The sequence below is a fragment of the Mustela putorius genome, unplaced genomic scaffold, assembly GCF_011764305.1.
Source record: "Mustela putorius furo isolate JIRA1106 unplaced genomic scaffold, ASM1176430v1.1 tig00001114_pilon_pilon_pilon, whole genome shotgun sequence".
NCBI classification, from domain to species: Eukaryota; Metazoa; Chordata; class Mammalia; order Carnivora; family Mustelidae; genus Mustela; species Mustela putorius.
In genome coordinates this window covers 1,158,531-1,446,888 of record NW_025421575.1, presented here as the reverse complement: position 1 = coordinate 1,446,888, position 288,358 = coordinate 1,158,531, and the positions used below count along the sequence as shown (strand labels likewise).

At 37.7% G+C, this 288,358-nt stretch overlaps 1 protein-coding gene across 2 annotated transcripts; it reads left to right on the top strand.

The window, feature by feature from the left end:
• Positions 1-62,719: 62,719 nt before the first annotated feature.
• NEXMIF (neurite extension and migration factor) lies at positions 62,720-242,012 on the top strand. 2 transcript variants are annotated; one of them, XM_004779920.3, is made up of 5 exons: positions 62,720-63,595; positions 226,319-226,405; positions 230,276-230,401; positions 231,090-235,458; positions 236,054-242,012. In XM_004779920.3, the coding sequence occupies exons 3-5, from the start codon at positions 230,323-230,325 to the stop codon at positions 236,145-236,147; spliced, it is 4,542 nt and encodes a 1,513-aa protein (XP_004779977.1). In that variant the 5' UTR covers positions 62,720-63,595; positions 226,319-226,405; positions 230,276-230,322; the 3' UTR covers positions 236,148-242,012. The 2 variants fall into 2 exon arrangements, with proteins under 2 accessions (XP_004779977.1, XP_004779976.1); XM_004779919.3 differs by lacking the exon at positions 226,319-226,405.
• The last annotated feature ends 46,346 nt before the right edge of the window (positions 242,013-288,358 follow it).

Sequence of the window (288,358 nt, the reverse complement as noted above, 5' to 3'; positions counted from 1 at the left end):
AGCAATAAATACATATCTACCAATAATTACCTTGAATGTGGACTAAATGCTCCAAACAAAAGACATGGGGTGTCAAAATTAATTAAAAACAGAACAAAACAAAACAAAAAAACACCTATCCAGGGACACCTGGGTGTCTCAGTTGGTAAAGTGCTCAACTCTTGATTTTGGCTCAGGTTAAGATCTCAGGGTTGTGGGATGCAGCCCCGTGTTGGGCTCTGTGCTCAGTTGGGATTCTCCTTGAGATTCTTTTCCCCTCTCTCTTGCCCTCCCCACAATCATGCTTTTTCTCTTAAATTAATAAATCCTTAAAAAAATCTATTCATATGCTACCAATAAGAGACTCATTTCAGATGTAAAAACATGGGCAGGTTGAAAGTCAGAGAATGGAGAAATATTTACAATAAAAACTGATGTTATTTTGGTAAGAAAGCCAAAGTACTACTTACATCAGAAAAACTAGAAAAACTAGACTTTAAAACAAACATTGTAACAAGTGACAAAGAAGGACAATATATAAAACTAAAGGGACAATCCAACAAGAAGAGCTAGAAACTTTAAATATATACACATCCAACATGGGAGCACCCAGATATATAAAACAGATAATAAACATAAAGAAACTAATCAATAATAATACAATAATAGTAGGAGACTTTAATACCTCAATTACATCAATGGACAGATCATCTAAACAGAACATCAACAAGGAAACAGTTGCTTTGAATGACACACTAGACCAGATGGTTTTAACAGATATATACAGAACACTTCATCCTAAAACAGCAGAATACATCTTCTTTTCAAATGCGCATGGAATATTCTCCAGAATGGTCACATATAAGGCCACAAAACAAGCCTTAACAAATTAAGAAAGACCGAAGTTATAACATGAATCTTTTCTGACCACAATACTATAAAACTAGAAGTCAACCACATGAAAAAAATATAGAAGGACCACAAATACATGGAGTTTAAAGAACATGATATTAAATAATGAATGGGCTACCAGGAAATCAAAGTAGAAATGAAAAAGTACATGGAAACAAAGGAAAATGAAAACACAAGAGTCCAAAATCTTTGGATGCAATAAAAGTGGTTCTAAGGATTATGTTGAGTGAAATTAAGTCAAGCAGAGAGAGTCAATTATCATATGGTTTCACTTACTTGTGGAGCATAACAAATAACATGGAGGACATGGGGAGATGGAGAGGAGAAGGGAGTTGAGGGAAATTGGAAGGGGAGGTGAATCATGAGAGACTATGGACTCTGAAAAACAACCCGAGGGTTTTGAAGGGGCAGGGGTTGGGAAGTTGGGGCAGCCAGGTGGTGGGTATTAAGGAGGGCACGTATTACATGGAGCACTGGGTGTGGTGCAAAAACAATGAATACTGTTATGCTGAAAAGATATTAAAAAATAAATAAAAAAAATTAAAAACAAACAAACAAAAAGTGGTTCTAAGAAGGAAGATTATAGCATTACAGGCCTACCTAAAGAAGCAAGAAAAATCTCAAATAAACAACCTACACTTACATGTAAAGGAGTTAGAAAAAGAACAACAACAACAACAAAAATCTAAAACCAGCAGAAGGAAGAAAATAATAAGGATGAGAGAAGAAATAAATGATATAGAAACTGAGAAAAAAAACCTAAAAGGATGGATTAATAAAAATAAGTGTTCATTCTTTTTCAAATTTATTTATGTATTTATTTGCCAGAGAGAGAAGGAGAGCATACAAGAAGTCAGAGTGACAGAATACAAGAAGTCAGAAGCAAGCTCCCTGCTGAACAAGGAGCTCAATATGGGACTCCATCCCAGGACCCTGGGATCATGACCTGAGCCAAAGGGAGTGGCTCAACCGACTGAGTCACCCAGGCATTCCCATGTTCATTCTTTTTTAAAAAACATTTTATTTATTTATTTGAGAGAAAGAGAGAGAGAGAAAGAGAGACAGCATGTACAAGAGCAAGGGGGAAGGGCAGAGGGAAAAGAAGAAGCAGACTCCCCAGTGAGCAGGGAGCCCAACATAGGGCTTGATCCCAGGACCCCAGGAATGCAACCTGAGCTGAAGGCAGGAGCTTAATCAACTGAGCCACACAGGTGCCCAAACAAGTGCTCGTTCTTTGAAAAAATTCAATAAAATTGATAAAAGTCTAGCCAGACTTATCAAGGAAAAAAAGGGAAAGGACTCAAATAAATAAAATTATGAATGAGAAAGGAGATATAACAACCAACACCACAGAGATACGATTATAAGAGAATACTGTGAGAAACTATATGCCAAAACATTGGACAACCTGGAAGAACTGGATAAATTCCTAGAAACATATAAATGATCAAAATGAAATAGGATCAAACAGAAAATTTGAGCAGACAGATAACCACCAATGAAATTGAATCAGTAATTTTTAAAAAATCTCCCCAGGGGCGCCTGGGTGGCTCTGTGGGTTAAGCCTCTGCCTTCAGCTCAGGTCAGGATTTCAGGGTCCTGGGATTGAGCCCCACATCAGGCTCTCTGCTCAGCAGGGATCCTGCACCCCCAGCCTGCCTCTCTCCCTACTTGTGATCTCTCCCTCAAATGAGTGGATAGAATCTTAAAAAAAAAAAAAAATCTCCCCAGAAAACAAAAGTCTAAGGGCAGATGGCATCACAGGTAAATTCTACCAAACATTTGAAGAAGAATCAATACCCATTATTCTCAAACTAGTCCAAAAAATAGAAATGGGAGGAAATTTCCAAATTCATTCTATGAAGCCAGCATTATCCTGATACCAAAACTGGATTAAGAGAACACTATAACAGACAGGTCAATGTCTTTGATAAAAAGAGATGTTAAAATTCTCAAGAAAATATTAAACCAAATTGAGGAATATAGAAAAAATTATTCACCATGATCAAGTGAGATTTATTCCTGGCTTGCAAGGGTGGTTCAGTATTCCTTAATCAATCAATGTGATATATTGCAACAATAAGAGAAATGATAAGAACCATATGATCATTTCAATAGATGCAGAAGAAGTATATGACAAAGAACAGGATCCATTCGTCATAAAAGCCCTCAACAAAATAGGGGGAACATACTTCAACATAATAACACCATATATGAAAAATACACAACTAACATCATCCTCAATGGAGAAACATTGGGACCTTTCCCCCTAACATCAGGAAGAAGACAAGGATGTCCACCCTCATCACTTCTATTCAACATACTACTGGAAATTCTAGCCACAGCAGTCAGACAACAAAAAGAAATATTATTCCGATCAGTAATGAAGAAGTAAAAATTACAATATTTGTAGATGACAAGATACTATATATAGAAAACCTTAACTGATACATGAATTCAGTAAAGTCACAGGATGCAAAATCAATGTTCAGAAATCTGTTGCATTTCTATACATCAATAATGAAGTAGCAGAAAGAGAAGATAAGGAATCAGTCCCATTTACAATTGCACCAAAACCCATAAGATACCTATGAATAAACCTAACCAAAGAGGTAAAAGATCTGTACTCTGAAAATTATAAAACAATGATGAAAGAAATTGAAGGTGATACAAAGGAATGGAAACACATTCCAAGGTCATGAATTGTAAGAAAAAAATATTGTTAAAATGTCTATATTACCCAAACCAATCTACATATGTAATGCTCTCTCCATCAAAATACCAACAGTATTATTCACAGAACTAGAACAAACAATCCTGAAATGTGTATGAAAGTGCAGACTTAAATAACGAAATAACAAAAGCAACCTGAAAAAAGAAAAGTGAAGCTAGAGGCATCACAATTCTGGACTTCAAATTATATTACAAAGCTGTAGTAATCAAAAACAATGTGGCACTGTCACAAAAATACACATATAGATCAATGGAACAGAAATATACCCACAACCCTATGGTAAGTTAATCTTCAATAAAGCAAGGAAGAATACCCAATGGGAAAAGAATAATCTCTTGAACAACTGGTGTTTGGAAAACTGTATGGCAACATGCAAAAGAAAGAAACTAGACCACTTTGTTACACCATACAGAAAAATAAATTAAAAATGGACAAAAGACATATAGGTGAGACCCAAAACCTTAAAAGTCTTTAAAGAGAACACCTGGAGTAATCTGTTTGACCTCTGCTGTAGCAAATTTTTCTATATAGGTCCCCTGAGGTAAGGAAAACAAAAGCTAAAATAACTATTAGGATTGCATCAAAATAAAAATCTTCTGCACCAGGAAGGAAAGAATCAACAAAACAAATAGCATGGAGGACATGGGGAGTTAGAGAGGAGAAGGGAGTTGGAGTAAATTGGAAGGGGAGGTGAATTATGAGAGACTATGGACTCTGAAAAACAATCTAAGGGGTTTGAAGTCAGGGGCGGTGGGAGGTTGGGGTACCAGGTGGTGGGTATTATAGAGGGCATGGATTGCATGGAGCACTGGGTGTGGTGAAAAAATAATGAATACTGTTATGCTGAAAATAAATAAATTAAAAAAAAAAAAACTAAAGGCAACCTATGGAATGGAAGAAGATATTTGCAAATTCCATATCCACTAGGGGTTAGTATCCAAAATATATAAAGATCTTAAAGAAGTCAACATCCAAAAAACAGTCTTATTACAAAATAAGCAGAAGGCATAAACTGACATTTCTTCAAAGAAGACATTGAGATGGCAATAGACATATGAAAGACTCTCATCATTAATTATCATCAGGGAAATGGAAATAAAAACTTCAATGAGCTATCATTCATCTGTCAGAATGTCAGAATGGCTAAAATTGAAAACACAAGAAACAACAGGTGTTGGTGAGGTTGTGGAAACAGTGGAACCCTCTTGCACTGTTGGTGAGAAAGCAAACTGGTACAACCACTCTGGAAAATAGTATGGAGGTTCGTCAAAAAGTTAAAGTAGATCCCAATAAGCAGACTAGTGGGTATTTACCCAATGAATACAATAAAACTAATTCAAAGGGATACATGCACCCTTATGTTTATAGCAGCATTATTTACAATAGCCAAATTATGGGAGCAGCCCAAGTGTTCATAGATCGATTAATGGATAAAGAAGTGATAAACACACATACACACAAAGTGGAATATAATTTAGCCATTAAAATAATGAAATCTTGTCATTTGCAATGACATGGATGGAACTAGAGTGTATAATGCTAAACAAGTAAACTTTGCAAGGGAAGACAAATACCGTATGATATAACTTATATGTGAAATTTAAGAAACAAAATAAATGAGCAGGAGTAAGAAAGAGAGAGGCAAACCAAGAAACAGACTCTGAACTGTAGAGAATAAATTGATGGTTATCAGAGAGGAGAGGTGGCAGATGTATGAAATAGGTGATGGGGATTCAGGAGTATACACGTCATGATGAACACTGGGTGATGCATGGAATTGTTGAATAAGTATGTTATACAATAGAAACTACTATAGTACTGTATATTAACTATACTGGAAATAAAAAGTAAAAAATTAAAATTATTAAAATTAAATCAATAGCCATCAGGGAGATTCAAATTAAAACTACATTGAGATATCACCTTACACCAGTTAGAATGGCCAAAATTAGCAAGACAGGAAACAACATGTGTTGGAGAGGATGTGGAGAAAGGGGAACCCTCTTCCACTGTTGGTGGGAATGCAAGTTGGTGCAGCCTGTTTGGAGAACAGTGTGGAGATTCCTCAAGAAATTAAAAATAGAACTTCCCTATGACCCTGAAATTGCACTCCTGGCTATTTACCCCAAAGATACAGATGTTGTGAAAAGAAGGGCCATCTGTACCCCAATGTTTATAGCAGCAATGGCCACGGTCGCCAAACTGTGGAAAGAGCCAAGATGCCCTTCAACTGACGAATGGATAAGGAAGATGTGGTCTACATGCACTATGGAGTATTATGCCTCCATCAGAAAGGACGAATACCCAACCTTTGTAGCAACATGGACGGGACTGGAAGAGATTATGCTGAGTAAAATAAATCAAGCAGAGAGAGTCAATTATCATATGGTTTCACTTATTTGTGGAACATAACAAATAGCATGGAGGACATGGGGAGATAGAGAGAAGGGAGTTGGGGGAAATTAGAAGGGGAGGTGAACCATGAGAGACTATGGACTCTGAAAAACAATCTGAGGGTTTTGAAGGGATGGGGGGTGGGAGGTCGGGGTACTAGGTGGTGGGTATTATAGAGGGCATGGATTGCATGGAGCACTGGGTGTGGTGCAAAAATAATGAATACTGTTATGCTGAAAATAAAAAATAAATTTAAAAAATTAAATCACTTTTATATTTAAAAAATAAAGTTACAATAGTCAAGATTTGGAAGTAGCCAAGTGTCCATTGATAGATTAATGGATAAGTAGATGTGATATATATACACAATGAAATATTAGGCAGCCATAAAAAATGAGATCATGCCATTTGCATCAAAATGCATAGACTTAGAGGGTATTATGCTAAGTGAAATAAGTCAGACTAAGAAAGACAAAAGCCATATGAGTCCACTTATATGTGGAATTTTAAAGAACAAATGAATAAACAAAAAGCAGAATCAGATCTACAGTGAGGACAAACTGATAGTTCCTTGAGAGGAGGGGAATGGGATGGAGGGCAAAATGAATGAAGGACAGTAGAAAATACAGGCTCCCAGTTATGAAATCAATAGCTCAGGGGAATAAAGGGCAGGTGTAAAGACTTAATCAAAGTTTTATGAAGAAGTAAAAAAAAAACAACCAAGATTTTTTATTAACATATAATGTATTATTTGCTTCAGGGGTACAGACCTGTGAATCATCAGTCTTAACAACTCACAGCACTTACCACAGCACATACCCTCTCCAATGTCCATAACCCAGCCACCCTATCCCTCTCCCCAACCCCCTAACAACCCTCAGTTTGTTTCTTGAGATTAAGTCTCTTATGGTTTGTCTCCCTCCCCAGTGCCATCTTGTTTCATTTTTTCCCTCCCTACCCCCCACAACTTCTCATCCTGCCTCTCGAGTTCCTCATATCAGAGAGATCATATAATAATTGTCTTTCTCTAATTGATTTATTTCGCTTAGCATAATACCCTCTAGTTCCATCTGTGTCATTGCAAATGGCAGGAATTCATTTTTGATGGCTGCATAGTATTCCATTACACACACACACACACACACACACACACACACCACATCTTCTTTATCCATTCATCTATTGATGGACATCCATCTAGTTTCTTTCCATAGATTGGCTATTGTGGACATTGCTGCTATAAACATTCAGGTACATGTGCCCCTTCAGATCACTACATTTGTATTTTTAGAAAACCAAGATATTTTTAATTGAAAAACTCTACATGCTGCAAAATTCAAGCAGCTCCATATGATCATTTGTAAGCTGCACTCCAATAATAACAACCATTATTGATCACTTATTACTAGAATAATGTTACCTTGCTTAATCCTTAGAACCTATTGCATATCTGGTAAAACTGAACTTCAGTAAGTTTAAGAAGCTTGCTTATGGTCACCAGGGTTCTAAATGCCCAAGACCAACTGATACTAGACTCAGTAACTCTGGCTAACTATGTTATATTCCTCTCAAATACTTGCTAGAGATTTTTTACACATGAGGGAAAGCCAGCATGTGGGAAAATTGGCCCTAAAAGAAATCATGAGATAAAGAATGATCCTTAAATAAAAATATATCCTGAATCTATCAAGATATTGTAACTTTCAATTATAAGCAGTTCAAAAATTATTGATTAAATAAAAAGAGACTAGCAATTTATTATTTTAAAAGGATATTTACTTTTTAAAAATTTTTAAAATTTATTTTTTCAGTGTTCCAAGATTCATTGATTATGCACCACACCCAGTGCTCCATGCAATACATGCCCTCCTTAATAACTACCACCAGGCTTACCCATCTCCAAATGCTCAGTTTGTTTCTCAGGGTCCACAGTCTCCAAAACCCTCAGTTTGTTTCTCAGGGTCCACAGTCTCTTGTGGTTCATTTCCCCCTCCAGTTTCCCCCAACTCACTTCTTAAAAGGATATTTACTAAAGGTGATCAGTTTCTGTTCTTATACTTATTTTTTGAACGCAGGGTACTAATTGTACTTTTTGGATTGTGTTGAGAATTTTTCTTAATATTTTTTCAGACAATGAACTCCACTCCCCTTAACTGTCATTTTCAAAGAGTTCTTGCATTCTTGAATGTGTGTTTTTTAATTTATCATTTGGTCCCAATTCTTCCTATTATGGAAGGCCATCTCTGGTTTTGTAGTGAAAGGCAATGAAAATGATATTTGATTGAGACTGTATAAATCTGTAGATTTCTTTGGGTAGTATGGGCATTTTAACAATATTATGTCTTTTAATACATGATAATGGAACATCTATGCTTTTTTTTGGGTCATCTTCAGGTTTATCAATGTTTTATACCTTTTGGAGTCTTTCACTCCCTTGGTTAAGTTTATTGCTAGGTATTTTAATCTTTTTGGTGCAATTCTAAGTAGGATTGCTTCCTTAATTTCTCTTTCTGCAACTTCATTATTAATGTATAGAAATGCAACAGATTTCTTTTTTTTTCTTTTTTAAACTGATTAATGTTTAACGCAGGTGTTAAGTTTCTTTCTTTTTTTTAAATTTTTTAATTTTTTATAAACATATATTTTTATTCCCAGGGGTACAGGTCTGTGAATCACCAGGTTTATACACTTCACAGCACTCACCAAAGCACATACCCTCCCCAATGTCCATAACACCACCCCCTTCTCCCAACCCCACTCCCCCTAGCAACGCTCAGTTTGTTTTTTGAGATTAAGAGTCACTTATGGTTTGTCTCCCTCCCAATCCCATCTTGTTTCATTGGTTCTTCTCCTACCCACTTAAGCCCCCATGTTGCATCACCACTTCCTCATATCAGGGAGATCATATGATAGTTGTCTTTCTCTGCTTGACTTATTTCACTAAGCATGATACGCTCTAGCACTACTGGGTATTTACCCTAAAGATACAAACGTAGTGATCCGAAGGGGCACGTGCACCCGAATGTTTATAGCAGCAATGTCCACAATAGCCAAACTATGGAAAGAACCTAGATGTCCATCAACAGATGAATGGATCAAGAAGATGTGGTATATATACACAATGGAATACTATGCAGCCATCAAAAGAAATGAAATCTTGCCATTTGGGGCAACAGATTTCTGTATATTAATTTTTTATACTGCAACAGTACTGAATTTGTTCATCAGTTCTAGTCATTTTTTGGTGGACTCTTTTTTCTATATACAGTTTCATATCATCTGCAAATAGTGAAGTTTTACTTCTTTACCAATTTTAATCACTTTTTTTCTTTTTTGGTATGGCTGGGGCTTCCACTGCTATAGTGAATAAAAGTGGTAAGAGTGGACATCCTTGTCCTTGTTCCTGATCTTAGAGGAAAAGTTCTCAGATTTTCACTGAAGAGTATGATGTTGGCTGTGGGTGTTTCATATATGACCTTTATCATGTTGAGGTATGTTCCCCCAAACCTATTTTGTTAAAAGCTTTTATCATGAATGGGTCTTGTACTTTGTCAAATGCCTATTCTGCATCTGTTTAGATGGTCATATGGTTTTTATCCTTTCTCTTATTGATGTGATGTATCATGCTGATATATTTGAGAATATCATATCCCTGGAATGACTCCCACTTAATTGTGGTGAGTGATTTTTTAAATGTATTGTTAGATTAGGTTTGCTAACATTTGTTGAGAATTTTTGCATCTATGTTCATCAGAGATGTTGGCCTATAACTTTCTTTTTCTGTAGTGACTTTATCTGATTTTGGTATCAGGGTAATGCTGGTGGGAATGCCCATTGGTGCAGCCACTGTGGAAAACAGTATGAAGGTTCCTCAAAAAATTAAAAATAAAATTACCATATGATCCAGTAATCCCATGACTGGGCATTTACCTCCAAAACCAAAATCACTAATTCGAAAAGATATATGCACCTCCATGTTTATTGCAACAGTATTTATAGCATCAAAGATATGGAAGCAACCCAAGTGTCCATCCATAGATGAAAGGATAAGAAATGTATAAACACACATGTACATACTCACACACACACATACACAATGGAATATTATTTGGCTATGAAATGAATGGAAATTCTGCCTTTTGCTACAACATGGATAGAGACATAGTGTGTATGCTAAGCAAAATAAGTAAGTTAAAAATAGAGCTACCCTATGACTCAGCAATTGTACTACTAGGTATTTATTCAAAGGATACAAATACTGTGATCTGAAGGGGCATCTGGACCCCAATCTTTATAGCAGCAATGTCCAAAATAGCCAAATTATAGAAAGAACCCACATGTCCACCAACAGATGAATGGATAAAAAAGATGTGGTATATATACACAATGGAATATTACTCAGTCATCAAAAGGATGAAATCTTACCATTTGCAATGACATGGATGGAACTGGAAGGTATTAAGCTAAGCAAAATAAGTCAGTCAGAGAAGGACAATTAAAGCATGGTTTCACTCATATGTGGAACTTAAGAAACAAAACAGAAGATCATAGAAGAAAGGAGGAAAAAATAAAATAAGACAAAATCAGAGGGGGAGAAAAACCGTAAGAGGCTCTTAACCATAAAAAAAAATAGTGTTGATGGAGAGGAGGTGGGTGAGATGATGGGGTAACTGGGTAATGGGCATTAAGGAGGGCATGTGATGCACACTGGGTGTTACATGCAATTGATGAATAATTGAACTCTATACATTTGAAACTAATGATACACTATGTAAATTAATTGATCTTAAATAAAAGAAGATTTTAAAAAGTTAAATAAGTCAGAGAAAAACAAATGTCATATGATTTCACTCATATGTGAAATATGTGAAAGAAAACAAATGAACAAACAAGAAAAATGAGAAACAAAAAAAAACAGACTCAAGTACAGAGAACAAATTGGTGGTTGCCAGTTGGGAGGTTGGGGGGATGAGTGAAATAATAAAAGGGATTAAGAATAAAGTTTATATTAATGAATACTGAAAATGTATAGAATTGTTGGATCATTGTACCTATGAAACTTAAATAACATTATGTTAATTACATCTTAATAAAAAAGAAAATGTCATTTAATTAACAAATATGCTTCATGATAAGGCAGATTTTATTTAAAGTCAATATATTTAAATCACAGATAAGGAAGATTTGATTTTATAAAACCACAAAATATTGGCATTGGGAGAAAAAATAGGAGTCAGTGAGAATAATCCTATATTTAAATCATGAATTAGATTATTAACTACAACATCTCTGACATTTTTCTTAGAAAAGTGTTTTCTTGCTCTTTGCTGTAGACTTAATGCAAGTTCTTCAACTTAGCAGTAGATGTATATTTCATTTTAGAACGTACACACTAACACATTTTTAAAGCAATATATTGGGTGTTAGATGTAAACAATGAATCTTGAAACACTGCATCAAAAACTAATGATATACTTACTGTATGGTGACTAACATGATGTAATAAAAAATAATTTTTTAAAAAAGGCAATGTATTATTTTTTCACTTTTTTCAGATTAATTTTTCACTTACATGAGGAAACTAAATAATGTCTTTTTTATTTGCTAAAGCTAATTGAAGTAGATGGTTGTGAAGTCATTGGAAGGCAAACCACTTATTATTCAGCAGACTAATCATCAATATTGTTAAGTTATTTTTGTCTAGACCATATTTTAAAAAGGAAATTAAGGTGTTTTCTTTTTTAATTAATTAACTTATTTTTCAGAAAAAGAGTATTCATTATTTTTTCACCACACCCAGTGCTCCATGCAATCCGTGCCCTTTATAATACCCACCACCTGGTACCCCAACCTCCCACCCCCCCACCACTTCAAAACCCTCAGATTGTTTTTCAGAGTCCATAGTCTCTCATGATTCACCTCCCCTTCCAATTTCCCCCAACTCCCTTCTCCTCTCTAATACCCCTTGTCCTCCATGATATTTGTTATGCTCCACAAATAAGTGAAACCATACGATAATTGACTCTCTCTGCTTCACATTTCACTCAGCATGATCTCTTCTAGTCCAGTCCATGTTGCTACAAAAGTTGAGTATTCATCCTTTCTGATAGAGGCATAATACTCCATAGTGTATATGGACCACATCTTCCTTATCCATTCGTCCGTTGAAGGGCATCTTGGTTCTTTCCATAGTTTGGCGACCGTGGCCATTGCTGCTATAAACATTGGGGTGCAGATGCCCTTCTTTTCACGACATCTGTATCTTTGGGGTAAATACCCAGGAGTGCAATGGCCCAGTCATAGGGAAGTTCTATTTTTAATTTCTTGAGGAATCTCCACACTGTTCTCCAAACAGGCTGCACCAACTTGCATTCCCACCAACAGTGGAAGAGGGTTCCCCTTTCTCCACATCCTCTCCAACACATGTTGTTTCCTGTTTTGTTAATTTGGGCCATTCTAACTGGTGTAGGGTGATATCTCAATGTGGTTTTAATTTGAATCTCCCTGAGGGCTAGTGATGATGAACATTTTTTCATGTGTCTGATAGCCATTTGTATGTCTTCATTGGAGAAGTGTCTGTTCATATCTTCTGCCCACTGTTTGATATGTTTGCCTGTTTCGTGTGTGTTGAGTTTGAGGAGCTCATTATAGATCCTGGATATCAACCTTTTGTCTGTACTGTCATTTGCAAATATCTTCTCCCATTCTGTGGGTTGCCTCTTTGTTTGTTGACTGTTTCCTTTGCTGTGCAGAAGCTTTTGATTTTGATGAAGTCCCAAAAGTTTATTTTCGCTTTTTTGAGGTGTTTTCTTTAACAAATCAACCCTTTCTGGAATATCTTCCTTTGCTAAAATATATACATTTATTTTAACAAGAAATGAATATGGACTCTCAAATTATTCACTTAATGATGTCTGTGTATATTTAACTACCGTTTTAAATAAAATCAAGTCCCTTTCCACCCATAAAATTAAAAATATTTTACTAAAGAACTTGGTTTTCATCTTCAAATTCCTATTTATACACTTGAGAGACTAATATTCTTTTTTATATTTTCAAAATTCTCAAAAATGAAAATGTCTAATGGGAGAAAATAGTCCCTCTTTGTCTGTATAATAAGCTTTCTAGGATTAAAACCCAGATCCATCACTGTGAGCATCTGAATTCAAGTATATATGGGCTTTCTATTTATTCATTTGCCAGTGTACTTTGCTGAAGCCTCAACAGCAAAACTATATTATTGAAGGATTTACCATTGAAAAATATTTTCTGAGTGCCTGTTTTATATCCAGTGTTGCGCTGGAGACTGGGGATGTAAAGATAATTCCAACTCAGATCCAGTCCTTACAATTGGGTTCAATGGGGGAGACAAAAATGTTAAGAAAGCAATTATAATGCAATGTGCTAACACAGGATTATACACAACATAGAGAACACATTTACTAACACTGCCTTAGGAAGCCAGGGAAGTCTTCACAAGGAACTGACTTAGGAGTTGAACTGATGGATAAATAGGAGGTCACTAAGTAGAGCTAGTGGGAAGGGCATTCCAAGCATAGGGAATAACATGTACAAAAACATGGAGGTATGAATAAGCATGGCATATTAGTAAACTTTTTAAAAGGTTAGTATGACTGAAGGGGACACATGTGGTAATTAAGTGGTAGAATATGAAGTTGAAAAGATGAACCAGTCGTAACTTGTGAAGAACCCTGTATTCTAATGATGTAAGGATGCTTTTCCTGTAGGCATTGAAATGTTATTAATGGTTTTCAACAAGGCAATGATAGGATGAGTTTTCTAGCTTTTAAAAAGATCACACCAGCTGTGATATGAAGGATTAAATAGGGTCAACAATACTAAAATAGTGAAACTGGTGAGTTTTCCACAGTAGTCCAGAATGAGGGTTTGGCCTAGAAGAGTGGCAGAAGGACAAAAAGGGAAGGGAACATATCCAAAAAAGATTGCTGAGGTAGAATAGATTTGGATACAGGAGATAAGGGAGAAAATGATGACTCAGATTTTCAGGGTACAGGGTGAAATTGAAGGGAGGGTCACAAGTTCAGTTTGAAAGTCTTGAAAGATAGCTATATAAAGAGGGCATGTTCTGTACTTAGTTCAGAAATCTATGGCAGAGAATGTTGTGGCAGGATGCTTGCTAGACTTTTATGTCAGATTCTGTCTTTTCATCTTGGCAAGGTCCAATTATTGACAATTCTCTGAGAGAGAGCATCACACACTATAGTGTGAAGGTACCTTGTAAACCTTTGAGACTTCTTGATTTGTTAAGAACACTTTTTCCAAGAGGTTTTACTATCATTATACTATAATTTCTATTTCACATGAAGCTCAGAATGCACAAAGATTGGTTCTCCAGTTCCTATTGAATAAATGTCTTTTTTCTAGGCAAGGCCCTGTACTAGATGCTGAGGATACCAGGAATGAGTGAAAATTTAGTTTCAGCCCTTCCAGTTCTCAAGGCCTAGTGAGAAGTATGTAGAAATCTTTTTTTTTGTATTCCCTCATACATTAAAGTAAACTCCCTGTTCTGGAGTTTAACCCAGATTTGGGGAGAAGGTGGGTAAGCTTTGAAAAGAAGACCCCATTGTCTTTCTAACTTAAGGTTATATTAAGGTGAAATTCTCACAGAGACTTCAACTTCGTCAGCTATTCCTTTACAGTTTTATAGCAAGAAGTGGGCTATTGGTTTGTACTTAGAAATGTTTGTATCATACAGACTTTTGTCTTTATTTTGGGAGAACAGAATTCTAATTACAATGGCTAAAACACCAAGGTCATTAAAGCACTTAATTATCACCAAACCGATTAAATATTTTTCTTACATGTGTACTTTATTTTTTTTCTTTCTGTGCAAGTAATAGAAAGCCTCAAAGCAAAGAGGCTTTCAAGAATGAGCCTACTGGGGGTATGGAAGTTAAATGCCCAAATCTTGGTTTTGGCTCATGATCTCAGGGATATGCAATTGAGCCCTGAGTTGGGCTCTGTAGGGAGTCTCCTTGAGATTATCTCCCTCTCCTTCTGCTCCCACCTCTTCAAATAAATAAATAGCTAAATAAAGAAATAAATAAAATCTTTAAAAAGAGAATGCACCTGCTGAAGCAGTGACTTAGGTTATTGTACTTGCTCTTATACAAAGTAGTATTTCTTTTTTTCTTTCCATTTAAAAAATAATGTGGATTTTCTCATATTATTATTTTCTTGGATTTTTTATTTCATCTCATTTGATACAAAGAAAAAAGCTTTTAGCAGAACCTAATACCTTTTCATGATAAAAAAGAATTAATTATACTAGGTATAAGGGGAACTTCCTCAACATAATATAAGCCATATATTAAAAAGCCCACAGATAACATAATATTCAATGATTAAAGACTAAAAGCTTTCCCCCTAAGATCAGGAAGAATATAAGGATGCCCACTTTCACAATTTCTATTCAATATTGGAATGGAAGTGCTATCTAGAGTATTTAGACAAGAAAAAGAAATACAAAGCATCCAAATTGGAGGGGCCCCTGGATGGTTCAGTCATTAAGCATCTGCCTTCAGCTCAGGTCATGATCTCAGGGTCTTAGGATCAAGCCCTGCATTGGGCTCCCTGCTCAGCGGGAAGCCTGCTTCCCCCTCTCACACTCCCCCTGCTTGTGTTCCCTCTCTCACTGTGTCTCTTTCTGTCAAATAAATAAATAAAATCTTTTTTTAAAAGCATCCAAATTGGAAAGGAAAACATAACGCTATTTCCTATTCATTGATGACATAATCTTTTATCCCAGAAACCCTCAAAATCCACAAAAAACCTAATAGAGCAAATTCAGCAAAGTTCTAGGATTAAAAAATCAGTGCACAAAATCACTAGTATTTCTATACAGTAGCAATGAACAATTCAAAAATGAAATTCAGAAAATGGTTCCATTTATATAGCATCAAAATAAAATATTTAGCAATAAATCTAAAAATAGAAGAACAAAACATAAGCCTTAAAAACTATAAAACATTGTTATAAGAAATGTAAAAAGATATTAAAGTTAAAACATCCCATGTTTATGGATTGAGAGATTTAATATTGCTAAAATGACAATACTCCCACTTCGATCTATAGGTCTTACAAAAATCCCAGCTGAATTGTTTCTTTTTCCTTTCTTTCTCCAAATTTTTATTTAAATTCCAAATAGTTAGCATACACTGTAATATTAGTTCCAGGTGTAGAATTTTGTGATTCATCACTTGCACACAACACCCAGTGTTCATCACAAGTGCCCTCCTTAATATCCACCACCTACTGAACCTATCTCCCTGCCCAACTCTCCTCTGGTAACTTTTAGAACAGTTTGTTCTCTATAGTTTAGACTCTATTTCTTGTTTTGTTTCTTTTCTCCCTGTGTTTGTTTGCTTGTTCCACATATGAGTGAAATCATATGGTATTTGTCTTTCTCTGACTGACTTATTTCACTTAATATAATAATTTCTAGCTCCATCCACAGCATTACAAATGGAAAGATTTTGTTATTTTTTGTGGCTGAGTGATATATATAATATCTTCTTTATCCATTCATCAGTCATTGGCCATCTGGGCTCTTTCCATAATTTGGCTATTGTATACAATGCTGCTATAAACATCCAGATGCATTTATCTCTTTGAATTAGCATTTTTACACCCTTTGGGTAAATACCTAGTAGTGCAATTCCTGGGTTGTAGGATAGTTCTATTTTTAACTTTTTGAGGAAACTTCATGCTGTTTTCCAGAGTGGTTGCACCAATTTGTATTCCAAAGAAAACAGTGTAAAAGTGTTCCCCTTTTCCACATCCTCACTAACACATGTTGTTTCCTGTATCATTCACTTTTGCCGTTCTGACTGGTGTGAGGTGGTATCACATTGTAATTTTGATTTGTATTTCCCTGATGGTGAGTGATGTTGAACACTTTTTTATGTGTATGCTAGTCATCTATAGTTCTTCTTTGGAGAAATGTCTATTCATGTCTTCTTTCCATGTTGTAGCTGGATTCTCCTTTGAATTTTGGTGTTGAGTTTGAAAGTTCTTTATAGATTTTGGATACTATCCATTTATCAGTTATGTCATTTGCAAATATCTTCTCCCATTCTGCAAGTTACCTTTTAGTTTTGTTGATTGTTTCCTTTACTGTGAGGAAGTTATTTATTTATTTTTAAAGATTTTATTTGTTTATTTATGTATTTGACAGACAGAGTTCACAGGTAGGCAGAGAGGAAGGTGGGGGGGGGGAAGCAGGCTCCCCACTGAGCAGAGAGCCTGATGCAGGGCTCTATCCCAGGACCCTGAATCATGACCTGAGCTGAAGGCAGAGCCTTCGGAGCCCTTGCTTTAATCCACTGAGCCACCCAGGATCCCTTGTTTTATGAAGTCCCAATAGTTTATTTTTGCTATTTGCTATTTATTTAATTTCTGAGTTTTCTATTCTGTTCCATTGATCTACGTGGCTATTTCCGTGCCAGTACCATACTGTCTTGATCACTACAGCTTTGTAATATAACTTGAAGTCTGTAATTGTGATGCCTGCAGCTTTACTTTTCTTTTTCAAGGTTGCTTTGCTATTCAGGGTCTTTCTAGTTCCATATAAATTTTAGGATTGTTTGCTCTAGCTCTTTGAAAAATGCTGGTGCTATATTGATAGGGATTGCATTACATGTGTAGATTTCTTTGGATAATATAGACATTTTAACAATGTTTTTTTCTTCCAGTCCATGAACATGGATGGAATGTTTTCTTATTTCTTTGTGCCACCTTCCATTTCTTTCATCAGTGTTTTGTAAGTTTCAGAATATAGATCTTTTACCTCTCAGCTGAATTCTTTACCAAAATTGACAAGCTGATCATAAAATCTATTTGGAAGTTCAATGGATGAAGAATAGCCAAAACATTTTTTTTAAAGAGAACAAAGTTGGAACATTCACACTTGTCAATTTAAAAACATACTGAAAAGGTAGAGAGACAAGATGGCGGGGAAGTAGGAGGAGGCACTGTTTCAACCTGTACCCTAAAGTGACTACCAAAGAACTCTGATCACCCATGAAATCAGCTTGAGTTCAGAATTATACACGTCTGGATCTCTACAGGGGCAGAAGATGCCAGTGGGCAGGTAAAGCAGAGTCGGAAGTCGGACTGATATCAGAAGGTAAACAAAAGGGGGAGGGAGCCACCAGAGGTGACCGACTGGAAAGTAATACTCCTAATACAAGAGTGCCCTGCATCTGGAGGCCAGCATTAACTTGGAGACTGGTTGAAAGCACTCAAAAAGAGCAAAGGATTGCGGGGGGGGGGGATTGTGGGAATTGGGGCAGCTAGGGACAGGAGCCAGAGAAAGTGTGGTGGAGAAACCAGGTCTTGGTCCCTGAGCTGCCAGCGCGCCCGATATTGTGTGGGGTCCGGCTCCTGTGAGGGGCTGGGAGCCTCGCCAGACAGCAGAGCACAGAGCTGTGCTACAGAGCCTGAGACACACACACTCCTCACCCTCCTTTGAGAGAGGTGTGCGAAGGCCCAGCCTGGTGCTCTCAGACCCGCACCCTACTCTCAGAGTCTGAGATGCGCATGCGACCCACAGCCTCCCCTGAGAAAGTTGTGCACAAGCCCGGTGCTCTTAGACCCAGAAAGACCAGGAACGCCCAGCCCAGGCCAGCAGGAAAATCTCAGTGTGCGATTGCTGCTTGGAACCTCTCTGGTGGTCTGGAGCTGCCCAGACAGCCGCCGCTGCCGTGGTTTTGGGGAAAAGCAGAAGATCCTGCATTCCCAAGGACCGTGATTCAGAACCTGCTCTGCCAGCGGCCAAGGGGGAATTTATATGGGCTCTGAAGCACCCACAGGAGAGCAAACTGAGGCTTCTCTCTGAGAGGGAGGTCAGGGTGCAGTGTGCTTTCCTCTAAACCTACAAAACCCATCAAAAGCTGTCAAGGTGAGAGAAAAAAAAAGTGAACAAACATAAAAACCTCCAGAGAACAAAAGCCTGAAAAAACTGGTTTCCTCAGAGCCCACCCCCTTGAGGGGGACTGGAGGACTTAACTCAGGGAACATCATTGACTGAAAATCCACGTGGCAGGCCCCTCCCCCAGAAAACCAATCAGGAAAGAAAGAAAAAAAAAAGACTACAAGAGAAAAATTACCACTACTTCATAGGACAATTTTATTTTTAATTCGTTCCCACTATTCTGGCTCATTTTTTTATATGCATAATTTTTTAACCTATTTACCATCACAGTGAGATGTCCAGTACATCAAATTCCATAATAAACCTTCTAACCTGAACTTTTTGATACATACACCTGTGTTTTTCTTTTGCATTTCTATTTTTTTAATTTCTTTTTTTAAAAATTTTATTTTAGTCTAGCTTATTCCTTTTTTATTGTTATTTTCTAATATTCATATAGAATTAAACTTCAAAGTAATCCCCTTTCCCCAATCAATACTACTCCTATAGGTAAACCAATTTTTAATCCCCCTTTATCTTAGGAAAGTTGAGTCCTTTAACAAAGATATCAAGATGCATCCAGGAAGAATCAAAACAACCTTCCTCACCCACACTGAGAATTTATAACCACTCTCCCACCTTTTTATTCCACTAGTGTTTCTTTGTTTTTTGTGTTTGTCCTGATAGTATATAAATCTTACACTTGGGGCTCTTTTTGATGATGTTCTTCCTTTATTTACATATATATATTTCTCTTGTCATATACTTTTATCAGTCTTTTTGTTTGTCTGTTTTTGTTTGTATACTTCATAAATCTTACCATGGGGCCCATTTGGGCCGAACCTTCTCTATTATCTTTCCTTTATTTCCTGTCTTTCTCTCTCTCTCTTTTTCTTTTTCTTTTCTTTTTTCTCTCCTTTGGGTGGGGAACCCTGATTGCTTAGAAGCATTCCAGGGGGCACCTTGACGGCACCACAGTCGATACATCCAGCTACATCCATTCAGTCATCTCTTACCAAAATGACTAGGAGGAGGAATGCCCAACAGAAGAACAATACAGAGGATGGGCCTTCTGCAACAGGGCTAATGGCTATCAACATAGACAATATGTTGGAAAGAGAATTCAGGCTAACAGTTATCCAGGCGATAGCTAGGTTGGAGAAATCCATGGATGACCAAATGGAATTGATTAGGGCAGAACTGAAAGCCACCAGGGATAATGTTCACAATGTTAGGGCAGAGCTGAAAGCTATGAGGGATGAGGTTCACAATGCTCTCAATCAGTTCCAATCTAATCTAAATTCTCTCAAAGCTAGGGTAACTGAGACAGAAGATAGAATTAGTGATCTGGAGGACAAACAGATAGAAAGGATCAGGAGGAAACCTGGAACAAACAGCTTAGAAACCACAAAAACAGAATCAGGGAAATAAATGATGCCATGAAAAGTTCCAACATCAGAATTATTGGAATCCCTGAAGGGGAGGAGAAAGAAAGAAGTCTAGAAGATATAGTGGAACAAGTTCTTCATGAAAACTTTCCCAATCTTGCAAATGGAACCAGCATTCATGTACTAGAGGCCAAATGGTCTCCACCAAGATTTTAGATTCCAAAAAAACATCAAGCTACCTGATAGTCAAATTGAGGAATCATAATTGTGGGTATAATCTCTTGAAAGCTGCTGGGACAAAGAGGCTCCGTACTTACAGAGGAAAGCCCATCAGAATAACGTCAGACCTGTCCACAGAGACCTGACAAGCCAGAAAGGGCTGGCGAGATATATTCAGGGCACTAAATGAGAAGAACATGCAGCCAAGAATACAATACAAGAATACCCAGCAAGACTGACATTCAAAATGGATGGAGAGAGAAAGGGTTTCCAAAACTGGCAAGGCTTAAAAGACTATGCAACCACCAAGCCCACACTGCAGGAAATATTAAGAGGGGTTCTATAAAAGAGGAGAAATACTAAGAATAGCATTGAACAGAAATACAGAGACAATCTACAGAAAGAAAGACTTCAAAGGAAACACGATGTCAATAAAAACATATCTATCAATAATCACTCTCAATGTAAATGGCCTAAAGCTGTGATCACCAAGACAGCACGGTGCTGGCATAAAAACAGACACATAGACCAGTGGAACAGAGTAGAGAGCCCAAATATGGACCCTCAACTCTATGGTTAATTAATCTCTGACGAAACAGGAAAAAATATACAGTGGAGAAAAGACAGTCTCTTCAATAAATGGTGCTGGGAAAACTGGACAGCTATAAGTAGAAGAATGAAACTCGACCATTCTCTTACAACTTACACAAAGATAAACTCAAAATGGATAAAAGACCTCAATGTGAGACAGGAATCCATCAGAATCCTAGAGGAGAACATAGGCAGTAATCTCTTCAATATCAGCCACAGCAACTTCTTTCAAGATATGTCACCAAAGGCAAAGGAAACAAAAGTGAAGATGAACTTTTGGGACTTCATCAAAATCAGAAGCTTCTGAACAGCAAAGGAAACAGGCAAGAAAACAAAGAGGCAACCCACGGAATTGGAGAAGATATTTGCAAATGACAGTACAGATAAAAGGTTGATATCCAGGATCTATAATGAACTCCTCAAACTCAACACACATGAAACAGGCAAACATATCAAACAATGGACAGAAGATATGAACAGACACTTCTCCAATGAGACATACAAATGGCTATCAGACACATGAAAAAATGTTCATCATCACTAGCCCTCAGGGAGATTCAAATTAAAACCACATTGAGATATCACCTTACACCAGTTAGAAAGGCCAAAATTAGCAAGACAGGAAACAACATGTGTTGGAGAGGATGTGGAGAAAGGGGAACCCTCTTCCACTGTTGGTGGGAATTCAAGTTGGTGCAGCTTGTTTGGAGAACAGTGTGGAGATTCCTCAAGAAATTAAAAATAGAACTTCCCTATGACCCTGAAATTGCACTCCTGGGTATTTACCCCAAAGATACAGATGTCGTGAAAAGAAGGGTCATCTGCACTCCAATGTTTATAGCAGCAATGGCCACGGTCGCCAAACTATGGAAAGAACCAAGATGCCCTTCAACGGACGAATGGATAAGGAAGATGTGGTCCATATACACTATGGGGTATTATGCCTCCATCAGAAAGGATGAATACTCAACTTTTGTAGCAACATGGGCGGTACTGGAAGAGATCATGCTGAGTGAAATGTGAAGCAGAGAGAGTCAATTATCGTATGGTTTCACTTATTTGTGGAGCATAACAAATATCATGGAGGATAAGGGGTGTTAGAGAGGAGAAGGGAGTTGGGGTAAATTGGAAGGGGAGGTGAATCATGAGAGACTATGGACTCTGAAAGACAATCTGAGGGGTTTGAAGTGGCGGGGGGGTGGGAGGTTGGGGTACCAGGTGGTGGGTATTATAGAGGGCACGGATTGCATGGAGCATTGGGTGTGGTGAAAAAATAATGAATACTGTTTTTCTGAAAATAAATAAATTGAAAAAATTTAAAAAATAAATTAATTTAAAAAAATGGCACAGGGTTGCAGATTGGATAAAATGACAGGGCCCATCCATATGTTGTCTACAAGAGACCCATTTTGAACCTAAAGATAACCCGGACTTAAAGTGAAGGGATCGAGAATCATCTTTCATGCCAATGGGCCTCAAAAGAAGGCTGGGGTAGTGATTCTCATATCAGACAAATTAGATTTTAAACTAAAGACTGTAGTCAGAGATACAGAAGTACCCAACATCATTCTTAAAGGGACTATCCACCAAGATGATCTAACAATTGTAAATATCTATGCCCCCAATATGGGAGCAGCCAATTACATAAGAAAACTGTTAATCAAGATAAAGAGTCATATTGATATGAATACATTAATAGTCAGAGATCTTAACACACCTCTCTCAGAAATAGACAGATCATTGAAGCAGAAAATCAGTAAAGAAACAAGAGCATTGAATGACACATTAGGCCAGATGGACCTCAGAGATATATACAGAACATTCCACCCTAAAACAACAGAATACTCATTCTTCTCAAGTTCACATGGAACCTTCTCAAGAATAGACCACATACAGGGTCACAAATCAGGACTCAACTGACACCAAAAGACTGAAATTATTCCCTGCATATTCTCAGATCACAATGCTTTGAAACTGGAGCTCAATCACAAGGAAAAGTTCCAAAGGAACTCAAACACCTGGAGGCTAAAGACCACCTTGCTTATGAATGCTTGGATCAACCAGGAGATCAAAGAAGAACTGAAACAATTCATGGAAACCAATGAGAATGAAGACACTTGGGTCCAAAACCTATGGGATACAGCAAAGGCAGTTTTAAGGGGGAAATACATAGCCATCCAAGCCTCCCTCAAAAAAATTGAAAAATCCAGAATACACCAGCTGTCTCTACACCTTAAAGAACTGGAGAATCAACAACAAATCAAACCAACTCCACACATAAGAAGGGAAATCATCAAGATTAGAGCTGAGATCAATGAGGTAGAAACCAGAGATAGAGTAGAACGTATCAATGAAACTAGAAGCTTGTTTTTTGAAAGAATAAATAAGATTGATAAACCATTGGCAACACTAATCCAAAAGAAAAGAGAGAAAGCCCAAATTCATAAAATTATGAATGAAAAGGTAGAGATCACAACGAACACCAAGGAAGTAGAAACAATCATCAGAAGTTATTATCAACAGTTATATGCCAATAAGCTTAGCAGCCTAGATGAAATGGATGCATTCCTGGAAAACTCTAAACTCCCAAAATTGAACCAGGAAGAAATTGACAACCTGAATAGACCAATATCTAATAACGAGATTGAAGCAGTGATCAAAAACCTCCCAAAAAACAAGAGCCCAGGACCTGACGGATTCCCTGGGGAATTCTACCAAACCTTCAAAGAAGAAATAGCACCCATCCTCCTGAAGCTGTTTCAAAAAATTGAAGCAGAAGGAAAACTTGCTGACTCTTTCTATGAAGCCAGCATTACCCTGACCCCCAAACCAGGCAAAGACCCTACCAAAAAGGAGAATTTCAGACCAATATCACTGATGAATATGGATGCTAAGATTCTCAACAAGATCCTAGCAAACAGGATCCAATAGCACATTAAAAAAGCTATCCACCATGACCAGGCGGGATTCATCCCTGGGCTACAAGAATGGTTCAACATTTTCAAATTAATCAATGTGATAGAACAAATTAATATGAGAAGAGAGAAGAACCACATGGTCCTCTCAATTGATGCAGAAAAAGCATTTGACAAAATCCAGCATCCATTCCTGATTAAAACACTTCAAAGTATAGGGATACAGGAAACATTCCTGAACTTCATAAAATCTATCTATGAAAGACCCATAGCAAATATCATCCTCAATGGAAAAAAGCTTGCAGCTTTCCCGTTGATATCAGGAACACGACAAGGATGTCCATTTTCCCCACTCTTGTTCAACATAGTATTAGAAGTCCTAGCAACAGCAATCAGACAACAAAGATAAATAAAACGTATCCAAATTGGCAATGAAGAAGTCAAACTCTCTCTCTTCGCGGATGACATGATTCTTCATATGGAAAACCCAAAAGACTCCACCCCCAAACTACTGGAACTCATACAGCAATTCAGTAATGTGGCAGGATACAAAGTCAATGTACAGAAATCAGTGGCTTTCTTAAACACTAACAATGAAAATACAGAAAGGGAAATTAGAGAATCGATTCCATTTACTATAGCACCAAGAACCATAAGATACCTGGGAATAAACCTAACCAAAGAGGTAAAGGATCTGTACTTGAGGAACTACAGAACACTCATGAAAGAAATTGAAGAAGACACAAAAATATGGAAAACCATTCCATGCTCTTCGATTGGAAGAATAAACATTGTTAAAATGTCTATACTGCCTAAAGCAATCTATACCGTTAATGCCATTCCGATCAAAATTCCACTGATATTTTTCAAAGAGCTGGAGCAAATAATCCTAAAATTTGTATGGAATCAGAAGAGACCCTGAATCGCTAAGGAAATGTTGAAAAACAACAATAAAACTGGGGGCATCATTTTACTTGATTTCAAGCTTTACTACAAAGCTGTGATCACCAAGACAGCATGGTACTGGCATAAAAACAGACACATAGACCAGTGGAACAGAGTAGAGAGCCCAGATATGGACCCTGAACTCTATGGGCAAATAGTCTTCAACAAAACAGGAAAAAATATACAGTGGAAAAAAGACAGTCTCTTCAATAAATGGTGCTGGGAAAATTGGACAGCTATATGTAGAAGAATGAAACTCGACCATTCTCTTAGACAGTACACAAAGATAAACTCGAAATGGATAAAAGACCTCAACGTGAGACAGGAATCCATCAGAATCCTAGAGGAGAACATAGGCAGTAATCTCTTCGATATCAGCCACAGCAACTTCTTTCAAGACATGTCTCCAAAGGCAAAGGAAACTAAAGTGAAGATGAACTTTTGGGACTTCATCAAAACCAGAAGCTTCTGAACCGCAAAGGAAACAGGCAAGAAAACAAAGAGGCAACCCACGGAATTGGAGAAGATATTTGCAAATGACAGTACAGATAAAAGGTTGATATCCAGGATCTATAATGAACTCCTCAAACTCAACACACATGAAACAGTCAAACATATCCAACAATGGACAGAAGATATGAACAGACACTTCTCCATTGAAAACATACAAATGGCTATCAGACACATGAAAAAATGTTCATTATCACTAGCCATCAGGGAGATTCAAATTAAAACCACATTGAGATATCACCTTACACCAGTTAGAATGGCCAAAATTAGCAAGACAGGAAGCAACATGTATTGGAGGGTATGTGGAGAAAGGGGAACCCTCTTCCACTGTTGGTGGGAATGCAAGTTGGTGAAGCCACTTTGGAGAACAGTGAGGAGATTCCTCAAGAATTAAAAATAGAGCTTCCCTATGACCCTGAAATTGCACTCCTGGGTATTTATCCCAAAGATACAGATGTAGTGAAAAGAAGGGCCATCTGTACCCTAATGTTTATAGCAGCAATGGCCACGGTTGCCAAACTGTGGAAAGAACCAAGATGCCCTTCAACGGATGAATGGATAAGGAAGATGTGGTTCATATACACTATGCAGTATTATGCCTCCATCAGAACGGATGAATACCCAACTTTTGTAGCAACATGGGCGGGACTGGAAGAGATTATGCTGAGTGAAATAAGTCAAGCAGAGAGAGTCAATTATCATATGGTTTCACTTATTTGTGGAGCATAACAAATAGCATGGAGGACAATGGGTGTTACAGAGGAGAACCGAGTTGAGGGAAATTGAAAGGGGTGGTGAACCATGAGAGACTATGGACTCTGAAAAACAATCTGAGGGGTTTGAAGGGGTGGAGGGTGGTAGGTTGGGGGAACCAGGTGTTGGGTATTAGAGAGGGCACGGATTACCTGGAGCATGGGTGTGGTGCAAAAACAATGAATACTGTTATGCGAAAATAAACTTTAAAAATTTAAAAAAGAAAGAAAAAAAGGAAATAAAAATACTGAAAAGGTATAGTAATCAAGACTATGGTACTGGCTTAAGTATAAAAATATATATCAGTTCAGTACAATTGAGAGTCCAGAAAAAAAAAACAACATACATTTATGTTCACTTGTTTTTCAGAAAATGTGCCAAGACGATTTAATAGGGTGGGGGGAAGAATAGTGTTTTCAACATTTTGTACTGGGACAACTGAATATCCATCTTGAAAAGACCTTGTTTGGACACCTACCTCAGACTACATAAGAATATTAATTCAAGATTGATCAGAGACCTAAAAGTAAATGCTAAAATTATAAAAATCTTAGAAGAAAACATGAACAAATCTTTGTGACTTGTAGGAGAGGAGACAGTACTGACTCCATTTTGGTCCTCCATTTTGTTCATGCCTGTACAATGACATCCCTTGAGGCTATGTTCTCTAGGCCCCTTGGTGTTTAATGTATGCCATGAGTGGAATTTGAATGATTTGTTCTGATCTTCTCTACGTGGCACACAGAGGGTGCCACTTTAGATAACCAATAGAGATGACTAGCACAGAGATGACATGACATTGGATAATTATCCTTGGACCTCACTGCAGTGCCACTCACCATACAAAAGCTGTGTATGACAATCCAGAGTGTGTGGACAATATATACATAGCACCTGAATCCTTTGTCTGCACATTCCCCCAGTCAGTACAGTACCCTGAATAAAATTGTGTAAATGGTATATGGTAGCTTGCTCTGTTATTCAGTCTTAAAATGCCTTCTGGGTCTAGAGGATACTTTACTGTCCCTCCTCCACCTTCTAACATGACCTTGGGTTAGACATTAGTCTTTGAAATATAACATCAAAAGCACAGTGATGAAAGCAAAAATAGATAATTTCTCTTTGTCAAAATTAAAATATTTCATGTTTCAAAAGATGTCATTAAGATAGGAGACGAATAGCCCAATTAAAGGGAGAAAATATTTGTAGCTGTTTTTGCCATGGAGTATATAGAGAATTCTTACAACTCAATAATAAAAGACATATAACCCAATTAAAAGTGGGGAAATAATCTGAATAAACTTTTTTTCCAAAGAAGATATACAAATTGCCAATAAGAACATTACAAGATGCTCAACATCATTACCCATTAAGTCTATGGAAATTAAGCCCACAATGGTTTACCATCTCACCCCTTGGGTTGGTGAGAATGTGGAAAAAGTAAAATCTTCATACATTGTTGGTGGGAATATAAAATCATACATAGAAAATTGAAAACAGGGGCGCCTAGGTGGCTCAGGTGTTAAGCATCTGCCTTTGGCTCAGGTCATGATCTCAGGGTCCTGGGATCAAGCCCTGCATTGGGCTCCCTGCTCAGTGGGAAGCCTTCTTCTCCCTCTCCCACTCTCCCTGCTGTGTTCCCCCTCTCACTGTGTCACTCTCTGTCAAATAAATAAATAAAATCTTAAAAAATAAAGAAAATGGAAAACTGTGTGGCAGTTACTCCAAAAATGAAACATAGATTTTCAATATAACCATGAAATCCTGCCATCAGGTATATACATAGAGAAGTGAAAATAAAAACTTGTAAAGGAATGTGCATAGCAGCATTATTTATAGTAGCCCAAAAGTGGAAACAGCCAAAATGTCCATCAGTTGATGAGTGGATAAATAAAATGGTATTTCTATCCAGTTGAATATTAATCAATAAAAGGGAATGACATTCTGATATGTGGCACAGCATGGATGAACCTTGAAAACATTATAATAAGTAAAAGAAGTCAGTCACAATATTGTATGACCCATTTAGTTTCATGAAATATTCAGAATAGGTAAATCAATAGAGACAGAAAAGAGATTAGTGATTGCCTAGGATCAAGGAGGTTGAGGAAAATAGAAAGTTACTGTTAATGGGTACAGGGTTTCTTGTTCCTTTTAGGGGTAATGATAGTATTCTAAAATTGATTGCACAACTCTGTCAATGTACTAAAACCACTGAGGTGAGGCTGGAAAGATGGTGGAGTAGGAGAATCCTATGCTTGCCTCATCTCATGCATACAGATAGGTAACACTCACATCAGTGTAAATAACCCAGAAAATAAACCAATGCCTGGCAGAACAACTCCAGAACTAAAGGTAGAGAGGAGGCCACATTGGAAAATGTAGGAAGGACAGAAATTTAAATAGTAACAGTGAGAGTGGTCATCCTTGTCTTGTTCCTGACTACAGGAGAAAAGATCTCAGTTTTTCCCCATTGAGGATGATATTATCTGTGGGACTTTCTTATATGACCTTTATGATGTTGAGGTACGTTACATCTACCCCTACTTTGTTGAGGGTTTTTAATCAAGAAAGGATGCTGCATTATGTCAAGTGGTTTTTCTGCATCTATTGACCATATGTAGTTCTTATCCTTTCTTTTATTAATGTATTTTGCAAGTGTTGAACCACCCCTGCAATCAAGGAATAAATTCCACTTGATCCTGGTCAATAATTCCTTTAATGTATTGTTGAATTCAATTTGCTAGTACTTTTAATGAAACTGAAACCACCATCATTCTATTCTATTCTATTTAGAGAAAAAAAGAGTGTGAGAGGGGACAGGATCAGAAGGAGATGGAGAAAGAGAATCTTAAGCAGACTCAACACCCAGCCTGGAGCCTATGCAGAGCTTGATCTCATAACCCTGAGATCATGACTGAAGCCAAAATCAAGAGTTGGTCGCCTAACTGACAGAACCACCGAGGTGTCCCTTGATTTGCTAATATTCTCTTGAGAATTTTTGCATTCATGTTCATCAGGGATATTGACCTGTAATTCTCCTTTTTAATAGGATCTTCGTCTGATCTTGGAATTGGGGTAATTCTGCCCTATAGAATGAGTTTGCTAGTTTTTCTTCCATTTCTATTCTTTGGAACAGTTTGAGGAGGACAGGTATTAACTCTTCTTTAAATATCTGGTAGGGGAGGGACGCCTGGGTGGCTCAGTTGGTTAAGCAGCTGCCTTCGGCTCAGGTCATGATCCCAGCGTCCTGGGATCGAGTCCCACATCGGGCTCCTTGCTCCGCAGGGAGCCTGCTTCTCCCTCTGACTCTGCCTTCCACTCTGTCTGCCTGTGGTCGCTCTCAATCTCTCTCTCTCTTACAAATAAATAAATAAAATCTTTAAGTAAAATAAATAAATAAATAAATAAATAAATATCTGGTAGGGGACACTTGGGTGGCACAGTTGATTAAACATTTGACTTGATTTCGGCTAAGGTCATGCTCTCAGGGTCATGAGATTGAGCCCTGCATTCAGCTCTGTGCTGGGTGTGGAATCTGTTTCAGAATCTCTCTCTCCCTATCTGTCCCTTCCCTGACCGCAACTCTCACTATATTTCTCTCTCTCTCTCTCTCTCTCTCTCTCTCTAAAAGTGATGGTGTAGAATTCCCCTGGGAATCCATGTGGACCTGGATTTCTGTTTGTTGGGAGATTTTTGATTACTGCTTCAATTTCTTTTTTTAAACTTTATTTTATTTTTTCAGTGTTCCAAGGTTCATTGTTTATGCATCACACCCAGTGCTCCCTTGAGCAATCTATACTTTCAATGCCATCCCGATCAAAATTCCACCTGCAGTTTTCAAAGTGTTGGAATAAACAATCCTAAAATTTGTATGGAACCAGGGGATATCCTGAATTGCTAAGGAAATGTTGAAAAGGAAAACAAAACTGGGGGCATCATGTTGCCTGATTTCAAGCTTTACTACAAAGCTATGATCACCAAGACAGCATAGTAGTGTCACAAAAACAGACACATAGACCAGAAGAACAGAGTAGAGAGCCCAGATATGAACCCTCAACTCTATGGTCAAATAGTCTTTGACAAAGCAGGAAAAAATATGCAGTGGAAAAAATAAAGCCTCTTCAATAAATTGTCCTGGGAAAATTGAACAGCTATGTATAGAAGGATGAAACTCGACCTTTCTATTACACCATACACAAAGATAAACTCAAAATGGGTAAAAAACCTCAATGTGAGGCAGGAATCTATCAAAATCAAAGAGGAGAACATAGGTAGTAACCTCTTCAACATCAACCACAGCAACTTCTTTCAAGATATGTCCATAAAGGCAAAGGAAACAAAAGTGAAAATGAATATTTGGGACTTCATCAAGATAAAAACTTTCTGCAGAGCAAAAGAAACAGTCAACAAAACAAAGAGTCAACCCATGGAATGGGAGAAGACATTTGCAAATGATGCTAGAGACAAGGGGTTGATATCTAAGATCTATAAAGAACTCCTCAAACTAAACACACACAAAGCAGATAATCACATCAAAAAATGGGCAGAAGGCATGAACAAACACTTCTCCAAAGAAGACATACAAATGGCTAGCAGACATATGAAAAAATGTTCATTATCATTAGCCATCAGGGAGATTCATATCAAAACCACATTGAGATACCACCTTACACCAGTCAGAATGGCCAAAATTAACAAGGCAGGAAGCAAAAAGTGTTGGAGAGGATGTGGAGAAAGGGGAATTCTCTTACATTGATGGTGGGAATGCAAGTTGGTGTAGACACTTTGGAAAACAATGTGGAAATTACTTAAGAAATTAAAAATAGAGCTACCCTACGGCCCTGCAATTTCACTACTGGGTATTTACCCTCAAGATACAGATGTAGTGAAAAGATGGGCCACATACACCCCAATGTTCCTAGCAGCAATGGCGACAGTTGTCAAACTGTAGAAAGAGCCAAGATGCCCTTCAACAGATGAATGGATAAAGAAGATATGGTCCATATATACAATGGAATATTATGCCTCCATCAGAAAGGATGAATACCCAACTCTTGTATCAATATGGACAGGACTGGAGGAAATTATGCTGAGTGAAATAAGTCAAGCAGAGAGAGTCAATCATGATATGGTTTCACTTACTTGTGGAGCATAAAGAATAACTCGGAGGACATTGGGAGAAGGAGAGGAGAAGGGTGTTCGGTGAAATAGGAGATAGAGTCAAACCACGAGAGACTGTGGACTCTGAGAAACAAACTGAGGGTTTTGGAGGGAGTGGGGGGTTGGTTGAGCCTGATGGTGGGTACTGCTTCAATTTCTTTGCTGCTTATGGGTCTGTTCAAATTTTCTACTTCTTCCTATTTTAGCTTTGGTAGTTTGTACATTCCTAGGAATTTGTCCATTTTTTCCAGGTTTCCCAGCTTGTTGGCATGTATTTTTCATACTATTCTCTTATCATTGTTTGTATTTCTGTGATATTCGTTTGTGATCCCTTCTCTTTCATTCATGATTTTATCTATTTGGGTCCTTTCACTTTTTACTTTTCTTTCTGATAAGTATGGTTAGGGGCTTATCAATTTTCTAAACTCTTTTGATGACCCACTGCTTAATTTCTTTAATCTGCTCTCCTTTTTTTGGTTTCTATATCATTTGTTTCTTCTCTAATCATTATTTCTCTTCTGCTGGATTTAGGCTTTATTTGCCGTTCCTTTTTTAACTCCTTTAGTTGTAAGTTTAGGTTATGTATTTGAGACTTTTCTCACTTCTTGAGGTAAGCCTGTATTGTAATGTGCTTCCCTCTTAGGACTTCCCAGAACCATTATTTGACCATATACATGAGGGTCCATATCTGGGCTCTCTGCATCCACAGGTTTTGGACTGTTGTGTTTTTTATTTCATTTGTTCTAATGAAATTTTAAAAATTTCTTTCTTAATTTCCTGGTTAACCCATTCATTCTTTAATAGGATATTCTTTAACTTTCATGTATTTGAGGTCTTTCCAATTTTTTTCTTGTGATTGACCTCACGTTTCATAGTGTTGTGGTCTGAGAATATGCATGGTGGGGATCTCAATTTTTTGTATTTGTTGAGGCCTAATTTGTGACCCAGTCAGTATGTGTTCTATTCTGGAGAATGGTCCATAGGCACTCAAAAAGAATGTGTATTCTGCTACTTTAAAATGAAATGCTCTGAATATATCTGTGAAGTCCATCTGGTCCAGTTTATCATTCAAAGCCCTTGTTTCCTTGTTGATCTTCTGCTTTGATGATATGCCCATTGTTGTGAGTGGGGTTTTAAAGTCCCCTACTATTATTGTATTATTATTAATAGTTTTATTATGTCTATTATTAATTGTAGTATATATTTGGCTATTCCAAAGTATTTATAAGTATAAGCATAAGTATTTATAATTGTTAGATCTTCTTGATGGATCAACCCCTTAATTATGATATAATGTCCTTCCTCATCTCTTGTTACACTATTTGGTTTAAAATCTAGTTTGTTTGATATAAGTATTGCTACTCCTGCTTTATTTTGACATCCATTAACATCAGAGATTTTTCTCCAAACTCTCACTTTCAATCTTCAGGTGTTTTTGGGTCTAAAATGAGTCTCCTGTGGGCAGCATATAAATGGGTCTAGTAGATAAACATTTTTTTAATCCAATTTGATTCCCTATGTCTTTTGATTGGAGCATTTAGTCCATTTATATTCAGACTGATTATTGAAAGATGAATTTAGTGCCATTTCATTACTTGTAGAGTTAGTGTTTGTAGTGATGTTCTCTGTTCTTTCTAGTCTTTGGTGCTTTTTTTTTCTCTACTCAAGGATTGCCCCTTAAAAAATTTGCAGGTCTGGTTTAGTGTTCATGAACTCCTGTAGGGTTTTTGTTTGTTTTTGTTTTGGTCTGGGAACTTCTTTATCTCTCCTTCAATTCAGAACGACGGCCTTACTGAATAAAGAATCCTTGGCTGCATATTTTCCCCACTCAGCATGTTGAGTATCTCCTGCCACTTGCTTCTGGCCTACCATGTTTTTGTGAACAGATCTTCTGCAAACCTGATATGTCTTCCTTTGTAGTTTAAGGACCTTTTTCCCCCTTGCTGCTTTCAGAATTCTTCCCTTGTCTGTGTATTTTGTGAATTTGACTCTGATATGCCTTGGGAAATGTTGGTTTTGTTGAATTTAATGTGAGTTCTCTGTGCCTCTTGGATTATGTTAGCTATGTCCTTCCCCAGATTAGGGATGTTTTCAGCTCTAATTTGTTTAAATAAATCTTCTGTCCTGTTTAATCTCTCTTCATTTTCTGGGATTACTGTGATACAAATGTTATTATGTCTGAGTAAGTCTCTGAGTTCCCCAACTCTACCTTCATGATCCATTACTTTTCTCTCCCTCTTCTTTTCAACTTCATTATTTTCTATAATTATATCTTCTGTAACACTGATTCAATCCTCTGCTTCGTCCATCCTCATTTTTATGGCTTTCATTTGGGTTTGCATCTTGTTTCTAGTGTTTTCAATTTCGGTCTGACTAGATTTCAGTTCTTTCATCTCTCCAGTAAGGGATTCTCTAATGTCTTCTATGCTTTCAAGCCCAGCTAGTATCCTTATAATCATTGTTTTAAATTCTAGTTCAATGATCTTACTTACATCTGTATTGACTAAATCCTTGGTCATGAGTTCTACTTCCTGCTTTTATTGGGGGGGGGGGTGAATTTCTCTATATCATCATTTTGTCCAGAAAAGAAGGAGAAACAAAAAATAAAAAGCAAAGACAAAAAAGAAAAACAACAACAACAAAAAAAACCAAACAAAAAAACACCTAGATCTTGGGTGTGTTTTTATCTGTTTGTTAACAGAATCCCAAACATATATACATATATACACTTATACATACACATATACATATACATATACATATATGTAATGAAAACAAATAAAAATAAAATATAAAATATATAATATATAAATAAGAGTGAAAAATAAGAAAATAAAAATAGGGAAGGAAAATAAATGAAAAAATAATGGTAAACATATAGAATAAGAGTAAAAATGAAGCTATGTCCTGTTTTCCCTAGAGCTGAAGTTTTGCGGCACTGTGTTTGGTATAAACTTGGTGTGAGCAAGTTTATCTAGTCTTCTGTGGGAAGGAACTGCTATGCTGATACTTAGGCTGACTTGTTTCAATAGAAATATGCTCCAGAGCAGGAGTGGGTGGGCTTGGTGTAAATGGTTCTAGCTTCCACTAACTGGTGCTCTTTTGCTCCCTGAGATCTGATGGGTGGGATAAATATGATGGTGCCCTGTTTTCTCTACTACTGGAGCTTAAAATTTGCATTCCCCACTCCCCAGTGAGCCCTCACAGAAGAGCAATCAACTGGCCCTGTCATGTCCCTGGTTTCTCTCTGAACCCTGCATGTGTCCAGGCTTCACTTTTTTTTATTTCAGGCAGGTGACCAAGTTTCAAAACTCCTAATTTCAGGGGCTCCCATGGTCCAGACCCACACTGTTCCTCCAGGGGAAGGTCTGGCCATATGCAGTGGTTTGCAGTTTATGGCAACACAGAACAGAAAACCAGCACCATGTCTCACTCCTCCCACCTGGTTTTCCTGCTCCTATGCCTGGGAACAGTGAAGCACATTGGTATTACCTGACCTTCCAACCCAGGGCATCCTCAGACCATCTCACCCCTAGAATTCTGCCCTGCTACACCACCTGAGCACTTTTAATCCAGGAAGGACCCCTCAGTAGAAGACTTCTAAAAGTTCAGATTTTGCACTCTGCTGCTTATTATAATTTGCAGTAGCCTCCTTATATAGACTTTCTCCCCACCACCATATCCACAGCTATATCACACTGGATTCAAGTCTCCACATTTCCTACCTTCCAAAAAGTGGTCACTTTTCTATTTGTAGACTTGAAGTGTTTGTTTTCTCGGGTCTCTGATTTATTTCTGAGGTGTTCAGAATGATTTGATAACTGCTAGCTGTGTTCAAGGGATGAGAGAAGCTTAGGGTCTCCATATACTTCCTCCATCTTAACCCCTCACTCATAAATTCTGAATTTTAAAAATCAGTGAGCTTGGCTCTTGGAGACCCAAGAGGACATTAAGAAGTTGAATTCTGGGGCACCTGGGTGGCTCAGTGGGTTAAAGCCTCTGCCTTTGGCTCAGTTCATGATCCAGGGTCCTGGGATTGAGCCCCATGTTGGGCTCTCTGCTCAGTGGGGAGCCTGCTTCCTCCTGCCTCTCTGCCTACTTGTGACTCACCCCCCATCAAATAAATAAAAAAATATCTTAAAAAAAAATTGAGTGCCTGTATTTAATAAGACAGCTTGCAAAACAGCCTGTGTAAATACAGCATGGATACAGCAGTCTGAAAATGGCCTAAGGCACCAAGGAGGAATATTTATTTACTCATCACAGAGCATGACCTAGAAAGACAGGGATTCCAGGAAGATTCCTCCAGGAACAAAGGAGGTGACAGGCACCATCTTCCTTCCCTGCTCCCCAGCATAAACACAAGGCCACCTGCCGGAACAACACAAGGTCAACACTATCTACTTAACTTGCTTATGTCATTCCTGCACCCACTGGCTTCAGTGGATCCACCCTGTGCCTCAGTCACCCTCATTTCAGGCCTTATGCTATAGGTCACCTTCTCTAGAAGACCAACTCTATTCCCACCAGCACTGCTCCTTCCCAGCTCTAATCCCACCAGCATTGCTTCATCCCACCTGGGGCCTCAGTTTCAATTGTGGCAGAAGGAGGTCTTGTTCTGCAGACAGAATAGCACACATCTTGTTAAAATGTGCCACATACAGCTGGGGACCAAATATTGCCCACAACAAGCAAAAATAGCTTCTGAAGAGAACTTAACTGAAGGAGAAGTCAGCCAGGATACAACAGTGGGGCACATGCAACACACATAGAAGACACTCCCTGAAGTACTCAGTCCTAAAGAATAGGGGGCATGGCACTGCAAGGCACTATAGGAACTGTTCCTCATAAAGTCATTACCTTTAAGAGCAGGAGATGTAGCTGGATTTCCTAACACAAAGAAACAGACACAGAGAGTTAAACAAAAGGGGGAAACAGAGGAAACCTTCCCAAATGAAAGAATAGGACAAAAGCACAGCAAGAGACCTAAGCAAAATGGATATAAGTAATATAACTGGTAAGGACTTTAAAGGAATGATCATAAGGATACTTACTGGACTTGAGAAAAGAGTGGAAGGAATCAGTGAAATGCTTAACAAAGACATAAAAAAGAACAAATCAGAGGTGAAGAACACAATAAATGAAATTTAAAAATATACTTGACGTAATGAATAGTAAGCTAGAGGAATCAGAAGAATGAATTAATGACCTGGAAGACAGAGTAATGGAAAGTAAACAAACTGAATAAGTGAGAGAAAGAAATTAAGCAAAATGAGAACAGATTTAGAGGTTCAGTGACTCCATCAAGCATAATAACATTCACATTATAGAGATTCGAGAGAAGAGAGAGAAAAAGTGGGCAGAAGATTTATTTGAAGAAATATGACTGAAAACTGTCCTAATCTAGGGAAGGAAACAGATATACGGATCCAAGAGGCACAGAGATGTCCCAGCAAAATCAACTCAAGGCAATCTATGCCAAGACACATAGTAATTAAAATGGCAAAAAGTAGTGACAAGTAAAAAAATTTAAAGCAGCAAGGGAAAAAAAAAGAAGAAGAAGATGGTTACATATAAGGGAAACCTCATAAGGCAATCAGTGGATTTTTCATCAGAAACTTTGAAGGCCCAAATGGATTGGAATGATTTATTCAAAGTGCTGAAAGGAAAAATAAAATCTGCTGCCAAGAATACCCTATCCAACAAAGATATCACTCAGAATAGGAGCGATAAACAGTTTCTCAGACAAACAAATGCTGGAGGAGGTCATGACCACCAAACCAGCCCTAAAAGAAATATTAAAGGGGGCTTTTTAAGTAGAAAGAAAAGACCATAATTGAGGTATGAAAAGTAAGAAACACAAAAGCAATAAAAATAGGTATAGCTATAAAAATCAGTCAAGGGATTCAAAACATAAAAGGTGTAAAATATGGCACCATATTCCTAAAACATGGTGGAAAGAGGAGTAAAGAATGGGCTCAAACTTAAGTGACTATCAACTTAGTATAGACTGATATATGCAGAAAATAATGCACAGACCTAATAGTAACCACAAATTAAAAAAAACAGGAATAGATATGCAAAGAATAAAAATAAAGGAATCTAAGAATATAACTAAAGAAAGCCAACAAACTATGAAAGAAGACAAGAGAAGAAAGGATCAGAGAAAATCTACAAAAACAATCACAAAACAAGTAACAAAATGGCAACAAATACATATCTATCAGAAATTAATGTGAAGTAAATGGATAAATGCTTCAGTCAAAAGACATAAGGTGACAGAGAGGAAAAAAACAAGACCCACCCATGTATTACTTACAAGAGACTCTTTCAAGTATATGCCTAACATGAGGCTCAAACTCATGACCCTGAGATCAAGAGTCATATGCTCTACCAACTGAGCCAGCCAGGTGCTCCTAGAGACTCATTTCAGACCTAAAGCCATGTGCAGATCGAAAGTGAGGAGATGGAGAAATATTTATCATGCAAATGTATGTCAAAAGAAAGCCAGAGTAGCAAAACGTATATCTGACAAAATAGACATTAAAACAAAGACTGTAACAAGAGACAAGGAAGGACACTATGTAATCATAAAGGGGACAAACCAAAAAGAAGATAAAACAATTGTAAATATGTATCCAAACAATGAGGGAGCACCCAAATACATGAAATTGCTAATAACAAATGTAAGAGAACTAATTGATATCAATACAAAAATAGAAGGAGCCTTTAACTTACATGAATGGACAAGTCATCCAAATAGAATATGAACAAGGAGACAGTGCTTTGAATGACACTGGAGCAGATGGACTTAACAATCTCAGAACATTCCATCCTAAAACAGCAAAATGCTCATTCTTTTCTAAAGCACATGGAATATTCTTCAGGTTAGATCATATATTCAACCACAAAAACAGTCTCAATAAATTTAAAAAGATCAAAGTCATACCATTAGTCTTTTATGATCTCAGTACTACAAAACTAGAAATAAAATACAAGAACAAATCTGGAAAGATCACAATTGCATGGAGGTTAAATAACATGCTATTAAATAATGAACGAGTTAACAAAGAAAAAAAGTACGTGGAAACAAATGAAAATGAAAACAGAATTGTCAAAAATATTTGGAATGCAGCAAAATTGATACTAAGAGGGATGTATATAGCAATAAAGGTCTACTCAAGAAGCAAGTAAAAGCTCAAATAACCTATCCTTACACCTAAAGGAGTTATAAAAAGAAAACACCCAATTCATAAAGATTAGAGCTAAAACCAACGATATAGAAACTTAAAAAAAAATAGAATAAATTAATGAATCCAGGATGAAACACAATGAAACCAGGAGCTGGTTCTTTGAAAAGATTAACAAAATTGACAAATCTCTAGTCAGACTCATCAGAGAGAGAAAGAGAGAGAGAGAGAGAGGATTCAAAGAAAATCACAAATGAGAAAGGAGAAATAACAACCAACACCTCAGAAATGCAAACAATTATAACAGAATATTGTGAAAAATTATATGCCAACAAATTGGACAACCTAGAAGAAATAGAAAAATCCCCAGAAACGTATAAGCTACTAAAACTGAGGCAGGAAGAAATAGAAAATTTGAATAGACTTATTACCAGCAATGAAATTGAATGAATAATTTTAAAATTTCCTAACAAATCAGGACCAGACAGCTTCATAAGTATACATTCTACCAAACATTTAAAGAAGAGTTAAAACCTATTCTTCTCAAACTATACAAAAAAATAGACAGAAGGAAAATTTCTAAATTTATTCTGTGAAGCCAGTATTACCCTGATACTAAAACCAGATAAAGACATCACAAATCTATGATGAACATAGATGCAAAAATTCTCAACATACTACTGGCAAACTAAATTCAACAGTACATTAAAGAAATCATTCACCATGTTCAAGTGGGATCTTTTCCTGGGTTGCAAGAGCAGTTAAATATTCACAAATCAATCAGTGTGATACATCACATCAAAAAAAGAAAGGATAAAAACCACATGATCATCTAAATAGATGCAGAAAAAGCATTTGACAAAATACAGTATCCCTTCATGATAAAAAAAAAAAAACAACCTCAACGTGATAGGTCTAGCAGGAACATACCTCAACATAATAAAGGCCTTATATGAAAAACACACAGTGAACATCATACTCAATGGGGAAAAACTGATAGCTTTTCCTCTAAGGTCAGGAATAAGACAAAGATTTTCACTTTCACCACTTTTATTCGACATAGTACTAGACAGCCTAGCCACAGCAATGACAACCACAAGAAAAAAATGCATCCAAATTGATAAGAAAGAAGTAAAACTTACACTATTTGTGGATGACATGGTGCTATATACACAAAACCCTAAAGACACCACCAAAAAACTACTAGAATTGATAAAGGGGCTCAATAAAGTTGCAGGATACAAATTCAATGTACAGAAATCTGTTGTATTTTATACACTAATCATGAAGTAGCAGAAGGAAAACTTGAGAAAACCATTTCTTTTACAATTGCACCAAAATAATAAAATAATTAGGAATAAAATTAATCAAAGAGGAAAAGACCTGTATTCTGAAAACTATAAAACATTGATGAAAGAAATTTAAGATGACACAAAGAAATATTCCATACTTATAGATTGGAAGAACAAATATTCTTAAAACATCTATACTACCCAAAGCTATGTACACATTGAATGCAATCCCTATCAAAATACCAACAGCATTTTTCATAGTACTGGAACAAACAATATCAAAGTCCGTATGGAAACACAAAAGACCCTGAATACTCAAAGCAATATTTTTTTAAAAAAGATTTTATTCATTTATTTGACAGAGAGAGAACACAAGCAGGGGGAGGGGCAGAGGGAGAAGGAGGCCTCCCACCGAGCAGGGAGCCTGATGCGGGCTCAATCCCAGGACCCTGAGACCACAACCCAAGCTGAAGGCAAATGCCCAATGACTGAGCCATCCAGGTGCCCCAAAGCAATCTTTTTTTTTTTTTTTTCATTATGCTATGTTAGTCACCATACAGTACACCATTAGTTTTTGATGTAGTGTTCCAAGATTCATTGTTTACATATTACACCCAGTGCTCCAGGCAATACCTGCGCTCCTTAATACCCACCACCAGGCTTACCCATCCCCTCACTGCCCCTCCCTTCTAAAACCCTCTGTTTGTTTCTTAGAGTCTACAGTCTCTCATGGTTCATCTACCCCTCCAGTTTCCCCCACTTTACTTTTCCTTTCCTTCTCATAATGTCCTCCATGTTATTCCTTATGCTCCACAAGTGAAACTATATGATAATTGACTTTCTCTGCTTGATTTATTTCACTCAGCATAATCTCCTCCAGTCCCATCCATGTTGAGGCAAAAGTTGGGTATTCATCCTTTCTGATGGCTGAGTAATATTTTATTGTACACATGGACCACATCTTCTTTAACCATTTTTCTGTCAAAAGGCATCTTGTCTCTTTCCACAGTTTGGCAATTGTGGACATTTCTGCTATGAACATTGGGGTACATATGGTCCTTCCTTTCACTACATCTCTATCTTTGGGGTAAATACCCAGAAACATAGATCAATGGAATAGAATAGAAAACCCAGAAATACATCCACAGTTATATGGTCAGTAAATCTTGACAAAGGAGGAAAGAATATACAATGTGAAAGATGTCTCTTCAACAAATAATGTTGGGAAAACCTGATAGCTACATGCAAAAGAATGAAACTGGATCATTTTCTTACACCACACACAAAATTGAACTCAGAATCGATTGAAGACCTACATGTAAGACATAAAATCATAAAAATCCTGGAAGAGAGCACAGACAATAATGTCTCTGAAATCAACTGCAGCAACATTTTTCTAGATATGTCTCTGGAGGCAAGGTAAATAAAAGTAGATGTCAACTATTTGGATTACATCAAAATAAAAAGCTTTGGCACAGTGAAGGAAACAATCAACAAAACTGAAAGGCAACCTAATAAATGAAAGAAGATATTTGCAAATGACATATCTGATAAAGGGTTAGTATCCAAATATATAAAGAACTCATACAACTCAACACCTGAAAAAGAGATATCCAATTACCAATGAGCAGAAGACATGAATAGACATTTCTCCAAAGAAGACATACAGATGGCCAACAGACACATGAATAGATGCTCAACATCACTCATCATCAGGGAAATGCAAATCAAAAATATAGTGAGATATCACCTTACACCTTTCTGAATGACTAAAATCAACAACACAAGAAACAACAAGTGTTGGCGAGGATGTGGAGAAAAAGGAACACTTGTGCACTGGTAGTGGGAAAGCAAACTGGTGCAGTCATTGTGGAAAATAGTATGGAAGTTCCTTAAAAAGTTAAAAATGGGAGCCTCTGGGTGGCTCAATCAGCTAAGCGTCAGACTTTTGATTTCTACTCAGATCATGATCTCAGGGTTATGGGGTTGAGCCCTGCATTGAGCTCCACCCTGGCTGTGGAGCCTGCTTAAGATTCTTTCCCTCCCTCTTCCTCTGCTCCCCACCACCCCGCTTGGGGTCTCTCTCTCTCAAAAAAAAAAAAAAAAAAGGTTAAAAATAGAACTAACCTATGACCCAGTAATTGCACTACTGGATATTTACCCAAAAAATATGAGAATGCTTATTCAAAGGGATACAAGCACATTAAATGCCATGCAGCATTATCTATATCAGCTAAATTATGGAAGCAGCCCAAATGTCCATCCATAGATAATAGATAAAGATGTAGTGGCATACATACAATGTAATATTACTCAGCCATTAAAAAGAATGAAATCTTGTCATTTGTAACAACATAGATGGATCTAGAGAGTATATTGCAAAGTGAAATAAGTCAGTCAGAGAAAGACAAACACTGTATGATTTCATTCATATATGGAATTTAAGAAAGAAAAAAAATGGAAGAAAGGAAAAAAGAGAAAAAGTGAGGCAAACCCAGGAACAGGTCACCAAATGGGAAGGGGACAGAAGGAATGGGTTAATTAGGTGATGGGGATTGAGGAGTGCACTTGGCATAACGAGCACTGCATGATGTATGACATTGTTGAATCACTATATTGTATATCTGATACTAATATAAAACTGTATGTTAACTATACTGGAATTTTAAAAAATGAAAAATAAAACCATTGGAAAAAAAAAAGAAAAAGAAAACCATTGAATTGTACACTTCAAAATAGTGAAATGTTTGATATGTGTGTTATGTTTTGTAAAGCTGTTATTTTTAATAAAAAATAAAACATAACCAGTTGAAAGCATGGGGGTAAGGAGAGATGTAAATGATGCTGAAAAGTGCTGGAATGACTGGGGCAGTGGAGACTAGGTGATTACAGGACAGAGAACATCCTAAAGTTGTCAAAGTACGTTCTATAAATTTAAAATCTTGGGCAGGGACTAGATATTGTAACATAATCATGTTCAAGTGTTAACCAGGAAATGTGCTTACAAGAACAGTCCTCTCATTTGAAGCTCATTTTCCACCATTTTCTTTTTCCTGTGGTACTTAGCTTAAGGCCTCTGCTGTTCCAGAACTCCTGTGGCCACTTTTGCCATTGCTTCTACCACTGCCACCACTGCCACTGTACACCAATGACGGTGCTACCACCAGAAGTTAATGTTAAGGGCCTTATTTTCTATGCCATATGCCTTCTTCAAGCCAGTATATGCCTCCATTTTTGAGCTACATTTAACAAGAAAGCTCCCAAAGCATGGCTGCCTTATGTCTCTTATATCTACTCTGTTTTTGGCAGAAGAGCTGTCACTGTTTTTCTTCCTGTCATACACTTTAAAAATCAGATCTTGAGTGTCCCAAGATCTGGGCCAAAGAACAAGCTAAGTGGTAGACACTGAAACCAGTGCTCTATTCAGTTTTACCTTTCTTTCTCATGCTATTGATCTGATCTTGTGGGCCTCTATTCTTTTTTCGTTAGGCTGAATTCTTTTCCAGAAGACTCCTCAGTCTCTCATCTAAATAGATCCCTAAATAGACTATGCTATCAGTCCTCTAGACATGTCTGTATCCTATGCTAAAATGTATTGCTTAAGCTAAGACCCTCTGCTCCATCCCATAAATGGCACATTTTTTTCAATTATTCATACCTTATCTACTAAACACCTATTATATGCCAAGTTCTATTTTAGACAATAAACACAATGAAATCTCTGCTCTTGCAAAGCCTCCATCTGGAGGCAGACAGAAACCAAACAAAACATTATGCAATTTGGTATTTAATTGCAGATGTGCTCTATAGGAAAAGTATAGGCTGTAGTGACAAGATTTGATATGACCAACACAAAAGTGGCAGGAAAGCATCTTGAGGAAGTGATATTTCTGTTGCATTCTGGAACCTGTGGAGAAGCTAATCAGATGAGGGAGACTGAGGAAGAGAGATGACTTTTGCAAACAAAGGAAGCAACTCTCATCGTTCATTTGTCTCTTCATTCCTTCCTCCCTTCATTCACTCACCTACCATGTAACAGGAATTGTTCCAGGTGCTGAGGATACAATAGTATAGGAAAAAATATGGATGTGCTGTTGCATTGCTTACATTCTAATAGAATGGGGGCCAAAAATAAACAGCACAAATATGTAAAATAATTAGTATGTTAGATGATAAGTGCTGTGAAGATCAAAAAGCAATGAAGCATGGGGTGCCTGTCTGACTCAGTCAGTAGGGCATGGAACTCTTGATCTTGTGGTCATGAGTTCAAGCCCCACATTGAGTGTAGAGCTTACTTAATTTCTTTTAAGCAATGACACATGGGGGTGCCTGAGTGACACAGTCAGTTAAAGAGTCTGACTCTTGGTTTTGGCTCAGGTCTGATCTCAGGGTCATGAGATTGAGTCCTGGATTGGCCTCCACACTGAGCTTGGAGTCTGAGTTTCTCCCTCCCTCTCCCTCTGATCCTCCCCACTTCTGCTTGCTCATGTTCTCTCTCTCTCTCTCTCTCTCTCTCATAAATAAATAGATCTTTCAAAAAAAGCAATGAAGCATGATTAGGAGTACTGATGATAGCTACTGGGGAGGGGTAGGAGCAGATATAAGGTAGGAAGTTTCCTACTACTTTCTAGAGGCTGAAGGTAAGCAACCATGTCTGTGAGACTAAGAGTGGATGCTTATACTGCTGTTACAGTATACTATCAGTAGTACTATCTTCTATTTATATGGCACTTTGTTTTCAGGTATATTTCATATACTGCCCAATCTTGTCCAGTCCTTGCCAACACAACACAGTTGACCTTTCTTCACCAAATGCTTTTTAAAAAAGATTTTATTTATTTATTTATTTGACAGATAGACAGCGAGAGCGGGAACACAAGCAGGAGGAGTGGGAAAGGGAGAAGCAGGCTTCCTGCCGAGCAGGGAGCCCAATGTAGGACTTGATCCCAGGACCCCAGGATCATGACCTGAGTTGAAGGCAGACATTTAATGACTGAGCTACCCAGGCACCCCTTCACCAAAAGCTTTTGATTCAGTGTTTTGTGGGGACAGTTTCCATGGGAAAATACCTTCAACTTTATAGTGGAAGTCATTAGAGAATTAGGATTCTCTTTACAGAAATCTGTTTCAGCCAGCTTTCCTGGGTTGCAAACTTGTTTGTGGAAATTAATATTTTATAGCTTTAAATTCTAGCTGATTAGGCCAAAATTGAAAGCATATTAGCAGAATGACCAAATATGCAAAGGAAGATAATTCTGACTTCTGGGAAAAGACAATATTCAATGACTTCTGCAAGGCAGGGAAGTGGTGGATCTGGCTTTCATAGGTGGTGATATGTAGCTGAACGTTCAGAAGTCATGTCTCCTCTAATAAAAAAGCAAGTCAAAGTCATCAGCATGTTTATAGAGGATGCATCTATACTGCATTTCCAGAATGAGCTCCTGACACACTTGACACACTGCATGGCGTTAAAGAAAGCACTGAGAAATAATTTAGTATTGGGTTTAAAGTAGAAAGAAGGGAGACTTTAATAGCTGGTGAGCAAACATTTTTTAGTCTGGGATCTGTCATTTACTACATATATAAGTTTGAACAATTTTGAACCTGTCTCCTTTCCTGTAAAATGAGAATGGAAATACATCTTTCACAGGATGTTGTGAGAAATAAATGAGATGATGAATATGGAAGGTACTTCAGGATAGCAATAGCTAATTTTTATTGAGGTCTTAGTATCTGCCAGGAACAGTTTTAAGCATTTGACATAAATGAACTCATTTGATCCCCACAATAACTATAGGAAATTTGTACTATTTTAATTCCTCCCACTTTACAGTTGGGGAAACTGAAGCTCAAAAATGTTAAGTGATTTACTCCTGGTGACAGAGTAAACCAGAGTTAAAATTCTAGAGGCCATGCTCCTAACTTTCATACTACAGCTGGGTAGGAATTCAAAGGGTGATGGAGTTAATTTCTCAGAAGAAGAATATAAAATCTGACTAGTGAGGAGGAGTCAAGATGGCGGAGAAGTAGCAGGCTGAGACTACTTCAGCTAGCCGGAGATCAGCTAGATAGCTTATCTAAAGATTGCAAACACCTGAAAATCCATCAGCAGATCGAAGAGAAGAAGAACAGCAATTCTGGAAACAGAAAAACAACCACTTTCTGAAAGGTAGGACCGGCGGAGAAGTGAATCCAAAACGACAGGAAGATAGACCCCGGGGGGAGGGGCCGGATCCCGGCAAGCGGCGGAGCAACGGCGCACAAAATCAGGACTTTTAAAAGTCTGTTCCGCTGAGGGACATCGCTCCAGAGGCTAAACCGGGGCGAAGCCCACGCGGGGTCAGCATGGCCTCAGGTCCCGCAGGGTCACAGAAGGATCGGGGGTGTCTGAGTGTCGCAGAGCTTGCGGGTATTGGAATGGGAAAGCCAGCTACAGAGACAGAGCCGACAGTAAGCTCCCAGCTCGGTGTTACCTTGAACCGGTCGCAGGCTCGGTGAGCTCGGAGCGCGGCCGGGGGTCAGGCAGACGGGAGTAACTGGGCGCTGTTCTCTGAGGGCGCACTGAGAAGTGGGGCCCTGGGCTCTCGGCTCCTCCGGGCCGGAGACCAGGAGGCCGCCATTTCTATTCCCGTCCTCTGGAACTTTACGGAAAGCGCTCAGGGAACAAAAGCTCCTGAAAGCAAACCCGAGGGGATTACTCACCCCGCCTCTGATAAGGGCGGTGCAGTTCCGCCTGGGGCAAAGACATTGAGAATCACTACAACAGGCCCCTCCCCCAGAAGATCAACAAGAAATCCAGCCGAGACCAAGTTCACCTACCAAGGAGTGCGGTTTCAATACCAAGGAGAGCAGCAGGATTCCAGAGGAGGAGAAAGCAAAGCACAGAACTCATGGCTTTTTCCCTGTGATTTTTTTTGTTTTGCAGTTAATTTAATTTTTTTCTTTTTCATTTTTTTGTTTTCTTTTCTCGCCTTCTGGGAAAATATTTTTTAACTTTTACCTTTTTCTTTTTTAACGTTTTTTAACTAGTTTATCTAATATATATATTTTTTCTTTTTTATATTTTTCTTATTTGTTTCCTTTTTAAAATTCTTTTCTTTTCATTTTTTTTCTTTTTTCTTTCTTCTTTTTTGAACCTCTTTTTATCCCCTTTCTCCCCCCTCACGATTTGGGATCTCCTCTAATTTGGTTAAAGTATATTTTCCTGGGGTTGTTGCCACCCTTTTAGTATTTTCCTTGCTCCTTCATATACTCTTATCTGGACAAAATGACAAGACGGAAAAATTCACCACAAAAAAAAGAACAAGAGGCAGTACCGAAGGCTAGGGACCAAATCAATACAGACATTGGTAATATGTCAGATCTAGAGTTCAGAATGACAATTCTCAAGGTTCTAGCCGGAACCTTGGCTCGAAAAAGGCATGGAAGATATTAGAGAAACCCTCTCGAGAGATATAAAAGCCCGTTCTGTAGAAAGAAAAGAACTAAAACCAAACCAAGTTGAAATCAAAAAAGCTATTAATGAGGTGCAATCAAAAATGGAGGCTCTCACTGCTAGGATAAATGAGGCAGAAGAAAGAATTAGTGATATAGAAGACCAAATGACAGAGAATAAAGAAGCTGAGCAAAAGAGGGACAAACAGCTACTGGACCACGAGGGGAGAATTCGAGAGATAAGTGACACCATAAGACGAAACATTAGAATAATTGGGATTCCAGAAGAAGAAGAAAGAGAGAGGGGAGCAGAAGGTATACTGGAGAGAATTATTGGGGAGAATTTCCCCAATATGGCAAAGGGAACGAGCATCAAAATTCAGGAGGTTCAGAGAAAATCCTGAAAGCAGCCCGGGAAAAGAAGTCTGTAACATACAATGGTAAAAATATTAGATTGGCAGGTGACTTATCCACAGAGACCTGGCAGGCCAGAAAGAGCTGGCATGATATTTTCAGAGCACTAAACGAGAAAAACATGCAGCCAAGAATGCTATATCCAGCTAGGCTATCATTGAAAATAGAAGGAGAGATTAAAAGCTTCCAGGACAAACAAAAACGGAAAGAATTTGCAAACACCAAACCAGCTCTACAGGAAATATTGAAAGGGTCCTCTAAGCAAAGAGAGAGCCTACAAGTGGTAGATTAGAAAGGAACAGAGACCATATACAGTAACAGTCACCTTACAGGCAATACAATGGCACTAAATTCATATCTCTCAATAGTTTCCCTGAATGTTAATGGGCTAAATGCCCCTGTCAAAAGACACAGGGTATCAGAATGGATAAAAAAATAAAACCCATCTCTATGTTGCCTCCAAGAAACTCATTTTAAGCCCGAAGACACCTCCAGATTTAAAGTGAGGGGGTGGAAAAGAATTTACCATGCTAATGGACATCAGAAGAAAGCAGGAGTGGCAATCCTTATAACAGATCAATTAGATTTTAAGCCAAAGACTATAATAAGAGATGAGGAAGGACACTATATCATACTCAAAGGGTCTGTCCAACAAGAAGATCTAACAATTTTAAATATCTATGCCCCCAACGTGGGAGCAGCCAACTATATAAAGCAATTAATAACAAAATCAAAGAAACACATAAACAATAATACAATAAGTAGGGGACTTTAACACTCCCCTCACTGAAATGGACAGATCATCCAAGCAAAAGATCAGCAAGGAAATAAAGGCCTTAAACGACACACTGGACCAGATGGACATCACAGATATATTCAGAACATTTCATCCCAAGGCAACAGAATACACATTCTTCTCTAGTGCACAGTGCACATGGAACATTCTCCAGAATAGATCACATCCTCGGTCCTAAAACAGGACTCAACCGGTATCAAAAGATTGGGATCATTCCCTGCATATTTTCAGACCACAATGCTCTGAAGCCAGAACACAATCACAAGAGGAAGTTTGGAAAGAACCCAAATACATGGAGACTAAACAGCATCCTTCTAAAGAATGAATGGGTCAACCAGGAAATTAAAGAAGAATTGAAAAAAATCATGGAAACAAATGATAATGAAAATACAACGGTTCAAAATCTGTGGGACACAACAAAGGCAGTCCTGAGAGGAAAATATATAGCGGTACAAGCCTTTCTCAAGAAAGAAGAAAGGTCTCAGGTACACAACCTAACCCTACACCTAAAGAAGAAAAAACAAGAAAGAAACCCTAAGCCCAGCAGGAGAAGGGAAATCATAAAGATCAGAGCAGAAATCAATGAAATAGAAACCAAAAAACAATAGAACAAATAAACGAAACTAGGAGCTGGTTCTTTGAAAGAATTAATAAAATTGATAAACCCCTGGCCAGACTTATCAAAAAGAAAAGAGAAAGGACCCAAATAAATAAAATCATGAATGAAAGAGGAGAGATCACAATTAACACCAAAGTAATACAAACTATTATAAGAACATACTATGAGCAACTCTATGCCAACAAATTTGACAATCTGGAAGAAATGGATGCATTCCTAGAAACATATAAACTACCACAACTGAACCAGGAAGAAATAGAAAGCCGGAACATACCCATAACTGGTAAGGAGATTGAAACAGTCATTAAAAATCTCCAAACAAACAAAAGCCCAGAGCCAGATGGCTTCCCGGGGGAATTCTACCAAACATTTAAAGAAGAACTAATTCCTATTCTCCTGAAACTGTTCCAAAAAATAGAGGTGGAAGGAAAACTTACAAACTCATTTTATGAGGCCAGCATCACCTTGATCCCAAAACCAGACAAGGAGCCCATCAAAAAAGAGAGCTATAGACCAATATCCTTGATGAAGACAGATGCGAAAATTCTCAACAAAATACTAGCCAATAGGATTCAACAGTATATTAAAAGGATTATTCACCACGACCAAGTGGGATTTATTCCAGAGCTGCAAGGTTGGTTCAACATCCGCAAATCAGTCAATGTGATACAACACATCAATAAAAGAAAGAACAAGAACCATATGATACTCTCCATAGATGCTGAAAAAGCATTTGACAAAGTACAGCATCCCTTCCTGATCAAAACTCTTCAAAGTGTAGGGATAGAGGGCACATACCTCAATATCACCAAAGCCATCTATGAAAAACCCACCGCAAATATCATTCTCAATGGAGAAAAACTGAAAGCTTTTCCGCTAAGGTCAGGAACACGGCAGGGATGTCCATTATCACCACTGCTATTCAACATAGTACTAGAGGTCCTAGCCTCAGCAATCAGACAACAAAAGGAAATTAAAGGCATCCAAATTGGCAAAGAAGAAGTCAAATTATCACTCTTCGCAGATGATATGATCCTATATGTGGAAAACCCAAAAGACTCCACTCCAAAACTGCTAGAACTTATACAGGAATTCAGTAAAGTGTCAGGATATAAAATCAATGCACAGAAATCAGTTGCATTTCTCTACACCAACAAGACAGAAGAAAGAGAAATTAAGGAGTCAATCCCATTAACAATTGCACCCAAAACCATAAGATACCTAGGAATAAACCTAACCAAAGAGGCACAGAATCTATACTCAGAAAACTATAAAGTACTCATGAAAGAAATTGAGGAAGACACAAAGAAATGGAAAAATGTTCCATGCTCCTGGATTGGACGAATAAATATTGTGAAAATGTCTATGCTACTTAAAGCAATCTACACATTTAATGCAATTTCTATCAAAGTACCATCCATCTTTTTCAAAGAAATGGAACAAATAATTCTAAAATTTATATGGAACCAGAAAAGTCCTCAAATAGCCAAAGGGATATTGAAAAAGAAAGCCAAAGTTGGTGGCATCACAATTCCGGACTTCAAGCTCTATTACAAAGCTGTCATCATCAAGACAGCATGGTACTGGCACAAAAACGGACACATAGATCAATGGAACAGAATAGAGAGCCCAGAAATAGACCCTCAACTCTACAGTCAACTAATCTTCGACAAGCAGGAAAGAATTTCCAATGGAAAAAAGACAGCCTCTTCAATAAATGGTGCTGGGAAAATTGGACAGCCACATGCAGAAAAATGAAATTGGACCATTTCCTTTCACCACACACAAAAATAGACTCAAAATGGATGAAGGACCTCAATGTGCGAAAGGAATCCATCAAAATCCTTGAGGAGAATACAGGCAGCAACCTCTTCGACCTCAGCCGCAGCAACATCTTCCTAGGAACAACGCCAAAGGCAAGGGAAGCAAGGGCAAAAATGAACTATTGGGATTTCATCAAGATCACAAGCTTTTGCACAGCAAAGGAAACAGTGAACAAAATCAAAAGACAACTGACAGAATGGGAGAAGATATTTGCAAACGACATATCAGATAAAGGACTAGTGGAACTAGGACTAGGGGAACCCTCCTACACTGTTGGTGGGAATGCAAGCTGGTGCAGCCACTCTGGAAAACAGCATGGAGGTTCCTCAAAATGTTGAAAATAGAACTGCCCTATGACCCAGCAATTGCACTACTGGGTATTTACCCTAAAGATACAAACGTAGTGATCCAAAGGGGCACATGCACCCGAATGTTTATAGCAGCAATGTCCACAATAGCCAAACTATGGAAAGAACCTAGGTGTCCATCAACAGATGAATGGATCAAGAAGAGGTGGTATATATACACAATGGAATACTATGCAGCCATCAAAAGAAATGAAATCTTGCCATTTGCGACAACATGGATGGAACTAGAGTGTATCATGCTTAGCGAAATAAGTCAAGCAGAGAAAGACAACTATCATATGATCTCCCTGATATGAGGAAGTGGTGATGCAACATAGGGGCTTAAGTGGGTAGGAGAAGAATCAATGAAACAAGATGGGATTGGGAGGGAGACAAACCATAAGTGACTCTTAATCTCACAAAACAAACTGAGGGTTGCTGGGGGTGGGGGTTTGGGAGAAGGGGGTGAGATTATGGACATTGGGGAGGGTATGTGCTTTGGTGAGTGTGTAAACCTGGTGATTCACAGACCTGTACCCCTGGGGATAAAAATATATGTTTATAAAAAATAAAAAATCATAATAAAAAAAATAAAATCTGACTAGGAAATGGTGGAAATATTGTTTAAACCTTGATCTTTCTTCAAAGTCTATGGTTTTTTCACTGTGCAACCTCTTGACAGCCCATAATAATAGTAGCTATCATTTGCTGACTGTATTTCATATACAGGCATTATATATATATATACATTTATATATATATTGTGCCACTTTGTATATACTTTATATAAAGTACATATATACACTTTGTATATACCTTATATATAATACCACCAATCTTCATAAAATAAAATAGCCCTACTATGTCGATATAATCCTATATCCTGTATACGGGTATGAAACTTCATACCCAAAGTCCCACAGCTCAGAAGGTTTTTTGTTGTTGTTGCTGTTTTGTTTGTTTGGTTTTTGTTTTTGTTAAAGTGGCACTTGAATTCATGACCCTGAGATCAAGACCTGAGCCCACAGCTCAGAGTTTTAATCCACATCTGTCTCATACCAGACACTATGTCAATGGTACCTTGCTATTATTGCAGAGTATAAAGGACACAGGTATTCATTGTCAGAATGCATGACAAGAAGCCTCAGCTACATGATTTTTGGAATTCAATCAATATTATTTTATGTGAGGATAGCACCAATTAAACTAACTTCTACAACATCCATCATCTGATTCAATGTGGCACATCTGCTTATTTCTGATATCCCCTCCCTTCTAGCTCTTTCTCTCCTTTGTATCTTTCCCTCCTTTTCTTCTTTCTTTTTCCTTCCCTACTCTCCTTTTTTTCTCCTTCTATTTCCTCCTTCAACCCTCTTCCCATCTGAATTCAGCCAGGAAGACATAAGGGCATCTTCTGTGGGCATCATCTAAGTTGTCTTCAGGGTTATACTTACCCTGGAACTGAACCTCTTATAAGGACAGTGGTCCTTGTCAGGATAACTTCATATTGTATAAGGATCCTGGTAATTGTCCTAGTCTCATCAGATTTTCAATAAAGATGTTGATTAAGCCAGGCTCAAAAAGAACCAGTCATTCTTTGGAGATATCCATTAGTCTTAGCACTGACTGAAGATCAGAGAAATAAAGAGAAGAAAGTGAGGTCCTTGACCTCAAAAAGATAGAAATTCTCAGTTCATTGTGGGAGCAGACACATGCTCAAATACTTACAATACATGGAAATAAGTACTTTAATAGATATTTATATGATACTAGGTGTCATAAGATCCCAATTATTCTTTTGGGGAGGGGCAAGGAGGTGGCATTTAAGTTAGGCCTTGACAGGTTAGCAGCAGACCATCAGAGAAATAGGGAAGGACATGCCAGGCAGAACAAAGAACTTGTGCAAAAGCACAGAAGCATGAAAGAACATGCAGCTTCTGGAAACAAGTAGTTGAGTATTTCTGGTAAGAGTCCAACTTTATCACTTATCAACTATGTGACTGGACTAAGTCACTTGACCTCCTTGGCTTGTTCTCTCCCTTATTAAATGGTAAGTACATAACAATTATCATTTATTCCACACTCTGTATCAAATGGAATGGTTAACACGGAATTCTGGCATCATGTGGAGTTATGAATTTGATCATTCTTTTCAATCTTCAAAGGCTTTGTGAAAGTATATGTGAAATAACTTTATAAATTATAAAACATCATACATGTGTGCACTTGTAATATTATAAATCTCATGGACCAAAACTGTAAAACCCCAGGAAAGCTAAAAAGGTTACATTTCAGCCACAATATCCAGCTACCTGGATCCAATCCCTCCCCTGGTTAGTTTGGTGCCAGGATTCCTCCTTCCATCCCCTCACCCCATGGCTACTTTTCATTAGTTTATGTGGGAGAATATGTGAAAAAGAGTATTTTCCTGTACCCAGCCCTCATTCTATTCTTTGCTCCTTATCTTTTTGTCTCTGGGCCCCAAAGGAGAATGTATATCCTTCAACTCTCCCCTCCTTACTCCACTCTCCTCTACTTCATTCCAGGAGTTTCAGGCAGCCTGTTAAAAGTTCATACTTTATTCAAGAATCTTAATTCCAGCATCTGGGATCCTGGACTGACAGTTCCAAAATCCTACTCACAGTGTCTTCCATGGTGGGGGGGTAGCATGTGTCTAGAAAACATCATGCAAATAGACCTCTTGGTCCTTGCTGTTTGAACTATAATACCACAGGGAGTTACAATTGCCTCCTAGTGATAGGGGAGCCAATACTTTCCCAGAGGCAGGCACTTATTCTACATCATAACTCTGATGGTTAAGAAGTACATTGTTGCATCCAGCGTGCCTCTCACAGTTGCTTCCCTTTATCCTGGGAATGAAAGGTAAATAACCATTTTGAAATATAAACAATGGTTAATTGAATACCTAATATATGTCAGGCATTGAGATAAGCAATGGGTTACACAGAGATGAATAAGACATAGTCACTGGCATTGAAGAATATGCCCTCTGGTCAGAGAGAGAGACTTGTATTCACAAACTTATGATATAGAAGACGGAAAGTGTTGTGTAAATTCAAAAGAAAAGGATATTAATTCAGTCTTGTAGTGCATTGAATGGTGGCCCCAAAAAGATATATCCAAGTCCTAATGTCTGAAACAGGTGAAAGTAAATTTATCTGGAGAAAGGATTTTTCCAGATGCAATTAATTAATGGACCTCGAGATAACACTATCCTGGATTAACTAGATAAGACCTAAATCCAATGACAAGTGTCTATATATGAAGAAGAACAATAGAGATATAGGCAAGAAGGTCATGTGAAGATGGAGGCAGAGATTGTAGTTATGCTGTCACAAGCCAAGGAATACCAGGAGCCACCAGAAGTTGGAAGAGTCAAGGAAGGATCCTTCCCTAAAGCCTTGAGGGGAGCCTGGCCCTGCCGACACCTTGATTTTAGACTTTTGGATTCCAGAATTGGGAAAGAATAAATTTCTATTGTTTTAAGCCACCAAGTTTATGGTAATTTATTGAACAGCTCTAGGGAAATAATACAGGATATGATGCTTCAATTAGATCTTAAATGAAGAGAAGAATTTTGATGTGCAGAGGAAGGAAAAGGGCATTCCAGGCTGAGGGAACAGCATGAACAAAGACATGAAGGTATAAAATAGAGAATGTTCATGAGGTTCAAGTGTCAGCTACTATGTAGAGCTGGAAAGGTATTGGGACTGTTTCATGATTATTAATTTAGGGATTTGAACATGTTGTTATTCAGAGTTTAGTGAGCCATTGAAGATTTTGAAGGTTTGAAATAATAAGAGAGAATGTCAAAGCTGAGGACACTCATTGACTGCTCTGAACAAGTAACCACACTGGGTAGTGTGTTGATTCCACATTTCCTAGATGCCAATGGATTGGTTTGTGTATAGCCAAAAAGGATGCTTAGGGAATATTTGTGCTAGATGAATCTCTTTTCTTGCCTTGTTCTGCACTTACTCTTTTGAATACTTATACTGGGCAGGATCTACTTAGAGACTGCATAATCTCCAGAGAAATGCCCTTGGGGATTTGGCATGATTGCCTATATGGATGGACCCAAAGAGCCTAGTTCAGGGATATAACACCCTTGAACCCAGCCAGAGCTTGTTTCCTTCCTAATGTAATTTTCTCTCATTCTCCTTTACTTATATTATTTTTATAGTATTTTACTATGGTCTGAGCCAGTCATCACTCTCCATTATACTATCACTATCACCATCACCATCATCACCACTATTATCAAAATTAGCAGCAGGAGCAGCAGCTTCTAAAGGGCAAAAGGAGAATATCATGGGAACTGCTACTGTAGATAGAAGGAAGCTCGCAACTTCCCCATCAATGACTTAGAAAAGACTTACTGCAGAAAGTGAGATTTTAGAAACTTCTGGAGTACATTCACAGACACGTTTATTATATGCCACTATATGCCAAGACTTTTGCCAGGTATTTTTATACACCTTAAATCATAAACTTCTCACAAGTTCTCTGTGAGGTAGAGATTATTATTATTAGCCTCTTTTTACAGATGAGGAGATTATGGCTTTGAGAAGACTCAGTAAAACCATCCAGGATCACATCAGTAAGGGACAGACCCAGGGTCATTTGATTCAAAGTCCAGTGCTTTTCTACCATAACACGGCTTACCCTGCTTTCCTCTACTTTGGTTGGTGGGGGTGTGGGAATGAGGTACATGCTAAGGTGTAGGATTTTATATGAAAAGAAGTGCTTTATGGTCCTTTCCTTAAAGTAGAAGAGATAAGCATGAATAAGAAGTCCTGGACCAGATGTTTCTGGGGCTAGTTGAGCTCAGTTTGACTGGGTCTCCTTACTCTAGGATTACTACTACTCAAACTACATTGAAATTTCCAACAGTGTACATTTGACACTCCTAATACCTCCCACACTGAATAAGACCTGTGAATTCGTGCCTGAGGGAGCCCACACTGTGCAGGTCACTCTGGGTGGTGCCTAACTCAGGGAAGCCCCAAACCCACATCATACATTCTACACATTATCCACAGATTGCCATGACACTTGGGCACACAGCTGCATGCTGGAGAGCTGTATTACACTAGGATGATCTGGTTAAAGACTGCTCATCCCTGTCCGAGATCCTGTCCCTAGTCTAAACACACTTCCTCACCACCCACACCTCTGTTCCCACATTGTCAGGACCTCCTCAATGATGCCAGGCCACAAACATTTGGCCTGTAGCTTCATCTAGGGCTTCTCCAAGCCCTAGATGGATGAGGATGGAAATGGTTTTCTCCAGACCTCAATTCCCTAAATTTGAGTTACTAATCCTGCCTCAGCGTGTTTCAAAGGCTCACCCTAAGTAAGACTGGCAGAAGATATTTCTGCTTAGGCTGGCTTTGAACACAACAGCCAAGGCAACTAAACATGCTGGGAAAATAGAGTCAGGACTAGACACTCTTGACTGGAACCAGCACTTCACTCATCTTTTGTCAGTTCATGGGTTCAGCTGTTGCAACTCATCTCAATCACCATAAAGACAATGAGTTCAACCAACAAATTTTGTTTATTTGTTTGTTTTAAGGTTTAAGGAAGCAAGCTTCAAAGAGGAGACTATTTGCATTGGAGCATTATTTTTAAATATATTGTCATGAACAAATATCATGATGTATGTGAAAGTTCATCATAATTCATAAATGTTCATCATTGTTATAATTTGAACCCAAAGATTCAGTGTCTCATCTAGCTATCTATCTAGTACGTGGCCATGACCTTTATTGCCCACATTTATAAAGTTGAGATCAAGAATTCAAGGTAAAGTATCCTAGAGTTCTAAAACTTTCCCAGTCTGACCCCATTCAACCTATCCAAATCTGGCAAGTGGAGCGAGCCCTGGCTCTAGTCACATTACACATATCACTGATTTCCAAATATATTTCTTACCATCCTATCTCTGTACTTCCTCAGCTCCTTCTCTTTTCCATGTTCAATATATTCTTCTCACTGCTTATCATAGTTCTATTTCTCCCTTTGGGCAACCAAACCTGGTGCATGCCAAGGGATCCCCAAACTCCTTTGGTCTCCTGACTAAAAGGCCCTGACTTAACTCTCATCTCTCATACAATCCTCATTCTGCACAGCCTGAGCATTGCTTTCCTGTGTTTTCATCCCTAGGCTAACAGACTTCTCTGAGGTAGTAATATGCCTTTAACTGTCTCTGTTTTCTCCTCTTAATACCTAACACAGGGCCCCAGCCAATCACTAGCTGAATAACTCATAGAATGAGGATTCCCCCATCTGTATATTGTCGAGAGAGAGAGAGCTATTTTTTAAAAATGCAATTTAGGACAAAGGAAAGATGGATTGAGGTAGCTTGTCAATTCCATTCTGTTTAATGGGACTCCTCAGCGTGTTGGGTGCTACCCCTAAAATAAGAGGAACAAGTAATGCTAGTTTCAGATATGGATCCCTGAGTTCCCTTTGGGCCATTCTTTGGAATTTATCAGGGAAAGGTGCCATAAAGTCCCAGTCAGGCATCATTATTGTGATTGTTATATAGTCTCTGGACACAGTAATAATACATTATATGAAAAACAATACGGTAGTTTCCTCCCTCATATACGTACTTGATACTGTGATAATGTGATAATGTTTTTTCTGTCATTCATCTTATTTCACCCTTTTCAAATAAGGAGAACATAAATTTGAGCTGAAAAACACACTGTCTCTCCTCAGCATGATAAAAAGAAACTTCCTAGGTCCAGCTTCAGGATGCAAGCATCTCTTATGCCCCCCCAAATTCCAGACACTATAGTTCCCTTCCCTGAGAACAGGCTGCATTGTGGGACTGTTAGGAAGAATGGCAGACTGAAAACCACAAAATCCGTGACGCTTGGCTGGTATCTGAAAGGCTTTGGCCATTTTGGAGTACCAGTACCAGAGGCTAAGAATTATCCAGGCATGTAACATAGAAGTAATGGAGGAGTTAAATGTTTTCTCCAAAGAGAAACTCCAGTAAATGCTCTTTAATCTTCACTATCAAGCTCTATTAGCCAGTGAATAGATTATTCTCTCAATTTCCCCCGTGGAAAAACTAAGGGTCAGAGAAGTTCAACGATTTGCTGAATATCACAAGTTTGTCAGTGGCAAACTTAAGGTCAAAACCCAAGATTCTAGGTCTTAGTCTCATGCTTCCACTACCTTAATTTGCCCCAAACTGGACAAGCTACAATGGACTGTTAAATAGCAGGAACCAATTGTTCCTAAATGGCACCTTCTTGCATTGAGGCCTCCCAGTGATTCTCTCCTTAGATCTACCTTCCAGGGAGAGCAACTATAGAAGAGATCCTTTGTTACCTTTTTAGTCAATAAAATCCCAGGGGAAGGGATGATGTTGGCCAAGACAGCTGTCTTGACCTGAGTTTCACCTTAGACAAAGAAAAGAATGTAGTGAAAATCTGATCAGTGCCTTTATGTTGAGTTCCTCTGTTGGGCTAGGTACTGTGCTCAGACATGGACACCAAAGTTAAAAGTACCTACTGTCAAGGGAATTCATTATCTTGAAGAGATATATACACTTCCTTGTTCACTGTAGCATTATTCATAATAGCCAAGGAATGGAAACAGCCTAAGTGTCTGTAGATGGATAAATGGAAAAACAAAACATTTCACACACAGAGACAGACAGAGAGGAGTAGAGAGAGAGAGAGAGAGAAATATTATTTAGCCTTTAAAAAGAAGGAACTCTTGCCACTTGTGACATGGATGAACCTGAAGGACTATTATAGTGAAGTAAGCCAGACACAAAAAGACGTATACCAAATGATCTCACTTCTATTTGGAACCTGAAAAAAGTTGAATTCATAAAAGCAGAGACAAGAGTGGTGTTTACTGTGGGCTGGGGATGGGGACCGGTTGGTCAAAGGGTAAAGTTTCATTTATGCAGGATGAGTATGTTCTGGAGATCTAAAACACAGCATGGTAACTGTAGTTAACAATGCTGTATTTTATACTTGAAATTTGCTAAGAGAATTTGTTTTAAGTGTTCATATCAAAAAATTATAACTATGTGAGGTCATTGATGTGTTAACTAGCTTGATTATGATAACCTAACCATTTTAAAATGAATACATATATCAAAACATCACAGTGTACACCTTAAATATAAACCCATTTTACTTGTTAATTAAAAAGTACCTGGCTCTCCTCTCTTTAACTGAACATTGCGGAAGAGGAAGAAGACACATAAGTAGAGAGTGTTAGTATCATATGCCGAGTATAGCAATTTAAGTTAAACCCAGGTTCAATGGGAACACCAAGGAAGGCACCTAGGCTACAGGTAAAGCCTTGAAAACTTTCTTGAAGTAACTGCAACAACAGTGCCTTGCCCATTGAGAGCACTCAATAAAAGTTGGCTATTATTACTATGGAAGTACACAATATTCCTGCCCTCAAAAAGCTCATACTGTAGCAGGGATGAAGTACCAACACATAACTATTATAACTTGCAATTTGTGCTCAAGGGTCTGTTGAAGATAACAAAAGTGGATAATAGCTCACATCCAATGAATGCTACCTATGTACCATGCACTGTTCAAAGGATATCATATATATTCTTTCATTTGGTTCCCACAACTATCCTATGCTTACTTCCATTTCTCTCAGTTATAGATAGGGAAACTGAGGTACAGAGAAGTAAAGTAACTTGCTTAAGTCCAAGTTATGACTAATAAATGGTGTTAAGTAGTATGGGGAGGAGGGGGAAGCAGCTCCTGATATGAGAAAGCTGGCTTGGCACACACAGGTAGGTCATGTTGCTCTCCTGTTGGATATACACAATCTCACAAAATACCAACATCAGACAAGTTTACTCTGAAAACATGATAAAGTGAAACAAAATAAGGGCACTTCATAATGTAATCTAAGCATAAACAAAAACAAGTTCACTACATCACCCAGAAAAGCTTTATCCTCACTTTAGTCTACCCAAATTTTATAGATAAGATTTATTAAGATGTCTAATCATAAAATTGCTCTTGCTTGCTGATGGCATTTAATACAGAATGAACTCCTACTTCCTAAGACTCTCCCCCAAATTACCCAACCAAAGCCCAAAACCTGTTATACATCCTTTTCTACCACTCTTTTACTAGAACACCCCATGAGTCCTTATTGTACTAGTATCCTAGGGCTGCAATAACAAAATAACTCAGACTGAGTGGTTCAATAAGAGCAATTTATTTTCTCACAGTTCTGGAAGCTAGAAGTTCAATATAAAGGTATTGGCACATTAGGTTTCTCCTCCAACTTCTCTCTGACTTGCAGATGGCTGCCTTTTCACTGTGTCCTCACATCAGTTTTTCTCTGTATGCATATGCCCTTGGTGTCTCTTTGTATGTACAAATTTTCTCTTCTTATAAGAACTCAAGTCATGTTGAATTTGGACCCAGCAGTAATGCCTCATTTTAACTTATTCACCTCTTTAAAAGTCCTGCCTCTAAATACAGTCACCTTCTGAGGTACTGGGAGTTAGGGCTTCAACATATGAATTTGGGAGGGGACACAGTTCAGCCCATAATATCTATAATGTGCATTCTCGTTCACTGTAACAAGTAGTAAACCTAACTTTTTCAACAATAGGTATGTTCCTGGTAGTCTTTGGGTGGAGAGCACTGATGCAAATTATAACTGGTCACTAATAAATGACAACTTTAAAAAGGAAGAATAGCATATGTGGTTAATAAAGGTGAAAAGAATGTGCTTTCCAACAATGGGAAAAGAGCAATTCATTGTGGCTATTGAGATCCAGCCAATACATGGTATAGCATTTCATATGTTTAATATAATTTGTTTTTGTTTTTGAGGCAGGAGCCAAATCTTTTTTTTTTCTTCATATTTACCCCAGTGCCTGGAAGGTGCAAATGTATTTGTGTAGAGCTTGACAAATACAAGGTAAAGAAGATATTGTTTCTATTTTCAAGATGTGTACATCTAACTTCTTTGTTACTCAATTTTCTCAATTGTAAAATGGGAGTAATGCAATTGTGAGGATTAAGTAAAATAATTTGTGTAAATACTTGGCACAGTATCTGACACATAATAAGTAAGTGGACATACACATAAGTAAGTGTCCATTATTTAAGGATAAGCTATTATTTATGGGTGAATTTCATAGATATGAAATGAGAGGGAGAAAGAACAAGAATGCTCCAAGCAGTTGGAATGGTAGAAATCAAGACAGAGAGGTGACAAATTGTAAAAGAGCCCCTATGCCCAGACAGACACCATACTGCTCAGCAATGAAAGACCCATGGAGAGTATCTCAAACTAGATAAGGAAACCCGTATTTTGTTGACAATGGGGTATCTAGAACATTTGCCTCTTGTGCTTTGCCAGGGAAAGAGAAATCCCACCTCCCTGCCCAACCTGTGCTGTTTCTGGGGAGGGGTTGTGTGACAGGCCATAGAGGCTCTGTTGAGGGTGACAGTGACAAGTTGCACACATCCAGTCTGAAAGCCTGAGCAGTGGCAGTAAAATGAGGCTGCAGCTGTGGCAGTAGAGAAACCTGAAATTGGGCCCTGATTGACTGGAGAAGCTGTGCTTTGGCACTGGGTGGCTGGAGCAAGTGTACATAAGTAACTTAGTTTTACTCCTTCTGCTCTAGCACCGACCTTTGCATGGCTTGCCATAGCTCCTAGTGGTGGTGGTTCAGAGGCTCAGACCCCAACCTTACCCCCAGGGCTCCAGGGTGCTAGAGTCCCTTCTAAGTTGCTCTACAATCCCTTGCCATTTCCCGTTGGGTTTCCAGGAATTCTGAAGGGTAATGGTCATCTAAGGGATTTCTCAAGGACTGCATTCAGGCAGATTCCTTTTCCTTCCTTGCGTATTCATGTTCCCTTCTTCTCTTCTTCTTTATTCAAGAAAACTTCCCTTTCCAATTCTCTGGGGAAGGGCCTTGCACCCCACCTTTCATGACCCAACCCTTGGGGGCCTAGGCTCTGAAGTTAAAGGTAGGTAGAGATCATAGAGATCGAATGGTTAGATGCTTGATGGAAGAAGCCATTGGACTATTCTCCCCCAAACTTCAGAGCGCCCCTCTATGTACACATAACTGTCCTAAAAGATGTGGGAGAGTGGTGTCCAGCTGCGGGTCTGCCTAGGAAAGAACGCGCCACTGGCGCGGTGGACTGGGCTGGTTGCAAGAATGCGAGTGGGGGGCGGGGTGGGGTGGGGAAGGGGGGTGCGCGCCCTTTATGACAGGTGGCCGCGCAGTGCGCGCTCCCGGGCGCCTAAGGGGAGGGAGGGACAGACGGACAGAGTGGGAGGGGGCACATGGGGAAGGGACTATAGACAAGGTAGAGAGCAGGAGGGAAAGGAAAGGCTGTGGTGGGGAAGGGAGACAGAGGGGAGAACGCGGCCAGCAAGAACAACCGTGTTGGAGGAAACAATGGCAGGGGCAATAGCGATGGTGGCAGCCGAGGCAGTCCCACTCTGGGCACCTTTCTGAATGGGCAGAGGCATCTCAGGGAGAAGAGAAGAGCAGGCAGCGCCCGCTGAGGCTCTGAGAAAAGCGGCGGAGGGAGGGGAAGGAGGAGGAGGAGGAGAGAGGGGGGAGGGGGACGAGGTAGGGGGAGAACCCGGGACGGAAAACCAGTAGCATCAGCATCAGCATCAGCAGCCGCAACCGCCACACCAGTAGCAGTAGCAGTAGCGGCAGTAACAGCATTTAGCAATAGCTTTAACGACTACAGAGACAGTAGCAGCCGCCCTCCTTCTATCTCCCTCCCGCGGACCGCCGCAGCCACCGCACCGAGAGGGCTCCAGCGCCGCGCGCGCAGCCCGCTGCTGAGGTAGCCTCGGCCGGAGCAAGCTGTCGTGCACCCGAAGCACGGAATCCGGGAGCAGCACCACAGTCACCGAGGTGCTGAGTTTCAGGGCCAGAGCCCGACAGCTCTGACTCCATCTAGCGCGGCGGCGGCGGCGGCGGCGGCGGCGCCTGAGGGACACAGGCGCGTCCACCTGGCGGGCCTGGCGCATGGAGCTGAGGCAGAGGCGGCGGCGGCGGCGGCAGCAGTAGCAGCGGCGGCGGCTGCAGCTCAAGCAGCTGCGGCGACGGCGGCAGCCCAGCCTTGACTGAGACCGCGCTAGTTCCAGCGCCCGCTGCCTGAGCCCGCCAGCGACTTGCGCCTGCTGAGTCGGCCTGTGAGGTGAGTACGAGCGTTATCGACCAGCTCTCTGGCCTTCTCGCAGGCTCCCGGGCTGGCTCGAGGTGGCAAGGGGTGGAACGAATTGCGGGAAGCCAAGATCCAAGAGGAGGAAGGAAAAACGGAAGGGAGGACCTCTGTGTGAGAATGGCGTGCATCTGTGTGTCTGTGTGTGAGGGAGCAAGGCAGTAAGGGCGAGAGATCTCGGGTAGCCCTGATAGGCACTGCAATCTAGGAAAGGCCTCTGCCTGCGCTGGGAGAGGGGGGAGGGGAAGCGAGCGGGCCGGAGCCTTGGCGCTCACACGCACACAGCCCGGCATCGAAGACAGCAGTGTGCCTCCTCCTTTCGGGCTGCTGCTGGAGAGATCCTGGCCAGGGAACTGGCACCAACACTGCACGCTTCCGCGCAAGCGGGAAAACCCACGCGGCGGCCGCGACTGGGAGCCAGGGCCAAAACGGCAAAGGTGCGAAGTACGGTCGCCAGCGCCCCCTACGCGCTTGGGGCTGCCCGGCCAACCTCGGAGCGCTCCCCAGCACACGCCGACCGACCGAGGGCCGCGGGCTGGTTTGTGTTGGGGGTCCCAGCGAGCCTCGCCCAGCCGGTCACCTTCTCTGAAATTGGCCCTCGGCCCCTTTCCCGTTTTCGGCAATCGAATTGACACTCTCCTGCGTAGTTTCTGGTGCTTCGCTCTGCCGCGCCCCGCTACACATGTCCGCTGGGGTCTCGCACACCCGGTGGGGCTGGGAGGCTGCGAGCCGTGTGGGGAGCAGGGCCCGCTCCGGGAAAGTATGGAAAACGCGCCGCTGAGTTGGCGCCGTTCTGCCTAGGAATCCAGTGGTTTCAGCATGACTGCTTCTCTGTCTGATTCGTGAGGGACCGAATCACCCGCGCAAGGTTTCCTGTCTTTTTCGAAGTTGAAAAAAAAAAAAAAATTGGCATCTCCATTTCAACATCGGCACACTTGATTTTTGTCGAGCTTCTGGTTGCATTTTGGAATCAGTGGGTTTCATATTTTGCTTTTGGGTTTTGGCTCCCAGCATATTGTTGAATTCTGTGCACAGCAGTGTACTTAGCTTATGTGGCCTTTTCCTAACGTTCCATTTTCTAGACTTATCTGAAGAGACGTGATTTGTGTGTAGGGCTGTTAGAGCTGTTTTTAAAAAGCATCGAAAGCATGTCACCAGTGATTTAAATATCTCCTCGATTGTTTTTGGCGGAGGAGCGGTGTGCTGATAGTTCCTGAAATATTTTGCTTGCTGAGAAAAGGTGTTCCAGTAGCCTTCTCTGAACTACAGAGACCATTTGGGGTTCAGAGAATGAATCTCCCTTAAATCTTGTACACATAGGGTGCTATAATCAAACATTTTATTTGCAGCAGTGATGTTCCGGTGGCTGAGGAGAATTTACACTTATTTAAAATATATTTTTAGAAGGGAACAGAAAAACCCTAAGTGACTGTCATTTTACATATTAACTGGGAAACTGGATAATCAAATAAAACTGGCTGAGTGTCTGAAACTATCCCAGTGAAATATGTGGCTGTGAATATAATTAACCATCTGTCTAGTGAGCAATTTAAATTTGGGCTGGTACATTTTTATTACAGTGTCTAATTTCTGGAAGTCTTGTACATTTTACCCAGCAGTTACAACAAAAACGTATTTGCTTACTAGGTCAAAGATTTTCTTGTGTGGTGGTGGGATTCCCCCTCCTCTCCGCCCCACCCCCATGTTTCCTAGCCCTCACACTTTGACCTGTGAGATCAAATTGAGCCTCTTGTTTTCTCGTATGGCATGTTTACAGTAGAAGAACTCAGACTGGTAGCTAGTGATTAGACATTTTTGTTTCTCAGAAATACCTTCCAGTTGCATGCATTTGAGTTGAACAAAATGTAATTTTTTTGTGCACATGTGTTCAGATGGAGTAGGGTGATTCAACAAAATTCAAGACTTCAAAATTGACTTCATTTACTTTCTTTTATTCTAATTATCCACCTAGCTCTTCCCTAGCTGTCCCAACCACCTTTCCACACTCCACAAACACACACACTCACACACACAAAATCATATCCTTTTGTCCTTATAGCCAGTTTCTTAGGTTAACAGTATTCAAATCTGTGATTTTATCGGTATGTTGAGAAGCTGCTTTTTCTGGAAGTCAAGAGTGTAAAATATAATAAGATGAAAGGACCTTGTATGTATTTTTAAATTTTTCCCTATGATGTGATTTTAACCAGAAATTTACTAGGGAGGAAAAAAGGAATAGATTTTGGGTGGAGATGGAACGGCCCTAGAAGATTAAATTTAAAATAGCTGTTGTTAACATAACAGAACAGAACAAAATAAAAATGAACCACTGACTGTGCAGTGGACTAGAAAAAGTCATTTAAAGGAAAATACTTTTAAAACAAATATTTGGCTAAATAATAGCTTTGATTAATGGGTAACAATTATGTAAGCGCATGGTAGAATTTGACATATGTCAAGTTTGTTAAATAAATCAGCCTGTTCAGTGAATAAATCTTTGATGCATCATTGCTTTTTAAAACATACAGGCGTGCGTTGCGTGCGCGTGAGCACACACACACACACACACACACACATGCAAGCAAACCTGTAACACCCTGTTGCCAAAGTCAAACAAGTACAGAACACTGCCACTTTCTCTCTGTTTCAGAGCCTCTTTTCTCCCTTTTTCTTTTTTTCACAATCCTCTGGTTACCTGTAAACTACCTGGTGTGCAGAGAGAACTAAAGATATGGTGGTTGCCTGTGTTTAGGAGTGGGATAAAAGAGATGAGGAAACTGATTAAGTGCTGGATTTTAAACATTCAAAAATGTGCTCATCTCTCAAAATCACCGTGGAGGTCCTGGTTTCACCAAAATATTTGCTTAACCAAGAGTGACTAGCCTAACCAAAAAGCTTTCGTTGATGGCAGTTTCTCTGTTCCTAAGTCCAGTTACAGGGAATACTTTTTTTTCCTCCTAATACATTAGTAAAGGGAGAGAAAGAGATTCTAACTGGCCTTTGATTGTCACATTATCTTTATACTTATTTATCTGGTGACACATACGAGGTTTAAGTGTTCCTGCTTGTAGCAACCAAAAAGAGAAGAACCAAAGTGTATAATAGGGAAGGGAAATGATATAATAAGGAGTAGGTCATTCTGGCTACCCTGCTTTTCCCCTCTTAAAGATTTCAGTGACAATAGCCAGACCTCCAGGATCCTCTAAGTCTTTTTTTTTAACATACAAAAATCCTTTTAGAAACTTCCTTTATCTCTATTAAGTTGATCTCCCCCAGCTTAAAAGTATATAATCAATTGCTCCTCACAATCACAGTGCAGTTCTTTCTGCTCACAGGTCTTGTCCCCATGTTTTAATACAAACACTTAATTGCACAGAAAAGCAAAACAAAACAAAACAAAATTTCAGGTTTGCACATTTTTTTCCCATTGCCTCCTATGAAAAATTGCCCATCAACTAGCTCCCTCATTAACAGTTTCTCCACCAGAAAACACCCTTTCAAACCCAAAGTCATAGGATTGGACATAAAGCACTTGCCATGTTCTTTGTGCCACTTTTTCATGGATGCCTTAAAACAAGACAAAGGGCACTGGATGAGACTGCATCATCACTTGGGCCTACCTTTAATTTCAGACCTTTACTCTCACCAAGAAATTCTCATTTTAGGCAGAGATCAACATTCCTTTCTTCTCAAACAACACTGGCCTTCTGCAATAGTAATAAGCACATCACAACCTTGGGGAAATCTGGTCTGGGTTGGGGTCTGCCTGGAGGATGGAGGGTGGTGTGGAGAAGCTGCCTTATACTGATGGTAGAGCCTTTTCTGGGCCAGCTCTAGGTAAGGGGTGAAGATGCTCTTTGTCCCTCTTCCATTCACTCTTTCATTTGCCTTGGTGATTTGCTAGGGAATGTGCTCTTTTTGGTCTCTTTTTCTGTTGATAATCACTATAACCTGATGTCTTTCCCTCCCTTGTTCTCTGGTAGAAAAAGGACTGAAGTCTTCAGGACAAACTATTATGTATATATTTTTAATTTTTCTAAAAAGCATTTTAAAGGGTCATCTATTTTATCCATCCCCAACAAAATGATTTTGATATAACAATTACTACTATTTTCTCAAACACTCCCAAACCTCATTTAAAAAGTTACATTTTTTCCTCTCTTAGTATCCCATTTTAAGTATTACACAACTAGGCTAAGCAAGCAGCTACTCCTAATATTTAACCTGAGGGGGTTTAGAGGTTAGAGCCCAAGGTTGTACTGTGGGCCTGACTACTAGAGTAATGCCAAGAAAAGGCACAGGGATTGATTTTTCTGTAGGGCAAGTTAAACCATTTCCTCTATGGAGGTCTGTAAGTGGTGTGGCCATATGTTATGGTTGAAACCTCTTGTCCCAGCATACTTACATCACCCTTAAAGACAAAAAAGTTCTATGGTCATCCTAACTATAGGGCACCTTTAAATCAAACAAAGAGGTGCTATTTTAATTCTGGAGCAGGGCTATTCTTCTTTTCGTGGAAGACTGGTGATAGGTAATAACCTTAAAGCATACCAGGAGGCATTTGGGTTTAGGAAGATCATCTTTACCATGGCTGTTGTAAAACAAAAGAGGGTCGTACCAACAGAAGTGTGAATTCGTCTTTTTAGAATATGTTTTGAGAAATGCACAAGTAATTTTCTCTCTGTCCCAAATAGTTTTCATGTGGTAAATATGTAGATATTACATGTATTTACATTTGCTTTCTCTGTAATGGCAAAGATGACCTTTTTTTTTTTAAATATTTTATTTATTTATTTGACAGACAGAGATCACAAGTAGGCAGAGAGGCAGGCAGAGAGAGAGGAGGAAGCAGGCTCCCCGCTGAGCAGAGAGCCTGATGCGGGACTTAATCCCGGGACCCCGAGATCATGACCTGAGCCGAAGGCAGCGGTTTAACCCCCTGAGCCACCCAGGCGCCCCAAATATGACCTTTTAAACTACTTTCAGTTCTTAGTATCTATGACTGGCCTTCATTGATCTAGGGCTGGGTCAAAAGAAACTTGGTTCACAGGCCAAATCTGGCCCAGTATGGAAAAGAATAATGCAAACAAGAAGAAAATATGGAGCTATTTAAAGTTGCTTTTGCAAATGTTTTCAAGTGCTCCCTTCATAATCGAGCTTTACTTAGGCCAGTGTTAAAGTGGGTCCACATTTCCTGAATATGTATGTATCAGCTGATAGTTAGGGTTTCAGAGATTGTTCAGATCCTGGTGGAGTGGCTGGGTGATGACCCTAAAGGTAAAATCCACATGTGAATCTGTTTGTTTGAGTCCAAACATTAATAGTGGTCTTTTCTTTCTTGCCTATTGGAGTAACATAAATTTTGTGGTGCTACTAAATTCTTTCTGGCCTTCTTTCCAGCATTTGCCACATTATTCCAAGTACGTATGTGATTTATTAACCTAGAGACCAGGTCTCAGTAACTTGCTTCAACAAAGGCCTTCTGTCTCTTTAGTTACTAAATAACTGGAACACATTCTGAAGACATATACTTTACTGAGTAATAGAGTAGGAAAAGTGGGCCATCACCACCTAGCCTAGTGGAACATAACCCTTATTTTTGGCATGAACTCCTGTGAAAATTTGATGAATGCCAAGGAAACTGTCTTCAGAAAAGTGCACATTTACGTATATGACACCTGCATACATTTTTAGGAAGTCCAACCATACATTCTGAGTTAAAACCTCTGCACTAGTCTTTGCTTGATTGTTAAAAGAAGTCCTGTTGCATGGTTGTCATGGTCTTGGTAGTTTGAAATGGAAGCCATGAAAACGATTCTTTCAAGAGAGGCTGTTATTAAGATACTTCTGGTCCATATCTCTCAGCTATAGTTATAAATATTTTTCTGAATAGCCTGCACAGGTATTTTTTATTATGGAAAAGAATCACTTAGCACTCACTTTGGCTTACTATTCTGACCAAAAATAAGTCAAGGATAGTATCCTTAAATCTTTGATTTGTCAGTTCTCAGATTCTTAAGAATGCCTATTCAACACTCACTCTTCACAAATTCATTATTAATATATAAAATATATTTTAGAAAAACTAATCCTTGTTTGCATGCCTCCATCTCTCTTTCGTCTATCTCTTTTTATATGTTTATCTTAGCCAATGGCCTTGACCAAAATAAGAAACTCTTGCTAGCATCAATTTTTAGGTGGCGTCAGAGAGGAAGGTGGTATCCAGGTATCTTCATGAGGACTCCTGCTTCTTATGGGCATTTTGGATTATTAGCAAACTTGGTCATCTAACATGACGTATTTAAAGCAAGGCTCCTTAAGCTCTGCAAACAAGAATATATGCTATATCTGTGTCTTACAGTTGAAGTGGTAGGAATAGGTGGTATCCTATCCATGAATCAATGTTTATTGCTTGTCTCTGCTTTTCATCTCAGCAGTTTGGAGTGTGGCAGAGTATGAGGGCTAATAGAATCCTAAATATGGAAGTGTCCTTAATCATTATATCTACTTTAATCAGCAATATTTATTGGGTACCTACTATGTGCTAAGCACTGAGATACTGGGAACAGAAAAGAATAAAACAGATTGTCTTGTCTCACAGGAAGTTAGCTTTGTTCCTAGCTGGGTCTTTTTATCATCTGTAACCCCAGCATTTTTCTAATTCAATGCATTTTTCTATTGTTTCTGTATTCTCCCCTTTAGAAAATAAGTGTAGATCTCCTATTTTTTAAAAAAGATTTTATTTATTTCTTTGACAGAGAGAGATGACAAGCAGGCAGAGAGGCAGGCAGAGAGAGAGTAGGAAGTAGGCTCCCTGCTGAGCAGAGAGCCCGATGCAGGACTCGATCCCAGGACCCTGAGATCATGACCTGAGCCGAAGGCAGCGGCTTAACCCACTGAGCCACCCAGGTGCCCTGATCTCCTATTTTTTTTTTAAAAGATATTTATTTATTTATTTACACAGAGAGAGAGAGAGAGAGAGAGAGAGAGAGAGCGCCCAAGCAGGTGGAGGGGCAGGTAAAGGGAGAGGGAGAATCCAGGACCTGGGACCATGACCTGAGCTGAAGGTAGTTGCTTAACTGACTGAGCCACCCAGGCACAAACCCCTACCCTTTTTTAAGATTTTTAAAAATTTATTTAAGATGCCTTCTTTTAACATGGCAGAAAAGTTCATTGCAAACATGTATCTGTAGCTGATGCTATTTCCAGCCATCATGGCACAAATGCTTCTGTTCTTATTTCTGCGTTAACTTAGCAGGCCCTATTTAATAAGGAGTAACATGTTTCTTTTCCCTGCAGTTCTGAGGCAATATTTCTATCATTGCTATCATTGGTGATGTGGAGTTGCAAATAGCATTAGCCATGATGTATTAACCATTGAGCTAAGATTATAATGGAGAGTTATTGACTTTTGAGTAATGAATTAAATGTTCTCTGCAAAAAGCCAGCCACCCATCTTTGAGTGACTCAATTTTGTTTTTGTTTTAAGATTTTATTTATTTATTTGAAAGAGAGAGAGAGAGAGAGAGAGAGATCACAAGTAGGCAGAAAGGCAAACAGAGAGAGGAGGGGAAGCAGGCTCCCCGCTGAGCAGAGAGCCCAATGCAGAGCTCAGTCCCAGGACCCTGAGATCAGGACCTGAGCCCAAGGCAGAGGCTTAATCCCCTGAGCCACTCAGGTGCCCCGGGTGACTTAGTTTTTAACCACTAGCTGGGGATTATTTTAGTTTGCTATGGCTGCTGTAACAAATTACCAAAAACCTAGTAGTTTATAAACAGCATGAATTTATTTTCTCACAGTTCTAGAAGTCAGAAATCTGAAATTGGTCTCACTGGGCTAAAGTCAAGGTGTGGGCAGGGCTGCATTTTTTCTGGAGACTCTAGGAGAAACTCTTTTTCTTTGCTCTTTCTAACTTCTAGAGTTTTTCCACATTTCTTGGCTCAAGGGCCCCCTCCATCCTCGAAGTCAGCAACAGTAGATGGATTCCTTATGTCGCATTCCTTCAATCTTGCTTTCACGGTCACATGTCCTTCTCTGACTCTCACACTTCTGTCTCCCTACTCCACTTTTAAAGACCTCTGTGACTACATAAAGTCTACCTGAATGGATAATACAGAATAATTTCCTCATCTCAAGGTTGGTTGATTTGCCAACTTAATTTCATCCCTTAATTCCCCTCATGACATATAAAGTAACATATTCACAGGTTCTAGAAATAGGATGTGGACTACTTTAGAGGGTCATTACTCTGCTTACCACAGCAACTTGATTATTTTTTCTTTTTCTTTTGAAATAATTGTAGATTCACAATATGTTGTAAGGATAGAAAGGTATTATATACCCTTCACCCTGTGTCCCCCCAGTGTTACATCTTACACGCATATATATAGTATATGATCAAAATCATGAACTTGACATTGGAACAATGGGTGTCTTTAGTTTTATGTCATTTCATCACATGTGTAGATTTGTGTAACTACTACTACTGTTAAGATAAAGTACTGTTCCATAAATACAAAAGAGCTTTCTTATGACATTCCTTTATTTTCTTTATAGTTACATTTACTCTGCTCACTCCCACTATCCCTAACTCCTAGCAGTCATTAATCTTTTTTAATATCTATAATTTCAGCATTTCAAAAATATATAAATGGAGTCATGGAGTATGTTACCTTTTCAGGTTGACTTTTTTATCAGCATGATTCTCTTGAGATCTATCCAAGTTGCTTTATGTATAAACAGTACTTTCTTTTTTACTATTGAACAGTATTCCATGTTATGAATGTATCACAGTTTGTTTAACACTTACCTGTTGAGGAACATTTTGGTTGTCTCCAGTTTTTAGCTCTTACAAATAAAGCTGTACAGGTTAGTGTGCAGGTTTTCATGTAAATGTAAGCTTTCATTTCTTTGGAGAAAATGCCCAGAGTGTAGTTGCTGGATCATATGGTAAGTGCATATTTCATTTTTTAAAAACTGCAAAACTATCTTCCAGAGTGACTGCACATAACTTATCACTATCTACTAGTGTCAATATTTTACCTGTTTGAGTAAACTTAACCTTTTAACCCTCCCTTATTTATAATATAGTTGAATTAAGTATTTCCTCTACATATATTCAGAACCACATCAGACAGTGTTATAATTTTTGTTTCAACCATCAAACATAATTGAGAAAACTCAACAGGAGAAGCAAAGCCAATTGTATTTACTCTTCCTTTAGCTTTTTCTCTTGTTCTTCTTTCGTTCCTGAGGTTCTGCAATTCCTTCTTTTATATTTTCTTTCCATTTAGAGAACTTTCTTTTGCCATTCTTTTAGTGCAAGTTGTTGGCAACCCTTAGTTTTCCTTCATCTGGGACTTTCTTTTCTTTTTTTTTTTTTAAAAGATTTTATTTATTTATTTGACAAAGAGAGAGATCACAAGGAAGCAGAGCAGCAGGCAGAAAGAGAGGGGGGAGCCGGCTCCCCTCAGAGCAGAGAACCCAATGCATGGCTTGATCCCAGGACCCTGGGATCATGACCTGAGCCAAAGACAGAGGCTTAACCCATTGAGCCATGCAGGTGCCCCTATCTGGGAATTTCTTAATTCCCCCTTTATTCCTGAAGGGTGTTTTCACAGGATATAAGATTCTGAGTTAACAGTTCTTTTCTTTCATCACTTGCAAAAAGTTTGTGCCACTGCCTTCTGGCCTCCATGCTTTCTGATGAAAAATCAAATTGTTTTCTTCCCTTATAGTTAAAGCATCATTTCTCTCTCACTGCTTTCAAGATTATTTCCCACATCTTTAGAGTTTTCAGAACTTTGACTATAAGGTGTTGTGGCATGGATTTCATTGGGTTCATCTAGTTTGGAATATTCTCAACTTCTTGAATCTGTAGGTATGTATCTTATGCCAGGTTTGGGAAGTTTTCAGCTATTATTCCTTTGAATACTTTTTATGTCCTGCCTTCTCATATTTTATTTTTCCAGACCTCCTCTGATGACAGGAAAGTCAGATAATTTTTTTTAGTCTCACAGGTCCCTGAGGCTCTGTTTATTTTTTTTCAGTCTACTTTATTCTGTTGTTCAGATGAATAATTTCTATTATTCTATTTTCAAGTTGGCTGATTCTTTCCAAAGTCCTCTCCATTCTGCTGTGGAACCCATCTGTTCAGATTTTTTTAAGTTTCAGTTATTATATTTTTCATATCTAAAATTTCCACTTGGTTCTTCCATGTGTCTTCTATTTCTTTGTTGATCCTTTTTTTTCAAGAGTGTAATTGATTATTGAAACATTTTTATCATGACTGCTTTAAAATATTTGTGAGATAATTCTAATATCTTTGTCATCTTGGCAGAGATGACTACTAGGGAGATACGGGCAACAGGGAACTCACCTGGATAGTATGGACCCAGCAGAGTTGGTAGAAACTATATCATAGTATTAACCAAAGTTTTTCCTCTTAACTCTTGGAAGAAAGATGGAGTGGCATGCTGAAGATTCATAACAACAAATACTCCATCTCCATGACTGAAATAACCATTGATTGAGGAAATATTAACAGAAAGGGGGTATTTATTCTTTTTTTCTTTAGAATCCAGGGTTTATCTGGCATCTTTGTGGCCCCAGTGTTCTCTGCTCCTTGAAGCTTCCAGCATCTCAGCCAGGTGGGAAGCATTTGTGAAAGGACTCTGTCCTTCACAGAGCTCCATGTTAACTTCTTGTCACTTTTTGTCCAAAGCTCAGAGAATCAGCTGACCCTGTTGCACAGCTTCTTTTTTTTTAAATTTTTTATTTTTTTATAAACATATATTTTTATCCCCAGGGGTACAGGTCTGTGAATCACCAGGTTTACACACTTCACAGCACTCACCAAAGCACATACCCTCCCCAATGTCCATAATGTCCCCCTTCTCCCAAACCTCCTCCCCCCAGCAACCCTCAGTTTGTTTTGTGAGATTAAGAGTCACTTATGGTTTGTCTCCCTCCCAATCCCATCTTGTTTCATTGATTCTTCTCCTACCCACATAAGCCCCCATGTTGCATCACCACTTCCTCATATCAGGGAGATCATATGATAGTTGTCTTTCTCTGCTTGACTTATTTCGCTAAGCATGATACGCTCTAGTTCCATCCATGTTGTTGCAAATGGCAAGATTTCATTTCTTTTGATGGCTGTATAGTATTCCATTGTGTATATATACCACCTCTTCTTGATCCATTCATCTGTTGATGGACATTTAGGTTCTTTCCATAGTTTGGCTATTGTGGACATTGCTGCTATAAACATTCGGGTGCATGTGCCCCTTTGGATCACTACGTTTGTATCTTTAGGGTAAATACCCAATAGTGCAATTGCTGGGTCATAGGGCAGTTCTATTTTCAACATTTTGAGGAACCTCCATGCTGTTTTCCAGAGTGGCTGCACCAGCTTGCATTCCCACCAACAGTGTAGGAGGGTTCCCCTTTCTCCACATCCTCGCCAGCATCTGTCATTTCCTGACTTGTTGATTTTAGCCATTCTGACTGGTGTGAGGTGATATCTCATTGTGGTTTTGATTTGTATTTCCCTGATGCCGAGTGATATGGAGCACTTTTTCATGTGTCTGTTGGCCATCTGGATGTCTTCTTTGCAGAAATGTCTGTTCATGTCCTCTGCCCATTTCTTGATTGGATTATTTGTTCTTTGGGTGTTGAGTTTGCTAAGTTCTTTAGAGATTCTGGACACTAGTCCTTTATCTGATATGTCGTTTGCAAATATCTTCTCCCATTCTGTCAGTTGTCTTTTGATTTTGTTCACTGTTTCCTTTGCTGTGCAAAAGCTTGTGATCTTGATGAAATCCCAATAGTTCATTTTTGCCCTTGCTTCCCTTGCCTTTGGCGTTGTTCCTAGGAAGATGTTGCTGCAGCTGAGGTCGAAGAGGTTGCTGCCTGTGTTCTCCTCAAGGATTTTGATGGATTCCTTTCGCACATTGAGGTCCTTCATCCATTTTGAGTCTATTCTTGTGTGTGGTGTAAGGAAATGGTCCAATTTCATTTTTCTGCATGTGGCTGTCCAAATTTCCCAGCACCATTTATTGAAGAGGTTGTCTTTTTTCCATTGGACATTCTTTCCTGCTTTGTCGAAGATTAGTTGACCATAGAGTTGAGGGTCTATTTCTGGGCTCTCTATTCTGTTCCATTGATCTAGGTGTCTGTTTTTGTGTTGCACAGCTTCTTTGTGCACTGGCATAACTATTGCTTTCTGAAGTCTTTCTTTCCTTTGACTTATAGGGGTTTCCTCAATGTAGATTCAGTGTTTTTGATCTACCTTTGGGGCAGTTCAGTAACGTTTTCCTTACTGGCGATCTGTATTTGTATGTATATACCAGCGTGCTTGTTTTTATGGACTGCTTATCTACTGTACCTCTTGGCAAAGAAAGAAATATACCCACTGTTTATTGAGGCACATTGCCTTTTCCTATAACAAATCTTATATGTGCAAAGCTGTAGCCTTGACATGTTAAGATGTTTCATAAATGACATAGTCAAATCCATTTGAATAAATAGGTGAAAGGAAGAGGAATTTTGACAGGCTATAGGGAGTTTTTCAGATTTATGTGGTTTGACTTAAAGCTAAACAAAAACACATATGCATCTGAAGAGGAAGTGGTTTGGAATTTTGTGTGGTAAAGAGAAAGATAAGCATGCTTTATAAACCAAAGCCAAAGTGTTGGTTGTTAAACCCTAGGCTGTGACTTACCTAGATCCTTTCATGTGTGTGTTTGTGGGGAAGAGATGAGTATGCCTGGTCTCTTACTCAGAGATATGGAGATGATATAGTGGGCAAAACCAAAATCCCAATTTGTCGCTTTGTCTCTCAAGAGGGCTCCAATGTTCTATTTAATTCTGAAGACAATGATCACCAGTTAAGCAGAGGGACCAAAGGATCAGGATGCTGCTATACAGATCTGGGAAGAGAACTTAGAATCAACTTTCCTTGCCATTGATCTTACTCCTTTCCTATAAGCCACTGTTTTGTTTTGTTTTGGTTTGGTTTGGTTTGGTGGCCCTATTTCAACAGTTCTTTGGTAGCTACACATTTCTATATATTTAGCACTTGAATAAATGGAAAGATGAGCTTGTTTATTATTTAGATAAGACGGTGATGTCATGATATTGCTGATCCCAGTGATTCACAATTCATCAAGGCCAAGTTACATCTAGCCAACCACTGAAAGATGCTAAAGAACAGGTAGATGGACTAATCTCTTGATTTCACATCTACATTCTATCCTCAGGGATGACTTGGATATCTTCCAGCATGGAATCCCATTGAATAATGGAAGACTAAAGTGATTATGGCTAATACCAGGAATGGGGGTTCTTTATTTTCTGAAAATTCAGTTTATTAGACTGAAAAATCCACAAGACTGTCTCAGGTATGTAGGCCATATACTAGACAAAACCATCCTCAAATTACTTTCTTTTTTAAGAGAGAGAGGGAGTGAGAGAGAGGGGGCGAACTGGTGGGGTAAGGGGCAGAGGGAGAAGCAGGCTCCCACTGAGCAGGGAGCCCAGTGCAGAGCTCTATTCTGGGACTCCAGGATCATTAGTTGAACCTAAGGTGGATGCTTGACCAACTGAGTCACATTGGCATCCCCTCTTTTATTTTATTTTTTTTTTTAAGATTTTTATCTATTTGTCAGAAAGAGAGGGAGAGCAAGTGAGCACAAGCAGACAGAATGGCAGGCAGAGGCAGAGGGAGAAGCAGGCTCCCTGCCGAGCAAGGAGCCCGATGTGGGGCTCGATCCCAGGACGCTGGGATCATGACCTGAGTCGAAGGCAGCTGCTTAGCCAACTGAGCCACCCAGGCATCCCCATCCCCTCTTTTAAATGAAAAGCCATTTGGCATAATATGTACTGAAAGGAAAAGCATGATCCTACCTCTTTATTTTGGCCTCTGTCCTTTTGGACTTTAGCCTTTTTCTGACATCTGTGGTTCTGATACCTCTCCCAGTAACCCTATAGGAGGCCCTTGGTAAGGAACTTCTCCCTGGTCCACGTCATCTACTTAGGAACTGAAATGCCATGTGTCACAGGATGTCAGGTATCACTAGTCATCTGTGCCCAGAGGAGGGTGCAGGGAGGACCAGCTATTTCTAGAACCTCAGGTAGAAGGAGTACTCAAACTGTTGAGACAATCTGAGGTGGGAGAGGTTGCAGTGAACAACAAGGCAGAGAGCTGCTGTCTTGTTGCTGACATGGCCAGGTGAAGGAGACAGCTGTGTGTTTAGTAGACCTGAGGAAGTGAAAATCCAGACTGGTGTGTCTTCATTCAAGAGACTAAGTTATGTTAGTGGAGTATAGGCACTAATACTGCCAATAATACCACCTTATAATTCTATAGCCCTTCTCTTCTAAAGAATTTAATAGGCTCCAATATTTTATTTCATTTGGCCTCACAAACAACCTATTAGACTTAGGAAAGGTAAATATTGAAGACCGTGTATGACAAGTTACTTCCCAACCCTGGGCCTCAGAGTTTTTAAACTGTGAATGGGGGGCTTAGTGGAGGGCTGATCTCTAAGGTCTTTTTCCACAGTAAGTTTCCATGACGGTAACTTTTCCAAATGGGGGGTCTCAGATATTTTATATTGAGTTGTTCAAAGTCACAGTATAAATCAAGGACAGAGTGATCATTAAAGACCAGGCCCTGATCCCTCCCTTTAGAATGCCCTATCAGTGGTCTTTTTGAACAGTGAGGTACGGAGGATTCTAGTTTCTGAACACATGAAGCTTGTGCTTATCCATTCAACACTCTCTCCTACTTAACCATCTCCTCAACCTACCCCCCTCACTTATCAGCAGAAACTTTAAACTTCCCCTTGATATTGCCTGGGATCCATAGCTTATTTGACTGAAGCTGCTTTCCTTGCATATTGTGTGGCTGGATGCAAGTCACTGCTACCCATAGAGAGCAAAGTCTGGAGCTAGCACTTCAGTTACATCAGCTGAGAAAGGTTATGGCTCTTGGGTGTGGCATATGGTTGGGGCAGAGTCATTTAAAAACATCATATTGTGACGTGCCCACAAAAAGCAAGGAGGAGGGGTGCCTGGGTGGCTCAGTGGGTTAAGCCTCTGCCTTTGGCTCAGGTCATGATCTCAGGGTCCTGGGATCGAGCCCCTCATCGGGCTCTCTGCTCAGCAGGGAGCCTGCTTCCCCGCCCTCTCTCTTTGCCTGCCTCTCTGTCTGCTTGTGATTTCTGTCTGTCAAATAAATAAATAAAATCTTAATTTAAAAAAAAAGCAAGGAGGGTTTGGGGGAATGGGCTGACAAAAGGGGCCATGGGGGAAATCAAGAGATAGATAGTGAGTTGATAAAATCAAATGGATTCAGTTGTTGATCAGTATACAACAAAGAGCCAAGATATGTCTCCAAAGGCAAAGGAAACAAAAGCGAAAATAAACTTTTGGGACTTCATCAAAATCAAAAGCTTCTGCACAGCAAAGGAAACAGTCAAAAAAGCAAAGAGGCAACCCACGGAATGGGAGAAGATATTTGCAAATGACAGTACAGACAAAAGGTTGATATCCAGGATCTATAATGAACTCCTCAAACTCAACACACATGAAACAGGCAAACATATCAAAAAATGGGCAGAAGATATGAAGAGACACTTCTCCAATGAACACATGCAAATGGCTATCAGACACATGAAAAAATGTTAATCATCACTAGCCATCAGGGAGATTCAAATTAAAACCACATTGAGATATCACCTTACACCAGTTAGAATGGCCAAAATTAGCAAGACGGGAAACAACATGTGTTGAAGGGGATGTGGAGAAAGGGGAACTCTCTTCCACTGTTGGTGGGAATGCAAGTTGGTGCAGCCTCTTTGGAGAACAGTGTGGAGATTCCTCAAGAAATTAAAAATAGAACTTCCCTATGACCCTGCAATTGCACTACAGGGTATTTACCCCAAAGATACAGATGTAGTGAAAAGAAGCGCCATCTTTACCCCAGTGTTTATAGCAGCAATGGCCACGGTCGCCAAACTGTGGAAAGAACCAAGATGCCCTTCAACAGACGAATGGATAAGGAAGATGTGGTCCATATACACTATGGAGTATTATGCCTCCATCAGAAAGGATGAAGACCCAACTTTTGTAGCAACATAGACGGGATTGGAGGAGATTATGCTGAGTGAAATAAGTCAGCAGAGAGAGTCAACTATCATATGGTTTCACTTATTTGTGAAGCATAACAAATATCATGGAGGACAAGGGGTATTAGAGAGGAGAAGGGAGTTGGGGTAAATTGGAAGGGGAGGTGAATCATAAGAGACTATGGACTCTGAAAAACAATCTGAGGGGTTTGAAGTGGCGGGGGGGGTGGGAGGTTGGCGTACCAGGTGATGGGTATTATAGAGGGCACGGATTGCATGGAGCACTGGGTGTGGTGAAAAAATAATGAATACTGTTTTTCTGAATATAAATAAATTAATTTAAATGCTTAATTAATTAATTAATTAATTTTCAAAAGAGCCAAGATGACTGAGATTTCTTCAGAGTTGGGCTAAAATGGCATTTCTGACTGTGACAGGGATTAGGTTGGGGGAGGCCAGTAGGGGAATAAGGAAAGCTTTATCTTCAGCATGTTCAGCTTTTATAGTAAAACATTTCATTTAAGAAATGTTGTGAGCTGAGTACTGTGAGGCAATAAATTCAGAGAACCACATTTCCCATATGATTCCTGGAAACCAGTAGGAATTTGGCTGAAGAAGGGATGGCAGTAGGTGATTCATGGCATTCTAATAGTCACCTCGGAAGCTCAGATGGAAAATATGACCCTGAAAGGCTAAGCGGTTGGAGGAGACTCCCTGGAAGTTTCTGTCCAGAGAAAATCATTGAAACACAGTGGAATTTTAAATATATGGTGGAGGATGGAAGCTGAAACATTCAGGGGTTCCCATCTTATAATAGGTCCACTTGTTAAGTCTTTGGCTTATGAACTAAAATGTAAATTTGTTGGTTCCTTTTGGGCAAAAAGTTCCTGAGGTTCCCAGGGCTTTATCTAATCCCAGTGTTACCCCTCTTTCATTTTTCTTTGTCCTGTTACTTTTTTCTCTTTTCCATTTTCCTAGTTTTGAGATTAAAATAATTTGTCATTTAGCAAAACAATCCATGAACATTTCACAGATCTTGAAAAAATAGAGAAGAAATACAATCTTTTACTTTCAACAATGATTTATGGTTTTATTTTTATTTTTTTAAAGATTTTATTTATTTATTTGAGATAGAGAGAGAGTGCCCATGCATTGGTGGGGGGTGGGGAGCATAGGAGAGGGAGAAGCAGGCTCCTCACAGAGCAGGGAGCAGGTTGGAGGGCTCAATCCCAGGACTCAGAGATCATGACCTGAAATAAGGAGATGCTTATCCTACTGAACTACCCAGGGGCCCCTACAAATAATATTTCAATGAATTCCTGTGAAACTCTCTTTTCATGTTTTTTTTTTTTTTCAACATAGCTTTGTAGTAGATTTCTAGAAGTGGGATTGCTAAATCAAAGCATAAGTGCTTGGGTAATTCTGCTATATATTGACAAACTCCACTCACTGCAGAAGTTAGAAGACATCCAGATGGCCAACAGACACATGAAAAAGTATTCCATATCACTTGGCATCAGGGAAATACAAATCAAAACCACAATGAGATATCACCTCACACCAGTCAGAATGGCTAAAATCAACAAGTCAGGAAATGATAGATGCTGGCGAGGATGCGGAGAAAGGGGAACCCTCCTACACTGTTGGTGGAAATGCAAGCTGGTGTAGCCACTCTGGAAAACAGCATGGAGGTTCCTCAAAATGTTGAAAATAGGACTGCCCTATGACCTAGCAATTGCACTACTGGGTATTTACCCTAAAGATACAAACGTAGTGATCCAAAGGGGCACGTGCACCCGAATGTTTATAGCAGCAATGTCCACAATAGCCAAACTATGGAAAGAACCTAGATGTCCATCAACAGATGAATGGATCAAGAAGAGGTGGTATATATACACAATGGAATACTATGCAGCCATCAAAAGAAATATGTTTTTATTTTGAGTAATTAGAAAAATACTGAAAAGTACCAAGAATCAATGATGTAACAAACACACTTGTATCTCTACTCATAATAGATGAATGTAAGTTTTTTTAATTGTGGTAAGTACACTTAACAAATTTTTAAGTGTACAACACAGTATTGTTAAATAAAGCACTGTGTTATATAGTGGACCTCTAGAACTTATTCATGTTGAATAATGACTATTATGATTTTTTAAGTTTCTTTTATCTTTTCACCATAACTGAGATGTAATTGACAAATAAAGCTAAGACTTTTTATTCAAGTGTAATTTGACATACAATATTGTATTAGTTTCAGATGCACAGCATAGTGATTTAACATTTATGTACATTATGAGGTGATCATCACAATAAATCCAGCTATCATCTGTCACCAATACAAAATTATTATATATTATTAACTATATTCCTTACACTGTACATCATATCCCCATCTCCTATTTATTTTATAAATGGACTTTTATACCTTTTAATCACCTTTCCCTATTTCACCCGCCCCCACTCTCCCCTCTGGTAACCACCAGATTGTTCTCTGTTACCATTTTTAACATCAAGTTTGCTTTAGATTTTTTTCTAGAGATTTTTTTTAGTGGGAAAATAAAATGTTACAGACAAGTTAAATTCTGTCCCCTACTTCCAATTCCATTCCTCTCTATCCATTCCTAGAGGCAAAAATGAATTTGGTATGTATTTGTTATGTATTCTTCCATTTCATTCATGTACATATATATGTATATGTGAATACATATTATATAGACTATATATATGAATATAGAATATATATTCTATATATATATGAATATATAGACAGGATTGTTCTGTGTGTTTTTCTTAATCTACATAAGTAATATCCTAATGTATGTGTCATTTTGCAATGTGTTTCTTCTTTTATTTTATTTTTAAAGAAAAAATTTATTTGAGAGAAAGAGCACAAACAAATGGGGGGAGGGGCAGAGGGAGAGGCGCACTCCCTGCTGAGCAGGGAGACTGACATGGGACTCCATCCCAGAACCCTGAGTTCATGACCTGAGTCAAAGACAGATGCTTAACCAACTGAGCCACTGAGGTCCCCTGTTTCTTTTTTTCATTCAACATCTTGTTTGGGGTTATACTTAATTTTCCTTTTATATTCCCTTTTCCACTCTAACCATACTCTAAAAACCAATGACATGTACATTACTTTTTCATGATAAAATAATTTATAATCACAATAGAGGAAAATTGGAAAATTCTATCAACTGCTAGCTCTTAGGACCAGAGAGCTCTAAGTCCTCCTGTAGACTTTAATTTGCAAAGGCTGTAGGCAGATCAGTCAGTTCAGTGACTTTGGCTATAAAACATTAAATACCAAAATTAGAAGGGTCTCTAGGGATACCTTCTTATCAGTCTCCTACCCTATTTTATGAGAGTAATAGAGGCCCGGAGAAAGTAAAAGACTTAGCAAGGGCACACATCCATTTAATATTGTACTTGAGACTTTTGGCTTCCTGTACTGTATGTGAAACCTTTCCATGTTCAAAAAAGGAAATACAGAGAAAAGAAATGGAAAACTGTATGTTTTTCTTTATAAAAATAATTCATTTTAATAATGCAAGAGAAACAAAAGAATAGAAAAATGAAGAAATCAAGGACTGCCTATTTTAATATTTTGATCTTCTAATCTTTTTTTCTGTGTATTTTTCTCTTTCTATGGTTTTGCCCATGTTGGTTTTCTTCCACTTAACATTATAATGTCATAATGCACTGTTTTCAAAAGGCAGATTTCTACATTGAAATCTTGCCAGTGAATAATTTTTAAGACACAATTTACTATTTAGCCATTTAAATAACACAGGAAAGGACTTGTGCAGAAAAAGAAATGAGGATTATGGTATAAACCCCAGAAAGTTTGTTCCTGTCCTTTGACCAGATCTTGTTCTTCTAAAGGACAAAACAGCAACAAGATTGACATTTCCATGATTCCTGTTCCTGAAGTATTCATTCAAAACAGTTAGTTGTGCTCAGAAATGGCTTGGGGTGTGACCAAGGGATGCCCTGATAGACACCTTCACCTCCAAGCCAAGATTAAGAGGTGCCCTTGAGGCTCACAGAGAACCAATTCTGGACATGCTCAGCTCAAAGAAGCCAACCCTAAGAAAAAGACAGTGGCTGATTTCCCTGGTCAGGGTGTGGGGGTGGAATGGGGTGTGTAATTTTTCCAGAGCTGGAGCTCAAAGAGGATGATGATCTTTAAAATTTTTTCAACATTAACTGTGAAAAAGAGTAATCCATCCCTGATAAACCACACCATTTCTATGCACACACACATACATGATTAGAATCTATTGAGTATAATTTGTTTGCATTTATTGTAGTACATGCAAAACTGCATTCAACAATCAAGACATGCTGGGACAGAGGTGATGGTTTATCATCCCAGACAGTTCAATGTATTTGAAACAACAAAGCACTGAGAAATTAAGCCACTTGCTCAAGTTTGTATAGCAAAAAATCACCATGCTGAAATTAAAAAATAAATTTTTTAAAAAATGAAAGCACTGTTATTCCCGGTCTAAGGTCTTGGAAAACCAGAACTTAGTCCACAGAAGCTTGCTGTGCTTCTGGTTTTATCAGTTTAATTCTTTGCTAGCTGGCCCTTGCTGTCTTTGATTCTGTTTACATTGGTTAAGTGTCTATTTGTAGCTGTTCAGAAGCTCTTGACAGTTTCAATTTTTCAGTTCTGGGCTCTATTCTTCTGCGCAGTCATACCAGTGAGTAGCTGCATCTCTGCCCTAAACTCACTGGGGTTCTGTGTATGTTTGTTTGCATGTGCATGTATGCCTGTGAGTTAGTGAAGACTGTAGGATTGGGAATATTTAAGATTTTAAATTGATTTAAAATCAATTACTTAAGATTTAAATTTTAACCATTTTAAAAATCCCTCTTAAAAAACCCTCCCCGCTGCCAAAAGATTTTATTTCATTTTTAAAATTTTTAAAAAGATTATATTTATTTATTTGACAGAGAGAGACACAGCAAGAGAGGGAACACAAGCAGGGGAAGTGGGAGAGAGAGAATCAGGCTTCCCACCAAGCAGGGAGCCCAACGTGGGGCTCCATCCCAGGACGACCTGATCATGACCAGAGCCACCCAGCACCCCCAAAAGATTCTATTTTTAAGGATACTTATTTCTGCAGTTGATTGGGATTTAGAAATAGTGAGGATGAGGCTCAGCAAACATTCATTTCCCGGGGATATAGGGTACTATTATTCCCAGACCGTAGAACCCAATGTTGGAAAAAGTCCCAGTCGTGTTTACCCCAAGATTCAAGTTTCAATTTAAGGGAGCTTCTTTCCACCCCCTTTCCCCTCTCCCCAGCAAAAGCTGCTGAGCTAAAGCTGCTTTTAACAAGGAGTGGCTTTAGGCACCGAGTAGCATTTTCCCCTTCAAATTGGGCAGATAACCTCTCTGTGAGAGTCTTAAGTTGGGGGAACCAGGTGGTGGGTATTGGAGAGGGCATGGATTGCATGGAGCACTGGGTATGGTGCAAAAACAATGAATACTGTTATGCTGAAAATAAATTTAAAAAATGTTATAAAAAGGCTTTGGGAAATATGAAGTGGCACTTACTGCATCTAGACTCTAGAGAACTTGCCTGCATGCTGACCATCTTGGTTGTGGGAAACCTTGCAATATTTTTGCCAATCCAAAGCCCCCCCCCCTTAACCAATCAGGTCTGAATGTGTGGGTTAGGGGGCATATGTGGACTGTAGAACACTTACAGCTGTTCTCAGACTCAAGGAGGGTGGCAGACCGAGAAGTCCATTATTCATCTGTTTCTAGTGTCTCAGGTAAGTATATATTGCAGTCCTCACTGGAAAAGACAAGAGAAGTGAGATACACACACACACACACACACACACACACACACACACTATAATTTCTTATTGGTTCTGTTTCTCTGGAGAATTCTAATACAGATTTTTTTAAAGATTTTATTTATTTATTTGACAGACAGAGATCACAAGTAGGCAGAGAGGCAGGCAGAGAGAGAGGAGGATGCGGGGCTCAATCCCAGGATCCTGGGATCATGACCTGAGCCAAAGGCTTTAACCCACTGAGCCACCCAGGTGCCCCTTTAATACAGATTTTGACCAAAAGCCCCCTTCGTGACATTTACAAAAAATCTGATCATAGATGAGTCAAAGTTGTAGGCCAAAAGTGTCGGGAAGAAAGCCAAGAAAGCAACTGGCCTCGAATAGGGTAAATTTTAATCCCAGTTAAGATTAACTTTCTATTTGGCCAAAAGCCTTACTTGGTGACTCAAAAATGGAGGGGGGAGGAGCTAATGACATCAGTGATTCCCAGCCTGAAGTCTCTGGTCATTTTAATGGACTGCAAAGGTAATCATTGGAATTCTTAACTCATTTTCAGTATTTCAAACTTTAAAGAAAATAAAACACTTAACTATCATACAGCTATCCCAGTTATCTAACTGTCAGGTTTGTTTTTCCCCAAATTACACCAACCAAGCACAATAACATTGTTTATCCATGCTGATCAGGAAGTCTGACGCATAAGTGTGTGTGTGCACCCCTGAACATGGAAAAGTTACTATTTAATAAATGCAATTTTTTCAGAAGAAAAAAAACTCATTGAAGCCCTAGGCCTTATTTAAAAAAAAATATCAGAAGGGTTTGGAAAGGTATGAAAAGATTGAGAAGAACTGATCTAACTGATCTGTGGCTGAGGTCCCTTGCAATTCTTTTGGACTTCCTCATCTATTTACCTCTCTTATCTTTTCCAGTGAGGACTGCAATATATACTTACCTGAGACACTGGAAACAGATGAATAATGGACTTCTTGGTCTAGGAGAGCCAATTGTGTAAGTTCCAGTCCCAGGATAGGAAACCAGTGTCCCACCTTTATCTGTCAGGCAGAGACACTTTAATATACATTAAAGGCACACAGTGTGGTTGGGAATTGTCTTGAGATTTGAGACGGGTTCTCAGTTTCTGGAAGGTATTAAAGGAGCTATCTCATTCCATTTATCTGAAGCTCAGTTGTTCATAGATACAATATACTTAAAAAGACTACCTACTAAGTTTAAGATACTACAGCTGGGAAGAAGGTGGTAGGAGTAATCATGGAGTGGTAGGTCAGTAATGTAGCCCTCATTTCAGGGAAATTCTTTTATTAGGGAAGAAATATGTGCACAGGACTATTTGAAGGCAACATGTAAGATAGTACATGCCTCTGGGGATTGTAAATTGCGTACATAATACTTTGTTCAGCAGGAACCAAAAAAAAGATAAATGTAAAAAAATGATAGATGTATAATGGAAAAGGAGGTAAACCCAACAACTGTCCTATTTCTAATTGCCTGCTAGAAGAAGACAAATATAAGTTTTGCTTCCCTGGTGCTTTGTGCAGCAAATCACAACAAAATTTGGAAAACCCACCTTCCTTGCTATTGTATATTTATCAACTAAGTGTCACATTGATTCTTGGACACAAATTTTCTGCCTCCTGGTAATAAATAGATCATGTCAACCATTTTTATTTAATACATTAATCACTTTTCTAGATTACCTCTCTTAGACATATCTATAGATAAGCAACTACCTCCAAAGGCAGTCCTTGCCAGAACACTAGTCTTTTTTATTTTATTATTTTAATTGTGCTAAAATACACATAACATATAATTTCCCATCTTAATTATTTTTAAGTGTACAGTTCTGTGACATTAAGTACATTCACATCGTTATGCAATCATAGCCACCATCCATCTCCAGAACTCTATTCATCTTGCAAAACTAAAACTTAGTACTCACTAAATAATAACTTCCAATTTTCCAACTTTCCCCTCCCTCAATCCCCTGATGCCACCATATTATTTTCTGTCTTTATGAACTTGACTATTCTAGGTTCCTCATATAAGTGGAATCATGCAGTACTTATTTGTCCTTTTGTAACTTGCTTATTTTACTTAGCATAAAGTCCTCAAGGTTCATCTCTGTTATAGCATGTGTCAGAATTTCCTTCTTAAGGCTGAATAATACTCTATTATATGTACATATCATATTTTGTTTATCCAGTCATTTGTTGATACACATTTACTTCCACCTTTTGGCTATTCTGAAGAACACTTCTATGAACAAATACTGCTTCAAGACTCTGCTCTCAAATCTTTCAGATATATATCCAGAAGTGAAATTTATAGATCATATAATTCTATCTTTAATTTTTTTAACAGACTATTTTCCATAGCAGCTGAACCATTTTACATTCCCACCAAGAGTTGCACAAGGGTTCCAAACTATCAATATCCTTGCCAAGGTTTGTTATTTTCCTTTTTATCTAATAAGAGCCATCTTAATGTTTGTGCAGTAATATCACACTGTGTTTTAAATATCCATTTCCCTAAAGATTAGTGATATTAAGCAACTTTTTTGTGCTTATTGGCCATTTAAAAAAATCTTTCTTTGAAGAAATGTCTAAGATTTTGTTCATTTTTTATTTGGGTTATTTGGGGTTCTTTGTTGCTGAGTTGTAGGAGTTCTTTATTTTGTATATCAATCCCTTTTCAGATATATGATTTACAAATATTTTTCCCATTCCATGGATTGCCTTTTCATTTGTTTTATTTAAATTCAATCAGCCAACATGTACTGCTTCTTTAGTTTTTGATATAGTGTTCAATAACTCATCAGTTGCCTGTAACACACAGTGCTCTCAGCACATCTCATGTCCTTCTTAATGCCCATCACCCAATTATCCCAGCTCCCCGTCCAGCCCCGCTCCAGCAATGCTCAGTTTGTTTGCTATAATTAAGAGCCTCTCATGATTTTTCTCCCCTCTGATGACTTCTTATTTACTTTTCCCTTCCTTCCACTATGATGCTCTTCAGTTTCTAATATTCTGCATGTGATTGAACCTATATAATAATTTCTTCCTCTGACAGACTTATTTCACTCAGCCTCCAGTTCCATCCATGTCAAGGTAAATTGCAAGTATTAATCCTTTCTGATGACTGAGTAATATTCCATTGTGTATGTGTGTGTGTGTGTGTGTATGCATGTGTACACACACACACACATATATATTTCTATATATATCTATATATAGATATAGATATATATATCTATATATTTCTATCTACCTATCTATATATATATGCATGTGTACACACACACACACATATATATTTCTATATATATCTATATATAGATATATATCTATATATTTCTATCTACCTATCTATCTATCTATATATATATGCATGTGTACACACACACACACACACACACACACATCTTTATCCATTCATCTGTTGATGGACATTGGGGCTCTTTCCACAGTCTGGGTATTGTGGACATTGCTGCTATAAACATTGAGATGCAGGTGCCCCATCAGATCAGTACATTTGTATCTTTGGGGTAAATACCCAGTGGTGCAACTGCTGGTTTAGGGTATCTCTATTTTTAACTTCTTAAGGAACCTCCATACTCTTTTCTAGAGTGGTTGTACCAGCCTGAATTACCACCAGCAGCAGAAGAGGTTTCCTCTTTCTCCACATCCTTGCAACATCTATTGTTTCCTCACTTACTAATTTTAGCCATTCTGACTGGTGTGGGGTGGTATCTCATTATGGTTTTGAACTGTATTTCCCTGATGGCAAGTGATGTGGAGCATTTTTTTTATGTGTTTGTGGCCATTTGTATGTCTTCTTTGGAGAAATGCCTGTTCGTGCCTTCTGCCCATTTCCTGACTGGATTATTTGTTATTTGGGTGTTGAGTTTGATAAGTTATTCATAGATCTTGGACACTAGCCCTTTATCTGTCATTTGCAAATACCTTCTCCCATTCCATAGGCTGCCCTTTAGTTTTGTTGACTGTTTCCTTTACTGTGTGAAAGATTTTGTCTGGATGAATCCCCAATAGTTCATTTCTACTTTTTCCCCCTTGCCTTTAGAGATGTGTCTAGCAAGAAGTTGCTGTAGCCGAGGTCAAAGAGGCTGCTGCTTGTGTTCTCCTCCAGGATTTTGATGGATTCCTGTCTCACATTTAGATCTTTCATCCATTTTGAGTTTATTTTTGTGTGTGGTATAAGAAAATGGTCCAGTTTCATTATTCTTCATGTGGCTGTCCAATTTTCCTGACACCATTTATTGAAGAGGTTGTCTTTTGTCCATTGGACATTCTTTCCTGATTTGTTGGAGATTAGTTGCCCAGGGTTGAGGGTCCATTTATGGGTTTTCTATTCTGTTCTATTGATCTATGTGTCTGTTTCTATGTTAGTACCATGCTGTCTTGATTATTACAGCTTTGTATAGAGCTTAAAGTCTGGTATTGTGATGCCCCCAGCTTTGGTTTTCTTTTTCAACGTTCTTCTGGCTATTCAGAGTCTTTTCTGGTTCCATACAAATTTTAGCATTATTTTTTCCAGTTCTGTGAAAAATGTTGATGGTATTTTGTACCATTATTTTATACCATTATACTTGAAGCAGTATTTGTGCTTTGAATGTGTAGATTGATCTGGGTAGCATAGACATTTTAATAATATTTGTTCTCCCAACCCATGAGCATAGAATGTTTTTCTATCTCTTTGTGTTCTTCTCAATTTCTTTCACAAGTGTTCTGTAGTTTTTAGAGTATAGATCCTCTACCTCTTTGGTTAGATTTATTCCTAGGGATCTTATGGTTTTTGATGCAATTATAAATGGGATTGACTCCTTAATTCATCATTCTTCTATCTCATTTTTCCTGTATAGAAACACAACTGACTTCTGTGCATTGATATTGTATCTTCCCACATTGCCGGATTTCTTTGAGTTCTAGCAATTTTGGGATGGAGTCTTATGGGTTTTCCACATAAAGTATCATGTCATTTGCAACAAGTTAGAGTTTGACTTCTGCTTTGGTGATTTGGATGCCTTTTATTATTTTCTTTGTTTGTTTATTTGTTTTTCTGATTGTTGAGGCTAGGACTTCTAGTTCAATGTGTGAACAACAGTGGTGAAAGAAGGCTTCCATCTCCTGTTCCTGACTTTAAGGGAAAAGCTCTCAGTTTTCCCCCATTGAGAATGATATTTGCTGAGGGCTTTTCATATATGGATTTTATGATATTGAGGTATGTTTCCTCTATGTCTACACTGTGAAGAGTTTTAATCAAGAAATGATGCCTTATTTTGTCAAATGCTTTTTCTGCATCCATTGAGAGGATCATATGGTTCTTGTCCTTTCTTTTATTAATGTGATGCATCACATTGATTGATTTGTGAATGTTGAACCACCTTGCAGCCCAGAAATAAATCCTACTTCATTGTGGTGAATCATTGTTTTAATATACTGTCGGATCCTATTGGCTAGTATCTTAGTGAGAATATTGGCATCCATTTTCATCAGTTGATACTGGTCTGTAATTCTCCTTTTTAATTTGGTATTTGTCTGGTTTTGGGATCAAGATAATGCTGACCTCATGGAATAAGTTTGGAACTTTTCCTTCCATTTTGCTTTTTATAAACAGCTTCAGAAGAATAGGTATTAGTTATTCTTTAAATGTTTGGTAAAATTCCCTTGGGAAGCCCCAGCCCTGGACTCGTTTGTTGGGAGATCTTTGATTACTGCTTCAATTTCCTTGCTGGTTCTGAGTCTGTTCAGGTTTTCTTGTTTCTTCCTGTTTCAATTTTTGTAGTTTTTAAGTTTAGGGAATGTATCCAATCCATTTTTCCCAGATTGACTAATTTGTTAGTATATAGCTGCACATAATATGTTCTAAAAATTGTTTGGTAAATTTCCTTGGTATTACTTATGATATCTCCCCTTTCGTTCATGATTTTATTAATTTGGGTCCTTTCTCTTTTCTTTTTGATAAGTGTGGCTAAGGGTGTATTGATCTAATTAATTCTTACAAAGAACCAACTTCTAGTTTCATTGACCTGTTCTACTGATCTTTTGGGTTCTATTTCACTGATTTCTACCCTAATCTTTATTGTTTCTTTTGTCATGTTTGGTTTGGGCTTTATTTGTTTTTCTTTCTTTAGTTTCTTTTGGTGTAATGTTAACGTGTATTTGAGACTTTTCTAATTTTTTGAGAAAGGCTTGTATTGCTATGTACTCCCCTCTTAGGACCACCTTTGGTGCATCCCAAAGGTTCTGAACAGTTGTGTTTTCTTTTCCATTTGTTTCCATGAATTTTTTAAATTCTTTAATTTCCTGGTTGACCCATTCATTCTTTAGTAGGATACACTTTAACTTCCAAGTGTTTGAGTTCCTTCCAAATTTGATTGAGTTCAAGTTTCAAAGCACTGTGGTCTGAAAATATTCAGGGAATAATTCCAGTATTTTGGTACTGGTTGAGACTTGATTTGTGACCCAGTATGTGATCTATTCTGGAGAATGTTCCATGTGCATTCAAGAAGAATGTGTATTTTGTTGCTCTAGGATGGAATACTCTGTATATATCTGTGAAGTCCATCTGGTCTATTGTGTCATTCAGAGCCTTTGTTTCCTTGTTGATTTTCTGCTTAGATGATCTGTTCATTGCTGTGAGTGGGGTGTTAAATTCCCCTCCCATTATTGTATTATTATCAATGTGTTTCTTTAATTTTTTTATTAATTGGTTGATATAATTGTCTGCTCCCGAGTTAGGAGCATAAATAATTAGAATTGTTAGATCTTCCTGTTGGATAGACCCTTTAGGTATGATATAAGGTCCCTCTTTATCCCTTACTACAGTCTTTAAAGTCTAATTTGTCTGATATAAGGATTGTTACCCCAGCTTTCTTTTGATGTCCACTTGGATGACAAATTGTTCTCCACCCTCCTCATTTTCAATCTGGAGATATTCTTGGGTTTAAAATGAGTCTCTTGTAGACAGCATATGGATGGATCTTGCTTTTTAATCCAATCTGATACCCTGTGTCTTTTTATTGAAGCATTTATCCTATTTACATTCATTGTACCTACTGACGGATAGGAATTTAGTGCCATTGTATCCCCATTAAGTCCCTGTTTCTGTAGATGGTCTCTGTTTCTTTCTGATATATGCTGCTTTTGGGCTCTCTCTTTGCTTACAGGATCTCTTTTAATGTTTCTCACAGGGCTGGTTTAGTGATCACAAATTCTCTTAGTTTCTGTTTGTCCTGGAAGCTCTTTATCTCTCCTTCCATTCTGAATGATATCCTTGCCAGATAAAGTATTCTTGGCTGCATATTTTTCTCAGATAGTTCCCTGAATATATCATGCCAGCCCTTTCTGGTCTGCCAGGTCTCTGTGGATAGGTCTGCTCAATCTCATGTTTCTACCATTGTAGGTTAAGAAGCTCTTGCCTCGAGCTGCTTTCAGGATCTTCTCTTTATGTCTGAAATTTGCAAGCTGCACTATTACCTGTTGGTTCCTTAACCTATTTCATTGATTTTGAAGAGGTTTCTCTCTACATCTTGGACTTAAATGCCTGTTTTCTTCCCTAAATTAGGCGCATTCACAGCTCTGATTTCCTCAAATACATCTGTCCTTCCTCTCTCTTTCTTCTTCTTCTGGGACACCAATGATTCTAATATTGTTTTTGCTTTATGGTATTGTTGATTTCTTGAAGCTCCCTTCATGATCACATTGTTTTTCTTTATTTTCCTCAGCTTCCTTCCTTTCTACCATCTTGTCTACATCACTGACTCTCTCTTTTGCCTTGTACTGTAGCTATTAGAGCATCCACTTTAGACTTCATCTCAGTTACAGCATTGTTAATTTCAGCCTGATTAGATTTTATTTCTGCACTAAGAGATTCTCTGATGTCTTTTATTCTATTTTCAAGCCTAGCTAATGCATTTATAATCATTATCCTGAATTCCAGCTCTGATATTTTATTTCTATCCATATTGATTAGATGTTTGGCAGAGAGTATTACCTCTGGTTCATTCTTTTGCTGTGAATTTCTCCTTCTAGTCATTTTGTCCAGAGAAGACTAGATGAATAAGGGAATAAAATGAAAAATAGCATCCACAACCCCAGTGAAATACACATTAGACAAATCTGAAGAGTTCAGAAACCACAAAAAGAAAGAAAGAAAGAAAGAAAGAAAGAAAGGTAAAGAAAAAGGAAGAAAGAAAAAGCTAAAAAGAAAGAAAAGGGCAAAAAAAGAGAGAACATACTCTCCCAGGTGGACAAAATTGTGTGATCCACTTGGTCTGTGTGTATTTTGGTTTCTTTGTTAGAAGACATTAAGTCCCAAAATTGTAAAGAAAACAAAACTTACATATATACAAAAATAAAATTGAATATAATGAAAGGAAACCAAAAATGAAGAATATATCTCTAAAATGTATCTAAAAAATGAAAATTGGAAGACTTAAAAACAAATATTTGATGGAATAAGAAACTAACTGAAAAGGGAGAAAAAGGGAAAAAAATCTTAAACTGAAGGATTGAAGATTCATGGGAAAAAAACCTTGAATTCTATATACTATTTTCCCCTAGCCCAGGAGTTGTTCAGTTCTGAGTGATCCATAAACTTGGTATTCGTGAGATGTTCTAACTGGTCTTCTGGTGGAGGGGCCTGTTGCATTGATCTGTGGTGTCTTTGCCTCGGAGAAGTTGCACCTCCCTTTGCCAGGGTTCCAGGCTCAATGTAAGCTGCTTTGGGTGGCTCTATGTGGCTTTTGTTTCCTGAAGTCTTTCCCCACTGCTTTAGAGGATGAAAAAAAATTAAAAATATTAGTTCCTTGATCTCCAGCCCCAGAGCTGAAGGATCTCTGCCCCCACTCTTATGTGCTCCCTCAGGGAAAAGCAGTCAAATTCTTTTGTGTGCACCAAACTCTGCAGATTCCCGTGGTGCACACCGGTACCTATCCTGGGTGGGGGAGGGTTTTCTCACCAGAGCCCCTCCTTTTGCTGGGTCCCTGCTGAGGAGAGGTCTCAGGGGGATGGAGCAAAGTCTCCCAGGGTTTGTCATTTGCCCCACTGTCCCAACTAGGATTTTGCCCCACTTCTCCACCTGAGCACATTTTAGGCAAGGATGTTCCTTACAGCAACATACTTCTAATAGTTCTGATTTTGTACTCCCCTGCTATATCACCTTCCAGTAGCCAGCTTAAGGTAGTTCCCTTCTCCTGGGGTTTATCTTCTGATATATCCCCTCAGATTCATGTCACTGCACCTCTTACCTTGCAAAAAGTGGTGACTTCTCTATTTGTAGAATTGCAGAAGAGAATTGTAGGTCCTCCATTTTTTTGCCATCTTCTTCAACTCTCTGGATTGCCTCTTCAAAATATCTTTTCATGTAGATTTTTTTTCAATTTTTATGTAGTTCAATTTATCTACTTTTTTCTTTTGTTGCCCAGGCTTTTGGTATCCCAGCCAAGAAATCATTGCCAAATCCAGCACTATGAACTTTTCATGTATGTTTTCGTCTAAGAGTTTTATAGTTTTAACTGTTGCATTTAGGTCTTTGGTTCATTTTCAATTAATTCTTATATATGGTGTGAGGTAAGAGACAAACTTCATTCTTTTGCATGTGGATATCCCATTTTCCCAACACCATTTATTGAGAACAGTGTCTCTTTCCCATTGAATTGTCTTGGAACTCTTGTTGAAAAATTATGTGACTATTAATTTGAAAGCTTATTTCTGTGCTCTATTCTCTCTCTCTCTACATATATATATATATATATATATATATATATATATATGATGTATGATGCCCCCAACTCTTCTCCAACTCTTCTTTTCAAGATTTTTTTTGGTTATTTGAGGTCCCTTATGATACCATATGAATTTTAGGATTGTTTCTTCTATTTCTGCAAGAACAGTCATGTTTTTTTTTTTTTAATATATGGATTGAATTGAATCTATAGATCACTGTGGGTGGTATTGACAGCTTAACATCTTAACATTAAGTCTTCCAATCCATAAACATGAATGTCTTTTTATTTGTTGTTTTCTTTAGTTTCTTTCAGCAACATTTTGTACTTTCCAGTGTACAAGTCTTTAAGTTTCTTGGTTAAGTTCATTCCTAAATATTTTATTCTTTTTGATCCTTGTGTAAATGGAATAGTTTCCTTAATTTTTTTGGATTGTTCATTGTTAGTGTATAGGAACATAACTGCTATTTGTGTGTTAGTTTAGTATCCTACAACTTTGCTAAATTTGTTTATTAAATCTAAGAGGGTTTTTGTGGACTCTTTAGGGTTTTCTATATATAAGGTCATGTCATCTTTTTTTTTAAAAGTTTTTATTTATTTATTTGACAGAGAAAAATCACAAGTAGATGGAGAGGCAGGCAGAGAGAGAGAGAGAGGGAAGCAGGCTCCCCGCTGAGCAGAGAGCCCGATGCAGGACTCGATCCCAGGGCCCTGAGATCATGACCTGAGCCGAAGGCAGTGGCCTAACCCACTGAGCCACCCAGGCGCCCCGGTCATGTCATCTTAATAGAGAAAAATTTCTTCTTCATTTCCAACTTGAATACTTTTTATTTCTTTTCAGAAATCCTATTTTTAAACTGAGCCAAAATGTGTTTTCTTGTAGGTTTCCCTGTTTGTTTTTTAGAAGTTTTTATTTATTTATTTTGAGAGAAAGAGTGAGGGGAGAGGCAGAGAGGTAGAAGGAGAATCTGAAGCAGATTCTACACTGAGTGCTGAGCCCAATGCATGACTCGATCTCATAACCCTATGATCATGACCTGAGCCAAAATAGAGTTGGTCACTCAACCACCTGAGCCAGCCAGCTTCCCCTCCCTGTTTTTTAAAAAATATCCTTTTTTAGGGTAAATACCCTAAAGATACAAACGTAGTGATCTGAAGGGGCACGTGCACCCGAATGTTTATAGAAGCATTGTCCACAATAGCCAAACTATGGAAAGAACCTAGATGTCCCTCAACAGATGAATGGATCAAGAAGATGTGGTATATATACACAATGGAATACTATGCAGCCATCAAAAGAAATGAAATCTTGCCATTTGTGACAACATGGATGGAACTAGAGCATATCATGCTTAGCGAAATAAGTCAAGCAGAGAAAGACAACTATCATATGATCTCCCTGATATGAGGAAGTGGTGATGCAACATGGGGGCTTAAGTGGGTAGGAGAAGAATCAATGAAACAAGATGGGATTGGGAGGGAGACAAACCATAAGTGACTCTTAATCTCACAAAACAAACTGAGGGTTGCTGGGGGAAGGGGGTTGGGAGAAGGGGGGTGGGATTATGGACATTGGGGAGGGTATGTGCTTTGGTGAGTGCTGTGAAGTGTGTAAACCTGGTGATTCACAGACCTGTACCCCTGGGGATAAAAATATATGTTTATAAAAAATAAAAAATTAAAAGGCTAATAAATAAATAAATAAATAAATAAATAAAATTAAAAAATTAAAAAAATATATCCTTTTTTTTTAGAACAATTTTCGATCTACAGAAACACTGTGGCCATAGTATAGAATTTTCATATACCACATATCTAGTTTCTTCTATTATTATTATCTTGCATTGCTATGGTACATTTATCACAGCTAACAAACCAATACCAATATATTATTATTAACTAAAGCCTGTATTTGTATTTTCTTACTAATTCCCTAAAGATTTTTTCCATGTCCCATCCAAGACACCACACTACATTTAGTCATCATGTCTCTTTAGCCCCTCTTGACTGCCAGCTTCTCAGACTTTCCCTGACCACTTTTAAGGATTAGTGGTCAAGCATTTTGTAGAATGTCCCTCCTTCATGATTCCTCTGATCTTTTTTAACATGATTAGACTTGGGTAATGTGTTTTAGAGTGGAAAACCAGAGAGGTAATATGCTGTTTTCATCACACCATATCATGGGTACATACTATCAACATGACTTATCACTGTTGATGTTCACTGTGATGACTTGGCTAAGGTGTGTTTGTCATGTATCTCTACTATAAAGTTACTTTTTAAAATTTGCATAATGTGTTCTTTGGAAGGAGTTACTTTGGGCAGTCCACATTTTAAGACTGGAGAATTGTGTAACACTTCCCCAAGAATGGAGTATTTATATGTATCATTTGGAAATCTTGTGCACTGAAGATGTGCCTGTTCTCTCTCATTTATTTATTCAATCATTTATTTATATCAATATGGGTTCATGGATTTTTTATGAAATGTTTAAAATTCCAGTATAGTTAACATGATGTGTTGTATTAGTTCCTGGTGTACAATATAGTGATTCAATAATTCTATACATTACTCAGTGCTCATTAATATAAGCATACTCTTTAATCCCCACCGCCAATTTAACCCATTCCCTCACCCAGGATCTTGGGTAGTAATCAGTTTGTTCTCTATAGTTAAGAATCCATTTCCTCATTTATTTCATTCTCCTTTTTCCCTTTGCTCATTTTTCTTTATTTCTTTTTTATTAATTATTTTTATTAACATATAATGTATTATTTGCCCCAGGGGTACAGGTATGTGAATCATCATGCTTGCACAATTTACAGCACTCACGATAGCACATACCCTCTCCAATATCCATAACCCAGCCACCCTCTCCACACACCACCTCCCACAGCAACCCTCAGGTTGTTTTGTGCTTAATAATCTCTTATGGTTTGTCTCCCTCCCAATCCCATTTTATTTCATTTTTTTCCTTCCCTACCACCAACTCCCCACTCTGCCTCTCAAATTCCTCATATCAGGGAGATCATATGATAATTTTCTTTTTCCAATTCACTTATTTCACTCAGTGTAATACCTTCTAGTTCCATCCATGTTGCTGCAAATGGCAAGATTTCATTTCTTTTAATGGCTGCATAGTATTCCATTGTATATATACCAGTTCTTCTTTATTCATTCATCTGTTGAGGGACATCTAGGTTCTTTCCATAGTTTGGCTGTTGTGGACACTGCTGCTATAAACATTTGGGTGTAGGTGCCCATTCAGATCACTACATTTGTATCTTTAGGGTAAATACCCAATAGTGCAATTTCTGGGCCATAGGGTAGCTCTATTTTCAACTTTTTGAGGAACCTCAATGCTGTTTTCCAGAATGGCTGCACCAGCTTGCATTCCTACGAACAGTGTAGGAGGGTTCCACTTTCTCCACATCCTCGCCAGCATCTTTTGTTTCCTGGATTGTTAATTTTAGCCATTCTGACTGGAGTGAGGTGGTATCTCATTGGGGTTTTGATTTGCATTTCCTTGATGCTGAGTGATGTGGAGAATATTTTTCATGTGTCTGTTGGCCATCTGGAAGTCTTGTTTGCAGAAATGTCTGTTCATGTCCTCTGCCCATTTCTTGATTGGGTTATTTGTTCTTTGGGTGTTGTATTTGGTAAGTTCTTCAAAGATTTTGGATACTACCCCTTTATCTGATATGTCATTTGCGAATATCTTCTCCCATTCTGTCAGTTGTCTTTTGGTTTTGTTAACTGTTTTTTTTTGCTGTCCAGAAGCTTTTGATCTTGATGAAGTCCCAAGAGTTCATTTTTGGCCTTGCTTTCCTTGCTTTGGCAGATGTTTCTAGGAAGAAGTTGCTGTGACTGAGGTCGAAGAGGTTGCTGCCTGTGTTCTCCTCAAGGATTTTGATGGATTCCTGTCTCACATTGAGGTCTTTCATCCATTTTGAGTCTATTTTTGTATGTGGTGTAAGAAAATGGTCCAGTTTCCTTCTTCTGCATGTGGCAACACCATTTGTTGAAGATACTGTCTTTATTCCTTGGACATTCTTTCCTGCTTTGTCGAGGATTAGTTGATCATAGAATTGAGGGTCTATTTCTGGGCTCACTATTCGATTCCATTGATCCATGTGTCTGTTTTTGTGCCAGTACCATACTGTCTTAATGATTACAGCTTTGTAATAGTGCTTGATGTCTGAAATTGTGATGCCACCAACTTTGGCTTTTTTTTTTTTTTTCAACATTTCTCTGGCTATTCGGGGACTTTTCTGGTTCCATATAATTTTTTTTTTAGTTCCATATAAATTTTAAGATTATTTATTCCATTTCTTTGAAAAAAATTGATGGTATTTTGATAGGGATTGCATGAAATGTGTAGATTGCTTTAGGTAGCATAGACATTTTCACAATGTTTGTTCTAATCCATGAGCATGGAACATTTTTTCATTTCTTTGTGTCTTCCTCAATTTCTTTCATGAGTACTTTATAGTTATACTGAATACAGATTCTTTACCTCTTTTTTTTAGGTTTCTAGATATCTTATGTTTTGGGAGGCAATTGTAAATGGGATTGACTCCTTAATTTCTCTTTCTTCTGTCTTGCTGATGGTGTATAGAAATGAAACTGATTTCTGTGCATTGATTTTTATATCCTGCCACTTTACTGGATGCCTGAAAGAGTTCTAGCAGTTTTGAAGTGGAGTCTTTTGGGTTTTCCACATAAAGTATCATATCATCTGGAAAAAGTTAGAGTTTGACTTTTGCTTTGCCATTTCAGATGCCTTTTATTTCTTTTTGGTGTCTGATTGCTGAGGCTAGGACCTCTAGTACTATGTTAAATAACACGTGATAGTGGACATTCCTGCCATGTTCCTGACCTTGGGGAAATGCTCTCAGGTTTTCCTCATTGAGAATGATATTTGCTGAGGGTTTTTCATAGATAGCTTTGATGATATTGAGGTATGTTCCCTCTGTCCCTACACTTTGAACAATTTTGATCAATAAAGGATGCTGTACTTTGTCAAATGCTTTTTCAGTGTCTATTGAGAGTATCATATGGTTCTTTTTTTTAAGATTTTATTTATTTATTCGACAGAGAGAGATCACAAGTAGGCAGAGAGGCAGAGAGAGAGGAGGAAGCAGGCTCCCTGCTGAGCACAGAGCCCGATGTGGGACTCGATCCCAGGACCCTGAGATCATGACCTGAGCTAAAGGCAGCGGCTTAACCCACTGAGCCACCCAGGTGCCCCTATCATATGGTTCTTGTTCTTTCTTTTATTAACATATTGTATTACATTGGTTGATTTGTGGATGTTGAACCAACCTTCCAGCTCAAGAATAAATCCCACTTGGTTGTGGTTAATAATCCTTTTAATGTACTGTTGGATCCTATTGGCTAGTATTTTGGTGAGAATTTTTGCACCTGTGTTCCTCAAGGATATTGGTCTGTAATTCTCCTCTTTGGTAGGGGCTTTGTCTGGTTTTGGGGTCAAGGTAATGCTGGCCTCATAAAATGAGTTTGGAAGTTTTCCTTCCATTTCTAATTTTTGGAACAGTTTCAGGAGAATAGGAATTAATTCTTCTTTAAATGTTTGGTAGAATTCCCCTGGGAAGCCGTCTGGACCTGGGCTCTTATTTGTTTGGAGATTTTTTTTTAATGATTTTTATTTATTTATTTGATAGACAGAGAGAGATCACAAGTAGGCAGAGAGGCAGGCAGAGAGAGAGGGGGAAGCCGACTCCCCGCTGAGCAGAGACCCTGATGTGGGGCTCCATCCCAGGACCCTGAGATCATGACCCAAGCTGAAGGCAGAGGCTTAAACCACTGAGCCACCCAGGCGCCCCATGTTTGGAGATTTTTGATGACTACTTCAATCTCCTTACTTGTTATGGGTTTGTTCAGGTTTTCTATTTCTTCCTAATTCAGTTTTGGTAGTTTATACGTCCCTAGGAATGCATCCATTTCTTTCAGATTGTCAAATTTGCTGGCTTATAGCTGCTCATAATATGTTGTTGTAATTGTTTGCATTTCTTTGGTGTAGGTTGTGACCTCTCCTCTATCATTCATGATTTTATAAATTTGGGTCCTTTCTCTTTTCTTTTTGATAAGTCTGGTCAGGGGTTTATCAATCTTATTAATTCTTTCAAAGAACCAGATCCTAGTTTCATTAGTTTGTTCTACTCTTCTTTTGGTTTCATTTCATTGATTTCTGCTCTGATGTTTATTATTTCTCTTCTCTTGCTGGGCTTAGGCTTTCTTTGCTGTTATTTCTCCAGCTCCTTTAGGTGTAGGGTTAGGTTTTGTATTTGAGACCTTTCTTGTTTCTTGAGAAAGGCTTGTATCACTATATACTTTCCTCTCAGGACTGCCTTTGTTGTGTCCCACAGATTTTGAGCAATTGTGTTTTCATTTTCATTTGTTTCGATGAATTTTTAAAATTCTTCTTTAATTTCCTGGTTGACCCATTCATTCTTTAGAAGGATGCTCTTTAGCCTCCATGTATCTGAGTTCTTTCCAACTTTCCACTTGTGATTGAATTCTAGCTTCAGAGCATTATGGCCTGAAAATATTCAGGAAATGATCCCAATCTTTTGGCACAGGTTGAGACCTGATTTGTGACCCAGGGTGTGATCTATTCTGATGAATGTTCCCTGTGCACTAGAGAATAATGTGTATTCTGTTGCTTTGGGATGAAATCTTCTGAATATATCTGTGATGTCCATCTGGTCCAGTGTGTAATTTAAGGCCTTTATTTCCTTGTTGATCGTTTGCTTGGATGATCTCTCCATTTCAGTGAGGGGGATGTTAAAGTCCCCTATTACTGTATTATTGTCAATGTTTTCCTTTGATTTTTTTTATTAATTGGTTTATATAGTTGGCTGCTCCCATGTTAAGGGCATAGATATTTGAAATTGTTAGATATTTTTGTTGGATAGAGCCTTTAAGTATGATATAGTTCCCTTCCTCATCTCTTATTATAGTCTTTGTCTTAAAATATAGTTTATCTCCTATAAGGATTGCCACCCAGCTTTCTTTTGATGTCCATTAGCATGGTAAATTGTTTTCCACCCCCTCACTTTAAATCTGGAGGTGTCTTTGGGTCTAAAATGAGTTTCTTGTAGGCAACATATTGATGGGTTTTGTTTTTTTATCCATTCTGATAACCTGTGTCTTTTGATTGGAGCACTTAGACCATTTACACTCAGGGTAACTATTGAGAGATATGAGTTTAGTGCCATTGTATTGCCTGTAAGGTGACTGTTACTGTATATTGTCTCTGTTCCTTTCTGGTCTGTTACTTTTAGGCTCTGTCTTTGCTTAGAGGACCCCTTTCAATATTTCCTGTAGGGCTTGTTTGGTGTTTGCAAGTTCTTTTGATTTTTTTTTTTTTGTCCTGGAAGCTTTTTATCTCTTCTTCTGTTTTCAGTGATAGCCTAGCTTGATATATTATTTTTGACTGCATGTTCTCATTTAGTGTTCTGAATATATCATGCCAGTTCTTTCCTGCCAGGTCTCTGTGGATAATTCTGCTGCCAATCTAATATTTCTACTATTGTATGTTACAGACTTCTTGTCCCAAGCTGCTTTCAAGATTTTCTCTTTGTCACTAAGACTTGTAATTTTTACTATTAGATGATAGGGTGTGGACCTATTTTTATTTTATTTTATATTTATTTTATTTTTATTGATTTTGAGGGGTATTTTCTGTGCCTCCTGGATTTTGATGTTTGTTTCCTTTGCCATATTAGGGAAATTCTCTACTATAATTCACTCCAATATACCTTCTTCTTCCTCTCTCTCTTTCTTCTTCTTCTGGAATCCCAATTATTCTAGTATTGTTTCATGTTATGGTATCACTTATCTCTCGAATTCTCCCCTTGTGCCAGTAGTTGTTTGTCTCTTTTGCTCCGATCCTTTACTCTCTGTCATTTGGTTTCTATATCACTAATTTTCTCTTCTGCCTCATTTATCCTAGCAATAAGAGCCTCCATTTTTTATTGCACCTCATTAATAGCTTTTTAAATTTCAACTTGGTTAGATTTTAGTTCTTTTATTTCTCCAGAAGGGGTTTCTCTAATATCTTCCACGCCTTTTTCATGCCCAGGTAGCACCTTGAGAATTGTCATTCTGAACTCTAGTTCTGACATATTATGAATGTCCATATTTATTAGGTCCCTAGCCTTTGGTACTGCCTCTTTTTCTTTTCTTTTTTTTGTGGTGAGTTTTTCTGCCTTGTCATTTTATCCTGATAAGAATATATGAATGAGAGAATAAAATACTAAAAGTGTGGCAAAGACCCCCCAAAAATATAAACTAAAGAAGTCAGAAGAGATCCAAAACCAAGGAGAGAAGAAGGGGAGAAATAAAAAAAGATAAATAATCATACATATAATTATATATAATAATTATATTATTATTATACATATAATTATATATAATAATTATATAATATATATAATATAATATATAATATATATAATATGATATAATATATATAATAATTATATAATATAATTATTATATATAATTATATATATAATTATTTATTTTTTTATTTCTCCCCTATTATATATAATTATATGTATAATTATTTATCTTTTTTTATTTCTCCCCTTCTTCTCTTTATTATATATAATAATATATAATTATTATATATTATATATTGTATATAATAAATATTTATTTATATATATTTTTTATATATTTATACATATATATTTTTAATTTTCATCTTTACAGTCATTTCCATCCCTTCATCATGTTTACCCTTATTTTTGTATATATATAAGTTTTTCTTCCTTTAAAATTTTGGGAGGTAGTTTCCTCTAAGAGACCAAAATATACCCAAAATCAGGTGGGTGGCTCTGTTCTATTCACCAGTCCAATACACACACACATATATAGATATATAATAATCATTTATAATATATAATAATATATAATATATAAATATAATATATAATAAAAAGATAAATAAATAATTATATATGATTATTTATTATTCATATAATTTATTTGTATAAGCAATAAATCATATAAATATATATATTTATTAATATATATTATATATTATATATAAATATATAATTTATTAATATATTATATTTTGATTAATTAATAAACATATAAATATTTATTTATATGTATAACTTATTTTTATAATTTATTATTTATTAGAAGAATCTGTATCCCAAAATTTTTTTGAAAAAAATAAACCTATATGTATACAAAAAATAAGGTTCAATATAATGAAGGGATAAAATAAGACTATAACAATGAAGGTTTAGCAATATTTTTTAAGAAGGGTATTGTTAATTTAAACTTGTTAAAAATGTTAAAAGAAGAAAGAGGAAAAGTGGAAAAAATAGAATAAGAGAAAAAATAAAATAAAAAATATTATCTTCGCAAGACTAAAGGATCATGTGGATAAATCCATGAATTCTATGTGTTGTTTTCCCCTAGCTCTGGATTTCTGCTGTTCTCCTTGATCAGTGAGCTTGTTCTTGACTGGATGTTATTCCTGATCTTCTGTGGGAGGGGCCTGTTGCAGTGATTCTCAGATGTTTTTGCCGGAGGCAGAATTGCACCACCCTTGCCAGGGACCAGGCTAAGTAATCTTCTCAGGTTCGCTCTTGGAGCTTTTGTTCTCTGAACACTTTCTGTAGAGCTTTTGAGGATGGAAATGAAAATGGTTGACTCTCAGTCTCTGGCGTGGAGGAGCTGAGAGCTTAGGGTCCCACTCCTCAGTGTGCTTTTAGAGATAAACAGTCAATCACTCCTGTCTCCGTGGTCTCTGGCCACAATCTGAGTTCATCTGGCCTGTGACTGAGCATTTCTATCTCTGGGGCACAGCCCCTTTTAGAGTCTCCAAACCCAGCATATTCCTGCCATGCTGTTCCTCCTGGAGGAGGAAGGTGAGTCTCTCCAGATCTGCCAATTGTGGGGTCCCTGCTTGAAGAGAAGTGGTCCGACTATGACATGCATCATGGTTTAAAGTAATCCTGATCTGAAAGCTCACTCCTCGGCTATGTCTCCATAGTCAGCTTCCCCGCTCTGATCCCTGGCAGCTCTGCCACACTCCAACACCCCCAATCTTTCTGTGACCTCGCGGGACCTGAGACCACACTGTCCCACTGAGGACTCCACCTCCTCTTAGCCTCTGGAGTGATGTCCCTCAGTTGAGCAGACTTGTAGGTGTTTGGAATGGTTTGATACCTACTTAGCTGAACTCCAGGGATCTGATATTATTTCAGTCTGCTACTTCCTGCCATCTTGCCTTTCCTCCCATTTGTTTTATGTCTTAAATTCCACATATGAGTGAAATCATATGGTTTTTGTCTTTTTCTGATTGACTTATTTTACTTAATATTGTACTCTCTAGCTCTATCCACATCATTGCAAATGGCAAGATTTCATTCATTTTTATGGTTGAATAATATTCCATTTATATAACCACTTCTTTATCCATTTTTTTATTGATGGACACTTGGGCTGCTTCCATAATTTGGATATTATAACTAATGCTGCTGTAGACATAAGGGTGCATATATACCTTCGAATTAGTATTTCTGTATTCCTTGGGTAAGTACCAAGCAGTGCAATTACTGGATCATAAGGTAGTTCTATTTTTAACTTTCTGAGGAACCTCCATACTGTTTTCAGAGTGGCTGCACCAGTTTGTATTCCTACCAGCATTGCAAAAGGGTTACTTTTTCCACATCCTCATGAACACCTGTTGTTTCTTGTGTTGTTGATTTTAGCTACTCTTACATGTGCAAGGTGATATCTCATTGTAGTTTTGATTTGCATTTTCCCAGTGGATTTTTATTTTAAACTTTGGATTATAGTCCAATTCTACTCTATCTTATTTCTCAATTCATTCCACTTTTGACCATTAGGAGCTTTTTCAATTGGCTCCTGTGCCCCTTTGACATACCTCCACTATTGTGAATTAATTTTGTTTTCTTTTGAGACTGGTTAGTTTTTGTTTTGCCTTCTGCCTCCCACCCCAAACACACACACACACACACACACACACACACACACACATCTCTGTTATGTGTAACAACCCATCATATTTCTGAAAATAACTATCATCACCCCATCTAGTCTTCTCTCCAGACTAAACATTTCCCACCCATATCTTTAGACACTCCTCATGTGACAGATTTATTGACTCTTTTCTCTCCTTGTTGCTTTCTTCTGGAAACATTCCATTTTCTCAGTCACTTGAACTACCTCCTTTCACTCTCTTTACCTTCCACAACATTGTTATAAAGTTTGACAGAAATCAAAAGTAGTTTCACTTTTGGAAACTATTCATAATAGTACCTAGCACAAAAGCTTTATCATGGATAAATGGTCCTGTATTAGAATGAATACCTGTAGGAGAAATATAATGCTCCTTCTCTGTGCAAAGCTTAATATTTTTCAAGACAACATTTCTTTGACCCTTTTAACCCTTTTGTGAAGCAGATAGGGCAAGTAGTGGTATGTCCAGAAAAGGAAGGCTTAGAAAAGGTGCCTGGTCCAAAATAACCCTGTAAGTTAGATGGTACTGGCTTCTTCTGACACTTATTCTGGCAACATTTATATTTTGTTTAAATTTTGACTGTGTGAGCTAATATTTGCTTGTAAGCCCTTCCACGTAATCAGAATTTCCAGTATATTTGCATATGAGCTGAACTTAGCCTCCTGATATAAAATGATACATGAAATGTAAGTCTGGAAGGCAAACGTGTATAAAACGCTTTTAAAAATAAAAATCACGTTTGTATGTTTGTAGATATCAATTGGGTGGTCAAGCCAGAGCCTAGAAAAGATATGGTTAACTTTGGCAATAGAAGTGTGAACAGAACAAAAATAAATGTTTTCTAATTGTCCTTGCTTGTTGTGGATATTAGGCAGCTAGCTTTGTCTCTTTTTCACCACTTACCACATTCTAATGGAAAGGTTCTCAGGTGTAGCTAATCCCAAGCAGGGTATAATCCCTAGGTAATTTATACAGTAATATTTTGTTACACATACACACCCCAGTGCCCAGTCCCTTCTCTTCTATTTTGAAGTGTGCAGATACTGCACTGGGAGACTTGGCAAATGACACCAAGTTTTATTATTGAGATGTCTCTGCTCTTTAATAACTAGGGCAAGAAGGTAGTAAAAGCCTTGTCATTATGGGCTGGTACTGGGGTGTGGAGAAAATAAAAAAGCTGGAAAACTTTTCTCCCTTTTTACCTGATAACTCCTTCTATATCTAAACCAGTTTATTCAAACCAGAATCTTCAGTGTATACAGAATATTTCAGATCACAATTTTTGGGGATGAATTTTTGGCATACCCAAAGAGGCTGTTGCCTTCAAGGAGTCATCAGTTGAAAAGAAACAAGTAACTTTTTATGGCACCACATACTGGTATGGGGGGAATGGAAAAGGTAATTTATTTGAAAAGCTGGCAGTTTGGTTGGCAAATACAAAGTGTTATATTTCAGGGCTTGAGGGAGGGGAAGTATCTGGAGAAAGAGGCGGACAGCAAAGAGACTAAGGGCTAGACATTTTAACTCTGGTAACAAAGGATAAAGAGGAGTAAGTGAGCATAGACATAAATCCCTACTTCAAGAGTGGAGGTTGATAAAGAAGATCTCTTAGCTTTAATATTTTATGGATCTCTGAGATGGAGGGTTGATAGAGAACCTGGAAAGCATGACTAAGTAGATGAACTTGCTATAGAAAACAAGGAGAGTGGGTGGGCTTTTAATTATGTGAAACCATGAACTTTATTTCTTTGCTACCCGAAAGAGGTTCTTAGTTACATTGAATAAGGAATGTAAATTCTGCTGATATTTTTTTTAACTAGAGAAAAACTAAGTCCTTTTGAAATCTGAGTTTTGCAATCCTCCTTAATCCCCATTCCCCAAGTATTAATCATTGTAAATGTGATCAACATGTTCCTTCCCTAGATAGGGGTATCTACATTAATGGCAGAACCAGGTAATGACTATAGGTCCAAATGGCCCTGACTAGCTCTGGTTGTTGGTCAGCTTTGAGTAAATTTAGGAGAAAAGACTTTCTGGAAAGGGTCTGATGAGCCCAAAATGAGACTTTGAAGAAAAGCTTCCACATCATCCATAGACATTCTTTTATTATGGGTATATGGGTACTAATTATTTAAAATTTTTTCTAATTTATCTGAACCCAGGCCTTCCATTTCTATCTTGGGTGTCAAATTTCCTACATTATCTCATCTCTTCTTTCTCCCATGTTTGCTGAATGCACAGGATTAAGTATAATATTGCACACAAAATAAAATGGCTTGCTTAGCTGTGACTTTAAGGTCAGGTATGTGATAGTCTATACAGATCTTAGTTCCCTCCTCAGATAAACCTTTTAAGTCTTTTAAAAAATGTGAAAGGAAGAAACAAATAAACTTTCAGATTTTAATTCTTACATTTGTTCTGCAACCTTAGAACTTAGAACTAGGTGGCAAAGATAGATAGTAAACTTAAATAAAAAAAAAGGCTAAGTCCCTTTCCCCCCTTAGCTTCTAGAGTAATACAGTGAGACACACTAAGTTTTCTTTATCTGAATTCATCTTCTTTATGCTTCGGCTGTTCAGTGTCACTTCTAAAATTTATGTGTGTGTGTGTGTGTGTGTGTGTGTGCGCGTGCGTGTGTGTGTGTGTTTGTGTGACACCTGTGTCTATCTATCTATCTATCTATCTTTCTAATCTATATTTCTGAGTCTACCAGGAGAGCAGTTGCAGGGCTTAGGCATGCAGAGGTAAAGAAAAAAACATGGGGACAAAAATCAGTCCATTTTCTAGTACTTTAATTCCTTCATATCTAAGTTATCATCTTTAGTTTTAAAAATATAATTATCTAGCTCCTCCTCCTTGCTCCTCTTTTTCTTCTCTCTCTCCCTCACCCTCTTCCCTTCTTTCTCTCTTTAGCAAGTCCAGTGGACAGACTAGTCTGACACCTCAAAATACTCTAAGAAAGAAACTAAACTCTGCCTCTGACATTCTATTCCCACTGTGGTTTTAATTAGGTGTAAATTCTTCAATGCTTGGTTTGAAACATGCCTCAGGATCTTAGGGAAATTGCAGGCAGATGGGGTATTAATGCAGGGTGATGTTTCTCACTTCACAGTGCCCATGCAACATTTATTGTCATTAAAATAGTGCCATTTAAATGAGGTGGCTGATGTTAGAAAATGAATATAGAGTTGAACACTGTTCTGTGAATCCGAGCTTTGATGAAGTAGCTGAATTAAAGGCAGTCCTTCAACTCTGCTTATGCAATATGTATCTGTGTATCACTCAACAGTGAAACCCTAGAGACTCTGACAGGAGGACAAAGCCTCTAAAGCTTTATTAGGGTGGTGAGGATAAAAGTACCTGCTTTTTCTACTTTACCAGGCTGTGAGGAAAATGACAAATATACTATGTGTACAGTGGCCTGAGTGCTTAAAAAGAAAAATGTAGAAACTTTATTAGTTGTGTGTAAGATCTTTGGTTAATTCCCCACAGCCCTATAGAGTCCTGGAAGCCCTGCCACTAATATTTCTTTTCCCTCGTTGGGTTTTTGTTTTTCCCTAGATCCCAGGTTAAAGAGAAATTGATTCCTTTCTATCTTCTGCTTCGTTTTTGTCTCTCTGCATTGAAGCTTTGAATTCAGAAAGCCTCATTGGGTTCATTTGGCTGTCCATTAATGTTTAGGCTTAAGCATTGAATGACTTCACAGAACGAATTAGGTTTTATGGCCTGTGGCCAAGTCAACTAATAATGCTTTGTAGAATTTCCAAGAGGAAAAAAAAATACATATTTAGGACTTGGTAAAACTTCCCTCAAGATATATCATTGTACATGCAAGTATTGCTGAACCTGGGGAAATATTTTGTACTAGCCTAGCTTGGGAACATCCTGTTTTTTATGCTGTATTCTTTATGACTTCACTCTGGGCTGAACTGTGAAAAGGTGAGGGAGACAGGACCCATTTTGGAGAAATAGAATAGACTGAACCAAATATATAAAGAACACGGCTTGAGTAATTCAAAACTGAAGACTTGGGCTCCTCAGTCTCATGCTCCAAGGCAATAATTTCTCATTGACCAGAGACCTAAGCATCTGCGTCCAAATCCCATACTCTTTCCTGGACAATTCAAGTCAATCTTGGGTTTGCTTGGGTTTTTTTCCCCCCTGCATCATCCTCTAATTTAAGTTAAGTTTAAAAATGAGAGCCATTAAATAATAAAACAAACAAACACACAACAATAACAGGACATTATGTCCTGGTCCTTGGAAGTCAATTTAATATGATTAGCAGCATAAAACTTCACAAAAGCTTTTGCTGGAGGATTACCAGAAACAGCATCATTCAATATGTTGCCATGCATTGCCATTCTTTCACTTCGGCATTATTTATTGATTGTAGCTGAAGCACAATATTTGTACCTATTAAGCCTTTTAGTTTCCTTTCAGCTTTTTCTGAGCAAAAGTGGAACTGTACCATTATTGTTAAACCATTCTCAAGGCCAGAAAACCTCTTGAATATTGTTTACATCCCTGGTTACAAAGCCAAGTACTGAGGTGGAGTTGCTCTGCCGCTTTGATTCACTTCAAGGATAACACATGTGTGTGCGCATGCCTGTGTGTGTGTGTGTGTGTGTGTATTCACACAGGAGGGGTAGTGAGTGAGGCAAGAGTTTTAAGGAAGGAGAGGGGCTGGAAAGGAATGTAACTTTCAATGAATTGAAACTGCATAATAAAAAAGGTTCTGAAATTTAATTGCAAAAAAGTGGCTGTGTTTTTTCTCTCACCTCCTCCTCTCTCTCTTCCTTCTTCCCCACCCTCCCCAAAGCACTGAAGTAAAATGAGACTTTCAGATCAAAGCTACACACCCACTCTAGGTCTGTTTTGAGCAAAGAATTTTTTTTCTCCCCTTATTTACTTTGTGGCAGTGACAGAATGGATACTGCAAGATGCAGTTATGATGTAGAGATTTGCCACTGTTTGGTTTAGTTCCCCTTCACTGTACTGCTCTCTGGTCTGGCAAGCAAGGTCAAAGCTTCAAAAGCTTGCTGTGGGCACATTTCTAACCAGCTCTTGTGGTTTCACACTTGGCCATTCAGTATTCAGTCATTGTCCTTCTGACAAATGGCCTGAAAAAGTTGGAAGTTTAGTTTACAAGTTTGGAAATGCTTAAGTGTTGCAGTGGAATGTGGGTTTTTCCTCATAGCTGCAGGTTCCATTGAGGATTTTTGGAAAAGGAATAAGATGTCTTTTTTTTTAATATAATTTTTTATTTTTTATAAACATATATTTTTATCCCCAGGGGTACAGGTCTGTGAATCACCAGGTTTACACACTTCACAGCACTCACCAAAACACATAACCTCCCCAATGTCCATAATACCACCCCTTTCTCCCAAACCCCCTCCCCCCAGCAACCCTCAGTTTGTTTTGTGAGATTAAGAGTCACTTATGGTTTGTCTCCCTCCCAATCCCATCTTCTTTCATTTATTCTTCTCGTACCCACTTAAGCCCCCATGTTGCATCACCACTTCCTCATATCAGGGAGATCATATGATAGTTGTCTTTTTAATTTAGTAATCAAGAATATGTTTGTGAGCACATACATAATTCAAATAATGTATTTTGGAGCATGCTTGCATTATTTAATACTGGGGTTTCTCTTTTAACTTTTATCTAGGACTCTTTAGAGTGCCTATACCTGATTCCCTTAATGTGTTTTCAGGCTAGTTGTCAGTTTTCAGTTGCTCTAAAATGTAGCTTCTGGATTTTCTTTCTCCTGGCTTCTCTTCTCTTCTAGTTTGTGTTTTCTTTGCAAAGTAAAATTATGCCTTATTAATAAGGGTAGATGGGTATTCAGTTTCAACACTGTGCGTGAAAACCTGTCTCCCATACTTGCTCTTTTAGGGGTATCTTTCTCACTTAGAGCATAAACCTCTCCCATAGGTGGTTGAGAGAAACATGTAGGTCTCTGATCAAAGTCCTAAAATAGGATCAAGATCATCAGACATGTAACCAAGATGAATACAGAGGTCCATGGGACAAGAGCTGGAATGTGAAATGTAGTGAGCTATGGGGAGGAGAAAGAAACTAAGTGTGAGTTTGGTTGAGAGAGGAAGAGGGAAACAGAGAGAGAAACTGGGTCAGGAAGAACCTGAAGTAGGAAGGTAGAGAGGGAAGCTAAAGCAAACTCAGGAGAAGTGTGTTTTTAGTTATGGCTGTTCACTGAACACCCCTCACTGCTCTCTCTTCTTATCTTTCACCTGACTCTGAGATATAAACAATGTAGATCTTTCAACTCATTTCTTTAATGAATTCATCATTTTCACAGTCTTTTTTAGCTCTCTCTTTTTCATGGTATTTGGGAGTTCAAAACTTGATGTGCTACCTCAAGAAAAATTTGATCAGTGATCTGGGAGGATAGATTTACCATGCTTTTTTGTATTTGTAACATGAAACAACATGTACACTCAACAACAACATTGACTGACTCATTTTCTTTATAGTCCATTGTGATCCTGAAATCCTTTGAGTGTTACATGTCTCAATTGGATCTTAACAGAAATATAAATAAATGAATGAATGAGTGAGTGAATGAATGAATGAATGATAAATAAGAAATAGATTTCTCAAGTCAAATGTATTTAGGAAATAATGGATTAAACCAAGTAAAACAATTTATTTACTAAAAGTGTTCCAGAGTCTTCCTGTTAATGTATATTGTGTATCTGGGGAGATGTAACTTCTCCCAAACTCATTTGCTGAAAATTCCTTTTAGTAATGTTTTGAAACATACTTGTTGAGTTCTTTTTTTAAATTTATTTTTTATTTATTTTCAGCATAACTGTACTCATTATTTTGCACCACATCCAGTGCTCCATGCAATCGGTGCCTTCTATATTACCCACCACCTGGTACCCCGACCTCCCACCCCCCGCCCCTTCAAAACCCTAAGATTGTTTTTCAGAGTCCATAGTCTCTCATGATTCACCTTCCCTTCCAATTTCCCCCAACCCCCTTCTCCTCTCAATCTCCCCATGTCCTCCATGCCATTTGTTATGCTCCACAAATAAGTGAAACCATATGATAATTGACTCACTCAGCATAATCTCTTCCAGTCCCGTCCATGTTGCTACAAAAGTTGGGTATTCCTCCTTTCTGATGGAGGCGTACTACTCCATAGTGTATATGGACCACATCTTCTTTATCCATTCGTCCATTGAAGGGCATCTTGGTTCTTTCCACAGTTTGGCGACCGTGGCCATTGCTGCTATAATCATTCAGGTACAGATGGCCCTTCTTTTCACGACATCTGTTATCATTGGTGTAAATACCCTGTAGTGCAATGGCAGGGTCATAGGGAAGTTCTATTTTTAATTTCTTGAGGAATCTCCACACTGTTCTCCAAAGAGGCTGCACCAACTTGCATTCCCAACAACAATGGAAAAGGGTTCCCCTTTCTCCATATCCCCTCCAACACATGTGGTTTCCTGCCTTGCTAATTTTGGCCATTCTAACTGGTATAAGGTGATATCTCAATGTGGTTTTAATTTGAATCTCCCTGACGGCTAGTGATGATGAACATTTTTTCATTTGTCTGATAGCCATTTGTATGTCTTCATTGGAGAAGTGTCTGTTCATATCTTCTGCCCATTTTTTGATATGATTGTCTGTTTTGTGTGTGTTGAGTTTGATGAGTTCTTTATAGATCCTGGATATCAACCTTTTGTCTGTACTGTCATTTGCAAATATCTTCTCCCATTATGTGGGTTGCCTCTTTGTTTTCTTGACTGTTTCCTTCGCTACAAAGCTGTGATCACCAAGACAGCCTGGTACTGGCATAAAACAGACACATAGACCAGTCTAACAGAGTAGAGAGTCCAGATATGGGCCCTCAACTCTATGGTCAAATAATCTTCGACAAAACAGGAAAAAATATACAGTGGAAAAAAGCCAGTCTCTTCAATAAATGGTGCTGGGAAAACTGGGCAGCTATATGTAGAAGAATGAAACTCGACCATTCTCTTACACCGTACACAAAGATATACTCAAAATGGATAAAAGACCTCAATGTGAGACAGGAATCCATCAGAATCCTAGAGGAGAACATAGGCAGTAAACTCTTTGATATCAGCCACAGCAACTTCTTTCAAGATATGTCTCCAAAGGCCAAGGAAACAAAAGTGAAGATGAACTTTTAGGACTTCATCAAAATCAAAAGCTTCTGCACAGCAAAGGAAACAGTCAAGAATACTTGTTGAGTTCTAATGTATACAGTTTGAGAAACACTGTTTTTGAAATTTAGAGGACTTGAAGCTTTTAAATCAAATGCTATTTCCTTTATAATTTTGGTTTCCATGCTCATTTTGTCTTTGTCACTTCTGTGCCCCAACAAAAGAAAGCCTTTTATCATCTGATGTTTTTACCTAGCATCTACCCATCTCACTGTAGTGTTCATTTCAAAGCCTAAAAAGTTGCTTTCCCATCCCGTTCCATTCTTTCTTACTTTTTCACTTTGGCCCTGGAAATTAAAGTATCCTATCCTGCCCACAGAGCTGATTTCATCTTAGTTTTGAAGAACTGGACATCAATGGAAACAATAAGAACATTATAATTGTATTTTCGAAGTACCTTCACATCCACTATCTCATTTGATTCTCTTCACACTTCAGTAGATAGGCAGAGCATACCCCATTCTAGCTCAAGGCCATACAACTAAATAAGGATAGAGACAATAAGATTTTTAGATGAATAACTTTTCACTCTACAACCCACCCATACATATATATGTATGTTTGTGTGTGTGTATATATACATATATATGTATATATACACATATACATACATACACATATGTATGTATATACACATACATATATGTATGTTTGTGTGTATATACATATATACATATATGTATATGTATGTGTATATATACATATATATGCATGTTTGTGTGTGTATGTATATATGTGTGTATATACACACACAAAACATGCATATATATGTATGGGTGGGCTGTAGAGTGAAATGTATGTGTATACACACACACACACACACACATATATGTGTATATATATACACACACATATACATATATATAATGGATTTGCTTGGCAAATGTGAGAACTTGCTGAGAGAGCAAATGTGGAAAATTGTTTGACAGGAAATCACATGTGGAGGGGCCCAGCTGTGTCGCTTGATTCTCAAACACTATGTGGGAAGTTATGTCAGAAAAGAAGCCAAGACAATCCTAGATTAGGCTGTCACAGAAAAGACTCATTACTAGCTGTCAGGGACCCTTTCCCATTGCTGAGCAGGACTTCTGGTCATGAAAGTCTCTAACCTCCTCCCTGACTCTGTACGGGAAGGACTGACTAGTTTATCTTACATCTATTTTTTTTTAAGATTTTATTTATTTATTTGGCAGACAGAGATCACAAGTAGGCAGAGAGACAGGCAGAGAGAGAGAAGGAAGCAGGCTCCCCACTGAGCAGAGAGCCAGGTGCGGGGCTCAATCCCAGGACCCTGGGATTATGACCTGAGCCGAAGGCAGAGGCTTTAACACACTGAGCCACCCAGGTGCCCCCTTACATATATTTTTGTGATGTATTTTGTAATGTGTCAGTTTTCATGCTGACTGGAGCCATAGTGGAGGAAACCTTCTAGTCTAAAGCAGTGGTATTCATTTATTATTATTTTTTTATTGTGTTATGTTAGTCACCATACAGTGCATCATTAGTTTTTGATGTAATGTTCCATGATTCATTGTTTGCGTATAACAACCAGTGCTCCGGGCAATCCTTGCCCTCTTTAATACCCATCACCAGGCTCACCTATTCCCCCACCCCGCTGTCTTCTAAAGCAGTGGCCTTCAAGGCAGAAGGAAGAAAATTTGGGACATTTGTTAATGTCCGGAGACATTTTTGGTCACAAGTGGGGGGTGGAGAAGATGTTAAGTGGCATCTAATGGGTAAAGCCAGGAATGCTTCTAAACTTTATACAACTCATAGAACCCTTTGTCCTCACCACACAAACAAGACAAAAGATTATCTAACTCACCATATCAGTAATGCCCAGATTGAGAAACTCTTGACCTAAGTAAAGATTCTGGATCCCATAAGAGTTGTTTTGATTTACTCTCCGCTTCTTTTCCCTGTACTTGTTCTTTGTGTGTGTTTCTCTGTGTGTGTATGTGTGTGCGCACATGCATACATATGTTGGAGGCTTATCTAAGTAAATGTAGGAAAAGCTCTCAGAACCTGCATAATATTATTGTGCTGTGAGGAAATGATTGTGTATCACAGTCCACTTGAGGGGAGATTCATGAAGGTTATTGGGCTCCTCTGGGGTTGTAGGTACAGTGCACACATCCAAGGACACAGAATCAACCGACATTTGTCTGAGAGTGACTGTTTTTTATGTCTTGCTTCTAGCAATTCCCAGACTCCATACACCTCAGTACTTACTTGCAAATTAGGCATCAGCATTTCCTGTCAGCTTTAGGAAACAAATCTGGCCGGAAGTGTCTAGAAGCTGTCTCAAAAAGTGCTCTTGAGGTTTGAGAACGAATTGGGTACTTTCATTTAGGTTGAGTTATTAGGAAAGTTTGGGGGTGGGTGGCTTTTGTGATGGTTGCCTAGGGTTTTCTCTGATTGTCTTAAGTGGAAGAAGATATTGTGATACACTCAGCTGCTACACATGTGAGCATATGGGATCCAAATAGAGAGCAGTGCACATGGGAGGAAGGGGTATAGCTATTTGGAGTGTTAAAGGGATGCCTGAGCATTTGGGTATGTGTTTGTGGTTTTATATTTGGGCTTCAATTCAAAGCCCCTTCATTCATGTGGTAAATAATTTGCTATCCACTCCTAATTTCCACTGACTAATGTTGATTAACTTTTTCAATTTTGACATTATAGATAACAAATGAAGCTCATTCTTCCAGGGTTTACCACAGTGTTTGTGTTTGAGTAAAAACAAAGGCTGGAATAAGCATTCTTCAGTGCATTCAATGTGTCCCTTAAAGGAATTGCAAACTCATAAAACCTCTACTTGCAGTGTGCAGAATATTAAGTTTTGTAGTGTAGGGGTAGGGTTCTGCAAATTACCGAATGTAATCAAGGGCAAGTGTTGATAAAGTCCTGGAAGCCTGGCCTTTTTCAGTTTTATCCTTCCCTCTTCTCTTAGGCCCTCCTTAGTATGTCAGCGAAATTCACTGGTGGCAGACACTATGCTGAGGTTTGAGCTCTGTTGCTTTTGAAAGAGGGAGTTAAGGTCTATGGCCTTCCTTGGGAAGCTGTGTTTGATTTCCATTCTTCCTCCTTTGCTGTTCCCTCCAAGTTTGTGTAGGGATTATGCATTGGGAAGTAGGGAGTGTTTTCTCAAAAAGGGTGTAAGATAAGGTAATGTAGAAATGAGATAGTCCTCTAATTGTAGTTCACCTTGCATAAAATCTCTGCCATTTGAAATAGATGTATTTAAGTTCTTAGAGGTTGAGTTAAGCCTGGCAGCCATTAGCAAATGTGATATGGTTCAATGGTGAATACTTATGAATTTATATATGTACACATAATGTTGGAAATATTTTATTGGTATGTTAATTAGAAAATACATTTGAATATCAATATGTGATTATTTCTCCATTATCCATGACTAGGAAGAAAAAAAGTGTTTCAACTTGTCCCAAGCATCAGATGATTTTAAAATCTTTCCTGTTGACTTTTCAAGTAGATTATTATGATTTTTTTTATATTTGCTATTCTTTTTTTTAATTTATTTTTTATTTTCAGCATAACAGTATTCATTATTTTTTGCACCACACCCAGTGCTCCTTGCAATCCGTGCCCTCTATAATACCCACCACCTGGTACCCCAGCCTCCCACCCCCTGCCACTTAAAACCCCTCAGATTGTTTTTCAGAGTCCATAGTCTCTCATGATTCACCTCCCCTTCCAATTTACCCCAACTCCCTTCTCTCTAACTCCCCATGTCTTCCATACTATTTGTTATGCTCCACAAATTTTAAGTGATAAATAATTCTTTAAATATCTTAGCATTTTCCTCTTTGTTTTTTCTTTATTTCTTTCATACTAGCCACTTTTCTCCCATTTTATACTATCATCTAAATAAAATGATTCCTGATGAATTTATCATAGATGTCTGATATGTCTAGGTGTAGATCTCTTTTTGTTTATTGTTTTGGAATTTGGAGCCATGGGGATTATTGATTAATGTTTCTTATCAAATTTGGAAAGATTTTGGCCATTATTTCTTCAAATATTCTTTCTGTCTCTGTTTTCTCTCTCTTCTTCTGGGGTTCCTATCATGTGTATGTTGGTATATTTGATGGCATTCCACAGGTGTGTAAAACTTTGTTTAATTTTCTTCATGTTTTTGAGTTTTGCTTTGACTTGTTAATGTAAATTAGCTTTTCTTCAAGTTCATTGATTCTCTCTTCTGCCTGCTCAAATGTGCAGTTTTGCCCTCCTAGTGAATAATTTTACACTTTTTGGCTCCACAATTTCTATTAATTTATTTTTACAATTTCTCTGTTTTTATTGATATCTTTACTTGGTGATGCATCATTCTCATAATTTTCTTTAGTTCTTTAGATATGATTCCTGTTAGTTAATGAAAATATTTATAATAGCTGATTTAAAGTCTAGTAAGTTCAACATTTGGGCTATCTCAGAGACAGTTTCTATTGACTGCTTTTTTTCCCCTGTGTATAAGCCATACTTTCTTGGCTTTTTGCATATATGGTAATGTTTTTATTGGAAATTGGATATTTGAAATAATAGCGTGGCATATCTGGAAATCAGATCCTCTACTACCTCCACAGGGTTAGTTATTGTTGATTTTCTGAACTAATTTGATAGAGTCTGTATTCTTTGTCATATATGGCCACTGAAGTCTCTGCTTGACTAACTTAATGGCCAGCTAATGATTAGACCGAGATTTCCTTAAATACCTTGAACCAATGAATCTCCCAGTCTTTGGCAAGGAGCTTTGTGTGCATGTTGGGGCTGCGTCTTCAACACTCAGGCAGTTAATTGACAACTTTACCTTAGCTTTTACCTCTTGTTTGTATAGAAATTTGAAGTCAGCCAGAGGTGAGAACTTAGACCCTTCTTGGGTATTTCCTGAGCATATATATAGCCCTGGGCGTGTGTGTGTGTGTACATATATATGTATATATGTGTGTGTGTGTGTGTGTGTGTGTGTGTATGGCCCTACACATGCATATATGGCCATTGAGATTCCCAAGAATATGTCAGAGTATTTCAAATCCTTATACATATTTCTCCAGCTTTCCTTTTAAGCTTTTTGGTTAGCCTATTGTTTGCCCCATCTGTTATCCACTGTCCCAAACAGCCATCTTGTGAAACAGTTGCCACTGATTGTTTTTAACAAATGCCTCTGGGGGAAAGGCTATTTACACTGGGATAAGTCCCAGTCAGGTCAAATAAAGATGTAGTGAAAAGAAGGCTTGTAATTGGGATCTTCCGAACCACCAGACAAATTAAATAATGACAGTTCTCTGAAAATGAGGGTTCTAAGGGGCTCCAACTTCATTCTACCCCCTGTAGTAACTACTAGATTTTGCTGTGATTATGGGGTATTTGTTTTTAAGGTAATTTAGCATTGCAGAAGGGAGACAGGACTAGGAAAAGTTAAAGAAAAGAAACTACCAAAGTTCACTGTTCTTACTGTGATACAACCATTTTTCTTGAATAAATACTCCCTGAATTGCTGCAGACCTTTAATATTAATTCTGACACTGTTTGCCAGTAGTGTCATTGGATAAAGGAGAAGCTTTTCCTGCTGATGTCACTCTAAATTCCCAGATATGTAATTTGACTTTTCTGGTGCTGGTAGAGAGATAGTCCTCTTAGTGGGACTTTAAAAAAAAAACTTTTTACTTGGAGGGGCACCTGGGTGGCTCAGTGGGTTAAATCTCTGCCTTCAGCTTGGGTCATGATCTCAGGGTCCTGGGATTGAGCCCCACATCGGGCTCTCTGCTCAGCATGGAGCCTGCTTCCCCCTGTCTCTCTGCCTGCCTCTCTGCCTATTTATGATCTCTGTCAAATAAATAAATAAATAAATAAAATCTTAAAAAAGACTTCTTACTTGGAAATAATTTTTAATTTACAGAAAGTTTGGAAAGAATAATACAAAGAATAACTGCATACTCTTCATCCAGATTCATCTATTGTTAATATTTGGCCCCATTTGGCATATCATTTTTTCTCATGCATATATATTTATGTAAAATCTTCTTCCTGAGCCATTTAAGAATAAGTTGCATATATTATGGCCCTTTAACCTAACTGCTTTAGTGTGTGTTTCCAAAGAGTTAGAAAATTCTCTTAAATAGTTACAGATCAGTTATGAAATTCGGTATATTTAACACTGGAGCAATACTTTATCTTCTGTATCCTTCTTATTTCGTCAATTGACCCAATAATGTCCATAGCATTTTTTTCTCCATTTCAGGATTGTTTCTAGAGTCATGTACTACATTCATTTGTTATGTGTTTTTAGTCTCCTAAATAGATCCCTCTATTTGCTTATAAGTTTATAAGAGAGAAGAGTCATGGTAGTTTCTCTAGAAATAATATTTCAATAAATAAGCCTAAATAGTGGCTTGTGAAACTGTCTTTATTTCTCCTTAATTCTGAAATCTTCCAACCCAGGTCCAAAAGTGGTTGTAAAGTTAACAAAAAGGTGAGATATGTAACTTTCTGAATTACTGTAAATGATGAGAGTACCCCTAGCCATTGACATTCTTCTGCCTCTCTCATTTAGTTTAATGTCAAACTCATCTCCTTCCCTTTCTGACTGTTCTCTCTTTGGTACCTAGCATGAACAGATATGATTTGTAACCCAATGTTTATAGCATCAATGTCCACAATAGCCAAAATATGGAAAGAGCCCAGATGTCCATCAACAGTTGAATGGATAAAGCCCTGAGAATGGAAATTTTATTTATCAATGTTACCCAATTCTTTGAACTCCTGTCAAGTTATTTGACACAAATTAAACTGATCTATTACCAAAAATTATTTTAATTATATATAAGCTGAATATCCTTTAATTGTGTTTAAAGTAAAAAATTAGATGCTATCTGCCCGGCAAAATATGCATTACCTAGTTAACAGAATAATTGACTTTCTCAACTGCTATGATATTTGAAATTATTCCTGTATTTAATGACTTGGAGACTTTTTGACCTGAAACTTTGCACATATTAAGATTCAGAATAAGTGAGAAGTATACATTTCTTGAGTAGAGACAAGGAAAGGCCATAGTGAAATGAACTCCTTAACCACAGATTCTTTCTCAGGCAGTTCATATTGAAGAAAGAATATGTATGGAATTCAAAGGAATTCCCTTGAAACTATCATTGCCTTCTTATTTACTGAAAAATATTCGTGATACAAGCCACAATTTTAAGACCACTACCATATAGCACTTAACACATTCCTATGTTTGCTGAGTACTCCAAAATGAGTAACTGTACACTTAAGTTTATTAAAAATGTGGAATGGACGTGTTACTACTAAAATCCTTCGGTTGGTGAGTCATCATCCTTAAGGTGTGCTGAAGATAATCCATCTTTATCCCAAACTGATAAGAATATCACTGTTTTTAAAGATAGTATTTTTTAGTTCACTGTTTTTAGGTATCTTGCTTCCCATACGTATGCTTATCATCTTCCACTCTCAAGATAACCTCTTATTAAATGTTCATGGTTTTAGGTAGCTCAGTTGGTTAGGCACCTAACTCTTGATTTCAGCTCAGGTCATGATCTCCCTGTCACGGGATTGAGCCCTGTGCTGAGCTCCATGCTGGGTATGGAGCTTGCTTAAGTTTCCCTCTCCCTCTGCCTCTATGCCTCTCCACACCCAGCTTATGCTCTATCTCTCTCTAAAAAAAGAAAAGAAATCTGTAGTTTTATAGGCTTATATTTATTATTTTAAACATAGTGACACTGTAAGTTGTACTTTTTTTGAAATCTCTGTGCCCACCATGAGGCTTGAACTCATGACCCTAAGATCAAGAGATGCATTCCCTACTGGCGAGGCACCAAGGTACACCAAGTTGTATAATCTTACAGGCAAAAGTAACTGAAAAGATGAAATTTGTGTCTGTTTGCATATTTAACTAATATCCTTATTGTTTTTGTAAGCATATTAATAATTGCCATTTTTTATTTTTTAAATTTTTTTATTATGTTATGTTAGTCCCCATACAGTACATCATTAGTTTTTGATGCAGTGTTCCAAGATTCATTGTTTATGTATAACACCCAGTGCTCCATGCAATATATGCCCTCCTTAATACCTATCACCATGCCAACCCATCCCCCCCTCCCCTCTAAAACCCTCAGTTTGTTTCTTGGAGTCCACAGTCTCTTATGGTTCATGTCCCCCTCCACTTTCCATGCCCTTCATTTTCCCTTCCTTCTTCTAATGTCCTCCATGCTATTCCTTATGTTCCACAAATAAGTAAAACCATATGATAATTGACTTTCTCTGCTTGATTTATTTCACTCAGCATAATCTCTTCCAGTCCCATCCATGCTGATGCAAATGGTGTGTATTCATCCTTTCTGATGGTTGAGTAATATTCCATTGTATATATGGACCATATTTTCTTTATCCATTTGTCTGTTGGAGGGCATTTGGGCTCTTTCCACAGTTTGGCTATTGTGCACATTGCTGCTATGAACATTGGGGTGCATATGGCCCTTCTTTTCACTACATCTGTATCTTTGAGGTAAATACCCAGCAGTGCAATTGCCGGGTCATAGAATAATTACCATTTTTAAAATATTCAGCTCTTTATCAAGACCTCCTTATTAGTTTTTCAGCTATTCTGAATTTGTTAAGTAGGTACCAATAATGGTTTTTATTTTTTAAACATTGATTATTGTAGTGGACTGAATAGTAGCCCTCAAAAGGATCTGTCAATGCCCTAATCCCCAGAATCATGAAAGTTACCTTATTTGAAAAAAAGAGCTTTTGTAGGTTTAATAAAGTTAAGGACCTCAAAATGAGGAGATCACCCTGTATTATTTGGGTGGAGCCTAAGCACCATCACATGTGCTTTATAAGAAATGAACAAGGGAAAATACCACAGGTACACAGAAGAAAAGAGACATGTAGAGGAGAAAGCAACATGAAGATGGAGCAGAGAAAGATGCAGGCACAAGGCAAGAATTGGCAGTAACTACCAGAAACTGCAAAAAATGAACTCTCCCCTGGAGCATCCAGAGGAGAGTGTGACTTGCTGACTCCTTGATTTTAGACTTCTGGCCTCTTAAAATGTGAGAGAATAAATTGTTATTCTTTTATGCCACCATGTTTGTGATAATTTTTTTTGAGGACATGAGCCCAATCATTATTAAACATCTTGTTTCTTTGTTTGGTGGCTTGAATTTGGTTTGTTTATCATGGAGGAGTAGGTCATTTGTGTTAATTACTTGCCCAACCAGTAGTTTTGCTTTCTTGATTTTTCAAATAAGTAAGAACACATATTTTTGACCACAGGAGAAAAATCAGGCATAGATAATAATCATAACCTGTGAATGTTATTCAACAGGAAGGGCTTTTGTGGGAATGCAGACTAAAATTGGTAAATAAGCAATCCAGACCAGACATGAATTGTATCAATGATTATAAGGCAAATAAATATTTCAGTTGTGGGATTGAACAATTCAGTAGCAGGAATGGGGAGGAGTCAGTTAAGTCTGAGTTGTCAGACCATTTAGTTGATCGATGAGCCATTTAATGTGTGAAATGAATCTATATGCTCAGCAAGTGTCTTACACATAGCATGAACTTAAGTTTTAATTTTAGATTGTTATTATCATTACCATCAATTATCTTGTAACTTTGTGTTGACATAATTACCTTTTAAGAGCTATGAAGAGGGTGTTATAGGCTTTGCACACTGCCACCTAGAAAGTGTCCTTGCCAACAAGCACTTGTAATTGAGGTGGAGAGAGAAGGAAATAGAGGCAACCCATGGAATGGGAGAAGATATTTGCAAATGACAGTACAGACAAAAGGTTGATATCCAGGATCTATAAAGAACTCCTCAAACTTAACACACACAAAACAAACAATCATATAAAAAAATGGGCAGAAGATATGAACAGACACTTCTCCAATGAAGACATACAAGTGGCTATCAGACACATGAAAAAATGATCATCATCACTAGCCCTCAGGGAGATTCAAATTAAAACCACATTGAGATATCACCTTACACCAGTTAGAATGGCCAAAATTAGCAAGGCAGGAAACAACATGTGTTGGAGGGGATGTGGAGAAAGGGGAACCCTCTTCCACTGTTGGTGGGAATGCAAGTTAGTGCAGCCTCTTTGGAGAACAGTGTGGAGATTCCTCAAGAAATTAAAAATAGAACTTCCCTGTGACCCTGCCATTGCACTCCTGGGTATTTACCCCAAAGATACAGATGTAGTGAAAAGAAGGGCCATCTGTACCCCAGTGTTTATAGCAGCAATGGCCACGGTCGCCAAACTGTGGAAAGAACCAAGATGCCCTTCAACGGACGAATGGATAAGGAAGATGTGGTCCATATACACTATGGAGTAGTATGCCTCCATCAGAAAGGACGAAAACCCAACTTTTGTAGCAACATGGACGGGACTGGAAGAGATTATGCTGATGAAATAAGTCAAGCAGAGAGAGTCAATTATCGTATGGTTTCACTTATTTGTGGAACATAACAAATAGCATGGAGGACATGGGGAGATAGAGAAGAGAAGGGAGTTGGGGGAAATTGGAAGGGGAGGTGAACCATGAGAGACTATAGACTCTGAAAAACAATCTGAGGGTTTTGAAGTGGTGGGGGGTGGGAGGTCAGGGTACCAGGTGGTGGGTATTATAGAGGGCATGGATTGCATGGCACACTGGGTGTGGTACAAAAACAATGAATACTGTTATGCTGAAAATAAATTAAAAAAATTTTTTTTTAAAAGTCAGCAAGAAGAGCCAGAAAAATCCTGGAAAAAAAAAGATAAGGGGAATGAGATATTATCTTATCATATTTTCAAAAATTCAAACAATTTCTATATATAAAATAGTTAAACACTGACTCATGAATGGAGTACAAAGAACAGAATAGAATATCCGGACATAGATCATATGGAATAGAGAAATTTTGTACAGATTAAAGGCAGTGTTCTCAAAAATAAATAAATAAATAAATAAATAAATATTTGCTTTTAAAAATAGCATTTGCATATGGAAATGCATATTGCCCCTTTCCAAATCAATCATTTTAGGAAACATACTATTTTCACAAAACTGCCATTGCTTAAAGGTGGTTTTGGCACTTCTTCCTTGAGTTTATCTTCAAAGCCTGCAACAAATTTCTTGAAATCTACTCTGGGATGGCAGGTCTTTGTCCTTTGAGCAGCTTTATCATTTGGGATCAAGCTCAAGTTTTCTAGGGTGACTTCTTTGAAGTAGAACACATGTATATGCATGCACTTGTATTTGTTTTCTAAACACAGGTTTGTTTCATTACTTTATGGACAGACCCCATATAACATCAGCATTGAAATGGGACATTTTTTAAAAAATTTGAGTTTACCTCCCACAGTTCTGATGAAAAGAACTGATTACTTTGTAAGATACACTATTCCCTTGTTACCTAGTTATATTGTTAGAAGAACCTCCAGTAGTTAACTGATACAAGATGTGCATATGTGCCCAATTTAGTACATGGAACATAGTACATGATAAACATTTATAACTTATTCATGTAGTCCTCAAATGTACTTCCTACAAACTCTACCTTCTGGAGCAGCACAGGTTAATTATTAATTCTTCTTCTATATGACAAAACTTTAATTATTTAAAAATATATTTACTTAATGTTGCCCTGAAACATCTCTTCTGTAGACCAAGGAGGTCCTTCTGTCATCCTCACATATCAGAATTTCTAGACAGGAGGATATGGATATGGTTGAAATAGGTAATAGGTAATAGCTATTACCTATAGCTATTACTATAGGTAATAGTACTAGCTAGTGTATGATAAGGGAGAAATGCGTGATACAGAAAACTAGTAAAATATTCTGTAAATGGGATATCCATAGGCCAGAATGGTCTTGAGGTTTTATGATGGAGATAGAACCTACACTGGGCTTTAAAATTCAAGTAAAATTTAGACAGATTGAAAACAGAATGGAGTATATCTCTTAAGTGAGGTGAAGGGGCTTTTGATTAAATCCTATACAGTGATGAGTAGGCATACTATTTGTTCTATCTGCCTGGGAAAGGAGGACTTGTTTTAAGAGGTGTGGGGAAAAATATTAGTAGATAAAATTGAAGATGATTTCATCCTTTAAAACTGGGCCTTTTTGCCTAGCAGCTACAGCAGTTCAGGGTGGCTAGGAGGAGAATCAACTGTTTCTGGCAGAGCAGAACTGCTAGTTTTGGGAAATATGTTAATTACAATGGGTGCTAATTGTTTCTATTTGAAAATTCTTGTAGCAGGTTTTCTGAAAACACTTATGTTAAGTAAGGATTAGGTGAGCAACTAAATTGCTGCCAGTAAAGTTTCTACTACTTATGTGTAAAGACTCAGCTGCATAATGAAATTAGCTTGGTGCCTCTTCTGTTATACTGTTCTTGGGAGCTGATAATTAGAAATGTTTTGAGAGAGAAGGTTATAGTTAGGTCTTCAGGAGTTTGTTGTATAGGTTCTTTCCCTGCCTTTTGATTTTATCATTTTGTTTTAAGACAAATTGTAACTCACTTTAAGGAGGAAAGGCTGAGTTTTTGTTAGTGTTCAAATAAATACATTGTCCACTTGAATTCTTGAATTACATTACAATTGTGTTTGTGTGATGTTGAAATAACACTGTGAATACTGGGAACAGTAGAACTTGATTCACTTGTTACTTTAATGGCCATATAGGCACATCTTCACTTTCCCTTCCTCTATTCTCACTGTCCCCTTCATTCTCCACCCCCCACCAATACAACCTGAGCTCTTAATCTATATCTGTTGCATGCCAACATGCTTGAATCTATATCTGTTGCATGCCAAGATGCTTAAATTGGAGTTTCTAGTTCTCACCACAAATAAGGACATGTAATGTGAGTTATTTTAAGTGTCTCAAGTGAGACCCTGTAGATGGGCTTTTTTGTGGAAACAGAACTTTTATTTGTGTATCCTCATAGGAGATCATCCATTTCCTGAAGCAGAGAAACAAGACATAGCATATTAGTGGTAGAGCAAGGACCTCTGTTGGCCTCTATTTTATACTAGAGGAAAAATTGTAATTCTCTCATCTTTATTTAGCATGACTTCTACTTCTTTATGTAGCTCCTCCCCTTCAGCACCAATTACTGAGTAATGTACATAGTACATTAAATAAGGTCGAGTTTAGCAATCTTAATTCCTGTGGCTAGGGAGCATTTAAGCACTTAGTAGTTAACAAGTGATATATGTAGATGACCATTAATTATCTTTGCAAATAGGTGCTCTGAGGGAGTTTGTTTGGGTTGTTTGTTTATCTGTCTATCCATTGCTGTGTCTGCCAACCACCAAGCAATCAGGGCAAGCAAGCCCTGAGCCCCTTTTAAAACATTTATGTCCAACTGGTTTTGCTGAAAAAATGGTGGTAGATGTATTACTAGATACAGCTAAGTTAATATTTCAGTCTCTTAAGCTTGTATTTTTTTCTTACCTCACCTTGTACATAAAAAGCATTATAAAAATGCTTATTTGAGGGTGCCTGGGTGACTCAGTTAGTTAACCACCTGACTCTTGATTTCAGCTCAGGTCATGATCTCAGGGTCATGAGATCAAGCCTCAATTCAGGCTCTATGCTGGGTGTGGAGCTTATTTAATATTCTCTCTCTCTCTCCCTCTGCTCTCCACTCTCTCTCTAAAAAATGCTTATTGAATTGCTGAGTTTAATCAGAGATCTAATAACTATCAAATCAGCACCAGCATCTCTTCCAAAATGTTTTGGAGCTCTGGTATAATTACAGCCAAAAGTAGAGCAAAGGTCTGTTATTTTGGTTTAGATGAGTAACCAAGACACCTGAGCTCACTTAAAAAGAAATCAGACAGGTCATCTGTGGACTAGAAATCTCCTCAGTCTCTCCTCTCTAGCCCCCCTGTATTAGTGTTCATGAGGCTCGCCAGGGGAGTTGAGGAGGTTTACTGAAAGCAACTATTCTTTGTTCTCTTGAGGTAAATGATGTGGGGAGGAAGGAGACTTAGGAGGCAGTGGAAAGTATTGAAACCCAAAACAGGACCCATTAGTTTTGAAAGCTTTTATTAATGATAATAATTTTGAAATCTTAGGTTAAGCAATGATGAATGCTTCAGTTATAAATAGAAGGCTCACCCAAGTGATGCAGCACAAAGAAGAGTTGGAACCTGGGATAGTTTTCTTAGATCTCTAGGAGAGTGCCTGAAGTGCCTGAAGGATCATTCTTACTACTGTGGGTAATGCAGAGTTAAACAGAATCCCGCCCCCTGCCACCATCTAGTTTTTAGTTTAATTAAATGAAGAGAAATAAAGAACAATATAAGGAAAATTATGTTAACTGTCCTAAATGGTATAAGGTGCTGAGATGCAATAAAAGTGATCTGTAAATAACTTTGAATGAGACTATCACAGGGTAGGGAATACATGTTCCACCTACCCCACCCCCAGGATAATTATTTTTAATAGCTACTGGACTTAATTAATAGTGACAAGAGACTGCACTCCTTTGAGAAAAGAAGGATAATTTATATCTTAAGTAAAAATTGAACAGGTACTAGAATTTAGCCACAAAACTATACAGAAGAGTTAAAATTATGTTTATTTTTGTATGTATTTACAGGTTCTCATTAAATTTTTGCCATTCCATGCTCTCTTTATACCATAATGATATACGGCGATAGTACTAAATGATGTATGAGAACCCTGTTTTCCTTATACCTGGATATGGTAGGATGCAGTTTGTAAGGGAGAGCTCTTCACTTATGGCATGACTGAGAACTTAAAGAGCCTCAAAAACCCAACAGTTTAAAGAAAAGCCGGGACCTTGGAGCAGAGCAAAAGCTGTGCACACTGTCTGGAGCTTTCAAAAGACATTCATGTATCATTTCCATGTGTTGTTAATAGCACCTATCCAAGGAATAGCCCATTGGCAAATTGGGAGTGACCAGTTCACGTACAGAGGATTCTTCATTGGGAGCATAATAAAATATTAATCAAAAGATATTGTTGCTTGTTTTTAAAACATGCCTTGAAAAATAAATTTAATGTAAAATTAAGATTTTAAAAAAAGATTTTATTTATTTATTTGACAGAAATCACAAGTAGGCAGAGAGAGATGGAGAAGCAGGCTCCATGCAGAGCAGAGAGCCTGATGTGGGACTTGATCCCAGGAACCTGGGATCATGACCTGAGCTGAAGGCAGAGGCTTTAACCCACTGAGCCACACAGGTGCCCTAAAATTATACTACTTTGATTCTATTTTTAAAATTATTTTATTTTATTTTATTTTAATTCTGGTATAGCTAACAGTGTTATATTAGTTTCACTGTACAATATAGTGATTCAACAATTCCATACATCACCCATTGCTCATCATGACAAGTGTCCTCCTAAGCCCCATCACCTTTGTAATCCATTCTCATATCCATCTCCCCTCTGGTAACCATCAGTTTGTTCTCTATAGTTAAGAGTTTGTTTTCTTGGGACGCCTGGGTGGCACAGTTGGTTAAACAGCTGCCTTCAGCTCAGGTCATGATCCCGGCGTCCTGGGATCGAGTCTCACATCAGGCTCCTTGCTTGGCGGGGAGCCGGCTTCTCCCTCTGCCTCTGCCTGCCACTCTGTCTGCCTGTGCTCGCTCTCGCTCCTCTCTCTCTGAAAAATAAATAAAATTTTTAAAAAAAAGTCTGATTTCTTGATTTGTCTCTCTTATTTTTTAACTTTTGCTTATTTGTTTTGTTTCTTAAATTCCACATATGAGTGAAATCATAATAGCATTTTTCTCTGACTTATTTCACTTAGCATTATACTTTCTAGCTCCATCCATATTGCAAATGGCAAGATTTCATTATTTTTATGGCTGAAAAATATTCTATTGTAGATATATACCACATGTTCTTTATCCATTCATCTATTGATGGACACTTGGGCTGCTTTTCATTGCAAGTGTATACAAATACAACTTATTATTATTATTTTTTTGTATATTGGCCTTTGTCCTGGAATGTTGCTGAACCCATTTATTAGTTCTTGTGCTTTTAGAAGTTTCTTGGGATATACAAATACACACACACACACACACATATAAAATCTATGAATAGAGATTGCTTTATTTCTTCCTTACCAATCTAAATATGTTTATTTTTTCTTGCCTAGTTGCACTGGATAAAAATTCCAATATAATGTTAAAATTATATAAGTGGACATTATTGTCTTGTTCCCAATTTTAGGGGGAATATATTTAGTCTTTCATCATTAAGTGTGACGTTAACTATGGGGTTGTTGTAGATGCTCTTTTTTTTTTAATTTATTTTTTATTAATTTTTAGCCTAACAGTATTCATTATTTTAACACCACACCCAGTGCTCCATGCAATCCGTGCCCTCTATAATACCCACCACCTGGTACCCTGACCTCCCACCCTCCGCCCCTTCAAAACCCTCAGATTGTTTTTCAAAGTCCATAGTCTCTCATGGTTCACCTCCCCTTCCAATTTCCCCCAACTCCCTTCTCTTCTCTATCTCCCCATGTCCTCCATGCCATTTGTTATGCTCCACAAATAAGTGAAACCATATGATAATTGACTCTCTCTGCTTGACTTATTTCACTCAGCATAATCTCTTCCAGTCCCGTCCATGTTGCTACAAAAGTTGGGTATTTGTCCTTTCTGATGGAGGCATACTACTCCATAGTGTATATGGACCACATCTTCCTTATCCATTCGTCCATTGAAGGGCATCTTGGTTCTTTCCACAGTTTGGCGACCGTGGCCATTGCTGCTATAAACATTGGGGTACAGATGGTCCTTCTTTTCACTATATCTGTTATCATTGGGGTAAATACCCTGTAGTGCAATGGCAGGGTCATAGGGAAGTTCTATTTTTAATTTCTTGAGGAATCTCCACACTGTTCTCCAAAGAGGCTGCACTAATTTGCATTCCCACCAACAGTGGAAGAGGGTTCCCCTTTCTCCACATCCCTTCCAACACATGTTGTTTCCTGCCTTGCTAATTTTGGCCATTCTAACTGGTGTAAGGTGATATCTCAATGTGGTTTTAATTTGAATCTCCCTGACGGCTAGTGATGATGAACATTTTTTCATTTGTCTGATAGCCATTTGTATGTCTTCATTGGAGAAGTGTCTGTTCATGTCTTCTGCCCATTTTTTGATATGATTTTCTGTTTTGTGTGTGTTGAGTTTGAGGAGTTCTTTATAGATATTTAGATCTATAGATCTATAGTTCTTTATAGATCCTTTTGTCTGTACTGTCATTTGCAAATATCTTCTCCCATTCCGTGGGTTGCCTCTTTGTTTTGTTGACTGTTTCCTTTGCCTGTGCAGAAGCTTTTGATTTTGATGAAGTCCCAAAAGTTCATTTTCTCTTTTGTTTCCTTTGCCTTTGGAGGCATATCTTGAAAGAAGTTGCTGTGGCTGATATTGAAGAGATTACTGCCTATGTTCTCCTCTAGGATTCTGATGGATTCCTGTCTCACATTGAGGTCTTTTATCCATTTTGAGTTTATCTTTGTGTATGGTGTAAGAGAATGGTCGAGTTTCATTATTCTAATATACTGTCCAGTCTTTTTCAAGTTGAGGGAATTTTCTTCTTCTTAACTGTTGAGTGTTTTTTCAGAAAAGGGGATTAGACTTTGTCAGATACTTTTTCTGCATCTATATAGATCATCATTTGGTTTTGAACACTCTTCTGTTATTATGGTGTATTACACTGGTCGATTTTGGGAGGTTATGCCAACTTTGCATTCCTAGGATAAATTCCACTTAGCCATGATATATAATTCTTATATGTTGCTGACATCAGTTTGCTAGTACTTTGTTGAGGGTTTTTGTGTCTATATTCATAAGAGATACTTAGACCAGTTATTTTTTATACGTCTCTCAATTTGGGTTTGTCTATTTGTTTTTCTAATGATTAGATACAGATTATGTATTTTTGGCAAGAACACCTCAGAAGTATTTTGTACTTCTCAGTGTATCATGTCAGAAAGTACATAATGCCAATTTATGTTATTACTAGTGATATTAATTTTGATCATATAAGTGTTTCTTAAATGGGTCTCTTGGAATTTTACCTGAGATGAGCAGTACTTGAAGACCAGAATAGCAAAGATATATCTGCATAAATAATTAGCAAACCTCTCTTTGACCTTTGGGGGGCCAAGGACAGCAAACTATTAAAAATGTTTTTTCGGGGCACCTGGGTGGCTCAGTGGATTAAAGCCTCTGCCTTCAGCTCAGGTCAAGATCCTGGGGTCCTGGGATCAAGCCCCATATTGGATTCTCTGCTCTGCGGACAGTCTGCTTCCTCCTCTCTCTCTGCCTGCCTCTCTGCCTACTTGTGATCTCTGTCTGTCAAATAAGTAAAATCTTTTAAAAAATGGTTTTTCAAGTTGCTGATTACTGCTATTTTGTCATATTCAGTTGCTTGGAGAGAGTCACTATGATTATACCAATTTTCTGGAGTATTGGGTATAGCTTTGGACAATGAAGCACAAAGAAGGTGAACTCTGGAATCTAGTTGTTTGTGTTTAAATTTTAGCTCTGCAATTCATAATTTTGTGACGATGGGTAAATTAATTAGCTTCAGTAAGATTTAGTTTTCTGACTTGTGAAAGAGGCTAATAATAGTATATACTTTGTACAGATTATAAGGAATAAATGAAATAATGTTCAGTGCTTAGATTTTAATGAACACTCAAATGTTAACTATTGATGATAAGAAGATAAATGTATAGCATCTGGCCCACATACCAATAAAAGTAAATCCATTTTATTTGCAAATAAATGTCAAAGATTGCCATGCCACTCCCTGCCCTAAGACTTTCAGTTCCAATCTTTCCCAAGCTTTTATTATATTCTGAAAGTAAGTATGCTTATCTTTTTATAAGATACCTCTAAGAAGCAACATCTAGAATTTGAAGAGGTCAAACATTTTAAGGAAGCCCACAAGAAGGTACATAATGAGGCACAAAGATGACTTGTGCCTAATTTTCAATCACTTTAAATTTTATCAACATATTGTTTTGTTTTTCATATTCTTCTGTGGTTGCCTCCCACTTTGTCCTTCTAACACCTCCACAAAGGAAAGAGTAGAGAGAAATAAGGGAAAATGAAATCAGTCAAACTTGTTAGTTTGGCAATAGAGGGGAAAGAAGAAGGTTGAAAATGAATGAGTTAAATGAGGTTTGATGTAGTTTTCATGATTAACTTTTTCTCTGTCCCCTAACATCTTAAGATATTGAGAGCTGATTGTCTGTAGGAATAACAGAAAATGAGGAAGTGCTAAAGAAATACCTCATGGCAAAGGCAAAGTACTTTTTTCCCTTTCAGGAAACCCTGACCCAAAATAAATAAAAGTAAAAAAGAAACCTTAGTTATAGCTTTTTTCTAGATTTATTGAGATATAATTGATATATAACATTGTGTAAGTTTAAGGTATACAACATGATGATTTGCTACACATATATGTTGCAAAATCATTGCCACAATAAGGTTAATGAACACATCCATCTCCTTACATAATTGCCATTTCTTTTTGGTGGTGAGAATATTTAAGATATATCTTTTAGAAACTTTCAAGTATATGCTACAGTATTGTTAACTGTAATCACCATGATGTACTTTAGATTCCCAGAACTTATTCATCTTATGACACTAAATTTGTACCTTTGACAAAAGCTCCCCATTTCCCTCACCTCACAGCCCCTGGAAACCACCTGATTTTTTTTTTTTTTTAGATTCCACATATAAAAGCCTCATAAAATCTATACAAAGACAAACTCACCTACCATATTTTAAAAATTTAGAATGGGAATCAAGTATATATCACAAATAATTTAAATGTTCTTCACTTTTATATCATGGTCAGTTAAAAGAGGAAAAAGAAGAGAGGGGGAGGAGAGAAAGAAGATAATTAATGTTGGGAAAGGAATGGAGGAGGTATAGGAAGAGAAGACAGAAAATGTTCCTTCTTTTAAAAAGCAGACAGTTGTTCTACTAGAGCTCCATGATTGAAGGTTAATATTTCTACTGTGTAAGATCACTTAGGACTAAATAAATTAGGGATATTAATATTAAGAAAGTAGTGTTGTAGAAAAATTGAAGAGGATTGTTTACCTAAAAAAAAAAAAAGACCACTGAAAAGAAGTGGCATGATTTCTTTCTTTACATATTTTAAAGACTTAAAGAAAGAAGAATCGGACTTCTATTATATGGCAGAAGCTATACGGAAAAAAAGTTTGTTTCAACATAGGTGAGCATGGATAGGGTGACTACTTTTAGGAGTCAACTGGAGGGGATTATGTTAACTGAAATAAGTCAAGCCGAGAAAGAGAGTTTTCATTTGGTTTCACTCATATGCAGAACATAAGGAAGAGCACAGAGGACCACAGAGGAAGGGAATGGGAAGAAATCAGAAAGGGAGACAAATGGGAGACTCTGGACTCTGGGAAATAAACTGAGGGTTACAGAAGGGTTACAGGGTCTGGGGGATGGGGTAACCATCTGATGGGTATTAAGGATGGCATGTGTGGTGATGAACACCAGGTGCTATATGCAACTAATGAATCATTGAACACTACATTAAAAACTAGTGATGTACTATATGCTGGCTAGTTAAACATAATAATAGAAAGAAATAATAAAAGAAGGCTATAAGGAGGTACTTCAGCATCAGATGAACCATCAGATGAGGCTTTAGTTTAGGTGACTTTTAAGGTCTTCCTGACCCCATGGTATGTGTGTTATTAAAGTAATCTGGTGTGTTACTTTCCATAATTCATTAAAGTTTGTGTGGAAAGCTTGTTGTCTTGCCTTAATTTTCTGGAAGGTAGGCTATGATGTTGTATGAACTGTAGGATGATGAGCATATTGTGGGGCTTCTTCAATAGGAACTAACAGTTTAAGACTTAGGCAACAGCATTGATGTTACAGTAATCTTCCATTCTGAGAGTCCATTTGTAATGAATAAGATAAGAAACAAAGAATAAAAATAGCAAATTAATGTATTAAATTCTGTTTAGCTTTCTATTTTCAACACTAGGTATTGGTTTCACTGTGAGCTTTTGCTTAAATTAGAAGTTTAGCTAAATAAAAACATCTCTGAATCTCTAAAGTTCTTTTATTTCACACCAGGGAACGAAATACACTTTTATATTCTCCATCAACCCTTAGTTTGTTCTCTATTATTAAGAGTCTCCTATGGTTTGCTTCCCTATTCTAATGGTACAAATAAATAAGGGTGAATAAGAATCAATCATTTAAATGGATAAATCACATTTCAAATTGGACTTTAAAGTGTATAAAATGCATTGTGTAAGAAATCTGTACAAAGTATGTGTTAATAAGTTAACGTTCACAGATTTTATTACATTATCATTTAAGTTATTGGGAAGAGTTTAATAAGTCACAGAAGATGCTATGCTATACCCATTTTCTGGCCAAGTCCTCAACTGCTGGAGAAAAGGAGTTACTTGTGATACGGATGTTTTGCTTACTTTTAAATAAAAGTAAGAAATTTTAGGGTTAAGTATATATTCAGGAAATATATGTTTACTGATGTGGTTTTAAAGAAAGTCATATCAAGTGAAGGGGGAAGCACTTAAGCAGGAGGATCATCAAGAACTATTAAAGTGTTGGGGCACCTGGGTGGCTCAGTGGGTTAAGCCGCTGCCTTCGGCTCAGGTCATGATCTCAGGGTCCTGGGATCGAGTCCCGCATTGGCTCTCTGCTCAGCAGGGAGTCTGCTTCCTCCTCTCTCTCTCTCTCTGCCTGCCTCTCCACCTACTTGTGATTTCTCTCTGTCTGTCAAATAAATAAATAAAATCTTTAAAAAAAAAAAAAAAAAAAAAAAAAGAACTATTAAAGTGTTAATCTAGCTTTTAAAAGTAATGCTTTTATCTCTAAGTGTAAAGAGGTTGTTTGTTTATTCGTTACCTATTCATTCTAAATAGAATAAATCATTTGGGAATTAAGAAAGCAGGAACTCATCTTTTCCAATCTATAAAGAAAATGATTGACTAAATTAGCTACAAGAGCCAATATTTTAGTTTCTTTTCATATTGACTGGGCTTGAATTTCTTTAAAAAAAACCTTACCTTAGATTTGTAAGTTTCAAGGATATGTTCACTTAATTTAACACATAGATAATTTTGCTCTAAATAAAAATAGCATAAGTGCTCATTGTTTTTGGTGAGAAACAATCGACAAAATGAAAAGGCAGCCTATGGCATGAGAGAAAATATTTGCAAGTCATATATCTGATAAGGGATTAATATCCAAAATAAAGAACTGACACCACTCAATGGCAAATGAAACAAAACAAAACAAAAAATCCAATTTAAAAAATGGACAGAGGAACTAAACAGACATCTTTCTAAAGAGTATGTACAAATGGCCAACAGATACATGCAAAGGTGCTCAACATAACTAATCATCAGAAAAATGCAAATTAAATCCATGATAAATTATTACTTCACACTTGTTAGGGTGGTCATCAAAAAGGCAAGAAATACCAAGCGTTGTCACGAATGAGGAGAAAACGGTATCCATGTGCACTGTTGGTGGGAAAGTAAATTCGTTCAGCCACTCTGCAAAACAGTATGGTGGTTCCTCAAAAAATTAAAACTAGGACTACTCTATGATCTAGAAATCCCAGTTCTTGGTATATATATATATATATAAAAAATCCTATCAGGGTCCTGAAGGAGTTATCTGCATTTCCATGTTCATTGCAGGATTGTTCACAATAGGAAAGATATGAAAATGATCTAAGTGTCAGCAGAAGAATGGATAAAGATGTGAGATGTGTGTGTGTGTGTGTGTGTGTGTGTGTGTGTGTGTTATTCAGCTATAAGAAAGAAGGAAATCCTGCCATTTGGACAACATGGGTAGAACTTGAAGGCATTGTCCTAAGTGAAATAAGTCAGACAAAAATAAATGCTGTATGATATCATTATGTATGGAATTTTAAAAAGCCAAACTCATGGAAACAGAGTAGAATGGTGGTTGCTAGGATCTGGGGGTTGAGGGAAATGGGGAGATGCTGGTGAAAGGTAATGTCAATTATCTCTCAATAAAGCTGAAGAAAAATTTTAAATAAATAAATTTAAAAAGGAACCTAGAGGTCATTGCGAGCTGGGGTAATTGAAGAAAACTTTTTGAAAAAGGTATAACTTGAACAGGATAATGAAAGGAACTCGAATTTAAGGAAAATAATGTAATTTCCTATTTGATTAACGAACGGTGTTAAGGTGCAGAGACAGAAATGGAAATAATGCTGTATGGGGGAGCCAGTAATGCAGCAGTTTGTTTAAGGGGTAAGAATTAATATTAGGGAAAAGTGGCAGAGGATGTTGAAATATATTAGCTTCAGATCATGAAGTGGAACCACTGATGGTTTTTGAGTAAGGAGATAATGACATGTGCAAAGAGGATGTTTTTCAAGAGAGAGTTTTTGCTAAGCAGTGTAGAAAATGTTTTGGAGGCACAGAGAGCAGCTGGAAAGCTCTTGCTCTAACCCAGCTGGGGGAGAATGAGGGCCTAGCACCTAGCACAGGCATTGCAAAAAGATACAATAGTGATTAGATTTGGTGACGCCGATAGAGTTAGGGCAAAGGAATGGCTCTTAGTTGCTCAGATTTGAAACCCTGAAATGATTGTGACTTTGACAGAAATAAGATAGTGGTTATAATTCCAGACATTTTTCAGTGATCCTGAAAGGATTTATTTCTGTCAGCTTTGATATATAAAATAAGAAATCATTCATTTTCATGATGAAGCTGAAAATTAATATTAAAAATGTAAAATAGAAGTCACTATTTTAATTATATACCTACATATCTTCTAAAAATAAACTCTGGATCTGAGTTGGAAAAATATGTATATTAAGGTTGAATCAAACAAGCGTACATTTTTATAGAAATATTAATTAAATTGAGTTGTCTTGATTAGTGATTTAAATCAACATACTTTATTCCATTAATGCAAAGATTTTGTGCCCTCTGTGGGGGTCTCTGGAAAGGCAAGACAGCTTACTGACAGCAGGGTCTGGAACATTGCCAAGCCAGTTCCAGAGCTCAGCCCACTTTGTCTAGAAATTAAAGCCAATAGAAAGTTCCCTGAAGCTCCACAACAACACAAATATGTGTGGGGTGTCATTTATGAACCAACATAGAGTTGAAAAGCAAGAAGTCAATTATATTCAATCTCACATTGTTCTGTAATTGTTCCATGTCAGTTATATATTCAGTTGCGTATTGTTGGCTAATTGTTTTGTGTCAGTTACATATTCTTCCTTCCATTATTGTTGAATTTCTTATTTCACATACATTAGACACAGTATTCCTAGGTAAACTGGAAGCTCCCCAGGGACAGAGACTATGCGTCCCTTTTGTTCCCTCCAATGAATAGCATGATACTTGGCACATAGCTAAGAGTTGAGGTAGAATAAGGCATATTAAAATATTTGTCTGGATCCATAGTACTATTGTACACTTCTGTAGCACTTTAGGTTTCACAACAGTACTGTAAATGTTGACTTTATACCAGCAAGATGATTTTATATTCCTAGCACAGCTAGTCCCAGATATACTGGGATGTTTATATATAATCATGCAGACACAAACTAAGAAGTAGAAATATATACTTCTCTGTCAAATGAGTGGATCTGACCAATTAATGACCTGTTCTTGGCTTTTCCACTCAGGCCTGCTAGTTAAATTCACTGAGCTCAGAATTTCCTTAACTGCAAAATAGGATGAGAATATTTCTACTGTGGCAACTAGTTGTGATGATTAAATACAATAACAGGTAAATATCCTGGCAGTACCAGTTCCTGGGAGTGAGAACAAATAAACCATTGTCCATTTTGTTGAGATGTGCTAGAGGGATGGAAAAAAAAAAAAGAAAAGAAATCCCTTTTTTAAAAAATTTTTTTAATTTATTTTTTATTTATTTTCAGCATAACAGTATTCATTATTTTTGCACCACACTCAGTGCTTCATGCAATCCGTGCCCTCTATAATACCCACCACCTGGTACCCCAACCTCCCACCCCCCCCGCCACTTCAAACCCTTCAGATTGTTTTTCAGAGTCCATAGTCTCTCATGGTTCACCTCCCCTTTTTTTGACAAATCTATTCAGAAATTCTGGTTCTGAGTTACGGTATCTGTGGCCAATATTAAGGTACTGTTAAGCTCTAAAATACTGTGATTATAATGTTCACGATCCCTCTTCATGTATATTGTCATTTATGGTAAACAAAATGCTTTCACAGCTCTTATCTCATTTGATCTTCACAACAGAAAGAAATGTGTTAAAAGCATTAATCTATTTATTTAGTCCTTAATACATGCTAAATCAATTCATGTACTCAATAAAAACATTGAGTACTAGTGATGTGGCGATGTATCAGTGAAAATACAGATGATACAGATAAAAATTCCTGCTGTCATGGAACTCATATTCTGGTGGATTGAACTCTGAGTGAAGAAATCTGGCCACTAGTTCTGATGTAGTTGTTAACTCACCAGTTTTAAGAGAAATATGTCTGTGTTTACATTCGTATATGCGTGTGTTCTTATACAAATGTTTTCCCAAGACTTTTATTGTTTCAAATAGATTATTGTCTCCAATAGAATATTGGTTTAATCCCACACAAAGTTAACAAAATTTGTTTTTAGAATGCATAGTATTGGTCTGGTCTCTGGTAGCATCTCTGGCCAGCACTTGGTAAAGTGCTTTGTCTCCAGGAGGGTTCCCTGGAACTCTCTCCAGGAGAGTTGCTGTGTTTTTTCCCAGCATGTTTTTTTATACATCTGCTTTTCATTTTGCTTTTTGTTTTGTTTCAGTTTGGAGTTTAATGAAAAGTAATGTAGAGCCTCTGTATTGTTTGCTTTCCTTTTTTCTTTTTTTAATTAAGGCTGTACCATCTAATTAATACAGCTCCTTAAAGATTATCAATTGAATAAAATAATTATTTTCTAAGTGTTTTCTCACCTCTCTTCTTTATTTTCACATCCTTCCTAGGAATTTGGGGCCTGTTATTATGATTGCTGTTTGACAGCAGGAGGAACTAAGGTATAAAGAAAGTAAATACTCTCTAGGATTAAAAAGCTGTAAGTGTTACTTGTAGACTTGTGCTCTGTTCACTATAGCAGCTTTCCCCAGCTCAGCCAGCCAGTAATCTATCACACCAAGAGAGAAGGCAGCAGTTATGCTGAACTTGGAGCCAGAAGACTTGACCTCTGGACCTAGTTCTGCCTCTTTTATGATCTTGGACAAGCAGCTAAGCATTCTGGATGTCAATAAAATGGGATAAGTGATAAGCTTTTCTAAAACTCTCTTTTTGTATACCTTTCTCTAATCGTCTCTTTTTTTTTATTTTTAATCTCACCTTTTCTTTCTTCTATTTATTATTAAGCTGAGACTAGCTTTGTCTCTTGTATCCTTGACTGATTTTTCTTTGTATTTAGAGAGAGAGAGAGAGTGAGATCAGGGAGAGAGAGAATCTTAAGCAGACTCCATGCCCAGTGTGGAGCCAGACACAGGGCTCAATCTCAGGACCCTATCAGACCTAAGCTGAAATCAAGCCAGACACTTAGCCAAATGAGCCATCCAGGTACCCCTGACTCTGCTTTAGTCTGCCCCTCAACCTCTTGGTATCATTTTGTCCTATGTAATATTTATTTGTCTGTTTCTTGCATCATCCTTGAATGAACAGAAAGTGAACCTAATTTGGCATCTTTACAAAGGATATAATATCTTAATTCATTGCTTATCAAAAGAATATGAAATATTAAACACAATGAAGATTAAAGATCCTAAATAACTTGGTAAAGATTTATTTTACTTTAAGGAGCTAATGAAGAAGTTTATTTAAATACATTTTTAAAAAGAGGCTATCAAGCTAAGGAAACTCTATACTACATTAGTGTGGGGGATACATAGATATATGTGTATAATTTTAATTAAGTTTGGATGTTATTTCGATCTGATACATGTACCAAAGGAGTTATGTGTGTACCAAAGGAGTTATCGTTAGTGATTAATAGTGAGTAGAATAGCTTTTGAAATGTGTAGGTTACTGTTTACTGAGTCTCAATGCTAGACATACTGATAGCATGAAACTCTACCTCCTAATTACTCCCAGGGTCCAGTTCTGCTTTCTGTCTAATCTTCACTAAATCATAGAATATTTTTCAGAACATTATAATTTAGATATCTGATTGAAAGGAGAGGTTAGTCAAACAACACAAATGTTCTCTTTGAAGCTAGATTTTTCCTTCTTCTATACCCAACCCCCCCTTATTTTAAGATTTTTCTAGATGCCTGAGAGGCAAGGGCAAAGAGCACAGAGTCTTTCTTCCTATCACTTAATTTAGCATCCTGGGACCTTGTGGGAAATAAAGGAATCTTGTTACTGTGCTGTGGGGAGTCAAGAAAGTGGGAAGCTGGCTTATAAGATGCTGCTAGTCTCTCCCAGTCTGGAGGAGGTTGGGTTCAAAGAATTTAACTAACCTACTGGCTCAGAGAGATGGCTAAGTGATGGTATGTGAACTTAGTCTTACCCCTCATTGCTAGTCTCCTCAATTTACACTCTGTGACATCTGCTGCTAGCTAAGGAATGAGCTATAAGTGAATACCTGAAGCTAGTGGAGGGTTTGTATTTGTCTATAGGATTTCGCTAAATAGATGAATTGTAGTTGTAACACCAGACACAAGAGAATGTTATCAACAATGAGGCCCTGAAATGGAGACAGCTTCTACTTCAGGTAGGATGCTTTCTTACACACTTTCTATGGGAAGGAGTCATTCCCATGCCACATAGCCTACAGATAATATATGGAAAGAAAGGGAAAATGAAAGGAGAAATAATACTGAGAGATTACATTAGAAAGTAAACAATGTACATCTTATCTTGGAAGATCTTGGATACCAGGCTGAGGAACCTAAAATTTATAGTTTACATATATAGTTAGAACAAGTCTTTATTGTGATCTGGGTTATAAAAGAAGAGTGTAGCCTTGAGATTTAAACAAACCTGGCTTTGAATTACTCTTTCTGATACTTACTATGGGATTTTCCCTATGTTGCTGCTTCTTCAATGTGCTTCAGCTTTCTCTTTTGTAGAATATGGGTAATAATAATTTAGCTTAAATAATTATTAATATTAAATGTTGCAAATATTAAGTGAGATAATGTACTTAAAGTTTAGTGCCTATCATGTTTTAGGTACTCAATAAATAATACCTATTATGAGTAATCTTTGGACCTCCTTATAGCCCTTTGATTCCAGTTTGGTGAATAAGCTTTGGAAGAAGGAAATGAGGTTGGTCTCTGTTTAGCCATTATATCACTTCCAATCTGTAGAGCACTTGATAACACAGAAAATTGAAGTCTGGAGGAGAAATAGATAGCCTAAGGTGACATAATAATGTCAGAGCTAGGACTAGAACCCAGATCTCCTAATGCTAAATTCAGTGCCCTTTTCATTGCACCATAGTCCTCAAAATTGGAGCTTAGGTCACTTCTATGATTTGTTTCTACCAAGGCTATGGTAGTCGATACTGAGTAGCTTTTAAAGTTATAGCTATATGAATGGCACAAGATTAAGCAAGAATAGTTATTTGCATACTAATGTACATTGTTTATGGTAAACCCACTAGAAAAACTGCACGCTTCTCTCCCCATTTTGTCCTTAAAAACCAGTATTTATTAAAAATTAATATAACCGGGGCCCCTGGGTGGCTCAGAACGTTAAGCCTCTGCCTTTGGCTCAGGTCATGATCTCAGGTTCCTGGGATCAAGCTCCGCATCGGGCTCTCTGCTCAGCAGGGAGCCTGTTTCTACCTCTCTCTTGGCCTGCCTCTCTGCCTACTTGTGATCTCTTTGTCTGTCAAATAAATAAATAAAATCATTAAAAAATTTAATATAATCAAAAGACCTCTAATCATCAAGACAATCTTTCATAATGGTAATTTTCTTTAAAAAATCCTAATTTCAAAGGAATGCAGTTTTCAAGTTGTACAAGGATGATTCATTTTATAAATTGCAGCCATTATCTTACTCTGTCTAGAGAAAAAATACATTGAAATTTTCTTTGTTTCAAAAGTACCAAAACAGCATTGATATGTTTTCTTTTTTCTTCTGGATAAAGCCTACTTTCATTGAATTATTTTGTAATTCAATTTATTTTTTAAGTTTTTATTTAAATTCTGGTTCATTAACATACAGTATAGTATTTGTTTCAGGTATACAATACAGTGATTCAACACTTACATCCAAAACCTGGTCCTCATCTCAGCAAGTGCACTCCTTAATCCTCATCACTATTTCATCCATCCCTCCACCAACATCCCCTCTGGTAACCATCAGTTTGCTCTCTATACACGACTCTGTTTCTTTGTTTGACTCTCTCTCTCTCTCTCAACCCCCCTCTCATTTTACCTCTTTGCTCATTTGTTTTGTTTCCAAAATTCTACATATGAGTAAAATCACATGGTATTTGTCTTTGTCTTACATATTTCACTTAGCATAATAATCTCTAGATCCATCCACATCATTACAAATTACAAGATTTCATTCTTTTTTGGTGGTGGAGTAATATTCCACTAAATATATAAATAACATCCTTTTATATTTTCATCAGTCAATAGAAACTTGAGCTGTTTCCATATTTGGCTATTGTAGATTTTGCTGGTATAAACATTAAGGTGTATGTAGCCATCTGAAATAGTATTTTGGGGGTAAATACCTAGTAGTGCAATTGCTGGATAATAGGGTAGTTCTATTTTTAACTTTTTGAGGAAGCTCAATAATGTTATCCAGAGTGGCTGCACCAGTTTGTATTCCCACCAAGAGTGCAAGAGTGTTCCCCTTCCTCTACATCCTTACCAACATATGCTGTTCCTTGTGTTGTTGATTTTAGTCATTCTGACAGGTGTGATATGATAACTCATTGTAGTTTTAATTTGTATTTCCCTGATAATGAGTTATGTTAAGCATCTTTTCACGTGTCTGTAGGCCATATAGATGTCTCGGAAAAAATGTTTATTCATGTTTTCTGCCCATATTTAATTGGATTACTTGTTTTTTAGGTACTGAGTTTTATAAAGTTCTTTATAGATTTTGGATACTAACATTTGATCAGATATGTCCTTTGCAGCTATCTTTCCCATTCCATAGGTTGCCTTTTCATTTTCTTGACTGTTACCTTCCCTGTGGAGAAACTTTTTATTTTTATGAAGTCCCAATAGTTTACTTTTTGCCTTTGCTTCCCTTGCTTCAGGAGATGTATCTATAAAGAAATTGCAATGGCGGTATCAAAGAAGTTGTGGCCAGTGTTCTTTTCAAGGATTTCAATGGTTTCCTGTCTCACATTTAGGTCTCTAATCCATTTTGAAATTATTTTTTTGTGTATGGTGTAAAAAAGTTGTTCAATTTCATTATTTTGCATGTTGTTGTCCAGTTTACCCCCCCACATCATTTGTTGAAGAGACTGTCTTTTTTCCATTGGATATTCCTTTCTGTTTTGTGGAAGATTAACCATAAATTTTTGGGTCTATTTCCTAGTTTTCTATTCTATTCCGTTGATCTATGTGTCTATTTTTGTACCAATACCATACTGTTTTGATCACTACAGCTTTGTAATATAATATGAAATCTGGAATAGTGACGCTTGCAGCCTTGCTTTTCTTTTTCAAGGTTTCTTTGGTTATTTGGAGTCTTCTCTGGTTCCATACAAATTTTAGGATTGTTTGTTCTAGCTTTGTGAAAAATGATGGTGGCATTTTGATAGAGATTGCATTAAATGTGTAGATTGCTTTGGGTAGTATGGACACATTAACAATACTTATTTTTGTAATCCATGAGGGTGGAATGTCTTTTCATTTCTTTGTGTCCTCTTCAATTTCTTTCATTAGGGGCGCCTGGGTGGCTCAGCCACTGCCTTTGGCTCAGGTCATGATCTCAGGGTCCTGGGATTGAGTCCCGCATCGGGCTCTCTGCTCGGCAGGGAGCCTGCTTCCCTCTCTCTCTCTCTCTCTGTCTGCCTCTCCATCTACTTGTGATTTCTCTCTGTCAAATAAATAAATAAAATCTTAAAAAAAAATGATATGCTGACTTTAAAAAAAAAATTTCTTTCATTAGTGTTCTGTAGTTTTCAGAGCACAGGTCATTCCCCTCTTTGGCTAAGTTTATTCCTAGATATCTTATTGTTTTGGGTTCAGTTGTAAGTGGGATTGATTTCTTAATTTCTCTGCTGATTCATTATTGATGTGTAGAAATGCAACAGGTTTCTGTATGTTGATTTTGTATCTTCCAACTTGACTTATTTGTGTATCAGTTCTAGCAGCTTTTTGTTGGAATATTTTGGGTTTTCTATATAGAGTATCATGCCATCTGCAAATAATATAAGTACTACTACCTCCTTGCCTATTTGGATGCCTTTTATTGTTGTCTGATTGTTGTGGCTAAGAATTCCAGTACTCTGTTAAATAAAAGTGGAGAGAATGCACATGCCTGTCTTGTTACTTACTATAGAGGAAAAGGTCTCAGTTTTTCCCCATTGAGGATGATATTAGCTGTGGATTTTTCATAGATGGTTTTTACTATGGTGAGATGTGTTCCCTCTAACCCTACTTTGTGGGAGGGTTTTTATCATGAATAGATGCTATACTTTGTTAAATGCCCTTTATTCATCTATTAAAATTATCACATTCTTTTTTTTCCATAGGCTTTTTTTAAATTAATTTTTTATTTTTTATAAACATATATATTTATCCCCAGGGGTACAGGTGTGTGAATCACCAGGTTTACACACTTCACATTCTTTTTAATTAATGTGATGTATTACATTGATTGATTTGTGAATACCAGACCACCCTTGCATCCCAGGAATGAATCTCACTTGATTATGGTGAGTGGTTTTTTCAAATGTATTATTGATTTCAGTTTGCTGGTATTATATTGAAAATTTTTGTATCCATGTTCATCAGAGATATTGGATTATAGTTCTATTGTTTAGTGGAGTCTTTATCTGGATTTGGTATCAGGGTAAAGCTGGCCTCATAAAAGAAATTTGGAAGTTTTCTTTCCATTTCTATTTTTGGAACATTTGACAAGAATGGTATAAATTCTTCTGTAAATTTTAGGTAGAATTCACCTGGAAAGCTATGTGGTCCTGGATTTTTTGTTTTGGGGATTTTTTGATTCAATTTCTTTGCTGTTTATTGGTCTGTTCAAGTTTTCTATTTTTTCCTATTTCAGTTTAGGTAATTTACATGTTTCTAGGAATTTATCTATTTCTTCCAGTTTGTCCAATTTGGTGGCATGTATTTTTCAATAATATTCTCTTATATTGCTTATATTTCTGTGGTGTTGCTTGTGGTATCTCCACTATCATTTGTGATTTTATTTATTTGGGTCTTTTCTCCTTTCTTTTTGATAAGTCTGGCTAGGAGGCTATCAATTTAAATAATGTTATCAAAGAAATATCTCCTTGATTCATTGATTTGTTCTACTGTGGGTTTTTTTTTTTTAGTGTCTGTATCATTTATTTCTTCTCCAATATTTATTATTTCCTTCCTTCTGCTGGCTTTAGCCTTTGCTTGCTGTTCTTTTACTAGTTCCGTTAGGTGTTTGGTTAGGTTATTTGAGATTTTTCTTGCTTCTTAGGTAGGCCTGTGTTGTTATACACTAACCTTTTAGGACTGCTATTACTGCATCCCAAATGTTTTGGACCATTGTGTTTTCATTTTCATTTGTTTCCATGTATTTAACAATATTTTCTTTGGTTTCCCAGTTGACCTATTCATTATTTAGTAGCATGTTATTTAACTTTCAAGTGCTTGTGGTTTTTCCAGATTTTTTTCTTGTGGTTGACTTCTAGTTTCATTTCATTCTGGTCAGAGGAGGTGCATAGTATGAAATCAGTCTTTTTGTTCTTGTTGAGGCTTAATTTGTGACCCAGTATGTGATCTATTCTGGAGAATGTTCCCTGTGCATTTGAAAAGAATGTGTATTCTGCTACTTCAGGAGGAAATGTTCTGAATATATCTGTTAAGTCTATGTGGTCCAGTGTGTGATTCAAAGCCATTGTTTCCTTGTTGATTTTCCTGTTTGGATGATCTGTCTATTGATGTAAGTGGGGGTGTTAAAGTCCCCTGCTATTATTGCATTATTACCAATTAGCTCCTTTATAATTGTTATTAATTATTTCATATTTTGCTTACTCCATGCTAGATGCATAAATATTTATAGTTGTTATATCTTCTTGTTGGATAGTTCCCTTTACTATGATATAGTGCCCTTCTTCATCTCTTTTTACAGGCTTTGGTGCAAAGTCTATTTTGTCCGATATAAGTATTGTTACTCTGGATTTCTTTTGACATCCATTTGTGTGGTAAATATTTCTCCATTCCCTCACTTCCAATCTGCAGGTGTCCTTAGGAATAAAATGAGTCTCTTGTACGCAACATACAGATGAGCCTTGTTTTTTCATTCATTCTGATACCCTATGTCTTTTGATTGGAGTGTTGAGTGCATTTATATTTAAAATGATTGATGATAGATATGTATTTATTGCCATTTTATTACCTGTTTTGTCATTGCTTCTGGAGTTTTTGTCTGTTCCTTTCTACTCTTTGTCAATTTTGGTCTTCCTTTCCACTCAAAGAGTCCCCTTTAATATTTCTTGCTTGGTTGGTTTAGTGTCATGAACTCCTTTAGTTTTTATTTTTCTGGCAAACTCTTTATCTCTCCTTCTATTCTTAATGATAGACTTGCTGGATAGAGTATTCTTGGCTACAGAGTTTTCCCATTCAGTACTTCAAATACATCTGCCACATCTGCCATGCCAAATTTCTGTTAAGAAATCTCCAGCTAGGCTTATGGGTCTTCCCTTATAAGTTAAGAGCTTCTTTGGTCTTGATACTTTTAAGATTTTTTTTAATAATCTGACTTGGTGTTGGCCTTTTTTGTTGATTTTGATGGGGGGTGGTTCTCTATGCCTGCTGCATCTGGATGTCTGTTTCTTTCTCCAGATTAGCAAAGTTTTCAGCTATTATTTCTTCAAATAAATTTTCTTCCCTCTTTTCTCTCTCCAGTTCTTCTGGGACTCTTATGATAAGAATATTATTACATTTGATGGAGTCACTTAGTTCCCATAGTCTGTTCTAATGTTGCATACTTCTTTCTTCTTTGAGCTTCTTTACTTTCCATTACTGTCTCTTTTAGGAGACTGATTTGCTCCTCTGCTTCTTTAAGCCTGCTGTTCATTGCATCAAGTGTGTTTCTAACCTCATTTATTTCACTCTTCATCTCTGATTGACTTTTTTTAACCAATTATTTTTTTTATTTCTTTTCAGTGTAACAGTATTCATTGTTTTTGCACCACACCCAGTGCTCCATGCAATCCGTGCCCTCTCTAGTACCTACCACCCAGTTCCCCCAACCTCCCATCCCCCGCCCCTTCAAAACCCTCAGATTGTTTTTCAGAGTCCATAGTCTCTCATGGTTCACCTCCCCTTCTCCTCACCATCTCCCCTTGTCCTCCATGCTATTTGTTATATGCTCCACAAATAAGTGAAATCATATGATAAGTGACTCTCTCTGCTTGACTTATTTCACTCAGCATAATCTCTTTCAGTCCCGTCCATGTTGCTACAAAAGTTGGGTATTCACCCTTTCTGATGGAGGCATAATACTCCATAGTGTATATGGACTACATCTTCCTTATCCATTTGTCCATTGAAGGGCATCTTGGTTCTTTCCACAGTTTGGCAACCGTGGCCATTGCTGCTATAAACATTGGGGTACAGATGGCCCTTCTTTTCACTACGTCTGACTTTTTAAACTTTTTTTTATTTCTGTAAGTGTCTCGCTGATATCATTTATTCTTTTCTCAAGCCCAGTGAGTATCCTTATGATTGTTGCTTTAAATTCTCCATCAGGCATTTTATTTATATCTGTTTCACTTAGCTCTCTGGATATGGTCCTATCTTGTTCTTTCATTTGGGATAAATTCTTCTGTCTTCTTATTTTGTCTAAGTCTCTGTCTTCTTCTGTGTTACAAAAGCAAGACATGTTTCCTGTTCCTGGAAGTAGTGACTTTATGAAGAAGTCATGGCTACAGCTCCCCACTCTCCACAGCAACTGTAATCCATTTCTTCCCTACACCACATCTCTGTACTTCCTACATTTTTGATGTGGCCTTCTCTCTCCTTTTATTGGTAGAGTTTGTTCTGTAAGTCATAAGGTTTATTTCTGGGATATTTAGAAAGATTTGATAGTTATCTAGTTGTGTTTGTGGGATGAAGCAAGCCTAGGGTCCTCCTACTGTGCCACCTTCTTCCTCTCCTTCATGTATATGACACTTTGGTTGTCTATTCATTTACTGATGTACATTTGACTATTGTGAATAGTGTTATTGTGAGTAGTACTGCCATGAATATTCAAACAAGTTTTTGTTTGTACAATTGCTGTCAGTTCTTTTAGGTATACACCAAGGAGTAGAATTACAGGATCATGATAGTTTGATGTTCAACTTTTTGAGGACCTATGAAACAGATTTCTATAGTGGCTATAGCATTTTCCATCCCCACCAGTGATGTTTCAGTTTTCCAGTTTTTCCACATCCTCACCAACACTTGTTATTTTTCTTATTTTTTGTTATAACAGCCATCCTAGTAGATGTGATGTGATATTTCATTGTACTTTTGGCCTTCATGTCTCTAATGACTAACGACATTAAATATCTTTTCATGTGCTTATTAGTCATCTGTATATTTTCTTTGGAGAAATGTCTGTTCAAGTCTTTTGCTCAAGGTTATTTGTCTTTTGGTTGTTTAGTTGTAAGCTTTCTTTATATATTCAGGATACCAGAGTACATTTTGTGGATTATATTTTCTCTTTCTTGATAGTTTCCTTTGAGGCACAAAAGTTATTAATTTTCATGAATTCCAGTTTAGTTTTTCTTTTGTTGCTTACACTTTTAGTGTCATATATAAGAAACTATCATCAAACCTAAGGTAATAAAGATTTACCTGTATAGTTTTCATCTAAGAGTTTTATAGTTTCATCTCTTATACTTAAGTTTTTAAACCCTTTTTAGTAAATATTTTCCATATGCTATGGTAGAAATATATGTCATTCTTTTGCATGCTGATATAGTTGTCTTAGCAACATTTGTTGATGAGATTATTCTTTCCTGATTGAATGTCTTCCCTATCCCTGTCAAATTTAATTAACCCTAGGTGTATGGGTTTATTTCTGAAATCTAAATTCTATTCCATTGATCTATATTTTTATCCTTATGTGAGTATCACACTGTTTTGTTTACTGTAGCTTTGCAATAAGTTTAGAAATTAGGAAATGCAAGTCCCCCAATTGGTTGGGGTTTATTTTCAAGATTGTTATGTTTATTCTGAGTCCCTTAAAATTCCAAATGAATTTAAAGATTAGATATTTTTTCCCACTTTGTCAAATATTATTTGACCATAGAGTTTAGGGTCCATATCTGGGCTCTCTATTCTGTTCCATTGGTCTATGTGTCTGTTTTTGTGCCAGTACCATACTGTCTTGGTGATCACAGCTTTGTAGTATAGATTGAAGTCTGTCAACATTTTTCCCCACTTTGTTTCTCTTTTTCAACATTCTCTTAGTGATTCAGAGTCTCTTCTGGTTCCATACAAATTTTAAGATTGTTTGTTCCAACACTTTAAAAAATGCCATTGCTATTTTGATTGGGATGGTGTTAAAAGTGTAGATTGTCTGGGCAGCATAGACATCTTAACAATGTTTATTCTTCTGATCCATGAGCATGGAATGTTTTCCCATCTTGTGTCTTCCTTGATTTCTTTCATGAGTGTTCTGTAGTTCCTAGAGTATAGATCTTTTACCTCTTTGGTTAAGTTTATTCCAAGGCATCTTATGGGTTTTGGTGCTATGATAAATGGAATTCTCTAATTTCTCTTTCTACAGTTCCACTGTTAATGTATAAGAAAGCAACTGATTTTTGTGTATTGATTTTGTATCCTGCCACATTACTGAATTGCCGTTTGAGTTCTAGTAATTTGGGAATGGACTCATTTGGGTTTTCCACATAAAGAATCATGCCGTCTGCAAGGAGAGAGAGTTTGATTTCTTCTTTGCCAGTTTGGATACATTTTGTTGTTGTTGTTGTTGTTGTTTGTTAGCTATTGCTAAGGCTTCCAGCACTATGTTGAAAAATGGTGGTGAGAGTGGGTATCCTTGTCCTGTTCCTGATCTAAAGGGAAAGGTTCTCAGCTTTTCCCCATTGGAATGATATTTGCTGTAGGTTTTCTTAGATGGATTTTATGAAATTGAAGAATGTTCCCTCTATCTCTATACTCTGAAGAGTTTCAATCAGGAAATAATGCTGTATTTTGTCAAATGCTTTTTCTGCATCAATTGAGAGGACCATGTGGTTATTCTCGCCTCTTATTAATGTGTTCTATCACATTGATTGATTTATGAATGTTGAGCCACCCTTGCATGCCAGGGATAAATCCCACCTGTTTGTGTTAGATAATCCTTTTGGTGTACTGTCGTATCCTATTAGCTAGGATCTTGTTGAGAATTTTGGCATCTATATTCATCAGGGATATTGGTCTGAAATTCTTTTTGGTGGTATCTTTGCTTGGTTTTGAGATCAAGGTAATGCTGGCCTCATAGAAAAGTATGGAAGTTTTCCTTCTGTTTCTACTTTTTGAAACAGCTTCCAGAGAATAGGTATTTCTTCTTTGAATGTTTGGCAGAATTTCCCAGGGAATCTATCAGGCCCTGGGCTTTTGTTTTTTGGGAGGTTTTTGATCACTGCTTTAATCTTGCTACTGATCTATTCAGGTTGTCAATTTTTTCCTGTAGTTTATAGGTTTCCAGGAATACACCCATTTCTTCTAGGTTGCTTAATTTATTTGCATATAGCTGTTGATAATAATTTCTGATTATTATTTCTATTTCCTTGGTGTTAGTTGTGATCTCTCCCTTTTCAGTCACAATTTTATTAATTTCAGTCCTCTTTCTTTTTTTTTTAATAAGATTTTATTTATTTATTTGATGGGGAGAGACACAGAAAGAGAGGGAACACAAGTAGGGGGAGTGGAAGAGGGAGAAGCAGGTTTTCTGCTGAGCAGGGAGCCTGATGCAGGACTCTGGGATCATGACCTGAGCCAAAGGCAGATACTTAATGACTGAGCCACCCAGATGCCCCATCCTTTTGCTTTTGTTTTGGATAATTCTGTCCAGTGGCTTATTGGTCTTACTAAATCTTCAAAGAACAAGCTTCTAGTTTTGTTGATGTGTTCTACTGTATTTCTGGTTTCTAATTCATTGATCTCTGCTCTAATCTTAATTATTTCTCTTACTGTGCATGGGTTAGGCTTAATTTGTTGTTGATTCTCTGGTTCTTTAAGGTGTAAAGAAAGTTTGTGTATTCAGAATTTCTCTCTCTCTCTCTCTCTCTCTTTTTTTTTTTTTTTTTGAGTGAGGCTTGGATGGCTATGTATTTCCCCAATAGGACCACCTTTACCATATCCCATAGGTTTTGGACCAGTGTGTTTTTGTTCTCATTGGTTTCCATGAAATGTTTAAGATCTTTTTTTTTAAATAAACATATATTTTTATCCCTAGGGGTACAGGTCTGTGAATCATCAGGCTTACACATTTCACAGCACTCACCATAGCCCATACTCTCCCCAGTGTCCATAACCTAGCTACCCCATCCCTACCCCCCACCCCTCAGCAACCCTCAGTTTATTTTCTGAGATTAAATGTCTCTTATGGTTTGTTTCCCTCCTGATCCCATCTTATTTCATTTTTACCTTCCCTACCCCCCAAACTCAAATTCCTCATATTGGAGAGGTCATATGATAATTGTCTTTCTCTGGTTGACTTATTTTGTTCAGCATAATACCCTCTAGTTCTATCCATGTCGTTGCAAATGGCAAGATTTCATTTCTTTTGATGGCTGCATAGTATTCCATTATACATATATATTTATATATGTATATAGCAGATGTGAGATAGATTCTATCTATCTATCTATCTATCTCACGTCTTCTTTATCCATTTGATGCAAACATTCTTGAGCAGGATGGTCTTTAGCTTCCAAGTGTTTGAATTTCTTCCAGACTTTTTCTTGTGATTGAGTTCCAGTTTTAAAGCATTGTGGTCTGAGAATATGCAGGGAATAATCTCAGTCTTTTGGTATCAGCTGATACCTGATTTGTGACACAGTATGTGGTATAGTCTAGAGAAAGTTCCATGTGCACTCAAGAAGAATGGGTATTCTGTTGTTTTAGGGTATATGTTCTGTATATATCTATTAGGTTCATCTGGTCCAATGTGTCATTCAGAGTTCTTGTTTCTTCGTTGATTTCCTGCTTAAATGATAACTCCATTGCTGAGAGTGGAGTGTTGAGGTCTTCTACTGTTAACATATTATTATCAATATATCTCTTTTTTTTTGTTAACCATTGGCTTATGTAGTTGACTGCTCCCATGTCGGGGTCATACATATTTACAATTGTTATATCTTCTTGTTGGATAGACCCTTTAAGAATAATATAGTGCCCCTCTGTATCTCTAACTAGTCTTTAGCTTAAAATCTATTTTGTCTGATATGAGAATTGCTACCCTAGCTTTCTTTTAAGGTCTGTTGGCAGCAAAAAGGGTTCTCCATCCCTTCACTTTCAGTCTTTAGGTTCAAAATTAGTCTCTTGTAGATAGCATATGGATGGGTCCTGTGTTTTTATCCAGTCTGCAACCTTGTGCCATTTCACGGGAGCATTTAGGCCTCTCTCATTGAGAGTGATTATTGAAAGATACGATTTTATTGTCATCATTTTGCCTATGAAGTCCTCATTTCTATAGATTTTTTTTTGTAAATTTCTGTTCTATATAACTTTTGGGGTCTTTCTCCTTTTGTAGACCCCCCCTTAATATTTCTTGCAGGGTTTTCTTAGTGGTCACATAGTCTTTCAGTTTCTGCCAGTCCTGGAAGCTATCTTTCCATCCATGCTAAATGACAGCCTTGATGGATAAAGCATTCTTGGCTGCATGTTATTCTCTTTTAACACCCTGAATATGTCTTGCCAGTTCTTTCTGGCTTGCCAGGATGCTTTGGGCAGGTCTGACGTTATTCTGGTGTGCCTCCCTCTGTATGTAAGGAATCTCTTGCCCCTCACTGCCCTTTAGATGATTTCCTTGCTTCTAATATTTGTGAGTTTTACTATTACATGCCTGGGCATTGGTTTGTTCTCCTTGATCTTGGGAGGGGTCTTCTCTCCCTCTAGGACATGAATGCTTATTTCCTTCCCCAGATTAGGGAAGTTCTAAGCTAGGATTTGCTCAAATATATCTTCTAGTCCTCTCTGTCTCCACCCCTCAGGGATCCCAATAATTCTGACATTGGAACATTTCACTCCACCATTTATTCCTCCAGTTCTGTTTCCATGGATTTTAGCTGTTTGTTCCAGGCCTCCTCCTGTTCCTTATTTTCTATCAGTTTGTCTTCTAGATCACTAATTCATTCTTCTGCCTTATTTACCTTACCTGTTAGAGTATCTAGATTAGATTGGATTTCATTGATAACATTTTTTAGCTCTGCCAGATCAGCTCTCATTTCTGCCCTTGAAGAATCTATGTTGCCCTTAATGGTTTTCTCCATCCTAGGTATTGTCTGAATAACTGTTTCCCTGAAGTCTATTTCTGACATCTTGCTTATATCCATATTCATTAGCTCTGTGGCAGAGGTCACAGTCTCTGAATTTTTCCTGTGGTGGGTGTTCCTCCTCTTAGTCATTCTGTTGAGGGGTGGTTGAGGGAATGTACAAAATCCAAATTATTGATCACAACCCAAGCAAGATGCACCTGTTTTATAGCGACCCTGGGGTTGTCAACCTCTTGTTCTTCCAGCCTGTCTTCTGGAGGAGGAGCCTGCCATGCTGTTACTCAGGCAACACTTTTTTGGCAGAGTTGCCCTGCCCCCTGTGTGTGTGGAGGGGTTGGGCTCAGTGAAAATTGGTTTTTGGAGGGCTTTTGTTTTCTGGCGGCTTTCTCTGGTGGCTTTCCATGTCCCTCACCCCACCCAAGAGTCAGAGCAGAAGTGACCATATCCAAACTTCTGTCTCAGAACAGAGATTCACAGTCTGCCCTTCAGTGCACTCTCCAGGTCACACTGTCTCCTTTTCTGTCTGTGATGCTAAAAACCACATTGTCCTGGGTTGTGCCCCCACAGCAGCACTCCCAGCCCTTGCTTCCAGGTCCAGGCATGTCTCTGCCCTTTGTGCTTCTAAAACCGCTAGTCACCCCCCATTTGTACACAAACCCCTGCAGCTCCAAGTTTCAGTCTGGGGGGCTGCCCTAAAGTCCTTTCCCCACTGCTACTGGTCTGTGAGTCTGTGCCCAGTTCCCATTGAAGGAGGCTTTTGCATTCTGGTGGCACAGCATCCCAGAGGCTCCCTCCTCCTTTCATTTATCTTCTAGTATCTGCCTGCAGAATAACAACTCCCTGCTTTATACCTTTTGACCAGCCACCTGAGATATTCTGTTTGGAGAGATCCAAATATATCTTCTTACATCTCAGTTGATTTCATTGGTATTCAAAATGGTCTGGTAGATATCCAGCTCAATTCAGGGGACCAGTTGAAATAGGATCCTCTACTCCTCCACAACTTCCCCCCAACCCCCTGCCATTCCATATGTTGCCTTTTAGTCTTATTGTTCCCTTCACTGTAAAGAATCTATTTATTTTATTGATGTTCCAATAGTTTATTTTTGCTTTTATTTCCCTTGCCTCAGGAGACACATTTAGTAAGATGATGCTATGGCTAATATCAAAGAGATTACTGCCTGTGTTATTCTCTAGGATCTCAGTAGTTTACTGTCTCACAATTAGGTCTTTAATCCATTTTGAAATTATTTTTATATATGGTGTAAGAAAGTGGTCCAGTTTCATTCTTTTGTATGTTGCTGTCCAGTTTTCCCCCACACCATTTGTTGAAGAGACTTTTTCCCATTGGACATTCCTTCTGGTTTTGTGGAAGATTAATCAACCATATATTTATGGTTTCATTTCTGGGATTTTTATTCCATTCCATTGATCTATGTGTCCATTTTTATGCCAGTACCAGACAATACTGATGACTACAGCTTTGTAATATAGCTTGATACCTAGAATTGTGATGCCTCCTGTTTCGGTTTTCTTTAACAAGATTGATTTGGATATTCAGGGTCTTTTGTTCCATACAAATTTTAGGATTGTTTTTTTCTAGCTCTGTGAAAAATGCTGGTGATATTTTGATAGGGATTGAATTAAATGTGTAGATTACTTTGGGTAGTATAGACATTTTAACAATCTTTGTTATTCCAATCCTTGAGCATGAAAAATTTTTCTATTTCTGTGTGTCCTTTTCAATTTCTTTCATCAGTGTTTTTGTTTTCAGAGTACAGGTCTTTTATCTCTTTAGTTAGGTTTATCCTAGGTGTCTTATGGTTTTTGATGCAGTTATAAATGGAACTTATTCCTTGACTGCTCTTTCTGCTGCTTCATTATTGCTGTATAGAAATGGAACAGGATCTCTGTATGTTGAATTTTTGTCTTGTGAGTGACTGAATTCATGTATCACTTCTAGTAATTTTTGGTGGAGTCCTTTGGGTTTTCTATATGAACTCTCACGTCATCTGTAAATATGCAAGTTTGACTTCTTCCTTGCCAATTTGGATGTCTTTTATTTCTTTCTGTTGTTTGATTGTTGAGGCTAGGGCTTACAGTACTATGTTTAATAGAAGTAGGGAGAATGGACTTTTCTATTTTATTCCTTACTATAGGGGAAAATGTCTGTTTTTCTCTTTCAAGGATGATATTAACTGTGGGTTTTTCATATATGATCTTTATTATGTTGAGGTAAATTCACTCTAGTCTTTGCTTTTTCTGCATTTATTGAAGTGATCATACAGTTCTTATACTCTCTTTTATTAATGTGATATATCATATTGATTGATTTACAAATAGTGAACCATGCTTACAATTCAGGAATGAATCTCACTTGATTGTGGAGAATGATTCCTTTAATGCACTGTTGGATTTACTAGTCTATTATTGAGAATTCTTGCATGCATATTCATTAGGCATTTTGGCCTGTAGTTCTCCTTTTTAGTGGAGTATGTCTGGTTTTAGTATTAGCATAATGCTGGCCTCATAGGATGAATTTGGAAGCTTTCCTTCCATTTTTATTTTTTGGAATAGTTTGACAATAATAGGTATTAAATTTTCCTTAATATTGGAAAAACTCACTTGTGAAGCCATGTGGTTCTGGACTTCTCATTATTGGGAAATTTTTGATTACTTATTCAATTTCTTTGCTGGTTGTTAGTCTGTTCAAGTTTTTTTTAATTTCTTCCTGTTTCAGTTTTGGTATTTATCCATTTCTTCCACATTGTCCAATTTGTTAGCATATATTTTTCAATAATATTCTCTTATAATTATTTTTATTTTTGTTGTGTTGGTTGTTATTTCTCCTCTCTTATTTATGATTTTATTTATTTGTATCTTTTCTCCTTTCTTTTTGATAAGTCTGTCTAGTGGGTTATCAATTTTATTAATGTTCCAAAGAACGAGTGCCTGGACTCTTTGATCTGTTCTATGGTGGGTTTTTTTTCTTTGTTTGTTTCTATATCATTTATTTTTGCCCTAGTCTTTATTATTTCCTTCCTTCTACTAGTTTTAGATTTTGTTTTTTGTTATTTTTCTAGCTTCTTTAGGTATAGAATTAGATTGTTTATTTGAGATTTTCTTGCTTCTTGAGGTGGGCTTGTATTCTCATATATTTCCTTCTTAGGACTGCTATTGTTGCATCCCGAGGGTTTTGGATCATTGTGTTTTCATTTTCATTTGCTTCCATGTATTTTTATTTTAATTTTTATTTTATTTATTTATTTAGAAATGTTTTATTTTTTATTTGACAGAGAGAGATCACAAGTAGACAGAGAGGAAGGCAGAGAGAGAGAGGGAAGCAGGCCCCCTGCTGAGCAGAGAGCCCAATGCAGGACTCGATCCCAGGACCCTGAGATCATGACCTGAGCCGAAGGCAGCGGCTTAACCCACTGAGCCACCCAGGCGCCCACTTCCATGTATTTTATTTTTTAATTTTTTATTTCTTATAAACATATATTTTTATCCCCAGGGGTACAGGTCTGTGAATCACCAGGTTTACACACTTCACAGCACTCACCAAAGCACATACCCTCCCCAATGTCCATAATCCCACCCCCTTCTCCCAAACCCCCTCCCCCCAGCAACCCTCAGTTTGTTTTGTGAGATTAAGAGTCACTTATGGTTTGTCTCCCTCCCAATCCCATCTTGGAACTAGAGCGTATCATGCTTAGCAAAATAAGTCAAGCAGAGAAAGACAACTATCATATGATCTCCCTGATATGAGGAAGTGGTGATGCAACATGGGGGCTTAAGTGGGTAGGAGAAGAATCAATGACACTTCCATGTATTTTTAAAATTTCTTCTTTAACTTCCTGGTTGACCCACTCATAGTTTAATAGCATGTTGTTTAACTTCCATATATTTGTGGTCTTTCCAAGTTTTTTCTTTTGGTTGATTTCAAATTTCATAGCCTTGTGATCAGAAAAGATGCATGATATGATGTCAATCTTCTTGTATTTGTTGAGGGTTGATTTGTGACCCAGTATGTGATCTATTCTTGAGAATGTCCCATGTTCACTTGAAAAGAATGTGTATCCTGATGTTTTAGGATGGAATGTTCTGTATGTATCTGTTAAGTCCATCTGATCCAGTGATGCCTAGGTGACTCAGTCAGTTGGGCTTCTGCCTTCGGTTTGGGTGATGATCCCAAGGTTCTGGGATTGAACCCCATGTTAGGCTTCCTAGAGCCTGTTTCTCCCTCTGTCTACTTCTACCTCTGCCTGCCACTCCCCCTGCTTGTGCTTTCTCTTATCTCTCTGACAAATAAGTAAATAAAATCTTAAGAAAAATGTCCATGTGATCCAGTGTGTCATTTATTTTTTTTAAGATTTTTTTAATTTATTTGACAGACAGAGACCACAAGTAGGCAGAGAGACAGGCAGAGAGAGGAAGGGAAGCAGGCTCTGCAGAGAGGCGATGTGGGGCTCGATCCCAGGACCCTAGGATCATGACCTGAGCTGAAGGCAGAGACTTTAACTCACTAAGCCACCCTGGCGCCCCTCCAGTGTGTCATTTAAAGCTATCATTTCCTTGTTGATTTTCTGTTTTGATGATCTGTTCAGTGATGTAAGTGGAGTGTTAAAGTCCCCTACTATTATTGCATTATGATCATTTAGTTCCTTTATATTTGTTATTGATTGTTTTACATGTTTTGGTGCTCCCATGTGGGGTGCATAAATATTTGCAGTTGTTAGATCTTCTTGTTGGATTGTCCCTTTTAGTATTATATAGTATCCTTCTTTATCTCTTTTTAAGTCTTTGTTTTAAAGTCTATTTTGTCCAATATAAGTATTCCTACCCTGGCTTTCATTTGAAATCCATTTGCATGATAAATGTTTCTCCATCCCTTCACTTTAAATCTGCAGCTGTCTTCAGGTCTAAAATGAGTCTCTTGTAGGCAGCACATGGATGGGTCTTGTTTTTTTGGTTTTGGGGTTTTTTTGTTTTGTTTTTATCCAATCTGACACCCTGAGTCTTTTGATTGGACCATTCCGCTCAATTATATTCAGAGTAATTATTTATAGATAGGTATTTATTGCCATTTTATTACTTGATTTGTCATTGTTTCTGGAGATTTTTCTCTGTTCCTTTCTAGTCTTTTTCACTTTGGGTCTTTCTTTGTGCTCAAAATATCTTTTAATATTTCTTGCAGGACTGATTTAGTGATCATAAACTCCTTCAGGTTTTTTATGGGAAGCTCTTTATCTCTTTTATTCTGAATGTTAGGCTTGTTGGACAGAGTATTGTGGGTGCAGATTTTTCCCATTTGGCACTTTGCATATATCATGCCACTTTTTCCTGGCTTGCCAAGTTTTTGTTGAGAAATTTCTAGTTAACTTTATGGGTCTTTCCTTGTAAATTAAAAACTTCTTTTGTCTTGGTGTTTTTAAGATTTTTTTTGTCACTGTATTTTGAAAATTTACTTATAATATGTGTTGGTGTTGGCCTGCTTTTGTTAATTTTGATGGGGAGTTCTCTGTGCCTCCTCGATATGGATGTCTGTTTTCATCCCCAGATTAGTTAAGCTTTCAGCTATTATTTATTCAAACAAATTTTCTGTCCCCTTTTCTTTCTCTTCTGGGGTTCCTATAATATGTGTGCTGTTTTGACTGATGGAATCACTGAGTTTCCTATGTATTTTTGTGCTAACTTTTTTTTTTAATTTTTTATTTTTTATAAACATATATTTTTATCCCCAGGGGTACAGGTCTGTGAATCACCAGGTTTACACACTTCACAGCACTCACCAAAGCACATACCCTCCCCAATGTCCATAATACCACCCCCTTCTCCCAAACCCCCTCCCCCCAGCAACCCTCAGTTTGTTTTGTGAGATTAAGAGTCACTTATGGTTTGTCTCCCTCCCAATCCCATCTTGTTTCATTGATTCTTTTCCTACCCACTTAAGCCCCCATGTTGCATCACCACTTCCTCATATCAGGGAGATCATATGATAGTTGTCTTTCTCTGCTTGACTTATTTCGCTAAGCATGATACGCTCTAGTTCCATCCATGTTGTCGCAAATGGCAAGATTTCATTTCTTTTGATGGCTGCATAGTATTCCATTGTGTATATATACCACATCTTCTTGATCCATTCATCTGTTGATGGACATCTAGGTTCTTTCCATAATTTGGCTATTGTGGACATTGCTGCTATAAACATTCGGGTGCACGTGCCCCTTTGGATCACTACGTTTGTATCTTTAGGGTAAATACCCAATAGTGCAATTGCTTTTATATCACTTATTCATCTCTCTGCTTCTTCCAGACTTCTGTTCATTGTATGAAGTCTGTTTCCAATCTGTAATTGCGTTTTTCATTTCTGATTCTTTTTTAACTCTTATATCTGTGGTATGATATTCCTGATATCTTCCATTATTTTCTCAAGTCCAGCTAGTATCCTTATGATTTTTCTTTTAAATTTTCCATCAACATTTTACTTATATTTGTTTCATTTAAATCTCTGACTGTGACCTTATCTTGTTTTTTCATTTAGGATGAATTCTTCCATCTAGGTATTTTGTCTAAGTCTCTTGCTTCTTCTCTGTGTTATATAAACCCATTATGTTTTGTAGTCCTGAGAACCATGGCTTTATGAAGAACAGGTCATATAATGTCCAGGGCGTGGCATTTTAGGGAGGGTCTCATGTGTGCTGCATGGACTCTGCTATTGTATTTTGGCTGCACTATCCTTCAGGTCAGTCTTCTGCAGAGGTTCTTCTTGCCTGCAGTGAGGAGTACTTGGTCCTTGCCCAGAACATGGCATGTTTAGACTAGGTGTACTCTGGTCTGCTTATTAAATGAGAGCTGATATTACTTCCACTAGAACTGAAGTGCTGCAGAACTCTCAAGTTGGGAGACTTGGTGTGGGCAGGGATTTCTGCTGGTCTTATGGGAAAGGAGCCCATCATGCTGGAACTGAGACAAACTGGAGTCTGAGAAGAGTGCAGGGGTGTAAGACTTGGTGTAAGCAAGTTGAGTTAAGCAGATTAAGTGTTTATGCTGAAGAGTGATGGAGGGAAATGGTGCCATCCAGGTCCTATGTCTACAGAGAGGTTTCTCTTTGAACACTGCTTCTCTCAGGAGCACTCCAAGAAGAGGAGATAATCTCCCCACTGTACACCCTAGGCACTCTTCAGATTGCTGTTTCCACAGTCTGCCTCTAGGTTGTTTCCTGTCTTCTCTTCAGGATTAGGGCAGTGGCCTTAGGGTTTTATTCCAGCCAAGCCTGCTGACCTTTCAAACTCCAGCCTCTAAACCTTGCTTGTTGTAAGAACTCAGGAAAATCAGCCCCTCTTGTTTTCCCAACCAATGGCTTTGGGAAAATATTCTCCTTGTGCATTCCTCTGTGTTCTCCTCTCTCTTGTTTTTCTCCATGACCACAGCTCCCTCTCCTCCATAGCATCCACAATCTGTTTCTCCCCTAAATCACATCTCTGCACTTCCTACCTTTTCAGTGTGGCTTATTTCTCTTCATTTAGTTGTGGAGTTTGTTCTTTCAGTCTTCAGGTTCATTTCTGGGTTATTTAGGATGATTTGATAGTTACCTAGTTGTTTTTGTGGGATGAGGCAAGCTTAGGTTCTTCCTACTCTTCTGCCATCATAGTTTTGTTTTTTCCTTTATTCTATTAATGTGGTATATTATATTGATAGGTTTTTGAACATGAAACCACCCTTTCATTGCTGGGATAAATCACACTTGGTCGTGGTATATAATCCTTTTAATATGATGCTGGATTCTATTTGATAGTTTTTGGTTGAAGATTTTTCCATCTATATTTATAAGAGATACTGGTTTGTAATTTTTTTCTTGTGATGTCTTCATTTGGCTTTGGTAATGGCCTCATAGAATGAGTTAGAAATTTTTATTCTATTTTTTTGAAAACCTTGAGAATAGTTTATTCCAATTTTTCTTTAATGTTTTACAGAATTCGCCAATAGCTTCATTCAAAAGTCTTACACTTTTTTTTTTTTAGGAAGGTTTTGGCTCAAACTTATTAGTAGTAATCAGTCTGCTTAGATTTTCTATTTCTACTTGAGCCACTTTGTGTAGTTTGTGTTTCTAGGAATTTGTACATTTTATCTAGCTTGCCTACCTTTTTGGCATACAACCGTTCATAATATTCTCTTATAATCTTGTTTATTTCTGTAAGGCCAGTAGAACATCTCCACTTTAATTTATGATTTAATAATTTCACTCTTGCCTTCTTTTTTCTTAATCAGTCTAGCTAATGGTTTATGACCTTTGCTGATCTTTTCAAAGAAAAACTTATAACTGCAATGATTCTTTTTTTGACTAATATCTTCTATCCTGAATATAGAAGCATTTTTATTTTAAAAATTTTTTAAGTTGAATTAGGCAACATATAGTACATCATTAATTTTCTAATGTGATGTTCAGTGATTCATTAGTTGTGTATAACACCCAGTGCTCATCACATCACATGCCCTTCTTAATACCCACCACCAGGTTAACCCATCCCCTTACCCCCTTCCTTCTGCAACCCTCTTACACTATTGGTGGGAATGCCAACTGGTAGAGCCACTCTGGAAAACAGTATGGAGGTTCCTCAAGATGTTAAAAATAGAGCTACCTTATGACCCAGCAATTGCACTACTGGGTATTTACCCAAAGACACAGATGTAGTGAAAAGAAGGGACACCTGCTCCCCGGTGTTCATAGCAGCAAGGTCCACAATAGTCAAACTGTGGAAAGAGCCAAGATGTCCTTCAACAGACAAATTGAAAGAAGCTCAACATCACTCATCATCAGGGAGATACAAATCAAAACCACAATGAGATACCACCTGATACAAGTTAGAATGGCAAAAATTAGCAAGATAGGAAACAACAAATATTGGTGATAAAGTGGAGAAAGGGGAACCCTCTTCCATTGTGGGTGGGAATGCAAGCTGATACAACCACTCTGGAAAACAGTATGGAGGTTCCTTAATAAGTTAAAAATAGAGTTGCCCTATGACCCAACAATTGCACTGTGTATTTACCCCCAAAGATACAGATTTAGTGAAAAAAGGGGCACATGCACCCCATTGTCCCAATGTTCATAGCAGCAATATCCATAACAGCCAAACCATGGAAGGAGCCCAGATGTCCTTCAGCAAATGAATGGATAAAGAAGAGAATGTGGTTCATATACACAATGATTCTCTCTTTTGATCTTATGTTCTTTATTTTATTTACCTGCACTGTGGTCTTTATTATCTTTCCTTCTGCTATCTTTGGGCTTAGTTTGCCTTTCTTTTTATAGTTCCTTAAGTTATGTATGTGGATTAATAATTTGAGCTACTCCTTTTTAAATATTGGTGCATCCAGCTATAAATCTCACTTTGAGCAATGTTTTTGGTGCCTCCCATAACTTTTAGTATGTTGTTTTGTTTTCATCTTAAAGTATTTTCAAATTTCCTTTGTGACTTCTTCTTTGACCCACTGATTAGTTAAGAGTGTATTGTTTAGCTATAAAGATGGTGGAAGGGTGGGGGGCCTTGTTTCATCTGGTCCCTTGAATTCAGCTAGATAACTATCAAATCATTCTGAACACCCATGAATTAAACTTGAGATATAAGAAAAGAATTGCTGGAATTCTACAAATAAAAACGTGACCACTTTTTGCAAGGCAGAAGGTGTGGAGAAGTGACTCAAAAGGGATATATTGGAAGATAAATGGTGGGTGGAGGGAGCTTCCTTTGGCCAGATACCAGAAAGTGATACAGTCCCAGAGTGCAAAATCAGAACTTTTAGAAGTCTGTTCCAGTAAGAGATATCCCTCCCTGAAAGGTGCTCAGGTGGCAAAATAGGGCAGAATCCTAGGTGGGATAGTGTGGTCTCAGGATCTCAGGGTTCACAGAAAGAACAGGAATGTCTCAGTGTGGCAGTTCCAAAGCACTGGAGTGGGGAAGCCAACTACAGTTAGCGAGCTCGAAAGTGGCAGCATTTATCTAGGTGTGGCCCTAAACCATGAACCATGGCAAGACCAGGTGCCCACTCTCTGAGTGGGGGCCCTGAAAGTGGCAGGCATGCCTTGATCCTCCTTCCTCCCCTGGAAGGATCAGCACTCGTGTGCACTGTAGGAATCTGCAGAGTTTGGGGCACATGAAAATGAAGGCCATATTTCCCTGGGGGTTTAATGAAGAGAGGGAGCTGCAATCTTTCAGCTCTGGGTCTAGAGACTGGGGCATGGCCATTTTTATTTTCATCCTCTAAAGCAATGTGGAAAGCCTTCAGGGACCAAAGCCACACAGAACAATACAAAGCAATTTACACTGAGCTGACTCCCTAGCAAGGGACAGCAACTCCACCCAGGCAAAGATAGGAGAGAATCAGTGCAGCAGGCCCCTTCCCCAGAAGATCAGGTGGAACATTATGCAAATACCAAGTTTACCAAACACATAGAACTGCAAAACTCCACTGCTAGGGGAAAATGGTATATAGAACTTAAGGTTTGTTCTCATGATTCTTCTAACTTTTTGTTTAAAATTTTCTTTTCCTTTTTCTTTTTTCCCCTTTTTCAACTAGTTTCTTATTCCATCAAATCTTTGTTTTTAAGTCTTTTAATTTTCATTTTTCTAGATACATTTTATAGATATATTCTTCATTTTTGGTTTCTTTTCAATATGTTTGATTTTATTTTTCTTTACAATTTTGGGACATAGTGTCTTCTAACAAACAGACCAAAATATACCCAGGTCCAAGTGGATCACCCAGTTTTGTCCACCTGTGGGATTATGCTCTTTCTCTTTCCTTTTTTTTTTTTTTTTTTGGCTTCTGTACTATTCAGATTTGTCTGGTGTGTATTTCACTGGGGCTGTGGTTGATATTTTTCATGTTATTCCCTTGTTCATCTATTCTGCTCTGGACAAAATTACAAGGGCTTTGAATGACAAACTGGACCAGATGGACTTCACAGATATATACAGAACATTTCATCCTAGAGCAACAGAATACACATTCTTCTCAAATACTATGGAACATTTTCCCTAATAGATCACATACTGGGTAACAAATCAGGTCTCAGCTGGCACCAAAATATTGGGATTATTCCTTGCATATATTCAGAGCACAACTCTTTGAAATGTGAACTCAATCACAAGAGGAAGTTTGGAATGAACTCAAACACCTGGAGGTTAAAGAACATCCTACTAGAGTAAATGGGTCAACTAGGAAATTAAAGAAGAATTTTTAAAATCATGAAAATGTCTATGCTACCTAAAGCAATCTACACATTTAATGCAATTCCTATCAAAGTACCATCCATCTTTTTCAAAGAAATGGAACAAATAATGCTAAAATTTATATGGAACCAGAAAAGACCTCAAATAGCCAAAGGGATATTGAAAAAGAAAGCCAATGTTGGTGGCATCACAATTCCGGACTTCAAGCTCTATTACAAAGCTGTCATCATCAAGACAGCATGGTACTGGCACAAAAACAGACACATAGATCAATGGAACAGAATAGAGAGCCCAGAAATAGACCCTCAAATCTATGGTCAACTAATCTTCGACAAAGCAGGAAAGAATGTCCAATGGAAAAAAGACAGCCTCTTCAATAAATGGTGCTGGGAAAATTGGACAGCCACATGCAGAAAAATGAAATTGGACCATTTCCTTACACCACACACAAAAATAGACTCAAAATGGATGAAGGACCTCAATGTGCGAAAGGAATCCATCAAAATCCTTGAGGAGAACACAGGCAGCAACCTCTTCGACCTCTGCCGCAGCAACATCTTCCTAGGAACAACGCAAAAGGCAAGGGAAGCAAGGGAAAAAAAAACTATTGGGATTTCATCAAGATCAAAAGCTTTTGCACAGCAAAGGAAACAGTTAACAAAATCAAAAGACAACTGACAGAATGGGAGAAGATATTTGCAAAAGACATATCAGATAAAGGACTAGTGTCCAGAATCTATAAAGAACTTAGCAAACTCAACACCCAAAGAACAAATAATCCAATCAAGAAATGGGCAGAGGACATGAACAGACATTTCTGCAAAGAAGACATCCAGATGGCCAACAGACACATGAAAAAGTGCTCCATATCACTCGGCATCAGGGAAATACAAATCAAAACCACAGTAAGATATCACCTCACACCAATCAGAATGGCTAAAATCAACAAGTCAGGAAATGACAGATGCTGGCGAGGATGCGGAGAAAGGGGAACCCTCCTACACTGTTGGTGGGAATGCAAGCTGGTGCAGCCACTCTGGAAAACAGCATGGAGGTTCCTCAAAATGTTGAAAATAGAACTGCCCTATGACCCAGCAATTGCACTATTGGGTATTTACCCTAAAGATACAAATGTAGTGATCCAAAGGGACACATGCACCCGAATGTTTATAACAGCAATGTCCACAATAGCCAAACTATGGAAAGAACCTAGATGTCCATCAACAGATGAATGGATCAAGAAGAGGTGGTATATATACACAATGGAATACTATGCAGCCATCAAAAGAAATGAAATCTCGCCATTTGCGACAACATGGATGGAACTAGAGCGTATCATGCTTAGCGAAATAAGTCAAGCAGAGAAAGACAACTATCATATGATCTCCCTGATATGAGGAAGTGGTGATGCAACATGGGGGCTTAAGTGGGTAGGAGAAGAATCAATGAAAGAAGATGGGATTGGGAGGGAGACAAACCATAAGTGACTCTTAATCTCACAAAACAAACTGAGGGTTGCTGGGGGGAGGGGGTTTGGGAGAAGGGGGTGGTATTATGGACATTGGGGAGGGTATGTGTTTTGGTGAGTGCTGTGAAGTGTGTAAACCTGGTAATTCACAGACATGTACCCCTGGGGATAAAAATATATGTTTATAAAAAATAAAAAATTAATAAAAAAATCATGAAAACAAAAATATAACTGTTCAAAACCTTTAGGATGCAGCAAAGACAGTCTTAAGAAGGAAATACAAGCATTTCTTAAAAAATTAGAAAAGTCTCAAATACACAAGCTAACCTTATACCTAAAGGAACTAGAGAAGAAAACAGAAAATAAAGCCTAAAGCAAGGAGGAGAAGAAAAATGATAAAGATAGAGCATAAATCAATGAAAAGAAACCAAAAAAGAAAAAAAAAGATCTATGAAATAGAAGCTGGCTCTTTGAAAGAATTTAAAGAATCAGTAAACCACTAGCCAGACTTATCAAAATGAAAAGAGAAAGGATTTAAATAAATATATATATAAAATCATGAATGAAAGAAGAGAGATAATGACCAAGGAAATACAATTTTAAGAATGTATTATAAGCAACTATATGCCAACAAATAAGCAATCTGGAAGAAATGGAAGCATTCCTGGAACTTATAAACTACCAAAACTGAAAGTGAAAGAAATAGAAAACATGAACAGGCCTATAACCAGCAAGGAAATTGAAGCAATAACCAAAAATCTCACAACAAACAGGAGTCTGGGGCCAGATGGTTTCCTAGGGTAATTCTACCAAACATTTGAAGAACTAATACCAGGATGCCTATGTGACTCAGTTGTTAAGTGTCTGCCTTCACTCAGGTCATTATCCCAGGGTCCTGGGATCGAGCCCTGTATTGGGCTCCCTGCTCAGCAAGAAGCCTGCTTTTCCCTCTCTCACTCCCCCTGCTTGTGTCTCTCTTAGTCAAATATATAAATAAAGTCTTTTTTTAAAGACTTCTTCTGAAGCTGTTTCAAAGAAACAAAATTGAGAGAAAACTTCCAAACTCATTGTATGAGGCCAGCATTACCTTGATCCAATACCAGAGGCCCCGCCAAAAAAGAGAATTACAGACCAGTATCATTTATGAACATGGGTGCCAAAATTCTCACCAAGATACTAGCCAATAGGATCCAACAGTACATTAAAAGGATTATTCACCATGACCAAGTGGGATTTATTCCTGGGCTCCAAGTATGGTTCAGAATTCACAAATCAATCAATGTGATACACTGCATTAATAAAAGAAAGAACAAGAATTATATGATCCACTCAATGGATGCAGAAAAAGCACAAAATAGAGCAAACTTTCTTGATTAAAACTCTTCAAAGCATATGGATAGAGGAAACATTACCTCAATATCATCAAAGCCATCTATGAAAAGCCCACAGTGAATATCATATTCAGTGAGGAAAACTGAGAGCTTTTCCTGAAGGTCAGGAACATAACAGGGATGCCCACTCTCACCATTATTGTTCAACATAGTATTCGAAGTCCTTGCCTTAGCCCTCAGAGAACAAAAAGAAATAAAAAGCATTCACGTTGGCAAAGAAGAAGTCAAATTTGCAGTCTTCATAGATGACATGGTACTTTATGTGAAAAACCCCAAAGACTTCACCCCAAAATTACTAGAACTCATAAAGAAATAAAGCAGTGTTGCAGGATACAAAATCCATGCACAGAAATCAGTTGCATTTCTATACAGGAACAATGTGATAGAAGAATGATAAATTAAGGAATGGATCCCATTTACAATTGCACCAAAAAATTATAAGATATGTAAGAATAAACCTAACCAAAGAGGTAAAGGATCTGTACTCTAAAAACTACAGGACACTTATGAAAGAAATTGAGGAAGACACAGAGAGGTGGAAAGACATTCCCTGCTCATGGATTAGAAGAACAAATATTGTTAAATTTTCTATGTTACTGGGATGTCTGGTGGCTCAGTTGGTTAAGCATCTGACTTTAGCTCATGTCATGATCCTAGGGTCCTAGGATCAAGTCCCACATCAGGCTCCCTGCTGAGTGGGGAGTCTGCTTCATCCTCTCCCTCTGCCTGCTGCTTCCCCTGCTTATGCTCTCTGTCAAATAAATAAAATATTTTTAAAAATGTCTATGTTACCCAGAGCAATCTACACATTCAATGCAATCCCTATCAACATACCATCAACATTTTTCACAAAGCTATAACAAATAGTCCTAAAATTTGTATGGAATCAGAAAAGAACCCAAATAGCCAGAGGAATGTTGAAAAAGAAAACCAAAGCTGGTGGCATCACAATTCTGGACTTCAAGCTATATTACAAAGCTATAATCATCAAGACAGTATGGTAGGGGCACAATAGCAGACACATAGATCAATATAACAGATTAGATAACGTAAAAATGAACCCTTAACTCCATGGGCAACTAATCTTTGACAAAGCAGGAAAGAATGTCCAATAGAAAAAAGACAGTCTCTTCAACAAATGGTGTTGAGAAAATTGTACATCCATGTGCAGAAGAACGCAACTGGAACCATTTTCTTACACCATACACAAAAACAAACTCAAAATGAATGAAAGACTAAATGTGGATAGGACTCCATCAAAATCCTCGAGGGAAACAGAGGCAGTAATCTCTTTGATCTTGGCCATAGCAACTTCCTAGACACATCTCCAAAGGCAAGAGAAACAAAAGCAAAAATGAACTATTGGGACTTCATCAAGATAAAAAAACAAAACAAACAAACAAAACCTTCTGCACAGCAAAGGAAACAGTCAACAAAACTAAAAGTCAACTTATAGAATGGGACAAGATATTTGCAAATGTCATATCAGATAAAGGGCTAGTATCCAGTATCTGTAAAGAACTTATCAAACTCAACACCCAAAAAACAAATAAACCAGTCAAAAAATGGGTAGAAGGCATCCTGGAGGAGAACATAGGCAGTAACCTCTTCGATATCAGCCACAGCAACTTCTTTCAAGATATGTCTCCAAAGGCAAAGGAAACAAAAGCGAAGATGAACTTTTGGGACTTCATCAAAATCAAAAGCTTCTGCACAGCAAAGGAAACAGTCAACAAAACAAAGAGGCAACCCACGGAATGGGAAAAGATATTTGCAAATGACAGTACAGACAAAAGGTTGATATCCAGGATCTATAATGAACTCCTCAAACTCAACACACACAAAACAGAAAATCATATCAAAAAATGGGCAGAAGATATGGACAGACACTTCTCCAATGAAGACATACAAATGGCTATCAGACACATGAGCAAATGTTCATCATCATTAGCCATCAGGGAGATTCAAATTAAAACCACATTGAAGTATCACCTTACACCAGTTAGAATGGCCAAAATTAGCAAGACAGAAAACAACATGTGTTGGAGAGGATGTGGAGAAAGGGGAACCCTCTTCCACTGTTGGTGGGAATGCAAGTTGGTGCAGCCTCTTTGGAGAACAGTGTGGAGATTCCTCAAGAAATTAAAAATAGAACTTCCCTATGACCCTGCCATTGCACTCCTGGGTATTTACCCCAAAGATACAGATGTCGTGAAAAGAAGGGCCATCTGTACCCCAATGATTATAGCAGCAATGGCCACTGTCACCAAACTGTGGAAAGAACCAAGATGCCCTTCAACGGATGAATGGATAAGGAAGATGTGGTCCATATACACTATGGAGTATTATGCCTCCATCAGAAAGGACGAATACCCAACTTTTGTAGCAACATGGACGGGACTGGAAAAGATTATGCTGAGTGAAATAAGTCAAGCAGAGAGAGTCAATTATCATATGGTTTCACTTATTTGTGGAGCATAACAAAAAGCATGGAGGACATGGGGAGTTAGAGAGAAGGGGGTTAGGGTAAATTGGAAGGGGAGGTAAATCATGGGAGACTATGGACTCTGAAAAACAATCTGAGGGTTTTGAAGTGGCGGGGGGGTGAGAGGTCGGGGTACCAGGTGGTGAGTATTATAGAGGGCACGGATTGCATGGAACACTGGGTGTGGTGAAAAAATAATGATACTGTTATGCTGAAAATAAATAAATGGAAAAAATGGGTAGAAGGCACGAGGAGATATTTCTCCAAAGAAGATATACAAATGGCCAATAGACACATGAAAAAGTGTTTCATATTGCTTGGCATCAGGGAAATACAAATTAAAACCACAATGAGATACCATCTCTCACAAGTCAAAATGGGTAAAATTAACAAGACAGGAAACAATAAATGTTAGCTAGGATGCAGAGAAAGGGAAACCCTTTTATATTGTTTGTTGGAATGCAAGGTGGTACAGCCACTCTGGAAAACAGTATGGAGGTTCCTCAAGAAGTTAAAAAGAGAGTTACACTACAACCCAGAAATTGTACTACTAGGTATTTACTCCAAAGATACAAATGTAGTGAAAAGAAGGGCTCCTTCATCCCAATGTTCCTAGCACCAATGTTCACAATCGCCAAACTGTGGAAATAGCTGTGATGTCCACTGACAGATGAATGGACTAAGATGTGGTGTGTATACAATGGACTATTACTCAGCCATCAGAAATAATACTTACCTTTTACATCAATGTAGGTCAAACTGGAGGTTTTTATGCTTACCGAAATAAGTCTCTCAGAGAAGGGCAGTTATCATATGCTTTCACTCATATGTGGAACATAAGAAACAGTACAGAGGATCATAAGGGAAGGTAGGGAAAACTGATTGGAAAGCCATCAGAGAAGGAGAAAAACCATGAGAGACTCTTAATAGGAAAAAAAAAAACTGAGGGTTGCTGGAGGTGGGTGGGAGGATAAGGTAATTGGGTGATGAGCATTAATGAGGACGTGTGATATGATGAACACTGGGTTTTATACACAACTGATAAATTATTGAATACTACCTCTGAAACTAATGATGTACTCGATGTTGGCTAACTGAATTTAAATAAAAAACATACATGAAGTCTCTTCAAACTATCTTTAAAAAGTGTGTTTAAGTCAAGCAGAGAGAGTCAATTATCATATGGTTTGACTTATTTATGGAGCATAACAAATAGCATGGAGGACATGGGGGGATAGAGAGGAGAAGGGAGTTGGGGGAAATTGGAAGGGGAGGTGAACCATGAGAGACTATGGACTCTGAAAAACAATCTGAGGGGTTTGAAGGGGCGGGAAGTGGGAGGTCGTGGTACCAGGTGGTGGGTATTATAGAGGGCACGTATTGCATGGAGCACTGGGTGTGATGCAAAAATAATGAATACTGTTATGCTGAAAATAAATAAAAAATAATTTTTTTAAGATTTTATTTATTTTATTTGACAGACAGAGATCACAAGTAGGCAGAGAGGCAGGCAGAGAGAGAGAGAGAGAGAGAGGAGGAAGCAGGCTCCCTGCAGAGCAGAGAGCCCAATGTGGGGCTCGATCCCAGGACCCTGGGATCATGACCTGAGCGGAAGGCAGAGGCTTTAACCCACTGAGCCACCCAGGCGCCCCAATAAAAAGTAAATTTTTAAAATAAGTGTGTTTTTAAATTTCCAAATATTTGTGAGATTCTAATTCTCTATTTTTTATTTGTGGTTTAGAGAAGGTACTTTGTATGATTCCAGTTTTTTTCAGTCTATCGAGACTTGTTATGTGGCCTAAAAAGTGGCCAATCCTGGAGAATGTTCCATGTGCATTTGAGAACAATGTGTATTCTGCTGTTCTGGGGTTTAGTTTTCTCCATATTTCTGTTAGGTCTTAGTTTGGATTGTTGTTAAAGTCCTCTGTTTCTTCATAGATCTTCTTTTCATTTGTTTTATCTGTCACTGAAAGTTGAGTAATGAAGTCTCCAGCTATTTTTATACAACTATCTCTCATTCTAATTCTGTCATGTTTTGCTTCATATATTTGGGGGCTCTGATGTTAGGTATGTATATGTTTTTGGTATATCTTTTTGATGAATTGACTCTTCTTTTACTGGATTTTGAGAGTTTTTATTGTTTGGAGCCAACGAAATTCCCCAATTTGAGGAAGTGTGTGTGTGTGTGTGTGTGTGTGTGTACATGTGTATTCATATGCTACTGGCTGGTAGGGAAAAAAAGCTTACTTGATCTTTAACTCTGTGAGATGTCAGAAGCATTTTTGGTTGGCATCTCTGAAATGAGCTTGTATCATTAACTTCCTACTCTAATAAAATCCTATACTGGGTTGAGAATGAGTCCATGGATTTATTGTGAAGGAGAGCCAAACCTTCATTTAGGCTTTTGTGAAAATCTCCCTGTACACAGAAATGACAACTGGAATTAAATCTATTCCACACTCAGCAACAAATATCTTAGGTCTACAGTATTACTACTTGATAAAATTAGAAATAAGTGGCAATTTGAGGCTTTTCTTCATTGTTTTCTTGTTTCATTGTCATCTTTTTTTAAATGCTTCTTTTTCTTTCTTTTTCTCCAGTCATTTCGTTTTCCATCTTTCTTTTTTCTTCTTCTTCACTTCCCCTTTTCTTGTCCTTATCTCTTGCATTTCTCTGATTTCTTCTTTCCTCTATTATTTCCTTTACCCTGTTACCATTGCATTATTACACACTGGATGTGAAACTAAATATTTTAAATTAGCATCAATAGAGAATGTTAATAGAAGGAATAAACTAATTTTGTCTTGTGGGGGAAAGGTGTACAAATTAAAATAAAAAGCCTATGCTATCTCACAAACTGGAGTTCAGTGTTGACAGCAAGGTTTAATTTTTTTATGTTTAAGAAAGGTTTAATTTTTTAAAAAACCTGTTAAGAAAATTATATTATCTGGACCCAAATGTCCACATTGCTCTTTATGAAAATTATCTAAATATAAAGAGGGAAGCAAGACTCTTCTCTAAGAAATACCTTCAGCATAAATCCCCTTTGGCTTCAAAGCAGCGAAATTCTAGCAAAAGCCAGATTTCCTCAGGTTGTCTGTTACACTGACAGAACTGTTGACTGATTGGGGGAAAGAATGAAATATAATAGCAGCTATCGGGTTTAAGCACAGCTAAATATGGTGGTGGCAGTAATAGCCATGTGTTCCTTTCTGAGTAAAGCACTCCTTTAATTCTCTTGCAGGTTGATAAGATTTGGAAATATCCATTGAATTTTGGTTCATTTTCTATTTCTATTAATTTAATCGTTCCCTTCCTGCCTAGGCTGTAGGCAGGCTGGAATGAGCTAGAAATAGTTTTGGTGGTTCAAATTTTTATAAGACTTTATCTATCCCTTCAGTTTTGAGGTTGGTGTACTGTGTGTTAGTATATATATCTATATAAATATATATAGATATATATTTATCACATGCAGTCACTATCTTAGAAAGTGAGGGTGCACATCTTTCTCTCTCAGCCATCTCTTACCTGTAAAGCCATTGAAGTAATTTCAAGGTCTGAAACTAGCACATTCTGATTCTAGGCAGTCAAGGCTTGTTTCCTTGTGAAGTCTGACCTGACAAAGGTCCTTTATGAATAATGAATAAGGAGTAATATTAGTGTGATTGCCATGAGTGGCCTCACCTCTTCCTTGGGAAGTAGGCATTGCTTTCAAATATTACTTCCCCACATCTGGTGAATAGAAAGAGTAACATTTGGGGGTACCTGTGTGGTTCAGTCAGTTAAGCATCCAACTCGATTTCAGCTCAGGTTCTGATCTATAGGGTCACGAGACCAAGCCTTGTGCTGTGCTCCATGTTCAGTGGGGAGTGGGCTTCTGTCTCTCTCTTCCTCTCCCTCTGCCCCTCCCCTATTCTAAAATAAATAAATAAATATTTTTTAAAAAGGAAAGAAAGTGACATTTTGAAGGCAACTTGGTTTACTTGCAATATGCCTTTACTTAGAGTGATTGAGAAGTGGTGGCTCAACAAGAAACAACTTATCTCTTAACCATACAACTACAAGTTTTGGTTCATTTTCTCCTTTTCTTAAACTCCACCTATATATGGTTTTCACATTGCCCTCATTTCTTGGAGAACACAGAACTTTTCTCAGAAAGGAGGCTTCTACCATGCTCAGTTCCATCCTGCTTCTTACTGAACCCATCTCTCTGGGATTACTAGCAATTAGAACTCACATGGAACATTCCACTTTGAGCTTGTGTTGCTAAAACAGCTGGTATTCTTAAGCAAACCCAAGGGAAGCTTTTGGGTTCTGTTCCTGCCTCCCAAACAGCTAAAAAGGAGTCCAAACTAGGTAGATTTGAAAGGGCCTTTGGAGACCATCTGGTTCAACCCCTCATGGTACAGATGGAAAATTCAAACTCAGAGTTGAAAAAAGGAACTCACTTAAGATTATAGGCAGGTAATAGTGGACCTCTGACCTTCAGAAGACTGTTCTAATCCTTAACTGAGTGTTAAGGAACAATCTGACATATATTTACATATATGATTAAACTACTAATTGTGTGTGTGTGTGTGTGTGTGTGTGTGTGTGCATTTCCATATATTCCATATAATTTAAGTATTTAAAAACTTTATTTTGGATTAATTTATATTTACAGAAAATTTTCAAAAATAGCAGAGAACTCCCATACATTCCTCACCCATTTATGTTGTCAGCTTACATTACTATGCAGCATTTATCAAAACTAAGAAACCAACATTGGTATATTACTGTTAACTAAACTTCAAACTTCATTCAGAGGTCACCAGTTTTACCATTAACATCCTTTTTAAAATGGCAGGATCCAATCCAGGTTACCAGGTTACCACATTGCATTTAATCATCATGTGTCTTCAATCTTCTGTGGTCTTTGTCAGTTTTTCAGTTTTTCATGATTTTAACGTTTTTGTAGAATACTGGTCAGTTGTTTTGCAAAATGTCCCTCCCTTTGTGTTAGTCTGATGTTTCTGATGTTTTTCTCATGATCACAGTGGGGTTATTGGTTTGGGAGAATACCAAAGAGGTTGAGGTTAAGTACCATTTTCATCACATTTTATCAAGGGATACATAGTACAAACAAGAGTTGTCACCAGTAATTATCACTACTTAATTGTAATCACTTAGCTAAGATAGTGTTTGCCATGTTTGTCCACTGTAAACTTATTATTTTTTTGTTTTTTATATTCTCTATTCTTTGGAAGTAAGTCACTAAGTCCAGTTCATACCCCAGTTTACACTTCTTGAAGGGGGAGTACACACACACACACACACACACACACACACAATTTGGAATTATCTATGAAGAGGATATTTCTTCTTTAGCATTTATTTATTCAATCATTCATTTACATGTATGGACTCAGGGTACCAGGGTACTTTCTGGTGCATAATATATTTATTATGTCCTTTGAGTTTTCATTCAGTACTATCTCATTTATTTTGTTGCTCAAATTGTTCCAGCTTTGATCATTGGGAGTTCTTTTAGATTGACTTCTGTGTGCCTTTGAAATGCCCCCTCTTCCTTTGGTCTTTTCACTACTTCCTTATTTTCTGGTACTACAAACTATTCTGTAGTCATGTTGTATTTACCCTTTCCTCATCTTAGATTCAGCCATTACTCCAAGGAACACAAGTTGTTTTTATTTAGGATTTATTTAGAAATTAAAACCTGGGAATGGCCATTGTTACTAAGCTATCATTGCTTCTAGGTTTCTAAGTGTACAGATCTAGGAAATATATATTTGTATGTTAACCCATGTAAACATATATATCCATAATCTCTCTCTCTCTCTCTCTGACTAATATTCCATTGCAAAGGTGTTTATCCATTATCCTGTTGAAGGATGTCTCGAATACTTATAACTTTTGGAAATTATGAATACAGTTGCTATATACATTTACATGCAGGTTTTTGTAAAGACATAAGTTTTTAATTCACTTGGATATATACCTAGGAGAGCACTTGCTGGATTGTATGGTATGTCTATGTTTAAACTACAAACTTTTAACATTATCCCTTTCAAAGAAGTATGGCTTGACTGAACTCAATTGGAAGAGTGATCACTTTCATGCCATATTCCATGTGGATGGAAAATGGAATACCCACAGTATGTCTACTCCCCAACATAGAAGGAGGTAAAATTCCTGGAAAGGATCAGGGTACTTGCTGGTGTCCTGGGAGCTGGAACTCTTTGGAAGATTCTGGGAGATTGTTAAAATTGTATCTTCCTCTTCTTTTTTATTGATAAAGGATATTTGAACAAAATTAGGAAATAATAAAAGATTTCTGTCTCCTAGCATGTGCCTCCCTACTGATTCAAGAAGATAAGCCTGAAGGTACATAACCTCAATATCATAAAAGCCATATATGAAATACCCACAGCAAATATCATCCTCAGTGGGGGAAAATTGAGATCTTTTCCCCTAAGGTCAGGAGCACAACAGGGATGTCCACTCTCACCACTGTTGTTCAACATAGTACTGGAAGTCCTAGCCTCAACAATAAGACAACGAAAAGAAATAAAATTCATCAAAATGGTAAAGAGGAAGTCAAACTCTCACTCTTCACAGATGGCATGATACTCTATGTAAAAAACCAAAACACAAAGACTTAACCCCAAAATTGCTAGAACTGAAATAGGAATTTAGCAAAGTTGCAGGACATAAAATCACTGCCCAGATTTCAGTTGCATTTTTATACAGGAACACTGAGATAGAAGAAAGATAAATTAAGGAATGGATCTCATTTACAGTTGCACTAAAACCCATAAGATAAGTAGTAATAAACCTAACCAAAGAGTAATGGATCTGTACTCTGAAGTCTACAGAACCCTTACAAAAGAAATTGAGGAAGACACAAAGAGATGGAAAAACATCCCTTATTCATGGATTGGAAGAACAAATATTATTAAAATGTCTATGCTACCCAATCTACACATTCAATGCAATCCCTGTCAAATTACCATTAACATTTTCCGCAGAGCTGGAACAAACAGTCCTAAAATTTGTATGGAACCAGAAAAGACCTTGAATAGCTTGAGGAATGATGAAAAAGAAAACCAAAGCTGGAATCATCACAATAACAGACTTCATGATGTATTACAAAGCTGTAACCATCAAGACAGTATGGTACTGGCCCAAAAACAATCACATAGATCAATGGAACAGAATAGAAAATTCAGAAGTTGATCCTTAGCTCTATGGGCAACTGATCTTTGACAAAGCAGGAAAGAATATCCAATGGAAAACACACAGTCTCTTCAACAAATGGTGTTGGGAAAATTGGACAACCACATGCGGAAGAATGAAAATGGACCATTTCTTACACCATACACAAAAACAAACTCAAAATGGATGAAAGACCTCAATGTGAGACCAGAATCCATCAAAATCCTCAAGGAAAATAGAGGCAGCAACCTCTTCAACCTCAGCCACAGCAACTTCTTGCTAGCCACATCTCCAAAGGCAAGGGAAACAAAAGCAAAAATGAACTATTGGGACTTCATCAAGATAAAAGCTTCTGTACAGCAAAGGAAATAGTCAACAAAACTAAAAAGCAACCTACAGAATGGGAGAAGATATTTGGATCTGTCTTATCAGATAAAGGGCCAGTATCCAAAATCTATAAAGAACTTCTCAAACTCAACACACAAAAAACCAAAGAATCCAGTCAAGAAATGGTCAGAAGAAATGAACAGATACTTCTCCAAAGAAGACATACAAATAGTCAATAGACACATGAAAAAGTACTCCATATCACTCAGCATCAGGTAAATACAAATCAAACCCACAATGAGATAATACCTCTGACCAGTATGGGTAGCTAAAATTAATAAGACAGGAAACAATGAGCATTGGTGAGGATGTGGAGAAAGGGAAATCCTCTTCCACTGTTGCTAGGAATGCAAACTGGCACTGCCACTGTGGAAAACAGTATGGAGGTACCGCAAAAAGTTAAAAATAGAGCTTCACGAAGGCCCAGCAATTGCACTACTAGGTATTTGTCCAAAGGATACAAACATAGTGATTCAAAGGAGCACATGCACCCCAATGTTTATAGCAGCAATCTCCACTATTGCCAAAATATGGAAAGAGCCCTGATGTCCATCAACAGATGAATGGATAAAGAAGATGTGGAATATATATACAATGAAATATTACCCAGCCATCAAAAAGAATGAAATTGTGCCATTTGCAATGGCATAGATGGATCTGGAGAGTATTAAGCTAAGTGAAATAAGTCAGTCCAAGGAAGACAAATAACATATAATTTCACTCATATATGGAATTTAAGAAACAAAAAAGAACATAGGGGAAGCAAAGGAAAATAAAATGAGAGGAAACAGAGAGGCAGCAAACCATTAGAGACTCTTAACTATAGGGAACAAACTGAGGGCTGTGGAGGGGAGCTGGGTGGAGGGATGGGGTAACTGGGTGATGGACATTAAAGAGGTCACTTGAAGTAATGAGCACTGGGTGTTGTATGCAACTGATGAATCACTGAATTCTATTAATTATACAGTATATGTTAATTAAATTAAATTTAAATTTAATTTTTTTAAAACTTAAAAGAAAGTTAAGTTTGGGTTTCATGTTGACAGGCATTCAACAGGTAAACTTGTGTGAAGATAAACCTTGGTTTAGGTAAAAAGCTTTGAGCTGGCATAGGGTATGCAATATCGTCATGTTTATGTCCCTTGCTGACCTTACCTCAAAGTAGGAAAAGCTTGGAATCTTGATGCCTGGATTCTAATGCCAGTTATCTAGTACTCAACCTCTTTCAGCTTCCTATTCATCATCTGTAAAACAAGGATAATAACACATACCTATTTACACTTATAGGACTGTTGGCAGAGATCAACATAAGATAAATAGTATGAAATATGCTGGAGTACTTTATAAATATAGCATCACAAAAATGTGAATTATTAATTATTAATTATCAAATCAGAACATAAAATGTTAACATTTTAAGTTGTATCATACATTAATAAGTCAGTCTTGAAGATAAAATCTGTTTCCCTACCTCAGAAGTGGTAGACGTTTAGTTCTTAAAGTGACCCAGTATTTCTCTCAGAACTTAGCTGGTAGGTAATTTTTTATTTTAGCAGTTGTAGAAAATACATTAATTTGAATCCAGTTTGAGCTGATTTATTCTTTGCCCCCACAAAATACACTTTATTTCAGTTCACGTAAACACTAGCACATTCAGTAAATATTGCATGATTATCATGTGAATATTTTGGGTTTCCATTGGGATTCTTGATTGACTCTGGTCCTTTCGGCCCAAGTTATTTATTCCCTTACCTTTGGTGTACACCTTTGGTATGTATCGGGGTCCAGCAAATCTCAGCCTTAGAAGTGGCTTAATCTTCAGCCTAGAAATTATCTGTAGTTTATGTGACTCAAAGATTTGCCATTCAAGGAGAAGGAGGAGTGTGCTCTTTCTCTTCACAGCCACACAGAAACCAACAGTCATCAAAGGACTGTCATAATAACTGTGGTCTAGATTCCTTTAGACCTTGCCGTTATAGCTCAGCATTCCTCTCTCCCTTAAAACAGACAAACTGGAGGTAAGATTAATTATAATCTTCTCAGCTTGTTTACCTGCATTTGAAAAATCCATCACTCTCTGGGCCCCGCTACCTTTCTGAGCCAAAAAGAAAAGCCCCATGTGTATGTGTGGGCCTGCATATAAGAAGTAAATGTTGAAAGCATTCTTAACATCTGTCTTGTGGCATATAGCACATGTTGTTTGCGATGGAATCAAACAACCACAGAGTATTAACTGGCTCGGTAGGTCCACATCTGTCCCTTCATTTTAACAATTGGGAAAACTGAGACCCAGACCAAAAAGTGATAGCTCTAATTTTCTAGGTAGCTCTCACTCTTTTACTGGTCAAAATGAGTGAATCTTAACCACTGTAGGTATGCATTGGGCAAGTAGAAAAGATACTTTGAAATGCCCATGGCTCTGATCTTTATCTTCGTCCAGTGAAAGGGGTATAGCTTAATTAGAAATAGCTAATACTATAGAGCACTGGAGGGATGAATTGTGTATATGTATGTGTAAGCAACCTTGTTTTCAATTACCTACTTTCATTCTGCATCATCCTCCTATCCTGTCAGAACAATTTGTTGAATATGTACTTTTTGTTTATAAATGAAGGCAGAGTTAAAGAGTATCTAGTTTAGGAATGCTGTATACACATCTGGGTAAGTGTATATAGTTGTGTACGGGGGCAGTTGCTGGATACGGGTTAATAATAGTTCCTCAAAACTACAGCTTTATATTAAGTATAAATGCTCTACTTTTTGTCTTGCAAAGCCTGTTTTTATTAATGGATATGATACGCTGTGTGCTACTCTATGCCTAAAAATATCTTCATAAGTAATTGAGCTGCCTCTTCCTCCCTTCTCCCCAAATATTCCTTTCTATGTATGATAACAAACAAATCTTGATGTGTTTAGCTATCCTGTAGTGCTTTCTTAGAGATTTTTTTTCTCTCTGGACAAGCCAAATTCTATCCCCTCACATTGCAATCACCACACTGTACTCCACGTAGGCAATCATGCTTTTTTTCTGAGTGATATAAATATGTGAAAACTCTCACAAATTACAGTGGAAACTGGACCGGCTGATGCCAAATGTAGAGCAGAAAGACACTTTAGGAAGCCATTGCCAAGGATAAGATTGATTGTTACAAAGGTGGGTGTCTATCCACTCTCATCTCTCAGCAGAAATTTCGCCTAGACTGGTAAAAAAAAAAAATCTAAACCAAGGGCCTTGAAATTCACCTGGTGATATTTTTATGTTGGAGATAAAAGCAAGGCTTCAGCCTAATTCATTCGTTTGCTTTATTGTTCTCTTTAAAACACATAAGGTATTTTATGCATATTAAATTTAATGAAAGGGGGTTCATTTCATATGTTTTATCTGTTATCCTACCTAGTCACAATGTCTCTTCCATCATTTGCAGAACATATAACTTTGTGAGACAGACTACACAGATGTATAGAGAGTGTTGAGTAACAAAGCCAGTCCTTGGGGGCGTTTAGAACAAGGCAAAGTTATGTTGGTATTATCAGGTTGGAGAAGGCTATAAATTTTCCCTTCCATTCTTACCTTAGTAATGACAATGAATAAACCCAATCAAAGTCTTTTTCAAATCCATTTGTAAAGTTTTATTTTTCGAGAACTAGGTAGATAGCTTGGGTAAAAGTATGCTTTGTAGAACAAGTCATTCCTTGAAGTGTAATTTTTTCCCTTGCCTACACATTGTTAGAGAGTGTCAGTAGAGCCCTGTATATCCTAGGACAGAAGTGACATATGCAAAGGGGGCATAGGTAGAGGTGACCTGGAAAAACTTTGCATTATTTTTAGTTGTACTTCCCCCTTTATTTCCTTCCTTCCTTCCTTTCTTTCTTTCTTTCTTTCCTTCTTTTGTTTTCGTGTGTGCTTCTGCACATACAGTTATGGATTTTCAGAGCTGAAGGAGACCTCTGATACTACTTTATCTACTTCTCCAACCTGAACAAAATTTATAGAGAGAATTTAGTATAGTAGAAAAAGTGTGGGATTTAGCAAGAGTTATGTTCTAGTTCCATTTCAAGCACTAACTTTATTCTTGGTGAAGTCATCTGATCTCTCTGAAATTCAGTTTCCTGATATGTAAAATGGAGGTGATAATAACACTTATAACATTGCAAGACTGTACTGGTGGTTCCCAAGGCCACTCTCAGGCTCATTGGTATGCTAGAATGACTCACAGGACTTAAAAGTCATTATAATCAGGCTATGGTTTATTACAGCAAAAGGATAAAAAGGAAGACCAATAAAGGAAAAAGGCACAATCAGGCAGAGGCTAAAGGACACCAGGTGCAAGCTTCCAAGAGTCCTTTCTTAATGGAGTCATACAGGATGTGCTTAATCCCCCAGCAATGAACTCCAGAAACATGCAAAATGCCAGAGAGCTTGCTTGAGCCTAAAAATCCAGGGTTTTTATTGGGGTAACTGCGGTGATTGATTACAGTTATGGAAACTCCAGGCCCCCCAGGTGGAAAGCAGGTGTTCACCATAAATCACATTTTTAATATAATCTAGACAAGTTGGTACAGTGTGGTTCAGGGCTTTAAGCATGCACAGTGCCCTTATCAGTTAGCAACATAGGGAATTCTATTACCTCAGTTCCCAGGAGCCAGCCAAAGTCCAGTCTTAAAAGTAGGCCCTTCTGAGAATGTACAAGATTTGAACAACTCAACTATGCTGAGTTAACTCTTTTCTTCCCAAACAGACATTAAATTTTTGTGAATTTAATGCACTGCTTTATCATATATAGAATATGTGTGTGTGTATCTGACATGTCAAATATCACATATATAATAAAGTACCACATAAAATATATTAAATTATTATTAAATATAAATAAATATATACCATAGACAACATATGATATATACATGATATATATATACATACATATATATACATGATATATACATGATAAACAGTATATTACACATGAAGGATTATTATTACAATTGAGTAATGAGGGCTAGAGTTGTTTTAGGATTTGACTGAGAGCAGTAAGAATGGAAATTTTGCAAGACAACTCAATAGAGCAGTGAATGGGAGGCTATTAAAAAAAACTCACCAAGGATTTTATTTTTTCTCTGTGATGGAGATAATTTTGTCATTGGATCCATTCCTTTCTAGTTTGACATAGTACTTTCTTATCAGTAGCTTTTTATTTCTAAGGGGGAAGGTATGTTGCACAAGCCAAATTGTTCCACCATCCATAACAGAGTTTTGGGAAGGATGTTTCCCTCCCAAGAAAAGTGCTGAGTTGAGCCTCTGGAGAAAGGCATAGACGGGTGTTTCCCAGAAAGCCCTGATCCAGGCCCAGTGAAAAACTATGACTAACAATATAACTCATACCAACAGTGAATTTGAATCTGAATTGAATTATGATGAATCTATGTGAACCTGAATACTGTTGGGAGTATCAATATGAGCTATACTGGGCTATATGTCCAGCTAAACCCTGATTTTTTTTTAAATTGCCTTCTAAGGATGAAGAAAAATGCTATGGAAAGGAAGCTTGGGCATCATGCACCAGGATGATTTCCTTACGTGGAGGGAAACCTGGAGGGTCATTTTGAGGAGACACATATACTCATACCTAAAACTGCTAGATGCTTATACCAAAGGATAGTTTTATTTTCTGAACCCTGGTGGTAATGGCAGCCAGTAGATTGGAGAATAGCTTGGAGGTGAGTAGATCTTACAGATGGACAAGCCCCACCCATGATGGAACTTTGATAAGTGAGGGCCTGTTAAGAGTATTTTGGCTACTGTCAGACTCCTCCTTTCCTTTATACCCACATAGCTGCTATAGTTCCCTGCCCCCAAACCACCCAAAAGTGAAACCGGAGGCAGTTGCCTTTATTTATTTAAACTAAAATCAGCTCATTTGTCTTGTTGGTATGTTCTTTTACCCTTTATCTCTGAGGTATATGAGTCATGTCAGTAGTTCTCCTCAAATTGGTCCTGTGCTGCCAGATTTTACGAACATTATCTAAGGCTCTTTTTGAGCCCCCTGCTCCAGGTGGCCCTGGAAAGTTTTCATGCACGATGTAATATGGATCTTTTGTGTGCTGGCAGAAAAGGACAGAGAATAGATGGAGGCCCTGCCATCAAGGGAACCCATTGCTTCTTCTGAAGTAACAGATTTGGCAGGGTTTGCCTAAAGATTTAAGGGATTGAAGTGCTCCTTGTTCCACCTCATCATTCCTTAAACAGTTTCTTCTAACACTCACCACAGTTAAAATACTAGTCTTCACATTTGTATGACATCTTATACTTTTCTAACACTTCCCTGTATATTATTTGATCTTTAGAATATTTTTGTTCACCCTCCAAGACCAAGTTCAAATCCTATTTTCTAGAAAAGGAAATTTAATTTTAATTTCCTCTGACCTCTAGGGGATCTTTCTATGATGCTTTCTTGATACTTAACCACGTTTCCTATTTTTGTTCTAATTATATATAAAGTTTATTAGACTATAAAATCTTCAATGGGAAGATCTAGATAGGATTCAACAACTTAGCCTCTATCAGACAAGTAATGAATAATGGAGTAGAAATAGTGTAGAAAACAAATGCTTGAAGCTTAAATAACTTTGCCAAAGCCATTTATTTACTTATGTTGGTGAAAGCCATGAATTTCAACTCAATTTTTTTCCTAATTTTATAGTACTATTTTAAATTCTCTGCCACACTGCTTCCCTTATCCTGACTTCTTACTGCAGATCATACTCTTCAGAAGGAGGAGGATCATCAAAGTCCCTAATAGTTGGGGAAGGCTTTAAAAAGGAAGTGGATTTTGACACCTGGGTATAATTTCAGTAGGTGAGATCCAAAGGGGAGGATGTTCCAGACAGAACTAACAGTAAAAGCACAAAGGTAGGAAGAACATCTGTGGAGATGCCAAGCTTAATCAGGTCATCAGGACTCGTTGGGGCTGGGTCCCATGAAAACCATGCAGAAATTTTAGGATGTTACGTAGTAGGAAATAAGGACCCATGCAGGCAGCCTCATATGAGGGAATGGTCTGTAGTAGGGAGGGCGTAGGGTTTTCTGGTCTGCTAACTCTTTTGGAAGTTAAGAATGATGGCAGGGACCTAAGCCCCTGAACTTTCTGCCTCCTGGCTTGGTCAGCTCTGAATATAAAATATATTTTATTAAAATATTCTAACTTGCTCAGTGTATAAAATATTAGTTGCCAGATTTCTAAACCTCAGCCCAGAGAGGGCCATCTTACAAGTCTGAAAGAGTTTCAGAACTTTTTGTCATGGTAATATGGATTTTGCCTTGCCTAGGAGCCACTGCTAGTTTCTAGAAGCCTCTCTCTAGTACTCTAATTAGAAGAGTTTAAAGTAAAGGAGTTTCTGAGACAGAGGATACCTCCTTAAGCCACCCCTCTCAACATTTTAATATCTGGATTTAACCTCTGGGGAACACTATCATTCAGCCACCATTTGGCTCATGGCACTCAAGTTCTTACCTACTGTCCAGGCTTTCAAATGTCCATGTCATCTGGTTGGTCCTCTGTACTGCAAAGTCTTAACAAATTTTTAACCAGTCTATTACTAACCTGTCCTCAAGACTAGCAAGTATCAAAAACCCAATGGCTTCCACTAACAATACTCCATCACACCTGCTAAGAAGATAAATCTTTTTTATTTATTTAATTTATTTTTTAAAATTTAGTTTGTCAGCATATAGTACATTGTAAGTTTTTATTGCAGTGTTCAATGATTCATTAATTATATATAAGATGAGAGGATAAATCTTAATATAAATTCCATATAAACCAAGTCTGTGGGTTCTTCCTCCCTCTTTTCCTCCCTTACTTCTCTTTTCCTCTACTCTTCTTCTACCTCCTCTGAAGCATACTTCTTATGGTTTGGTTTTTGATACAAAGTACATATTTGACAATGGATATAAATACAAACATCCTACTCTCATCTCTTCATATCCCTAACCTCCTGGTTTTGGTTTTCTTTGCAAAACATCATAGCAACCCATCCTAATATTTCTTTCCAACAAATATGCTCTTATCCTTTATCTGAAGAGCCATGGAGCTTCACCAAAATCTTTCTTAACTCTTCCAAAAGGCAGGCTCTGAAAGCTAAAGGGAGAAGAGACAGAAGGTGGTTAGTAGGATTTGAGCCTTTGCAACAGAAATGTGGGAGATAATGTGGAATAATAGAAGAGGCATAGGTTTGAAGACTGCACTTTAGACTTAGTTTTCTTTTAACTAACAGTTATCTAGGCTTTACATATATTTCTCACACATTTATGTGCCTTTAAGGTAAGGATTATGATTAATGTTTGTATCATCTAGCAGTACCTAGCACAGAGTAGATAGATGTTCTGTTGAATCCTTAGGGTCTCCACTGTGCTGTACCCTACCTTTCCTGTTCAATTTCTCTATTCTTCAGATTTAGGTTTTTCTTCTACCACTTCCTAGCTTTGAGGCCTTCGGTAGTTTTCTTAATTTCTCTCATTATGAATTTGTTTCACCTTACACAAAAGACACATAATACTTTCTTTACAGTTTTATTACAGATCAAATAGAATAATAGATATGAACTGTGAAAAATGTGAAGTGGCTTTATCATATTAGTCAAGAAGTATCAAAGAGCACAAAATTTTGTCACATCTGTGGACTGTGCTTCCAAACAGATTATGTTGTGTCATTCCAAGCCCATTTTACAGACCCAGGTTTGCTTAGTTTCAGCTCATTTGGACACTTTGATTAAAGTTAACATTAGGAAAGAGAGAAGTCCAGTCATTATCTGTGTTTGATAAAAAAGGCCAAGAGCCATTACATCACTTGAATATAGTTCATTTTCCATTGGTTCTTGGTGAAATTCCCAAATGTATACCCAGGAGTAATTAAAGCAACTCATACTAGTGGAGAAAGTACATTAAAAGCAATTAGTAAAATTTTAAAAACTTAGATAAAAACTGAATCGGTACTCTTTCAGCCATTTCAAAGTGTGAACTGTGTAAATCTGTGTTCTCAATTATTCAAAGGAAATACTTTGGGGGAATAAAGAAACAAGAATTTACTGATTCCTTGTTGATGTTCAGTTCTGCTAGGGGCATGATGGGTGGTAGATGTAAAATCCTGAAAGCCTACTTTCCAGGAGCTCAGATTCTGTTTGGGTCCACAAAATATAGGAAAAATAAGGTTTTTTTCTTTTGTGGGTTAGGCTTTGGGAGGTAGAGTTTAGAGAGGCAAAGAAGAAGGCAAGGAAACCTTGCCTGTTAGGATAGTAAGCATGTCAAGTGTTGTGCATGGTGCTAGGTAGGGCTGCTGAGGTACGGTGGAGTCAGATTATAGAAGTCCTTGAAAGCCTTGTAGAGGGGACTGCATTTGGTATGATTCACAGTGATGATTCATTGTGAGCTCCTGAGCCTGGACACTGAAAAAAGAATAGTGTGTTAGGAAGCAATGAGCAAGTTTAACTATAGACAGACACCTACTACCAAAAGCTCATTTATTGGTTCCCCTTGTAGGATGTTGTGGTAGGCATGGAGGAGGACTATGGAAAACAAGATGTGGCTAAAAAAAAGAAAACAAGGACAAAGGGGGTCAGAAGGTCAGAGGACATTTTATTTAATCAGTCAGAACTCTGGCATCAGTGATTTTTATGAAAAAACATTTCTGTCAGAAACAAATAATATTAAATTGTTTATAGGCTTAAAATGTAGTGGGTTCCCCAAAAGTAGATCATCAGATGCAGAGGAATGTGTCAGTGATACTGAAGACAATGTAGTGCAAAACACCCAAGCCAAATAACAAAAAGAAAGAAAAAATTTGAATTAGGGTACATTAAGGGGTTTCTTAGACAACATCAAGCAAGCAGACATTCACATTATTAAGGTACCAGAAGAGGAGAAATAAAGGCATCAAAAATTCATTTGAAGGAATAATAGCTGAAAACATCTCTAACCTAGTAAAGGAAATAGACATCCAGATTCAAGAAGCACAGAGTTCCAAACAAGATGAACTCATAGATGTCTACACCATGACACACAATAATTAAAATGTCAAAGGTGATCACAAAACAAACTGAGGGTTGCTGGGGGGAGGGGGTTTGGGAGAAGGGGGTGGGATTATGGACATTGGGGAGGGTATATGCTTTGGTGAGTGCTGTGAAGTGTGTAAACCTGGTGATTCACAGACCTGTACCCCTGGGGATAAAAATATATGTTTATAAAAAATAAAAAATTTAAAAAAAATTTAAAAAAAATCTTACAGGAAAAGGGGTCCTAAGAGGGAAGTATATAGCAACACAAGCCCACCTCAAAAAGCAAGAAAAATCTCAAATAAACAACCTAACCTTACACCTAATAAACTTAGAAAAAGAACAACAAATGAAGCCTATGCCCAGCAGGAGGAAGCAAATAATAAAGACTAGAGCAGAAATAAATGATATAAAACCTGAGGAATAAAAATAGAACAGATCAGTGAAACCAGGAGATGGTTCTTTGAAAACATTAATAAAATTGATAAATGCATAGCCAGACTTATCAAAAAGAAAAGGGAAAGCAGCCAAGTTAATAAAATCACAAATGAGAGAGGAGAAATTAACAACCAACGCCACAGAAATATACACAATTATAAGAGAATATTATGAAAAACCATATGCCAACAAATTGGACAACCTGGAAGAAACGGATAAATCCCTAGAAACATATAAAAAGGCAAAACTGAAACAGGAAGAAATAGAAAACTTGAACAGACAATAACCAGCAAAGAAATTGAATTAGTAATTTTTTTTAAATCTCCCAATAAAAAGTCCAGGGCCACATGGCCTCACAGGTGAATTCTATCAAATATTTTAAGAAGAACTAGTATCTATTATTTCCAGTTTATTCAAAAAAAATTTGAAAAGGAAGGAAAACTTCCAAATTGATTCTATAAGGCCAGCATTACCCTGATACGTAAATCAGATAAAGACTCCACTAAAAGAAAACTACAGGCTATATCCTTGATGAACATGGGTACAAAAATCCTCAATAAAATACTAGCAAACCAAATCCAGCAGTACGTTCAAAGAATCTTTCACCACAATCAACTGGGATTTATTCCTAGGTTTCAAGGGTGGTTCAGTATTCACAAATCAATGAAGGTGATATACCACATTAATGAAAGAAAGGATAAGAACTATATCATCATTTTAATAGACGCAGGGAAAGCATTTGACAAAGTACAACATTCATTCATGATAAAAACCCACAGTAAAATAGGTTAAAAGGGACATACTTCAACATAAAAAAGAGTCATCTATGAAAAACTGGCAGCAAGTATAATCCTCAATTTGGAAAAACTGAAAGCTTTTCTTCTACAGTCAGGAATATGGTAGGGATGTCCACTCTCACCACTATGATTTTAGGTAGTACTGGAAGGCAGAGAAATAGCAATTGGACAACAAAAAGGAAAAAAATCCTAATCAGCAAGGAAGAAGTCAAACTTTCACTATTTTCGGATGACATGATACTCTATCTAGAAAACCCAAAAGATATCTACCAAAACCTGCTAGAAACGATACATGAATTCAGTAAAGTTGCAAGATATAAAATCAACATACAGAAATCTATGGCACTTCTATACACCAATAATGAAGCAGCAGAGAGAGAAATTAAAGAGTAAATCACATTTATAATTGCATCAAAAACAATAAGGTCTCCCTAAAAAAACAAAACAAAACAAAAAACAAAAACAAAAACAATAAGGTAACTAGGAATAAACCTAACCTAAAAGGTGAAAGCCTGTACTATGAAACTATAAAAGACTGATGAACGAAACTGAATATGACACACAAAAAAATGGAAAGACGTTCCATGATTATAGATTGGAAGAACAAATATTATTAACATGTCTATACTAACAAAGGAATCTACACATTTAATGCAATCCCTATCAAAATAGCTACAGAGTTTTTCACAGAGCTAGAATTAGTGTAAAACCCCAAAACACCCTGAATAGCCAAAGTAAGCTTGAGAGAAAAAAAAAAAAAAAAAGCAAAGCTGGAGGCATCACAATTCCAGAATTTAAGTTATGTTGCAAAGCTGTGATAATCGAAATAGTGTTACTGGCACAAAAATAGACACAACGATCAATGGAACAGAATAGAAATCCTGGAAATAAACCCACAATTATATGGACAATTAATCTTCAACAAAGCAGGAAAGAATACCCAATGGGAAAAAAGCTAGTCTCCTTAACAAAATGTTGGGGAAACTGGACAGCTACGTGCAAAAGAGTGAAACTGGATGACTTTGTTACACCATACAGAAAACTAAATTCAAAATGGATGAAAAGACCTAAATGTGAGACCTTAAACTATAAACCTCTTAGAAGAGAACACAGGCAGTAACCCTTTTGACATTGGCCATAGCAACTATTTTCTAGATATGTCTCTTGAAACAAGGGAAACAAAAACAAAAAGAAACTATTGGTACTTCATCAAAATAAAAATCTTCTGCACAGCAAAGGAGATAATCAACACAACTTAAAAGCAACTTGTGGAATGGGAGAAGTTATTTACAAATGACATATCCAGTAAAGGGTTAGTATCCAAAATATATAGTATAATGAAACTCAACACCCATAAAACAAATAATCCAATTTAGAAAATGGGCAGAAGACATAAACAGACATTTCTCCAAAGAAGACATCCAGTTGTCAACAGATATGTGAAAAGAAGTTCATCATCACTTCCCATCAGAGAAATGCAAATCAGAACTGCAATGTCACAATGGCTAAAAACAACAACACAGGAAACAACAGGTGTTAGCGAGGTTGTGGAGAAAAAGGAACACTCATGCCGTGTTGAAGAAATGCAAACTAGTACAGCCACTATGGAAAATAGTATGAAGATTCTTCAAAAAGTTAAAAATAGAACTATCCTATGATCCAGCAATCGCACTATGGGGTATTTACCCAAAGAATACAAAAACACTAATTCAAAGGGATATCTACCCTGATGTTTATAGTAGCTTTTCTGACAATAACCAAATTATGGAAAGAGCCCAAAGGTCCATCAACTAATAAATTGATAAAGATGTAGTGTGTGTCTCACACACACACGTGCACGTGTGTGCGCGCGCGCACACACACACACACACACACAGTGGAATATCACACAGCCATATAAAAAGAATGAAATCTTGCCATTCGCAATAACATGGATGGTGCTAGAGAATACTATGCCAAGTGAAATAAGTCAGTCAGAGAAAGACAGACAACATATTACTTCACTCATATGTGCAAGTTTGGAAACAAAGCCAATGAGCAAAGTGGGGAAAAAAAGAGAGAGAGGTACAAACCAAGAAACAGACTCTTAAGTATGGAGGACAAGCAGATGGTGACCAGAGGGAGGGTGGGGGAATAGGTGAAATTGGTGATGGGTATTAAGAATCATGCTTGTGATGAGCACTGGGTGTTATATGGAATTGTTGGGTCACTATATTGTACTCCTGAAGCTAATACTACACTGTATGTTAACTAACTAGAATTTAAATAAAAACTTAAAAAAATATTCACAGACCTGTACCCCTGGGGATAAAAATATATGTTTATAAAAAATAAAAAATTAAAAAAAAATATGTGTCAGAAAATGTAGTGAAAAAGGCAAAATCAAACCACATTCTTTTTTTTTTCAAACCACATTCTTAACTATAGAGAAAATGCTGATGGCTCCAGTAGAGAAGGGGATGGGGGAATGGGTGAAATAGCTGATGGGATTAAGGAGTACACTTGTCATGAAGAGCACTGGATGACATACGGAGTTGTTGAATCACTCTATCATGCACCTGAAACTAATATACCATTCTATGTTAACTAACTGTAACTAAAACAGAAAGTTACAAGGCCAAAAAAAAGCTGAAGAATTACAATTCTTGATTTCAAAATATGCTACAAAGCTGTAGTAATCAAAACAGTATAGTACTAGCACAAAAATAAACATATAGAACAATGAAAGAGAATACAGAGTTCAGAAATAAACTCACAGTTATAAGGTCCATTAATCTATGGAGGCAAGACTCTACAATGGGGGGAAAAAGTTTCTTCAGTAAATGGTGCTGGAAAAACTGGAGAGCTTCCTGCAAAAGAATGACACTTTCTAACACCATACAGAAAAATAAACTGACAATGGATTAAAGATCTAAATGTGAGACTTGAAACCATAAAAATCCTAGAAGAGAACATAGGCAGTAATTTCTCTGATATCAGCTTTAGCAACCTTTTCCTAGATATGTCTCCTGAGACAAGTGAAATCAAGAATATTGAGACTAAATCAAAATAAAAAGCTTCTGCACAGTAAAGGAAATAATCAACAAAACTGAAAGAGAACCTACTGAATAGGAGATGATACTTTCAATTGTCATATCTTATAAAGGGTTAGTATCCAAAATATTTAAAAAACTGATATAACTCTACATGAAAAAAAACTCAAATAATCCAGTTTAAAAGTGAACAGAAGGGCGCCTGGGTGGCTCAGTGGGTTAGGCCGCTGCCTTCGGCTCAGGTCATGATCTCGGGGTCCTGGGATCGAGTCCCGCATCGGGCTCTCTGCTCAGCGGGGAGCCTGCTTCCTCCTCTCTCTCTCTCTGCCTGCCTCTCTGCCTACCTGTGATCTCTCTCTGTCAAATAAATAAATAAATAAAATCTTTAAAAAAAAAAAAAAAAAAAAAAAAAAAAAAAAAAAAAAAAGTGAACAGAAGACACAAACAGACATTTCTCCAAAGAATACATACAGATGGCCAACAGACACATGAAAAGATTCTCAGCAACACTCATCATTAAGGAAATTCAATTCAAAACCATGAAGAGATATCACCTCACACCTGTCAGAGTAACTAAAAAAAAAAATACAAGAAACAATAAGTGTTGGTGAGGATGTGGAGAAAAAGGAACACTCATGCACTCTTGGTGGGAATGCAAACTGGGGCAGCCACTGTGGAAGACAGTATGGAGTTTCCTCAAAATTTATTAAATTATATATTAAATTCATCTCTTTTTTAAATATAGAACTACCATATGGTCCATAATCACATTACTGGGTACTCATTTATGCCAAGAATATGAGAACACTAAATTGGAAAGGTATTTGCACCCCTATTTTTTTTGCAGTGGTACTTACAATAGCCAAATTATGGAAGCAGTCCATGTGTCCATCAACAGTTGTATGGATGAAGTAGAAGTGGAATATATATTCAATGGATTATTAATAAGCCATAAAAGAGGATGAAATCCTGCCATTTGCAGCAACATGGATGGAGCTAACCACTATACTGGTAAGTGAAATAAGTCAGTCAGAGAAAGACAAATACCATATGATTGCACTCATATGTGAAATTTAAGAAACAAAACAAACGAGCAAAGGAGAAATAAGGAGAGAGAGAGAGAGAAACTAAGAAGCAGACTCTTTTTTAAAAAGATTTTATTTATTATTTTTTAAGATAGAGTGTAAGTGTGGGGAGAATCCAGGGTAGGGGAGAGGGCGAGGGACAAGGAGACTGCACTGAATGCAGAGCCACATGAAGGGCTTGATTCCACAACCCTGAGATCACAATGAGTCAAAACCAAGAGTCCAATGTTTAACGGAGCCACCCAGGCACCTGCAGGCTTTTTTTTTAAATTCAATTTAGTTAACATACAGTTTAGTATTTGTTACAGGAGTAGAATTTAGTGATTCATCACTTACATATAACACCCAGTGCTCGTTCCAACAAGTGCCCTCCTTAATGCCCATTACCCACCCACCACTCCTCCAGCAACCCTCAGTTTTCTCCCTGTAGTTAAGGGTCTCTTATGATTTGCCTCCCTCTCTGTTTTTATTTTATTTTTCTGCCCCTTCTCCTATTTTCATCTGCTTTGTTTCTTAAATTCCATATATAAGTTAAGTCATATGGTGTTTGTCTTTCTCTGACTGACTTATTTTGCTTAGCATAATACAATCTAGTTCCATCCATATCATTGCAAGTGGCAAGCTTTTGTTCATTTTTGATGGCTGAGTAATATTTCATATATTTCATATATATGAAATAGTATTTATTATATTATATATAATATTATGTTATTAATATATTATTGATTAGCATAATGCAATCTAGTTCTATCCATGTCATTGCAAGTGGCAAGATTTTGTTCATTTTTGATGGCTGAGTAATATTTCATATATATATATATATATATATATATATATCACTTCTTTATGCTTTCATACCACTTCTTTATCCTTTCATCTTTTTTTTTTTTAGATATCTGTGCTCTTTCCACAGTTTGGCTATTATAGATACTGCTGCTTTAAAAATTGGGGTGTATGTTCCCCTTTAAATCTATAGTTTTGTATCCTTTGGGTAAATATCTAGTAGTGCAATTTCTGGATCATAGGATAGTACTATTTTTAACTTTTTGAGAAACCTCCATACTGTTTTCCAGAGTGACTGTTCTAGTTTGCATTCCCACCAACAGTGCAAAAAGATTTCCCTTTCTCCACATCCTCACCAACATCTATTATTTCCTGAGCTGTTACTTTTAACCATATTGACTGGTGTGTGGTGGTATCTCATTGTGATTTTGATTTGTATTTTCCTGATGATGAGTAACGAGCATTTTTTCATGCATCTGTTAGCCATTTGTATGTCTTCTTTGGAAAAATGTCTCTTCATGTCTTCTGCCCATTTCTTAACTGGATTTTTGGATGTTAACTTAATTTTTGGATGTTGATTTTGATGAATTCTTTGTAGATGCTGGATACTAGCCCTTTATCTGATATTTCATTTGCAAATATAAGAAGCAAACTCTTAATTATAGAGAAAAAATTGATGATTATTAGAGGGGCAGGGGATGAGAGGTTGGGTGAAATGGGTGATGGGGAGTAAGGATTGCACTTACCACGATGAGTACTGGGTGATGTATGAAATTATTGAACCACTCACACATCTAAAACTAATATTACACTGTATGTTAACTAACTGGAATTAAAATAAAAATTAAAAAAAAAGAAACAGAACAAAGGTAAAAAAGAGACAAAGCAAAAACAAAGTCTTAACTGTAGAGAACAAACAGATGGTTACTGGAGGGGAGTTGGGTGGGTGGAGGGGGTGAAGGGGATTAGGAGTACATTTATCTTGATAATCACTGAGTTATACATGGAATTGTTGAATCACTATACTGTACACCTGAAATTAATATAACATTGCATGTTAACTATGCTGGAATTAAAATAAAAAATAATACCAATAATAAAGTAAGCTATTGGGACTATGTCAAAATAAAAAGATTTTTGTACAGCAAAGGAAATCATCAACAAAACAAAAAGCCTACTTATTGGGAGAAGATATTTGCAAATTATATATCCAATAAAGGATTAATATCCAAAATAAAGAAAGAACTTATACAACTCAACACAAGAAATAATATGATTAATAAATGGGCAGAAGACCTGTATTGACTTTTTTCTAAAGAAGACATGCAGATGGCCAGCAGATATATGAAAATATTTCAACCTCACCAATCATCAGGGAAATGAAGATCAAAACCACAATGAGATATCACCTTTAACCTGTCAGAATGGCTAAATCAAAAAGATAAGAAATAAGTAGTGTTTAAAAAAAAAAGAAATAAGCAGTGTTGGCAATTATGTACAGAAAAAGAAACTTTCATGCATTGTTGGTAGAAATGTAAACTGGTAGAGTCACTATAGAAAACAGTATGGAGATTCCTCAAAAATTTAAGTAGAACAACCATATGATCCAATAATTCTACAACTGGGTATTTACCTAAAGGAAACAAAAACACAAATTCAAAAAGATATATATATCCCCATGTTTATTGCAGCATTATTTGTAATATGCATATGTAGAGGAAACCTAAGTGTCCATTGATAGATTAATAGATAAGGGATACAAGGTTTATATATGTATCTACAATGGAATAGTATGCAGCCATTGATAAGGATGAGTTCTTGCCATTTGTGATAACTTGAATGGACCTAGAGGGTATTATGCTAAGCAAGGTAAGTCAGACTGAGAAAGATAAATACTATATGAGTTCACTCATATGTGAAATCTAAAAAAAAAAAAAATCAAATGAGTAAACAAACAAAAAGCAGAATTAGACCAATAAGCAGAGAACAAACTGATGGTTGCCAGAAGGATGGGAATAGGGAGTTAGAAAAAATAGGTGAGGGGGGTGGGAAATACAGGCTTCCAGTTACAAAATAAATAAATCATGAGGTTGAAAGATACTTAAGGAATATTTTCAATGAAATTTTAATAGCATTTTGTGGTGACTGATGGTAGCTACACTTGTGAGCATAACATAAGGACAAGTTGAATCACTATTTTGTAAAATTGTGTGTCAACTATATTCAAATTTTTTTCAAAGAAAAAATGTGGTGGGTTCCCAGAGTTGAATCAGTGAATGGCTTCTACACCTGACCTGGTTTCAGCAGCAAGCATGTGCAAGAATTTCTCTTCTCTAGGCATTCCCAGAGCTGGTGGGTCTAGCATTTATGTTATTATGGCTGAATTAAAATGAAGGTCTCTATTGTCTCTCAGGAGAAATTAAGAAAGTGCCAGAAATGAACAAAATATTAGCACAAAAAGACTGTAAAGGAAGTGGAAGTTATATGAAGATAAGAGAAAAATATTAAAGCAGCAATTTGTTCTTTTTTTAAAAAAAATTGAAGTACGGTTGACATACTGTGTTAGTTTTGTGTGTGCGACATAGTGATTTAACAATTATATACATTATGAGATGCTCACCACAATAAGTGTAGTTACTGTCTGTTATTATGCATAGTTATTACAATATTATTGACTATATTCCCTACTCTGTAGTTGCTCATGAAACTACTGTTCCCTTTTACACACACACATGCACACACAAACACACACAGAAACGTCTCTTTTATCAAAATTTCTGCATGTAACCTGAACATATTGACCTAGAATGATGGTAATAAGGCTGTGTGGTTTTTAGCAAGTTACTTAAACTCTCTGAGAATATTTAGTTTTCTCATTTATAAAATAGCAATGCTAATTCCTACCTACTTTACAGGGCTTTTTAAAGGGTTAAATACAAATCAATATAATGCTTCTAGTACATAGTAAGTAATGCATAAATGTTAATAACCTTATCATTAGACATCATGAGGTGATAGCTTAGCTTAGTGTTGGGACTTAGCAAAAGTTTTCCCTAGCTAGCTGTTTAAGTAGTTGCTAACGTTTAGAGTTTAACCCAGTTGCATCGGCAGCTGCTTAAATACTAGTCTGGCTTTCAGTTCACATATCTGCCTTCAATTCGATTTAGATTATATTGGAGTAATGGTCAGCAGCTAGTAAATCCAATGTATAACTTGTTCCTGGAAATACTTTATTTTACCCTTAAAAATTGGCTTATTTATTGTAATACAAGGTAATCCTACTCTCTAGGAATAAAGTGAGCCCATGTCTAAGGGTGATGTGACTCCAGTTTAACTGGTTCAAAATCTACATCCCCGTATTTCCTCATGAATCTTAACTACGGTGTGACTTCATTTGGCAGACCTCAAAAGAGAATGAAAGATATCATATGAGAGGTGTTGACAGTGAGAGCTGTTTATTGCCATTCACCTGCAAGAGCTGTCTATGGCACCTGTTCATGCATATCAGACACATGAACACTCTCCTTTTATTTGCAGTACATGGAGCAATGATGGCATGCTCATATTTTGAGAGAAATTCCCCTTCTGCTCGGATGAGTTTCCTTCTCTGTTCAACAGGGCCAGGATTTTATCTAAGGGAGTGCAAAGGTCACCAGGCCTTTTCCAGGTAAAGTACTCTACACATCTTGCCCACTTGTCCTTGATCACTTTTATAGTTAAATATATAAATGTGATTTTTAGTATAAATAAATTGTATGGAAAATGCCAAAGAAATCACTTATATGAAATTAAGTGTTTAGAAATGATGAGCTCTAGGGTACCACCCAATTCTCCTCAGTAACTTAAGTAAATAATACAATGCTGAGCCTACTGTGGCCACTCATCAAAACGGAATTGAATCACAATATTGTCTTATCACTCCAAAGTGTCTGGGTAACACCTGGGTGACTCTAGAAATTTTAGATAGTGTCAGCTGCTAGAGCTGCCACCCTGAGGTGACAGCATTGAGCCCTAGTATATTCAAGTTGGAGGCAGAGGAAGAAATAGCAACATATTCTGTCATGTTAACCACCCTGAAAAACTTTCAAGTTTCCATACCCATTGATTGGAAAACTCCAGTTCCTTACTCTCAGTTCTTCACATTCCAAGAATTCAAGACTACTTCCCTGGCAGAGAAAACTCAGTAATGAGCAAGGCATTAGCAAAATGACTGGCTCTAAACTGATTCTATGCTGTGTTTGTAAATGGAAACTTTTATTAGATAGTCTCAGTAGGGGTTCTGAATTATTAATTATTTGATTACATATTGGACCCTGTCTTTATAATGGTGCTGTCACCCTTTCAAGTCCAGGCATCCTGGCAAAAACAAAGACAAAGCACAAATTCAGACAAACTGTAGAGTAGGGCAGAGATGGGAACACCCTATCTGAATGTGGCACAATTATTTCAGAACTGTTGTAAATATGTTGGAACATTTTGTGAGCAGAAGAGGTGGATGATAGCACAAACTGGTTGAGACAATAAAATTGGAAAAATGGAAAGGCAGGAAGAGGGTAATATAAAAACATGGGTTAAGATAACAATCTCCTTTTTTTCCAAAAAAACTTGTCATAGGTGCCAAGATGGTGCTGCTTGCCTACAGTCCATAGGAAGACATAATAGTTATCATTTGATCTAAGTATATACTAATATTTTTATCTAGGTATATATTGAGAGCTAATTAAACTGTTTTTGGCACTGTGAAACAATCAAAATGTGTGTGCAATTTTTTTTTCTTCACCCCACCTCATTATGGAGGCATTTTGTTGTATTTCTCTCTTCTGTGACTCATAAGCTCACAGTTCCTGCTTTCTTTCTTATATCTTGGCCTTTAAATGAGGCTGTTTCTTTAAGATCCTAGTGGTCCTTAGAGTTCAGAGGAAATTTGGGTTGAGTAAAGAGGTAGCCAGATAAGGGAAGAATCAGCAATTCTATCACATCCATCTTATTCTTAACTAGTTCTAGAAAAGTACCTAAAGTATCCGAAAACCGTGGAGCATATTTTCAGGTAAGTTATTGTCTTATTTCTTCACTAAAAATGTTTTAGGTTGGCACAACAATATTCATATGCACCATAAGTGTCAACAGAATGGATGATCCTCAGAATATTTATTAAAAACTAACTTTAACTCTCATGGTCACCAAAGGTCTAATTTATTTCAAGATATCTAATGACCTATTAAGCACTCTTATATCCATTATTTCTTTCATTTGAGTCTCCAACAGTTTTGTTAAATAGAAATTACAGGGATGTTTATCTTTATTTTATAGTATCATGCATTAATAAAGGTGATAAAACCATGACTAGAACCCAGAGCCTCCTGATCCCTTGCCTAGCATTACTCTAGTCTACAGTTCTGAACCTCATGATTCATTCTGAGTCAACTAGTATCAAGGTATTACTTTGATAATGTTTGCTCCCCTACTTAAAAATGTATTAAAGAAAGGATGCTATTCATGACTTCAGGACCCACCCAGCCCCATCTCAACAACTTTATATCATTACTTCCCTGGTCCTCAGTTTTCTTATTCATAAAGAGAGATGATGACACTTATTTTCCTGATTCGCAGTGTGGTAACATTCAGGTGTCAGGATGGGTGTTGCAATTTTACTAAATTGTAAAGCCTTCTGTAGTCCTGTTACCCTATTCATTTAATCCTTTAACTTTAATTAGAACTAGCAGTGGAAAAATAATATGCATGACTTTCTTAAATGCAGATTTGTTTCTGGGTGACACTATTGTGTTAGTTTTGTTTTGCTTTTTTAAGCTTGACCCAACAGAAGTACACAAATGCTAACTCTCAGTTTCAGATTGTCTTCAGATTGGCAATCTACTGCAATCTCTTCTCTCCTTACCTTCTTACTTTTCCTACAAGGATGGTTGATACATAAAGAATTCAACTTAAATATTTAGAGAAACATGTTATGCAATTGGAGCTGTCCTATCAGTCTTGGGGTAAGTCAGTCCACTTTTATGGTCCCACCAAATACCAAAGACTGTGAGCCTTGGAGTAACTCAGTCCTAGGTTTGAATCCTGATTCCCCTCCAACTAGCTAGTTGGGCCTGAAAAAGCCGCTTAAATTTTTCTGAGTCTCCATTTCCTTACCTATTGACAAAGATAATAATACATATCTCATTATGACTGCTATTTAAATTAAAGTAATAAGTGTTTTTATTTATTTGTTTATTTATTTTTAATATTTCACAGTACTCAAAATAGTGATTATTAAATTTTTTTTAAAGATTTTATTTATTTTTTTGACAGAGAAAGATCACAAGTAGGCAGAGAGGCAGGCAGAGAGAGAGGAGGAAGCAGGCTCCCTGCTGAGCAGAGAGCCCGATGTGGGGCTGGATCCCAGGACCCTGGGATCATGACCTGAGCCGAAAGCAGAGGCCTTAACCCACTGAGCCACCCAGGCGCCCCGATTATTAAAATTTTTAAATGGCATGAAAAAGGCTTCTGGTAAACTGTCAAGTAGAACACAAATTAAATATACATACAGTCACAATTATAGTTCAAAAATAAAAAATAAGCTCAATAGGAAATACATTTAAAAAGTTAACATGATAATATTATGGGTAGCTATTTGTTTTTTCTTCATGTTTTGTAATTTTTTATTTGCTAATAAATATCATTTTCATTTGGGCTCTTGAGTTCTTACTAGGTGAGTACTTATTTTTTATTAAAATGTAAGATGCAACATGGAGGCTTAAGTGGGTAGAAGAAGAATAAATGAAACAAGATGGGATTGGGAGGGAGACAAACCATAAGTGACTCTTAATCTCACAAAACAAACTGAGGATTGCCGGGGGGAGGGGGTTTGGGAGAAGGGGGTGGGATTATGGACATTGGGGAGGGTATGTGCTTTGGTGAGTGCTGTGAAGTGTGTAAACCTGGTGATTCACAGACCTGTACCCCTGGGGATAAAAATATATGTTTATAAAAAATAAAAAATAAAAAAAAATAAAAAAAATAAAAATTAAAAAAAAATGTAATATATTATTTGTTTCAGGAGTACAGGTCTGTAAATCATCAGTCTTACACAGTTGACAGCACTCACCATAGCACATAACCTCCCCAGTGTCCATCACCCAGCCACCCTATCCTACCCCCTGCCAGAAGCCCTCAGTTTGTTTCCTGAGATTAAGGGTCTTTTATGGTTTGTCTCCCTCTTGGTCCCATCTTGTTTCATTTTTCCTCCCTTCCCCCCATGAGCCCCCACCCTGCCTCTCAAATTCTTCATATCAGAGAGATCAAATGATAATTTTCTTTCTCTGATTGACTTTTTTTTTAAGCATAATACTCTATAGCTCCATCCATGTCATTGCAAATAGCAAGATTTCAGGGGGGTTTTGATGGCTGCATTGTATTCCATTGTGTGTGTGTGTGTGTGTGCACATGCGTGCATGTGTGTGTATACATGTATATATGTGTATATAAGTGTATACATACATATGTATATGTGTATACATATGTATATGTATATATGTGTATATATGCATGTATATATTTATACAAGTGTGTGTGTGTGTATATATGTGTGTGTGTGTATACACACCACAGCTTCTTTATCATTTCATCTGTTGATGGACACCTAGGTTCTTTCCATAGTTTGGCTATTCTGGATATTGCTGCCATAAACATTCAGGCGTAGGTGCCCCTTCAGATCACTACATTTGTAGTTGTACCATACATGTTTAGGGTTAATACCCAGTAATGTGATTGCTGGGTCATAAGGTAGCTCTGTTTTCAACTTTTTGAGGAACCTCTATACTGTTTTCCAGAGTGGCTGCACCAGTTTGTATTCCCACCAACAGTGTAGGAGGGTTCCCCTTTCTCTGCATCCTCACCGACACCTGTTGTTTCCTGACTGGTCAATTTTAGCTGTTCTGACTGGTGTGAGGTGGTATCTCATGTGGTTTTGATTTGTATTTCCCTGATGCTGAGTGATGGTGAGCACCTTTTCATTGTCTGTTGGCTATTTGGATGTCTTCTATGCTGAAGTATCTGTTCATGTCTTCTGCCCATTTCTTGATTGGATTATTTGTTCTTTGAGTGTTGGGTTTGATAAGCTCTTTATAGATTTTGAGTACTAGCCCTTTATCTTATATGTCATTTGCAAATATCTTCTCCCATTCTGTAAGTTGTCTTTTAGTTTTCTTGACTGTTTCCTTTGCTGTGCAAAAGTTTTGATCTTGATGAAGTCCCAAGAGTTCATTTTTGCCCTTGCTTCCCTTGCCTTTTCTGATGTTTCTAGAAAGAAGTTGCTGTGGCTGAGGTCCAAGTAGTTGCTTGATCCAAGTTGTTTTTCTCAAGGATTTTGATGGATTCCTGTCTCACATTGAGGTCTTTCATCCATTTTGAGTCTATTTTTATGTGTGCTGTAAGGAAATGGTCCGGTTTCATTCTTCTTCATGTGGCTGTCCAATTTTCTCAACACCATTTGTTGAAGAGACTATCTTTTTTCCATTGGATATTCTTTCCTGCTTTGTCAAAGGATTAGTTCAACATGGAGTTGAGGGTCATCTCTGGGCTCTGTACTCTGTTCCATTGATCTATGGGTCTGTTTTTTTGCCAGTACCATACTTTCCTGATGATTACTGCTTTGTAATAGAGCGTGAAGTCTGGAATTGTGATGTGCCAACTTTGGTTTTCTTTATCAACATTCCTCTGGCTATTCGGGGTCTTTTCTGGTTCCATATAAATTTTAGGAGTATTTGTTCCATTTCCTTGAAAAACGTTCATAGTATTTCTGTAGGTATTACATTAAATGCATAGATTGCTCTAGGTAGCATAGACATTTTCTTTTCTTTTATTTTCTTTAAAAGATTTTATTTATTTGACAGACAGAGATCACAAGTAGGCAGAGAGGCAGGCGGTGGGGGCGGGGAGGAGCAGGTTCCCTGCAGAGCCAAGAGCTCAACGTGGGGCTCGATCCCAGGACCCTGGAATCATGACCTGAGCTGAAGGCAGAGGTTTAACCCACTGAGCCACCCAGGCGCCCCAGCATAGACATTTTCATAATATCTCCTTTTCCAGTCTATGAGCATGGAATGCTTTTCCATTTCTTTGTGTCTTCCTCAATCTCTTTCATGAGTATTCCATAGTTTTCTGAGTACAGATCCTTTTCCTCTTTGGTTAGGTTTATTCCTAGGTATGGTTTTGGGTGTAATTGTAAATGGGATTCACACCTTAATTTCTCTTTCTTCTGTCTTCTTGTTGGTGTATAGAAATGCAAGTGATTTCTGTGCATTGATTTTATATCCTGACACTTTACTGAATTCCTGTATGAGAGCTAACAGTTTTGGAGTAGAGTCTTTTGGATTTTCTGCATAAAGTATCATGTCATCTGCAACAAGTGAAAGTTTGACTTCCTCTTTGATGGTTCACATGCCTTTTATTTCTTTTTGTTGTCTGACTGCTGAGGCTAGGACTTCTAGTACTATGTTGAATAGCAGTGGTGATAGTAGACATCCCTGCCATGTTCCTGACCTTAGGGGAAAAGCTCTCAGTTTTTCCCCATTGAGAATGATACTCATGTGAGATGGGTTTTTCATAGATGGCTTTGATGATACTGAGTTATGTATCCTCTGTCCCTACACTGTGAAGAGTTTTGATCAAGAAAGTGTGCTGTACTTCATCAAATACTTTCTCAGCATCTATTGAGAGTAGCATATTGTTCTTGTTCTTTCCTTTATTAATGTATTATATCACTTTGGTAGATTTGCAGATGTTGAGCCAGCCTTACAGCCCAGGAATAAATCCCACTTGGTCATGGTGAATAATCCTTTTAATGAACTGTTGGATCCTATTGGCTAGTATCTTAGTGAGAATTTTTGCATCACTGTCCATCAGGAATATTGGTCTGTAATTCTTTTTGGAGGGGTTTTTGTCTGGTTTGGGGGTCAAGATAATGTTGGCTTCACAAAATGAGTTTGGAAGTTTTTCTTCCATTTCCAATTTTTGGAAAAGTTTTAGGAGACTAGGTATTAGTTCTTCTTTATATGTTTGGTAGAATCCCCCTAGGAAGTCGCCTGGCCCTGGGCTCTTGTTTTCGGGGAGATTTTGATACCGCTTCAATCTCCTTACTGCTGATGGATCTGTTTAAGTTTTCTAATTCTTCCTGGTTCATTTTTGGTAGTTTTTATGTCTCTAGGAAGGCATCCATTTCTTCCAGATTATAAAATTTGCTGGTGTATAGTTTCTCATATTATATTCTTATAATTGTTTGTATTTCTTTGGTGTTGGTTGTGATCTCTCCTCTATCATTCATGATTTTATTAATTTGGGTCCTTTCTCTTTTCTTTTTGATAAGTCTGGCCAGGGGTTTATCAGTCTTATTAATTCTTTCGAAGAACCAGATCCTAGTTTCATTGATCTGTTCCACTGTTCTTTTGGTTTCTATTTGCATTGATTTCTGTTCTGACCTTTATTATTTCTCTTCTTCTGCTGGGGTTAGGCTTTATTTGTTGTTTTTCCTCCAGCTCCTTTAGGTATAGAGTTAGGTTGTATATTTGAGATCTTTCTTGTTTCTTGAGAAAGGCTTATAGTGTTGTACACTTCCCTCTTAGGACTGCCTTTGCTGAATCCCAAAGATTTTGAACAGTTGTGTTTTCATTTTCATTTGTTTCCATGAATTTTTAAAATTCTTCTTTAATTTCCTGGTTGACCCATTCATTCTTTAGTAGGATGCTCTTTAGCTTCCATGTATTTGAGTACTTTCCAACTTTCCTCTTGTGATTGAGTTCTAGCTTCAGAGCATTATGACCTAAAATATGCAAGGAATGATCCCAATCTTTTGATACTGGTTGAGACCTGATTTGTGACCCAGGATGTGATCTATTCTGGAGAATGTTCCATGTACACTGGAGAAGAATGTTTATTCTGTTGCTTTGGGGTGGAATGTTCTGAATATATCTGGGATGTCCATCTGCTCCAGTGTGTTATCTTGTTATTTAAAGTCTTTATTTCCTTGTTGATCTTTTGCTTAGATGGTCAATCTGCCCATTTCAGTGAAGAGAGTGTTAACATCTCTACTATTATTGTATTATTGTTGATGTGCTTCTTTGCTTTTCTTATTAACTGGTATATATAATCGTTGCTCCCATGTTAGGTCACAGATATTTAAAATTGTTTGATCTTCTTGTTGGACAGATCCTTTAAGTATGATATAGTGTCCTTCCTCATCTCTTATTATAGTCTTTGGCTTAAAATATAATTTGTCTGATATAACGATTACCATGTAAGCTTTCTTTTGAAGTCCATTAGCATGGTAAATTGTTTTCTACCTTCTTACTTTAAATCTGGAGGTGTCTTTGAGTCTAAAATGAGTTTCTTGCAGACAGTATATCAATGGGTCTTGTTTTTTTATCCATTCTGATACCCTGTGTCTTTTGATTGGGGCATTTAGCCCACAGGGTAACTATTGAAAGATATGAATTCAGTGCCATTATATTGCCTGTAAGATGTCTGATACTGTATATTGTTCCTTTCTGGTCTGTTACTTTTAAGCTCTCTCTTTGCTTAGAGGACCCCTTTCAATATTTCCTGTAGGGATGGTTTGGTGCTTGCAAATTCTTTAGTTTTTGTTTGTCCTGGAAACCTTTTATGTCTCCTACTATTTTTTTAATAATAAAAATGATTCACAGACCTGTACCCCTGGGGATAAAAATATATGTTTATAAAAAATAAAAAATTAAAAATATTTTTAATTCTCCCAACAAGAAAATTGCATTATACATTGTGGTACATTTGCTTGCACTCTTTTTTTTTAATGTTTTATAGATATAATGTTATATAGATATATCTATATATATCTATACTAAACATTTTAGTCTATAAAGTTATTTGTAGAACATCTTCCTTTTCTTTTTTTTAAATTTTTTATTTTTTATAAACATATATTTTTATCCTCAGGGGTACAGGTCTGTGAATCACCAGGTTTACACACTTCACAGCACTCACCAAAGCACATAGCCTCCCCAATGTCCATAATCCCACCCCCTTCTCCCAAACCCCCTCCCCCCAGCAACCCTCAGTTTGTTTTGTGAGATTAAGAGTCACTTATAGTTGTGGTATATATACACAATGGAATACTATGCAGCCATCAAAAGAAATGAAATCTTGCCATTTGCGATAACATGGATGGAACTAGAGCGTATCATGCATAGCGAAATAAGTCAAGCAGAGAAAGACAACTATTATATGATCTCCCTGATATGAGGGTGATGCAACATGGGGGCTTAAGTGGGTAGGAGAAGAATAAATGAAACAAGAGGGAATTGGGAGGGAGACAAACTATAAGTGACTCTTAATGTCTCCTACTATTTTAAATGACAGCCTATCTGGATGTAGTATTCTTTTCTGCATATTTTTCTCATTTAGTGCTCTGAATATATCATTGCCAGTCCTTTCTGTCCTGCCAGGTCTCTGTGGATAGATCTGCTGCCAATCTAATATTTCTGCTATTGTATGTTACAGACCTCTTCTCCCAAGCTGCTTTTAGGATTTTCTTTGTCACTGAGACTTGTGAGTTTTACTATTAGAATACAGGTGTTGTGACCTATTTTTATTGATTTTGAGGGTGCTTCTCTGTGCCTCCTGGATTTTGATGCTTGTTCCCTTTGCCAAATTAGGGAAATTCTCTGCTATAATTTGCTCTAATAAAGCTTCTTCCCCTCTCTTTCCTCCTGGGATTCAAATTATTCTAATATTGTTTTGTCTTAATGGTATCACTTATTTCTCAAATCCTCCCCTCTTTGTCCAGTAGTTGTCTCTCTTTTGCTTTCCTTCTTTATTCTCTATCATTTAGTCTTCTATAGCACTGATTCTCTCTTCTGCCTCATTTATCATAGCAGTAAGAGCTTCTATTTTTATTGCACCTCATTAATCTCTTTTTTTATTTCAACTTGGTTAAATTTTAGTTCTTTTATTTCTCCATAGAGGGATTTTATTTCTCCCGAAAGGGATTCTCTAGTATCTTTTATGCTTTTTTCAAACCCAGGTAGCATTTTGATAATTGTCATTCTGAACTCTGGTTTTGATATCTTACTAATTTCCATATTGATTAGGTCCCTAGCCATTGGTACTGCCTCTTGTCCTTTTTTTTTTTTTTGAGGTGAGTTTTTCCACCTTATCATTTTATCCAGATAAGAATAGATGAATGACAGAACAATATACTAACAAGGTAGCAATGATCCCAGAAAAATATACACTAACCAAATCAGAAGAGACCTGAAACCGTGGGGAGAAGAAAGGAGAGAGAGAGAGAGGAAAAAAAAAATATATATATATATATAGAGAGAGAGAGAGAGAACAGAGCCACACACTTGATTTGAGGTGCATTTTGGTCTGTTAGAAGAAACTGCGTCCCCAAATTTTAAAGAAAGAAAAACTTATATAGATACAAAAATAAGGGTAAACATGATGAAGTGATGGAATATCACCATAAAGATGAAAATTTTAGAAATTTCTAAAGCAGAAATCAATAAGATATGAAGTTGGTTGAAAAAAGATAAAAGAAAAAAAGGAGAGAATGTGATCAGGCTAGAGACTAGAACAAAGCCATAAGCTAGATTTAGGATATATTTTGATCTGTTAGAAGAAATGGTATCCCCAAATTTTAAGGCAAGAAAAACTTATATGTATACAAAAAATAAGGTTAAATACAATGAAGGGATAGAATATGGCTATAACAACGAAAATTTTAAAAAATTAAAAAGGTATTGATAAGATAAAATAGCTTAAAAAGGTTAAAATAGGAAAGAGGAAAATTTTTTTTATAATAGAATAAGAAAAAAATAAAATTTGAAAAATTTAAATTTGAAAGACCAAAGATTCTATGTGCTGCATTTCCCCAGGTCAGGAGTTCCACAGTTCTCATTCATCAGTGAACTTGGTCTTGGCTGGATGTTCCTGCTGATCTTCTGGGGGAGGGGCCTGCTGTAGTGATTCTCAACTGTGTTTGCCTGAGGTGGAATTGCACTGCCCCTGCTAGGGGCTAGACTAAGAAATCTGCTTGGTTTTGCTCTTGGTAGCATTGTTCCCTGAATAATTTCTGTTCAGCTTTGGAGGAAGAGAATGAAGATGGCGGACTCCCAATCTCCAGTCCAGAGGAGCCAAGAGCTCAGGACCTACTCCTCAGTGAGCCCTCAGAGAAAAACAATCAATCATTCCTGTCTCCCTGGTCTCCATGTTCACCTGGCCTGTGACTGAGCATTTCTATCTCTGGAACACTGCCCCAGTTGGAGTCTCCAAACCCCACCGATTCCTGCAGCAGGCTCCCATGGCACTCCTCCTGATGGATGAAGGGAGCTCTCCCCAAATCTGCCTCCTGTGGGGTCCCTGTTCAAAGAGCAGTGGCCCAACATGTTTTAGGGCAACCCCAAGCTGAGAGCCCACTCCTCTGCTCTGTCTTTGCAGCTATTTCCCTGCTCTGACACCTGGGAGCTCTGCCACACTCAGGCACCCCTGGTCTTTCTGTGACCCCAAGGGACCTGAAACCACACTGACTCCATGAAGGCTCCACTCCCCACTTAGCCTCTGGAGCAATGTCCCTCAGTGGAGTAAACTTCTAAAAGTTCCAATTTTGTGCTCCACTGCTCTACCACTTGCCAGGAGCTGGCCCCTCTGCCCATCGTCTATCTTCCCATATATCAGCTCGGATTCACTTTTCCACATGTCCTACCTTCTGGAAGGGTCACTTTTCTGTTCCTAAAATTGCTGCTATTCTTTTTTTCATTCTTATGTTGAGTTTATAGGTGTTTAGAATGGTTTGCTAACTATCTAGCTGAATTCCTGGGACCTGATTAAATTTAGGTCTCCTACTCCTCTGCCATATTGCTCCTCCCTCTCTAAATTAAAGTAATAAATGTATTTAAAGTGCTTAGGATATCACTTAATAAGTGTTAGTCTCCTTCCCTTCCCATACTGTGGACATAAAGAGAACCAGCTGGACTTGTGGATTGATCAGTTTAGAATCCCCCACTCCTAGAGAACGTCCTTCTGAATATATATCTTAGGAATGGGAAGGGCTACCAGCATTATATCTGAATACTAGTGACAGAATTATTATAGGTATACACACATAACAAAGATCCTGGGATTTCATCACCATTTATTTTTTTCTGGCTAAAGAGTATAATTGTATCTTGGTTCCCCCTATCTTCCTGCAGCCTCCCCCCTCACACACACACATCCCAGCTATCCTCCCAAGAACTAGATGCCTTCTTAAAATCTGAATAAGTATCTGGGTAAGCATTTGAAGAACATGAGGACAGTGGATACCTGAGGAGCTAAGGAGCTCAGGACTTCAGAATGAAAGCTCATGACTTTTTTTCATGACTTTTCTATTTCCTTCATATCTGCAGGGAATAGATTTTGCTTGAGATAGTACATCAAAGTTTGATTCTTCCTCATTGCATTGCTGAGTAAGGCAATAAGCAAGACAGAAACTGTTATTGAGTAAGGGAAGCTAAGTGGAGAAGGTAGTGGAAATAAATAGTTTTCTCTTTTCCCCAGGAGGGGCTGGAGAGGAAAAATAGTAAAGGCTTTGTCAACTTTTGGGGGCCAGAAACCTCTAGTTCTTCTCCCCTCTGTCCTCTATCTCCAGCTAAAAACCCAGATGAATTCTGGATTCTACCCCTGGCTCTTTTAATATTTGACAAAACAAACCTGTCAAGATGTGGGGTGGAGGCAAGATACAGTCACCAGGATAGCCTTAGTGGGGAGGGGCTAGCAGGCAGGGAATAAAAAGTATGAGTATATTAGAGTCATGTAAAACCATCCAGTGTGCAGTGACGGGGCAGTTCATCTGCATGGCAGAAGGCAAAGTTTTTCACTTTAGCAGCCCCCTCTGCTCAGCAACACTTTGACGGCACCAAATAGATTGTAGAAACTTTAATACTCTCATTGCTTTTGGTTCCACAAAATGTCTTAGAGATCAAGAAGAAAGATAAGAGAAGGACCAGACTGCCCCATTCAAGTAGTTTTCCCCTATCAAGCTGTTCAGTTACTTGGAACACTGGTTTCTGTGCACCCTGTCTTGAACCATCTCAAGATCCTGGCGATTCCACCTCCCAATTTAAAAGTATCCTGTCAAGAATTGTTTAAATGGCATTCTGAGGTGGGAAAAAGAAAAATATTAGAACTATCACTTTTGATGACCCACTATGAGCCAGGTGTTGTATTACTTTATATATGTAAACCATTTAATTCTCATACTAACATTATACAGTAACTATTACTTTTGACATGAGGAAACTGGAGTTCAGAGAGTTTAAATGATGTCCCCAGCATCACAGACCTAAGTGGCAGAGCTGGGACTAGAAGCCAGCTTACCTGCTTCATTTAATACTAATTATTTTCCCCACCCCTACTTCTACTCATCTCTAAAGGAAGATAGCACTATTATTGTCATTATCACTATTATTATTATATCATGTACCACTGCCCTCTGGAACTAAATTAAGTGTAGAAGTGAAACAAACATTTACTAAACTCTGTATTAGGGACTGAGAGGACATATAACAAACAGTAACAGGTAGATATTTTTGATCTATAGCCCTTTTTTAAAAATTTTTTAAAGATTGGTTTATGAAATCCAGGATTCCAAGCCAACCAATTCTAATGGTAGTCACTACTACCATCATGCTGGAGCCATTTCCTAGACCACAAAGCGCCTCTTGTCCTATCAACACATAGGTGAGAACTGAAAATTGTGGACAGTCATAATTTATTGGGTGGCTGGGGCAAAGTACATTTGTTTTCTTGGAAACCTAGAGCAGATATATGCCACTAAATAAGATTTATGAAATTAACATTAAGATATATTTGTTATAAATGCACTGAAACATAAACAATGATACAATATGCAGGTACAGGAGATCATGGGATATTACATAATAGGAATGGGGCTGCATTGCTAGGTTAAAAGCAGTTTTTTCTTCTTTTTTTTTTTTTCCTCTCTGTATTTCTTCATCGTTTCTGAGGAAGCTGGTAGTATCTTCATAGCATTGGCATTTGATTTTCATTTTAATTTTCAGGATATATTTGAACTCGTTTAGAACAATGGCAGTTTCACTGCATGTAGTTTTCCTTTTGCAAACCTTGATTATAATTAAGTCTGTGCTAAAAGAGAAATAGAAGAATACAGCAGTCAATAAAATCTAATCAAGTGGAGTGTCATGTCACTGGGCTTTCAGTCTCTGGGCAGAGTCCTAGAGAAATGTGGCAAAGCCTTCCCGGAGAAGTTTTTTTTCCCCCTCAGTTTGGGAGGGGAGGGAGTGCCAAGATGTTAAAGGCAAGAACCCTCATTTACCTAAGCCAATTTGCATAACTCTTAGTGGTTTTGAAAAACTGTCATGACGGTAGCTGAGAAAAATTATATAAGATTTAAAAAAATTTTTTTAACTATAGTATTCTTTCAGAGGTCAAAGCCCCTTGTTCCCACAGAATCTCTCTGTCCTTTATAAAAACGTGCCTCAACATGGCTAGAATCCATGGGCAGGTCATGCTCCTTGTTGCTACAGCACTTGGTGTGATAGTGTGGGAATGTCTTCTGTTGTTCTCTTTCTCACACATGACTGGAAAGCTTGAGTAGGACCTAATTTTATTAGCTTTGCTGTATGTTCTTTCACATCTTTCTAAAAGCTTCTTGAATTTGTTTCAGATTTGTACAACTAAATTTCTTGTGTTCACATTTAATCATAAAGTATTAGAGTCTAGTCCAGCTTCTTCATCCGGTGTTTAAATTTGTTCTTTACTGTTACCTGTTGCCCAGCCTTTGTTCAAATACTGCTAGTGGTAGGGAGATTGCTTTTTTTCCCCCATCCCCTTCCCCCATGACCGGTTTCATCTTTGTATATCTCTGTTGATTCACGTATTGAGCTATAGTCTTTCTTTTTTAAAAAAAATTTATTTATTTTCAGCATAACAGTATTCATTATTTTTGCCCACACCCAGTGCTCTATGCAATCCGTGCCCTCTATAATACCCACCACCTGGTACCCCAACTTCCCACACCGCCCCCCCACCACTTCAAACCCCTCAGATTGTTTTTCAGAGTCCATACATAGCCTCTCATGGTTCACCTCCCCTTCCAATTTCCCCCAACTCCCTTCTCCTCTCTAACTCCCCATATCCTCCATGCTATTTGTTATGCTCCACAAATAAGTGATAGTCTTTCTATATCAAGTAACTTCCCATTGTGGTCCAACTAAACAAGTTTAGTTTCACTTTTTTTGTAATAGCTCTTCAAGTATTTGAAGACAAGAAACACATTTCTTAAATTTTCTTCCCTGAGTTTAACATCAGTTTTAGGTTCCCTTCTTCTGGATATTTCCCTCTAAATGAGTTCCAGTTTTTCTATATCCTCTATCAAAGTTGATTGGAACATATATTTGTTTTCTTTCTGCTGCCTTAAAGACATCAAGTGTCCCCTGTTTAATTTTTTCTTTGTATGCATGTAGATTAATATATTTATGTATTATATATAATTATTTAATTACATAATTATAATATTAATTTCATAATTATAATTCTATATAATATATTAATAAAGTTATAGGATATATAGTATAATTAATATAATGTATTAATATATTGTATTACATATCAATATATTTTAATATATTTTTAATGTTAGATCATTAACACTGACAGATGATTAAAACATCCTCAACCCCTCCTTCTGACCACCCCTCCCTCCTTCCCCAGGAGACAAACATTCTAATTTGGTATGACATTATCTGCCCTAACAGTGCCTGGTATATGAAGTGCCTAAAATGTCATCCTCTGTTGTTTCCACTTTCTGGAGTAGTTGAATTAAATTCAAACTCAAGATGTTTTTGAAATCTTAAATCTCTCTGGGGATCTTTTTCATAACATCTTCAAACTGGATAGCACTGTAATAAATGAAGTATACTGCACTGGATTAAAAGGTTATTTCCCTTGTGTGTCAAGATAACACTTCCCATTAGGCCCTGGATGTCTCTGGCTGTCAGCACAACAATCCTGTCTCCATTAGATTCCTAAACCTCCACTACTCAGTGAAAACTTTTGCCAGAAAACTACCCATCAACCTGAATCCTGAGTGACACCAAGGCAAATTATAGGAGCCACAGGGAGAATCAGAAATAAATAGAGGAAATAAGGGACTTTATAAACTAATAACCTGACTCCAGGTAAGCAGAGCCAAAGACCAATGGAAAACCATTATTTGAAGTTAAAAATAAGGATGGAACTTCATATAAGACCAGAGCCAAACAAAAAATGGACAATGATCAATAACAGGCAGAGTGATACAAGTTAGAATATTGAAAGATAGCACAAAGATATACATTCTAGGGGTTTAAGAAACCCTCAATTAAAGGTCACATACTAAGATTATAAGTACTTTTGTTCGTTTGTTTGTTTGTTTTTGAAGATTTTCTATAAAGCCAGAAACTTCTACTAAGAGAAAAAGTGTTAAGCCAGGAATCCTGGGTGTCTATCATAATTAAAACAGAAAGATAAAATGTTACATGCTATAGAGAATTATGCACCAGATAAAAGCAACAAATTAGATACATGTATAGACATATGACTGGGTCTTTAATAGCATGATTTATAGTAAAAATTAAAAGAAATTAAAAGAATAAGATATGTAGCATGATACCATTTATAAATTTTAAAAATATACACATAAAACAGTATACCTTTTAAAATAATACATACCAACACATACATATTCACCACATTAGAATAGCTATGTTTGAAAGAATGTATGAATAAATGGAAATAAGTGAATAATGGCAAAAAAGAAACTTTTCTTGGATTACTGATGAATTGAGGAATATGATAACATCAATCCTGTCTGCCTGAGAGTGCAAGACAGTGCAGGACACTGACTAGATCATTAGGAAATAAGAATAATAGTGCTATCTAATAGACTTTTCTTTGATATTGAAAATGTTCTGTGTCTGTGCTGTCCAATATGATAAGCACTAGCTGCCTGTGGCTAGCACATGAAATATGACTAATATGATAGAGGAACTGAAATTTTAGTTTACTTATTTTTAAATTTTTAAATTTAAATTTTTAAATTTAAATAGCTATGTGTTGCTAGGGGCTACTGTATTTGACAGTGCAGGTTAGAGGTTGCAAAGAAGCCCAGATATTGGCACAGAAAAGGTAAATAGATGCTGTAGTTGCAAACAACACTCCTTCTAAGAAACACTCAACCCTATCAGTAGATGAGAAGATAGCAAAGGAAACTGAGAAAACCAATATCACTAGGAAGGAACAACACTCATTCTTGCCCTCTGCAGGACTTGTTTTTCTCATCAGTAGTCAAACCTCCAGAAGCCTGGTAAGTTCTTCCCTACTCTTGACTTGGCTGCTGGAAGTGGGAAGAACTCTGCTGCTGCTGTTTAGCAAATGTGAGCTTTGGAATTTCACATGCAATGGGTGCCTCCTAAATAGACTTTAATGAGCACAGGGCCCCAGAATGCTATCTGTATGGCTTTGGCATCAGCCAGGCTGGTGTGAGCTGGGTGTTAGAGAATATATCCCAGGGGGCTATTTCAGAGACTCTGGTACTATAAAGGTTTTTTGTTTTGTTTTGTTTTGTTTCGTTTTTCTGAATTGGCTATGGGTGACAGTAACAGATTGCTAGGGGTCAGAGTAGAGAGATAATAGTAATAGATGATCCCTAGGTTATTGGAGAACTCTAACTAGAAAGACATCTTACCTATTCTTGGGCCCAACCTCTCTCCTTTTCTGATGTCTCCATCTTATCCCCTATCCTTTCCTTTGTTTTTAGATAGTCATTCCTGGTACCATGTAAAATTAAAGGAGTATAAGAAAAATTTTTCTGATGGGAGGGGGGTGCATGACCTTGTAAGTATATGGCATTGGTTTCCTGGGTGATTTTGTGGAGTTATTGAATTTTCCTTTCCTGTATTGAATTTGACTTCTGTAGCAGTCAAAACTACGTATTTTTATAAATAGTTTAACTCATCTTAAAGTGTCTCTCTTTACAAATAAGTAGCTACACAAAGAGATAACTTGTGGAGTGCACTTACTTGTGGAGAATGTCTAGGCCCTCTGACCTTTGGTAATGACAGGTCTGGTTGTTAAAAGGTCCAAGCATCTATCAGCCTATCAGTTTAACAGTAACTGCTGAACTCTTATGTCTGCAAAAGGAGTTTGTTGAAGATGGGGTAAGATCTGAAACAGTAGTCTTACCACTTGTTAGGGGTTGCTTAGCAGCTATGCATTTAATAGGAACAAGCTCAGACTTGAGTGGGAAGTTACACTTGTCTTCATGAAGTGATCAAAGATGGGTTCATTTTTACTAAGCCTTGGACCTGTGGACCAGGAGGATTTTTTTTTCTTTGATAAAAGAAATCCCAGTTGCACCAATATCTGGAAAACCTATCCTGGAGGTTAACAAAGCTAGGAGAATAATTGGAAAGTAAAATCAGAATACAGAAAAAAATATTTGAACCAATCTAAGATTTACGACACTGAAAGATACCTGCTATGCCAAGTATACTCTTTTTTTTTAAATATAATTTTTTATTTTTTATAAACATATATTTTTATCCCCAGGGGTACAGGTCTATGAATCACCAGGTTTACCTCTCCTAAACTCTAAGTGCCTTGGCTGTAGAGCTTGTGTTTCTCATTTTGGTTTTCCTCATGGCATCGTCTAACATATAAAACAAGTATTTAGGGACACCTGGGTGGCTCAGTTGGTTAAAGCCTCTGCCTTCGGCTCAGGTCATGATCTCAGGGTCCTAGGATCGAGTCCCACATCGGGCTCTTTGCTCAGCGGGGAGCCTGCTTCTCTCTCTGCCTGCCACTCTGCCTGCTTGTGCATGCTCGCTCTCTCTCTCTCTCTCTCTCTCTCTGACACATAAATAAATAAAATATTTTAAAAAAGTATTTAATAATTGCAGAAGTAGTTAATGTATGTTCATATTCTTGTGACACTTCCAGCCTTCCAATCAGCTGTTTATACTGATCTCTATATAGCCAGGAGGGGTAAGGAAGTAGGGCACTCAACTAAGCCCGGGATGCTCAGATTTTCATCAGTGTTGAACTTCACTGTTCTTCTTATTCTTCACTGCTTAGACTAAAAGACAGGTGCCCCTCTTCAAGTTCATATGTTGAGAAAGCCTTGGGCCTATTTCTGAAATTAAAAAAGAAGGCCAGGGGGTGCCTGGGTGGTTCAGTGCGTTAAGCCTCTGCCTTCGGCTCAGGTCATGATCTCAGGGTCCTGGGATTGAACCCCGCATCGGGCTCTCTGCTCAGCGGGGAGCCTGCTTCCCCCCTCCCTCTCTCTCTGCCTGCCTCTCTGCTTACTTGTGATCTCTGTATGTCAAATAAAAAAATAAAATCCTGGGGCACATGGGTGGCTCAGTGGGTTAAAGCCTCTGCCTTCAGCTCAGGTCATGTTCCCAGGGTCCTGGGATCGAGCCCCACATCGGCCTCTCTGCTCAGCAGGGAACCTGCTTCCTCTTCTCTCTCTTTGCCTGCCTCTCTGTCTACTTGTGATCTCTGTCTGTCAAATAAATAAAATTTTAAAAAATCAATAAAATATATTTTAAAAAATAAAATCCTTAAAAAAAAAAGAAAAGAAAATAAGGTCAGGGCATGTATTGCATGGAGCACTGGGTGTGGTGCATAAACAATGAATCTTGGAACGCTGAAAAAATAAAATAAATTTTTTAAAAAATGTAAAGCCATTAAAAAAAAGAAGAAGAAGAAGGCCAGGGATTTAATGAATAATGAAACCAAGATACCCTTTATCTGTAGCAGCTAGCTCAGCATCCCCTGGGAAGATTCTAATAGGACTAAGATTGATTCAAAATTCCTGGGCCGGGTTAACAGTATCACTTTTGCTCAAGGGATGGTTTGGATTTGTTTATGTGTTGTTTTCAGTTTACTTTATAGATGATTCTTGTCTACTTACCTAAAAATAGCTGACATTTCAGAAGATGAATAAATATATTTGTAATTCTGTAGGGATTCAAAATATATTAATTAATTTGATGTTTATTTCTTTATATTCTTATTTTCTGCTTTCTTACTATGAAGTAAGAGATAAGTCCAAGACTATAGAAGAAAACTACTGTGATCACTTGGGACTTCTTCAAAAATTTTTACTTGTCATGGTATCCCTGGTCCTTCAATCTCCCATTCAAAATTTCAAGTAGCATTTTAACTAGGCATTATCAAATGGTTGAATTTATTTAGTATTTTCAGATCAAATGAACTCCCAGCTCCTCTTGTCTTCCACTGGTCCAGTATGCAACATCCTGCTTCCACAATAGAAGAAGGCACTATGATTCTTGAGTGTACATGAACATTCTGTGAGTGTGTGAATGGGAGAAAGATGGTGTTTGGACTGGTACACCTCAGGCTGACAACACTGAGCTCTAGAATCCAGAGGCTAAAAGTTCAGTGCCTCCTTTCCAGGTGGATTTGGAGTTTGACCTTTTCCCCACCCCCTTTGACTCCCCCCTTGTGATAAGCAAGGACATTTCTCCTATTTTTGACAGCATTTCCTCCAATAAAGACAAAAAGTTAGTAGTGCTTTAATTAGTGGTTATTTTTCTTTATAAATTCTATTTCTCCTGATGTATAACATGGTGCCATAGGGAATATTTCCAAGGATGTGTATGTATTACTAATTCACTGTCTGACTCTGGGCAAGTAGTTTCCCCTTACTGGGACTTGGAGTTTGGGATTGGACTATCTTCTAAGATCCTTCTAACCCTGTTTTTTTAATGATTATGTTTCTTTTTTTTTATTATGTTCAGTTAGCCAACATATAATGCATCATTATTTTTTGATGTAGTGTTTAATGATTCATTAGTTATCTATAACACCTAGGGCTCATCACAACACATGCACTCCTTAATACTCCTCATCCAGTTACCCCATTCCCCACCCCCTCCCTTTTATAACTATCAGTTTGTTCCCCAGAGTCCAGTCTCTCATGGTTTATCCCCCCCCCCTTTGATTTCTTCCTATTCAGTTTTCCATCCCTTCTCCTGTGGTCCTCCATGCTATTCTTTATGCTCCACATATGAGTGAAGCCATATGATAATAGTCTTTCTCTGCTTGACTTATTTCACTTAGCCTAATCCTCTTCAGTCCCACCCATGTTGATGTAAATGGTGGGTATTCACCCTTTCTGATTGCTGAATAATGTTCCATTGTATATATGACTTCAGTGATTATGTTTCTGAGAAGAATTTAATAGTATTTTGAAAATTCAATTAACAGTGTAAGGGTTCCACTTTCTCCTGTCCAACATTTGTTGTCTCTGGCCTTGTTCATTTTTGCCATTCTAACTGATGTAAAGTTGCATTTCAATGTGGTTTTGATTTGAATTTCCCTGATGGCTAATGATGTTAAACGTTTTTTAATGTGTCTGTTAGTCTTTTGTATGTCTTCTCTGGAAAGTGTCTGTTCATGTCTTCTGCCCATTTTTTGACTTGATTATTTGTTTTTTGGGTGTTGAGTTTGATAAGTTCTTTATAGATCTGGGATACCAGCCCTTTATCTGTTATGTCATTTGCAAATATCTTCTCCCACTCCATGGGTTGTCTCTTTGTTTGGTTGACTGATTCCTTTGCTGTGCAAAAGCTTTTTGTCTTCTTTTTATTATTTAGTCACCATGTAGTATATCATTAGTTTTTTTTAATTTATTTTTTATTTTCAGCATAATAGTATTCATTATTTTTGCACCACACCAAGTGCTCCATGCAATCCGTGCCCTCTATAATACCCACCACCTGGTAGCCCGACCTCCCACCCCCTGTCCCTTCAAAACCCTCAGATTGTTTTTCAGAGTCCATAGTCTCTCATGGTTCACCCCCCCTTCCAATTCCCCCTAACTCCCTTCTCCTCTCTAACTCCCCATGTCCTCCATGCTATTTGTTATGCTCCTCAAATAAGTGAAACCATATGATAATTGACTCTCTCTGCTTGACTTATTTCACTCAGCATAATCTCTTCCAGTCCGGTCCATGTTGCTACAAAAGTTGGGTATTCATCCTTTCTGATGGAGGCATAATACTCCATAGTATATATGGACCACATCTTCCTTATCCATTCGTCTGTTGAAGCATCTTGGTTCTTTCCACAGTTTGGCAACCGTGGCCATTGCTGCTATAAACATTGGGGTACAGATGGCCCTTCTTTTCATGACATCTGTATCTTTGGGGTAAATACCGAGGAGTGCAATGGCAGGGTCATAGGGAACAGTCAAGAAAACAAAGAGGCAACCCATAGAGTGGGAGAAGATATTTGCAAATGACAGTACAGACAAAAGGTTGATATCCAGGATCTATAATGAACTCCTCAAACTCAACACACACAAAACAGACAATCAAATCAAAAAATGGGCAGAAGATATGGACAGACACTTCTCCAATAAAGACATACAAATGGCTATCAGACACATGAACAAATGTTCATCATCACTAGCCCTCAGGGAGATTCAAATTAAAACTACATTGAGATATCACCTTACACCGGTTAGAATGGCCAAAATTAGCAAGACAGGAAACATGTGTTGGAGAGGATGTGGAGAAAAGGGAACCCTCTTCCACTGTTGGTGAGAATGCAAGTTGGTGCAGCCTCTTTGGAGAACAGTGTGGAGATTCCTCAAGAAATTAAAAATAGAACTTCCCTATGACCCTACATCATTAGTTTTTGATGTAGTGTTCCATGATTCTTTGTTTCTGTATAACACCTAGAGCTCCATGTGATCTGTGCCCTCCTTAATACCCGTTACCAGGCCCACCCATTCCCCACCCCCCTCACTTCTAAAACCCTCACCCCAAGATAAAGAAGCTTTTTATCTTGATGAAGTCCCAAAAGTACATTTTTGCTTTTGTTTCCCTTGCCTTTGGAGACACATCTTGAAAGAAGTTGCTGTGGTCAATGTCGAAGAAGTTACTGCCTATGTTCTCCTCTAGGATTTTGATAGATTCCTGTCTCACATTGAGGTCTTTCATCCTTTTAGAGTTTATCTTCGTGTATGGTGTAAGAGAATGGTCGAGTTTCATTCTTCTGTGTATAACTGTCCAATTTTCCCAGCTCAATTTATTTTTTTAAAGATTTTATTTATTTATTTGACAGAGAGAAATCACAAGTAGTTGGAGAGGCAGGCAGAGAGAGAGAGAGAGAGGAGGAAGCAGGCTCCCTGCTGAGCAGAGAGCCCCATGTGGGACTCAATCCCAGGACGCGAGATCATGACCTGAGCCGAAGGCAGCGGCTTAACCCACTGAGCCACCCAGGCGCCCCCAGCTCAATTTATTGAAGAGACTTTTCCATTGACTATTTTTTCCTGCTTTGTTGAAGATTTGTTGTAGAGTTGAGGGTCCATATCTGGGCTCTCTATTCTGTTCCATTGATCTATGTGTCCATTTTTCTGTCAATACCACTGCTGTCTTGGTGATCACAGCTTTGTTAAATAGCATGAAATCAGGCAATGTGATACCTCCACCTTTGTTTACACTGCTGGTGGGAATGCAAGTTAGTACAGCCACTTTGGAAAGAAGTATGGAGGTTCCTCAAAAAGTTAAAAATAGAGCTACCCTATGACCCAGCAATTACATTACTAGGTATTTACCCCAAAGATACAGATGTAGTGAAAAGAAGAAACACATGCACCCCAATGTTCATAGCAGCAATGTCCATAATAGCCAAACTGTGGAAGGAGCCGAGCTGTCCTTCAACAGACAAGTGGATAAAGAAAATGTGATCCATAAATACAATGGAATATTACTTAGCCATCAGAAAGGATGAATACCCACCATTTGCATTGACATGTGTGGAACTAGAGGGGATTACACTAAGTGAACTAAGTCAAGCAGAGAAAGGCAATTATCATATGGTTTCAGTTATATGTGGAACATAAAGAATAGCATGGAAGACATTAGAAGGAAAGGAAAAATGAAGAGGGGAAATCAGAGAGGAGGACAAACCATGAGAGACTCTGGAGTCTGGGAAACAATCAGAGGGTTTCAGAGGGGTGGGGGTGGGGGGTATGGGTTAACCCACTGATAGGTATTAAGGAGGGCACATATTGCAGTGAGGACTGGGTGTTATATGCAAACAATGAATCATGGAACACTACATCAAAAACTAATGATGTACTACATGGTGACTAACATAATATAAATAAGTAAATAAATTTAAAAATTTTTTAAATAATAAAATTCAGTTAACAGGATAGATGAGTAGTTAGAAAAGAGGTTAGAAACTGTATGATGAAACTCAAAGGACTACTCAGCCTACAGTTATTGCACTCAAGCATCAAATGTAACTCAATGTTGCCTGTCAGTGAAGGCACTTGGTGACTAGGACACAATCCTTGTATAAACCCATTCTAACCAAGTGCCAGGCTACAGTGTTATATACTCCTTCTAAGGACTCACTATCTTTTTTTTTTCATTTCATTTATTTATTTGAGAGACAGAATGAGAGAGAGAGAGAGAGAGCAGGAGGGGGTAGAGTCAGAAGGAGAAGCAGACTCCCCAGTGAGCAGGGAGCCTGATATGGGGCTCGATCCTGGGACTCCAGGATCATGACCTGAGCTGAAAGCAGTTATTTAACCAACTGAGCCACTCAGGTGTCTAGAACTCACCACCTTGTACACACCAGTGGGTATATCAGGTTCGTGTCTCTGCACTTACTATGCCATTATACTGCCCATTTGGGCCTGGGAGAAAGAAGAAAGAGTCTTTTTGGAAATACCCATTCTTTATCTGAAAAACAGTGATTGGTCTTATCTACCACTTATTCTTTGGACTTGAGAGAGAAAGTAAGCAGGAAAAGGCCTAAAAATAAAATTAACTTGCAAAGGCAAAGGTGCTCAGATGTGCCCGTGAAATGGAGCTACCTATGGTCTAAAAGTTTAGAAATTAAAACTAGTAAGGAGGTTGGCTATTCCTGACTTGAGTGCATGAGTACCTCTGTTTATTTTTTTCTAACTCTACTTCAAGTCTTATTGAATATTGGGTTTTATGGCATTGGCATAGAGCTTTAACATAGACAATGCATTTTACATACTTTCTCAATGATTTATGGTCTTATGCACTTGTTCTTTTTGGAAATCTCTTTATAGTGATGTCCCAAAGGATGGTTCAGATAAGAACAATAGGTGAAGGGAGAAAAGAAAAGTTGGAGAAGAGACCCCCAAATGTGGAGCCTCTGTTCTAGGACAAAAATGCAGTCACTATAGCTACTGTGCAGGAGTCTGCCAGCAAAGAAGCCCTCCCCCCAGATTGGTGGCTGCCAAAAATGAAGGCATGTGGAATATACAGAGCCCTGTCACCACCAGCAGCACCCTATTTGCTACCTCTGATAGGACTAGGGGTAGGAATGTACAAAAATCAGAGGAACACAGGAAGGGATATGAGATGGAAGACAGTAAAGAGTTCCCTCAGATATACATCATAGGCTCATCTCAGAATCATACAAAACTTAAGTCAGAACTCTTCTTATGTGAGAATTTTTTTCTTGCACATGTAATTTTTTTTTCACATGTAATTTTAATCTCAAATAAATAAATAAATTTTAATTTTTAAAAAGCTAGATGAGCTCTTAGATATAATCTAATTCAATTCCCTTAATGTATAGCTAATAATATTTAGTACCAGCGAGGGGAAGGAGTTTGCCTGAGGACACCCAACTAATAAGTGGTTGTACAACATACAACCCTCTGTAAGAGTTGTTTTGTGTATATCTTTTGAGTTTGGAATCTTTATAATGAAAGATGAAATAGATTTATACTATACTTTTGAGATATATAGTATTCTTTAGTTTAACTGTGATTATCTCTTTTTCGTCCATCTCTCACCCTTAATATTTTTAAACTTACATGGCTCCTCATTTAAGCATGTTTTCTGTACTTAAAAGCATCATACCTCCATATTTCTAACATAGTATCTTGAAATCCTGGCAAGTTTAGAAAATGGAATTAGTTAAGCAGCATTATGGATATAAATGTGTTCTCTGAACTATTGCTGATTCTGTCATCCATCATACTCACTGAAGTTAAATTGGGAAGTCAGACTAGACAGAGTTTGGCAAGGATAGCCTGCAAACCTTCTCTGGACCTGTTTGCTACAGCAATATCATCTCCTTGTTCCATTTAAGTCCCTAACTAAACTTGTAGATTCCCCATCTATAACAACTTGCTGGTCAGTTTCCTCCTTTTCAGTATGACAGCTTCATTACCCATGTTGGACCTGATGATCGGACTTACTGCTTACATTATTTTATTCTCATGAAGATACTGGCATCTGTATTTCTGAGGCTACTCTGGCCTGAAATCCAACAATCTCTAATGCGCCTTTCACAACTATATGTTAACTCCTTGATCTCTCCTTTCTCTGTATATGCTGACTCCTGCCCCCTCACCTCCCACATTTATTTTCCAAACACAACTCTACAATATAACTTAAATATAACATCTTCCCATTCTTATTTTCTCCTCCTTAATTCTAATTTTCTTGACTTCTTACACCTTAATATTGTCTCCTAACCTATTTCCCTACCTCTCTGATTCTCCTACTCTCACTGGTCCTAATGTCCTACTCAAAACATTCAGTGTCTTCCTGAATTAAGATTGAGGTGGCCTCCACAGTATAGCTCTTTTCAGTTATATCTTCTTGTGTATACCTATTATTTTAGCCAAATGCTTATTATTCACTGAATTTCCTCCCATTTTTTTCTATGATTCAACATAAGTGTCTAATCAACCTTTACAGAGTACATACAATGTGCTAAGCACTGTGTATGAGCTGTGGAGGTGAAGGGAGCTAAGTCTATTGAGGGAATCAGATATAAAGAGGTCATGTTTATATAAGGTGATCAAGACAAAGATCAATGTTGTTTGGGAATGCAGAGAAGATACTAATTTTTTTTGGGTGGGGAGAATCAAGGAAGGTATCAAGAAAAAAATTGAGTAGGGAATAGAAAAGGGAGGTGAAAGGAAGGCTAGAAGGAGAAAGAATAGAAGGCATAGGGGAAGGGATGTGGGTAGGGGAAACATTCCAGGTAGAGAGAATATCAAGTGCAAGATACTTGGAAGCAAAAAATAATCTATCATATTAAGGGGGGCAGAGATGGCTAGAATATTTGGAAATATAAGGAGAGGTAAAGAAAATGAAAGGAAAACATAACTTGAGAGCTTGAGGATTGATTGAAAGGGGTGTTATATTCAAGTCAAAACAGAAATATTTAAAGCAAGTTGTCAGACCTATTAATTCTGCAGCAGTTGTTTAGAGGATAAAGTAGAGTGGGTAGAGACTCATGGCATTTCATGAAGTTCCTTCAGTCTGGGAAGTCTTTCTTCTATACTTTCCCATCCTCACCTCCTGAAAGACCATCCATGAAGGTCCATCTCAAATGCTGTTGCTACTGGTAAAGCTTTCCCTGATTACCCTCCTCTCTAGAAGTGGAAGAGTTCTCTCCATTTAGAACTCCTATAAAAAATTTTGCTTCTCTTTCAGTGTATTATACATTTATTGGAATTTGTTTATGGCTTTCTTCCCCCAATAGATGCTGAGAGCCTTGAGAACAAGGATGTAGTTTCATCCACCTGTCTTTTCCACTGCAGTGCCTGACACACTACCATTACCACAAAAGGTACCTAGTCAATTTGTTGAATTGATTTAAACTGATATCCTGAAGATCAGCACTACTCAAACCCCAAAGATTATCTTATCCCAGGTCCATAGGCAGAAACATGATTTACTTTCTTGCCTTGCTTTTTTTTTTTTTTTTTTTTTTCCAAAAGTCAGGGACAGCACAAATGCCAGGGCAGGTCATTTGGACTCTGAGACCTGAGGCTTAAAGAACTTTAGAAAGGAACATAGCAGCTGACTGGGGCAGGATACATGAGACCACATTCAGGCCCAACTGAGGGGAAGGAAAGTTAGGCAGGGTTGCTTTTCCAGTTTAATTGAACATTTCCTTGCTTCGAAATACCAGTCTCCATGCTAATGTTATTCCATTGCCATTACTCTGCATGATTTACCATGATCAGCAAAGCAAATTTTTGTACATAATTCCAAAAGTGCTAATCTATTTTAGCTCAAAATAGATTTTTAAAGCCCCACAAAATTTGTTGTTCCAAAATGTTGAACAATGGGGAAAAGCTAAAGCAAACCAAGAGCTGTTTGTATACTACTATACAAAATTATAATCCCTCTCCCAAATCATTTTTATAAGCAGCCAGGTTATAAATAAATAAAAATATGGGAAAATATTTGATTTAAGTTGTCTCACAGCTGAGCTTTGAAAAGATATGGAAAAGGACCATGGTTTAGCCTTTTAACTCTGCAGAACACAGGTCCAAATAATTGATAATCATTAAGTTTAGTATCTATAATAGTTTTCTCTTTCGAAGAAAATGTGAACCTACTAGAGCTTATCCTACAAGATAATTATAAGTATAAAATGAGATAACATCTGTAACCTAGCACCTGGTGGGTATTCATTCATTCTCTTACTCTCTCCTTTCCAACTCATGAAGCTCCCATACTCCTATCCGCGTCTTCTTTATTGCATGCCAAAGTGTATTTCTTCTAATCTCAACCCTTTATGATTCCCTTTAACTTAGAACCATAAATCCTGGGTACTTGATCAGTTTTCTATTAGAGGAAAATTATGTTCTTAGAAATATAATACCCCAGAGAAAACTTACAATGGCACTAACATGTCCCCTGACATAGTGTTCTTGTCCTGTGTGACAAAATTGGATAATTATTGACACTTAAATATATTGCTCCTGCATATATTTTATGATATATTAATTTTACTAATAATTAATTAATAAATTAACTTGACTGAAGCAGCTGTCTTTATTTTATTACCTGAAAGAGGGTGAAAGTATAAATCAATAACATGTGAAAACTTATATTTCTACATCTTTGTTTTGGCCAGGGGTTGGAAGGGGTAAGATTTATAGAGAAGGCATTTTGTGTTTTAAGAAAAAAACACTTGGTCTCTTGGTCAGGATACTTGAGTTTCTGTCATAGATCCCTATTATGTTATTTTGTGATTTTATTTTATATTTTTTTTCTGTGCCTTGGTCTTCCTGGTGATAAAAATAGTCTTCCTTGTAATTAGCCTTAGGCATAAGGGACAATAAAGCACTAAATGGTTGAAATCCACAAATAATTTGACCTTTATCAAGTCCTGCCAAAATGGAGTTAGTGAACGGGAGGTGTTAAAGAAGAGTAAAATGATACCTGAAGTTCAATTGAGTTTGTTTTTGTTTTATTTTGTTTTGTTTTGTTTTAGAGAGAGCATGCATGAGCAGGGTGGCACTGAGGGAGAGGGAGAGAACATGGAACTGGATGCCGGGCTTCATCTCATGACCCTGAGATCATGACCTGACCTGAAATCAAGAGTTAGACACTTAACCGAATGAGCCACCCAGGCACCCTCCAATAGAGTTTTGTTTTTATTTTTTTAATATTTTATTTATTTGATATATATAGAGAGAGAGCACAAGCAGGGGGAGCAGCAGGCATAGGCAGAGGGAGATGGAGGCTTCCATACTGAGCAAGGAGTCAGATTCAGGGCTCAATCCCAAGACCCTGGGATAACACAAGCTGAAGGCAGACACGACTGAACCACCCAGGAGCCCCTACAACTGAGTTTCTTAAAAAGAAAGTTTCACAGAGGAATCCATGATACTAGTATGATTCCATCTGAGCCATATGATTCTATCTTTAGCACAGGCTCAATCAACTGATCTGTTTATTCAGTTCCACCACAAATGAGACCTTCTTGCCAAGGGATGGGGACTTTGGATTTGCTAGCCACTCCTCTCCACTTTTTTGAAATCTCCAGCCCTTCTTTTTGTGTAAATACAAGTAAGCATATCTTACTCCTTTCCCTGTGGTTTATTGGCTACTCTCAAGTCAGGTCTTGTACAAAATGAGAAGAAAGTTTGGCAATTCCAACATATAAATATTCCAGAAAACTCAGGACTATCTGACATTTTTAAAACTGTGGTTGCTTAATACAGACTTCTTATTTTACAGGTAGAGAAATAGGTAAAATATCATAGAGATATGAATCATGTAAAATTCTTCTTACTGCTTCTTGTTTCATCAAATTTGTACCTACTATTCATGGTTTATTCATGTAATAGGATAAGTGAGTATACGATTGAGATTTTTGTAATAGCTGCTTGGCCATCAGCAGTCTCTCCTTTTTTTTTTTTTAAGATTTATTCATTTATTTGAGGGAGAGAGAGCAGAGTGAGAGGGAAAGAGAGAATCCTCAAACAAATTTCCTGCTAAGTACAGTGGCCAACGTGTGGCTTGATCCCAGGACCCTGAAATCATGACCTGAGCCAAAATCAAGAGTTGAACACTTAACCAAGTGAGACACCCAGGCACCCTGAAGTCTGTGTTTTTAATACAGGGATGGATATTTTGCTGAGAAGAAGGTCTAGGAAAAAGGGGGGCTATAATAAATAAAGATTTATATGTCTACCACACGTTGTGATGGCATGTGGTAGACAACTCCATTTCAGGTGGCCTTGTTTTCTATTCTTTTTCATATACTTACCACCCAGTAGGTGGGCAGGAGAAAAGGGGCTATAGATAGGTATTATATGCCCTAAAAATACCAGGTGATGTAGGGACCTTTTCAGAAATTTCAGATTTTCTTTGTAGCAAAATTTTAAAATCCTGCTGGGCTCAGAGGAATATTTAAGTTGAGAAACCGAGAAAGAAAGTCTCTACCTCTTTCCATCCTTAGCAGTCAAATTTTAAGACAGAGAGAGAAAAGCTGAGTGTGATGTATATGTGTGTGTATGTATGAATTGCCTTGTTTTTGAAGAGTTTTAGATCATCTGAAGTGGAAATGAGGCAAACAGAAATAAACCCAATCACTACATGCATACATTTGTTATCTCAGGTCACTCTGGACTTCATTTTGCATCCTTTCTAACTGGATGGCCATGATTAGGTTAAATACATTCTTATCTGGAAGAAGGTGTAAGTTTGCCTGCTTTTTCAGATTTCCATTATGAGTAGTATGGTAGCCTAGAGAGGATAGAAGTATTTAGGATGTATGAATGAATTATAAGTTTAAAATTGAAATAAGATAGAAACAGAGAGTGAGGAAAACCATAACATATTGTACAGTTAAGAGAAGAAACAGGGTGGATGGAGGGGGGTGGGTGGAAGATGGGCTAAGTGGGCAATGGGTGTTAAAGATGGCACTTGTTGGGTGTTATACGTATGTGATGAAACCCTAAATTCTACTCCTGAAACCAATACTACACTATATGTTAACTAATTTGAATTTAAATAAAATTTTAAAAACTGATTTATATAGTGGGTATAAACTATGAAACAAACAAAAAAAAAACAATAGAAACAAAGTCTGGAAATGTAAATTCCAGTGAGCCTTTTAAGACCTCTTTAACTGAAATAACTTTAAAACAGAGAAAAAATACATTAATGACTAACATTATATATTTAAAATGTGCAGGTTGAACAGCATTTGGACTTGGAATGAAACAATAAGAGGTTACATTCATGGATAACCAACAAGATAAGGCTGTTGTTGCCTCAGCCAATGGAGAAAACACTCTGATTAATGGGGTCAAAGAAAATGGTAAGAGAATTTAATTATAGTATATACTATTTCTCCTAGTAGTCCTTTGTTATTACTGTAGATTTTTAGTATCCACAAAACAGACACTTGGAGCAGGTTAAGTCTAGGGTGCCTCTGAGATTGATATTAATCCTAAATTTTATTCCACCAAATTTCTAACTGGGATAGAAGGGTCTGTAAGGGCTATCCAATCCAGACACTTTGCTCTTGCAAATCATCTCTGTCAGATGAATACTTGAGTTCCTCAGAATTCATAGTGAATTAGAAATATGCTCTGATGTGTGGCTTGGAACATCTAGATACAGAGGAGCTTCCAGAATAGAAGTCTGAATGATTGGACTAAGCTTTATAGCTTAAAACCACAACTATCCCACCTGATCATTTTCCCACCCTGAAAACCTTGACTTTCCAATTAATCAAGCAGTCCAATTATCTCCTTATTCCGAGGAGAACTCTGTGTCTAAAGAAAAAGCTTACTCTAAAGAAATACTATTTTTCACTTGGTTGAATGTTCAATATAAAATCAGGGTTATTCTTTAACTTTGTAGTTTTTAGTTATAAAGCCAGAGAAGTTGAGCCTTAGCTTATATAAGATCAAGCTTATATAAGCTGATCAAGGGAAACTGATCAAAGGAAAGAGAGTTCATGAGTGTGGTCTAAAACTGTCATTTCTTTACCTTTTCTCCAGATTCAGAGAACCAGGATGTGACAATAAAATCATTGGCAGCTTTAGAAGCAACTGCACCAATCCAGCCTATACCAGTGGTTCAAAAAGAGACCCTGATGTATCCCAGGGGTCTCCTGCCTCCACCTTCTAAGAAACCTTGTATGCAGAACCCTCCATCTCCTTTGGGGCTAATTGAAGCACCTGAGCATGCTGCTAATAGTGCTTCTGTGAATGCCATTTCCCTTACATCTGGTGTTGCAAAAAGCCTGCATACATGGTCACTGCCCAATGAGTGTGAGAAAGCTCCATTTGCCATAATGGAGCCTGCAGGCATGTCAGCTCTGAATGGGGACTGCCTCATGCAGCCAAGCCGGACTTGTTTGGGCTGCTTCATGGAATCCAAGGATGCAGTAGATCCTGAGCCTGGGATCAGTCTGAAAGTTGGTGATCTAAATAAGGATTATGAAACCTGTGCAGTTTCTGATATAGGGATTCAGTGTATTAATGCTGGAGAAAACATGAAATATGGAGAGCAGCTGCTCTCAGACCAGCTCCTAGGCTTTCCTCTGCACAAATCAAGGTCAGGAGAAAAACGGGAAGCTGAGAAGTCTGACATCGACTTGGAGGATCCAGCTCAGAAAAGTTATTATGAGGCATTACTGTTAGACAAGTGTAATACGGAAGAGGCTTTGCTGGCAAATTCCAATCAAGATTGGGGTTACTTTGAGACTTTCATTAGTGAGAGTAAGATTGAACTACTTGACCTCTGTTCCAAAAATGAGCTGTCTGTCAACTTATTCTCTGAAGAAGATGTGGATAACTACATGTTCGATGATGATGAGTCAACTCTGGGCAGTGATGTCTGTTCCTTGAAAATTCGATATGAGTCCTTCCAAGACAATGTTAGAGACAAGACCACCCTTCTAATGCAGGAGGATGCCCAATTCAACTTTTTCCCCAGTGTTTTTACTACCTGTCCCAAGCGAGAGTCTAAGAGTGGGGTCCTGAAGCAGAACAGTGATCTTTCCCAGTTCAAGGTCCCTGATGTGAATATCATCTGGGGGGAGGAGGATAAAAACTTGGACAAGAAGAAAGGCAAAGAAGAGGGACAGGAAGACAAGGGTATAGGGAAAAAGGATGAAAAGGATAATGGAGAAAAATCCGCCTTAAATAAACCATGCAGTGGGACTGAAGTAGGGCAATTTAAGAATCCAAAGCACAGCCATCTTGCCAATTCCTTGGAGGCATCAGGGAATTTCAGTGATGACAGTTCCTTCATTGAGGTCTCTTATGATGCCATGGGGGAGATCAAGGACTGTAGCCGCTATATGGCTCGGGACACTAATTCTGGCAGCACCTCCTCCCAGCAGAACTATGGGCTGCGAGCCAAGAGAAAAGTCAGGTACAGTGAAGATTATCTATATGATGTTGACTCACTAGAAGGTGAAAAAGTAAATGAGAGGAAGGAATGGCTGCCAGGTGGTTCCAAAGAGGAAGATGATGATGAATGGTGTCCCAAAAAGAGAAGAAAAGTAACCCGTAAGGAGCCTCCTGTTATTATCAAATATATCATCATCAATCGCTTTAAAGGTGAGAAAAATATGCTGGTGAAGTTGGGTAGGGTAGATTCCAGTGAGACAACAGTTAATTTAAGTGAGAATCAGCTCAATAAATATGCCAAGCTGGCCCCCTTGAAGGGCTTCTGGCAGAAGAAGAAAAAACAAAGAAACAGCAACACTGACTCCAACAAGATACCCTTATGCCAAAAGCAAAACTTTGAAACAGGTAGCTTTGAGGTGTCATTCCTGCCACCTGCTCGCAAACGAAAATCTAAGCTTGGCAATAGGCACAGGATTCAAAGAATCCCATCTGTGGAAACTCCAGCAAGTGGTAAGCAGATTTCATTCTGTAGTGATCAGAGGCAAGGTAGTACTCATAAAGAAGATGGAGGCCTGAAAGGTACAGTGAAGTCAGCACCTTTAGCTGCCCCCAGCTGCGCAAGTGGATCACATTTAAATGATGTGACAGGCCCTGACTCAGTGAAAGTCAAAGCCCAAGATGCAGGATTTAAGGGACCAGAGAGGAAAGTGCTCAACAAAATCAAATTTAAAAGTGAAGCCAGGTTAAAATCCAAGAAAATCAAAGTTGGACAAGAAAACAAGCCAATTGTTCAAATCAGCCCTCTTTTGGAAGATCAACCCTCTACAGCTGATTTAAAGAATGAAGATATTCCTGGGACCTCAAACAGTTCTCATCTATCTGAATTTCATGAGGCAAAGGTTAAGAATTCTCCTTTCTTACCAACCACCTGCTCTTCTGAAATGCCTTTATCATCTGCTAATGTTGCCACCAATATACCTGTTATCCCTGGAGGGTATCTGCAGACATTGTTAGATGCTTCTGATTTGTCAAATAATACTGGTATGTCATACTTTGCTCACCATTCTCCAGAGCGACATGAAGGCAGCCTCACTCAAACAGAAAAATCTTTTGTGCCTCTCCAGCCTGCCCAGGACTGTGTGCTTTCCTCACCCTCTGAGTCTGAGCTGCAGCAATCATCCCAAAACTTCAAAATAGAATCAAGCAACTATGGAAATATGTGGCCCAACAAGCCTGCTTCTGGCCCCCAGGAATTCGTGGCTGAAGTCTCAAGGGAGATAGCTCCAACCCAATCTAATGAATTTGGAGTCTCCCAAGTAGTCTCCATGGAAAATAACCTCACAGCTACAACATACAATCGAACCTGCCTCAATAGTGGTGGCAGTAATTGCAACAAGGTCCTGTATGCCTCTGTGCAAGACACCCAACTCCCATCTGATGACTCTTATCAATTATGTCACTTTAGTAATGGAGAGATATGCTTTCCTTTCCAGCAGGGCCCAGCCAATATGGATGATGACCGGCTCTTTAGCTTTGATTCAATGGCCCCACTCTCTGTCAACTCAAGCAATTATTGCTCCTTAAGCTTGAAATCCTGTGAAAAAGATGGTGATGATGATATTACTGATGACTTCCTGGCCCACTGCAGCCCCAAGCTGGTGATCCAGCAGAGCACTGATGAGATAACACCATTAAAGGAGTCCACTGACCTCCTGGATATCTCCAACTTCACTCCTGACAAATTCCGCCACTCATCTCTCTCAGAGATGTCTCCACCTGATACCCCCAGTCTTTCACCTCAAATTACCAGATGTGAGAGTATCAAGACACTAGGAACACTGAAGGGGTTCCAAGAGGGTGTCCCAGGACCATTGAGCAATATGGAGAAAATCAAGTGGGACTGCAGTACCCTTTCACGGCAGGTCCAAGTGGATGATGGATTTACTTTAAATAACCATCAGTTTCAGTTCCATATGTTCAATGATGAGGATTCTGTCAGCTTGCTCCAAAAAACTCCTTGCCTATCAACACTTAATGATCCATCTGGTCAAATGAGTACTAACAACAAAGTGTCAAAAGCAAGAAAGAAAAGTTCACCCAACAAGAGTGGGGCTATGAACCAGAGTTCTTCTCAGAAAAACACCAGGAAAAAATCTCTCAAAGCCAACAACAAAGGGATTGAAAAGCCACCTGGCAAAACCTCCCGCCAGACCCCTAAGTCAACAAAGAAAGGGAAATATGTGGCTGCAATCAATGGAGAGAAAATGCAAATTGGCATTGGCCGTGGGGGAGGCCAAATCAACAACATATCTTCCACAGGGAAGACGTTGGCTGAATGTATCCAACATGGTAGCCCTGTGGCCTCCATGAAGATGCCAAGTCAAAAGGGACTTTCTGGAGATTGGACTTTGGGGAAAGAGAGTAGCCCTGTCTGGAGTGACCTGAACATGGGAACCAACACCAATAACCTCCTTGATGATGATCAACGGGAATTTCAGGAGCCTTCCTATATCTTGTCCAACATTGCCTCTGGTATGGCAGATGTACAGAGATTCATGATGGCCTCCATAGAGCCCCTTTGGGAACCCATGGAGCACCATGGAGACCCCAACATATTTTACTCCCCAGAGTCTAATAGCCTAAAATTAAAAACCCTCAAAATATTGGCTGGGACACCACAGGAATCTAAGAAAAAGGTCAACAGTGGGTCGCCAGGAGCCATTAAGAATCACAGGTCCATCAAGGGTGTGAGTAAAAGCAATGGGAAAGCAGCGATAGGTGATCCTGGTCGTGCAAACATGCATGGTTATGAGGACTCTCGCTCTGCCTTCTTTGATAAAAAGTATAATAACCCGAGCACTTTAGGCAATAATGGACCAACACACAAAAAATTATATCGTCACAAATCCAGCTCCAAGGCCCTGAGAGATGAGAAGTGTAAGGGAAAGTGCATGGAGCGAGAACAGGTCCACAAGGATGAGGCTGGGACAGCTTCTTTTGAAAAACTGAGGTAATACTGCACCAGAATGGCTGAGATGGTGTACCCTTAGCTTTCCTACTACCTGCTAAGCCCACAGTCCCTCATTTTTTCCTTCTTGAAAGCAAAAGTTTGCATGAAAGAAACTGTCCCATTCCCTTCTTTTTCAAATTAAAAAGAAAAAAAAGTGCATGAAAATCCCTATACCTTTAAGCCACCCCCAAAATTGGGCAATTTTGTTGTGGCTTAGCTAGGGATAAACTCTAACAAGTCTACTTTTTCTGCGATTCAGCATTAGTTTTTACTAATTGAGAAAATAGAACTAAAATATGCTCTTGAATGATTTTGGGAAGGGAAGGGCTTTGCAGGAAAAAAACATTTTGAACAACAGAATCAAAAAGTTATATAGACAAAAGGGCAAGATCATTTAAGCAAAAAGAGCATAATGTGGAAAACAAAACCTCATCGTGTGGCTATTAGGAGTGCTTTCTAGTGCCCCCATATCTATATCTCTTTCTGCATCATACAGCATTTAGTATGATGTAAACAAATTTAGGTTGTATGATCCCTTTTGGGGACATACACTAAAGCTAACTAAGGTGGCATAAATTGTTTGGTTTTTCTGCAGGGATTCCGACTACAATCTCCTAAAAGCAGAAACAGCATTTTGGGTTTTACCTGTGTTTGAAGAAGAAACTCACATTTTCCAGAAAGACATTTGATGTTTGTGTTTTATTTCTTTCAAAATATGCCTTGTGGTATGTATGTTGACATGTAAGTGCTTAAAGAAAAGAATTTTGAAGTGTGGGAATAAGTCTTTGGAAGCAAACTTTTAATCTAATGTTCTATGTAAAAGACTTCAAAAGTCATACAGTTGCACAAGTAGTTTATGCACTATTTACCCAAGGAAGAAAAGGAAAACATTGTGCCAAACTACAAACAAGTGACTGTATTGTATATATTTTTACTTCTATAGCAACATTTGGTTGTGAGTATTTGGGGATCTTGTCCCTGTTGATTTATTAGAAACATTCCAGTGATTCTTGCTATTAACCACCCCCACTTATGTGGATAGCACCTATAGATCACAGTGGAAAATTATGTTGTGTTACACAATTTACCAAAACTTAAATGATACTGTTTGAAATGTGCCAAATTTCCTTACCTCATCTCACAGATTCACCCCACAGTTTAAAGCTCCTTAACGGATATATATATATATATATATATATATATATATATACACACACACACACACACACACACACACACACATTATTTTGAAATTTTAAACTCTGCTGTCCTGTGTGGAAACATAAACAATTAAATAAGGCACAATAAAGTTTTGTTTGTTCCATTGTCTAACAGTTCAATTGTTGAGAAAGTCTGGAAGTCACAACAGCTAAGTCCATCAGGGACCTACTATATGCATTTACAGAACCTTTTACAAGGAAGCAAAACAGCTGCTTTAAAGTTTGTTTTCTAAAAGCAAAATCTGTAGCTGAAAATTATTTAAAGTGCAAAGTTATATTGCTGATACTTTATATCTCAGTTTTATATATTTTATAATAGTCTGGGATAAATTATAAAATAGCTATAAAATCAACACTAATGACAAATGAAGTACATAGATTGCTTTTATTTAAGTAGTTTCATAAATGTTTTGTCAAAAGTGCATTCATATCATGGCTTTATTGTTCTTTCAATGTTTAATCTTGCAATGCCAATGTCACTTAAAGAAAATGTTAAGGCATCTCAGTTCAACTCCTATGAGTTATGTACACATATTAGCTAAGCTGAACAATTTGTGGTAACAACTAATCAGGGCCATACATACTTAGTCTGAGGATGACTAGTATTTGATGCCAAACACTAAACTTAAATTGCAATTTTATATACATTTTTGAAATCACATTTTTATTCTGCCCTTCCCCCTTTTGTCTTTAAAGTTCACAGCTTCAACACTGCTAGTGTTGCTTTTTCTTCCCCTTTATTCACCACTTGACTTCTAACATTTGATCTATTTTCCTTGCACAGTTGAAGGCCTGTGTGTCTGATGACTGATGCATTATGGCACAGATGAGATAATGGATGTAAAAGCGCTTTGTAGATCATAAAGTGCTATACAGATATAGGGGATTAATATTATTAATGTTGTTGGTTGTTGTCGTTGTTACTCTTACTATTCTTACTAATACTGTTACTAACCTATTAACTTGTGAATATATAGGCTGTGGGTGGGAGGGTGGAGAATAAGTGGGTGGGGGAAAGGGAGATTTAAAAAAAAAAAGGAAGATGTTTCAAAAGGAAAAATTTAAGCAAAATATAAACCTACCTAGTCATTGCCACCTAAATATATTCACAAACAGAAAAGCAACATTTGAAAGTAGTCAGAGAGAAATGGAAGGAAGTCTGTCACATATATAAGTTCATACACTTCCCAGTCCATGATTCCTTTCACCAGCCTGCTCTACTACTTATTACTAGGTAGTAAAATGAACAAGCCTGTGTTCTTGGTGATGTGATTGTGTGTGTCTGTGGGAATGAGTGGGTGAGGAGCATTTTGTGAGGTTGCTTCAGGCCTATTCCTAGGCTTTGATGCTTGTGTGTGGTGAGTCTTCGAAAATTACTTAATGGAAAGGCACGAGATGAAACATGTCTCCTACTCTACAGCTGCCATCCAGAATGGAAAACAATCAGACTGGAACATTTTCTTCTATTTCTCCACTCTGATAGCTAGCTGTTTATGCTTAATGCTATGCCTGGTTCTTAGGAACTAGATTTTGTTTTATTTTTGTTTTTATTTTGTTTGTTTATTCAGTTTTGCAGCTACTTTAGGTTTGGAATCACCAACTCTACCTGTATTATGATCCCCAAAACTCCAGACCTCAAAGTCACTTACAGGAATGGAGTGCTCTCTATGTAATCAAAAGGTGGCAATTAAAGAAATAAAGAAAATGTTCCATGGATACAATGTGCTTTATAAAAAATTATGGGAGAAGTTGTCCCAGTTTTTCTCAGTTCAGCTTTGGAAAATGGGGTGGGGGGGGTAGAAGGACAACCTGAAACTTTCAGAAACAGTTTCCTTGTCAGAACTTGTTAGCACAAGTCCTTTGGAATGGATACTTTCAGTTGCTCCTATGGAGCCCATTAGGGACCAGTTCTAGGGCATGGTTCATCCCTTTCTCCAAAGAGAATTGACATGTTAAAGTACCAGTTTTAATGGCCTACTACAGTACATTATATGTTTTTTACATATGTGTCAGTGACTTGTAATCAATTGCTTTCTACTAAAACATAACAAGAAACTAAATTTGATTAATGAATAATAGGACAATGCAGAAGATGATTATTCTCTTAATTTCACTTAATATCCTCTCAGTACATTGTGTTCTGAGTGTTTCCGTTTTTATGGATTTTTTGGTCCTGTCACTGCTCATATTTTTTTTCTTCCTGTCACAACATAGTAGGCCTGGCTTTTTGGAGACCCCTTATTCAACCATCTGCCTTAGTGGAGTGAGGACCACTGATACAAAAATAGTGTTTTGCCCTATCACTGACATTTTGAGTCAGATATATGGAATTTTCCTTGTTCTGAAATTTCTGATTGCCACTCCCTTCTAACATCTCTCTGAGACACTGTTTCCTATTAATGCTTCCTCAACAGAATCCCATTTATTATTTATTTTCCTGGAGATAGTATTCTCCATTATTCTTCTTATTTAATTTCAGTCCTTGATCTTGGAATTTTTCTTCTTTTATAATCTTATACTCCACCTCCTCAAAGTGTCAGAGTTTAAGAACCTTAGCCAAGCTACTTCTAGAATTTCAGAGGGCAACCTTCTCACCCTTAATTACCTTTAATTATCTTGGCTACTTTCAATGCACACACACACAGAGAGAGAAAGAGAGAGAGAGAGATTGAGAGAGAGGGAGAGAGAAAATAATATCACATTACTAAGGAAAGTTGGAAACTCCTTTTCCTTGGAAGTCTGTAAAAATATGTCTGATCCCCTTTCTGCCCTGGTTAGGTGCTAGACTATGTGGAGAGGGTGCTGAAATAGTAGCCTTGACCAAGGTTCTTTGAGACTTCGGGGGTTATGTTTGGGCTGTGATAACTGGCTTAAACCAATGGCCTCTCCAGCGTCTCATATACCAGCTTCCTCATATATGCTGCTTCCTCTCAGCTTTCTCTTCTGACTTATTATTCTGTGCAATTATGTGTTAAGGCCTTACCTTCTCCTAAATCTTTTCAAACCTCCTGCACTACCTTGACCATCACTTCTTTAGCCATCTCCCTGAAGTCTTTGGTGCTAGGTGGGCTTTTGTGACAACTTTCACCTTCTCTGAACTTTTTCCTTGCTGAGATGCATCTGTATGTGTGCAGGGGGGAGGGAGGGACAGGGAAGGGGTTGAGCATGTATGTAAGAGAGAAGCATAAAGGAAGCTTTAAAAGCTGTAAACAGCTCTGGTTAGCATCCTATGTCCTGTTATGTGAGGTTCTGCAGTTCTAGTGAATTTCTGTTTTAGTGGGTCCTGATGAGCATTTTTTGCCTAAAGGAGAAAAACCATATCCAAGGACCTTTTAAACAAGCTTGCTCTTACCAAGTTGAACCAGTCTGATGCAGATCTGCCACATCTTCAATTTACAGATGCTCTCAGAACAGTTCCAAGAATTGAAGAGAGCTGAATTTCTGCCCTGAAGAGGAGAATGGAGCACTAGCTAGTCCTAACTAGTGCTAGAACTATAAATGTTTGTTTTCTCCTGGATTATTAAGAAGTTATATAATTTCTGGAGTTTTATTTTTATTTAGGATTTTTTAATGATAGCTTATTATAGGAATATGTCCTTTTATGAAATAAAATTAATATGAGATTTATTTTCTAATCATAAAATTCACCAAGCCCACCAGTATGTTTAGAAGGCTTAGTACAAAAACCAAACATTTTAGTAACTAGGGATAAATAGGAATCTTGTCAACACAATGTAGGCCAGGGATTTTTGTAAAGGTTTCTCAAGGACCCGAATAAGGGGGAAAAATTTAGCTGTGCTTTTTAACTTGGGAAACACTGCCATCAACTTGAAGGTCCTCAGCCAGCATGGGATTATTTTGATGGCAGTACGCAGGCTACACTTCAAGGCACATTTTTTACTCAGAGCATTAAACAGTAGCTACAGTCATGAAGCAGAGCTCCCATTGCAGCTACATGATACTTGAGATGTACTCTTCATTTAGAATCATAACTAAGAGATGAAACATTGGAGAAGGACAATGTAAAGGAAAGAAGCTTAGTACAAATTGTATGGTGTGAATGAGGCTTCAAAAATCAGTATTTGGGTAAGTAGAAAAGAAATAGTCAACATAAAATGGAGAGGATGTCTCTCCATCTATCAGGCTCAGTGGTTTCTGAGTCTTAGACATCCCCTTCAGAAAGAAGAAAGAAGATGTTTAAATCACTCTGCTTCTGTCAGAGATACCTGGTTTTACAGCACAAAAGAAAAGGCTTAGAATAAAAACTAGAAGAGGGCTTTTGGTTTTGACTCCCAGTGAGGAGGGTAGAAAGCTTAAAATGCTCTACTGGGATACCTGTAGCACTGACTAGAGTTTGCTGCCTACAGTTTTGAATGTACTAGTCCTTAATTTAATTTCCATAAAACTGAATGCACCTCTTTGGTAAAATACTGATTTATGGTGCTAAAGAAACTATTATCTCCATTGTTGTCCTCTCCCAAGCCCTTTAAACATTTAAGGAAATTCAAAATAAACATGTTAGAGGCCCTTTTTATGAATGTAACTTAAGTTTCTGTTTGACATGTGACACTGCAACTTTAAAATGTTAGGAAATTGTTTGCCTTTTCTTTTCAGAGTTAAGCTTTATAAATAATCTGTAGAGTCAATTGAAGTATAAAGCCTAAGGATCACTCTTAAGACGCCTACAAAATCTTGTATATTTTTAAGTGTGCCAATTTGTAACATATTTTGTAAGTGTATATTTTTCTTAGAAAAGTGCTGTGAAGTGTCTGTATGTGAGAGTTTTCCTTTTTCTGCACCACTGGGTGCTAATAAAAGGATATTTACTTCAAAGTTTCTGGTTTTAGAAACCATAATACAAAGAAAAAAATACACTTTTGTTGGGAATTTTGTAACACAAAACATGTTGTGAAAGAGTGTAGTGATCTTGTGCAAATGAAAATGAATATTTGTGAGCTTCTTGCTGTTTTATAGATTTTCTTGTAAATTATTCTTGTAACACCTCTGGTTTTGTTGTTCTTGTTGCAAAGTTTTTAAATATTTGTGACTGAGTGTATGGTGAAACTGTCATAATGTACCTAGCTGAGTTTTGTTATTGTTTATGGAATAAATAAAAAGAAAAGTTTAAAAATACTGCTTTGGAATCATATGTAACAAATCAAACCATTTTTAAATAAATTCTAAGTCCCAAATAAAAAATTCTTCATTGTCTAGAAATTGATGGATCTAGACAGTATTATGCTATGTGAAGTCAGTCAGTCAGAGAAAGACAAATACCATATGATTTCACTCATATGTGGAATTTTAGAAACAAAGCAAATGAGCAAAGGGGGAAGAAAAGAGAGAGAGAGAGAAAGAGAGAGGGGCAAACTAAGAAAAAGACTCTTAACTATAGAGAAAAACTAATGTTTACCAGAGGTTAAGTGGGTGGGAGGATGGGTTAAATAGGTGATGGGGATTAAGGAGTTAACTTGTTGTGATGAGCACTGGGTGATGTATGGAAGTGTTGAATCACTATATTGTACATCTGAAACTAATATTACACTGTATGTTAACTAACTGGAATTTAAATAAAAACTTAAAAAAAAAAGTTCTTTGTTGTTGTCTAGAGCAGTGTTTCTCAAACTATCTGTGGTGAAGGACCGATTTTTTTCTCTGTCCATCACAAACTGATACTATTATAAAACACAATAGGAATAAATTTCTTTTAAATTGAAATGGGAAAAAAAATGATATACAAAATAAAAACCCTAATGTATTTGATTCAACATGCAATATTACATTTCAAAACAAACATAACGAGGAAAAAGGAAAGAATTGCAAAGACTTGGTACTCTATTTAAGACAAGTCCATTGATCCATGTTAAATTGCCATAGAAAGTTCTAACCCTGCCTTGAGTAACACTTTGAGTAGGAGCAACAGCATTACTATTATCTGGAAACTTGTTAGGAATGCTGTATGCCAGGCCCTACACCAGTTCTACTGAATCAGAATCTGAATTTTAACAAGATTCCTAGATAATTTGTGAGCATGTTAAAGTTTGAGAAACACTGGGCTAGATTTTTTTGCATAGGATTCTTCTGCCCCTCAAACTGGGGAATCATTTTCTAGTATGTCCCATCTTCAAAGACCTGAGAAAAAATGGTGTCCTTGTATTGTGGTCTAGATGGATTTTGCAGAGACGTAGTCCTCTCAAAGTGTTAAAAGTTGTTTATTGAAAGTAATAAATGCTAATTTGCTTGGTTCCCCCAAAATGTCAGATTTTCCATAAATCTCTATAATTCCTGCATCATTTACCACCCACCCAAAGACCCTGTCTCCTTTAATCAGTACTTGCCCAAGCTCTATCCCCACTGGGCTCAGTATTTTAAAATCTGGTATATATAGAAAAACTGGATTTTGCTCCCAAGTGCCCAGATCATGTGAACCACCCATCAGAGCCTGGAGCCCTGGTCATTGTGGCATACATAAGCCAACAGTCACTTACTTGTTTTATAAATATCACTACTCAAATAAACTGAAAAATCTGTATGAGAGAGTAGCCTTCTATTCTCACTGAATGATCTCATTCACTTCCACCACTTCAACTACCACCTAGATTTTGAGAATCTCTCCTGAGTCCCTAGCCTATATTTCCAGTTATAGGCTGGCTATATCCACTTGGACATTCTTCAAGTTCCTCAGACTTACCTATTCAAGATCATTTCATAATCCCTTTACCCTCTGAGTGTGATTTAACTCAGTGAATGATGCTGCCATTCATCCAATTAGTGACCCAAGCCAGAGACTAAGGTTCATCAGCAACTCCTTTCTCTCCATTTGCTCATTTAATTGGTGCTTCTCAGTTCTCCTGCCTTTCTACCCCCATTGGCACTGCATTAATTTAACAGTTCATGGTACTTCACCTGGACTATTGCAACACTGTCCTAATTCAGCGATTTCTAGGATTGGTTTTCATATCCTGGAAAGTTTCAATAAAGAGAAAGAAATGGAGAGGGGAGTCTCTATAGAATTTTCAACTTTTTATTTTGTTTAATGAAGTCATTTCAAAAAACTATGAAAAAACTATTACTAATTCCACAGAAGATCATTTTAATACCAAAATACAATGAGACAGTGCTTTATTAAATACACAGTGTTGTCTTTCTTTGAAGATTTTTTTTTTGCCTTAGTATCATTTTATTTTTTCTTTTCCCTTTAAAATAACATCATTTTAGACAAGGAACAGAGCAGTTGGAACTAGGGAAATTTTAAGAGAGTTGAATGTACCAAAGCAAAGATCACTCTATGAGAGTACTCTCCGTGGATAAAATGCAGAATATGCAAATTTGAATATCATTGGCAGTTTGGAACCAGACTGAATACTAGTATAAGTCAAAGTTTTCTCTTTCATGTTTAAAGATCTGAACTTGTTTTCCTTCAAATGTACATTTTTTTAAAAAGACACCAAAAATTCTCTTCAATACAATCTCATTAGGTTGACACTTAGCTAAGCAACTCTGCTTAGGTCACTAGTGTCTTCTATAGAACTTCAATTAATGAAAGTATGGTGGCTTTGCAACAAATAATTTGAAACTTGGGTGAGTTATAAATTTGCAAAAACCTCTCTTTTCCTGGGTGTGACAATGTGTGCTCCTTCCTGGTATACCTGCTGTACTCAATAGAATCTGTCAAAAGGCTGCTAAAGAGTTTTTTATTTATTCATTTGATACAGAGAGAGAGCATGAGTAGGGAGAGAGGCAGAGGGAGAAGGAGAAGCAGACTCTCTACTGATCCAGGAGTCTGAGACCAATACAGGACTTGATCCCAGGATCTGGAGATCATAACCTGAGCCAAAGGCAGATACTTAACCATCTGAGCCACCCAGGCACCCCTGCACTATATTGTCTTTTTCTCTTCATCATGGATGATAAGAGACTCAAGCCAAGCTTCAAACCCTTACTTTAAACAGTAAAAAGAAGTGTTGAATTTCAGGGCTAGAGGAGTGGGGGAGGACAAAGAATGATAGGCAGAGCAGCTAAAACCCTCAGGATTGGACCCGTCTAATGCTCTGATGCTTTCTCCCAATTTCTATGACTTCCCTATGTGATGGAGATAACCAATGTATATTCTTCACACTGTGCATGATTCAGAAGTATATTCTGGTGAACATGGCCCTAAAAAAGATTTTCTTGAACTAAAGTAATGGTAAGGTTGGAATAGATGAGTGGTTCCATTCTTTTCCCAGTGGTCTTATATCCTTTTTTTTCTTTCTTGGCCAAAGTTGAGAAAGTACCAGGGTTTATGGTGAAGATGGTAGGTCCTTTGTCTAAAGACATTTGACTTGTCTTGGAACTGAGCATTTGATGGGCTTAGAGGAAGAGTGATTATGACATTGTTTTAACATGGTATTCTATTTGAAGTAATTAGAGTTGTGGTTATTAAATCTTTCAGGTTACATAGGACTTTGATAATCTAATGAAATCAATGGGCCTTTACGCCAGGAAAATGAACATACTCAAATTTTTAAATAAAATTTTGGAGGATTCACAAATTAGGAAATTCTGTATTGAAGGGCATCAATTTCCCAAAACATCTTCCCCACATCATAGTGGAGTTTCTTAGTCTATCTCCTCTTCTCCAATGACCCAAGATAATACTATCATTTATTTATTGTTTACTCTGTGCCAGGCACTTTACATGTATTATTATTTCTCACAACCACCTTGCAAGGGAAGTAGTTTCCCTATTCTACATTTAAGTAAATCAGGACACAGGTGAAATAAACTTTCTTAAGAACACACAACTAATAATTTTCAAAAACCTTCACCAGAGCTGACTATCAGACTTGCCCCATCAAATGCCCATGTCTCTAACTCAAGACATTTATTTCTAGCATAAACCATATTGTCTATGCAGGGGAGTAAAATGTTGCCTGCCAGCTCTTTTTTTTTTTTTTTTTTTTTTTTTTTTTTAAAGATTTTATTTATTTATTTGATAGAGAGAGATCACAAGTAGATGGAGAGGCAGGCAGAGAGAGAGAGAGAGAGGGAAGCAGGCTCCCTGCTGAACAGAGAGCCCGAGCCTGCCAGCTCTTTTGTCCTTGAAGAGGCATCTCTGTGAACACCACCTCTTACACATGCACCTCAAGAAGAGTGAACGGTCTCTCCTCATGTGCCTTAGGTGATCATCAGATCACACTATCTGCCCTGGGGTTGTACACCAGCCTTCTCTCCAGGAGTAGGACAGTGCCCTCAAGGCTCTAAATCAGCCAAGCTTGCCAATCTTCAAAATTCCAGTTTTTAAGCCTTGCTGGTTATAAAACTCAAGGAAATCAGCCCTTCTCATTTTCCCAGCCAATGGCTTTGGGAAAGTGTTCTCCCTGTGCATATCCTTGTGTGTTCGACTCTTTCTCATTTTTCCCCATGACGGGAGTTCCCTCCCCTCCACAGCACCCGCAGTTTGTTTCTCCTCAAAACCACCAAAACTCTAAACTTCCTACATTATTCGATGTGGTCTCTCCTTTTAGTTTTGCAGTTTGTTCTGCCAGTATTCAGGTCAATTTCTTGGGTATACAGAATGATGCAATAGTTATCTGGTTGTGGTTAAGAGATGAGATAAGCCTAGAGTCCTCCTGCTACACTGCCATCCTAAATCCCCTCTCAGAATACATAGTCTTTTCAAGTGCACATAGAACATTCTCCGGAATAGTTCACATACTAGGTCATATAACAGACCTCAAGAAATACAAAAAGATCGAAACCTCACCATGCACCTATACTGACCACAATGCAATGAAACTAGAAGTCAACTACAAGAAAAAAATTAGAAATGCCACAAATACATGGAGGATAAACAACATGCTACTAAATAATGAATGAGTCAACTGGGAAATCAAAGAATAATTTTTTAAAAACATGGAAATGAATGAAAATGAAAACACAATGGTCAAAAACCTTAGGGATGCAGCAAGTGTAGTCATAAGAGGGGAGTATAGCACAATACAGGTCCACCCTGAGAACCAAGAAAAATCTCAAATAAAAAAAAACACCTAACCTTATACCTAAAGGAACTAGAAAAAGAACAACAAACAAAGCCTACAGTCAGCAGTATAAAGGAAACAATAAACCTTAAAAAAAAAAAGAACAGAAATAAATGACATATAAGCTAAAATTTAAAAAAAAAAAACACAATAGAACAAATCAATGAGATCAGGAGCTGGTTCCTTAAAAACAAATAAAATTGATGAACTGCTAGCCAGATTTACCAAAAAGGAAAGGGCCCAAATAAACAAAATCGCAAATGAAGTAGGAGAAATAACAACAACACTACAGAAATACAAACAACTATGGGAGAATATTATGAAAAACTAGATGCCAATAAATTAGACAACCTAGAAGAAATAGATAAATTCCTAGAAACATATAAACTACCAACACTGAAACAGGAAGAAATAATTAAAAAAAAACCTTGAACAGACAAATAAATAGCAAAGAAATTGAATCAATAATCAAGCATCTCCCAACAAACAAAAGCCCAGGACCACATGGACTCACAGGTGAATTCTATCAAACATATAAAGAGTTAGTACCTATTCTTCTCAAACTACTCCACAACATAACAATGGAAGTAAAACTTCCAAATTTATTCTGTGAGGCCAAAATTACCCTGATTCCAAAACCAGACAATGACTCCACTAAGAGTACTATAGGATAATATCCCTGATGAACATGAATGCAAGATTCTCAACAAAATACTAGCAAATGGAATCCAACAACAGTAAAAGTATCATTCATCTTGATCAACTGGGATTTATTCCTGGGCTGCAAGTGTGGTTCAATATTGGCAACACAATCAACATGATATACCACATTAATAAAAGAAAGGATAAGAACCATGAAACCTTTTCAATATATGCAGAGAAAACAACTGAAAAAGTAAAACATGCATTCATGATAAAAACCCTTATCAAAGTAGGGATACAATGAACATACATCAACATAATAAAGGCCACATATGAAAAACCCACAGCAAATATTTTTGTCAATGGGGAAAATCTAAGAGCTTTTCCTCTACTATCCTCTATGAGAGAGACGTCTGCTCTCACCACTGTTATTTAACATAGTACTGGAAGTCCTAGTCTCAGCAATTAGACAAGAAAAAGAAACAAAAGCCACCTAAAAATTCAGCAAGAAAGAAGTCAAACTCTCACTATTTACAGATGACATGATATTCTATATAGAAAACCCAAAGATTCCACCAAAAACCTGCTAGAAGTGATACACGAATTCAGTAAAATTGCAGGATACAAAACCGATGTACAGAAAGCTGTTGCATTTCTCTACACCAATAATGAAACAACATTAAGAGAAGTCAAGGAATCAGTCCCATTTACAATTGCACCAAAAATTAAGAGATAATCTAGGATAAACCTAACCAAAGAGATAAAAAATCTGTATTCTGCAAACTATAAAACACTGATGAAAGCAATTGAAGATGACAGAAAGAAATGGAAAAACACGGCATGCTCGTGGATTGGAAGAACAAATGTTGTTAAAATGTCTATACTATCCAAAGGAATCTACACATTTAATGCAAGCCTTATCAAAATACCACCATTATTTTTCACAGAGCTGGAACAAACAATCCTAAAATTTGTGTGGAACCACCAAAGACCCCAAATAGCCAAAGCAATTCTGAAAGAGAAAACCAAAGCTGGAGGTATCACAATTCCAGACTTCAAGTTGTATTGCAAAGCTGTAGTGATCAAAACAGTATGATTCTTGCACAAAAACAGACCTATGGATTAATGGAACAGAATAGAGAACCCATAAATGGACCCAGAACTATATGGTCCACTAATCTTTGACAAAGCAGGAAAGAATATTCAATGGAAAAAGGTCTCTTCAACAAATGATGTTGGGGAAAATGGACAGTAACGTGCAAAAGAATGAAACAGGGCCAGTCTTACACCATACACAAAAATAAATTCAAAATGAATGAATGTGTGACAGGAAACAATCAAAATCATAGAGGAGAACATGGACAGCAACCTCTTTGACCTTGGCCATAACAAATCCTTACTAGCTATGTCTCTGGAGGCAAGGGAAACAAAAGCAAAAATGAACTATTGGAGATTCATCAAGACAAAATATTCTGCACAGCAAAGGAAACAATCAACAAAACTAAAAGGCAGCCTTCAGAATGGGAGATAGTTGCAAATGATAAATCTGATAAAGGGTTAGTATATAAAATCTATAAAGAACTGATCAAACTCAACACCCCAAACCTGATTAATCCAATTATGAAATGGGTGGAAGACATGAATAGATCATATTCCCAAAGAAGACATCCATCCAGATGGCTAACAGACACATAAAAAAGTGTTCAACATCACTCGGCATCAAGGTAATACAAATCAAAAAAAAAAAAAAAACTACAATGAGATATCGTCTCACACCTGTCAGAATGGCTAAAATTAGGAACATAGTAAGCAACAGGTGTTGAAAAGAATGCAGAGAAAGGGAAACACTCTTACCCTGTCAGTGAAAATGCAAACTGGTCCAGCTACTCTGGGATACAGTATGGAGTTTCCTCAAAAAGTTAAAAACAGAACTACCCTGTGAGCCAGCAATTCCACTATTAAGTATTTACACTAAGGATACAAAAAATACTGACATGAAGGAATACATGCTCCCTGATATTTATAACAGCATTATCAACAATAGCCAAATTATGGAAAGAGACCAAAAGTCTGCTGACTGATTAATGGATTAAAAAAAAAGTCGTGGTGTATATATACAAAGGAATATTGCAAGAATGAAATCTTGCCATTTGCAATGACATGGATGGAGCTAGAGGGCATTACATCAAGCAAAATAAGTCAGTCAGAGAAAGACAAATACCATGTGATTTCACTCTTAAGTGGAATTTAATAAACAGCACAGATGAACGTTTTGGAAGGGGGGGGGGAAGAGAAGCAAACCAGGAAATAGACTCTAACCTGTGCAAAACAAAGTGAGGGTTATGGAAGAGGAGGTGAATGGGTGCATGAGTTAAATACGTGATAGGTATCTAGGAGGGCACTTGTGGCGAGCAGTGAGTGTTGTTTGTAAGTAATGAATCAGCAAATTCTACACCTGAAACTAATATCACACTGTACATTAATAACTGGAATTTAAATTAGAGTTTTAAAGTAAAAATAAAAATTAAATCAACTTGCTGAGCAATCCAAATTTATGTTTATTTTGACAACATCTAATAAAGCTTGAAATTTGTTTAAGTTAAGTATTAAAATTACCAAAAGGAAAAAAAATACAGTGGCTCAAAGTAATCATTAAGCAGTACCTCTTCTGCAAATCTGTAACTTTGCATTTACTTACCAACTCTTTGCAGGTGTGTCCTATTGATCAGTTAAAGACCTGACTATCTTAGCTTTTCCTATTTATGGTGTAAAAAAAAGATAAATTTCAAATAGTTTCCTCTTCTTAAAATGAAATGTTTTCCACTGAGTATTTTTTAAAAGATTTTATTTATTTATTTCACAGACAGAGATCACAGGCAGGCAGAAAGACAGGCAGAGAGAGAGGTAGGGATGCAGGCTCCCTGCTGAGCAGAGAGCCCCAATGCAGGGCTTGACCCCAGGGCCCTGGGATCATGGCCTGAGCTGAAGGCAGAGGCTTTAACCCACTGAACTACCCAGGCACCCCTCCACTGAGTATTTGGAAAGAATTATATGAGGGGTGAAGTGTTCTTCCTTTGATTCTGTAATGAATAACATAAAAACTTTGGATATCAGGGGCACCTGGGTGGCTCAGTGGGTTAAGCCTCTGCCTTTGGCTCAGGTCATGATCCCAGGACCCTGGGATTGAGTCCTGCTTCGGGCTCTCTGCTCAGCAGGGAGCCTGCTTCCTCCTCTCTCTCTGCCTGCCTCTCTGCCTACTTGTGATCTCTGTCTAATAAATGAATGAATGAATAAATAAATAAATAAATAAATAAACAAATAAACAAACTTTGGGAATCAGTAGTTCTTGATCTTATAGCCATGGCTTAATTGTACTGTTGACTAGGTGGTTGAAAAATGGAGATCTGAATGATACCTTCTTTAAAACATACATTGAGATTAATCTACATACCATAAAATTTACCACCTCAGACTAAAATTTGCTCCAGCTCTTTGAAGAATACCGGTGGAATTTTGATCAGAATGGCATTAAAAGTATATATTGCTCTAGGCAGTATAGACATTTTAGCAATGTTTATTCTTCTGATCCAAAGAGCATGGAATGGTCTTCCATCTTTTTGTGTCTTCTTCAATTTCTTTCATGAGTGTTCTATAGTTCCTCGAGTACAGATCCTTTACCTCTTTTGTTAGGTTTATTCCCAGGTATCTTATGGTACTTGGTGCTATAGTAAATGGAATCGATTCTCTAATTTCCTTTTCTGTATTTTCATTGTTAATGTATAAGAAAGCCACTGAGGGACGCCTGGGTGGCTCAGTTGGTTAAGCAGCTGCCTTCGGCTCAGGTCATGATCCCAGCATCCTGGGATCGAGTCCCATATCGGGCTCCTTGCTCGGCAGGGAGCCTGCTTCTCCCTCTGCTTCTGCCTGCCATTCTGTCTGCCTGTGCTTGCTCTCTTCCCCTCTCTCTCTGATTAAATAAATAAAATCTTAAAAAAAAAAAAGAAAGCCACTGATTGCTGCACATTGACTTTGTATCCTGCCATGTTACTGAATTGCTGTATGAGTTCTAATAGTTTGGGGGTGGAGTCTTTTGGGTTTTCCATATAAAGAATCATGTCATCTGCTAATAGAGAGAGTTTGACTTCTTCATTGCCAATTTGGATACCTTTTATTTCTCTTTGTTGTCTGATTGCTGTTGCTAGGACTTCTAATACTATGTTGAACAAGAGTGGTGAAAGAGGGCATCCTGTCTTTTTCTTGATCTCAACGGGAAGGCTGCAAGCTTTTTCCCATTGAGGATGATATTTGCTATGGGTCTTTCATAGATAGATTTGATGAGGTTCAGGAATGTTCCCTCCATCCCTATACTTTGAAGCATTTTAATTAGGAACGGATGCTGGATTTTGTCAAATGCTTTTTCTTCAAATAATCCAAAAATTTGTATGGAATCAGAAGAGACCCCGAATCACTAAGGAAATGTTGAAAAACAAAGTAAAGCTGGGGGCATCACGTTACCTGATTTCAAGCTTTATTACAAAGCTGTGATCACCAAGACAGCATGGTACTGGCATAAAAACAGACACATAGACCAGTGGAACAGAGTAGAGAGCCCAGATATGGACCCTCAACTCTATGGTCAATTAATCTTCGACAAAACAGGAAAAAATATACAGTGGAAAAAAAGACAGTCTCTTCAATAAATGGTGCTGGGAAAACTGGGCAGCTATAAGTAGAAGAATGAAACTCGACCATTCTGTTACACCGTACACAAAGATCAACTCAAAATGGATAAAAGGCCTCAACGTGAGACAGGGATCCATCAGAATACTAGAGGAGAACATAGGCAGTAATCTCTTTGATACCAGCCACAGCAACTTCTTTCAAGATATGTCTCCAAAGACAAAGGAAACAAAAGCGAAAATAAACTTTTGGGACTTCATCAAAATCAAAAGCTTCTTCACAGCAAAGGAAAGAGTCAAAAAAACAAAGAGGCAACCCATGGAATGGGAGAAGATATTTGCAAATGACAGTACAGACAAAAGGTTGATAACCAGGATCTATAATGAACTCCTCAAACTCAACACACACAAAACAGGCAAACATATCAAAAAATGGGCAGAAGATATGGACAGACACTTCTCCAATAAAGACGTACAAATGGCTATCAGACACATGAAAAAATGTTCATCATCACTAGCCATCAGGGAGATTCAAATTAAAACCACATTGAGATATCACCTTACACCAGTTAGAATGGCCAAAATTAACAAAACAGGAAACAACATGTGTTGGAGAGGATGTGGAGAAAGGGGAACCCTCTTCCACTGTTGGTGGGAATGCAAGTTTGTGCAGCCTCTTTGGAGAACAGTGTGGAGATTCCTCAAGAAATTAAAAATAGAACTTCCCTATGACCCTGTGTTGAGGGCAGATGCTCCAGGGGCCCGGAGATCCATCAACCGCAGAGCTTTGCAAAATGGCGCCTGGCGATTTGCCAGAAGGTGTGTCTAGAGTGACTGATCGTAAACAGGAAGTACTACCTATTGGCTGTTGAACTATTGCCATGCTGTGGGTATTTGGTAACAAGCTTTAGATTGGTGGATGCATACCGCTGTCTATGCTGATTGGCTTAGCTCCCCTATATAAGCGATGGCCATATGAAATAAAAGGTCTTTTTTTGAAACCCAACTGGACGGAGGGTCATTATTATCGCTGCTGGACAGCGATAAATGGTGGCCCGTACGGGGAACCCCCTTTCTCCATTTCTAACAGTGCACTGAGGTAAGTGACAAATTTATTTAGAAGAAAATTCTGGCCAGAGAAGTTTTAGGAAAGTTCACTTATTATAGTGACAATTGCAACGTAAGCTCACTGGTGTTAGTGACAATCTTGAGAAAGCTCACTGTTTTAGTAACGATAGCAGACTAGTCTTTTCTTTGCTTCTTGACTATTCATTTCTGATATACTATGGGTTCAGATGTCTCAAGAATACGTATGGAAGGGCCTCTGCGGGAGTTGCTAAAAGTAAATGGAACTCCTTTGAAAATGCAGCCATCAAAAGAAATGAAATCTTGCCATTTGCGACAACATGGATGGAACTAGAGCGTATCATGCTTAGCGAAATAAGTCAAGCAGAGAAAGACAACTATCATATGATCTCCCTGATATGAGGAAGTGGTGATGCAACATGGGGGCTTAAGTGGGTAGGAGAAGAATAAATGAAAGAAGATGGGATTGGGAGGGAGACAAACCATAAGTGACTCTTAATCTCACAAAACAAACTGAGGGTTGCTGGGGGGAGGGGGTTTGGGAGAAGGGGGTGGGATTATGGACATTGGGGAGGGTATGTGCTTTGGTGAGTGCTGTGAAGTGTGTAAACCTGGTGATTCACAGACCTGTACCCCTGGGGATAAAAATATATGTTTATAAAAAATAAAAAATTATAAAAAAAATACGTTCATGTTTCCATTGACACTTTCTCTGGATTTATTACGGCCTCCTTGCATTCTAGAGAAAAAACTAAAGATGTTATCGCACATTGTTTGCATTCATTCTCTGTTCTAGGGATACCAAAACAATTAAAAACAGACAATGGCCCTGGATATACCTCTACTACATTTAAACAATTTTGTGCTACATTTGGAATCACTCATGTCACTGGTATCCCCACAATCCCCAGGGTCAAAGCATAGTGGAACGTGCCCACCTAACTATTAAAAATACCCTATTTAAACAAAAGGGGGAATAGGAGATACATTCTGATCCCCAAGAGACAAACTATCCACTCTCCTCTACATTTTAAATTTCTTGAATGTGGATAAAAACCAGCATACTGCCGCCATAAGACATTGGTGCACACTAGGCAATTCTCAACCTAAGGTTCTTTGGAGGGACCTTCTGTCGGGTCAATGGAAGGGCCCAGACCAAGTGCTAATCTGGAGCCGAGGCTCTGTTTGTGTCTTTCCAGAGAATGCTCCATCCCCTATTTGGGTCCCTGAATGGCTAGTCAAGCCAGTCTTACACTCGGCACCAAAAGAGGCAGAAGCCCAAAAGGACGACAGCCATGGTTATGATAATCCAGATGATGATGATCTACGCACTCCTGACCATGACATCAGGACAGACCCTTTGGGCCATTGTTAAAGCCTGGCCCTATCCACTCCCTTTAACGTTTTCCTCTGCTACTTACCCCGCACTCTTAACTACTAATTTATTATGTATCTCCTCTTAAAAGCACAATTTTTCCCAAACGTTTGAAACGAGTGTTGAAGTGCAAACATGTTCTAAAAATATCACGTTTTTGCCTACTCCTGTTTGTATTCGCCCCCCTTTTATGTTTCTTGTCAGTAACAGTACAACCATTTCTAATAAGTTGAACTGTACGTTGAACACTTGCTTCCTTACACAATGTTGGAATGCTACAGGCTTTTCATTTGCTATGATAATGCGTATCCCAGTGTTTTTGCCTATGCCCGTCTCTGTCCCAGAGGGAGACCTTCCAGTTTTGCTGAGACATAAAAGAAACTTTGGTATCACCGCTGCCATGGTGACAGCTGTTGCCGCCTCCGCTGCTGCCGCCGCTGCTACAGCACTTGCCGTTGCTATTCCTACAGCCAAGGAGATTAATCAACTGTCTATGAATACTGCAGAAGCTCTACAAACCCAGAGTGAAATCAATGATCATCTCGCTGCAGGTATTCTTTTTGCTAATCAGCGGATTGACTTGCTACAAGAGCAAATGGACATTGTAATACAACTACTGACTGTAGGATGCCTTCGCTCAGATACTGGACTCTGCATTACTCCAGTTGCATATGATAACCTCACTCGAGCAGCTAATTATTCCAGGGAACTATCCAAGATGCTTACAGGCAACTGGAGTGCCAGATTCGAGAATCTGACAATACAGCTTCATGCTAATATTGTTAACGTTAATGCCAGTAAGGTAGAAGTAGCTTCAGTATCTCAATTTGTTGCCTTTATGAAAAATGTTGTAGGATGGGGGAAGCAATGGTTTGGGTTCATATCCATGGGTGGATTGCTGATATTCGCTGTGGTGTGTTGCTTATGGTACATTTGCCCCATGATGAGGATTCGTAAAAGAGACACCATTGCCATCAAACAAGCTCTGTTATCCATCGAGTCCGGACAGTCGCCCCAGGTATGGCTCAGTATGCTGGATCGGTAGTCAAAGATGGGTAAGATCGTAGGCGGAATATACCAACCTAAGACAGGACATGATCCTATAAGCATCATGATCCAATGACGGGTAAGGATATTCTTGGCCTAAGACAGGCACGACCCCTGCTGAGTCTTTCCTTCTACCATAAAACAAAAAGAGGGAACTGTTGAGGGCGGATGCTCCAGGGGCCCGGAGATCCGTCAACCGCAGAGCTTTGCAAAATGGCACCTGGCGATTTGCCAGAGATGTATCTAGAGTGACTGATCGTAAACAGGAAGTACTACCTATTGGCTGTTGAACTATTGCTATGCTGTGGGTACTTGGTAACAAGCTTTAGATTGGTGGATGCATATCGCTGTCTATGCTGATTGGCTTAGCTCCCCTATATAAGCGATGGCCATATGAAATAAAAGGTCTTTTTTTGAAACCCAACCGGACGGAGGGTCATTATTATAGCTGCTGGACGGCGATAACCCTGCCATTGCACTCCTGGGTATTTACCCCAAAGATACAAATGTCGTGAAAAGAAGGGCCATCTGTACCCCAATGTTTATAGCAGCAATGGCCACAGTCGCCAAACTATGGAAAGAACCAAGATGCCCTTCAACGGACGAATGGATAAGGAAGATGTGGTCCATATACACTATGGAGTATTATGCCTCCATCAGAAAGGATGAATACCCAACTTTTGTAGCAACATGGACCGGACTGGAAGAGATTATGCTGAGTGAAATAAGTCAAGCAGAGAGAGTCAACTATCATATGGTTTCACTTATTTGTGGAGCATAACAAATATCATGGAGGACAAGGGGTGTTAGAGAGGAGAAGGGAGTTGGGGTAAATTGGAAGGGGGGTGAATCATGAGAGACTATGGACTCTGAAAAACAACTGAGGGGTTTGAAGTGGTGGGGGGGTGGGAGGTTGGGGTACCAGGTGGTGGGTATTATAGAGGGCACGGATTGCATGGAGCACTGGGTGTGGTGAAAAAATAATGAATACTGTTTTTCTGAAAATAAATTAATTAATTTAATTTTTTAAAAAAAGACTAAAATTTAATAATTTTAGTAAATTTACTAAAGTAGTCAGCTCACTAGGATCCAGTTTTAGAACATTTTAATGATCCTAATAAGATTTCTTATTTATGTTTATATTGATTCCCTATTCCTACCTCCATCCCAAGACAACCACTAATGCTTTTTTGGTCTCTATAGATTTGCCTTTAATGGACACTTCATATAAATTAGATCATACAATATGTGGTCTTTGTGTCTAGCTTCTTTCAATTAGCATGTTGTTTTCCATGTTGTAGCAAGTATCAGTACTTTATTACTTTTATGGCTGAATAATATTTCATTTTATAGATACATCATTCTTTGGTTATCCATTCATTAATTGATGGACCTTGGGTAATTTCTACCTTTTCACTATTGTGGCTAGGGCTGCTGTAAATGTTCAGCCTTGCTGAACCTGTTTATTATTCTAAAATATTCTAAAATATTTTCTGTGGATTCATTGGAATTTCAATAAATGACATCAGGTCATCTGTAAATGGAGAAAATTTTACTTTCTTCTTTGTGACCTGATGCTATTTATTTCTTTTTCCTGCCTTTATTCCCCTGGCTAGAACCTCTAGTAAAATGTTGAAATAGAAGTAATGAAAACATAAATATTTGCCTTATTCCTGATCCTAAGTGTAAACCATTCAGTCTTGAATCACTAAGTATGACGTTAGCCATGGATTTACATAAATGTCTTGTCCGGTTGAGGAAGCACACTTCCATTCACAGTTTGTTCATTCTTTCTATCATAAATGGGTGTTGGATTTTTTAAAATGCTTTTTCTTTATCTATTTAGATGATCGTGAGTTTTTGTCCATTATTCTATTAATATGATACATGACATTAATCAATTTTAATTTTATTTTAAAGACAATTTTTATTGTGTTATATTAGTCACCATACAATACGTCATTAGTTTTTTTTGTAGTGTTCCAAGATTCATCATTTACATATAACATCCAGTACACCCCATGTAATCCGTGCCTTCCTTAATACCCACCACCAGGCTCACCCATACCCACACCTCCCTCCCCTCTAAAATCCTCAGTTTGTTTCTCAGGGTCCACAGTCTCTCATATTTCATCTCCCCCTCTGATTCCCCCCTTCACTTTTCCTTTTCTTCTCTTAATGTCCTTCATGCTATTCCTTATGTTCCACAAGTAAGTGAAACCATATGATAATTGACTTTCTCTGTTTGACTTATTTCACTCAGCACAATCTCCTCCAGTCCCATCCATGATGATGTACAAGTTGGATATTCATCCTTTCTGATGGCTGAGTAATATGGACCACACCTTCTTTATCCTTTCATCTGTTGAAAGACATCTCATTTCTTTCCACTGTTTGGCGACTGTGTCCATTGCTGCTATAAAGATTGGGTACAGATGGCCCTTCTTTTCTGTATCTTTGGGGTGAATACCCAGTAGTGCAATTGCTGGGTCATAGGGGAGCTCTATTTTTAATTCCTTAAGGAATCCCTGCATTGTTTTCCAAAGTGGCTACACCAACTTGCATTCCCACCAACAATGTAAGAGTGTTCCCCTTTCTCCACATCCTCCCCAACACATGTTGTTTCCTGCCTTGTTAATTTTGACCATTCTAACTGGTGTAAGGTGGTATCTCAGTGTGGTTTTGATTTGAATTTCCCTGATTGCCAATGATAATGAACATTTTTTCATGTGTCTGTTCACCATTTGTATTTCTTCTTGAAGAAGTGTCTGTTCATAACTTCTGCCCATTTTTTGATGTGATTATCTGTTTTGGGGTGTTGCGTTTGAGAAGTTCTTTATAGATCTTGGATGTCAGCCCTTTGTCTGTAGTGTCTTGCCAAAGCACTTTCTTTTTTTTTTTTATAATTTTTTTTATTTTTTATAAACATATATTTTTATCCCCAGGGGTACAGGTCTGTGAATCACCAGGTTTACACACTTCACAGCACTCACCAAAACACATACCCTCCCCAATGTCCATAATCCCACCCCCTTCTCCCAAACCCCCTCCCCCCAGCAACCCTCAGTTTGTTTTGTGAGATTAAGAGTCACTTATGGTTTGTCTCCCTCCCAATCGCATCTTCTTTCATTTATTCTTCTCCTACCCACTTAAGCCCCCATGTTGCATCACCACTTCCTCATATCAGGGAGATCATATGATAGTTGTCTTTCTCCGCTTGACTTATTTCACTAAGCATGATGCACTCTAGTTCCATCCATGTTGTCGCAAATGGCAAGATGGAATACTATGCAGCCATCAAAAGAAATGAAATCTTGCCAAAGCACTTTCTTATCCACAGTCCCCTTGATCCTTAACAGTTCAGTTAGGTATTCAGGGATATATCATTGTTTTATACTTGAGGAAATTTTAAACAGTTCAGTTACATAAAGTTAATACTGGAACCAGGACTTGAAATCAGATTTTCTCTCTTCTTGACACTATGATTAATCTCTTTCCCCTACACAGTGTAATCTCACATGTTCCAATGTGAATAAGAAAATAATAAGAAGAATAAATAATGATAATAATTTAACAGAATGCAAAATGTTACTCTTTCTGTCTTCTTTTTTTTTTTAAGATTTTATTTATTTATTTGACAGAGAGAGATCACAAGTAGGCAGAGAGGCAGGCAGAGAGAGAGAGAGGAGGAAGCAGGCTCCCTGCTGAGCAGAAAGCCCGATGCGGGACTCAATCCCAGGACCCTGAGATCATGACCTGAGCCGAAGGCAGCAGCTTAACCCACTGAGCCACCCAGGCGCCCTCTTCCTGTCTTCTTGAATTTCACAAAGAGGGTATAAGACTAAAAATAAATGTCAAATATATTATAGTCAGACTGAGATAGGTTCTGCTGTAAAAACAACCAAACCCAAAATATATGTGTTTTGACACAGGAAAGTATATTTCTCATTCAAACAAGATGCCCAATGCATATCATCAAGGGGCTTTGCTCATCCTGGTCATTTAGGGTCTCAGCTTGATGGAGGAGGCTCAATCTCAACACTAACTTTTGTGACTACTGTAGTAGTGGCTTTTTGAACTACTATCTGAAAGCTTTCTGCATAATTTATTGGACAAATCAAGTCAATGGCCCTATCTTGCCTCATGGCAGTCAGAGATGTGCATTCATATTATGTATCAAAAAGGAGGAAAGCTGTAAATATTTGAGGAACAGCTCAAATGACTATCCCTACCACAAGCAATATCCTTAAGTGAGGTGCCAGACCACCCACAAAAACACGGTAAGAGACTGAAACAGAATTGGGTCATAAACCCAACTCTCATCTATATACTAGGAGTTGAGGTCAGAGAGTCTCAGTGGGAAGATTTCATTGGAGAATTGGTATGCTGAGTGTTTCCCTCCTCTGATTCACAGGGGTAATGAAACTGGATATTTCTCTTCACCTCAAACCAAGTGAGAGAAATCTCAAGGTGCATGACAAGTGTCCCCACTGTTTGAGAAACATAAGGACTAGTATTTAATTAACCATTGCGAAGACTAGAGATATAGAGCCATGGTTGTATTGCCTGTTCCACAGCAGAGTTAAAAGGGGCTTTACAGAGAGAAAACTACCTCCTCCAGACAGCAAGCCAACAGTGTCTACTTTTCTGGGCAAGAGATGTTTTCCAAGAGTTAAGGTGCTAAAGAAGGATCACATTCTAAGAGAATACTTCCCAGGAAAGGTGAAATAAACCAAAAAAATGTGTGGGATAAACTGAGACTGAAGGGTGGAGTAGGAAGTGGGAAACCTGAGAAATGTCATTGCCATTATGGGAGTTACAGTAAAAAATCTTCAGTAGGAGGCTTTTTAAGGAATACACAATAGTGGCCCATGAGAGAAAAAAATGACCAATAAATGATTGACAATTTTGATTCTTACCATTTTTTACATATATTAATTTTTGACAGTATCTTATAAGGCCAGTTTAATTATTACCCTCATTTTACAGGTCTTGAAACTGAGGCATGAAGAGATTAAGTAACTTGCCCAGAGTCACAGATAGTAAGTAACAGAGCCAGAATTTGAACCAAAACTATCCAATCCCATAGCACAATACTTAATTTTCTAACTGTCCTGCCTGCCTTCTAAAATGAGGGCCCATGTGTGTCACAAGTAGAAAATTAAAGCTTTATACAAACTCATTTTAAACAGATGATCTGATTTTTTAACAGAAATTTAAATATTTTGTTAATTTTTGACTAAAAATTAAATTTTGTGAGGCCAAAGCAAAAGCCAAATCTAAGTAATCAAAAAACACATTCTTGGAGGTTCTGTTGTCTTTTTATAGTATATTATAAAAAAATTATTTTCTTACTACCTTTCTTATTTGGAAAATTGAATAAGATGACTTTGCAAGAAACAGTACAAACCTTAATAGATTATGGTTGACTTTAATTGAAATTAGTTATTTAAAAATAAAATAATATAGATAAGTACTAAAGTATTTAGTTATATATGAGCCTGAACAGTTATAAACACATGCACACATGCAACACCATACATGGCAAAATGAAAAGGATGTAGTGTAGGACCTTTGATTAAATTCATGACCATGAATATCAAATGTATACTCAGTACTTCTTTTATTCATTCTTAAAAATCCAAACTATTCCCTAATAATTTTTTTCTCCATTTTCCAAAATGATTATTTCACTTCATTTTCTTTTCTCAGGCTTTCCTTTCCCTTCTCTTTATCACTCTTATTCCATAAATGCAATCTCAGATACTTCTATGATGATAATAAAATATCCAAAATGCATATCTTCAGAATCCCCTGAAGAGAGGACATAAAAAAAGGAGTGGGACTGAAAAAGTATTTGAATAAATAGTGGCTGAAAATTCCCTAAATTTGGAGGAACAAACTTAGAGTCAAGAATCTAAATGAATCACAAATAGGATAAATTTGAAGAAAGGCATGTTAAACTTCTGAAGCCTAAAGACGAAGAAATCTTTAAAGAAGCTGAAAAGAGGGACGCCTGGGTGGCTCAGTTGGTTGGACGACTGCCTTCAGCTCAGGTCATGATCCTGGAGTCCCGGGATCGAGTCCCGCATCAGGCTCCCAGCTCCATGCGGAGTCTGCTTCTCTCTTTGACCTTCTCCTCGTTCATGCTCTCTCTCACTGTCTCTCTCTCAAGTAAATAAATAAAATCTTTAAAAAAAAAAAAAGAAGCTGAAAAGAAATGACACATCACCTATAGGAGGAAAACAATTGAATTATAGCCAATTCTCATCAGAAATAATGGAATCCAGATGAAAATGGCACAAAATTTTTAATTTCTCAAAGTAAAGAATTATAAAGAGAACCAAAATAGATGAAGGAAAACTAAAAGAGTTTGTTTCTGGTACACCGCCATTACAGAATGTCTAATGGATATTCTTTAAATAGAGAATCAGGAAGTAAAAAAGTTCAAAGCAAAGAGCAGAAATATGGATAATACAATAGCCTATGTGAGTTTTCTAAATCATATGCTTTATTAGTTTCCTAGAGTTTCTGTAACAAAGTAGCATGAACTTGGTGACTTAAAACAACAGGAATTTATTCCCTCATGGTTCTGGAGGCTAGAAGTCTGAAATCTAGATGTTGGCATGGTCATGCTCTCTCCAAAGCCTGCAAGGCTGTTGGTTATCCCAAGCTTTCCTATGGAAGTGTAACTTCATGTTCTACCTCTGTCATTACATAGCATTCTGTGTGTGTGTGCATGTGTGTGTGTGTGTGTGTGTGTCTTTGTGTCTTTGTATCTGTTTGTCTGTTTCTATCTGCCTCTCTTCTCTTCTTAGGGAAACCAGTCATATTGGATTAGAACCCACCTTAATCTAGTATGACCTTCTCTTAATTTATCTAATTAAATCTGCAACAACTTTATTTTCAAACAGGGTCACATTCTGAAGTACTGAAGGTTAAGACTTAAACATATCCTTTGGGAGGAACACAAATCAATCCATAAAAATTATGCCTTCCAGACCCCAAAGTTCATGTCCTTTTCACATGTAAAGTACATTAACCCTATCCTAATATCTCCAAGAGTCTTAACTAGCATCAACTCTAAGATCAAAATTTCATATATAAATTCATTTTGAATCATGTATAGGTGAGACTCTTAAATATATTCTACGGTAAAATTCTAAGTTTCTACCTCAAAAAAAACTAGAAAAAGCAAAGCAAAACAAAACAAAAGTAAGCAGAAGGAAGGAAATAATGAAGATACGAGGATAAATCAACAAAATTGCAACATCTAGATTAATATTTGATTAAATAAATGCATAATGTAGCCTAGCTAAGTTGACAATTAAAATTAATTATCACAGCAATGTTTATTCTCTTTCTCTGTCTTATCTGCATATAATATAATCTGTATTCTATTTAAGCATTTTGGATTTTGTCTGTTTCCTCCAACTTCAATATACTTTCCAGAAGGCAAGAAAACTTGTCTATTTTTTTCCCTGTTGTATACAGCTCCTAGAATAGTGTCTGGTACATATCGTGGAGTAAGCAAATATTTGTGAACTAAATGAGTTGCTATTCAGAAAGTAGTTTGGCAATGTCCAGTAAATTTTAGGATATATACAAGGATATAGTTTAGAATAACAAAAAGTTGGAAACCAGTCAAATGTCCATTAATAATGGAATGGATTTTTGAATATTGTATTGCATTCATACATGGAATTCTCTTGTTCACTTAAAATGAATTAAATAAAACTACACATAGAAACATAGATAAGCTCCAAAAACAAAATATTAAACAGAAAAAAGCAAGTTGCAAAATGACATATACACTCTGATAACTATAAAATTTAACAATGCACAAAACAATTTTATATAATGTTTATGGACATACAATGAGCAGAGAAACTCACCTATATCAGGTTACTTGTAAGGAGGAAAGGAAATCAATGAGGTGGATGGGAGAGTTTAATTTTATACATAATTTTCACTGTAAAAGAACAATGATCTGATGCAAATATGAAAAAAATTAACATTCATTAGCTCTAGGTGATAGAAATATGGTGTCTAACTTTTAAACTCCTTCTGTATATTTGATATACTTAATAATTGGCAATAAAAGCATAATGGCAGAGAAGATACAATTTCAAATACCAACCACAGAAAACCTCAGGACTAAAAAATAAGTAACAGAAAAAATCTGTGTAAATAAATCTTTCATATACTTTTGAAGAACAGAGAGTCTTAAAAAAAATGTCCTTCTGTTGGATGGTACAAGTCATAGTATGAAAATGTTATTTATTCTGATTACACTAATTTATAGTTTAATTTGATCCTATGGAGACAGTAAGATTTTTGAAACTGAACAAACTAATTCTAAACTTCATATGAAAAAAGTTCATATCAAGAAAAGCCAGAAAAATTATTAAAAAGAAGAGCAAAAGAGGGCTTGGTCTTATGAGATATTAAAATGTATGATAAAAATACATAAATTAAAAGACTTGTGTGGTACCAATATATGACTTAAGTGCCCAAACCATACTTCATTTATGACTACTTTTCTCTATTCTGCTGTACCTTCCTAATCTGAGTCACAATTGTCTCTCACTTAGATTACTGCAACTTTCCCGTAAATGGTCTTCCTATTTGCATTCTGCCCACTTCCCCACCACGCAGTCCATTCTCCACATAGCAGCCAGAGGGATCTTTAAAAACTTGGACCATGCCACTCCTCTGCTAGAAATTATAAATAGATAGGCACACCAAGAGAACAAAGCTGAGTTCAAAAAATATCTCTGAATACACAAACGTGATTGGTACATGATGATGGCATAATTTCATATCAATGAATAAAATGTAAATTATTTAATAAATGGTGTTGGTGCAACTAACTAGTCGTTGCAAAAAGTAAAATTGGATTCTGCACTCACTCTTTACCCCAAAATGGATTTTCTATGTTATATAAAAAGAATAAAGCCTTTCGAAACTAATTTAATTCCTTATGTGGAAAGGAACAGATAGAGACACATGGGAGCATCAGCAGACTTTCAAGATATTGGTCATGTTCTATTTATTGACCTGGGTGCTGGTTACATGGAATTGTTCAGTTTATGAAAATTCATTGAACCACACTTAGGATATATGTGAAAATGTGCACTTTTTTTTACATTATATGCCAATTAAAATTTAAAATATTCAAAATAATGAAGCTACAAAAGGAAAGAGAAAGACTGATTCATTCCACTATATAAAATCATGATTTTTCTACATGGGAGATATACTGTAAATAAAATCAAGTACAAGTAAGAAACTGGGGAAAAATTTGTAACACATAGAGCAAAAAAACAAATTTCCTTAATAAATAATTAGTAAGGGAAATGACCAAAATAACTTAACAAAAATGGGCAAAATAGAGGTGCCCGGTGGCTCAGTGGGTTAAAGTGTCTGCCTTAAGCTCAGATCATGATCCCAGGGTCCTGGATCAAACCCCACATTGGGCTTTCTGCTCAGCAGGGAGCCTGCTTCCCTTCCTCTCTCTCTCTCTCTCTGCCTGCCTCTCTGCCTATTTGTGATCTTTGTCAAATAAATAAATTTTTTTAAAAATGGGCAAAATACATGAGTTAACATTCACAACAAAGTACATACAAATGGCTTTCATACAGATGAAAAGACACACAGTCTCATAATAAAACAAATGCAATCAAAAATTCCCAAAAGGAAGTTTTGCCTTTCAGATTTGCAAAAATGTCTTAAAATAAAAACATACTATATTGTAAAAGTATCAAGAAGCTGGCAGTCTTGTGCATATAAAGCATAATCTTTATAGTGCTCATTTGGTAATATCTAACAAAATTTTAAATGACATACTCAGGAATGCTGCAATACCTAAAGGTTAATCCCAATGTTTTTACAAGAGATATGTATCATCATTTAAAAAAGAAAACATTTTGAAACAATCTAAATTTCCATTTATTAAAAATCAGGTATATAGAGAGGAAGCTGGCAATGGAGGAGGAGGACATCAGGCTCCCCTCATCCTACAAACACAACTAGATAACTATCAAATAATCCTACATACCCCAGAAATAGACCTAAAGACTGAAAGAACAAACTCCACAACTAAAGGAAGGAAAAAGACCACATTGAAGAAGGTAGCAAGTACAGAGACATGGTTTAGGGGAGAAGCAAATCCCAGGTGCTGCAGAGTGGAGGAAGTCATAGTTGCAGAGAAGGGCAAGAGAGAGGGGAGCACATAGGGTAACATGCAGGGACAATGTTTCCCCAAGACCACTGGCCTGATAAGAAGGACTGAATTTTGTGAGTTCTTGCAACCACCAAGTCTTAAGTCCTGGAGTTTTAAATGTCACTGGGCTTTGCTGGGATAGAGCTTGGAGGGCATTTAAATCTGAATGTTTTCCTTCTTTTCTATTTTTTCAGCCCAGGGCCTGCTGTTTCAGGTAGTGTCTCTGGTGTGTGCTGTGTGTGCTCTGCTATTGTGTTTTGGCTGCTCTATCCTTCAGGCCACTTGAATGCAGAGGCTCAAGATGCTTGTGGGCAGTATTTGTTTCCTGGCCTAAATGTGGTGAGATTTAACCTATGTGAGCTCTGGTCTGTTTTGTGAGAGAAGACCTGATGCCTCCACCAGAACTGAGGTCCTGCAGAACTCTGGAATTTGGAGATGAGAAGTGGGCAGGGATTCAAGCTGCTCTTCTGGAGGAAGGGCCCACCATGTTGGGATTGAGGAAAGCTTGACTGAAAAAGGAAGTCCCACCAGACTGTGGTGGGGTGTAAGCAAGTTAGACAGCCAGTATCAATGAGGAAATTGAAGAAGAAATTAAGATATATTTGAAAACAAATGAAAAGAAATTGAAAGTCCAAAACCTTTAGGTCCAAAACCTTTAGGATGCAGTAAACAGTGTTAAGAGAGAAATATATACCAATAGAGGCCTACCTCAAGAAGCAAGAAAAATCTCATGTAAACAACCTAACCTTATACCTAAGGAGCTAGAAAAAGAACGACCAATGAAGCTCAAAACAACAGAGAAAAGGAATAATAATGATTAGAGTAGAAATCAATGATATAGAACAAATCAATGAAACAAGAACTGGTTCCTTGAAAAAAAATTAATAAAATTGATAAACCTCTAGTCAGACTTAACAAAAAGAAAGAAGGACCTAAATAAATAAAATCACAAGTGAAAGAGGAGAAATAACAACTAAGAACACAGAAATACAAAAAACTGTAAGAGAATATTGTGAAAAACTATATGTCAATATATTTTCCAGGACCACCTGGAAGGAATGGATAAATTCCTGGAAACATAAACTACCAAAGTAGTTGACTACCAAAGCAGTCTTCCCCAAGAGAGGGAGAAACAGAAAACTTGAGCAGATTGATAACCAACAAAGAAATTGAATCAGTAATCAAAAAACTCCTGACAACAACATGGATGGAACTAGAGCGTATCATGCTTAGCGAAATAAGTCAAGCAGAGAAAGACAGCTATCATATGATCTCCCTGATATGAGGAAGTGGTGATGCAACATGGAGGCTTAAGTGGGTAGAAGAATAAATGAAACAAGATGGGATTGGGAGGGAGACAAACCATAAGTGACTCTTAATCTCACAAAACAAACTGAGGGTTGCCGGGCGGGAGGGGGTTTGGGAGAAGGGGGTGGGATTATGGACATTGGGGAGGGTATGTGATTTGGTGAGTGCTGTGAAGTGTGTAAACCTGGTGATTCACAGACCTGTACCCCTGGGGATAAAAATATATGTTTATAAAAAATAAAAAATTAAAAAAAAAAAAAAAAAAAAAAACTCCTGACACCTAAGAAACAAAAAAGTCCAGGAGCAGATGACTTCACAGGTGAAGTTTACTACACATTTAAAGAAGAGTCAATACATGTTCATTTTATGACATCTGCATTACCCTGATACCATAAGGAGATTGAACACTATCAAAAAAGAGAACTATAGACTCTTAATCTCACAAAACAAACTGAGGGTTGCTGGAGGGAGGGGGTTTGGGAGAAGGGAGTGGGATTATGGACATTGGGGAGGGTATGTGCTTTGGTGAGTGCTGTGAAGTGTGTAAACCTGGTGATTCACAGACCTGTACCCCTGGGGATAAAAATATATGTTTATAAAAAATAAAAAATTAAAAAAGAAAAAAAAAGAACTATAGGCTAATATCACTAATGAACATTCATATGCAAAAATTCTCAAGGAAATACTAGCAAACTTATCCAGCAATACATTTTTTTAATTAATTTTTTAATTTTTTTATAATCATGTATTTTTATCCCCAGGGGTACAGGTCTGTGAATTGCCAGGTTTACACACTTCACAGCACTCACCAAAGCACATACCCTCCCCAATGTCCATAACCTCACCCCTCCTTCTCCCAACCCCCCTCCCCCCAGCAACCCTCAGTTTGTTTTGTAAGATTAAGAGTCACTTATGGTTTGGGAGGGAGACAAACCAGCAATACATTTAAAAAAATCATTCAGGGGTGCCTGTGTGACTCAGTGGGTAAAACCTCTGCCCCTATGCCCTGGGCTCAGGTCATGGTCTCAGGATCCTGGGATCCAGCCCCACATCAGGCTCTCTGCTCAGCAGGGAACCTGCTTCCTCCCCTCTCTCTGCCTGCCTCTCTGCCTGCTTGTGTTCTATGTCTGTCAAATAAATAAATAAAATCTTTAAAAAAACAAATTATTCCTGGGCTGCATCAGTGATTTAATATTTGCAAATCAATCAATGTAATACACGCATTAATAAAAGAGAGGATGAGAACCACATGATCATTTCAATAGATACAGAAAATGTGTTTAACAAAGTACAACATCCATTCATGATAAAAAACCCTCAACAAAGTAGGTTTATAGGGAACATCCCTCAGCATAATAAAGGCCATCTAGGGAAAATATCATCTAACTAATATCATCCTTAATGTAGAAAAACTAAAAGCTTTTACTCTAGGATAAGGAACAAGACAGGGATGTCCACTCTCACCTAAAAAAAAAAAAAAAAAAAAAAAAAAAAAAAAAAAAAACTCTTTCACCTAAAAAAACACCTAAAGAGGTAAGGAAGAAGTCAAACTTTTAGTAGTTACAGGACTGATAGGACACATAAACAAATTCAGTCAAGTAACAGGATACAAAATCAATGTATAGAAATCTGTTGCATTTCTATACACAAACAATGAAGCAGCAGAAATAAAAATTAAGGAATCAATGCCATTTATAATTGCACCCAACCTCATAAAATACCAAGGAATAAACTTAAGCAAAGAGGTGAAAGACCTATACTCTGAAAACTATAAAACACTGATGAAAGAATTCAGGAGTACACAAAGAAATGAAAAGACATACCATTGTTATGGATTGGAAGATCAAATATTGTTAAAATGTCTATACTATCTAAAGCAATCTACAGATTTAATGTAATCCTTATCAAAATACTAACAAAGTGTTTCACAGAGCTAGAACAAACAATCCTAAAATTTGTATGGAACCACAAAAGACCCAAATAGTTAAAGGACTTTGAAAAAGAAAAGCAAAGCTAGAGGCATCACAGTTTTAGAGTTCAAGTTATATTACAAAGCTATAGTGAACAAAACAGTATGGTACTGCCACAAAAATAACCATATAAATCAATGAAACAGAATAGAAAACCCACAAATGAATCCACAACTATGCCAATTAACCTTCAACACAAAGGGAAGGACTATCCAATGGGAAAAAGACAATCCCTTCAGCCAACGGTCTTGAGAAACCTGGACAGTAACATGCAGAAGAATGAAATTGGGCCACTCTCTGACACCACACACAAAAAATAAATCCAAATGGATGAAACACCTAAATGTGAGAGTTGAAATCATAAAAATCCTAGAGTAGAACACAGGCAGTAACCTCTCTGATATTAGTCATAGCGAATTCTTTCTAGATATGTCTCTGGAGGCAAGGGAAATAAGAACAAAAATAAACCATTGGGATTCATCAAAATAAAAATCTGCACAGTGAAGGAAACAATCAGCAAAACTAAAAGGCAATCTACAGAATGGGAGTAGATAATTTGCAAATGACATATCTGATGAAGAGTCAGTATCCAAAATACATAAAGAATTTGTAAAACTTAACATCCTCAAAATGAATAACCCAATTTTAAAATGGGCAGAAGACAGGAACAGACATATTTCCAAAGAAGACATCCAAATGGCTAACAGACACATGAAAAGACATTCAACGTCACTCATCATCAGGGAAATGCAAATGAAAACTGTAATGAGATATCAGCTCACACTTGTTAGAATGGTTAAAATCAACAACACAAGAAACAACGGGTGTTGATCAAGATGTGGAGAAAGAGCAACCCTCTTGCACTGCTCATGGGAATGCAAACTGGTGCAGCCACTCTGGAAAACAGTATGGAGGTTCCTCAAAAAGTTAAAAATAGAACTACCTTATGATCCAGCAATTGCACTACTAGATATTTACCCAAAGATACAAAAATACTAATTCAAATGAATACATGCACCTCGATGCTTATAGCAGCATTATCAAAAATAGCCAAATTATGGAAACAGCCTGTGTCCACCAACTGATGAATGCATAAAGAAGATGTGGTATATATGTAGAATTTGGAATATTACACAGCCATAAAAGGAATGAAATCTCACCATTTGTAACAACATGGATGGAGCTAGGATATTATGCTAAGCAAAATAAGCCAGTCAGAGACAAACAAATACTATATGATTTCATTCATATGTGGGATTTAAGAAACAAAACAAATAAGCAAAGGGACCAAAGGTGAGGAGGAGAGAAAGAGAGAAGCAAACCAAGAAACAGAGTCTCAACTATGGATAACAAATTGATGGTTACCAAATGGGAGGTGGGGGGGGTTGAATTGGTGATGGGGATTAAGGAGTGCACTTGTGATGAGTAATCACCATTGTATAAGTGTTGCATCTCTATATTGTACACCTTTAAACTAATATCACACTGTATGTTAACTAATTGGAATTCAAATAAAATTTTTTAAAAACACACAAAAAGTATTTAATAAAATAAATTTCTGTATGCTCATAATATAGAATACTACACAGTAATTTAAAATAATCAAAAGTTCTACTGCCAGTATCTGTGTGAAAGGATATTTACAGAAACAAGATTTACTTTTAGGGGCGCCTGGGTGGCTCAGTGCGTTAAGCCACTGCCTTCGGCTCAGGTCATGATCTCAGGGTCCTGGGATTGAGTCCCACATCGGGCTCTCTGCTCAGCAGGGAGCCTGCTTCCCTTCCTCTCTCTCTGCCTGCCTCTCTGCCTGCTTGTGATCTCTCTCTGTCAAATAAATAAATAAAATCTTAAAAAAAGATTTACTTTTAAATGATTTAATATGCTGTGAATAATATGGTGCTAACAATACATTATCCCCCTATTATCCACAGGAGATACCTCCCAAGACCCCCACTGGATGCATGGAACCATGGATAGTATGAAAACTTATATACACTGTTTTTCCCTATAATAAAGTTTAGTTTATAAATTAGGCACAGTAAGATACTAACAACAATAATGATAAAATAAAACAAATATAGGGGCACCTGTGCTGCTCAGAGGGTTAAACCTCTGCCTTCAGCTCAGGTCATGATCTCAGGGCCCTGGGATCTAGCCCTGCATAGGGCTCTCTGCTCAGTGGGGAAACTGCTTCCCTCCCACCCCCCACTGCCTGCCTCTCTGCCTACTTGTGACCTCTCTCTGTGTTAAATAAATAAAATCTTAAAAAAAAACAATTATAACAATGTACTGCAGTAAAAGTTAGGTGAATGTAACTTCTCTCTCAAAATATCTCATTGTACTGTGTCCTTCTTGTGATGATGTAAGATGATAAAATGCCTATGTGAAGAGATGAAGAGAGGTGAATTATGGGCATTGTAAAATAGCATAGGATACAACTGATCTTTTCACTATACGTCGGAAGGAGTATCACCAGCTTTCAGATTGTGGTTGACCTCAGGGTAACTGAAACTATGGAAAGAAAAACTGCAGATAAAGGTACTACTGCATATTTCTTAAGTCCTTGATAGTGATGCCATTAAAATACTCCATTAAAAAAGAATTTTTAAAAAGATTTTGTTTACTTATTTGACAGAAAGAGCAAGACAGCACAAGCAGGGGGAGGGGCAGAGAGAGAGGGAGAAGCAGGCTCCCTGCTGAGCATGGAGCTCCATGTGAGGCTCAATCCCGGGACCCTGGGATCATGACACAAGCGAAAGGCAGATGCCTAACTGACTGAGCCACCGAGGTCCCCCAAGAAAGAATTTTTCTTAGAGAGGGGGTGGGGGGGAAGGGGCAGAGGGAGAACAAGAAGGAGAATCCCAAGCAGGCTCCATGCTGGAATACAGTCTCACATGGGGGCTCCATCTCACAACCCTGAGCTCATGACCTGAGCTGAAACTGAGTCAAATGCTCAACTGACTGAGCCACCCAAGAATCCCAAGAAATCTTTTAAAGGAAATTTTTTTCTTTTAATTGAAGAATATTTGATATAAAATATTTTAGTGTTTTCAGATGTACATAGTGACTTGATATTATATGGTCGCCACAATGAGTCTGGTTAGTATCTGTCAGGAATTCAGAGTTGTTACAATATTACTGACTATCCTCCCTATGCTGCACATTAAATCCCCCATCTTATTTTATAACTGGAAGAATGTACTTGTTAATTCCTTTTACTTATTTCATCTTTCTCCTACCACACTCTCCCCTCTGGCAACCATCACTTTCTTCTTGGTGTTTGTGAGTTTGTTTCTGTTTGGTTTTGTTTGTTCATTTGTTCTGATTTTTAGATTCCACCTGTAAATGAAATCATATGGTATTTGTCTTTCTCTAACTTATTTCACTTTTTGGAGCCTCTAGGTCCATTCATGTTGCAAATAGCAAAATTTTACTCTTTTTTTTTAATATAATTTTTTATTTTTTATAAACATATATTTTTATCCCCAGGGGTACAGGTCTGTGAATCACCAGGTTTACACACTTCACAGCACTCACCAAAGCACATACCATCCTCAGTGTCCATAACCCCACCCCCCTTCTCCCAACCCCCCTCCCCCCAGCAACCCTCAGTTTGTTTTGTGAGATTAAGAGTCACTTATGGTTTGTCTCCCTCCCAATCCCATCTTGTTTCATTGATTCTTCTCCTACCCACTTAAGCCCCCATGTTGCATCACCACTTCCTCATATCAGGGAGATCATATGATAGTTGTCTTTCTCCGCTTGACTTATTTCACTAAGCATGATACACTCTAGTTCCATCCATGTTGTCGCAAATGGCAAGATTTCGTTTCTTTTGATGGCTGCATAGTATTCCATTGTGTATATATACCACCTCTTCTTGATCCATTCATCTGTTGATGGACATCTAGGTTCTTTCCATAGTTTGGCTATTGTGGAAATTGCTGCTATAAACATTCGGGTGCACATGCCCCTTTGGATCACTACGTTTGTATCTTTAGGGTAAATACCCAATAGTGCAATTGCTGGGTCATAGGGCAGTTCTATTTTCAACATTTTGAGGAACCTCCATGCTGTTTTTCAGAGAGGTTGCACCAGCTTGCATTCCCACCAACAGTGTAGGAGGGTTCCCCTTTCTCCGCATCCTCGCCAGCATCTGTCATTTCCTGACTTGTTGATTTTAGTCATTCTGACTGGTGTGAGGTGATATCTCATTGTGGTTTTGATTTGTATTTCCCTGATGCCGAGTGATATGGAGCACTTTTTCATGTGTCTGTTGGCCATCTGGATGTCTTCTTTGCAGAAATGTCTGTTCATGTCCTCTGCCCATTTCTTGATTGGATTATTTGTTCTTTGGGTGTTGAGTTTGCTAAATTCTTTATAGATTTTGGACACTAGTCCTTTATCTGATATGTCGTTCAAAAATATCTTCTCCCATTCTGTCAGTTGTCTTTTGATTTTGTTAACTGTTTCCTTTGCTGTGCAAAAGCTTTTGATCTTGATGATATCCCAATAGTTCATTTTTGCCCTTGCTTCCCTTGCCTTTGGCGGTGTTCCTAGGAAGATGTTGCTGTGGCTGAGGTCGAAGAGGTTGCTGACTGTGTTCTCCTCAAGGATTTTGATGGATTCTTTTCTCACATTGAGGTTCTTGATCCATTTTGAGTCTATTTTTGTGTGTGGTGTAAAGAAATGGTCCAATTTCATTATTCTGCACGTGGCTGTCCAATTTTCCCAACACTATTTATTAAAGAGGCTGTCTTTCTTCCACTGGACATTCTTTCCTGCTTTAACGAAGATTAGTTAGCCATAGAGTTGAGAGTCTATTTCTGGGCTCTCTATTCTGTTCCATTGATCTATGTGTCTGTTTTTGTGCCAGTACCATGCTGTCTTGAAGATGACAGCTTTGTAATAGAGCTTGAAGTCCGGAATTGTGATGCCACCAACTTTGGCTTTCTTTTTCAATATCCCTTTGGCTATTCGAGGTCTTTTCTGGTTCCATATAAAGTTTAGAATTATTTGTTCCAATTCTTTGAAAAAGATGGATGGTACTTTCATAGGAATTGCATTAAATGTGTAGATTGCTTTAGGTAGCATAGACAATTTCACAATATTTATTCTTCCAATCCAGGAGCATGGAACATTTTTCCATTTCTTTGTCTCTTATTCAATTTCTTTCATGAGTACTTTATAGTTTTCTGAGTATAGATTCTGTGCCTCTTTGGTTAGGTTTATTTCTAAGTATCTTATGGTTTGGGGTGCAATTGTAAATGGGATGGACTCCTTAATTTCTCTTTCTTCTGTCTTGTTGTTGGTGTAGAGAAATGCAACTGATTTCTGTGCATTGATGTTATATCCTGACACTTTACTGAATTCCTGTATAAGTTCTAGCAGTTTTGGAGTGGAGTCTTTTGGGTTTTCCACATATAGGATCATATCATCTGCGAAGAGTGATAATTTGACTTCTTCTTTGCTGATTTGGATGCCTTTAATTTCCTTTTGTTGTCTGATCGCTGAGGCTAGGACTTCTAGTACTATGTTGAATAGCAGTGGTGATAATGGACATCCCTGCCGTGTTCCTGACCTTAGTGGAAAAGCTTTCAGTTTTTCTCCATTGAGAATGATATTTGCGGTGGGTTTTTCATAGATGGCTTTGATGATATTGAGGTATGTGCCCTCTATCCCTACACCTTGAAGAGTTTTGATCAGGAAGGGATGCTGTACTTTGTCAAAAGCTTTTTCAGCATCTATTGAGAGTATCATATGGTTCTTGTTCTTTCTTTCATTGATGTGTTGTATCACATTGATTGATTTGTGGATGTTGAACCAACCTTGCAGCCCTGGAATAAATCCCACTTGGTCGTGGTGAAAAATCCTTTTAATATACTGTTGAATCCTATTGGCTAGTATCTTGGTGAGAATTTTCGCATCTGTGTTCATCAAGGATATTGGTCTATAGCTCTCTTTTATGATGGGATCCTTGTCTGGTTTTGGGATCAAGGTGATGCTGGCCTCATAAAATGAGTTTGGAAGTTTTCCTTCCATTTCTATTTTTTGGAACAGTTTCAGGAGAATAGGAATTAGTTCTTCTTTAAATGTTTGGTAGAATTCCCCCGGGAAGCCGTCTGGCCATGGGATTTTGTTTGTTTGGAGATTTTTAATGACTGTTTCAATCTCCTTACTGGTTATGGGTCTGTTCAGGCTTTCTATTTCTTCCTGGTTCAGTTGTGGTAGTTTATATGTTTCTAGGAATGCATCCATTTCTTCCAGACTGTCAAATTTGTTGGCTTAGAGTTGGTCATAGTACGTTCTTATAATAGTTTGAATTTCTTTGGTGTTAGTTGTGATCTCTCCTCTTTCATTCATGATTTTATTTATTTGGGTCCTTTCTCTTTTCTTTTTGATAAGTCTGGCCAGGGGTTTAGAAAATTTTATTAATTCTTTCAAAGAACCAGCTCCTAGTTTCGTTGATTTCTTCTATTGTTTTTTTGGTTTCTATTTCATTGATTTCTGCTCTGATCTTTATGATTTCTCTTCTCTTGCTGGGCTTAGGGTTTTTTTCTTGTTCTTTCTCCAGCTCCTTAAGGTGTAGGGTTAGGTTGTGTACCTGAGACCTTTCTTGTTTCTTGAGAAAGGCTTTTACTGCTATATATTTTCCTCTCAGGACTGTCATTGTTGTGTCCCACAGATTTTGAACCATTGTATTTTCATTATCATTTGTTTCCATGATTTTTTTCAAGTCTTCTTTAATTTCCCGGTTGACCTATTCATTCTTTAGAAGGATGCTGTTTAGTCTCCACGTATTTGGGTTCTTTCCAAACTTCCTCTTGTGGTTGAGTTTTAGCTTCAGAGAATTGTGGTCTGAAAATATGCAGGGAATGATCCCAATCTTTTGATGCTGGTTGAGTCCTGCTTTAGGACCGAGGATGTGTTCTACTCTGGAGAATGTTCCATGTGCACTAGAGAAGAATGTGTATTCTGTTGCTTTGGGATGAAATGTTCTCAATATATCTGTGAGGTCCATCTGGTCCAGTGTGTCGTTTAAGGCCTTTATTTCCTTGCTGATCTTTTGCTTGGATAATCTGTCCATTTCAGTGAGGGGAGTGTTAAAGTCCCCTACTATTATTGTATTATTGTTGATGTGTTTCTTTGATTTTGTTATTAATTGGTTTATATAGTTGGCTGCTCCCATATTGTTGGCATAGATATTTAAAATTGTTAGATCTTCTTGTTGGACAGACCCTTTGAGTATGATATAGTGTCCTTCCTCATCTCTTATTATAGTCTTTGGCTTAAAATCTAATTGATCTGATATAAGGATTGCCACTCCTGCTTTCTTCTGATGTCCATTAGCATGGTAAATTCTTTTCCACCCCCTCAGTTTAAATCTGGAGGTGTCTTTGGGCTTAAAATGAGTTTCCTGGAGGCAACATATAGATGGGTTTTGTTTTTTTTTATCCATTCTGATACCCTGTGTCTTTTGACAGGGGCATTTAGCCCATTAACATTCAGGGTAACTATTGAGAGATATGAATTTAGTGCCATTGTATTGCCTGTAAGGTGACTGTTACTGTGTATTGTCTCTGTTCCTTTCTGATCTACCACTTGTAGGCTCTCTCTTTGCTTAGAGGACCCCTTTCAATATTTCCTGTAGATCTGGTTTGGTGTTTGCAAATTCTTTCAGTTTTTGTTTGTCCTGGAAGCTTTTAATCTCTCCTTCTATTTTCAATGATAGCCTAGCTGGACATAGTATTCTTGGCTGCATGCTTTTCTCGTTTAGTCCTCTGAATATATCATGCCAGCTCTTTCTGGCTTGCCAGGTCTCTGTGGATAAGTCAGCTGCCAATCTAATATTTTTACCATTGTATGTTACAGACTTCTTTTCCCGGGCTGCTTTCAGGATTTTCTCTTTGTCACTGAGACTTGTAAATTTTACTATTAGGTGACGGGGTGTGGGCCTATTCTTATTGATTTTGAGGGGCGTTCTCTGAGCCTCCTGAATTTTGATGCTCGTTCCCTTTGCCATATTGGGGAAATTCTCCCCAATAATTCTCTCCAGTATACTTTCTGCTCCCCTCTCTCTTTCTTCTTCTTCTGGAATCCCAATTATTCGAATGTTGTTTCGTCTTATGGTGTCACTTATCTCTCGAATTCTCCCCTCGTGGTCCAGTAGCTGTTTGTCCCTCTTTTGCTCAGCTTCTTTATTCTCTGTCATTTGGTCTTCTATATCGCTAATTCTTTCTTCTGCCCCATTTATCCTAGCAATGAGAGCCTCCATTTTTTATTGCACCTCATTAATAGCTTTTTTGATTTCAACTTGTTTAGATTTTAGTTCTTTTATTTCTCCAGAAAGGGTTTTTATATCTCCCGTGAGGGTTTCTCTAATATCTTCCATGCCTTTTTTGAGCCCAGCTAGAACCTTGAGAATTGTCATTCTGAACTCCAGATCTGACATATTACCAATGTCTGTATTGATTAGGTCCCTAGCCTTCGGTACTGCCTCTTGTTCTTTTTTTTGTGGTGAATTTTTCCGCCTTGTCATTTTGTCCAGCTAAGAGTATATGAAGGGGCAAGTAAAATACTAAAAGGGTGGCTAAAACCCCAGGAAAATATGCTTTAACCAAATCAGAAGAGATCCCATATCGTGAGGAGGGAGAAAGGGGGATAAAAAGAGGTTCCTAAAGAAAGAAAGAAAAATAAAAAAGAAAATAATTTTAAAAAGAAAACGAATTTAAAAAAGTATAACAAAGAAAAAATATATATATTAGATAAACTAGTTAAAAAACGTTAAAAAAGAAAAGGGTAAAAGTTAAAAAAAATTTTAGCAGAAGAAGAGAAAAAAATGAAAAAGAAAAAAATTAAATTAACTGCAAAACTAAAAAATCACAGGGAGAAAGCCATGAGTTCCGTGCTTTGCTTTCTCCTCCTCTGGAATTCTGCTGCTCTCCTTGGTATTGAAACCGCACTCCTTGGTAGGTGAACTTGGTCTTGGCTGGATTTCTTGTTGATCTTCTGGGGGAGGGGCCTGGTGTAGTGATTCTCAAGTGTCTTTGCCCCAGGCGGAATTGCACCGCCCTTACCAGGGACCGGGCTGAGTAATCCGCTCGGGTTTGCTTTCAGGAGCTTTTGTTCCCTGAGCGCTTTCCATAGAGTTCCGGAGGACAGGAATACAAATGGCTGCCTCCTGGTCTCCAGCCCGGAGGAGCCAAGAGCTCGGGGCCCCACTCCTCAGTGTGCCCTCAGAGAACAGTGCCCAGTAACTCCGTCTGCCTGACCTCTGGCCACGCTCTGAGCTCACCGAGCCTGTGGCTGGTTCAAGGTAACACCCAGCCGTGAGCTTACTGTTGGCTCTGTCTCTGTAGCCGGCTTTCCTGGCTTTCCTGCTCCAATACCCGCAAGCTCTGCGACACTCAGACACCCCCGATCCTTCTGTGACCCTGCGGAACCTGAGGCCACACTGACCTTGCGTGGACTTCGCCCCGGTTTAGCCTCTGGAGCGATGTCCCTCAGCAGAACAGTCTTTTAAAAGTCCTGATTTTGTGCTCTGTTGCTCAGCCGCTTGCCGGGACCCGGCCCCTCCCCCCCCGGGTCTATGTTCCCGTTGCTTTGGATTCACTTCTCCGTCAGTCCTACCTTTCAGAAAGTGGTTGTTTTTCTGTTTCTAGAATTGCTGTTCTTCTTCTCTTTGATCTGCCGATGGGTTTGCAGGTGTTTGCAATCTTTAGATAGGCTATCTAGCTGATCTCCTGCTAGCTGAATTAGTCTCAGCCTGCTACTTGTCCCTCATCTTGACTCCTCCTCCCTCCTGCCTTACTTTTATTGTTTTAGATCATCCTGTCTTTGTTTGCTTATCTGTGGTAGTTCCAACCACTTCAGATTTTTTTCTAGGGTGCATTTTGTTTTCGTCATGGTTGATATTTTGGACTCTGTTCATTCACTCACCCATCCTTTAACAGTATAGCTAGGAGGAGGAAGGAACTCTCAACAAAGAAAAGAACCTGAGACAATGTCCACTCCCACAGAACCAATGAATATGGATATAAACAAGATGTCAGATAGAATTCAGAATAGTAATCATAAAGTCAATAGCTAGGCTTAAAAAAAGCATTAGTGACAATATACAATCTCTAAGGGTAGAAATGAGATCTAATCAGGCCAAACTTAAACATGCTATGAATGAGATGCAGTCTAAACTGGACACCAACAGTCAGGGTAAATGAGGCAGAAGAGAGAATAAGTGATCTAAAAGATAAGCTGATAGGGGTGCCTGGGTGGCTCAGTGGGTTAAAGCCTCTGCCTTCAGCTCAGGTCATGATCCCAGTGTCCTGGGATCAAGCCCCGCATTGGGCTCTCTGCTGAGTGGGGAGCCTCTTTCCTCCTCTCTCTCTGCCTGCTTATGATCTCTGTCTGACAAATAAATAAATAAGATCTTTTTTTTAAAAGCTGATGGAAAGGAAGGAAGTTAAGGAAAGCAGAGATAGGCAGCTAGTAGCACATGAAAATAGACAGAGAGAGATTAATGATGCCATGAACCATTCCAGTTTCAGAATTATTGGGATCCCTGAGGGCATGTGGAGAGAGAGAAGACCAAAAGGTATATCTGAGCACATCATAGCTGAAAACTTCCTTAATCTTGGGAAGGAAACAAACATTCATGTCCAAGAGGTAGAGTGGACCCCTACCAAAATAAAAAATTAACACCCCAACATATAATAGTGAAGTTTGCAAGTCTTGCAGCCAAAGAAACTATTCTGAGAACAGCTATGGAGAGGAGGTTCCATACATATGTAAGGAGGAACATCAGAATAACAGACCTATCCACAGAGACCTGGCTAGCCAGAAAGTTCTGCCAAGACATATTCATGGCATGATATGAGAAGGACATGAAGGCAAGAATACCTTAGCCAGCAAGGCTGTCATTCAGAAAGGATGGAGAAATAGAGATTTCAGGACAGGGAGAAACTAAAAGATTATGTGACTACCAACCCAGCCCTTCAAGAAATATTAAGGGAGATTCTGCAAGCAAAGAGAGATCCCAAAAGTTATATAGACCAGAAATTAACAGAGACAATCTACAGAGACAGGGACATTACATGCAATACAAGGGCATGAAATTCGTATCTTTCAATAATTACTCTCAATGTAAATGGGCTGAATGTTCCCCTCAAAAGACACAGGGTTCCAGACTGGATAAAAGAGCAGGTCCCATCCATATGCAGTCCACTAGAGATTCATTTTGAACCTAAAGACAACTCCAGATTGAAAGTGAGGGGATTGAAAACCATATGCCATGCCGATGGACCTCAAAGAAAGCTTGGGTAGCAATCTTCATGTCAGGCAAATTAGACTTTAAACCAAAGACTATTGTAAGAGGTAAACTATATCATATTTAAAAGGTCTATCTAACAAGATCTAAAAATTGTAAATATCTATGCCTCCAAAATGGGAGCAGACAATTACATAAAACAAGTAATAACCAAAATAAAGAAACATATTGATAAAAATACGTTAATAGCAGGACACTCCAACACTCCACTCACAGCAATAGACAGATCATCTATGCAGAAGATCAACAAAGAAACAAGAACTTTGAATGACACGTTGGACCAGATGGACTTCGTAGATATATACAGAACATTCCATCCTAAAACAACAGAATAGTCATTCTTGTCAAGTGCACATGGAATTTTCTACAGAACAGATCACATACTGAGTCACAAATCAGGTCTCAACTGATACCAAAAGATTGAGATTATTCCCTGCATGTTTTCAGATCACAATGCTTGAAACTGGAACTCAGCCACAAGAAGAAATTTGGAAGGCTCTCAGACACTTGGAGGTTAAAGAGCATCCTGTTAAAGAATGTCTAGGTCAACTAGGAAATTAAAGAAGAACTTAAACAATTCATGCAAACCAATGAAAATGAAAACACCTCAGTTCAAAACCTATGGGATACTGCAAAGGCAGTCCTCAGAGGGAAGTACATAGCCATCCAAGCCTCTCTGAAAAAAAAATTAGAAAAATCCCAAATGCACAAATTAACCTTACACCTGAAGGACCTGGGGAAGGAACAGCAAATGAAGCCTAAACCAAGCAGGAGAAGAGAAATAATAAATATTAGAGCAGAAATCAATGAAATAGACACTAGGAGAACAGTAGAACAGCTCAACGAAACTAGAAGCTGGTTCTTTGAATGAATTAATTAGATAGATACACCTCTGGCCAAACATATCCAAATAAAAGGAGAAAGGAACCAAATTATTAAAATCATGATTGAAAGGGGGAGAAACCACGATATATACCAAAGAAATAGAGACAATTATTAGAACTTACTACCAGCAGCTATATGCCAACAATCTAGGCTCTCTGGAAGAAATGGACACACGCCTGGAAATTTATAAACTACTGAAACAGGATGAAATAGATAATCTGAACAGACAAATAACCAGCAAGGAAGTGGAAACAGTAATCAAAACTTCCTAAGGAACAAGAGTCCTAGGCCAATGGCTTGCCAGGGGAATTCCACCAAATATTTAAAAAAAAAATAATACGTATTCTACTGAGGCTGTTTTTTAAAAAAAGAAAAAAAAAACAGAAATGGAAGGAACACTTCCAAACTTGTTCTACGAAGCCAGCATTATCCTGATACCAAAAACAGGCAAAGACCCCATCAAAAAAGGAGAATTACAGACCAATATCCTTGATAAACATGGATGCCAAAATACTTAACAAGATCCTAGCCAAGAGGGTCCGACAGTATATTAAAAGGATTATTCATCACAACCAGGTGGGATATTCCTGAGATGAAAGGGTGGTTCAACACTTGCAAATCAATCGACATGATAAATCACATTAACATAGGAAGAGACAAGAAACATATGATCTTCTTAATAGATGCAGAAAAAGCATTTGATAAAATATAGCATCCTTTCCTGATTAAAACTCTTCAAAGTATAGAGATAGAGGGAACATACCTCAATATCATAAAAGCCATCTATTAAATGCCCACAGTGAATATCATTCTCAATGGGGAAAAACTGAGAGTCTTTCCTGTAAGGTCAGGAACACAACAGGGATACCCACTCTCACCACTTTTGTTCAAAATAGTACTAAAAATCCTAGCCTCAGCCGTCAGACAACAAAAAGAAATAAAAGACATTCTTTGGTCACACTGTTAGCTTATAGAAATGCAACTGATTGGGGCACCTGGGTGGCTCAGTGGGTTAGGCCACTGCCTTTGGCTCAGGTCATGATCTCAGGGTCCTGGGATCGAGTCCCGCATCGGGCTCTCTGCTCAGCAGGGAGCCTGCTTCCCTTCCTCTCTCTCTGCCTGCCTCTCCGTCTACTTGTGATTTCTCTCTGTCAAATAAATAAATAAAATCTTTAAAAAAAAAAAAGAAATGCAACTGATTTATGTGCATTGATTTTGTATCCTGCCACATTGCTGAGTTGCTGTCCCCTACAACAGGCTCTAGAATTTCATCTGGTAATCCCTTAGGTTGACCCTAAACCTGGTTGTAGATTTTAAAGACCCAAAGGAAGGTAGACTTTATTGGGAAGCAGATCAAAAAGTGTGACAGCTATAAATACATGGGGACCATGGCTTCTTGTAGGTTTGAGGTAGCAGGGAAAAAATGAAATAAATTATCACAACAACAAAAGAAAATTATATAACAAAAAAAAAAACAGTGTACTAAAAAAAAAAAACTGTGACAATAACGCTTTGGCCTTGAGAATCCCTACTTGGCACAGCAACAGCTTAAGGACCTTGGCAATAGGCAGAGCAACTATAGTATGTTTTAAATGACAAGGAACCATAGCCCAGGAGACTAGTTTCACCTTAAAAATTTCAGAGGGCAAACCAGGAGATTATCAAGAAATAAAGATAGAGCTGACTTAATATCTTAGAGTTCAATTTCAGCTTACATTAAAAGTAAAGAAGGATGTACTCCCAACGATGCTCTTAGGCCTGCAAACTTCTGGATATGAGACTAGGAAAGGGGAGATAATATTTTCTGTTATTATGTCAAGGAAGATAAACGATATCTAAAAGATTTAACAGAAAAGGCAAAATATGAGAAGAAACTGGAATGACCTCCCTTATTCCACACCTTTTTGCAAGGGGACCCACATCCAGAAAACTATTTAAGTGTCCTCTGGAAACTGCAAAGTATCATTAAGAAGAGCAGATTATAATCTTTTTGATGACTGATTATAAAATATTCAGGAAAAAAATCAAGAAAGAAAGATCACGATGAACAATATAGGATACTTTAAGCATTATTTAGTGAGTTTCACAATGCTTGTCATCAGAGAAGCAGGTGTAGTCTGGACCTGGAGGGAAGATGCTCATGGCACTTAGGGAGTTAGGGCTCCAAGAGAAGAGGAGAAAAGATTAAGTCACCAAAGTTGGATTTCAATATATAGATGGGTCTGGTCTACATTAGATATTTGAATGATGCAAGGATACCTCCTGGAAGAAACGTCCCTATCCTTTACAGGAATGTAAAGGTGGGTAAGGAGTTGTTTTTATTTTATTTATTTATTTGGCAGGCAGAGATCACAAGCAGGCAGAGAGGCAGGCAGAGAGAGAGGGAAGCAGGCTCCCTGCTGAGCAGAGAGCCCGATGTGGGGCTCAATCCCAGGACTCTGGGATCATGACCAGGGCTCAATCCTAGGACTCTGGGATCATGACCTGAGCAGAAGGCAGAGGCTTTAACCCACTGAGCCACCCAGGCACCTCCATGTTATTTGTTATGCTCCACAAATAAGTGAAACCATATGATAATTGACTCTCTCTGCTTGACTTATTTAAAAAAAAAAAGAGGTTATATTCTGCAGATGACTTTTTCTTTAGTGCTTTTCTGTCATTTAGAGAAATTAAAACATTAATCCAGTGTCTCCTGCATGGCAAGCCATTTTGCTTTCTTGCCTCATTTACTTGGTATTTCAGGTACTGAATAGCACTTATCAATTCAGTTGTCAATTACTAATAAGTTTAAGCTTGGCAGGAAAAAGTGAAGCTACTTTTGGACCTTCAGCCTAAGTTATGTACTAAAATCCAGCTTTACCAGATAGCCCTGTATCAGAGTACTGGGCACTAATTCCAGTAATCACAAAGTAGTGTTTTAATTCCTCTATATCCTTATCCCTTGTATGTATAGATCCTTTATGGTTCTTATTATGGGAAACATAATGAGTTTAAGTCAATACATGAGTATTCCTGAGTCCCTGTCTATAACCCCAAATTACTATGATCAAAAACTTAATCCTAGATTTTAGCAGTCAGGAATTTTGGCACCAGGGGTTACAGGGCCAGCCACATCTATTAGAATATAATCAAGTAACAGACTAGAAATGAGGGAAATTTTGGCCAGTCCCTGGAACCACTGTCACTAATAAATTATTTTCTGATCTATAGCTAAAACTTGTTTAGAACCTTTATCATCCCTAGTGAATTCTTTTTTTAAAAAATTAATTTATTTATTTTCAGAAAAACAGTATTCATTATTTTTGCACCACACCCAGTGCTCCATGCAATCCGTGCCCTCTATAATACCCACCACCTGGTACCCCAACCTCCCACACCCTCGCCACTTCAAACCCCTCAGATTGTTTTTCAGAGTCCATAGTCTCTCGTGATTCAGTTCCCCTTCCAATTCCCCCCAACTCCCTTCTCCTCCCTAACACCCCTTGTCCTCCATGATATTTGTTATGCTCCACAGATTAGTGAAACCATTCTCTCTCTGCTTGACTTATTTCACTCAGTATAATCTCTTCCAGTCCCGTCCATGTTGCTACAAAAGTTGGGTATTCGTCCTTTCTGATGGAGGCATAATACTCCATAGTGTATATGGACCACATCTTCCTTATCCTTCGACAAAACAGGAAAAAATATACAGTGGAAAAAAGACAGTCTCTTCAATAAATGGTGCTGGGAAAACTGGACAGCTATATGTAGAAGAATGAAACTCGACCATTCTCTTACACCGTACACAAAGATCAACTCAAAATGGATAAAAGACCTCAACGTGAGACAGGAATCCATCAGAATACTAGAGGAGAACATAGGCAGTAATCTCTTCAATATCAGCCACAGCAACTTCTTTCAAGATATGTCTCCAAAGACAAAGGAAACAAAAGCGAAAATAAACTTTTGGGGCTTCATCAAAATCAAAAGCTTCTGCACAGCAAAGGAAAGAGTCAAAAAAACAAAGAGGCAACCCACGGAATGGGAGAAGATATTTGCAAATGACAGTACAGACAAAAGGTTGATATCCAGGATTTATAATGAACTCCTCAAACTCAACACACACGAAACAGGCAAACATATCAAAAAATGGGCAGAAGATATGAACTGACACTTCTCCCATCAAGACATACAAATGGCTATCAGACAAATGAAAAAATGTTCATCATCACTAGCCATCAGGGAGATTCAAATTAAAACCACATTGAGATATCACCTTACACCAGTTAGAATGGCCAAAATTAACAAAACAGGAAACAGCATGTGTTGGAGAGGATGTGGAGAAAGGGGAACCCTCTTCCACTGTTGGTGGGAATGCAAGTTGGTGCAGCCTCTTTGGAGAACAGTGTGGAGATTCCTCAAGAAATTAAAAATAGAACTTCCCTATGACCCTGCAATTGCACTCCTGGGTATTTACCCCAAAGATACAGATGTCATGAAAAGAAGGGCCATCTGTACCCCAATGATTATAGCAATCGCCACGGTCGCCAAACTATGGAAAGAACCAAGATGCCCTTCAACGGACGAATGGATAGTGAATTCCTTTTATGGCCATTTAATATCTCCCTCTAAGAGCGCCACATCAATGAAATCACTGTGTAAATGAAATTAGTTTCTTATTGCTAAGCTGATCAATAAGTATGGGCTGGAGAAACTAAAAGTTTATTTCTCAGTAACTGGAAATAGCCTTTTATTGACATGTCTACTGTTTTATGTGGCTTCTTGCTGGGGAAATGATAGGTGATTTGTTTCTTTATATAGGCTTTCTGTACTTCCAAAATCTTCTATAATGTGTATTCACCCCCTTGATAATCAGGAAACTAAGGGAAAAAAAGAAAATCTGGTAAATCAAAGGGATTGAATTAAGAGAGAGAAAGAGAGGGAGAGATCTTTACCCGTAATTGCAGCCTGATCTTGGAAATCAAAGCCATAGTCCTCAGGGGAGAACTGTCAATATTGAAATTCTATTACAAAGACTTATGCTTATCATAACAAATGATAAATAATGTACTATTTGCATGTTTCACATTTTTTAGGCCAACACATTTCTAAATTGATTTTTTCGCAAAACAGTTAGTTGCTATCACAAAGAGTAAACAATCTCTGAAGGAGAAAACAAATTTTTAGATTTTAAATTAGTATCCCTAAGTCTTAATTGCCCTTTCTACAAATGAGATGAGGTTATAAAAAGGTTATTGTCGGGGGGCCTGGGTGGTCAGTGGGTTGGGGCCTCTGCCTTCCACTCAGGTTATGATCCCAGGGTCCTGGGATCGAGCCCCGCATCGGGCTCTCTGCTCCTCGGGAGCCTGCTTCCTCCTCTCTCTGCCTGCCTCTCTACCTACTTGTGATCTTTGCCAAATGGATAAATAAAATCTTAAAAATAAAAAAGGTTATTGTCAATTATCCTGTATGTTCTTAGGGAACTTGGTACTTAAACATTTGGTGAGAGATCCCAGATTCTGGTAGGGTATAAAGCCTTGATAATCTCAGGATGTAAAACAGGAATAATAACATCTTCCCATAACAGAGCAAGATTGAGTCATATACCAAAAACAGTTTTGACATCCAGGAGTAAAAAGTTGAATTTATTTTTATGAGCATGGAACAGACTATATCTTTAGCTGGTATCAGAAAGAACAATGCCCAAATTTGGAAGTCCTTGTTAGTGTGGGTAAAGAATCAGTTAGGCTACATTGCATTCCTAGAAGACAGAGTCTCTGGAGTGGCCTCAGAATTCTTCAACTTACTATTTTTCACCAAGTAAAGATAAAGCGGCCCTCATTCTCATCACTGAAGGTAAGAAGGGCTCTCCGGTTTTCATGAGGGCCTGTGGTATGGTCTTTCTGGACTGTTTTTTAAATCAAGTTATCAATTTTTATGTCTGTGTTTCATTGAGCTTTGAGAAATATATATACCCTTGTAACTGCCACCCCAATCAAGAAATAAAATATTTCTAACACTCCAAAATATTGCTTCATGCTCCTTATCCAGCTTCCAGCTTCAGAAAGCTGCTGATCTGTTTTTGGCCATAATTGGTTAGTTTTATCTTTTCTAGAATTCCAGTAGGTAAAGTCATGCATTATGTACTGTTTTATGTCTGGCTTTTTAAACTCACCATAATTTTTTTATTTTCATCCATATTATTTTTTCATGCATGTAGTTATGTGTATCAATATTCATGCTTTGTAAAAATAGGTTTGTTGGAATATTATTTATATACCATGAAATAGATAAACTATGATACATTCATTTGATGGAATACTGTACAGCAATAAAAAGGAATGAACTAGGAAGAGAGGGGACTTACCAAGTTCCTCACTCCACCATTCTGCAAGTCTAACCCCTTCCATTTCATTACTTCATATCGCTGTATATTTCATTTTTGTATATGTGTGGTGTGAGGTAGAGGTCATGGTTTGCTTTTTTCCCCATACAAACATCCGGCTATTCCAGTACTATGTATTGAAAACATTATCAGCTCTCTGTTGAATTTCCTTTGTACTTAAAAAAAAAAGAATTATTTATTTGCAAGAGTGAGAGAGCACTAGTGGAAGGGGCAGAGAGAGAGAGAGAATCTCAAACACACTCCATGTTGAGCATGGAGCCCAACACAGAGCTCAATCTCACAACCCTGAGATCACAACCTGACCTGAAACCAAGAGTCAAATGTTTAACCATCCATGCCACCCAGGTGCCCCTCCTTTGTACTTTTGTCAAAGATCCAGTAAAATAAAATGTTTGCAAATCACATATTCAACAAAGAATATATAGATACCTTTCTAAACTCAACAGTGAGAAAACAAAGAACCCTATTTTTTAATGGACAAATAACATGAACAGATGTTTCACCAAGGAACATATGCAGTTGGAAAACAAGAAAAGATGTTCAACATTAATAGCCACTAATAAAACCTAAACTAAGAACACGGATGGGGGTGCCTGGAGCACTCAGTGAGTTAAGCATCTGGCTTCAGCTCTGATCATCATCTCAGGGTCCTGGGTTCAAGCCCCATTTCTGGTTCCATGCTCAGCAGGAGATTCTCCCTCCCCCTCTGCCTCTGCCCCTGGCTCATACTCTC

Coding starts and splice junctions, on each gene's coding strand:
- NEXMIF (XM_004779919.3), top strand. CDS start 230,323: ATGGATAACCAACAAGATAAGGCTGTTGTTGCCTCAGCCAATGGAGAA. Junction 230,402..231,089: donor TAATGGGGTCAAAGAAAATG/GTAAGAGAATTT, acceptor CCTTTTCTCCAG/ATTCAGAGAACCAGGATGTG. Junction 235,459..236,053: donor GCTTCTTTTGAAAAACTGAG/GTAATACTGCAC, acceptor GTTTTTCTGCAG/GGATTCCGACTACAATCTCC.